Source organism: Larus michahellis, chromosome 5 (assembly GCF_964199755.1).
Source record: "Larus michahellis chromosome 5, bLarMic1.1, whole genome shotgun sequence".
Lineage (NCBI taxonomy): Eukaryota > Metazoa > Chordata > Aves > Charadriiformes > Laridae > Larus > Larus michahellis.
This window is the reverse complement of record NC_133900.1, coordinates 86955680-87244037: the sequence shown is the minus strand read 5'-3', so window position 1 is coordinate 87244037 and position 288358 is coordinate 86955680. Positions and strand designations below refer to the sequence as shown.

The 288358-nt window shown below is 43.5% G+C and overlaps 4 long non-coding RNA genes and 1 pseudogene across 11 annotated transcripts in view; 3 read left to right on the top strand and 2 right to left on the bottom strand.

Moving 5' to 3' along the window:
- Positions 1-388, bottom strand: part of LOC141744154 (uncharacterized) — a 1745-nt gene extending 1357 nt beyond the window's left edge. The window contains exons 1-2 of the long non-coding RNA XR_012587350.1: positions 291-388; positions 113-212 (exon numbers count right to left, since the gene is read on the bottom strand). This is a non-coding gene — a long non-coding RNA (uncharacterized LOC141744154). The remainder of the gene's footprint in view (positions 1-112; positions 213-290) is intronic.
- Positions 389-1542: 1154 nt separating this feature from the next.
- LOC141743801 (uncharacterized) lies at positions 1543-2547 on the top strand. The gene is made up of 3 exons (XR_012587202.1): positions 1543-1637; positions 1831-1904; positions 2016-2547. It is a non-coding gene; the product is annotated as an uncharacterized LOC141743801 (long non-coding RNA).
- A 61806-nt stretch (positions 2548-64353) lies between these two features.
- Positions 64354-69949, bottom strand: LOC141743680 (uncharacterized). Of its 6 annotated transcripts, XR_012587156.1 has the most exons (8): positions 69313-69949; positions 68708-68787; positions 67990-68043; positions 66548-67881; positions 66252-66297; positions 66087-66142; positions 65960-66000; positions 64354-65874 (listed from the first exon to the last, which is right to left on the bottom strand). It is a non-coding gene; the product is annotated as an uncharacterized LOC141743680 (long non-coding RNA). The 6 variants fall into 6 exon arrangements; XR_012587155.1 differs by having other exon boundaries at positions 64354-66000; XR_012587159.1 differs by lacking the exon at positions 66252-66297 and having other exon boundaries at positions 64354-66000.
- A 12608-nt stretch (positions 69950-82557) lies between these two features.
- On the top strand, positions 82558-85456 carry LOC141743800 (endogenous retrovirus group V member 2 Env polyprotein-like; annotated as a pseudogene).
- Positions 85457-89898: 4442 nt separating this feature from the next.
- LOC141743679 (uncharacterized) lies at positions 89899-210417 on the top strand. 3 transcript variants are annotated; one of them, XR_012587153.1, is made up of 9 exons: positions 89899-90003; positions 90483-90603; positions 178448-178573; positions 197466-197539; positions 199631-199820; positions 200058-200176; positions 201386-201558; positions 207013-207673; positions 209153-210417. It is a non-coding gene; the product is annotated as an uncharacterized LOC141743679 (long non-coding RNA). The 3 variants fall into 3 exon arrangements; XR_012587151.1 differs by having other exon boundaries at positions 200058-201558; XR_012587152.1 differs by lacking the exons at positions 178448-178573; positions 197466-197539; positions 199631-199820; ... (2 more) ...; positions 207013-207673; positions 209153-210417 and having other exon boundaries at positions 90483-100969.
- The last annotated feature ends 77941 nt before the right edge of the window (positions 210418-288358 follow it).

The window sequence follows — 288358 nt, the reverse complement described above, 5'->3', positions numbered from 1 at the left end:
TACCTGCCCAAAGGAGACTGTGCCCCGGGACAGCCCTCCCCGCTACGCTAACGTCAAAGACCCCATTACACAATTGTCAGCCTCCGCCCCTTTCCGGTGCTGGTCTCTCAACTTAGCTTTTGGAGGGCTACCATCTGATTCCATCCTTGACGTAGTCCACAAAACACAACCATCCGATACGTTCTTGCGGTCACCGGCTTACTCCTCTTCCTCTGCAAAAGGAAAAGAAAAAAATAATCCCAAAAGCAGCTACAACACCAGCAATAAGCATCCTGAGAAGAGACGACGACCTCCTCCACAAAACCCCTCGAGCCTCCTGAACGCTGGTGCAGTCTGATTGCCTCCTCCGCAACGATTCCAGAGTCGGATGCTGCAGCGACAGTTATTCACGGCACCTAAGAGACCAAGAAACACAACATTTGTACTTCACTTCTGCCAAACCACCAGTCCTGTGCTCCTCCTCGATACTATCCAGCTCACCTCAAATGCGAGAGCCTATAGCAGACCAGACACCATCAACAACCAAACCCAATGACAAAACTTGTCCAAGAAAAATGTATGAACCCGCCTCCTTTTCCTAGCCATCCCCTAATGCCAAAACTTTAGAAACTCCCCCCCTTCTCCTGAACCATCAGGGAAGGAGGCTTACTGCTCCCCCACAACTCCTGCCCCTTATTTTCCAACTGCTCCTCAGGACCTGCTCTTCTGAGCCCTACCCTGTGTTTGGCAGACACCTCCTGTCTTCTGCCTTCACAGAGACTCCGGGCTCTGCTACAGACCTGGAAAACCAGGAAAACTGTTACAGAACCTACCGGTAACCGCCTGCAAACCGCAAAAGCTTCAGGGCCACTGTGATACCCTACATGGTCTGGAAGAAAACGGTGAGCCGTCCCTGCTGTTATGACCCTGTTGCTTTCTCAAAACAGATAAACTCAATATATGGATACATACAAGACAGTCACGCTAAATCCTGCTCCAGTATCTCATAACGCATCTGATTGAGACTAACAAAAACACCAACTAACATAGTGTACATCAAAATTAGAAAAGAGTACAAAGTTTTATCTTCAATAAAGTCAGAAATTACAATAAAACACACTACCTGCCATAAGCAAAAAAAGAACACATACTATTAAACCATTTAAACAAACTAAATGCTCCCTATAAAACTAAATATATGGGGGAAAAAAAAAACAAACAAACATACATCTCCACTTTCTATGGCAACCACCCTTACATTGAAAAATCTTACCTCTGACATCTTACCTATACTAGTTTAAACACTAAAACAAGCCTTCCCAAACAGCTGCACAAGCTCTAAAACAACGCTTAAGAAACATCAGAGCTCTAACCGTGGAAAAGCCCAGCACCAGAATGAGCTCCTGACCTGAAGCTGTGGCTCATATACCCCGGGCCCCGCCTGCGGCCCTGAGGCCCCGCCCACCATCTTTCCCACAATCCCCTGGGTAAAGGGTGGGGCCAACCCCCAGAAGCATAAAAGCAGCTGAAGGTGCAGTAGGTGTTGTTATTTGCTTTAAGTTTATGAACTACAAAGTACTGAAGAGTAATCCTTGCTAGAAAAAACATTATCTGCTTGTCCTCTGCAGCTACATCTATTACATCAATGATATGTCCAGGTAAGCAATTAAATTATTTTTTTACAGAATGTAGATAGAAAAAAAAAAATGTCAGACTAATCTCTATAGCAAAGTAGCTTATTCAATGAAATGATAACATTTTTATTAAAACATACATACTTAAGTGTCCTTCAAGAAAAAAAATACAAACCCCAAACCAATATATTACTGTGGGGTCATTCCTTATTTCTAGCGAGACCGTGTGCACTACTGAACTTCTGCGAGCAAGCCCTTCTTGGATGGGAGTGAGTAACAGAATCAGATTCTGTAAGAAAACTTTCTCAAAAACATTTTCCTCTGTGAAATAAGGTATTTACTGTAAATTACTGGCAATTTAAAGTCATGTTGATAATCTCTCTTTGACTTTTTACTCAACAGCGCTACTTGAGTCCCAACATACAGAAAGCAACAAAAAAGTATGGAAATACAAGTGATGTATTTCCTGAACCTGCATAAAACACCCTAATTAACATCTAAGTAGCTAGAAGAAAAACAAATTGTAAAAGGCAGCAAAAATCATCATAGTGGACATATGGATTGAAGTAGATGAAGGCTAAGAGGAGACCTGAGACTATGGTGGACATCTTTAGGAAACCCAATACAAAGTAGAAAAATATTATAACACAGAAACCAAACACAAGGCTCTAGACCACATAGATGACTTTGGAAAAGGTTCTCACAGAAAAAGATGCATTATTGCATAGATTAGAGAGGTCCTGAAGGAGCCAGAGAAACTAAATATATCTTGGGATGCGATGAGATCAACAGGGAATCGAGCAAAGTACGATTGTCCTCAGGGGACCGACTTCAGGCGCACCAAAAGCAAGAAAGAATAGGAAGACTGATGGCGTTAACTGTTGCAAACTTGGGAAAGGTTCTGAAGGGGAAAAAAGGGGTGCAAAGTGTGCTCCAGAGCTAAAATGAGGTTCTAGTGCTTAAGGGATTGTCGCGATTTTGTCCAGATTGGCCAATCAGAACAACAGATGGCCCTTCCCCCCCCTCCTCAGAAAGGAGAGGAAGAATTAGGAGACTTATGAGTTTAGAAAAAGAACTAAACTACTTCAATTTTTATTGTTCAGTTATTATTTACTATTCTCTTATTTAATATTATTTTCATTAAAGAAAAAGGTATTGTATATATATAAAACCATATCCAGCTCCCAGGATGACAATCACGTCACCAGCAGACACAGGATAAGTCCCAGACTGGAGTCAGTGACGGACAGGAGCTGAATTCCAGAACTAGAGTCAGGAGTGCTCGGATCGGGATCAAAGGCAGACAAACAGTGTCCTCTTCAGATGTCGGCCATTAAAGAAAAAGCGACCCAGAACCCTCTTGCCCCTTTGATCCCTCAACTTTTATACTGAGTGTGATGCAGATGGGATGGAATACTCTGTTGGTCAGTTTTGGGTCACCTGTCCCATCTGCTTCTCCCTGCAGGTGTGACCCCTCTACGCTTCTCTGCTTCCGACCCTCTAATGGGGCAAGCACCAGAGTTAGCTGACCTTGGTTGTTACAGCAATAAGTCTAAGCAAGAGCTTTTGTGCATACCATTCCTTGGTATAATCATAGAACCATAGGGTTGGAAGGGACCTCTGGAGATCATCTAGTCCAACCCCCCTGCCAGAGCAGGGTCACCTAGAGCAGGTTACACAGGAACACGTCCAGGTGGGTTTTGAATGTCTCCAGAGTTGGAGACTCCACCACCTCTCTGGGCAGCCTGTTCCAGTGCTCTGCCACCCTCAGGGTAAAGAAGTTCCTCCTCATGTTTAGGTGGAACTTCCTATGTTCAAGTTTGTGCCCATTGCCTCTTGTCCTGTCCCCGGGCACCACTGAAAAGAGCCTGGCCCCATCCTCCTGACACCCACCCTTTAAGTATTTATAAGTGTTGATAAGGTCACCCCTCAGACGTCTTTTTTCCAGACTGAAGAGACCCAAATCCCTCAGCCTTTCCTCATAAGAGAGGTGTTCCAGTCCCCTAATCATCTTTGTAGCTCTCTGCTGCACCCTTTCCAGCAGTTCCCTGTCCCTCTTGAACCGGGGAGCCCAGTCAGGACTTATCACTCTGAGAGTAAACAGTTGCTGAACAATATTCTGTCAATTTCAGACTTCAGTCAGTTAGAAGAGGCCCAGCTAAAAAGTAAAATTACAAATCAGAAAATTGATTCTGTTTTACCTCAAACCAGGACAGGGATGTCTTACGAGAGCTCGGCGATGGTAGCGGACGAGTCCCCACCCGAGAGACCGAATAAGCCTCACAGATAACAAGACAGAACTCTGAAGGGAATTTTGACAAAGTACAGATGACGTCAGGGGACAGAATAAAGGCATCCTAAACATCAAAGAAGTTGTTAAGGGTGCTCTGGAGAGCACAAAAAGAACAAAATCGAAAGGGAGCTGAAGTGCTGTGGGGTATAAGAAAGGACTCGGAAGACAAGGCTTTAAAAAGCGGAGGCGTTCTGAGGGGGTAGGGTAGGAAAAAAAGGCTCGGACATGCAGCAAGGCTTTAGGAGCCTCAGGAAGGGGTATGGACAAACTACAGATGAAGGAGTGGAAGCGGAACTCCGTGGAGATGCCCTCGATGGTGGAAAGAAAGATGAAGGGGCGCCACGTAGCAAAGAAACACGGGAGGCTCTGATGGAACAAGAGAGACGGAAAGGGAGATAAAATGCTATGAGGAGCTGTGGAGTTCCAGAAAGGTCTCGGGAGGCTTGGTGAGGGTGAAAAAAGGGGCATCGAGGGGTGCTGATAGACAAAAGAAGGCTGAGGGGAGGACTAGGAGGAACTTGGATGATCGTCTGAGGGGAGTACAGGTGTTCCCGGGTGGCTGGAGACGAAATACGGGAATCCTAGGTAGCACAGAGAAACAAATGAGTGCACTACATCTCAAAAATGGACCCACCGAAAATGCTATGAGATGCATGCCAGTTGCCAGGAAACTCCTGAGGGGCATCGTGACTGGGAGAAGAAAAGTCCCGACGGAACCAGAGAGACAGAAAAGCGACAGGGGACGTGATGATTAAATCTGGAGGGGATCCAGACTGAGTAAACGTTGCCTTGGAGGCCAGGGAACTAATAGCTGCACGGCTATAAGGAGGAGAGGACAGAAGAACAGCGTTGGGTGTTGAAGAACAGCCGAGAAGACCCTCCTGCCGAGCAGTGACATTCAGACTGGAAGGCCTTGCTTCCTAAACCCCTTCTCAGGGAGGAGTCTAGGTGCGGCTGGATCCAGTCTTAGCCTCCGACTGTAAAGAACAGTTCGGCAACAAATTCTGTCACAGACTTGCTTTAATACGGCTCGAGCCGAGGGACCCCCTCGATGCTTTTCCTGTGCTTTATGAAGCCTCACCATCTATGACATAAGCTATTCCTGCCCGTGTTCACGTGACAAGCGCGTGTCTCTTCTCCAATTGAATTGTTCAGCCCTTACATGTCCTCTTCGATGACTGGAGTTTTGATGCAAGTGCTTTGACCTTCTCACTCGGTTTTCTGATCTCTCTGTCCCATCTCACAGCTGTATCTCAGCCTTCTGCTGACTCAGGAGAGTAAGGTCCCTTTCTTCGTTTCCGAGAATTAGAGTTCCCTTTCCTTTGATCGTAACGGTCACTCAAATTTGTAACGTTAAGCATATGCTCTTCATCAATATTACTTATACAATTTCATTGTGTTAGTTAAGTTCCAATATATCAAATTCAAACACAACTAGTATGCACCCTTCTTGGACTAGGGAGGAGCTCAGCCAAAGTCTGATATGCTGCTAGATTACATACACACTAAACTAGGCGGGTGTGTTGATCTGCTTGAGGGTAGGTTGGCTCTGCAGAGGGATCTGGACAGGCTGGACCGATGGGCTAAGGCCAGTGGTATGATGTTCAACAAGGCCAAGGGCCGGGTCCTGCACTTTGGTCACAACAACCCCATGCAGCGCTACAGGATTGTGTCCGAGTGGCTTGAAAGCTGCCCGGCAGAAAAGGACCTGGGGGTGTTGGTGGACAGCCGGCTGAATATGAGCCAGCAGCGTGCCCAGGTGGCCAAGAAGGCCAACAGCATCCTAGCCTGTATCAGGAATAGTGTGGTGAGCCGGACTAGGGAAGTGATCGTCCCCATTTAGTCGGCACTGGTGAGGCCCCACCTCGAGTACTGCGTTCAGTTTTGGGCCCCTCCCTAAAAGAAGGACAGTGAGGTGTTGGGGCGTGTCCAGAGAAGGGCTACAAAGCTGGTGAGGGGGCCGGAGGACAAATCTTATGAGGAACGACTGAGGGAGCTGGGGTTGTTTAGCCTGGAGAAGAGGAGGCTGAGGGGAGACCTTATCACCCTCTACAACTACCTGAAAGGAGGTTGTAGAGAGATGGGGGCTGACCTCTTCTCCCTGGTGACAAGTGATAGGATGAGAGGAAATGGGTTCAAGTTATGTCAGGGGAGGTTTAGATTGCATATTAGGAAATATTTTTTCACTAAAAGGGTTATTAAACATTGGAATAGGCTGGCCAGGGAGGTGGTGGATTCACCATCCCTGGAGGTGTTTAAAAAAAAGGGTAGATGTGGTACTTAGGTGTAGGACTGTATCTGAGAGAAAATGGCCATGTGAGCCAGCCTCCCTACTATGAGAGATTAGATTAAGGGCAAAACAGGTGGTAGAAGATGGAATTAGTACATGGGGAAAAACAGGAACTGAGAAGGTAGAAAACATGTTGTGCTAATGACTAAGCAATTTACTATGCGAATTCTTGTAACCAATCTGATGCGTGAATGAACTGCATGGACAGCACATGGACAATGTAACTAGCTAATCAGAAATAAGCGAGTGGCATGTACGGCTACAACACAGGGTATAAAAGATGATGATCTGTGCTTAATAAACGGCTTCTGTTGACTCACGTTGGATCGTCTGGAGTCCAGTTATTTCTCCTCAGATGGTGACCCCGACGTGATACCGATCGGCGCTTGGCTTGAGCAACGGAATGCGAGGGGCGGAAGACCCAGAAGGAGATCCACTGGCTGGAGGACGGCTCAGCTGGACTGAGAACAGGCAGATTGGGTGGCAATCCGGAATAGAGGAAACAGACGATGTGGCCACGGACACCCAGAGAGAGGTGAGCAGCCAGGGCAGGAGATGGGGCAACAAGTAACAAAAGAAGAAGGGGCTATATTAAGACTTCTCCTGCATATCCTCTCTAAGAGATGGGTGAAATACGATGAGTGTATGCTCCGAAGGTTGTTAACCTGGTGCAGAGAGAACGGATTCGCACCAGAGCCCCAGACAGCTTTTAAACCATAAATATGGGAGGCTGTTGGGAAAAAACTGTGGGAAGTGATAAGTAAAGGAGACAAAGAGGCATCACCGTTAGCGACAACATGGTGGTTGGTGTTATCAACCTTACAAGCTATGAAGGCAGAGAGAGCCACGGCAGCCGGGGCTTTTGCAGCATTACAGCCCACGGGAGGGGGATTGAACAGGCCAGGTCCGAAGGTCTGGGACGATACCCTGCTGATCCCCTCTGCTCCACCTGAGGCCGATGGAGGAGGCAGAATGTCAGCAGAGAAGGACAGAGCCGGAGCTGTTTGCTCCTGCCATGGCTCTCCTCGCCCCCTCCCCAGTCGCCTCCCTGAGATAGAAGTGCTGGTTTTGTATGTCTGCTGTGTAAGTGTGTGTGGGCGCCAGCTTATACCTGCTGATCAGCATGTGTGCTACTGTTTGTTTTTTGTTGTGTGCAGTGTTGTTAGGTGATTCCACTTGAGCAGGTGTTCTGCCCGGTGTGGTACTGTTCTCATATGCAACTAGGGCTGACACTCCGTCAAGTGAAGAAGTTTGTATATACACAATGTTTAGACGTAAGGCGAGCGCGCCCCAGGTAGATACACCAGGATGGGCTGTAGAACCGATGGAAGTCCTGAAATATTGGGGGAGTTTTCACCAGCCGACAGGTTTACGGTCTCGGGAACGGCTCGTCCGTGCAGGGAGTATAGCTGGTTGTTTGTTGTTTGTCTATAAGATCATGGTTGATTGGGAAAAGGAGTTGAGCCAAAATCTATAGGATGCTCCGTAGGAAAATGAGAAACTGAGCTCTTGTTGCAAAGGCAGACTTTTATGTCAGTCGTAAGTGATGGAAGGAAAAAAAAAAAAAAGAAAAAAGAAAAAAAGAGGGGGGGAAAAAAAAAGAAACCAAACAGGAACAATTAGATGGGAAATGTGCCACATTAGCACAAATGTATGCCATACGCATTACGAGAAAGCATCAGAAAAAGAGAAATAGGACACCTGATTCAAAGCAGTACCATAGAGATATGTTCTTGGTTTTTTCCTATATGTGTCTATGTTATTGCATGCCTTAGTAGATTGCTCTGTGTTATACCCTGCGAGACTAAAATGAACCCAGCAGAAGCGGTCTCTTGAGAAAGGGGGGGGAATATGGGAAAGCAACGGAAGATCGGTGAGGAGGATTGTAAATACACTCAAGGGACGCACACCTGGGTGCTGGAAAACACATATATCACACCAATTGTTATTCAGTCTCAGGTGCTGGCAAGAAAAACATTTGGATGACATAAGCCTGTAATGGACTCAAAGACACCTTATCTAGCTGCTTGAGAATCTTGGCCTGTTGTGGAAGAAGATCAAAGCACAGTACCAGCAAGAACAGGGAGTCCGCATGCGATCTTGCTAACAAGGACTCTCTTGCTGCCAAGGATTCTTGCTAACAAGGACTCTCTTGCTGCCAAGGATAAGTTTAACAATGCTACTAGTTCAGCTATTTCTGAGTTATTGCTAGATGTAGATAGTATTTGATATGTGACGCTGCAAAACAGAACTGCTACTGATTTTTTGTTTTCAGCTCACAGACATGGTTGTCAAGATTTTAAAGGACTGTATTGTATGAATCTAAGTGACCACTCCAAATCCATCCATGCCCAGTTGCAGGAACTGCACCGACCTAACCAGCAACTTGTGGAGACCGCTGGGTGAAATCTCTTTGCTGGATGGATGTGGGGGTGCGGTTGGTTGAAGCAAATTATACTCATGGCCTGTGTGGAAGAAATTTGTCTGTTACGTTTAGTATGCTGTTTGCCGTGTTTAATAAGCATTATATGATCAGTTGTAGATGCCGCTTTGCATCATACCCTTGTACGAGTTGTAGAATATGTTGCTCTAAAAACTATGTGTGTATCCATGAGAACCTGACCTTCACAGAAGAAGATAACAAGAAGGGATTACAACAATGTAGTCACGTATCAGACAGCTGCTGTTAGCAAAGCTGGATCATGAGTTTGGTGAGACTCGCCGCATACACTGGCCACGCATGCAGCGACTCTAGCCTGTACTTTTCTACTCGATCCAGTGCAGGAGAGTGTGGTGGGACTCGCTGCGTGCACTGGCCGTGCATGCAGGGACTCTAGCCTGTACTTCTCCACTCAATCCAGTGCAGGATATAGGGGGGCTGTCTCGAGTCAGAGAGGGGGAAAGAGACATGAGCACACTTTGAAGATACAGGGGATGCCCTGAAGCACTGTGTCTGCCCCACCCATAAGTTTTATGTTCATTAACCCCAACAGCTCAGAAGACATTACAGCATGTTGCAAGATAAGATATAGTCTACTACTGCTGCAAGACGCATTGAACACCTTCCTACAAGAATTTCAACTTTATGCCCTGATAGGACAGTGGGATGATGCACTCGCAAAGAGCCTGACTGCATTTGCATTAGAGTGGGTATTTTTGCCAATTGTCAGCAACTGGGTCCTCTGTTATCATTTGCGGGGGTTAACCCGTTTACACCTGATGAACTTCGGCAATCCGATGTTATGCGCATTATGGAATTTGGACATGTTTCAGTTGATTAGTTTTCTCACTTTATTGTAGCTACTGCTCATACAGGAGAGAAGGCTTGTGATGTTATTCGACATTGGTTGCAATGCATTGCAGTCATGGGAGTACCGAAAACTATAAAAACTGATAATGAACCAGCTTATGTGTCCGCTACAGTACCAATTTTTTGTTTGTTTTTTTTTTTTTTTTTTACAGATATGGGGTATTAAACGTGTCACCGGTATTCCTCATTCCCCGACTGGGCAAGCAATTGTGGAGCATATGCATCATACTTTAAAAACCATGCTTGCTAAACAAAAAAGGGGGAATCCCATAGGTATGACACCTCAAGAGTGACTGTATAAAGAAACTCATGTTTTAAATTTTCTAAACATGTCTTCTTTGTTATCCACAGCAGTAGATCGACATTTTGTAAGAACTGTTCGATGGCCTGAACAACCGAAGGTGTATTATAAGCACCTTAAATTGGGGTGCATGCTAACCACAGATAATACTGCAACAAATAGAAGTTGTGAGCAAGACAATTCTGTAATGATTTGTACTTCTCATCCGTATGTTTGCTTTGGCTCAAAATGCAAGTATACGAGAATATAATCAGTCTTAATTGTGTAAATTTAACGTGAGTAAGGTATAAAACAGCAGTAATATGGATAGGGAACTGGCAAAATGCATTAAAAACATGTCTTTCTCTGTATTGTGATTGGGAGTACAACCCTCGCAGACTTTGTGTTACATCTCTCCCCTGGAATATGTTGCTACATGGCTGAGAAATGGTTAAACACCATTTCCAAGGTGCTTTTGACATGTTGTTGCAACAAAATATTCGTCCTTTGCATGATCAGCTAAAAGCTCAAATACTAAAGATTCAAGACTTAATGAACTGCAACGTATTTGAAATATTACAAAAGGATTTCTCGTGGGTAAATCCAAAGAAACTGGCTTTCTGGGCTAAATTTAGGAATCTGGGTATTTATTGCCTTAGCAGGGTTCTTTTTGATTCTGTTTTTAATTGTGTTTAGTATATAACCTGCTAGGAGCGTCACAACGAGTAGAAGCACAAGTCATGGCGCCCTTGTTAATAAATGGTCTGGTATTAAACAAAAAAGGGGGAGATATGGAGATCTACAAGCAGAGGCCTGCGTACAGCCAGAGACACAGTGAGCAGAGCACACAGGAAACATAGAGCCAAGAGAACAGTTCATACCTTCACTCCATCCTGTGATGACCATATAACATTTTCGAATCTCGGACAAAGAATAGGGCTAAGTATTCTTCCCTCGCTAGGAACAGCAACGGCATTAAATATGTTGAATAAGATAGGGCGTTGGGCAAGTAAACAGATAAACCTTACAACTGAAATCATATCTAGCTTGTTTACTGATGTTGATAGCATTCGGCATGCTACATTGCAAAATCGAGGGGCTATTGATTTTTTGCTGTTAGCTCAGGGTCATGGATGTGAAGATTTTGAAGGTATGTATCGTATGAACCTTTCCGACCACTCATCATCCATTCATAAGCAGTCACGGGATCTGAAGGACAACATGTCCAAATTAAACGTGGTCAAAAATAGTTTCGATGATTGGTTAAACTCATGGGGTATAACGGGATGGTTATCAGACTTACTAAAGCAAGGGCTCATACTATTGTTGGTTATATTATTATTGATTATGGTAGCCTCGTGTGTTCTCTGCAAAGTGACTGACATGATAGAAAATGCCATGCATAAGGTCTTGCTGGCTCAAGAAGAAAAAGGGGGTATTGTAGGAATGTATCTGAGAGAAAATGGCCATGTGAGCCAGCCTCCCTACTATGAGAGATTAGATTAAGAGCAAAACAGGAGGTAGAAGATGGAATTAGTACATGGGAAAAATGGGAACTGAGAAGGTAGAAAACATGTTCTGCTAATGACTAAGCAATTTACTATGTGAATTCTTGTAACCAATCTGATCTGTGAATGAACTTCATGGACAGTGTGTGGACAGTGTAACTAGCTAATCAGAAATAAGCAAGTGGCATGTACGGCTACAACACAGGGTATAAAAGATGATGATCTGTGCTTAATAAACGGCTTCTGTTGATTCACATTGGATCGTCTGGAGTCCAGTTATTTCTCCTCACTTAGGGACATGGTTTAGAGGTGGTTTTGGTCAGGGTAGGTTAATGGTTGGACTTGATGATCTTAAAGGTCGCTTCCAACCTCAGCGATTCTATGACTCTATATTGCAGCCCAAGGCTCCACAGGTCTAGGTACTTACGCTAAGCAAAACTTCGGTGTGTGACACTGTGTCACATATATGGACTTGGGAAGTCTTCCGAGGGAAGGAGAGGGGTGCGCGAAGTCCGCGACAAAGCTGAATATGTGCTAAGGGTAACCTCAGAGGCATCCATAGCTGTTGTGACATGATGAGAAGGGTCCTGAATGGGCCATAGGGACGGAAGAAGGTACAGGGACACGAGGAGGAAAGTGGAGGGGGGCGGTGGAACGGAGTGCAGATGTCCTCAGGAGGCTGGGGACCAAATGGAAGCATCCTAGATGGCACAGAGGGTGATAACAGGGCTCTGAGGCACAAACACAGCTGAGGACGGGTTTCTGAGAGAAAGAGCTCAGACATAAAATTTTATAAGTCACAGGAATTAAGAAAATAAGAAAAAAAAATTAAAGAATAGAAATGGCGAACTCAAAACACTTAGAAAGAAAATCAAAAAACAGAGGGCACGAAGGAAAGACAAGAAACAATTAAAAAGAAAGACAGCAAAGGAGATAAGCGTAAACAGAAAATCTTAAAAGCGTCCGTGATTAAAGGAGCAAGGAAACGAATTACAGAATAACAATGGCAAACTAAATCGGAGACGTAGAAACAAAAATTAAAAAGCAACAGCGTTAAGGAAAGACAATAAATAATTTTAAAATGACAGCAAAGAGAACAAAAGTATACATAGCAAGAACACTGAAAAAGCGGTAGCCGGTAGAGTAAATAAAGAGGAATATTACAAAATAGGGATGGCAAACAAAGACAGATGTAGAAAGACAATTTTAAATGCAACAGCAGAAAGGAAAGACAAGAAATGATGCAATGAAAAGATAAGCCATAAAGACAACAAACAAGACAAAAAAAACCCAAAACTTAAGAAGTGATGGGGATTGGGGAAACAAAACAAAATAATTAGGAAACACAGACAGCAAACTGCAACGGAGATGTAGAAAGAAAATTTTAAAAAGCCTCTGCATTAAAGAAATAAGAAAAAAATTAAAAATATACCCAGTGCACCAGATAAAAATGGACAAAAAGAACCTTTTAAAAGCAAGACTGATGACAGAAAGAAAGGAAAAAAATTAAAAACATAGCAAGAGCAAAATAAATACAAAAGTGTAAACGCAAAGGAGTAAAAGACCAATACAGAACAAACAAAAAATTGGTATTAGCAGCTTCATAAAAGTAGACACAGAATTTTTAAAGCGAGGGGGTAAAAGAAAGACAGGAAAAATTAAAAGGTGAAAATGGCAAACTGGATAAAAGTTGATAGAAAATTTAAAAAACAAACAGATTAAGAAAACAGGGAGCAAAAAAAAAAAATAGGCTCAAACAACTGAATAAATAAAGACAATGAAACAAAATTGGAAAAGTAACAAAGTAGAGCACAGACAAAAAGAATTAAAAAACACAGACAGGAATCTGGGTAAATGGAGACACAGAAAGAAGATTTGGAAAGGAACGGGGTACTGGCCATACAGGTAGGCAGCCATTTAAATAGCAGGAGCTGGAGTCGGACCAACAGCCACAGGACACTGGAAGAGGGATGCGGGGTGGAGCAGAGGGAGTCACTGGAATTAGAGACAGGTTGCTGGGTAGAGGGAGACCTACAAATGCAATTTTCACAAGCAATAGCGAAGAAGGCAGCGGGGGAAGAATAAAATAAGAGCGGATGGGGAGCTGGGAAGGCAGAGGCACAGAAAGGAAATGGAGAAGGGGAGAAAGAACATGCTGGCATTAAGCAGAAGAGCAAAAAGCTTTGGGGAGCCAGAAGCCGGGACAAGCAAGGTGGCAGGCAGAGATCAGAAGAGGCACGGCAGGGAAAGGCCTGGACATGCACAAGAGGGCACATGACTCACCGCAGCTCCTGGCACGTGTGGGAGACCTTCGCTGCTCACGGGCTTCTCTCTCTGCCCCTTTGTCCTCGGTGGTGCGGGCAGCCTGACGACCCTTGCCCACCTAGGAGCGGGCAGGGGGTGCCTCGACGCTCTTGTCCCATGAAGCTCACACGCGCAGCCGACGAAGGCAGCGAGCTCACGGCGCTCTGTGCTGGTGGTGCCCTCAGTCAGGGATGGCTGGGAGGGATCCTTCCTCGCTGCGGGGACCGTCCGTTCCTGGCTGGAGGCACCCGCCTGTCAGAACCCCCTTCATTTGACTCCTCAGCCAGCGCTGGCAGGCAGCTGTGCCCAGGCAGCCCCCTTAGAAGTTAGAGGCCCTTGGCAAAGCAGACCCATCCCCAGGGCAGCCTTTCTTTTTAAGCCCTTGGCCCAGCCCATGCTCACCTCATGGGTCCCACCTGGGCTGCCTCAGCCCCAGCTGGAGCCCATTGCCAAAGCCCCACAGCACATCACCCCCTCCCCTGAGCCTCTCCCCGACCACCAGCTCTGCATCTTCTTCCTAGATGCTCTCCCTCCACTTTTAGGGGGAACCCCATGTGACACACACCGCCCACCCCACAACAAAGTCTTGTTTTGATTTACAACTACCATCCAGAGCAACACTACAACCTGCCATTAAAAAAAGAAACAAAAAGCAAAAAACACAAACCCACAAACATTACACCCCACACAAAGCAGCCTTAACAGGTTTGAGATGCAGTCTGCTTCACTACTGCTGAACAGCTCTGCTCATCCCAAAAAAAAAAAACCCTAATAAAAGAGCTGCCCACACCACCTGCTGATGGCTACTTGATGGGAGTTGACTGTACCACCTTTGCCTCAACAGTATCATTAGATCAACGTATTACCCATAGACTCTTGCTGCTCTTCCCCTTACCCCTGACTCTACGCGACCGGGCAGAGCAGCTCCAAGCCCACCACACACAAGCACAGACCAACACTACACACAACACTACAAACAATGCACCTCACAGATCAGAGAAAACTCTCAGCAAGAAGGATGACACTCCGACGTAAGTGATTGTCAGGCAAGAAGACCTGTGGGCCCATGACGGTGACATGAGAAGCCTCTAGGGAAAGACCAGGAAATGAGGACAACATAATGGCCCGGGACAACAAGCGACTCTCAGACTGAGATGATGTATGCGCAGGAAGCCGGTCTTCAAGACCTAAGAACTTAAGGATGCATGGAAGAAGTCCCAGTCACTGAAAACGGATGGCTAGAGAACAGAGCTGCTCCCGCAGCCAGGAACAACACTGTAAATGAGGACCGTCCAGAAACTTCTGAGTTTCTAAAGACCCAGCTGCGCTTTAAGCTTATGATGCAAGAAAAGCAGCACCTGACTGGGGCAGTGCCAATGTGTACAGGCATTCAAGGCTCTAGGGATGGTGCCTGAAGTACAGACCACGCTCCTCAAGTGGAAAGAGAACATCAAGACCCAAGGAAGGACAGAAAACACACCACACAAACAACACGATGGACACAGGCTGGAACCGCCCTGCCCGGCTCATGCTAGCATCGTGCTGAAGACTAACCCGCTCCCTTTACCTGCCCAAAGGGGACTGCTCCAGCCCTCTGCCCTTCTCTAACTTTAAGACGCCTCCCTGCAACTCCCAAACTTCTCCCCTCCTCCCAAGCCCTCCCCAGCTCTGGCCGCTCAACTTAGCTTTCAGACGGCTGGAGGTCTTAAATCCCACGTCCATGGAGGGAAGAAGTCCCAGTCACTGAAAACAGACGGTTAGAGAACAGAGCGCATTTAGAAACATAAACACAGTGATTCCACAAGGGCACCTGTGCACGTGATGGCACTTTACCACATGCAAGATGTAACATTATACAGGGCAGTACAAGGCTAATACACAGTCAAATAAGGAGCAACCCATCGCAAAATTCATGATACAGTGTAGTACTATGACAGAATGTCACAAAAGATGAAGAAAACAATGATACAGCAATAAAATACAATACGTAACAGAATACAGGGCAGTACAAGCAAATACACAATCAAATAAAGAACTAATTACAAAACTCAAAATACAGTGCTGTACAATCCCAGACAGTCTCAGGTGGCGGTAAAGACACTCACAGGGGAATAGAGTTCAAGACGTAACTCCGAACAGGCCGGTACAAGGCAATACAGGGTCAAATAGAGTACAACAGCCTAAGAAGCTCTCAATACAGTGCCTGTCAATGCCAGAATACATCAGATGGCTCGCGGCACGGTGAGAGGGCAATACAACGCAAGACTTTAGGAAAATACAGGGCAGTACAAGGCAATACGTCGTCAAAGATAGAACAACCGATCAAAAACACCCTCAGTTGAGTGCCGTACAATCCCAGAGACTCTAAAAGGACAGTTAAGACAATTTCATGGCAACACAACGCACAATGTAACACAATACAGGGCACTACAAGGCAATACAGAACAATATAAAAAACAACCTATCAAAACCCCACAATACGGTGCGGTACAATCCCACACGGTCTCAGGTGGCGGTCGAGACAGTTATGGGGCAACACAATCCGAGATGCAACAGTACACAACAGAGTAGAATGGAATAGTAGAATGGTCGCTGCGCACTGAGCAAACACTGAGCAAGCGAGCTGCAAGGGGGCGTTCCCTGGGTGTGACCCGAGGTATCACCCAGGTGCACCACAACGAGAGTGTACTTCCTGGGCTGGAGAAGGGGGTGGCCAAGCAGGGTGTGACACACCAGTCCAATCACTGCGGTCTGCACAGCAGTCGTGCAGGACAGAGCTGAAAGACTGCTAACCCGGCTAGGTAGTGATGGTAACTACTCGCAAGATGACTGTGGCGTCTGTGAGCTCCACAACCACCAGGTCTGATGCCGCCTCTCAGACGGAGCTCTTGTGGGAACATGCTACCACACAGACATCGGGCTGTAGGGTATGCCCTACTCTTACGCCAGTGTCGGATGGCAATGATGGGCATACCTGTAGGAGATGTGCTCAGGTAGAGGATCTTCTCCAATTAGTCATGGAGCTCAGGGAGGAGGTAAGTAGGTTGAGGAGCATCAGGGAATGCGAGAGGGAGATAGACTCCTGGAGCAGAATCCTGCATCCCATGACAGAAACCCAGCAGGCAGATAAAACCCCTGCAACAGAGAGCTCCATATCCTCTCTCACCTCAACTGAAGGCGGTAACCTGGAGGACAGGGGGCAATGGCAGGAAGTTCCTGCGCGGCGCAACAGGCGCTGCACTCGAGACTGCCCGATGACTACCCCATCTTCCCAGGTGCCATTAGTTAACAGGTACAGTGCTCTACAGAGGAACCTGGATGATGACGAGCACAATATTTCTCCTATTTCTCCTACCCTGGAGCCGCCAGCAAGGTCTAGTCAGACCTCCCCCTGCATCAAAACCTCTGTGGTAAAGAAGAAAAGACGGGTCCTTGTCATAGGTGACTCATTACTGAAAGGAACAGAAGGCCCAATATGCAGGCCGGACCCGGTACATAGGGAGGTCTGCTGCCTCCCTGGGGCCCGGGTCAAGGACGTGAAGAGGATGCTTCCTTCCCTGGTACGGCCCTCAGACTACTATCCACTTTTGCTCTTTCAGGTAGGCAGCGACGAGGTAACAAGAAGAAGTCCAAGGGCAATGAAGAAAGATTTCAAGACCCTGGGACGGCTGGTCAAGGGATCGGGAGCGCAAGTTGTGTTCTCGTCTATTCCCCCAGTTGCGGGGTATGATGAGGGGCTAAATAGAAGGACCCAGCAGATCAATGCCTGGCTTCGAGCTTGGTGCTGCCGGCAGGACTTTGGGTTCTTTGATCATGGCCTGATCTACAAAACTCCTGGCCTGCTGGTAACAGGCAGGAATACCTTGACCTCCAGGGGAAAAAGGGTTCTAGGACAAGAGTTATCGGGGCTCATTGAGAGGGCTTTAAACTAGATCTGAAGGGGGGTGGGGATGGTACTGGGCTTGCTGGTGAGGTGCCAGCGTGTAGTTGCTCAGCGCTCGTGGGCCAGTGTGCCAGTATTTCTGAAAGCCAGAAGGCACACCACATCTCAAGGGTCAAAGCTACACACACAACTCCCTCTCTGAAATGCTTATACACCAATGCACGCAGCATGGGGAATAAGCAGGAAGAGCTGGAGGTCTGTGTGCGGTTGCGGGGCCATGATCTCATTGCAATTACTGAGACGTGGTGGGACAACTCGCATGACTGGAATGCTGTCATGGATGGCTATGTCCTTTTCAGGAAAGACAGACCAGCAAGGCGTGGTGGTGGAATTGCACTCTATGTGAGAGAGCATTTGGAATGCATCGAGCTCTCACTAGGGGCGGATGAAGAGCGGGTTGAGAGCTTATGGGTGAGGATTAAGGGACAGGCAAATACGAGGGACACTGTTGTGGGTGTTTATTACAGGCCACCTGATCAGGATGGGGAGACTGATGAGGCTTTCTACAGACAACTGAAGGTAGCCTCGCAAGCGCAGGCCCTGGTTCTCATGGGGGACTTCAATCACCCCGATATCTGCTGGGAAGACCACACAGCCAGGCATGCACAGTCCAGGAGGCTCCTCCAGTGCATTGATGACAACTTTTTGACACAGGTGGTACAGGAGCCAACAAGGAGAGGAGCACTTCTAGACCTGGTACTGACAAACACAGAGGGAGGGATTGGTGGAGGACATTAAGGTTGGGGGCACCCTAGGTTGTAGTGATCATGAAATGATTGAGTTCAGGATCATGGGTACTATCAACAAAACAACAACAAGAAGTAAAATTACAACCTTGGATTTCAGGAGGGCTAACTTCGACCTCTTCAAGAAACTGCTTGGAGAGATCCCGTGGGCTAGGGCTCTGGAAGGCAAAGGGGCTCAAGAAAGCTGGTTGATATTCAAAGACCACTTTCTCCAAGCTCAGGATCGGTGCATCCCTAAGAGAAAGAAATCGGCCAAGGGACGCAGGAGACCTGCATGGTTGAGCAGGGAGCTTCAGAAAAAGCTCAAGTGGAAGAAGGAAGTTTATAATAAGTGGAAGAAGGGACTGACCCCTTGGGAGGATTACAAGAATGCCACCAGAGCGTGCAGGGATGAAACAAGGAAAGCCAAGGCCGCCTTGGAATTAGACCTGGCTAGGGACATCAAGCACAACAAAAAGAGCTTCTACAAGTATATTGGAAGCAAAAGGAAGACCAGAGAAGTTGTAGGCCCACTGCTGAATGAGGCAGGAGTCATGGTGACGGAGGATGTGGAGAAGGCAGAGTTACTGAATGCCTTCTTTGCTTCGGTCTTTTCTGCTCGGCCCAGCCCTCAGGAGTCCCAGGCATTGAATAAAGTAACAGGGAAAGAAGACGACTTCCCTTGGGTTGAGGAGGAGCGAGTGAGGGACCAATTAGATCATCTAGATATTCACAAGTCCATGGGCCCTGATGGGATGCACCCGAGAGTGCTGAGGGAGCTGGCAGAAGTCATTGCTGGGCCGCTCTCCATCATCTTTGAAAAGTCCTGGAGAACAGGCGAGGTGCCTGGGGACTGGAGGGAAGCCAATGTCACTCCAGTCTTCAAGAAAGGCAAGAAGGAGGAGCTGGGGAACTACAGGCCGGTCAGCCTCACCTCCATCCCTGGAAAGATGATGGAACAGCTCGTTCTGGGTGTCATCTCAAGGCACGTGGAGGAAAGGAAAGCTATCAGAAGTACTCAGCATGGATTCACCAAGGGGAAATCATGTCTGACTAATCTGATAGCCTTCTACGATGGCATGACTAGATGGATAGATGAGGGGAGGGCGGTAGATGTGGTCTACCTTGACTTAAGCAAGGCGTTTGACACGGTCTCCCACAGCATCCTCATAGGGAAGCTTAGGAAGTGTGGGTTAGATGAATGGACAGTGGGGTGGATAGAAAACTGGTTGAAAGATAGAGCTCAGAGGGTTGTGATTAGGGGCACAGAGTCTAGTTGGAGACCAGTGACGAGTGGTGTTCCCCAGGGGTCAGTACTGGGTCCAGTCCTCTTCAACATATTCATCAATGACCTGGATGAGGGGATAGAGTGCGCCCTCAGCAAGTTTGCTGATGACACCAAGCTGGGTGGGGTGGCTGACACACCGGAAGGCTGTGCCGCCATACAGAGAGACCTGGACAGGTTGGAGAGTTGGGCAGAGAGGAACCTTATGAAGTTCAACAAGGGCAAGTGTAGGGTGCTGCACCTGGGAAGGAACAACCCCATGCACCAGTACAGGCTGGGGGCTGACCTGCTGGAGAGCAGCTCAGCTGAAAGAGACCTGGGAGTCCTGGTGGACAACAGGCTGACCATGAGTCAGCAATGTGCCCTTGTGGCCAAGAAGGCCAATGGCATCCTGGGCTGCATCAAGAAGAGTGTGGCCAGCAGGTCGAGGGAGGTCATCCTCCCCCTCTACTCTGCCTTGGTGAGGCCGCACCTGGAGTACTGTGTCCAGTTCTGGGCTCCCCGGTTCAAGAGGGACAGGGAACTGCTGGAGAGGGTGCAGCAGAGGGCTACAAAGATGATTGGGGGACTGGAACACCTCTCTTATGAGGAAAGGCTGAGGGATTTGGGTCTCTTCAGTCTGGAAAAAAGACGGCTGAGGGGTGACCTTATCAACGCTTATAAATACTTAAAGGGTGGGTGTCAGGAGGATGGGGCCAGGCTCTTTTCAGTGGTGCCCGGGGACAGGACAAGAGGCAATGGGCACAAACTTGAACATAGGAAGTTCCACCTAAACATGAGGAGGAACTTCTTTACCCTGAGGGTGACAGAGCACTGGAACAGGCTGCCCAGAGAGGTGGTGGAGTCTCCAACTCTGGAGACATTCAAAACCCGCCTGGACATGTTCCTGTGTAACCTGCTCTAGGTGACCCTGCTCTGGCAGGGGGGTTGGACTAGATGATCTCCAGAGGTCCCTTCCAACCCTATGATTCTATGATTCTATGATTCTATGATTCTATGAATACGCAGTCAAATAAATAGCAACCCATTAAAACAAACAAACCACAATACAGTGCAGGACAACACAAAAAATAAATGAGATGGCACTCAAGACAGAGCAAAACAATGCAAGAAGTAACAAAAGAGAGGGGCGTACCGTGAAATACAGAGTCAAATAAACAACCAATTAAGTATCCCGCAATGCAGTGCGCTGCAATGCCAAAATACGTCAGACAGCAGTCGAGGAAACAACAGAGCTATGCAATGGATGACATAACAACACAGGGTGGTACAACACCAAAATGTATCAGATGGCACTCAGAACAATAACACGGCAATACAATGCAAGATGCAAGAATACAAGGCGGTAACAAGGCAATACACGGTCAAATACAGAACCACCAATAAAACCTGCACAATACAGATCGCTACAATCCCAGAACGTCTAAAGTGACAGTGAACGGAATGACGGGTCAATACAATGCAAGATACAGCACTACACAGGGCAATATGCAGCAACACGCCTTCAAATAAAGAACAACCGACTAAAAAACGCACAATACGCACCAGTGCAATGCCGGAAGAGATCAGATGGCAGTCAGGGCAATTACAGGGCAATACAATGCAAAACGTGATGCCATAAAGAATAGTACAAGGCAATGGGCAGTTGTGGCAGGCAGAGCGATTCACATCACTCCTAAGAGAGAAGGGGAGAAACATTTAGAAACACACACACAGGGATTCAACAAAGGTAGCAGTGCACGTGACAGCGCTTCACCAGACTGCACGGCCACGTACCCCGGGTTATTTACTGCCTAGGGGCCACTCACATCAACAACCGCCCCTTAAAAAAAAACGACAGCTCAGTGCAGCACCCTGCCAGAATATACATCACGTGGCACTCAGGACAATTACATGGCAACACAATGCCAAACGTAACACAACACAGGGCAGCACAATGCAAAACAGAATGAAAGAACGAACAACCTGACAAAACCCCTACATACCCGTCAGTACCATCCCACAGGGCGTCACGTGGCGGTCGAGACAGTTACAGGACAACAGAATCCGAGACGTAACATTACACAGCGCAGTACAGTGCAATAGTCAGTCAAATAAACAACCCACGAAGGGACCCACAATACTGCGCGTTCCAGCGCCAACAGATGTCAGACAGCAGGCAAGATACCGACAGAGCAATACAGCGCACAACGTAAGACAACAGAGGACGGTCTAATGCTCAGACGCATCAGACGGCAGTCAAAACAATGACGCGGCAATACAATTCGAGACCCAACACAAAGGCGGTAGCACGGCAACACACGGTGGTCAAAGAAAGAGCACCCGGTAAAACCCCCACGATACAGATGGCTACTATCCCAGAGTGTCTACAATGACAGTGAAGAGAACGACGGGGCAATGCAACGCAAGACAGAACGCCATACAGGGCACTGCAAGGCAATACGCAGCCACATCAAGAACAAACGTTTAAAAAAAACCGCAAGACCGAGCGGCACATACCGGAACGGACCAGACGGTCGTCAGGGCGATTACAGGGCAATACAATGCAAGACAAAACACAACACGGGGCAGGACGAGGCAAGAGGTAGTCAAATAATGAACCGCCGATCGAAAACCCACAGAGGAGTGCGCTGCAATCCCGGTCGCAGATGGCACTCCATAAAATGACTGAGCAATAGAATCCAAGACATAACATTATACGGTGCCGTAGAATGCAATATGCAGTCAAACAGAGAACAACCCATTACAAAACCGACGAGACAGCGCACTGCAATGAGAGACCATATCAGATATCCATCAAGACGGGTCCCGAGCAATACAATGCAAGACCTAACAGTATACCGGGCTCTACAATATGAGACACCGTGAAAGAAAAAGAAAACGAGTGCAGAACTGCACGGTCTTGAGAATTTTTTAACACGATGGCTGAAATGACAATCCAAACAATGACAGGGTAATCCAACACCAGACATAGCACTATACGGGTCAGCACAACCCAATACCCGCTCAAATAATCAGCAAACATTTCTAGGACTGCACAGGATGGGGAATTGTTTAACGAATACACAGTTCAATAAACAACAGCCAATTGTCGGACTGCAGTGGACTGTGAAAGTTTTAAACACAAAGTCTAAAGTCACAAACCCGACACTGACAGGACGATACAATGCGAGACAGCGTAACGGCGTACATGGCAGTACAATGCAATACACCGTCAAATAGAAAACAGCTGATGAAGGAAGTGACAATACGGTGGCATACAATGGCAGAATAGATCAGATGACAGTCAAGACAACAACAGAGCCATACAACGCAAGACGTAACACCACACGGCGACAGACAAGGCAAGATGCAGTTGTGGCGGGCAGAGCGATTCACTTCACTCCTAAGAGAGAAGGAAACATTTAGAAACACACACACACACACACAGGGATTCAACAAAGGTAGCAGTGCACGTGACAGCGCTTCACCAGATTGCACGGCCACGTACCCCGGGTTATTTACTGCCTAGGGGCCGGGGTCAGACGAGCTGTCAGGGAGACCCTCCCCTTGAGTCACGAGGCTCGGAAAGGACCCCCTTGCTTTCTAAACTCCTTCTCCGAGAGGAGCCTAGCTGCGGCTGGATCCCATCCTTGCCCCGGCCTTGGGCAACCCTTTCCCTCTAAAGGATTCTATCTGCGCCATCAACCCGTTCTATCACTCAGCTAAGATTGCAAAGCTCTGCACGCTATTAGTCACTTACCCAGATTCTGCTGCGGCAAGGCGTCTCTCAACCTCGAGGAGCAGAACCTTACGTGAGCGTCCCCGCTCAAGCGCAGGAGGTGGCGAACAGGCCGCTGCCGGGCAGGAAGGCTCCAAGGGCTCTCTTCCTGTCCACTATCTGTAGAGGCAGCTAATTGACTTCTAGTCAGATCAGCCTGGGAACAAAATAGCTCAGTCCCCACTCCAGAAGGAGTGTTGACTCTGTTGCCTGCGGGGAGGAGAGAAAGGGGGGTTGGGGGGGTGACGGGGTGGGAAACGGCGGGGGGCAGGGCACCGCACCACCACGCCGGTCAAACAAAGAACAACCGATTCAATAATTCACAACACAGTGCGGTACAATCCCAGACAGTCTAAAACAACAGTCGAAACAGTGATAGACCAATACAATGCAAGACATAACACACCACGGGGCAGCACGAGGCAATACGCAGCCAAATTAAGAACGACCGATCAACACACCCACGACAGCGTGCAGTCCTGCGACAGAATGTTTCAAGTGACCGTCAAAACAACGATGGGGCAATGCAATGCAATGCCTAACAATACAGGACGCTACGATGGAACACACAACCCAAGAACTCATTCAGAAACTCACAATACCGCGCAGTACAATCCCAGACAAGCTAAAATAACAAGCAAGACAACAACGTCAGGGCAATACAATGCAAGACGAAGTTACACAGGGCAGTACAACGCCATACACAATCAAATAAACAGCAGCCAAGGAAAGAATTCACAGTACAGTGCCATACAATGCCAGACTATCACTCAGATGGCAGTCGAGACAACGACACAGCAACACAGCGCAAGGCGTAACACAATACGGGGCACTACAAGACACTGCACGGTCAAAGAAACAACAACCTATTAGAGAAGTCACAATACAGTGCAGTCCTCTGACAGAACGTCTATAAAAAGACCGTCTAGACAATGACAGGGTAATACAACGCAAGACGAAACACGATACAGGGCACTACAAGGCAAAACACACTCACATCAACAACCGCCCCTTAAAAAAAAACGACAGCTCAGTGCAGCACCCTGCCAGAATATACATCACGTGGCACTCAGGACAATTACATGGCAACACAATGCCAAACGTAACACAACACAGGGCAGCACAATGCAAAACAGAATGAAAGAACGAACAACCTGACAAAACCCCTACATACCCGTCAGTACCATCCCACAGGGCGTCACGTGGCGGTCGAGACAGTTACAGGACAACAGAATCCGAGACGTAACATTACACAGCGCAGTACAGTGCAATAGTCAGTCAAATAAACAACCCACGAAGGGACCCACAATACTGCGCGTTCCAGCGCCAACAGATGTCAGACAGCAGGCAAGATACCGACAGAGCAATACAGCGCACAACGTAAGACAACAGAGGACGGTCTAATGCTCAGACGCATCAGACGGCAGTCAAAACAATGACGCGGCAATACAATTCGAGACCCAACACAAAGGCGGTAGCACGGCAACACACGGTGGTCAAAGAAAGAGCACCCGGTAAAACCCCCACGATACAGATGGCTACTATCCCAGAGTGTCTACAATGACAGTGAAGAGAACGACGGGGCAATGCAACGCAAGACAGAACGCCATACAGGGCACTGCAAGGCAATACGCAGCCACATCAAGAACAAACGTTTAAAAAAAACCGCAAGACCGAGCGGCACATACCGGAACGGACCAGACGGTCGTCAGGGCGATTACAGGGCAATACAATGCAAGACAAAACACAACACGGGGCAGGACGAGGCAAGAGGTAGTCAAATAATGAACCGCCGATCGAAAACCCACAGAGGAGTGCGCTGCAATCCCGGTCGCAGATGGCACTCCATAAAATGACTGAGCAATAGAATCCAAGACATAACATTATACGGTGCCGTAGAATGCAATATGCAGTCAAACAGAGAACAACCCATTACAAAACCGACGAGACAGCGCACTGCAATGAGAGACCATATCAGATATCCATCAAGACGGGTCCCGAGCAATACAATGCAAGACCTAACAGTATACCGGGCTCTACAATATGAGACACCGTGAAAGAAAAAGAAAACGAGTGCAGAACTGCACGGTCTTGAGAATTTTTTAACACGATGGCTGAAATGACAATCCAAACAATGACAGGGTAATCCAACACCAGACATAGCACTATACGGGTCAGCACAACCCAATACCCGCTCAAATAATCAGCAAACATTTCTAGGACTGCACAGGATGGGGAATTGTTTAACGAATACACAGTTCAATAAACAACAGCCAATTGTCGGACTGCAGTGGACTGTGAAAGTTTTAAACACAAAGTCTAAAGTCACAAACCCGACACTGACAGGACGATACAATGCGAGACAGCGTAACGGCGTACATGGCAGTACAATGCAATACACCGTCAAATAGAAAACAGCTGATGAAGGAAGTGACAATACGGTGGCATACAATGGCAGAATAGATCAGATGACAGTCAAGACAACAACAGAGCCATACAACGCAAGACGTAACACCACACGGCGACAGACAAGGCAAGATGCAGTTGTGGCGGGCAGAGCGATTCACTTCACTCCTAAGAGAGAAGGAAACATTTAGAAACACACACACACACACACAGGGATTCAACAAAGGTAGCAGTGCACGTGACAGCGCTTCACCAGATTGCACGGCCACGTACCCCGGGTTATTTACTGCCTAGGGGCCGGGGTCAGACGAGCTGTCAGGGAGACCCTCCCCTTGAGTCACGAGGCTCGGAAAGGACCCCCTTGCTTTCTAAACTCCTTCTCCGAGAGGAGCCTAGCTGCGGCTGGATCCCATCCTTGCCCCGGCCTTGGGCAACCCTTTCCCTCTAAAGGATTCTATCTGCGCCATCAACCCGTTCTATCACTCAGCTAAGATTGCAAAGCTCTGCACGCTATTAGTCACTTACCCAGATTCTGCTGCGGCAAGGCGTCTCTCAACCTCGAGGAGCAGAACCTTACGTGAGCGTCCCCGCTCAAGCGCAGGAGGTGGCGAACAGGCCGCTGCCGGGCAGGAAGGCTCCAAGGGCTCTCTTCCTGTCCACTATCTGTAGAGGCAGCTAATTGACTTCTAGTCAGATCAGCCTGGGAACAAAATAGCTCAGTCCCCACTCCAGAAGGAGTGTTGACTCTGTTGCCTGCGGGGAGGAGAGAAAGGGGGGTTGGGGGGGTGACGGGGTGGGAAACGGCGGGGGGCAGGGCACCGCACCACCACGCCGGTCAAACAAAGAACAACCGATTCAATAATTCACAACACAGTGCGGTACAATCCCAGACAGTCTAAAACAACAGTCGAAACAGTGATAGACCAATACAATGCAAGACATAACACACCACGGGGCAGCACGAGGCAATACGCAGCCAAATTAAGAACGACCGATCAACACACCCACGACAGCGTGCAGTCCTGCGACAGAATGTTTCAAGTGACCGTCAAAACAACGATGGGGCAATGCAATGCAATGCCTAACAATACAGGACGCTACGATGGAACACACAACCCAAGAACTCATTCAGAAACTCACAATACCGCGCAGTACAATCCCAGACAAGCTAAAATAACAAGCAAGACAACAACGTCAGGGCAATACAATGCAAGACGAAGTTACACAGGGCAGTACAACGCCATACACAATCAAATAAACAGCAGCCAAGGAAAGAATTCACAGTACAGTGCCATACAATGCCAGACTATCACTCAGATGGCAGTCGAGACAACGACACAGCAACACAGCGCAAGGCGTAACACAATACGGGGCACTACAAGACACTGCACGGTCAAAGAAACAACAACCTATTAGAGAAGTCACAATACAGTGCAGTCCTCTGACAGAACGTCTATAAAAAGACCGTCTAGACAATGACAAGGCACTACAACGCAAGACGAAACACGATACAGGGCACTACAAGGCAAAACACACTCACATCAACAACCGCCCCTTAAAAAAAAACGACAGCTCAGTGCAGCACCCTGCCAGAATATACATCACGTGGCACTCAGGACAATTACATGGCAACACAATGCCAAACGTAACACAACACAGGGCAGCACAATGCAAAACAGAATGAAAGAACGAACAACCTGACAAAACCCCTACATACCCGTCAGTACCATCCCACAGGGCGTCACGTGGCGGTCGAGACAGTTACAGGACAACAGAATCCGAGACGTAACATTACACAGCGCAGTACAGTGCAATAGTCAGTCAAATAAACAACCCACGAAGGGACCCACAATACTGCGCGTTCCAGCGCCAACAGATGTCAGACAGCAGGCAAGATACCGACAGAGCAATACAGCGCACAACGTAAGACAACAGAGGACGGTCTAATGCTCAGACGCATCAGACGGCAGTCAAAACAATGACGCGGCAATACAATTCGAGACCCAACACAAAGGCGGTAGCACGGCAACACACGGTGGTCAAAGAAAGAGCACCCGGTAAAACCCCCACGATACAGATGGCTACTATCCCAGAGTGTCTACAATGACAGTGAAGAGAACGACGGGGCAATGCAACGCAAGACAGAACGCCATACAGGGCACTGCAAGGCAATACGCAGCCACATCAAGAACAAACGTTTAAAAAAAACCGCAAGACCGAGCGGCACATACCGGAACGGACCAGACGGTCGTCAGGGCGATTACAGGGCAATACAATGCAAGACAAAACACAACACGGGGCAGGACGAGGCAAGAGGTAGTCAAATAATGAACCGCCGATCGAAAACCCACAGAGGAGTGCGCTGCAATCCCGGTCGCAGATGGCACTCCATAAAATGACTGAGCAATAGAATCCAAGACATAACATTATACGGTGCCGTAGAATGCAATATGCAGTCAAACAGAGAACAACCCATTACAAAACCGACGAGACAGCGCACTGCAATGAGAGACCATATCAGATATCCATCAAGACGGGTCCCGAGCAATACAATGCAAGACCTAACAGTATACCGGGCTCTACAATATGAGACACCGTGAAAGAAAAAGAAAACGAGTGCAGAACTGCACGGTCTTGAGAATTTTTTAACACGATGGCTGAAATGACAATCCAAACAATGACAGGGTAATCCAACACCAGACATAGCACTATACGGGTCAGCACAACCCAATACCCGCTCAAATAATCAGCAAACATTTCTAGGACTGCACAGGATGGGGAATTGTTTAACGAATACACAGTTCAATAAACAACAGCCAATTGTCGGACTGCAGTGGACTGTGAAAGTTTTAAACACAAAGTCTAAAGTCACAAACCCGACACTGACAGGACGATACAATGCGAGACAGCGTAACGGCGTACATGGCAGTACAATGCAATACACCGTCAAATAGAAAACAGCTGATGAAGGAAGTGACAATACGGTGGCATACAATGGCAGAATAGATCAGATGACAGTCAAGACAACAACAGAGCCATACAACGCAAGACGTAACACCACACGGCGACAGACAAGGCAAGATGCAGTTGTGGCGGGCAGAGCGATTCACTTCACTCCTAAGAGAGAAGGAAACATTTAGAAACACACACACACACACACAGGGATTCAACAAAGGTAGCAGTGCACGTGACAGCGCTTCACCAGATTGCACGGCCACGTACCCCGGGTTATTTACTGCCTAGGGGCCGGGGTCAGACGAGCTGTCAGGGAGACCCTCCCCTTGAGTCACGAGGCTCGGAAAGGACCCCCTTGCTTTCTAAACTCCTTCTCCGAGAGGAGCCTAGCTGCGGCTGGATCCCATCCTTGCCCCGGCCTTGGGCAACCCTTTCCCTCTAAAGGATTCTATCTGCGCCATCAACCCGTTCTATCACTCAGCTAAGATTGCAAAGCTCTGCACGCTATTAGTCACTTACCCAGATTCTGCTGCGGCAAGGCGTCTCTCAACCTCGAGGAGCAGAACCTTACGTGAGCGTCCCCGCTCAAGCGCAGGAGGTGGCGAACAGGCCGCTGCCGGGCAGGAAGGCTCCAAGGGCTCTCTTCCTGTCCACTATCTGTAGAGGCAGCTAATTGACTTCTAGTCAGATCAGCCTGGGAACAAAATAGCTCAGTCCCCACTCCAGAAGGAGTGTTGACTCTGTTGCCTGCGGGGAGGAGAGAAAGGGGGGTTGGGGGGGTGACGGGGTGGGAAACGGCGGGGGGCAGGGCACCGCACCACCACGCCGGTCAAACAAAGAACAACCGATTCAATAATTCACAACACAGTGCGGTACAATCCCAGACAGTCTAAAACAACAGTCGAAACAGTGATAGACCAATACAATGCAAGACATAACACACCACGGGGCAGCACGAGGCAATACGCAGCCAAATTAAGAACGACCGATCAACACACCCACGACAGCGTGCAGTCCTGCGACAGAATGTTTCAAGTGACCGTCAAAACAACGATGGGGCAATGCAATGCAATGCCTAACAATACAGGACGCTACGATGGAACACACAACCCAAGAACTCATTCAGAAACTCACAATACCGCGCAGTACAATCCCAGACAAGCTAAAATAACAAGCAAGACAACAACGTCAGGGCAATACAATGCAAGACGAAGTTACACAGGGCAGTACAACGCCATACACAATCAAATAAACAGCAGCCAAGGAAAGAATTCACAGTACAGTGCCATACAATGCCAGACTATCACTCAGATGGCAGTCGAGACAACGACACAGCAACACAGCGCAAGGCGTAACACAATACGGGGCACTACAAGACACTGCACGGTCAAAGAAACAACAACCTATTAGAGAAGTCACAATACAGTGCAGTCCTCTGACAGAACGTCTATAAAAAGACCGTCTAGACAATGACAAGGCACTACAACGCAAGACGAAACACGATACAGGGCACTACAAGGCAAAACACACTCACATCAACAACCGCCCCTTAAAAAAAAACGACAGCTCAGTGCAGCACCCTGCCAGAATATACATCACGTGGCACTCAGGACAATTACATGGCAACACAATGCCAAACGTAACACAACACAGGGCAGCACAATGCAAAACAGAATGAAAGAAAGAACAACCTGACAAAACCCCTACATACCCGTCAGTACCATCCCACAGGGCGTCACGTGGCGGTCGAGACAGTTACAGGACAACAGAATCCGAGACGTAACATTACACAGCGCAGTACAGTGCAATAGTCAGTCAAATAAACAACCCACGAAGGGACCCACAATACTGCGCGTTCCAGCGCCAACAGATGTCAGACAGCAGGCAAGATACCGACAGAGCAATACAGCGCACAACGTAAGACAACAGAGGACGGTCTAATGCTCAGACGCATCAGACGGCAGTCAAAACAATGACGCGGCAATACAATTCGAGACCCAACACAAAGGCGGTAGCACGGCAACACACGGTGGTCAAAGAAAGAGCACCCGGTAAAACCCCCACGATACAGATGGCTACTATCCCAGAGTGTCTACAATGACAGTGAAGAGAACGACGGGGCAATGCAACGCAAGACAGAACGCCATACAGGGCACTGCAAGGCAATACGCAGCCACATCAAGAACAAACGTTTAAAAAAAACCGCAAGACCGAGCGGCACATACCGGAACGGACCAGACGGTCGTCAGGGCGATTACAGGGCAATACAATGCAAGACAAAACACAACACGGGGCAGGACGAGGCAAGAGGTAGTCAAATAATGAACCGCCGATCGAAAACCCACAGAGGAGTGCGCTGCAATCCCGGTCGCAGATGGCACTCCATAAAATGACTGAGCAATAGAATCCAAGACATAACATTATACGGTGCCGTAGAATGCAATATGCAGTCAAACAGAGAACAACCCATTACAAAACCGACGAGACAGCGCACTGCAATGAGAGACCATATCAGATATCCATCAAGACGGGTCCCGAGCAATACAATGCAAGACCTAACAGTATACCGGGCTCTACAATATGAGACACCGTGAAAGAAAAAGAAAACGAGTGCAGAACTGCACGGTCTTGAGAATTTTTTAACACGATGGCTGAAATGACAATCCAAACAATGACAGGGTAATCCAACACCAGACATAGCACTATACGGGTCAGCACAACCCAATACCCGCTCAAATAATCAGCAAACATTTCTAGGACTGCACAGGATGGGGAATTGTTTAACGAATACACAGTTCAATAAACAACAGCCAATTGTCGGACTGCAGTGGACTGTGAAAGTTTTAAACACAAAGTCTAAAGTCACAAACCCGACACTGACAGGACGATACAATGCGAGACAGCGTAACGGCGTACATGGCAGTACAATGCAATACACCGTCAAATAGAAAACAGCTGATGAAGGAAGTGACAATACGGTGGCATACAATGGCAGAATAGATCAGATGACAGTCAAGACAACAACAGAGCCATACAACGCAAGACGTAACACCACACGGCGACAGACAAGGCAAGATGCAGTTGTGGCGGGCAGAGCGATTCACTTCACTCCTAAGAGAGAAGGAAACATTTAGAAACACACACACACACACACAGGGATTCAACAAAGGTAGCAGTGCACGTGACAGCGCTTCACCAGATTGCACGGCCACGTACCCCGGGTTATTTACTGCCTAGGGGCCGGGGTCAGACGAGCTGTCAGGGAGACCCTCCCCTTGAGTCACGAGGCTCGGAAAGGACCCCCTTGCTTTCTAAACTCCTTCTCCGAGAGGAGCCTAGCTGCGGCTGGATCCCATCCTTGCCCCGGCCTTGGGCAACCCTTTCCCTCTAAAGGATTCTATCTGCGCCATCAACCCGTTCTATCACTCAGCTAAGATTGCAAAGCTCTGCATGCTATTAGTCACTTACCCAGATTCTGCTGCGGCAAGGCGTCTCTCAACCTCGAGGAGCAGAACCTTACGTGAGCGTCCCCGCTCAAGCGCAGGAGGTGGCGAACAGGCCGCTGCCGGGCAGGAAGGCTCCAAGGGCTCTCTTCCTGTCCACTATCTGTAGAGGCAGCTAATTGACTTCTAGTCAGATCAGCCTGGGAACAAAATAGCTCAGTCCCCACTCCAGAAGGAGTGTTGACTCTGTTGCCTGCGGGGAGGAGAGAAAGGGGGGTTGGGGGGGTGACGGGGTGGGAAACGGCGGGGGGCAGGGCACCGCACCACCACGCCGGTCAAACAAAGAACAACCGATTCAATAATTCACAACACAGTGCGGTACAATCCCAGACAGTCTAAAACAACAGTCGAAACAATGACAGACCAATACAATGCAAGACATAACACACCACGGGGCAGCACGAGGCAATACGCAGCCAAATTAAGAACGACCGATCAACACACCCACGATAGCGTGCAGTCCTGCGACAGAATGTTTCAAGTGACCGTCAAAACAACGATGGGGCAATGCAATGCAATGCCTAACAATACAGGACGCTACGATGGAACACACAACCCAAGAACTCATTCAGAAACTCACAATACCGCGCAGTACAATCCCAGACAAGCTCAAATAACAAGCAAGACAACAACGTCAGGGCAATACAATGCAAGACAAAGTTACACAGGGCAGTACAATGCCATACACCATCAAATAAAGAGCAGCCAAGGAAAGAATTCACAGTACAGTGCCATACAATGCCAGACTATCACTCAGATGGCAGTCGAGACAACGACACAGCAACACAGCGCAAGGCGTAACACAATACGGGGCACTACAAGACACTGCACGGTCAAAGAAACAACAACCTATTAGAGAAGTCACAATACAGTGCAGTCCTCTGACAGAACGTCTATAAAAAGACCGTCTAGACAATGACAAGGCACTACAACGCAAGACGAAACACGATACAGGGCACTACAAGGCAAAACACACTCACATCAACAATCGCCCCTTAAAAAAATACCACAAAACAGTGCACCACCCTGCCACAATATATCACGTGGCACTCAGGACAATTCCATGGCAATACAATGCCAAACGTAACACAACACAGGGCAGTACAATGCAAAACAGAATGAAAGAAAGAACAACCTGACAAAACCCCAACACACAGGGCAGTACCATCCCACAGGGCGTCACGTGGCGGTCGAGACAGTTACAGGACAACAGAATCCGAGACGTAACATTACACAGCGCAGTACAGTGATATAGTCAGTCAAATAAATAACCCACGAAGGGACCCACAATACTGTGCCTTCCAACGCCAACAGAGGTCAGACAGCAGGCAAGATACCGACAGAGCAATACAGCGCACAACGTAAGACAACAGAGGACGGTCTAATGCTCAGATGCATCAGATGGCAGTCAAAACAATGACGCGGCAATACAATTCGAGACCTAACACAAAGGCGGTAGCACGGCAATACACGGTGGTCAAAGAAAGAGCACCCGGTAAAACCCCCACGATACAGATGGCTACTATCCCAGAGCGTCCACAATGACAGTGAGGAGAACGACGGGGCAATGCAACGCAAGACAGAACACCATACAGGGCACTACAAGGCAATACGCAGCCACATCAAGAACAAACGTTTAAAAAAACCGCAAGACCGAGCGGCACATACCGGAACGGACCAGACGGTCGTCAGGGCGATTACAGGGCAATACAATGCAAGACAAAACACAACACGGGGCAGGACAAGGCAAGAGGTAGTCAAATAATGAACCGCCGATCAAAAACCCACAGAGGAGTGCGCTGCAATCCTGGTCGCAGATGGCACTCCATAAAATGACTGAGCAACAGAATCCAAGACAACATTATAGGGGGCAGTAGACTGCAATCTGCAGTCAAACAGGGAACAACCCATTACAAAACTGACGAGAAAGCGCGCTCTATTGATAGAAAATATCAGATATCATTCGAGACGCGTCCAGAGCAATACAATGCAAGACCTAACAGTATACCGGGCACTACAATGCGATACACGGTGAAATACAAAGAAAATGATTCTAGAACTGCATACAAAACTGACGAGACAGCGCACTGCAATGAGAGACCATATCAGATATCCATCAAGACGGGTCCCGAGCAATACAATGCAAGACCTAACACTATACCGGGCTCTACAATCCAATACACGGTGAAATACAAAGAAAACGAGTCCAGAACTGCACAGTCTTGAGAATTTTGTAACACAATGGCTGAAATGACAATCCAAACAATGACAGGGTAATCCAACACCAGACATAGCACTATACGGGTCAGCACAACCAAATACCCGCTCAAATAATCAGCAAACAATTCTAGGACTGCACGGGATTGGGAATTGTTTAACGAATACACAGTTCAATAAACAACAGCCAATTGTCGGACTGCAGTGGACTGTGAAAGTTTTAAACACAAAGTCTAAAGTCACAAACCCGACACTGACAGGACGATACAATGCGAGACAGCATAACGGCGTACATGGCAGTACAATGCAATACACCGTCAAATAGAAAACAGCTGATGAAGGAAGTGACAATACGGTGGACTACAACGGCAGAAAAGATCAGATGACAGTCAAGACAACAACAGAGCCATACAACGCAAGACGTGACACCACACGGGGCCGGACAAGGCAATATGCGGTTGTGGCAGGCAGAGCGATTCACTTCACTCCTAAGAGAGAAGGGGAGAAACATTTAGAAACACACACACACAGGGATTCAACAAAGGTAGCAGTGCACGTGACAGCGCTTGCAGCTACATCTATTGCATCAATGATGTGTCCAGGTAAGCAATTAAATTATTTTTTTACGGGATGTAGATAGGAAAAAAATAAACGTCAGACTAATCTCTATAGCAAAGTAGTTTATTCAATGCATTGATAACATTATCATTTCAATTTAGGTACTTAAGTGTCCTTCAAAAAGGAAAAAATACAAACCCAAACACGATATATTATTATGGGGTCATTCCTTATTTCTAGCGAGACCGCGTGCACTACTGAACTTCTGCCAGAAGCCCTTTTTGGATGGGATGAGTAACAAAACAGAATCAGATTCTGTAAGAAAACTTTCTCCAAAACATATTCCTCTGTGAAATATGGTATTTACTGTAAATTGCTGGCAATTTAAAGTCATGTTGATAATCTCTCTTTGACTTTTTACTCAACAGCGCTACTTGAGTCCCAAAACACAGAAAGCAACAAAAAAGTATGGAAATACAAGTCACATATTTCCTGAACCTCCATAAAGCACCCTAATTAACATCTAAGTAGCTAGAAGAAAAACAAATTGTAAAAGGCAGCAAAAATCATCATAGTGGACATATGGATAGAAGTAGATGAAGGCTAAGAGGAGATCTGAGACTATGGTAGACATCTTTAGGAAACCCAATACAAAGTAGAAAAATATTATACCACAGAAACCAAACACAAGGCTCTAGAGCACATAGATGACTTTGGAAAAGGTTCTCACAGAACAAGACGCGTTATCGCATAGATTAGAGAGGTCCTGAAGGAGCCAGAGAAACTAAACATATCTTGGGATGCGATGAGATCAACAGGGCATCGAGCAAAGTACGATTGTCCTCAGGGGACCGACTTCAGGCACACCAAAAGCAAGAAAGAACAGGAAGACTGATGGCATTAACCGTTGCAAACTTGGGAAAGGTTCTGAAGGGAAAGAAGGGGTGCAAAGTGCGCTCCAGAGCTAAAATGAGGTTCTGGCGCTTAAGGGATATCTTGCGAGAGCTCGGCGATGGTAGCGGACGAGTCCCCGCCTGAGAGACCGAATAAGCCTCACAGATAACAAGACAGAACTCTGAAGGGAATTTTGACAAAGTACAGATGACGTCAGGGGACAGAATAAAGGCATCCTAAGCATCAAAGAAGAAGTTAAGGGCGCTCTGGAGAGCACAAAAAGAACAAAATCGAAAGGGAGCTGAAGTGCTGTGGAGTATAAGAAAGGACTCGGAAGACAAGGCTTTAAAAAGCGCAGGCGTTCTGAGGGGGTAGGGTAGGAAAAAAAGGCTCGGACACGCAGCAAGGCTTTAGGAGCCTCAGGAAGAGGTACGGACAAACTACAGACGAAGGAGTGAGAGCGGAACTCCATGGAGACGCCCTCGATGGTAGAGAGAAAGATGAAGGGGCGCCACGTAGCAAAGAAGCACGGGAGGCTCTGATGGAACAAGAGAGACAGAAAGGGAGATAAAATGCTATGAGGAGCTGTGGAGTTCCAGAAAGGTCTCGGGAGGCTTGGTGAGGGTGAAAAAAGGGGCATCGAGGGGTGCTGATAGACAAAAGAAGGCTGGGCGGAGGACTAGGAGGAACTCGGATGATCATCTGAGGGGAGTACGCATGTTCCCGGGTGGCTGGAGACGAAATACGGGAATCCTAGGTAGCACAGAGAAACAAATGAGTGCACTACATCTCAAAGACGGACCCACCTAAAATGCAACGAGATGCATGCCGGTCACCGGGAAACTCCCGAGGGGCATCGTGACCGGGAGAAGAAAAGTCCCGAGAGAGCCGGAGAGACAGAAAAGCGACAGGGGACGTGATGATTAAATCTGGAGGGGATCCAGACTGAGTAAACGTTGCCTCGGAGGCCAGGGAACTAATAGCTGCACGGGTATAAGGAGGAGAGGACAGAAGAACAGCGTTGGGTGTTGAAGAACAGCGTTGGGTGTTGAAGAACAGCGTTGGGTGTTGAAGAACAGCCGAGAAGACCCTCCTGCCGAGCAGTGACATTCAGACCGGAAGCCCTTGCTTCCTAAACTCCTTGTCAGGGAGGAGTCTAGGTGCGGCTGGATCCAGTCTTAGCCTCCGACTGTAAAGAACGGTTCGGCAACAAATTCTGTCACAGACTTGGTTTAATATGGCTCGAGCCGAGGGACCCCCTCAATACTTTTCCTGTGCTTTGTGAAGCCTCACAGTCTGTGACATAAGCTATTCGTGCCTGTCTTCACGTGAGAAGTGCGTGTCTCTTCTCCGATTGAATTGTTCAGCCCTTACATGTCCTCTTCAATGACTGGAGTTTTGATGCAAGTGCTTTTACCCTCTTACTTGGTTTTCTGATATCTTCATCCCATCTCACACCTGTATCTCATCCTTCTGCTGACTCAGGATAGAAAGGTCCCTTTCTTAGTTTCCAAGAATTAGAGTTCCCTTTCCTTTGATCATAACGGTCACTCAAATTTGTAATGTTAAGCATACGCTCTTCATTAATATTACTTATACAATTTCATTGTGTTAGTTAAGTTCCAATATATCAAATTCAAACACAACCACTATCCACCCTTCTTGGACTAAGGAGGAGTTCAGCCAAAGTTTGCTATGCTGCTAGGTTACATATTGCAGCCCAAGGCTCCGCAGGTCTAAGCAAAACTTCGGTGTGTGACACTGTGTCACATATATGGACTTGGGAAGTCTTCTGAGGGAAGGAGAGGGGTGTGCGAAGTCCATGACAAAGCTGAATATGTGCTCATGGTAACCTCGGAGGCATCAATAGCTGTTGTGACATGATGAGAAGGGTCCTGAATGGGCCATAGGGACGGAAGAAGGTACAGGGACACGAGGAGGAAAGTGGAGGGAGGGCAGTGGAACGGAGTGCAGATGTTCTCAGGAGGCTGGGGACCAAACAGAAGCATCCTAGATGGCACAGAGGGTGATAACATGGCTCTGAGGCACAAACACAGCTGAGGACGGGTTTCTGAGAGAAAGAGCTCAGACATAAAATTTTATAAGTCACAGGAATTAAGAAAATAAGAAAAACCCCTAGAGAATAGAAATGGTGAACTCGAAACACTTAGAAAGAAAATAAAAAAGACAGAGGGCACTAAGGAAAGACAAGAAACAATTAAAAAGAAAGACAGCAAAGGAGATAAGCGTAAACAGAAAATCTTAAAAGCGTCCGTGATTAAAGGAGCAAGGAAACGAATTACAGAATAACAATGGCAAACTAAATCGGAGACGTAGAAAAAAATTAAAAAGCAACAGCATTAAAGACAGACAATAAATAATTTTAAAATGACAGCAAAGAGAACAAAGGTATACATAGCAAGAACACTGAAAAAGCGGTAGCCAGTAGAGTAAATAATGAGAAATATTCCAAAATAGGGACAGCGAACCAGGACACATGTAGAAAGACCATTTTTAAATGCAACAGCAGAAAGGAAAGACAAGCAATGATTCAATGAAAAGATAAGCCATAAAGACAACAAACAAGACAAAAAACCCCCAAAATTTAAGAAGTGATGGGGATTGGGGAAACAAAACAAAATAATTAGGAAACATGGACGGCAAACTGCAACGGAGATGTAGAAAGAAAATTCTAAAAAGCCTCTGCATTAAAGAAATAAGAAAACAGTTAAAAATATACCAGATAAAAATGGAAAAAAACCCAAACCTTTTAAAAGCAAGGCTGATTGCAGAAAGAAAGGAAAAAAATTAAAAACATAGCAAGAACGAAATAAATAAAAAAGTGTAAACGCAAAGGAGTACAAGACCGATACAGAACAGGCAAAAATTGGTACTGGCAGCTTCATAGAAGTAGACAGAGAATTTTTAAAGCAAGGGGGTAAGAGAAAGACAGGAAAAATTTAAAGGTGAAAAGGGCAAACTGGATAAAAGTTGATAGAAAGAAAATTTAAAAGACAAACAGATTAAGAAAACAGGGAGCAAAAAAAAAAATAGGGTCAAACTGAATAAAGACAAAGAAACAAAATTGGAAAAGTAACAAAGTAGAGGACAAGCAAGAAGAATTAAAAAACACAGACAGGGATATGGGTAAACGGAGACACAGAAAAAGATTTGGAAAGCAACGGGGTACTGGCCATACAGGTAGGTAGCAAATTAAGTAGCAGGAGGTGGAGTCGGACTGACAGCCACAGAGAAAGGACACTGGAAGAGGGATGAGGGGTGGAGCAGAGGGAGTCACTAGAAATAGAGACAGGTTGCTGGGTAGAGGGAGACCTACAAATGCAATTTTCACAAGCAATAGCGAAGAAGGCAGCGGGGGAAGAATAAAATAATAGCGAATGGGGAGCTGGAAATGCAGAGGCACAGAAAGGAAATGGAGAAGGGGAGAAAGAACATGCTGGCATTAAGCAAAAGAGCAAAAAGCTTTGGGGAGCCAGAAGCCGGGACAAGCAAGGCAGCAGGCAGGGATAGAATCATAGAATCATAGAATTGCTGAGGTTGGAAGGGACCTTTAAGATCATCGAGTCCAACCTTTAACCTACCCTGACAAAAACCACTTCTAAACCATGTCCCTAAGTGCCCCATCTACCCTTTTTTCAAACACCTCCAGGGATGGTGAATCCACCACCTCCCTCGGCAGCCTATTCCAATGTTTAATAACCCTTTCAGTGAAAAAATGTTTCCTAACATCCAATCTAAACCTCCCCTGACGTAACTTGAACCCGTTTCCTCTCGTCCTATCACTTGTCACCAGGGAGAAGAGGTCAGCCCCCATCTCTCTACAAGCTCCTTTCAGGTAGTTGTAGAGGGTGATAAGGTCTCCCCTCAGCCTCCTCTTCTCCAAGGTAAACAACCCCAGCTCCCTCAGTTGTTCTTCATAAGGTTTGTCCTCCAGACCCCTCACCAGCTTTGTAGCCCTTCTCTGGACACGCTCCAACACCTCAATGTCCCTCTTGTAGCGAGGGGTCCAAAACTGAACGCAGTACTCGAGGTGGGGCCTCACCAGTGCCGAGTACAGGGGGATGATCACTTCCCTAGATCGGAAGAGGCATGGCAGGGAAAGGCCTGGACATGGACAAGAGGGCACATGACTCACCGCAGCTCCTGGCATGTGTGGGAGACCTTCGCTGCTCACAGGTTTCTCTCTCTGTCCCTTCGTCCTCTGTGGTGCTGGCGGCCTGACCCTTGCCCACCTAGGAGCGGGCAGGGAGAAATGCTCTTGTCCCATGAGGCTCACACGCGCAGCCGACGAAGGCAGCGAGCTCCCGGTGCTCTGTGCTGGTGGGGCGCTCTGTCAGGGATGGCTGGGAGGGATCCTTCCTCGCTGCGAGGACCGTCTGTTCCTGGCTGGAGGCACCTACCTGTCAGAACCCCCTTCGTTTGACTCCTCAGCCAGCGCTGGCAGGCAGCTGCGCCCAGGCAGCCCACTTGGAAGCTAGAGGCCCTTGGCGAAGCAGACCCATCCCCAGGGCAGCCTTTTTTTTAAGCCCTTGGCCCAGCCCATGCTCACCTCATGGGTCCCAAATAGGCTGCCTCAGCCCCAGCTGGAGCCTGCTGGGAAGAGGGGCCATTGCTAAAGCCCCACAGCACATCACCCCCTCCCCTGAGCCTCTCCCCGACCACCAGCTCTGCATCTTCCTCCTAGATGCTCTCCCTCCACTTTTAGGGGGAACGCTGTGTGACACACACCGCCCACCCCACAACAAGGTCTTGTTTTGACTTAGAAATGCCTTCCAGAGTAACACTACAACCTGCCGTTAAAAAAAAAAAAAACACACACACACAAAACCACAAACATTACACCCCACACAAAATGACTCTCAAACTGAGAAGATGTATGTGCAGGAAGCCTGGCTTCAAGGCCTAAGATCTTAAGAATGCAGGGAAGAAGTCCCAGTCACTGAAAACAGATGGCTAGAGAACAGAGCGCGTTTAGAAACACACACACAGTGATTCAACAAAGGTAGCAGTGCACGTGACAGCGCTTCACCAGATTGCACGGCCACGTACCCCGGGTTATTTACTTCCCATGGGCCAGGGTCAGACAAGCTGTCAGGGAGACCCTCCCCTTGAGTCATGAGGCTTGGAAAGGACCCCCTTGCTTTCTAAACTCCTTCTCGGAGAGGAGTCTAGGTGCGGCTGGATCCGATCCCTGCCCCGGCCTTGGGAACCGTTTCCCTCTAAAGGATTGTATCTGCTCCATCAATCCGTTCTATCGCTCAGCTAAGATTGCAAAGTTCTGCACGCTATTAGTCACTTACCCAGATTCTGCTGCGGCAAGGCATCTCTCAGCCTCGAGGAGCAGAACCCTACATGAGCATCCCCGCTCAAGCGGAGGTGGTGGCGAACAGGCGGCTGCTGGGCAGGAAGGCTCCAAGGGCTCTTGTCCTGCCCACTAGTTGTAGAGGCAGCTAATTGACTTTTAGTCATATCAGCCTGGGGAAAAAAAAAAATCTAAAGTCCCCACGCCAGAAGGAGTGTTGACTCTGTTGCCTGCGGGGAGGGGAGAAAAGGGGGTTGGGGGGGTGAGGGGGTGGGAAACCGGGGAGGAGGGCACCGCACCACCACACCAGTCAAACAAAGAACCACCAATTCGATAATTCACTATACAGTGCAGTACAATCCCAGACAGTCTAAAACAACAGTCGAAACAATGACAGACCAATGCAATGCAAGACATAACACAACACGGGGCAGCACAAGGCAATACGCAGCCAAATTAAGAACAACCGATCAACACACCCACAATACAGTGCAGTCCTACGACAATGTTTACAGTGACCATCAAAACAATGATGGGGCAATGCAATGCATAACAATACAGGACGGTGTGATGGAACACACAACCCAAGAACTCATTCAGAAACTCACAATACAGTGCAGTACAATCTCAGACAAGCTCAAATAACAAGCAAGACAACATCGTCAGGGCAATACAATGCAAGACAAAGCTATCCAGGGTGGTAAAACGCCATACGCATTCAAATAAAGAACAGCCAAGGAAAGAATTCACAGTACAGTGCCATACAGTGGCAGACTATCTATCAGATGTCAGGCGAGACAGCAACAGAGCAATACAACGCAAGGCATAACACGATATGGGGCACTACAAGACACTGCACGGTCAAAGAAACAACAACCTATTAGAGAAGTCACAATACAGTGCAGTCCTGTGACAGAACGTATAAAATGACCTTCTAGACAATGACAGGGCAATACAACGCAAGACAAAACACGATACGGGGCAGTACAAGGCAAGACACACTCACATCAACCACCCCTTAAAAAAAACCCACAACACAGTGCGGTACCATGCCAGAATATATCACGTGGCACTCAGGACTATTATATGGCAATACAATGCCAAACGCAACACAACATGGGGCAGTCCAATGCGAAACAGAATGAAAGAAAGAACAACCTGACAAAACCCCAACATACAGGGCAGCACTATCCCACGGAGCATCAGGTGGTGGTCGAGACAGTTACAGGACAACAGAATCCGAGACGTAACGTTAGACAGTGCAGTACAGTGCAATAGTCAGTCCAATATACAACCCACGAAGGGACCCACAATACTGTGTGTTACAACGCCAACAGATGTGAGACAGCAGGCAAGATAACGACAGAGCAATACAATGCACAACGTAAGACAACAGAGGACAGTATAATGCTAAGATGCATCAGATGGCAGTCAAAACAATGACGCGGCAACACGATTCGAGACCCAACACAAAGGCGGTAACACGGCAATACATGGTCAAAGAAAGAGCACCCGGTAAAACCCCCATGATACAGATGGCTACTGTCCGAGAGTGTCTACAATGACAGTGAAGAGAACGACAGGGCAATACAATGCAAGATAGAATACCACACAGGGCACTACAATGCAATACGCAGCCAAATAAAGAACAAACGTTTAAAAAAAACCGGAAGACCGAGCGGTACATACCGGAATGGTAGTCAGGGCGATTACAGGGCAATACAATGCAAGACAAAACACAACACGGGGCAGGACGAGGCAAAAGGTAGTCAAAATAACAAACTGCCGATCGAAAACCCACAGAGGAGTGTGCTGCAATCCCAGTCGCAGATGGCAGTCGATAAAATGACTGAGCAATAGAATCCAAGACATAACATTATAGGGGGCAGTAGAATGCAATATGCAGTCAAACAGAGAACAACCCATTACAAAACTGACGAGACAGTGTACTACAACGCGAGAATATATCAGATATCAATCAAGATGGTTCCAGGGCAATACAATGCAAGACCTAACAGTATACCGGGCACTACAACCCAATACATGGTGAAATAACAAGAAAACGATTCTAGAACTGCACGGTATTGAGAATTTTTTAACACAATGGCTGAAATGACAATCCAAACAATGAAAGGGTAATACAACACAAGACATATCACTATGCGTGTCAGTACAACCCACTACCCGCTCAAATAAACAGCAAACAGTTATAGGACTGCACGGGATTGAGAATTGTTTAACAAATACACAGTTAAATCAACAACAGCCAATTGTAGGACTACAGTGGACTGTGAAATTTTTAAACACAAAGTCTAAAATCACAAACACGACAGTGACAGGACAATACAATGCGAGACGTAACAGCATACATGGCAGTACAGTGCAATATACTGTCAAATAAAAAACAGCTGATGAAGGAAGTGACAACATGGTGGTGTATAATGGCAGAATATATCAGATGACAGTCAAGACAACAACAGAGTGATACTGTGCAAGACATAACACCATACAGGGCAGTACGAGGCAATACACAGCCACATAAGAACCCATAAAAGACATCACAATACAGTCCAGTCCTAGGACAGAATCTCTGAAGTGACCGTCAAGACGAAAGGGCAATAACAATGCAAGACTTAACACCATACAGGGCCGGACAAGGCAATACGCGGTTGTGACAATCAGAGCAATTAACTTCACTCCTAAGAGAAAAGTAGAGAAACATTTAGAAACACGCACACAGTGATTCAACAAAGGTAGCAGTGCACGTGACAGTGCTTCACCAGATTCCATGGCCATGTACCCCAGATTATTTACTGCCTAGGGGCCACGGTCACACTATCTGTTAAGGAGACCCTCCCATTGAGTCACAAGGCTTGGAAAGGACCCCCTTGCTTTCTAAACTCCTCGGAGAGGAGTCTAGGTGCGGCTGGATCCGATCCTTGCCCTGGACTTGGGCAACGGTTTACCTCTAAAGGATTTTAGCTGCGCCATCAATCCATTATATCGCTGAGCTAAATTGTAAAGTTTGGCATGCTATTAGTCACTTACCGATACTCTGTTACGGCATGGCATCTCTCAGCCTCGAAGAGCAGAACCTTAAGTGAGTGTCCCCGCTCCAGGGGAGATGCTGGCGAACAGGCTGCTGCATTGCAAGAGAGCTCAAAGGGCTCTTGGTCTGTCCACTCGTTATATAGCAAACTAACCAACTTAGAGTGTTTTGACTCTGTTGCCAGCCATCCCACAAAGTTCAAGTGCCACTCATAGCAACTCCCGCTGGTTGTTATTGCTCGAGCAGCAGCCTGGGCAAAAAAGGGGGAAAAGGGGGGGTCACATCGCAACAGTGGTCAAATAACAAACAACCCATTAAAAATTTCACAATACAGTGCTGGAGACTAAAATAACTCGCAAGACAACGACAGGGCGATACAATGCAAGACCTAACATTACACAGGGCAGTACAAGGCAACATACAATCAAATAAAGAACAGCCAACCGAAGAATTGACGGTACAGTGCCATACAATGGTAGAATATATCAGAGGTCAGTCAACACAATGACAGAACAATAGAAGGCAAGACGTAACTCAATACGGGGCACTACCAGATGATACACAGTCAAAGAAACAACAACCCATTAAAGAATTCACAATACAGTGCAGTCCTAGGACAGAACGTGTAACATGACTGTCAAGACAGTGACAGAGCAATACAATGCAAGACACAACACAATACGAGGCAGTAACAAGACAATACGCAGCCATACGAAGAACAACTGATTAAAAAACCCAGAATACATTAAAGTGTAATACCAGAATAGATCAGAAGGCAGTCAAGGCTAAAATGGGGCAATATAATGCCAGACGTAACACAATACAGGGCGGTACAAGGCAGTACACAGTCAAAAAACAACCACTTAAAAAACCCACAATACAGTGTGGTACAATGCCAGAATAGATCGCATAGCAGTCAAGAGCATGATAGGGCAACACGATGCAAAACCGATACTGAGCCAGGCGGAGCAATACTATTTCAAATACACAACAATATAATATGGAACCGAATTCTTATGCTTACGATGCAAGACAGTCTCAAATGGCAGTCGAGGAAATTACTGAGCAACGTAATGCAAAAACAGCACGCTGCCCGGCAATGCAATATCAGGTACAAAACAATCCGTTCCAGAAACAACATATCGAACTGTACAACTCCACGGTCTCAGATGGCAGTCAAGACATATACAGAGCAATACCATGCAAGATGTAACACAATACAGGGCAATATGATAAAATACATAGGGTAACTTAAGAACGATGAATCAAAAAACCTGCAATACAGCGATTACAATGGCAGATGGCCTGAGACGGCAGTCGAGACGATTACGGGGCAATGCAATGCAAGACAAAACGCGATACGGGGCGGTACCCTGCAAAACCATCCCAGACGGCCATCAGGGAAATTACAGAGCGATATAATGCGAAAACAACGCCCTGCCCGACAACACAATATATGGTCACATACAAAACAATCTGTTAAAGAAACAACATACGGAACAATACCGTGCGAGATGGTTTCAGATGGCAGTTAAGGAAAATACAGAGTGATGCGATGGAAAACTGAAATAGCGCCAAACAATGCAATACAATTTCAAATACACAGCCTTCAAATACAAAACCAAATACTTAAGGATACAATGCCAGAGTGTCTCACGTGACAGTCAAAACAGCGACAGACTGAAACGATTCAAGACGTACCATGATACAGGGCAGAAAAATGCAATACGCGGTCAAAGGAAGAACAAGAGAATAAAAAAAATCCACAATACCGTGCGGTACGATAACAGAATATATCAGACGGCTGTCAAGACAATGACAAAGCCATATGCTGCAAAACCAAAACACAGCCAGGTGACACAACAGAGATTCAAATGCGCAACCATGCGAATCAAAACAAAATGTGGAAGGTTACCATGCCTGATCATCTCAGATGGCAATCAAGACAATGACTAAGGGATACGACGCAAAACCGAGATACGGGCAGCCAAAGTGATACAACTTAAAATACAGACTGATGCAATGCCAAACAAAATACAGAACTATATGATGCAATGCAGTCCGATGTGGCACTCAAGACAATTACGGGGCGCTACGATGCGAAACCGATACGGTGTCGGGCAATGCAATACTATTTTGAATACACAAGACAACACAAAACAAAAGATACATAAGCATACAATGCGAGACATTCTCAGATAGCAGTCAAGACAGTTACAGAGCAACACAACGCAAAAACAATACAGAGCCGGGCAATCCAATACAGTCAGATGCAGAACAATACATCAAAGTAACAACATGGCGAACAGTACAACATGACAGTCTCAGATGGCTGTCAAGAAAATGACCTAGCAATACAGTGCAAGACGTAACGGAATACAGGCGTTACCATGCTAGACCATCTGAGACTGCAGACGAGAACACTACAGAGCAATACGATTCCAGGCTAAACACACACAAGGCAGTGTAATGCAAGATAGTTTCACATACGTTCAGGACAATTACCGCTCCACTTACATGCCTGAAGGGGACCGCTCCTGGACAGCCTGGAGTGCCACGCTAACTTTTAAATGCCTCGCTGCTATTTCCAACCCTATCCCCTCCCCTCCCTGAGGAAGCTCCGCCACCGGTACCTCAACTTCGCTTTCTGAGAGCCGGGACTCTGGAGCCCTGCTCAACAAGAAAAAAAAGTTACCATGTATCAAATCGATTCATCGCGGAGTTGCTGGGTTTCCTCTTCATCACCTGCAAAAACAAACAAGGGAACCCCAATTTCCACAAAATGGTGCCATCAGGCACCATTGTGTCTGTCAACACTAACTTGTACTGCAATATCCCCCACATCAGATGCGCCGTACCCTTCTACTCACCTGCTCCACAGAGATTCGGGATTCAGACTTTGTGGCACTCTCTGGTTCTGGAACCTAAGACACCTAGACACACAATATTACTGTTGAGCTTACGGGAGAGATACCACCCAAAACCCTAACATGTGTGAACCTATTACCACCTCCTGCTCCCTCACCTTGCCTGCCCATCCTCCCGAGGCGTGCAACCTGAAGGATTGCAAACCGCCTGTAAAACCCAACCAGCATGGGTTGCTTAAAACTTGAAAGTTGCTCCATCTGAGGAAGATGCGATACTTCAGCCCACCCACCGCTGCTGACCTTGACTGACTCATCCCCATCCCCACATCCCATGTCATTCATTGCTTCAAGACTTCAAATTGAAAAGAACCAATACATATACTACTCAAAGCCACATCGTCTCTCTAATACCACGTGCTGACTCACCTTCTTACATTGCTCCCCTCTCCTACGCTGCCCTGCCAAGCTTGTCCCGCTGCATCTGCAAGAACATCAGCGAAATCACCCCGAGGCAGAGAGCAATAAGGTCATAATAACAAAGTCTTGCACCTTTTTACAAATACCATCTAAGGTCCAAATACAACCTTACACAAAGAAAATGACAAAAAAAGTCCGCACGATAAGCAGCCATACCCTCTTCGACATGAACTCTTCTTCACTACTGCTGTATTGCCTTTCCAACATGCCTCTGCTCTTCCCAAACAACAAAAATGCAAGAGCTATCCACACAGCCTCCTGATGGCTACCCTGAGATGACTCTCACACCTTTGCCCCGATCTACAGGGATTCATATACTACATATAGACTCTCCACACAATTCCACCCACCCTGGATGCTACGCACCCTGTCAGGGCGGCCCCGAGCCAAACACTCACAGCTACAGACAGACACTACAAAGAACGCTAAAAACAAAGTGCCTCAAAGACGAGAGAAAACTCTCAGCAAGAAGGATGACACCCGGATGGAAGTCACCGTCAGGCAAGAAGACCTGGAGACCACGGTGGTGATGTGAAGAGGCTCTATGGAAGCCCCTGAAACAAAGTTTACAACGTCATCATCTGTGACAAGGAGGGAATGTCAAGACTGATAAGATGTATACGAAGGAAGCCTGGCTTCAAGACCTAAGAACGTAACGACGCAGGGAAGAAATCCCAGTCGTGGAAGTGGGCCACCCGGAAACTTCCAAGACGCAAGACCGATACACGCTTTAAGCTTCTAATGCAAGAAGACCAGCAGTCAAATGGTGCTACACCCACAGGTCCCAGCGTTCGAGACCCTAAGGATGACGCCCGGCATGCCATGTCGTGCTCCTGGACCTTAAAGGTGACCTTCAGACCCAAAAAAGGTCTAAGACACAGAACACGTACCACATGAAAAACACAACAACATGCACAGGCTGGAACTGCCCTGCCAGGGACACACTAGCATCATGACAAACAGTAAGCAACATCTTTTACCTGCCCAAAGGACACTGTGCCCCAGGACAGCCCCCCCCTACTATGCTAACATCAAAGATCCCATTTTGCAATTGTCCACCTCCACCCCTCTACAGCGCCTGACTGTCAACTAAGCTTTCGGAGGGCCGGGCATCTGAATCCTTCCTTGATGCAGTCCACAAAAAACAGCCACCCGATACATTCCCGCTGTCACCAGGTCCCTCCTCTTCCTCTGCAAAAGGAAAAGAAAAAGTAATCCCAAAGGCAGCCACAGCACCAGCAATAAGCATCTTGAGAGGAGATACCAACCTCTTCCACACCACCCTCAGCCTCATGAACTCTGAGGCATTCTGCTTGGCTGCTCAGTGCCAATTCCAGAGTCTGACGCTGTGGCAACAGTTATTCACAGCACCTAAGATACCAAGAAACACAACATTAGCACTACGCTTCTGCCAAACCACCAGTCCCGTGCCCCAGCTCGATACTATCTGGCTCGCCTCAAATGCAAGAGCCTAGAGCACACCAGGCTCCGACGACACCCAAACCCATCTGCAAAACCTGTCCGAGAAGAAATCATGAACCCACCTCCCTTTCCTAGCCATGCCCTGAGGAGAAATAACTGGACTCCAGACGATCCAATGTGAATCAACAGAAGCCGTTTATTAAGCACAGATCATCATCTTTTATACCCTGTGTTGTAGCCATACACGCGACTCGCTTATTTCTGATTAGCTAGTTACACTGTCCACGCGCTGTCCATGCAGCTCATTCACACATCAGATTGGTTACAGGAATTCACATAGTAAACTGCTTAGTCATTAGCACAACATGTTTTCTACCTTCTCAGTTCCCGTTTTTCCCCATGTACTAATTTCATCTTCTACCACCTGTTTTGCCCTTAATCTAATCTCTCATAGTAGGGAGGCTGGCTCACATGGCCATTTTCTCTCAGATACATTCCTACAATACCCCCTTTTTCTTCTTGAGCCAGCAAGACCTTATGCATGGCATTTTCTATCATGTCAGTCACTTTGCAGAGAACACACGAGGCTACCATAATCAATAATAATATAACCAACAACAGCATGAGCCCTTGCTTTAGTAAGTCTGATAACCATCCCGTTATACCCCATGAGCTTAACCAATCATCGAAACCATTTTTGACCACGTTTAATTTGGACATGTTATCCTTCATATCCCATAACTGCTTATGAATGGATGATGAGTGGTCGGAAAGATTCATACAACACATACCTTCCAAATCTTCACATCCATGACCCTGAGCTAACAGCAAAAAATCAATAGCCGCTCGATTTTGCAATGTAGCATGCCGAATGCTATCAACATCAGTAAACAAGCTAGATATGATTTCAATTGTAAGGTTTATCTGTTTACTTGCCCAACGCCCTATCTTATTCAACATATTTAATGCCATTGCTGTTCCTAGCGAAGGAAGAACACTTAGCCCTATTCTTTGTCCGAGATTCGAAAATGTTATATGGTCATCACAGGATGGAGTGAAGGTATGAACTGTTCTCTTGGCTCTATGTTTCCTGTGTGCTCTGCTCACTGTGTCTTTGGCCGTACGCAGGCCTCTGCTTGTAGATCTGCCACATCTCCCCCTTTTTGTTAAACACCAGACCATTTATTAACAAGGTCGCCATGACTTGTTCTTCTACTCGTTGTGACGCTCTTAGCGGGTTATATACTAAACACAATTAAAAACAGAATCAAAAAGAACCCTGCTAAGGCAATAAATACCCAGATTCCTAAATTTAGCCCAGAAATCCAATTTCTTTGGATTTACCCACGAGAAATCCTTTTGTAATATTTCAAATACATTGCAGTTCATTAAATCTTGAATCTTTAGTATTTGAGCTTTTAGCTGATCATGCAAAGGACGAATATTTTGTTGCAACAACATGTCAAAAGCACCTTGGAAATGGTGTTTAATCATTTCTCAGCCATGCAGCAACGTATTCCAGGGGAGAGATGTAACACAAAGTCTTTGAGAGTTGTACTCCCAATCACAATACAGAGAAAGACGTGGTTTTAATGCATTTTGCCCATTCCCTATCCATATTGCTGCTGTTTTATACCTTACTCGTGTTAAATTTACACAATAAGATTGATTACATTCTCGTATACTTGTATTTTGAGCCGAAGCAAACATACGGATGAGAAGTACAAATCATTACAGAATTTTCTTGCTTACAACTTCTATTTGTTGCAGTATTATCTGTGGTTAGCATGCACCCCGATTTAAGGTGCTTATAATACACCTTCAGTTGTTCAGGCCATTGAACGGTTCTTACAAAATGTCGCTCTACTGCTGTGGATGACAAAGAAGACATGTTTAGAAAATTTAAAACATGAGTTGCTTTATACAATCACTCTTGAGGTGTCATATCAATCATCATAGTTACTGGTTTTGAAAAGGTATGTGGCAAAAATACCCACTCTAATGCAGTCAGGCTCTTTGCGAGTGCATCATCCCACTGTCCTATCAGGGCGTAAAGTTGAAATTCTTGTAGGAAGGTGTTCAGTGCGTCTTGCAGCAGTAGTAGACTATATCTTATCTTGCAACATGCTGTAATGTCTTCTGAGCTGTTGGGGTTGATGAACATAGAACTTAGGGGGGGCGGGGGCAGACACAGTGCTTCAGGGCATCCCCTGTATCTTCAAAGTGTGCTCATGTCTCTCTTGCCCTCGCTCAGCTCATGTCTCTCTCCCCCGAGACAGCCCCCTTATATCCTGCACTGGATTGAGTGGAGAAGTACAGACTAGAGTTGCTGCATGCATGGCCAGTGCACGCAGCAAGTCCCACCAGACCCTCCTGCACTGGATCGAGTAGAAAAGTACATGCTAGAGTCGCTGCACGCGTGGCCAGCATATGCAGCAAGTCTCACTAAACTCATGATCCAGCTTTGCCAACAGCAGCTGTCTGATACGTGACTACATTGTTGTAATCCCTTCTTGTTATCTTCTTCTGTGAAGGTCAGGTTCTCATGGATACACACATAGTTTTTAGAGCAACATATTCTACAACTCGTACAAGGGTATGATGCAAAGCGGCACCTACAACTGATCGTATAATGCTTATTAAACACGGCAAACAGCATACTAAACGTAACAGACAAATTCCTTCCACACAGGCAATGAGCATAATTTGCTTCAACCAACCCCATCCCCAAGTCGATCCAGCAAAGAGATTTCACCCAGCGGTCTCCACGAGTTGCTGGTTCGGTCGGTGCAGTTCCTGCAACTGGGCATGGATGGACTTGGAGTGGTCACTTAGATTCATACAATACAGTCCTTTAAAATCTTGACAACTATGTCTGTGAGCTGAAAACAAAAAATCAGTAGCAGTTCTGTTTTGCAGCGTCACATATCAAATACTATCTACATCTAGCAATAACTCAGAAATAGCTGAACTAGTAGCATTGTTAAACTTATCCTTGGCAGCAAGAGAGTCCTTGTTAGCAAGAATCCTCGGCAGCAAAAGAGTCCTTGTTAGCAAGATCGCATGCGGACTCTCTGTTCTTGCTGGTACTGTGCTTTGATCTTCTTCCACAACAGGCCAAGATTCTCAAGCAGCTAGATAAGGTGTCTGAGAGTCCATTAAAGACTGAATAACAATTGGTGTGATATATGTGTTTTCCTGCACAGAGGTGCGAGTCCCTTGAGTGTATTTACAATCCTCTTTGCCGATCTTCCGTTGCTTTCCCGTAGTCCACCCCCTTGCTCAAGAGACCGCTTCTGCTTGGGTTCATTTTAGTCTCGCAGGGTATAACACAGAGCAATCTACTAAGGCATGCAATAACACATACACATATAGGAAAAAAACAAAAACATATCTCTATGGTACTGCTTTGAATCAGGTGTCCTATTTCTCTTTTTCTGATGCTTTCTCATATGTATGGCATACTTTTGTGCTAACGTGGCACATTTCCCATCTAATTGTTCCTGTTTGGTTTCCTCCCCCCTCCTTTCTTCCCCCCCCCCCCCCATCACTTACGACTGACATAAAAGTCTGCCTTTGCAACAAGAGCTCAGTTTCTCGTTTTTCCTTAAGTTTCTCATTTTCCTACAGAGCATCCTATAGATTTTGGCTCAACTCCTTTTCCCAATCAACCATGATCTTATAGACAAACAACAAACCACCAGTGATACGCCCTGCACGGGCAAGTTGTTCCCGAGACCATAAACGTGTCGGCTGGTGACAACTCCCCCAATATTACAGGACTTCCATCAGTTCTACAGCCCATCCTGGTGTATCTACCTGGGGTGCGCTTGCCTTACATCTAAACATTGTGTATATACAAACTTCTTCACTTGACGGAGCGTCAGCCCTAGTTGCATACGACAACAGTACCACACTGGGCAGAACACCTGCCCAAGTTGAGTCACCTAACAACACTGCACACAACAAAAAGCAAGCAGTAGCACACATGCTGATCAGCAGGTATAAGCTGGCACCCACACACACTTACACAGCAGACATACAAAAACAGCATTTCTATCTCAGGGAGATGACTGGGAAGGGGAGGGGGCAAGGCGGGCAATGGCAGGAGCAAACAGCTCCGGCTCTGTCCTTCTCTGCTGACATTCTGCCTCCTCCATCGGCCTCAGGTGGAGCAGAGAGGATCAGCAGGGTATCGTCCCAGACCTTCGGACCTGGCCTGTTCAATCCCCCTCCCGTGGGCTGTAATGCTGCAAAAGCCCCGGCTGCCGTGGCTCGCTCCGCCTTCATATCTTGTAAGGTCGATAACACCAACCACCATGTCATTGCTAACGGTGATGCCTCTTTGTCTCCTTTACTTATCACTTCCCACAGTTTTTTCCCAACAGCCTCCCATATTTATGGTTTAAAAGCTGTCTGGGGCTCTGGTGCGAATCCGTTCTCTCTGCACCAGGTTAACAACCTTCGGAGCATACACTCATCGTATTTCACCCATCTCTTAGAGAGGATATGCAGGAGAAGTCTTAATATAGCCCCTTCTTCTTTTGTTACTTGTTGCCCCATCTCCTGCCCTGGCTGCTCACCTCTCTCTGGGTGTCCGTGGCCACATCGTCTGTTTCCTCTATTCCGGATTGCCACCCAATCTGCCTGTTCTCAGTCCAGCTGAGCCGTCCTCCAGCCAGTGGGTCTCCTTCTGGGTCTTCCGCCCCTCGTGTTCCGTTGCTCAAGCCAAGCGCCGATCGGTATCACGTCGGGGTCACCATCTGAGGAGAAATAACTGGACTCCAGACGATCCAATGTGAATCAACAGAAGCCGTTTATTAAGCACAGATCATCATCTTTTATACCCTGTGTTGTAGCCATACACGCGACTCGCTTATTTCTGATTAGCTAGTTACACTCTCCATGTGCTGTCCATGCAGTTCATTCACACATCAGATTGGTTACAGGAATTCACATAGTAAATTACTTAGTCATTAGCACAACATGTTTTCTACCTTCTCAGTTCCTGTTTTTCCCCATGTACTAATTTCATCTTCTACCACCTGTTTTGCCCTTAATCTAATCTCTCACAGTAGGGAGGCTGGCTCACATGGCCATTTTCTCTCAGATACATTCCTACATTACCCGACTTCTGCCAGAACCACGTTCTGAATAGGACCGACAGACAGAGTGCAAGCAGAGGCTTGTGCACCACCTGTAATACAGCAGCTGAGAATGAACCGATGCTCTAGGTCGCCGCTCTCCTCGGCCAAGTCTCTTCCGGTGCCCTATCTGTCATTGCTGTTGCAGCTCAGGCTGGGCATTAAACCAAGTGACAGATGCTCTCTTTTAACTTCTCTCCTGAGGAAGGAAAGAAAGAATGTGAGGGAGACTTAGGAGCTGGAAAAGAAACTGAACTCTTTCATAATGAAATGTAAAGAGAAAAGTAATACCGAGGAGAGACAACAGGAAAAAATAAAATAGGTAAAATATATACACAACCCAGTATCAAGCTCCCAGGATGCCCATCGCTTCACCGGCAGGCACGGGCAAAGTCCAAGAACGGACTTGCCAATGGATTGGAACCGGATTCTGGATCTGGTTGCATAAATGCACAGATCGGGATTGAAGGATATCAAACAGACAGCAGAGTCCTCAGACGCCAGCCATTGAAGGAAAGGTACCGACCCCTTTGATCCATCTGCTTTTATACTGAGCGTGATGATGATGGGATGCAATACCCCATCAGTCAGATTCGGGTCACCGGTCCCATCTACTCTTCACCGTGGGTGCAACCCCTCTATGCTTTTCTGCTTCCAACCCATCAACAGGGCATACATAAAAGTTAGCAGAGCTGCACTGTTACAGCAATAAGTATAAGCAAGAGCCTCTCCGCACAGCATCCCTTGGCATTAAGTGTAAATATATGCTCTTAGCAATCTGGAAGCGGATACTACCTGAAAAAGACGTCATTATCTTCAGCCTGTTCAGTTAGTTGGAAGAGACTTACCTGAAAAGTAGAATTACTGAAAGGAAAACTGCTTCTGTTGTACCTCAGTCCAGCACAGTAGCACATGGCTACGCAACCTCACTTTCACATGAAAAAAAGTAGTGCCCAATTGTATTCATGGAGCCACCGTTCAGATCTTCCCTTTAATACCTCATGCCAAGCCACCTCCGTATGGCGCTCCTCTCGGTTCCCCTGAGTCACTCTGCCCATCTCATCCTTCTGCTTCTAAAAAAAACAAATAAACAATATCAAACATTACCCTAATGCGGAGCAGTAGCTTAATTCCAAAGGTCTTGTTTCTACTTAGAAACACTGTTCAACTAGGGCCAACAGCAGCCTGCCATCAAAAAAAAAAAAAAGCCCACAAACATTACACCCCACACAAAGCAGCCTAAACATCTTTGAGATATTATCTCCTTCACTATCCATAAACAGCCTCTCTGACTTGGCTCTGCTTATGCCAACACCCACTAATGAAACACCCATGCACCCAACCTACTGAGAGCTAATCAATTCCAGATGACTACGCAACCTTTGCCTCAGTCTCAACAGATCCACATATTAACTATAGACTCTTGTCACTATTCTGCCTGCCTTGAGCTCTGCACACCTGGGCAGGGGGGTTCCGAGCCAGACACAGACACACACAATCAGAGACCAAGACTACACAGAATGCTAAAAACAACACGCCTCAAGAATGACAGAAAACTCCCAGCAAGAAGGATGACACCTGGATGGAAGTCACCATCAGGCAAGAAGACCTGGAGACCACAGTGGTGATGTGAAGAGGCTCTATGGAAGCCCCTGAAACAAAGTTTACAACGTCATCATCTGTGATAAGGAGGGACTGTCAAGACTGCTAAGATGTATGCGCAGGAAGACTGGCTTCAAGACCTAAGAATGTAATGACGTAGGGAAGAAGACCCAGTCGCAGAAGTGGGCTGTCCTGAAGCTTCCAAGACGCAAGACCGAAGCATGTTTTAAGCTTCTAACGCAAGACGACCAGCAGCCGAATGGTGCTATGCGCAGGGGTGCAAGCATTCAAGACCCTAGGGAGGGTGCCTGAGGCGCCACGCTGTGCTCCTGGAGCTTAAAAGATGACCTCGTGACCCAAGAAAGGTCTAAGACGCAGAACACGGACCACACGAACAACATGACAACTGACACAGGCTGGAACTGCCCTGCCCGGGATGTGCTAGCATCATGCTGAACAGTAAGCCACATCCTTTACCTGCCCAAACGGGACTGTGCCCCAGGACAGCCCTCACCCCTATGCTAACTTCAAAGACCCCTTTCAGCAACTGTCAACCTCATCCCCTTGGCCCCTCTCGGGCACCAGTGTCTCAACTTAGCTTGTGGATGGCCAGGGGTCAGAAACCATCCTTGACGCAATCCACAAAAAAACAGCCATCTGATATCTTCCTGCAGTCATCAGCTTCCTCCTCTTCCTCTGCAAAAGGAAAAAAAAAACATGAATCCCCAAAGCAACCACAGCATCAGCAATAAGCATCTTGAGAGGAGATGCCAACCTCTTCCACAATACCCGCATCCTCCCAAACACCATGGCCTTCCGCTCGCCTGCTCCACACTGATTCTGGAGGCCAAAGCTGCAGTGACAATTATTTATGGCACCTAAGATACCAAGAAACACAACATTACCAATACGCTTATGTGAAATTGCCAGTTCTGTGCTCATCCTCGCTACTATCGGGCTCACCTCAAATGTGAGAGGCTAGAACAGACCAGATGTCATCAACACCCAAACCCAACTGCAAAACTTGTCTAAGACAGAATCGTGAACCTGCCTCCCTTTCCCAGCCATCCCCCAGCGCCAAAACTTTAGAAACCCCTTCTCTTCTCCTGAGCCATCAAAGAAAGGACCCCACTTCTTCCTGACAGCTCCTGCCCTCCATTGGCTGGCTTAAGCCCCTGCATCAGTCATTCCTTGGGAGCTGCTCTTCCAAGGCCTGCCCTGTGTTCAGCAGTCACCTCCTATCTTGTGTATTACTACAGACTCCAGGCTCTGCTACAGATCCATGAAATCAGTGAAGCCCTGATATGATCTACCAGGGGCCTGCCACAAGCCAGAACAGCTCTAGGACCACTATGATACTCTGCATACCACTGGGGAAGACAATGAGCTGTCCCATACCCTGAAAGGCAACATGCCTTACATCCCTACCGCTTCCTCAAAGTGCTAAAATACAATGTATATACACATACAAGACATTCATCTTAACTCCCACTCAATAATCTCATAACTGGACCAATTAAGGCTAATAAAAACAATTACTAAAAGAGTGTTGTACAAAACTAGAAAAAAAACAGAATTCTATCTTCAACAATGTGAGGAATTACAGTAAGATGCACAGCACCTGGAATAACAAAAAAAAAAAGAGACTACTATTAAACCACCTAGCCACACTAAACACCCATTGCAAAACTACTGTTCTGAAAAAAAAACCACACAAGAAAAGTAACATACAAGTCCATTTTCTACTATATATAGCATTAAGCCTTACATTAGTTGAAAAGTCTTACCTCTAATTTCTTACCTATACTAGTCTTAATATTAAAAGAGAGCTACCCAAACAGCTGAAAAAGCTCCAATGCTGCACTTTACTTAACAAACCACAGATCCCTCACCCTGGAAAAGCCCAGCAACACAATGAGCTCCTGACCCAACCCTGTGGCTCATATACCCCAGGCCCCGCCCACTGCCCTTCCCACAATCCTCTGGGTAAAGGGCGGGGCCAACCCTACAGAAGCATAAAAGTGCCCAGAGGAGCAGCATGTTTTGTTATTTGCCTTAACTTTACAATGTGTGAGGTGGCAAAGGAAGAGAGTGACCTTTACTAGAAGAAGAGATACCTGCCGTTTTACTACAACTTTATCTATTACATCAACAACATGACCAGGTAGGCAATTAGATTGGTTTTTTTGTGGAACATAGATAGAAAAAAAACCACCACAATTTATGTACTGGAGTATCATTTAAAAAAAAATCCCAACATACTACTATGGGCTTATTCTTTGTTTCTAGTAAGACCATGTGCGTTACTGAGCTTCTGCCAGAACTGTATTCTGGATGGGACTGAATGACAAAACAGAATCAGATTCTATGAGAAAACATTCTCAACAATATCTTGCTCTACAAAATAAGTTATTTACTCTAAATTAGAAGCAATTTTGAGTCATATTGATTATCTCTTTTTGACTTATTTACTCAATAGTGCTACTTCAGTCACAAAAGACAGAAAGCAACAAAAAAGCATGGAAATATAAGTAATGTACCTGAAACTGCATAAAGTACATTAATTAACATCTAAGTAGCTAGAACAAAAATAAGTTGTAAAAGGCAACAAAAATAATCATGGCAGACATATTGATAAAAGTAGATAAAGGCTAAGAAAAGATCTGAGCCTATGACAGACATTGTTAGGGTACCAGATACAAAATAGAAACATAATATAATGCAGAAACCAAACAGACTGCTCTAGAGCACAGAGATGATTTTGGAAAAGGCTCTGGCAGAATGAGAGGCCTTGTCAGAGAGATTAGAGAGGTCCCGAAGGGGCCAGAGAAACCAAAGATGTCTTGGGATATGATGAGCTCAAAAGGGAATCGAGCAAAATATGGTTGCCCTCGGAATGGACTGCAAGTGCACCAAAAAGATGAGAGAACCAAAAGACTGATGGGGTTAATGGTTGCAGACTCTGGAAAGGTTCTGAGGGAAAAAGAGGGGTTCAAAGTGCCCTCTGGGACTAAAATAGGGCTCTGGGGCATAGGGGATATCTCATGAGAGCTCGGCGATGGGAGTGGGAGAGTACCAGTAAGCCTCAGAGATAACAAGGCAGAACTCTGAAGGGGATTTTGACAAAGTACAGATGATGTTAGGGGGCTGGGGACAGAATGAAGGCATCCTAAACAGCAAAGAGGAAGTTAAGGGCACTTTGAAGAGCGCAAAAAAAAAAAACCAAAATCAAAAGGGAGTTGAAGTGCTGGCAGTGCTGTGGGGTATGAGAAAGGACTCGGAGGACACAGCTTTAGAAAGCAGGGGCATTATGAGGGGGCAGGGTAGGAAAAGAAGGCTCAGAGACGCAGCGAGGGCTTAGGAGTCTTGGGAGGGGGTCTGGGCAAACTACATGAATGAATGAGAGAGGAACTGAACGGAGATGCCCTCGATGGCAGAGAGAAACATGACGGGGCGCCATGTAGCAAAGAAAGACGAGAGGCTCTGATGGAACAAGAGACATAGGGAGGTAAAATGCTAGGAGAGGCTGTGGAGTTTGAGGAAGGTCTTGGGAAGCTTCGTGAGGGTGGAGAGGCGTCGAGCAGGGCGGGTAGACAAAAGAAGGCTGGGGAGGACAAGGACGAACTCGGATGATCATCTGAGGGGAGTATGGATGTTCCCATGTGGCCGGGGACTGAACATAGGAATCCTAGGTAGCATAGAGGAACAAATGACAGCTCTACGACTCAAAGATGGACCCACCTAAAATGCTACGAGATGGATGTGAAGGGCCAGGAAACTCCTGGGGGGCATCGTGACCAGGAGAAGAAAAGTCCCGATGGAGCCAGAGAGACAGAAAAATGATAGGAAGCATGATGATTAAATCCAGGGGGAATCTGAACTGAGTAAATGTTGCCTTGGAGGCCAGGGAACTAATAGAGGCAGGGCGAGAAGAAGACAGAAGAATGGGGCTGGGTGTTGAAGAAGAGCCTGGGAAGACCCTCCTGACGAGCAGTGACGTTCAGACTGGACTCCCTTGCTTTCTAAACTCCTTCTCGGAGAGGAGTCTGGGTGCGGCTGGATCCAGTCTTAGCCTCCAACTGTAAAGGACAATTCGGACCTGGGTTCTGTCACAGAGTCGGTTTAATACAGCTTGAGCTGGATACCTCGGAAGAGGGACCCCCTCAATACTTTTCCTGTGCTTTGTAAAGCCTCAAAATCTATGACATAAGCAGTTTGTGCCCCTGTTCACATGACAAGCGTGTGTCTCATCTCTGATAAAATTGTTCAGCCATTACGTGTCCTCTTTGATGACTGGAGTTTTGGTGCAAATGCTTTTACCTTCTGACCTGGTTTTGTGACCTCTTTGTCACATCTGCACCTGTATTTTATCCTCCTTCTGCTGACTTGGGATAGAATGGTCCCTTTTTTCATTTCCAAGAATTAGAGTTCCCTTTCCTTTGATCATAACGGTCACCGTAGTTCATAATGTTAAGCATATAATCTTCCTTGATGTTACTTATACAATTTCATTGTGTTAGTTAAGTTACAATGTATCAAAGTAAAACAAAACTACTATCCATCCTTCTAGGACTAAGAAGGAGTTCAGCCAAAGTTTGCTATGTTGCTGGGTTACATCTTGCAGGTAAGGCTTCGCCAGTCTAGGTGCTTATGCTAAGCAAAACTTCAGTGTCGGACACCGGCTCACAGATACGGAGTCGGGAAGCCTTCTGAGGGAAGGAGAGGGGTGTGCGAGGTCCACGACAAAGATGAAGATGTACTGAGGGCAACCCTGAAGGCATCTATAGCGGTTGTGACACCATGAGAGGGGTCCTGAATGGGCCAGAGAGACCAAAGAAGGTACAGGGACATGAGGAGGAAGTCCGGGGGGGATTGCAACGGAGTACAGATGTCCTCAGGAGGCCGGGGACCAAATGGAAGCATCCTAGGTGGTGCAGAGGATGATAGGAGGGCTCTGAGGCACAAACAAACCTGAGGACGGGTTTCTGAGGGAAAGAGCTCAGACATAATTTTGTAAGTAACAGGGATTAAGAAAATAAGGAAAAAAATTAAAAAATAGAAACAGTGAACTCAAAAACCAGAATGTGCTAAGGAAAGACAAGAAATAATTAAAACTGAAGACGGCAAAGGAGATAAATGTAGACAGAAAATCTTAAGAGCATCCATGATTAAAGAAGCAAGGAAACAAATTACAAAATAACAATGGCAAACTAAATCGGAGATGTAGAAGGAAAAATTAAAAAGCAACAGCACTAAGGAAAGACAATAAGTAATTTTAAAATGACAGCAAAGGGAACAAAAGTAGGCATAGTAAGAACAGTTAAAAAGTGCTAGCTGGTAGGGTAAATAAAGAGAAATATTACAAAATAGGGATGGTGAACAAAAACAGATGTAGAAAGAAATTTTTAAATGCGATGGCAGTAAGAAAAGACAAGAAATAATTAAAAGAAAAGATAAGCAATAAAGATAAACAGGATAAAAGTAAGGAATTTAAGAAGTGATGGGGATTGGGGAAACAAAAGGAAATAACTAGGAAACATGGAATGCAAAGTGTAATGGAGATGTAGAAAGAAAATTCTAAAAAGGCTCTGCATTAATGAAATAAAAAATTAAAAATATACACAGTGAATGAGATAAAAGTGGACAGAAAGAACCTTTTAAAAGCAAGAGCGGTTATAGAAAGAAAGGGAAAAAAAGAAAAAAACATAGGGACAGCAAACTAAAAAATGTTTACAGGCAACGAAGTACAAAACCAATGCAGAACAAAGAAAAATCGGTATTGGCAGGTTCATAAAAGTAGACAGAGAATTTTTAAAGTGAGGTGGTAAGAGAAAGACAGGAAAAATTCAAAGGTGAGGATGGCAAACTGGATAAAAGTTGACATAGTAAGAAAATTTAAAAACCAAACAGATCAAGAAAAGAGGGAGAAAAAAATAGGGTCAGCAACCTGAATAAATAAAGACAATGAAACAAAATTTTAAAAGTAACAAAGTAGAGGACAGGCAAAAAGAATTAAAAAACACAGACAGGGACCTGGGTAAGTGGAGACACAGAAAGAAAATTTGGAAAGCAACGGGGCACTGGCCATACAGGTAGTTAGAAAGTTAAATAGCAGGAGATAGAGTTGGACCAACAGCCCCAGACAGAGGACAGTGGAAGAGGGATGGGGGGGTGGAGCAGAGGGAGTCACTGGAAATAGAGATGGGTCACTGGGTAGAGGGAGACCTACAAATGCAATTTTCACAAGCAATAGTGAAGGCGGCAGTGTGGGAAGAATGAAATAATAGCAGATAGGGAGCTGGGAAGGCAGAGGCACAGAAAGGAAATGGAGAAGGGGACGGAGTACAGGGTGGCATTGGCAGAAGAGCAAAAACTTTTGGGGAGCCAGAGTCTAGGACAGGCAAGGACACGGGCAGAGATCACAAGAAGCATGGCAGGGAAGGGCCTGGACACACATGAGAGGGCGTGTGACTCACCACAGCTCCTGGCGCAGGTGGGAGACTTTATGGCCCAGAGGCTTCTCTCTCTGCCCCTTGCTCCTCGGTGGTGCTGGCAGCCTGACCCTTGCCTGCCTAGGAGTGGGTGGTGGGTGCCTCGATGCTCTTCTCCCATGAGGCATCCCAGAGGCACGGTGGCTCACACATGCAGACGACAGGCAGCGAGCTCCTGGCACTCTGTGCTGGTGGTGCGCTCCGTGGGGGATGGCTGGGAGAGATCCTTCCTTGCCGTGGGAACCGTCTGTGCCTTGCTGGAGGCACATGCCTGTGGAACCCCCTTTGTGTCACTCTTCAGCCAGCTCCAGCAGGCAGCTGTGGCCAGGCAGGCCCCTCGGCACAGCAGAGCCAGCTGTGACCTCAGCCTCACTGGCTGAACCTGAGCCTGGCCCAGCCCAGCCCATCCTCCCCTCATGGGTCTCACCTGGGCTGCCTCAGCCCCAGCTGGAGCCCACTGGGAAGAGGGGCCATTGCCAAAGCCCCACAGCACATCACCCCCTCCCCTGAGCCTGTCCCCAGCAATGAGCTCTGCACCCTGGGGGCAGCAAGTGCCTCCAGGGGCGCAGAGGAGGCAGGAAGTGTTTATTCCTTAATGTGCCCAAGAAATCCCGGCAGTGAGTTGGCTACAAGGCTCAATGCCCAAAGGCGGCAGGACAGAGGGACAAAAGGGAAGAAAAAAGCAAAAAAACCACGAGAGATAGAGAAATAAATGAGACAGACAGGGAGCAGGGGAGAGAGGTGGAAGTAACCAGCGGGATAAGAAGAGACAACACACAGGAGCAGGGGAAAAGAAATATGATCAAGAAATACAAAATAGAAACAGTCACCCTGGCAGAAGTACACATTGAAAGAAAATTTTGAGAAGCGACAGGGTACAAGAAACATAAGCAAAACAATGACAGGCAGATGCAGAAAAAAAAATGAAAAAAGTTACAGTGTGCTGAAAATAGAGGGGAGAATTGGGAATTATAGGCAGGGAGATGGCTAGGAGGAGATATAGACACAAAATTTTGAAAGGCATAGGATATGAGAATCCTACCAAAGACTTAAGAGATAGGCATGCAGAAGTGCATAGAAAGAGACAGAGGAAGAGAATTATGAAAAGCGACAGGGTACAAGAACATGGGAAAGAAATTAAAATTAATTTGGGGAGACAGAGAGAGGGAAAAGTAGCAAGAAAATTTTAGAAGCAAACTGGGTTCAACAAACCTAAGCAAGAATTTAAGAGAAAGGGATGGAAAGAGAGAAATAAAGTTTCAAAAGAGATTGGGTAAAAGAAACATAGTCAAGTATTAAAAGACAAGGACACAAAGCTTAATAGAAGTAATCTGTGGTGGATTGACCTTGGCTGGCCCCTGGGTACCCACCCAGCCTCTCTATCATTGCCCTTCCTCAACGAGACAAGGGGAGAAGTTAAAATGAAAAAGCTTGTAGGTTGAGACAAGGACCAAGAGATCGCTCATAGTCACAAAACCAACAGACTCAACTTGGGGAAATTCACTTATTGTCAATCAAATAAGAAATAAGAACAAATTTAAAAAAAACACCTTCCCACCACCCCTCTCTTTTTCTGGTATCATCTTCACTCACGACTTCTCTACATCGTACCCCCAGACAATGGAGGTGTCAGGGAGTCAGGATTGTCTCTGCTGCTCCTTCCTCCTCGCACTCTTTTTCCGCTCCAACAGCGGGGCCGCCACGTGTTGCAGGGACTCTCTGCTCCACTCCTGGCCAGTGTTGCTGATGGGCTCAGCTTTGACCAGCAGCAGGTCCCTCTCTGAGCTGGCTGTGCCCAACATGGGGGGAGCTTCTGGTGTCTTCTCACAGAACCCACCCCTGCCCCCCACAACTCAGCCAACAAAACCTTGTCACTTAAACCCAATGCAACAGCAATCTACTACAGGGCAGAGAAGGGGGGGCGGTGAAAAAACAGGGAAGGGGAGCCACAGGGGAAAGAAAACAGCTATGGGCTACGGATCAGACAGGAGGAAGCAACAGGGAGCGAGACAGAGAGAACCATGAAGGCAAAAATTGGCTATGGGACAATAACATCCTTTATATAATATAGTAGATACAGGTTTTTATTTTGAACTCCTTTTTATATACATACACTCATATTTTTCAATATGTATAAAAATGAGAAATTGTTCTTTATTTCAATGCCTCATACCCATATATACAGGTTTTATTGTTTTTTTAAACACACATTCCCCACATGAATTTTCAGGCATTTTTTGGGCTGTGAACTGCCTCTTTTAGGAGGAATCCCATATGACATGCGCACACCCTCAGAAAGGTCTCGTTTTGCCTTAGAAATACCATCTGGAGTACAATTACAGCCTGACATTAAAAAAAAAAACCACACACAACATACAAACACTACACCCCACACAAAGCAGCCTTAACATCTTCGAGATGCAGTTTGCTTCACTACTGCCGAACAGCCCCTCCCACATAGCTCTGCTCATCCCAAAACAACCCCATTAATTAAAGAGCTGCCCACACCTGCTGATGGCTACTTGATGGGAGTTGACTGTACCACCTTTGCCTCAACAGTCTAGGTAGATCAAACTAACCATAGACTCCTATTGATGTTCCACCTACCCCAGAGTTTACGTGACCGGGCAGAGCAGCTCCGAGCCAAACACACACAAGCACAGACCGACATTACACAGAACACTACAAACAATGCACCTCACAAATGAGGGAAAACTCTCAGCAAGAAGGATGACACCAACATAAGCGACTGTTGGGCAAGAAGACCTGCAAGACCACAATGGTGACACGAGAAGGCTCTAGGGAAACCCCAAGAAATGAGTACAATGTAATGGTCCAGGACAAGAAGTGACTCAAACTGAGATGTATGTGCAGGAAGCCTGGCTTCAAGACCTAAGAACTTAAGGATGCAGGGAAGAAGTCCCAGTCACTGAAAATGGATGGCTAGAGAACAGAGCTGCTCATGCAGCCAGGAACAATGCTGCAGTTGAGGACCACCCAGAAACTTCCGAGATGCAAGGCCGATCCACTGTTTAAGCTTATAATGCAAGAAAAGTGGGGCCTGACTGGGGCAGTGCCAATGAGTTCTGGCATTCAAGACTCTTGGGATGGTGTCTGAAGTACAGGCTGTGCTCCTCAAGTGTAAAGAGAGCATGGAGACCCAAGGAAGGTTTAGGACACAGAAGACAGACCACACAAACAACACAACAGATGCAGGCTGGAACCACCCTGCCCGGCTCATGCTAGCATTGTGCTGAAGACTAACCCGCTCCCTTTACCTGCTCAAAGGGGATGGCTCCAGGACAGCCCTCTGCCCTTCTCTAACTTTAAGAGGCCTCCCTGCAAATCACAAACTTCTCCCTTTCCAGCCCCTCCCCAGCCCTGGCCACTCAACTTAGCTTTCAGAGGGCTGGAGGTCTTAAATCTGATGTCGACAGAAAAAAAAAAAAAAACCAGCACATCGACTATCTGGGACATTCCTGTAGTCACCAGGTTCATCATCATCATCATCTACAATTAAAGAAAACCAAACAGTGACAGCAAGAAGTTTCAGAGAGGCCACCGCCAACCTCTTCCACAATTTCCCCTTCCTCAAAAGCACAATGGGATTCCACTCAGCTGCTCCTTCCAGAGTCAAATGCTGTGGCCATCATTGCTTGAGATACCAAGAAACAAAATTACTGTTGCACATGTGAGAAATCACCAGCCACAAGCTCCTCCTCACTGCTGCCTCGGCTCACCTCTAATGCTCACCCACTTCCAAAGATGGCTCACAGGGCACCTGCAAAACCAGAAGATAAATAATTAACCAGGTTGCCGTATAATACTTCACTATTAAGACACCGATGTGGCCCACAACCGCCTCACCTTCTCAGCACGCTCATCAGCATGTGGCTTAGTCCCTCTGAGCCTGCATCCTGCACCTGAAAAAAAAAAGCCAACCAAAAGACATATGCTGACATACTGCCCGACACCACAGCCTGCCTACAGCCATTCCTGTCTCCTACTCCTTTACCCTGGCCTCTCGCTCACCTGCCCTCCATGGTTTTGGGCTGCTGCTTTGAGGCTTACAAACTACCTGTAAAACAGACACAAAGGACACTAAAAACTTCACCCACAATATAACATCTGAGAAGAATTGCTGCTTCAGCCCACTATTCATTGACCACCTTGCCCGAGAGTCACATCCGGTGCCAATATCCTGCTTTACTCATCACTTCATACCTTCAAAATGAAAAAAAAAACCAACCCACACCCCACCACCAAGCCATAATATAATGATATAGCCACCAGTCACATCTTCCCTCCAGCACCGTGAACTGACCCACCTTCTTACAGGGTCCCGCTTGCCTTCTCCATGACTCTTTGGTGCACATCTTGTCCCTCTGCATCTGAAAAAATTAGTAAACAAGTCACCCAGATGCTGATCAGTAGCTGAACAATTCCAGGGGTCTTGTTTCCATTTAGGAATATCATCTAGGCTCCAACTACAACCTGCCATTAAAAAAAAATTGGACCCAACATTAATCCCCACACATACAAGCCTTAACACCTTCAATCTGCTTCACTACTGCCAAACAGTAGTGAAGCAGGAGGCTCCCAGGAGGCTCCAATCATCCCCATAACACACTATGGAAATGACACTCCCTGCCAATGGCTGCTTGATCCCAGATGACTGTACAACCTTTGGCTAAACAGTCTTGGCAGATCAACATATTACCCATAGACTCTTATTGCTGTTCCACCTACCCCTGACTCTACACCCCCAGGCAGGGCAGCTCCACGCCAAACACACCCACGTGCAGCCCAACACCACACAGCACTATAGACAACAACGTGACTCCAAGATGAGAGAAAACTCTCCACAAGAAGAATGACTTTCAGACAAGAGATGCTGTTGGGCAAGAAGACCAATGGCCACAGCACGGACGTGAGGAGGCTCTGTGGCAAAGTCATAAAAATCATAAAAGAGTCAAATGTAACAGCCCATTCTAAGAAGTTCCTGTCAAAATGGAGATGACATATGTGCAGGAAGCCTGGCTTCAAGACCTGAGAATGTAAGGATGCAGGGAAGAAATCCCAGTTCATAAAAGCAGATGGCTAGAGCTGCTATAGCTCAGAGAACAGAGCTGCTCATGCAGCCACGAACGATGCTGCAAAAGAGGACCATCTAGAAACTTCCAAGAGGCAAGTCCGATCTGCACTTTAAAATTGTTATGCAAGAAGTGCCCATTGGGCACTCTGCCAATTAGCACAGGCATTCGAGACTCTACAGGGGCTGCCCAAGGCACATGCTGTGCCCCTTGAGTGCAAAGAGAAACGAGGATTTCAAAACCTAAGGAAAGTCCAAGACACAGAAGACAGAGCACACAAACTACACAACAACAGACACAGGCCAGAACTGCCCTGCCCAGCACACGCTAGCTTTGTGCTGAAGAGTAATCCACTCCCTTTACCTACTCAGAGGACACTCCTTCTGGATAGCCTTCTGCTGTACCCTGACTTGAAAACTCCTCCCTGAAACTGTCAACCTTGGCCCCCCTCCAGCGCCTGTGCCTCTACTTAGCTTTCAGACAGCCAGGGGTCGGAATTCATCCTTGACAAAGAACCCACAACAAACAGCTAACTGATGTGTTCCTGCAGTCACCAGGTTCCTCTTCAACTGTAAAACAAAAAGAAACCATGGCTCCAGCAGTGACCACCCTGATAGTAGAGGCCAAGCTCTTCTACAGCACCCTCATCCTCAGAGGTGCCATGGCAATCTGCTCACCTGTTTCACGCCGATTCTAGAGTCAGAGGCTGCAGCAGCAATTACTTATGACACCTAAGATACCAACAAACACAAAGTTACCATTGCATTTCTGTGAAATCACCAGTCCCATGCTCCTCCTCAATACTATCCAGCTCACCTCAAATGGAAGGGACTAGAACAGACCAGACCCTCTTGACACCCAAATCCAAATGCAAAACCCATATGATAAAGACTGATGAACCTGCCTCCATTTCTTAGCCAAGCCCCAGCACCAAAACTTTTAGAAACCTCTTCTCCTCAACTGTCAGGGAAGGACCCCCACTTCTTCTTGACAGCTCCCATTCTATATTTGTGACCCTGAAACCCCTGTGTCAGCCACTCCTCAGGAGCTGCTCTTCTGAGCCATGCCCTGTGTTCAGCAGGCACCTCCTATCTTCTGTCTTCCCACGGACTCTGGGCTCTGCTATAGACCCACAAAATAAGTAATGCCCTGACACAATCTACGAGGGGCCTGCTGCAAGCTGCAAAAACTCTAGGGACACCACGTCACTCTTTGGGCAATGGGGAAAGGTGATGAGTCATGCCATACCCTGAATGACACTATGCCTTACATCCCTGCTGCTTTCTTGAGAAGTGCTAAAGTACAATATGCAGATGCATACAAAATGCTCACCTTAACCCCTACAATATAATCTCATCATCAACCCAATTAAGAGAAACAAGATCAGTAACTCACACAGCATACTGCAAAACCGGTGGAAAAAATCTCTGGCCCATCTTCAATAAAGTTAGGAATTCTAGGAAAATGCAGCCCTCCTAGAATACAGGAAAGCACACTATTAAACCATCTGGGCATCCCCTAAACACTCATCACAAAGTTACTGACCTGAAAAAAAGGAAACAAAAAAGCTGCATACCAGTCAACTTTCTACTATACAGGTGGCAGGATGTGTACTGGTCCTGAAGGTCTTAGCTCAGCCTTCTTACCTCTGCCTCCCTAAATACCAAAACATGCCTGCCCCAAAGCTGCAGCCAAGTGAAGGACCAGCAGAGCACCAACCCCAGAGGAGCCCAGCAGCAGAACAAGCTCCTGAGCCGAGCCTGTGGCTCATATACCCCGGGCCCCGCCCACTGCCATTGGGCCCCGCCCACCGCCCTTCCCACAATCCCCTGGAGAAAGGGGCGGGGACAAACCCCCCCCCCCCCCCCCCCCCCCCCCCCCGAAGACAAAGAGGTGGCCACAGGGGTAGGAGCTCCTTTTCTTATGCCTTAAGTTCCCAGCAGGCAAAGCAACAATCACTTTTATTTCTATTGGGCACTTGCCTCTGGTGATTCTCTTACCGCTTTTGTTTGAGTTCTGTCTACTTGTTGCTGTAGAGAAGAGAGTTCTGCAGGCGTCACTTTATTTTTGCGATCTTCAGATATTTTTGTGCTTAATTGGTAATCATGTTTTATGGTTTTAGAAGAGTGCTGGAAGCAGGTGATTTCCAGAAGACTGATGAGCACTTCCTGGATCCTAGAGGACTAAATCGCCATGGAGACACGTGTCGGCGGACTGCGGGACGTCCTGGAGGACTTAAAGTGCCATAGAGAGGCGCGTCAGTGGACTGAGGGGCGTAGTGGAGAACTAAAGTGCCATGGAGAGGCATGTCGGCTGACTGAGGGGCGTCCTGGAGGATTAAAGTGCCATAGAGAGGCGCGTGGGAGGACTGAGAGGGTTCCTGGAGGACTAAAGTGCTATAGAGACGAGCGTGGGAGGACTGAGCGGGCACTTCTGGGCTCCTGGAGGACTAAAGTGCCGTGGAGACGAGCGTCAGCCGACTGAGCGGCGTCCTGGGGGACTAAAGTGCCATAGAGAGGCGCGTCGGCTGACTGAGCGGCACCTCGGAGGACTAAAGTGCCATAGAGAGGCGCGTCGGCTGACTGAGCGGCGTCCTGGAGGACTAAAGTGCCATAGAGAGGCGCGTCGGCTGACTGAGCGGCGCCCTGGAGGACTAAAGTGCCATAGAGAGGCGCGTCGGCTGACTGAGCGGCGTCCTGGAGGACTAAAGTGCCATAGAGAGGCGCGTCGGCTGACTGCGCGGCGCCCGGGAGGACTAAAGTGCCATAGAGAGGCGCGTCGGCTGACTGAGCGGCACCTCGGAGGACTAAAGTGCCATAGAGAGTCGCGTCGGCTGACTGAGCGGCACCTCGGAGGACTAAAGTGCCATAGAGAGGCGCGTCGGCTGACTGAGCGGCACCTCGGAGGACTAAAGTGCCATAGAGAGGCGCGTCGGCTGACTGAGCGGCACCTCGGAGGACTAAAGTGCCATAGAGAGGCGCGTCGGCTGACTGAGGGGCGTCCTGGAGGACTAAAGTGCCATAGAGAGTCGCGTCGGCTGACTGAGCGGCACCTCGGAGGACTAAAGTGCCATAGAGAGGCGCGTCGGCGGACTGAGCGGCGTCCTGGAGGACTAAAGTGCCATAGAGAGGCGCGTCGGCTGACTGAGCGGCGTCCTGGAGGACTAAAGTGCCATAGAGAGGCGCGTCGGCTGACTGAGCGGCATCCTGGAGGACTAAAGTGCCATAGAGAGGCGCGTCGGCTGACTGAGCGGCACCTCGGAGGACTAAAGTGCCATAGAGAGGCGCGTCGGCTGACTGAGCGGCGTCCTGGAGGACTAAAGTGCCATAGAGAGGCCCGTCGGCTGACTGCGCGGCGCCCGGGAGGACTAAAGTGCCATAGAGAGGCGCGTCGGCTGACTGAGCGGCACCTCGGAGGACTAAAGTGCCATAGAGAGGCGCGTCGGCGGACTGAGGGGCCATGGAAATGGACAACAGGAAAACTGCCGGGCACAGACGGGGCGCGGTAACGCGTAAGAGCCGACACTGGAGCGCCGACGGCCGCTCTCGAGGCCGGGCGGGCTGCACCGATCACGCTCGAGGCGGCGGGGAGCTCGACGGAATCCCGGCGGTCCTGGTTCGCCCTCCGGCCGCCGCGCTCTCGAGACCGGCCTCCGCGAAGCCGCGCACGAGCTGCGGAACCAACGCACAGCGCCGCCGGGGGCGGGTCCAAGGCGGACCGGGGGCGGGGCCACAGCGCACGGAGGAGCGCACACCTGCAGGACCAGCCTTCAGCCGCCGGGCGGCAGCACCCCCTTAGTTATTTACACATTATCTATTTAGGGAATTTATATTACCTGTTTGCATTTATATAGAAAATATGCTTACACTTATACATTAACATTTATGATACAGAATATCATTTAGACTGTCTGCTTACACACCTATTTTGACACTAATATCTTTTTATAAATACATTTTTTTAAATATTTTTATATTCTAGGATCTTTTGTATAACACAGAAGCACAGAATCATAGAATCCTTAGACATAGAGGTTTTTATTTTGAACTTATTTTACATACATAATATTATTTCTCAATATATATATTTATCATATATAAATGAGAGATTGTTCTCTATTTCAGTGCCTCACGCCCATAGTTACAGGTTCTCACATTTTTTAAATGCATCCCAAGAATTTTCAGATGTTTTGGGGCTGTGAAGCACCTCTTTTGGGAGATGCTCACGTAACCCCCCCCCCATCCCCCACTCACCTGCTCCTCCGCTGCATCATCGCTGCCCCGGTGACGTCACAGTGTCCCAAATGACACCATCACCCCCCAAGACACAGACAGACACCCTTCTATTCCCCCCCAAAAAAGGCCCAAAACACCCAGACCCAGGGCTGGCCCCTTCCCCCTCAGGGGGCCTCCGCCACCAGCTGCAAACCTGGCCTGGGGCATCTCTCGAGCAGCATGAGACGCCTACACTGAGGCACCTGGAAAACAAAAATCCCCAGTTATAGCTCAGTATCTTAAAAAATAGCCTGGAAGAGAGTAGAGGAATTCCATCAGAGGGACAGGACAGGAGCTGAGCTACAGGAGGATTCTGGGGAAACAGCTCAGCTCCAAACACAGCACAGCCTGCAAAAGCCAGCGCCAGCTCAACTCTTGAAGTCAGGATTAAAGCTAACCGATGCCATTTTGAACACGTTCTTAGCGTAACAGTAAACCTCCTCACTGGTGTTGGGAAATGCTTCGTCCCTTCCCTTTCGGTGAAAAGGTGAGTGTTAGGTTTATGTACACCAAATAAAAATACTTACACTATAGAAGTATTTGACTTTCCTCTGGCACTAATTTCACTTGCACGGCTGCGAATTGATACCATGACACACACTCTCTCCAAAATACATAGTTATAATTGGTCTACAAGGTTTTTTTGTGTGCTACGCAAGGAGGAGGGACATCTGGCCAGTGGCACTGCCCGAGAGAGATGCTACTGGGCTGCCGGGGAAATGTGCCACTGAAAGCCAAACAGAAATAAAGTACTTCAGAGCACGCCATCTAAATATCAGGGAGGAAAGAAAAAAGCTTGTTACATTCAGTTGCCTCTTTTTAACGCTTTAGAGACAATACCTTCCTCCATCTCTGAGGCACCTTGTGGCACTTCATCTCCCTTCCCCTCTCTCATCCCATCAGAGCTCCCATCGTTCTCTGCTCCGCAGCTCTTTTATCCTCCTCTCCGCATCCAGGGGGTCCCCACTCGGTTCCTCTCTCACTCACTCATCTCTCCTTTGCCGAGATGCTCTGTCAGGCTCCAGCACTCCCAGAGCATTTGGCAGGAGCTGGTGTCCCCTGGGAGGGGGAAACAGGTGTAATGGGGGTTGCAGTGGGATGTGGGGGGGACCAGGGGGACTCCAGGGGGCCCCAGAGGGTTCTGGAGTGTCCTGGGGTGACCCAGGGGACTCTGGGGTGTTCTGGGGGGTGTGTGGGAGGGTCCGAGGGGGACCGTGGAGGGTCCCAGAAGGCTCCAGAGAGTCCTGGGGGAATATGAGAAGTTCATGGGGTCCTGGAGGGCTCCAGAGGGGTTGTGTACGAGGATCCCAGGGGGCTCCAGGAGATCCTGGAAGGCACTGGGGGCGCTCTCAGGAGGTGTGGGGTGTCCCAATGGGACGTGGGGGGTAACAGGAGGCACTCCAGGTGGTCACAGAGGTCTCTGGGGCGTCCTGGGGGCGATCTGTGGGGTGCTGGAGGGAGTCCTGGAGGAATGCAGGGGGGTCCTATGAGGGTCCCATAGAGTCCTAGGGGAAGACAAAGGGTCCCAGGGGGTCCTGGAGGACTCTGAGGGGCTCTCATGGGGTTGGGGGGAGGTCACAGAAGGGCCCCAGGGGGATGCAGGGGATACCAGGGTGGGCTCCAGTGGGTCCCAGAGGGCTCTGGGGGGCTCTAGGGGATCCTACAGCAGGTGTCAGAGCAACCCAGAGGGCTCCAGGGGGTCCTAGAGGGGTCCCAGAAGTCTCCAGGGAGCCCTGGGGGGAACATGAGGGGTCCCAGAAGATCCTGGGGGGCTCTCAGGGGGTGGGTGGGGCGGTCCCACAGAAGTGTGGGGGGCAAAGACAGGTTGAAGCCAAAAGCCTTTGTCCAGCAGGAGGGGCAGCCCCACCATGACCTGCTGGACTCGCGTCCAGTGCCGGTGGGAGCTTTCGGAGGGGCTCTGGCTGTTGGGCACACTCCTGCCCTGAGTCCGGTGGGTCTTTTAACAATCGTTAGTGATGTTAAGAGCCATGGTGACAGCCCACTCTGAGGAGAGAGGGGATTTCTCCATCCCAACCCACATGGGGTGTCCCAGGAATCCCAGGACTTGTGCACTGACACTCTTTGAACCAATTTCTCAGGGGCACAGGTGGCCAGCCCCCTCCTGGTGCAAGACCCGGCTCATGGCAATGCCAGGAGAAGCAGCCTGAAGAAGCCGGCCGTCGCCTCCTCGCTGAAGAGACAAGGTAAGCCTCGGCCACGCATCTCAGGGCGCTCGGGGACCAGGTGGATGCTCACAGCCCCTCAGTTTGTGCTGCCGTGACCCCTGCGGAGGGGACAGCCAAGCTCTCGCCATCTATCGCTGGCTCTAGGAGGTGAAAATTGGGCTCGGGCAGCTTGGTGTTACTGGTAGCTGTGTGTCTGGCATGGCTCGGGGTGTCGGCGTGGCTCTGGTTGGCCGTAGATGTGGTCGTTGTTAGAGAAGGACAATGCCAGTGTCCTCACAGAGCGCCTCCTTGGTGGATTTTTGGCACAGCAAGCTTAAAAAAGTTGGCTTTTGGTAGGGCCAGTGCTGTTATGAGTGGGCAGGTGTTAGTAAGTATCTCCTACTGCCATGACATGCTTTCCTGGGTAAAATGAGCAGGTGAATCAGCTCAGACACTGTTGTCAGCTGGTTTCCATTAGTTTTCTGACACTGCCAGTGTTTGCAGCATCTCTTAATGGCCAGAGCTGCAGGGGGGAACTTCTTGTGGCCAGAGCCACTGTGGTTTCTAGTGGCAAATCCTTGCTTGGAAGCACAGTCCGGTGCAGGGAGCGTGACAGCAGTGGAGGAGATCAGAGCTGGGGTCACCCCAGGGAGGTGGTTGTGGGCACCAGCGTCATGCCTTTTCTCTGAGCAGATGGCTGTGTGTTTATACGTGCTCCTACAAGATGTTCGGAGAGGGAAGGGTCAGCCCAATGCCATGAAAACCTGGAAAGCAACTCAGAGCCCTTCAGAGAAAGCCGCTCTCCTTGCTTGTTGTGGTCTGGGCCTGGGTAGGAGCTTCGGTTTAGTGCTTTTGTTCCTCCCAGCTTTAGTTTTGGCCTAGAAAGGGGTACAGATCTCTTCTCATTCCCTGAGGTAGTGTTGCTCCCGCAGATGCCCACGTGTGCCCCAGCGGGTTTCGGTGCTCCGGGCTGGGGGTGAGAAGGTGTTGGGTCCCGCTCCCACGGATGGGGGCTGTGGAGGCAGCTCCTGGGTGTAACTGTACAGTGGCGCTGAGAGCAGAGGGGGTTTTGGAAGTGGATTAAAGCAGTGCTGCATTTCCCGGCCCTGGGAGCGAGGTGCTTAAGGCAGCGGTGTCTCATCCATCGAGCTGACAGACAGGGTTGTGTTTGATGTCCTGCTGCCTTTTGGAGCTTGGTTTAACACAGGCAGCTGTGGCTTGTGCTGCTGGGGGGAATTCATGCAGGTAGAATGGGGAATACTGGACCGGAGCTGGATGCAGCGGCAATTCCTGTTGAGCTGCAAGCTCATCGGTGCACACCAAGAGTGTACCAGGGTCCGGTAGACAGAAGCCTGCTGGTTTAGGCATCTGGCTCTTCCCTAGAACTCAAGGGCATCCAGGCTCATCAGGCTAGGAAAGACTTAGAGTGGCTGGGTTGGATTCCAAAAGCTCTGTTGAGTGTGTGTGAAGACTGAGTTCAATCAGCGGACACGGTGAGGAGGACTATCGACAGTCACCAGAGGACCCTGGAAGACCACCAATGGACACAGATGCACATGCATGAAGGAAATTTACATATATTAATGAATTCTAGGTGATAATATTAATATGTTAATCATTTCTGGGAAATTTAATGAATATGTATATTCTGATTCCTTATAACCTTTGTAGTTGAGCAACTCAGTGCGCACGCTAGGCAGAGTGATCCCCTGCACACCCAGCACTGCAATAAAGAATGCCTGCTTTCCAACACTCGAAAATTGAGTCTTAGAGAGTCCTTAATTGCCAGCTTACGGTAACAGTGGCCCCCAGCAAGTCCCCAAAATAAGGAAGACAGTTCATTGCTGTCTTCCAAACTACAAAGGACTTCTTTTGAAATGCACAAAGGTTCTAGAACCCCAGTCCTGTTTCCTGCCAGATAAGTTACCCAAGCATCAGCAATGAACTCAAAATAATCGTTTCCTGCCTGGGTTTTGCAATTTTGTTTGCTTGGTGAGAAAAGGTGATGGAGTCAATCCTGACTCTAGAAAATGTCTGAACTTTAGAGAAGACAGACCCAGCTGTATTCTCAGTTTCTTTCTATCAGCCACCACTAGACAACCTACTTTGTTCTTCCACCTTATGAAGACTATTTTTGATCCCAATCTTAATCAGTTACCTCTCTATTCACGCATTCTGTAGGTGGATCAAAGTGCTTAATTTTGGAGATTTTGTCTGAAATACTTAGTTTTCTCAGCTTAGCTTTTGGAGGGCCAGGCGGCATCCAAATCCATCCTTGAGGCAGCCCACAAAAAACAGCCATCCAATGCATTCCTGCAGTCACCAGCTTCCTCCTCTCCCTCTGCAAAAGGAAAAGAGAAAAAATAATCCCAAAAGCAGCCACAGCACCAGCAAAAAGCACCCTGAGAGGAGATGCCAACCTCTTCCACAACACTCTCAGCCTCCCGAATGCCATGGCTTTCTGCTCACCCCTCTCCCTGCCGATTCTGGAATCTGAGGCTGATGTAGTTATATCATAATTATATCGCGGTGATAGTTATTCATAGCACCTAAGATACCAAGAAATGCAACATTACCACTGCGCTTCTGCCAAACCACCAGTCCCGTGCTCCTCCTCGATACTATCTGGCTCCCCTCAAATGTGAGAGCCTAGAGCACACCAGGCTCCGTCGACACCCAAACCCAACTGCAAAACCCATCCAAGAAAGACTCATGAACCCGCCTCCCTTTCCTAGCCATGCCCTGGTGCCAAAACTTTAGAAACCTCTTCTCTTCTCCCTGAGCTGTCAGGGAAGGAGCCCCACTTCTTCCCCACAGTTCCTGCCCTCCATTTACTGGCCTGAACCCCTTGCGTCAGCCGCTCCTCGGGAGCTGCCCTTCCAACCCCTTCAGCAGTCACCTCCTATCTCCCATCTTCCCATGGACTCCAGGCCTTGCTACAGACCCAGAAAGTCACTGAAGCCCTGACCCGACCTAGCAGCAGCCTGCCACAAGCCGCAAAGGCTCCAGGGACACAGCGGTACCCTGCACACTGTGGGGAAAGGCGACCAGCTGTCCCATACCCTGAAAGACATTATACCTTGTGTCCCTGCTGCTTTCTGGAGAGATGTGAAAACTCCACCTACGGCTGCAGACAAGATGCTCAGCCAAGCCCTGTGAAGTGATCTCATCATCTGCCTGATTAAGACAAATGCTATCATCATCTTACCAGGGATACAGCAAAACCAGTGGAAGACAAAAAAAGTTCCATCTTCAATACAGTCAGGGATTCCAGGAAAACACACCGCACCTGGAATAAAGAAAAGCATACCATTAAACCATGTCGCCACCTCCGAACGCTCATTACAACATTACTGACCTGAAAAACCAAAAGGAAGAAAAGCAGCATACGAGGCTGCTCTCCACTATACATGCTGCTAAACCTCACCTCGTCCTCAAGGTCTTACCACCTCCAACGTCTTACCTCCAATTCCCTAAATGTGATAACATTTCCACCCAAGGAGCTGAGCTGGCTCCAAAGCTGCAATTGATGGAAGGACCGGCAGAGCTCTGACCCGGGAGAAGCCCAGCGGCAGAATGAGCTGCCCCAGCAGAAGCCGTGGTTCATGTACCCCAGGCACCACCCACTGCCCTTCCCACAATCACCGGGGAAAGGGGCCAGGCCGACCACCACAAGGCATAAAGTCTGCCAGAGGAGCAGTGAGCCTCTCTGCAAACTGTTCCTTGGTATTTACTATAAGAGTCTGACCTGATCTGCTAGAAGCAGATGCCATCTCAAAAATAAGCTGTGAATCTCAAGGAATGCAATTAGAAGCTGAGCTATCAAGTATAACTAGCAAATTTTAATTCTGTTTAACCTCAGACCAGGACATTTGCACATGGCTTCGCAAACTCAAATTTAAAAAACTTAATGTCATTTAAACACCGGTTGCATCTTCTCTCTAATACCACACACCAACCCACCTTCTTTTGGTACTCCGCTCTCCTCCTACACAGCTTGTCCCTCTGCATCTGAAAAACAACAATAAGAAACACATTACTCAGACACACATCAATAGCTTAACAGTTCCAAAGGTCTTGTTTCTACTTAAGAATACTATCTAGGGTGCAAAGACAGCATGCCATAAAAAAAACCAAACACAAGCATTAAGACCCATGCAAAGCAGCCTTAATAACGTTGAGATGCCTACTCCTCCACTACTGCTGAACAGCCCCTCCCATGTAGCTCCGCTTTTCCCAAAAGCCACTAATGAAACAACTGTCCACACAACCTGCTGATGGCTACTCCATCTGGAATGACCAAACCACCTTTGCTTCAATAGTCTAGGCAGATGCACATATCAACAGTAGATTCTCACCACTACTTCAGCTACCCCTGATGCTACATCCCTGGTCAGTATTTATGGCAATTAAGATACCAAGAAACACAACATTACCATTGCACTTCTGTAAAATCACTGGTCCTGTGCTCCTCCTCAGTACTACCCAGCTCGTCTCAAGTGTGACAAGCTAGAGCAGAACAGACTAGACCCCATCAACACCCAAACCCAACTGCAAAACCTGTCCAAGATAATCATGAACACACATCCCTTTCCTAGCCATCCCCCAGTGCGAAAGCTTTAGATACCCCCTCTCTTCTCCTGAAGCAGTGGAGCCCCACTTCTTCCCCACAGCTCCTACCCTCCATTTGCTGGCCTGAACTCCCTGTGTTGGCTGCTCCTCCGGAGCTGCTCTTCCAAGCCCTGCTTTGCCTTTGGCAGACACCTGCTGTCTTGTGTCTTCCCACACACTCCAGGCTCTGCTACAGACCCAGAAAGTCAAAGCCCTGACCTAACCTACCAGGGCCCTGCTGCAAGCTGCAAAGGCTCTAGGGACACCGTGATACTCTGGGCACTGATGGGGGGAAAACAAGAAGCCATCCCACACCCTGAAAGACAGTACGCCTTACATCCCTGCTGCTCCCTCGAAGTGCTAAAACACTATATGTAAACACACACAAGACATTCACCCTAACTCCCACTCAATAATCTCATAACTGGCCCCATTAGGAGTAATAAAAATGAGAACTTACACAGTGTGGAGCAAAACTGGAGAAAAACACAGAATTCTATCTTCAATAAAGCCAGTAATTACAGTAAAACACACAGTACCTGGAAAAAAAAAGAGACAGGCTATTAAACCATTTAGGTACCCTGAAGGTTCTTTGCAAAACTACTGGTCTGAGAAAAAGCAAAAAAAAATAAAATCAAAAAAACCCCAAGAGAAATAACATAGAAGTTGACTTTCTATTATATATGGCATCAAGCCTTACATCGTCTGAAAAGTCTTACCTCTACCAGTCTAAATATTAAAACAAACCTGCCCAAACACCTGAATGAGTGCCAAAGCTGCACTTTACTTGAGAGGCCACAGAGCTCTCCCCCTGCAGAAGCCCAGCAGCAGAATAAGCTCCTCAGGGGAGGCTGGGGCTCATACACCCCGGGCCCCGCCCACTGCCCTCAGGCCCCGCCCACCGCCCTTCCCACAATCCCCCGGGAAAGGGGCGGGGCCAACGCCCAGAAGCATAAAAGCAGCTGGAGGAGCAGTAGGTTTTATTTGCCTTAAATTTACTGTCTGCAAAGTAGTGGGGAGGGAGACCAACCCTCGCTAGAAAAAGCAATACCTGCTCTTTTACTACAGCTATATCTATGGCATCAACAGCATGACTAGGTAGGCAATTAAATTATTCTTTTGCGGAGCATTGGCAGGAAAAAATAGACAGTAGGCTAATCTCTATAGGAAAGTAGCTTATTAAATGTAACAGCAATGTTATTATTAAAATTTATGTACTCAAATATCCTTTAAAAAAAGAAAGCAACAAATCACAGCATATTACTATGTGCTTATTCCTTCTTTCTGGTAAGACCACGTGTACTACTGAACTGCTGCTAGAACTACATTCTAGATGGGAGTGCCTGACAAAACAGAATCAGATTCCATGAGAAAACATTCTCAAAAATATCTTCCTCTGTGAAATAAGTTATTTACTGTAAATTACTGGCAATTTTGAGTCATATTGATGATCTCTTTTTGACTTATTTACTCAGCAGTGCTACTTGAGTCCCAAAAGACAGAAAGCAACAAAAAAGCATTGAAATAGAAGTAATGTACCAGAAACTGTATAAAGCACAATAATTAACATCAAAGTAGCTAGAACAAAAATAAATTGTGAAATGCAACAAAAATCATCATGGCAGATATATTGATAAAAGTAGATGAAGGCTAAGAGACGATCTCAGCCTATGATAGACATCTTTCGGGTACCAGATACAAAATAGAAACATACTATAACACAGGAACCAAACGGACTGCTCTAGAGCACACAGATGACTTTGGAAAAGGTTCTGGCAGAACGAGAGGCCTTGTCAGAGACATTAGAAAGGTCCTCAAGGGGCCAGAGAAATCAAAGATGTCTTGGATTCGATGAGCTCAAAAGGAAATTGAGAAAAGTATGGTTGTCCTCAGGGGACAGACTGCAGGTGCACCAAAAGGATGAGAGGACCAAAAGACTGATTGGGTTAATGGTTGTGGACTCTGGAAAGGTTCTGAGGGGAAAAGAGGTGTTCAAAGTGCCTTTTGGAGCTAAAACAGGGCTTTAGGGCATAGGGGATGTCTTACGAGAGCTTGGCGACGGGAGCAGGGGAGTCATCACCTGAGAGACCAAATAAGCCTCAGAGATAACAAGGCAGAACTCTGAAGGGTATTTTGACAAAGTACAGATGATGTCAGGGGACCGGGGACAGAATGAAGGCATCCTAAACAGCAAAGAGGAGGTTAAGGGCGCTCTGAAGAGCACAAAAGAAACAGAATCAAAAGGGAGCTGAAGTGCTATGAGGGTGCTGTGGAGTATGAGAAGGGACTTGGAGGACACGGCTTTAGAGACCAGAGGCATTATGAGGGGGCAGGGTAGGAAAAGGAGGCTTGGAGATGCAGCGAGGGCTTAGGAGTCTTGGGAGGGGGTCTGGGCAAGCTACAGATGAATGAGTGAGAGAGGAACCAAACGGAGCCACCCTCAATGGCAGAGAGAAAGATGAAGGGGTGCCACGTAGCAAAGGAAGATGGGAGGCTCTGATAGAACAAAAGAGATAGAAGGGGAGATAAACATGGGCTACTGGTGGAATGTGAATCAGAATATAACACTCCATTCTACCAGTAAAGAAACTGGATAGGACTTATTGAGTAGTGCAAGATCTGTGGGCAGTAAATAAAATAAATATTTGCACCCTGTAGTCGCCAATCCCTACACCTTACTTACCAAGTTGAAAAACAGTCAGGTATGGTTTACTGTACTAGACCTGAAGGATGCGTTCTTTTGTCTGCCTTTAGCCAAAGAAAGTCAAAGGTTATTTGTATTTGAGTGGGAAAGCCCCACCACTGGCAGAAAAACCCAGCTTACCTGGACAGTGTTACCCCAAGGTTTCAAGAACAGTCCATCAATTTTTGGAAATCAATTAGCACGATAACTTGAGGTCTGGAAGCCTCCCTCCAAAAATGGAACCCTTTTACAATATGTGGATGACTTATTAATAGCAACTGAGACAAAACCTGAATGTATCCAATGGACTGTGAGTTTGTTAAATTTTCTTGGACTAAATGGATATCGAGTCTCAACAGAAAGCTCAGATGGTACAACAGCAAGTGACCTACCTGGGATACGAGCTGCCTGGAGGACAACGAGAGTTGGGAACCGAACGGAAGGAAGCCATCTGCAGAACTGCCCTCCCTCAGATGGTAAAAGAACTCAGGACCTTTTTAGGAATGACAGGTTGGTGTCGATTATGGATTTACAATTATAGAGTCATAGTAAAACCATTATATGAGCTCCTGAAGAATAATCCCACTCAGTTGACCTGGTCCAAGGAAGCTCAAAAGGCATTTGAAACACTCAAAAAGGAACTAATGAAAGCCCCAGCCTCGGGCCTACCTGATGTCGCTAAACCCTTCTGGTTGTTTTCCCATGAAAGACAAGGCATAGCTCTATGAGTTCTAGCTCAGCCGCTAGGACCCTACAAAAGAGCAGTAGCATATTTCTCTAAGCAGCTTGACAAAGTGAGCAAAGGATGGCCAGGATGCTTACGAGCTGTAGCAGCTGTGGTCTTGAACATTCACGAAGCCTGGAAATTTACCTTAGGCCAAAAGATCACAGTGCTAGTCTCACACACGGTATCAGCGGTACTTGAACAGAAAGGAAACCACTGGCTTTCCCCATGTGGGTTTTTGCAATACCAAGACGTTCTGATTGAACCTGATGATGTGAATACTACAACTACTTGAAAGGACATTGGAGAGATGTTGGTGCTGGTCTCTTCTCACAGGTAATTAGTGATAGAACAAGAGGGAATGGGTTCAAGCTGCAACAGGGTAGGTTTAGACTGGACATTAGGAAAAAATTCATCCCAGAAAGAGTGGTCGGACACTGGAATAGGCTGCCCAGGGAGGTGGCGGAGTCACCATCCCTGAATGTGTTTAAGACTCGTTTAGATGTGGTGTTAAGGGATATGGTGTAAGGGAGAACCTTGTAGAGTGGAGTTGATGGTTGGACTCGATGATCCCAGGGGTCTTTTCCAACCTAAATGATTCTATGATTCTATGAATATTGAGGTGACTAATGTTACAAATCCAGCTTCTTTCCTCAGTGGGGTGACATCTGAACTGCTGACACATGATTGCCAAGAAACCATAGAGACTGTGTACTCCAGCAGACCAGATCTGAAAGAAGACCCCCTGGAAGATGCATAGGACTCCTGGTTCACGGATGGAAGCAGCTTTGTCCGACGAGGTATCCAAAAGGCTGGGTATGTGGTGACAACAGCAAATAAGGTAATTGAATCACAGCCCTTACCTGCTGGAACATCAGCTCAAAAGGATGAAATTATTGCCCTGACTGGGGCCCTAGAATTGGCGAAAGGGAAGAAGATAAACATATGGACAGATTCCAAATATGCCTTTGGGGTTGTCCACGCTCATGGAGCCATTTGGAAGGAACGAGGATTGCTGACCACACGAGGGAAGCAGATTAAACATGCTGAAGAAATACTTCGCCTATTAGAAGCAATTCAGCTGCCAACCAAAGTCGCTGTCATGCACTGTCGAGGACATCTGGAGGGTAACGCTGACCAGGAGAAAGGTGACTGATTGTCCGGTTATGAGGCTAAACAGGCAGCAGAAAGACCGCAAAAGATCTTAACGCTAATTCCAGACAATAGAGGTAAGAGTGTGGATGAGCAGGAAAATATCGAATACTCTAGGGCTGATAAAGAACTAATAGAAAAGTTAGGAGGGCAGATTCCTTCAAAAGGGTGGGCCTACTTGAATGATGGCAGAATTATAGTTCCTGCCAAACACATATGGGGAATTGTCAAAGAAGAACATAATAAAACACACTGGGGAGCAGATTCCCTGTATAAATTTCTAAATCAGAAATTAGTAGGGAAAAATTTATACATTACAATCCGACAGATGACTCAGCAATGTGAAGTATGTTTGAAAAACAATCCTAATACTAGAAATCAAGTACAATTGGGAAGCATTGGAAAGGGAAATACACCAGGAGATCACCGGCAAATCAATTTTTCTGAATTTTCGAGAAGAGGAGGGTACAGATACCTATTGGTAGTTACAGATACCTTTTCCGGATGGCCAGAGGCATTTCCATGTAGATCAAATAAAGCAAGAGAAGTGACTAAGGTACTATTAAATTAAATAATACCTCGATTTGGGGTACCCGTGATCATTTCATCAGACAGAGGTGCTCATTTCTGTGCACAAGTAGTGCAACAGGTAAGCAAACTATTGGGCACTGAGTGGCAATTACATACACCTTATAGACCGCAAGCCAGCGGACAGGTGGAAAAAATGAATCACATGATAAAACAACAGACAGCCAAAATATGTCAAGAAGCAAACCTATATTGGTATCAGGCACTACCTATTGCACTACTCAGGATATGTGTAAAACCCAGAACTAAGGAAAACCTGAGCCCCTTTGTAATATTATATGGCCTAAATATCAAGGGGAAGACTTGAATCAAATAGGGAACCAGTCTTTACAAAATTATGTTATATCCTTAGGAAAACAATTGGAAAGGATTAATAAGAATGTTCTAGGAGCTAGGGCTAAGGAGTTGGACCATCCGATACACCCATTTAGCCCTGGGGATTGGGTTTATATTAAGAATTTTTCAGGTGATCCACTAGAGAAGAGGAATGGACCATTCCAAGTCTTACTGACCACCTTCACCACAATCAAAATCAGAGAACAACCAGCGTGGATCCACTACTCCCGTGTGAAGAAGGCTCCAGATAAGCAATGGACTTCTGAACTGGCTGGACCCTTGAAGGTGAGGTTACAGAGAAGTTAGAATGAAGTCTTTAAAGGGCTTAGCTTTAAGTGTCAGCATTGTAAATATTGTTGTAGCTTGGGATGAAAATGTACATTATGCAACGCAACCCAAGCAAAAGACTGTTGGGTATGCACAGCATTACCAAAAGGAAACATGAGACTACCCTTTTTTGGGGTGGTCTCAACTCATTGGAATTATGATAACAATGATTGGCCTGAATTCTGGAAACGGTCAGATGGTGGTTACTGCCAATATGATGATACGAGCAGGGAAGAGGGTCCGAAATTTGATTTGCAATTGCTAAAAGATGAAAATACTCAGTTTCTAGTGAGCAACAATAATTGCAGTTGGAAAAGAAGATCCCAGAACTGCTTATGCCCACCCCCTCCTTTTAACATATACAGCTGTACTTGTAATGATGGATAGAACAATTTTTGGATAAATAAGACTACCATAAATGTAGCTGAATGGAACCTTATGGGTTTAAATATAACATACATTGACTTTTGCAACAGCACCCAACTTCGGACCTACAAACCCGAAGGTTTAGATCCAGCTAGAAACAACTCCCCTCATGGGTGGCACAGTGTAGGAAGCTTCTATGGAGCCAACATGACAGCGACATACAGGCCCTGTAAATTACCTCATGGGTATTGGTGGCTGTGTGGAGATGGTATTAGTAGAAAGCAGCTTCCTGCAGGATGGAAGGGAATGTGCACCATAGGGTACTTAACTTCACAAAATAAATTGCATAATCAGTCACAAATTCCCCAAGGAATACTGAGATCACTGCTAAGAAAAATAAAAACCAAAAGGGAAGAAAATCCCCTTGTTATCCTCAATACTCGTTATCATAGTTTTATATGGTGGTTCATACCTTCGCTTGGGGTCTCAGAAAAGGCAATAGTCAACATATCAGCAACTATTGATAGAATCATCAGCTCTACTGCAGATGCAATTCAAGGACTACAAATAGAAGTAAACTCATTATTGAAAGTGTTTTTGCAGAACCAAATGGTTTCAGACTTGTTGACGATAAAAGGAGGAGGAGTGTGTGCAGTGATTAATCAAAGTTGTTGCACATATAGAAATCAAGAAGGGAGAAACGAAGATGATCTAGAGAAAATATGGGAGAAAAACAAAATCCTATATGAAGTTAGCAAAAATAACACTAGTTGGGGATTTTAAGAATTGTGTAATGAACTGACCTCATGGCTGCCTAATTGGAACTGGAGTAGGCAACTATTTGTGGGCATTATTACTCTAATTATTTTAGGGATAATCGTTTGCATGCTACTTAGGTGCTTTTTGTGGTGCCATTGAGATTCTGAAGAAAATTATAGCAATTGGAAATGGCACAGAATTAGACATCAGGTAGAAACAGGGAGGTATTTTGCTTGGGCTCTTCAGAAAGATGGACTGTTATAGAATTTGCAAAAGAATTTGCAATGATAAAGGGGGAATTGAAGTAGGGTTTGACATATTAAAGCTGTAAACTAATTGAAGTAGGTGCTTAATATATTAGAACTGTAAATTAGAGTAGGAGCTTAATTTAAGAGACTGGGTGCTTTAAGGCTGTACAAAGAGCAGATGCAACAGTTGTAGTACTAAATGTCAGAATTTATCTCCTGTTTTTTAAGAAAGAATGCTTTAGGACAATATAATCTTGTAGTAGCAACTTATCTCTCAAAACAAGAGGCCCAGGGTTACTGAGGAATGCAGAGACTAGTCAAAGCTAACACTTTTGATGCGCCAGCAAGAATAAAGGAGTAGAGGCTTGCAGTTGACCCAGAAGTCACAACGATGAAGAGGCGTGGAGGAAGAAAACGACCACCAGATGTCTCTGAAGACCACGGAGAGACTCTAGTGCACATGCGGGAGTGGGCAGTAACCTGTAATAACGAGTTAATGAATAAGTAATCATTTCTTGGAAAACTAGTGAATATGCATACGTGGTATGTATTTAAACTGTACATCTACATCAGTCGGCACGCACATTTGGTGGAGCAATCCCCTGTGCGCCCGGCCCTGCAATAAAGAATACCTGCTTAATAGTCACCAAGGCTATCGAGTCTTAACTTTGGCATTTCACTGCATCAAAACCTTATAGAGTTGTGTGCCACAGCACGAAATAAACACGTTGCGCGGCCCGGCCCCCCCGCCGCGCTCCCTGGGGTCCGGCGCTTCGCGGGCGGGCGGGGCTCCCCGTGCCTGGGGCGGCACCGGCAGCTGTGGCTGCGTGTGGGCCAGCACCTGCGGTGGGGACACGGCGGTGGGAGTGCCGGGGAGACTCCAGGGAGCTGTGGCGAGTTGACAAGGCTCCCCGAGTTTCTAGTCGGGGCGTGTCCCTCTTCTTCCCCTCTTTCCTTCCGTCCGCTTTCGGGTTACTCCCCGGGGCTGCCCGGACCCGTCTCGCCTCCGGCGCCCTGGCAGCCTGCCGCAGCGGGCGTTTTGAAGCTCCCCGCCCCGCCAGCCCCGGGCGGGCAGGAGACGCCCCGGCTCGCTCGCCTCCCCGGTGCTCCTGGCCCCGATGGCGCCCGGCCCCGCCCGTGCGGGGCTGGCGCTGCAGTACCGCACTTTGGCCACGGGGGGGAGCCGGGGGGGGGGGGGGCACAGCGCACGCGCGGCTCCCCACCTGCAGCAATGGCCTTCGGCTGCCGGGCGGCAGCACACCCTTAATTAACGCGCTCTCGGCGCTCATTAGGGCGATGAGCATTAACGGCTCTCAGTCCTCTTCGGTCAAGCCGCGGACTGTAATCACTCACCGATGCAGGGCCTCTTTTTCTCTGCCTTATCCCCACTCGCAGTCCGGCGCGCTCTGGAAGGCAGCAGAGCCTCACTGAGGCATCCGTAAAACCTGACAGAAGTTCTGGGGTCTTTATTTTTTATTATTTTTTCTTGTAGTTGCAGGTTTCGACCTTTTTCTGTAGTTTTGGAGGACTGCCGGCCCATAGAGCGCTATCTCCGGAGGATTGACAGGCACTTCCAGTAGCTGGAGGACGGCCGGACCATAGAGTGCACGTTTTGGAGGACTGACGGGCACTTCCGGGCGTCTCTGGAGCGTGGTGAGAGCCGCTCCCGGAGTGCTGATGGCCGCTCTCGGTACCGGGTGGCGGCGGCGGCTATCGCTGCGGGCCGGCTGGGAATATCCATCCGTCGCCGAGAAGCCGCTCCGGGTGGCGGAGCCCCGGCAGTGCCGGTTTACCCTCCAGCCGCAGTTCTCTAGGCTCGGCGCCGGCCTAGCCTCCGCCAGGGCGTTTCTCCGTGGCCCAGGGCCTCCCGCTGCGGGTACCGGCGGTAGCGGCCGCTGCTGCCGCGGGTGGGTCCCTCTCGCTGCGTCTGGTTCTGCCTCCGGGTCGTTTCCCTGCGGGCCCAGTGCCAGTGCCGGGCTCGGTGGGTGTTGCGCGGGGATGTGTGTCCGTCCTTCGGTGTATTTCATCGAGTTACTTCATTGGGTAATAATATATTTCTTTAACGCTCTCGTTAAATTATTTGCTATTACCAAATTCAGTGAGTGAACGACTAGCGCCCAGGGAGGATCACGGCTCTCTGCAGCTGCAGGAAAAAGGAAAAGGAGACAGACTGCCAAAAGCAAAGGCTGAGACAGAAGAAAAGATTAATTACTCTCCTTAATTGTGATGTTCTATTATGAATTAGAAATCAAATTAGGAGTATTGCAGCTCCCACAATTACAATAAGGTATTGTTATAATTAATTGTTCCCAATTAGCATTCTATTTTAGTTTTGTATTTGGAAATTTTTATTATAGAATCATAGAATGGTTTGGGTTGGAAGGGACCTTAAAGATAATGTTATTAAATAAATAAGATTCAATAATGATGCCCAGTTAAGTATTCTAAACTTGTTTTTAAATCCAATTTAACTGTGTACTTCTCAGATTTAATTTGCTTTGGTTTTACTGTTGTTTAGCTCTATCTATGGTGACTTGGTGGGGGTGGTTTGGTGGGGGTGTGGAGGGGTAAGGAGCCCTGAGGAGATTGGCACAGCCTGGGGCTGAGAGCACCCAGGGCAGCGAGCCCTGACTGGGGGGCCGGTTGTGGCACTGGCCCTACTCTGCCCCACACAGGGAGCCCACAGGGCCCAGCGTACCCCCCTGCCTCATGGCCTGCCCTCGGGTGTGCGAGTGCTCCCTCATGGGTTGTCCTGGCCATGTGAGGAGCCTTCACTCCAGGGACCACTGGAGTCCCTCTGCTGTGAGGACAGGCTGAGAGAGCTGGGGGGGTTCAGCCTGGAGAAGAGAAGGCTCTGGGGAGACCTTCGAGCCACTCCCAGTCCCTAAAGGGACTCCAGGAAAGATGGAGAGGGACTTGGTCAGGGAGGGGAGCGACAGGATGAGGGGGAACGGTTTTAAACTGAAAGAGGGGAGATTTAGACTAGATATAAAGAAGAAATTATTTGCTGTGAGGGTGGTGAGATGCTGGCCCAGGTTGCCCAGAGAGATGTCTGAGAAACCCGCAACAATTTATTGTCATTTAGACAATTATTCTTTCACCTGATGACCCCCTCCCCTGCCCTGGGAATGGGAAACAGAAAAAACAAGGAAACCCAAGGGTTGAAATGTAAACAAATTTAATAGAATAAGAATTATTCTTCTAATAATAGAATATTAATTAACATTAATAAAACTAAAGAACCAATATTGATACCAATATAAAGTACACAAGGATCATTCTCAGCCCATTCCATCAGCAGAAGCCATGCACTCCCAGCAGGGACAGCCAATGTGGGACACTGTGAGTACTGCATCTTCGGGAGGAAGGGAAGGGCTCAGGGCTCCGGCACCGGGGCAAGGAGTGCTCAGGATGGCAGCCATCAAGGGAGAGAGAGAACTCCTCAGCAAACTTTGTAATTTATATTGAATGGGACAGTCATGGTATGAAATAATCCCAGCTCTCGCTCCTCCTCATCCCTGCACATGGAAACCACAGAGCTTGAAACCCACACACCGTAGCTGGCTATACAGTAGATATTCTCACAAATTCAGGCACTAGGGTCTTCCAAAAGTGCAGTTTTCTCCAGCATTAGGAGATAAATGAATGCCGTGTCACTCAAACCAGGACAATGCACCATCCCTGTAAAGATTCCAGGCCAGGTTGGACGGGGCTCTGAGCAACCTGATCTAGCTGAAGATGTCCCTGCCCATGGCAGGAGGTTGTACTGGATGGGCTTTAAAGGTCCCTTCCAACAGAAACCATTCAGTGATTCTGTGAACTGTGTCCTTGGTCCTTCTCTGTTCTGCTCCCATCTGCTGGGTTCAGTGAGTTCTGTGTCTGCAGCGTCACTTTTATCAGAAAGTTTAGTCTCGGTTAGCTCCTGAGGCTTCATCTGCCGAGCTGCTGGTGTGTAACGGGGCTATTCAGAGAGAACACAGTTCATCAAATTTCTCTGTAACAGCCCTGGTCGCTGTACCTGGGGGTTCCCACGTATCGTGGGGGCTGGAGGTGGCCTCGAGGCCGCTCAGCAGCAGCCCAAACACCGCGGGGCTTTCTGACACCAGCTATTCTGCTCCCGGGGCTGGGGCTGCTGCCGAGAAAAATAACTGTGCTGGACAGGGCAGGACAGCGGGGCCTGCACGCTACCGGACCGCGGTCCTACGCAACCGCCGCTACGGAGGGGTCTCCGCACAACCGCCGCAGCGGCAAGGGGCGCCGTGCGCATGCGCGCCGCGGGCCGGGGGCGCGGAGACTACAGCTCCCGGCGTGCCCCGCGCGGGGAAGCGGTGCGCTGATTGGCTGCGGAGGGTATTTAAAAGGAACGCGGAATCGCCCGCACCCCGGCGGCGGCGGAGCGGCCTGAGCCTGAGGGGCTGCGGGCGTGGTGGGGGACGGACTCCGGGCCGCGAAGGGGCTGTGAGCGGCTGGGGAGGCGGGCCTCGGGGGGGTGCCGGGAGTGGAGCTGTGTGTGAGTGTGTGTGTGCGTGTGCGTGTGTGCACGCGCGCGCGCCCGGGGCGGGGGCTGGGAGTGGGGCTGGGAGGGGCCTGGGAGGCCTTGGAGGGGCTGGGGGCTCTGTGGAGGGTAACCCTAACCCTAGTGTGGGCGAGGGGCGGTGTTTTGTGGGTGATTGGCTCCGGGAGGGGAGGAATCCGCCTAGCGGTGGGAGGGGGCGTGGCCTCACCACGCTCTGGGGCGTGGTCTGGGCTGAGGGGGCGGGGCTTCAGCGCCATAGGCGGGGAAACGCCTGCTGGGGGCGGGGCTGAGGGCGCGTGCTAGGAGCTGCGCGCGGGTCGGAGTGCGGGCGGCGGGAATTGTGTGGGGTTGCTGACCCCCCACCTCGGCCCCCCCCAGAGGCCTTCCCCGGGTCGCTGACATCCCCTCTCCGCACCGGCAGCTTGGCGAGGGCCGGGAGCCGCGTCCCGGCCCGGGATCCGGACGCGAACCCCTTGTTTTGAGAGCAGCAAGAGGAGCGCAGAGAATTGAGACTGCGAACACCAAAACTCTACTGTTTTGAGGTGCTGTTTTTGCAATTGTATCACTTTTAGTATAAAATGTAAATAACCCTAAGAAGCCCCAGTGTAGCCTGGGGTGCTATAACTTTTGCAGTTTTACCGCAAGTCTATTCTGTAAGATTTGTCGAGTGCCCTATTTGAAGTTACAATTTCACATCTATTAAATGTGAGTCTATGAAAAAAATAATACTCTCTACAGAGGAGCCAGTCGGGAGTAAAACTACTGGAAGGGTTAAGGCCTCTGTGGCGATGGTCCCAGCGATGCCGAGGTTGCCCTTGGCAAGCCTGGCTTGTGGTCTGGTGCCTGCTCTTGCTTTCCATAGGACAGCACGTACACACTTCGCTTCCAGGTGCCGACCTCCAACTAAATAAAAATTGCAGATAAAATCATATTGGCATATTTTATTTGACTGAAATCGCTTTGCTGCAGGTAGTCTCTGAAACTCGAAATTAAGAGTCCCACCTGAACACCTTGGCTGTCTGCATTTCAATTTATGGGTTAAACTTTGGTCGATAATGCTTATTACTGGCTGGAGACAACCGATTTAAAAAGTGGCGCTGTCAAAATAGCGTTACGATGCAAAGGTGAAAATTTTAACGTGACAAATGGGAATGGCTCCCTGTGAGAAAATTGCATACGACCAGAAAATGGCTAAGTGTGAGGTCAGACATTTTAAACGTCAAAAGCAAATTGTTGCTGCCAAGGGCTGCCTTCCACAGGAGAAGCGCTGACTTTGTGTATGCAGAGCAGCCTGTGTGCAGCAAATCCTCGCAGGTGAGCAGCAGCCATGGAGATGAGGAAGATCCCAGCAGTGCGGAACAGCGTGAATCTGGGATGTGGACTCCCGTGGACACGGTTACCAGAAGGATCAGAGGTGCCTCCTTTTCCTCTGGGAAGCTAGAAGTGCTGCGAGCCTGCTGGCTGCGTGTCCAGAGAGAATTAGTGGAAGAGATGGGATGTTCATTGTCCTTTGGTTTGCAGATTAGTTGAGTAATTTCCTGATTCTTTGTCTGTCTTCACTGTCAGGTTTTGCGAAAGTAATTATTTTATTCTTCCTTTATGTAGTGCTTTTTTCAGTGGGACCCTGACCCTGCTGGCCCCTAATCGGAGCTACTGCACAACAAGTAGAATGCTGTCATTTGCTCCTCTCCCTCTCTCCTGAGGTGACTGCATCATAAAACCTGTTTGTAGCGTTCTTATCCAGGGTTTTAGAACTTGATGCATCCCAAAAATGGGAGAGGGCTTAGGGAACAGTGAAGAAAGATTGTCGAACAGTTACCAATCCTGCTGCCTACCCAAGTAAAATTAAACAGCAGTCCAGGTTCACCCATGTGCTATTCATTCTTGTTGACCACCGCGGAGTTAGGAGGACATTTTTATTATGTCAGTGTGCTTTCTGCAGGTGCTTATTTTGTTGGGTTTTTTTTAATGACTGGCTTCTTATTATGCTTCAGAGACTGTCAGATGGAAGTGACGGGACATCCATGGTATTCATAATATTCATAGCAGCTGTCGAGTGATGCTGTCTTAGAGGGAGAGACAGACCCGTGGTTCTGCAGAGTGACAGCTGTGGCTCTTGTGTGTTTGAAGCAGCCCTCTCTGCTTGAAAGGTGGTCTCACCCAGATATGTAGCAGTCTTACTCTCTGATTGACAACCTTTTTTTTTTTTTTTTTTTTTTTTGAGTGTACCATGGCTGTCATCATTGCTTCCATCTTTGCCTTTTTCCAGTCAAGGAGAGAGGAAAGCACAGCATCTAGAAAAACACAGTTTCCTAGATATTCTAGCACAAACTCTAGAAAAGCTGACTTTCAGGGTAACAAATTCCTCAAAAGCAGTTGCCTGTTCCGGAATGTGTTCCTGTGATAGGATGTCTAATACCATGAGATGTTTTACTTAGATATGTGTCAGACACTCCTGTACTTTAAAAAACAAAAAAGAAGAGCCAGGAGTGATATTTTTCAGATCACTTTGTCCATTCTATAGAAGCTGAAATTGGATGGAGCAAAGATCAATAATGTATCCAGTTAATACACTAACGTATAAATGAAATGAATCATAAGAAATGAAATGACTTCTCCTGACAATCTTGAGATAAATGCTGTTCCATAATACCTCAGTCTTGTCAATTTGAATTTATATTATAGGCAAACAGTTGCTGACATGTGAACTCTATTATGTAAATCTCCCAGGAAGGGAGTACTATTATTTGCAACATATGCTATTTATTCCCTGGGCTTAGCCTTTATTACTCATTTTCATTTAGTGCAGGCAAAAGAGTTTTTCACCCCTGGCCTTGCACTTTCTTCTGTTCCTTGCAAGCTCGTATGTTTGAGTCTGACGCAAGAGTGGTGTGGAATAAGGAATGGTCCTAAAGGGGGAATGAGATCATGGAAAAGTGAAATTGTTGCTTCATTCTTGTCCTTGCCTGGAGAAAAGATTTTTTTCAGGTGTGGTGGCAACTGGTACTAGAGATGTATTATGTTTCTTTGTGTATTTTTAAATTTGTCTGTTCTATTCAACATGGAATAATTTGCTGGGTTTTGCGTGTAATGTTCTTCAAACTGCTGAAGAGATCTTTTTGTTGTTGTTAATTCATGATTAGAATTTGGCCTCTTGTCATAAGAGTAAGTTTATCTCGACTTGGGCATTTATCTGTTCAATTTTATTTTCTGGGGTTTGCTTCTATAAACATAAAAAAATATGGGACTATACCTGTGTATCCTGCTGCAAGCCAAATTTTACTTTCACCACTTGTGATAGAATTATCCTTCTGTTCCATTAGGTTTTGTTCTTCTTAAGAGCTGAGTTTTTTCAGTTCGTATTCAAATTACATCTGTGGTAAAAAGAAAATTATGTCACTTCTTAGAACAGATGTCTACATGTGTTTCAGGAGCGAGGTGTGGATAAGCAAGACGCTCACATCAGTCAGTCTTACGGTGTTTATCTGCCTGCAGTCATTACATGGCTCCAGAGATGATACAGAATTCCTAAAGCAGCCTGAAGGTGCATCTGTCACTCTGAATGTACGGGGAATCTTGGGAGATTGCCTGATGTTGCTATTGCCTTTGAAGCTTGCAAATTCTCTCCTGTGTTATGTACCCTGTAATATCCAGTCTTAGCTTGATATGCTTCACAATTATTGCATGTAACTAGGACTCTTTAAAAATCTTGGAAAACTTTAGGAAAAGCATATTTTATATTTGTAGAGACTTAAATGGACCGGCTCCATCTCCTGCTTGACTTCGCTAGTGGCTATTGCTCTACTATGTTTGTTGTGACATAGCGTATTACTGTGTTTGGCATCTCACACTTACCTCACGCTTGTCCAATGCCTTTGAGATTCAAACCTAAAATAATGAGAAGCTTCAGAAGCTGCAGAGTCTGTCCTTTGATGTAAAAAGTTTCTTTAACGTTGAAAATAAGTTAATCTCTATTGAAGGTTAAATATTCTTCAATATACTGAAAGAAAGAAAGAAAGAACAAAAATAAGACAAGGCAGGAGCGGGGAGTACTGAAGTGGTGAGCGCCATCCATTTACAGATGTGCTTCAGGCATACTCTGTGTCAGATAACCTTTTTTCTTTTTCCTCACCTCTTGTTTTGTCCTTCTTTTCTTTCTCATATTTGAGAACATCACCTCTGTCAAACATGCTCAAAGTACTGGGTTTCTTTTCTGTGGACAATTGCTACGTGTGGCTGCTCCTTTCCTAATGAAATTTCTAAGTGCATTGTTGTTCTGATAATGCTAATCTGTTCATTCAGGTTGAAGCAACTTCTGTTCTAATTACGGCAGCTTTTTCTACTCTGTCATCCTTATTCAAACAAATGCTGAGCCCTGCAATTCCAAGAGTGAAAAAAATGCATTGTTGCTTCCATCCTTGCAGGTGGCCAGGGTGATCCTTTTTCATGAAGTGTATTTGTGTCTGCCGGAATTCTGCAGTGCTGCAGGATCTTTGGGCATCATCTCTATTTTTTTCTTCCTTTCCCTTTCAGACTCTTCATTCCTCAGTTCCTTCTTTCTCTCTCCCGCTTTTCTCTTGTACTTACAGTTCTGTCGTTGGTTCCTTCAACTTCCTTCTCATTTTGCTTTCTCTGGTACCATGTTCTTTAATATTACATGGAACAGCTCCCCAGTTAAAGCAAATGCTTATTTCGGAGGAGATCCTTATCCAACCTGTGTGGGTTATAACCGTGGTACATTTTGTTAACTACGTGCTACTTGGTACTAAATGTAGTGTTTTGTTTCGTGTGTTTTTTATTTTTTATTTAAAACTAACCTTCTCTTAGGAAGGGACAAACCGTTTTGCTGCTGCTATGTCTAATCCTGTAATGCACAATGTAACTTCCACAGGACGATCAGAATGATTTATTATCTGTTGGAATAACAGGACAGATGGAAGCAAAATCATGAGTTCTACAGGCTTGGTAGATCTTGGAAACGCTCCTTTAGTGGTGACGGATACAGATTGAATAAGGTTATATTAATTCATCATCAAATAATAAAAGGAAAGTTCCAGGAGGGATAGTTTTGTCTTGTTTTTAAATAGTACAGTTTCCTTCTGATGTTGAACTTCTTACTCTCACTTTGTAAAACAGCTTTATTCCTGCGTCAAGTGAGTCCTGATTGTGCTATCATTGTTTAATGTATTTTGTACTTCAGTGCTTGTCTCCCAGAGAAGCTCGTCATCTCTTTTCCTTCTGGCTTATCTGGGGCATGATTCAAAAATCCTCAAAGAGACAGCCTCAGCTGAGTTCATTTTTATGATCTTGATTTGTAAAGCACACTAGCTTTCTGTGTTTTTTTGTACACCACTAAATTTAAAAAATGATAAGCAGTTCTGCAAGCACCAACAATCCGTGGACTCGTACCTCTCTCAGCGTATTCAGAGGAAGCAATTGCATTCACAGAAAGAATGATAAAATTGACTGTGTCATATAGACTATGCACAGCATTTTAATGGCGTTTTTGCATTCATCAAAAGCTCTTAGCTCTGCAGTTGCTTTTGTTTTGCTCCCTGTTTGCATTCATACTATAAATCACTGCTCTTAAAATGGATTTAGAAAGTGCTTTTCTAACACTGTCAGCAATTAAACTGAGAAAGTTAATTCCTCAGGAATTAAGTTATATAAATTAGTCCGATTAGTTAGTAAAACTAAGGCAGAGATTGATACAAGTAAGATAAACTGTAGAGTGATACTAGTAAACATAGAAAACAAGAATACTCACAATGCAAATTCAATAGATGGCATCATAAATCAGTTTATCTTCACGTATAGAATATGTCTGAATTTCCATCATTTCTCCGAAGCACCAAGTATAAGTAACTGTTTGTACAACCACGCCATGTTTTTAGGGTAATTCTGGCTAATGCCGTGGAGCTGGGGGAGAGGCAGAGGGAAGAGTCTGTTGTCAGTGCTTATAGGTAGATGATCGTGTGCCGTGATATTTCCTGTAAAGGATTATCTGTGTTTGTGAGAGCGTCCTTGGGATCACAGGAATTCCGAATCAAAATTCTAAGCCACATATGAGTTTTAGAGAAGTTCCCTGTTTCTGTGTTTAGGAATTCTTAGGAGGGATTCTCACGCAGATGTGAGACTAGTGGGTGGAGAGATTGATGCCTGTTTGGGGACTGCCTGAAGCAGCTTGGGTCAGCGTCAGAGTGAATGTGATTTTGCTTTTAGCATGGGTGCGTATTGCCCATACTTCAGGCTGAAACTTGCAGTGATTTTTTTTTTTTTTTTCTTTTTTAGAAAACTGTACTTGCGTTAGCGTGTTTACCTTGTGCCTAACTTAACCAGATGCCAGCTTTGCTCTGGCTACAACTGCCATAGGCGGATGTAGGGATGATACAAATAATTTAAAATATTAATTAGAAAACTAATCACCTCATTGAGTGTTCTTGGAATTTGCCCATGCATTCTTATCATCTGTCACGTTCTACAGTATAGTGTATTGCCCATGAGTCTTAGGTATTTATGATTATTTTAAAGCTAGTAGAAAACTAAACTGTCAGACTGAAAGAGCCTTGAAGTTTTCTCCACTTGATGCTGCAAGAAAACCACAATTCCAAAAGGGAAGCGTGTGTCCGATTCCTGCCTATCTGTTTGTAAAAGACTGTTGAGGTGCAGTGCTGGATGTTTGCTGTTAGACTTTCCAAGCTTGGTAAAATATCAGGATTTATTTATTTATTTATTTTATTATTCTTGATGGGTAGTGTGGCAGCCACTGAGGTATTAGAAACGTTTTGAGGATTTCCTGCAAGGTGGCAGGAGCCTTCTCCAGCTGTCAGTCACCGTGACAGATCTGACTTCTGCGACGTGGGTCTCTTTACACCAAAGCATCTAGAGGTGGTGAAATACTCTCAAGAAGATCCTGTAGCCGAGCTTCACTTTGGGGAGGAAGAAGAACACTGTATATACAGGGCTGTGAGCCTGTCAGAGTGGAAGGAGTGAGACTCAAACGGCAGAATGCGGGTGTCGTGGATGAGGAGCCCTAAATGTCTGGGTTGTGGCCAACAGTGAGTGGAAATAAATGAGAGTGCTGGAGGCGAGAGGAATGTAATATATGAGATGTTTTCACATTTGTTTCTTAAGTGACTTCCGCTGCCAAATGCTTTCAAATATTTTTCTCTCTGAAAATAAAAATTAACATCAGTTTCAAAACAGAAATAGTACCATACATTGATCTGTTCATGAGAAGACATCATATACCCTGTCTTCAAGCTTATTTATTTACATGTTGCTGGAGTTTTCTAAAGGTTTTTTGAATTACTTGAAACATTGTTTTTATTAAGCAACTTCTGTAATCTAGCAGTATGGTGTCAAGTGAAGTCTTTAATTTGGATAAAACTGCATCAAAATTTTGGACTTGGTTTTGTAGCATATGAAACTGAAAAATTTAACACCTCCCACCGCACTCCCCAAATTCTGCTTCTTGGTTTGACGGCTCTCTATTCTTTATTTAGTTTAATATTAAATTGCTACAGATTTTGATCTGTTTTGGGTTTGCTCTTAGTTGATAAATGAAAGAGAAAGATTTTTGTCATGTAATATTTCAGCATGATTCTAGACATTTAGAGAGATGTTTGGATATCATTGAGGCAACCTGGAAGCCTGACTGGTTCTCCTAATTACTCTTTGTCTCTTGCCGGAGTGATGAGCATGCTCTGTAATTCTTGGACAGCATATAAAGTAAATCTTGCAGGCAGTAGCAGAAGGGCCTTCAATTCTGTGGGGTATTAAAGTATGTATGGGCTTAATGAGAGAGTTTAAAGCCTGACACTGTGCTGTGGAGAGCTGTACAGCTCGGAGGGAAGCTGTGCAGTTGAGCGCTCACTTAGCAAAAGCTGTTGTATTGAAGCAGAAGTGGGAAAAGTCTTAATTTTACTGGCATATTCCTGAGATCCCCATGCGTCTTTGGTTATTTCCCAGTTCGCAGTGTACCTGGAGGAATGCAGTATCCCATAATAACCTGTTCTTTGAAAAACATTTTACGTAAGTGGTCACGTTGAAACTTTTTCTTCAGCTATGAAGGATACCTTTTGAAGCTGTGGAAGGTGTAAGCCAGGTAATGGGATTTCCACCCCTACCCTAAGGGGACTGATATGACTAGCCTTGGTGGAAACAGTTCTTTTCGTGTCCCTTCCTTAAGGGAATCTTCCTGTAGTTTAAGACAGAAGCTTCTTTCCCCAGCCCACAAATAACAGTGTCAAGGCAGAGAGCATTATTCAGAAACCTGAGGTCTAATCTACCCATTTTCTCCCTGTATTCACAGCATTTCATTCCACTGGAAGAAATTGCAGAAAATGCAAATTCAAGCCTTTTGACTATCTGTATTTCCCATATGAGTGCGTAAATGGGAAAGGGTGCTGAGATTTGCATTGGAAACTAAATTTCAAGTTAAAAATCAGTTGTCATTGGAAGAAGCTGCTTTGAAAATTTGATCTGGTAACTCACGAAGATTTTTGGTTGCTAAATAGTATGCATACAGACTGTGGGAATAATATATTTTTCTAGGTTTGAGAATCACTTGTAAACTGATTACGAATCTATGGGGGCACTTGTGTTGGGGTGAATGAATTTAGAAAATGTATTCTGAGCATTTTAGACAAGACTTGCACAACAGTACAGAAAGTGATTTTCAGTTATTGCCCTGTCAGTTGTTTACCTTATTTCTCTGTTTTTCAGTGTCCTTGGAAGATGGGCCAACTATAATCCTATATATTTTATAAGCCATGTTAGCCTCTCTGCTTTCCGCAGAGAAATTATTTGCTTGATTGTCTGATTGTCAGTTGACTCTTCTCTATCCAAGTATAATCTTGGTTTTATAAGTTCCTGAAAAACTGGCAGTAAGCTTTCAATAAATAAAATTGTTAAAATGATGGCTTACTTAATGTCTGTTGCTATGCGGGGAATCCAGTATTATATGAAAGATTTTGGGATTTGAGTGAAGTATAGGAGTGTTTTGAAAATTTCCAAAAGAGAGGATAAACTCCATCATCTTGACTGAAATATTGTTTATATCTCATTTTGCAAACTCTTCCCCATCCGCTCTGGAGATACTTCAGACTTTTCCCCTCAAAAAATACACCATTGGCAAAACTAATGTTTGCGTTGTGAAACTTTAAGTTTGCTGTAACTGCCTCTCCTGACAAAGACTCTCTGCAAGTTTTTGGCATTTATCTCTATTACATTTGTCTGCCTTTTGGGCTGACTTTCGTAGCAACATCTTGGTTTAGGAAAAATCGTCTAAGAAGCTGTTGTTTTGATGAGGTTTTGGAATTGGCTGAACAGTTTTCCCTCCTTTTATGCTGATACTAACTTTGCTGCACATGGAAGTTTAACAGAGCTTGAGTAATGTTTCTTTTCATCCCTCTGGACTGGTTTACGTTTCTTTCATTCACCAGGTAATTGTTGGCTGTGCTGTGGGCATAGACATGATATTTGCCAACTCGCAGACTAGACTGAACTAAAAGTGCTGAGTTTCCAGGTTTGAAGCTCTCTCACTATTTTATAAATTGTAATGTAGTCCGTGCAAGAATAACTTCAAAAGATCCTGTAAGCTGCTTCATCTTCAGAACTTGTCAAAGATATGAAGTGATGGCCTTACGTCACTCCTCTGCCCAGGAGAGAATGGTATCTGCGGTATCAAGAACAGCCGAGTACAAAATCCTAGTTGGAATGCATACGCTCACCTCGGTCTGCGTTTGTGGTGGTACTGACAACTGACGGTGTCACTGACAACTGAAGTACCAAGCACTGACAACTATTGGTGACGACACGCCAGAGGCTGGATGTCAGTTCTTGTGTTCAGGGCATGCTTTGTAATTCATTTTCTGTCTAAATTCTTCAGGCTGCCTCCTGTATTTGAGGTCTTTTGTGTGAGACATCAGTAATAATCCTACAGGGAATAATTAAAACATGCCTAAGCTGCAAAGGCTGAATTTCATAGCCGTTTGGACTCCAGTGTTTGCTTCCAGTTATAAAGCATAAAATGAGAAGGCTCAAGTTTTAGACTCACGAAATTGCAGTTATTTAACATCGAGTTTTCTCATCCCTGACTTCAGTGAAGCAGCCTGGTTCAGTGAACAGAAAACAAATCACTTTTTTAGGATAATCTTTGAAACAGATTAACATAGGCTTTAGATGGACATAAAGGCTTCTTCCCTACCACCTTATTTTCTTTTCTAGCTTTTTTGTGAACAGTTGAAATGAAATTTCTGAGGTAGAACTTACACAAAAATAGTAAATGAAGGAGAAAACATTCTTTTATTATACTTTACATCCAGCTCACACTTCTCCATGTCATCTGAAGATGCAGCTGTTCTTTCAGATAGTCGATTAATGTCACCCGCAATTAAATTGTCCTTGCTATTTAAAAATGCTTCTCAGCATGTCTAAAAAGGTTGTCGAAACAATGGCTTGTTCACAGTGAGAGAAAGGCTCTTGATGCTTTATAGAAAACTGATGGAATGACTTGATTAGAAAAATCTGTTTTTATCTGGTTTCAGATGAAGTCATATATTTTCTTGTATCTTGACAGTTTAAAACCAGATCTTCCTGATTTGGAGCCAAAGATGGTAAGCTACACTGTATTTGATTGCTGGGTTATACAACATGTTTACAAGTACATTCATATTGATCTCGTTCACCATCGCCGTTTCTATCAAACAGGTGCATTTCTTGCACCAAATATATTGCTTCACTTGTTGAAGGTAGTCAGGGATATGCAGTCTAAACTTTCTAAACTCCATACCTTTGATTATTGATAAAGAAATTTGCATTCTTTCTGATATTAGAGTCCTTTGAGGAGAGCAACATCGCGAGGCATGTTCTTGCTTACTGAGTAATGGTTGGGCATTTCTAAAATATTAAAAAAAAAAAAAAGACTACTTCATTCAGGTTCATGAAAAGATTGAGTTGACACAACTCTTTAACATCATAATAAAGTATTAACAACATAATTTTGAACTTCTTGCTGTCTTCTGGCATTCACCATCCCAAATTGGACACGTAGGTGTCCTGTACAACGTATGGGGAGGGTTCCCATCTCCTGTGAGCATGGGATCCTGGTGTACAGACTTCTGACTAACTGTCTGATGTCCGTATGTCCATCCTTGGTACTTGTTGGGATCCTTACCTTGCAGGGCTGCCGAGCTCGGAGTTGTGGCAGTGTTTTTCATCTGTGGTTCAGACCCCACGCTTCTCTCTGGAAGCTGCCTGGCAAGCAGCGGTGAGAATGGAACCCTTTTCCCTTTCTCAGTGAAAGCTCCTGACGGGAAGTTACAGATTTTTTGTGATGATGTGAGGTTTATTCAGTTTGAAGCTTTTCCTCTCTTGATAGTGTAATTTGGTGTTCACAGAGGTGATGTCTTTTACTGTTTGTGGATGGAGATCTTTGCTCAGTGAAGCAAGAGCACGCTCTGGAGCAGGAGGCAAACCCCTCTTGCTGCCCGAGCCAGCAGGACTGCGGTGCTTGCAGGGTTTGGCTTGCAGAAGCTGTTACTCCCTTCTGAACTGCAAAAGCTTCACCTGAAGGGTTTGTGTTTTGTAGCAATTGGTAGGTAATAAAGATCCCTGCAAGCTGGGCTGCTGTAGCCGTTGAGTAGTCAGAGCACCTGCCAGCCATACTTCACATGAAGACAGTTGCATGAGTTTTTTATTTGTTTTTGATCTGTTTCAAAGCATAATTCACAGTGAAGGGTTGTGAATTTCAAGTGGGGAGGCCACCTTTTTTACAAGGAAAAGCAAGGCACCTGAATTACACTGCTAGGTGGGTTTGGGGTAAAGGTGTCTATTTTGCTTTTTCTATGGTCTGGTCAGTGTGAGGAGATTTCTTAATCCTTCCTATATATTTGTAATTACCAGCTGTGTTATTAAGGAAGAAACAGAAAAAGCTCTCAGGACTTACGTAGCTTGTTGCAGTTTCAAGATATTTAAAAATTGAGTACCACATTCTAAGCGTTGCTGTGTTCAGGCCCCTTGAAAAGACCAAAGTACCTAAATTCAATTAACATTTGATCTGGTGCACCTGTGCCGCTTAAGCCTGAAGATTTTTTCCTGCTTTGCAAGGGCTAAGCCATTCATCCCTTTCCCATTAACCGTTCTGTGCACAGATGTGCTCAGTGCGATTGTCATCGTATTCCTTAGGGATGGCTACAAGTCGCTGTGGCAAAAGGTTTGTGACATTAATGTGAGTTTTACATGAGGACTTCTAACAGTCCAGTGCACCTGCTACTGTCTGAATCCCAATGACTACCATTTTCATGTTGCAGATGGAAGTTTATTCCTACAAAGACTACTAAATAGTCCCCATTTATCTTTTCCCTTTCATTCTCCAACTTCTGCTTGTTAATAAATACGTGATGTGCATGTAACTTGACTGTTTTTTGAGGCAGGCATCATGATGATAACATCCCCACCCCAATGAAACTGATAGGAATTGGTTTAGGATTTCACATTTAACCCAGCTTAAGTTTTTAATAATATCTGTTACCTTTGTAATAATATGCATCTTATCTAGGAAGACCTGTTGACATGCCAATCTATATGCACATTTTCTACAGCTATTTTTTTACCTCATTGAAAGTCGAGATGCTCATAGTCTCATTATATTAAACGTCTAAGTTGATCCCATACCAGTCTACCTTGCAATGTGTGATAGCAACACAAAGTATCCCTGTTCATGTGAGCAATGCTTTCAGACATAAGGCAGGTTGCTTCAGGCAAAAGGAATTTGCACTGTAGAGGAGTAACTGTGATATGGTCATGAAAACAATGGAGATGTTTCCCCTCCTTCAGAGAGGGCTTTCTATAAAATACAAAATAAGCCATTCAGAATTTAGTCAGGCTTGTCTCGGCTTATCCTGGGGTGTCAGTTTCCCCATCTTCGTGTCTGTCACAAGATTAAGGAAGAAATGAAGAATCACAGGAGAAAGATAAAATCAACATCTATCAGGACAATTAGCAATCTATTCAGAGCTCATTGCTGTACAAATTAAGATCCATTACGTTTTGCTACTATCTTTAATTTAATGAGGGTAGCAGCTGCTCTGATAGTTCTTATAGGAGTCACAGTATTACAGCACCACGCAGAGGGGCTTTGTTTATTTTTATCAGCTCAGAAGGTGGCAGTATATTCAGCAAGTAGTATTTCAGGGGAAAAAACTGCCTATATTAAAAGACTCTTCAATTATTCCCCCCAGCTCCGTATGACTTCCTCCCTTACATATCCACAAGTCCTCATTATTCAAAAACTCATTTTGTCATTAAATTATAAGAAAATATTTTCCGCAGATAATGGAACTAAAGAGAAGTCAGGGACAAGTCAATAAACTATTATGAGAATCACAAACATAATAATTTCACAAAAATGACAGGTGGCCTGCTCAGAGCTACAGTTGTACTGCCCTGGTTTACAAGGAGACTAATGATTTATTATGATTATATTTTTGGTTTTAGAGAGCACTAACTTAACTTTTCCAGTTGAATACGGAGTTGTTTGGGTTTGGGTTTTTTGTTTGTTGGGTTTTTTTGTTTGTCTGTTTTTGTTTGGTGGTTGTTTGTTTTTAAAAATCCTCCAAAAGAGGGGTTCAGGCTGGTCAGATTAAGTCTAATGTGACTAGTCTTTGTTAATTTTCAATTGCTAGCACAGAGACAAGCTCCTTCCAGTAATGATGTAAAGTGCTTAAACAGAAGTTTTGTACTGAATTGACTTCAAGGGAAGGACAGTCTGTCTCGCCATAAACAGAGCGATGTGAGCATTTCTGAACACGCCACAAGTGAAGAATTTTGAAACCTCAGGTTTCAGGGGTTCATGAAGGTTGGTGCTGAGAGTCCTGAATTTGACATCAAGAGTGTCAGCATTTCCAGGGGACTAATGCTAATAACAGTGTGACTGGGGGAATAATTGGGTTTCAGGGTTATGATAATGTTTGCATTTGACTGAGGGTATTTGTATCAGGAAACTTACCTGCAAAGTTTGAGCAAGTCAGAATGAAAAAAAAATTACGGTGTAAAGTTAACTTAAGTGTTTAATTAACATGAAGTTGAAGGATTTTGTTTTGATGCCAGATGTTTCTCAATGTGTATTTTATATATAATTTATATGTATTAAAATATTCTACATATATGTGTATAGTTTAAAAACTAAAGGTTAGGCTTTCAAAATGCTGGAATGTTCTTATAAAGTTTTTTATAGTATGAAAAATTGAAGGTAACTGACAAATTTGCAAAGCATCTTATGTTCCAGTGAAGATGCATGATTTGCTAAAAGCTTGCGTGTTTGTTTTTTGTTGGTGTGTTTTGTTTTTTTTTTTACATTGTCTAAGTGTTTTATTAGGTCTGTGTGTCTCGATCGCGTAGTCCTTAATAGGACTATAGTGCCAAGATAATGTAGATATATTTCTGTACTGTGAAAGAAAGGCATATTCATCTGATATCAACTTGTTTCATTTGTATACATGAGTCGTAATAAAATGTGTGCAGTGAGCCATTTCTATCTAACATGAAGGTTGCCCAGGATGTGGCTGAGGAGTCGCTGCTTCAAGAAGAGCTGGATCCACAAGCTTAGAATAATAAAAAGAGAAAGTCCATTTGGCTGGCCGCTGTCTCAGAAAGATACACTCTGAAATGTGCAGAAATTGTAAAGATAGGAGTTATAATACTGCATTTGTGTGCCTTAAGACTTCCAGCCTGAGCCACCTCCCTGCCCTGTTGCAGGTGTTGTTTCTGCTTGGGAAGGTTAAAATGAATTATTTGAATTCTGATCTGAACAGAAGCCGGCTGTGGGGACTGGCTGGAGTGAAGGGCTGGGGGCTGGGCCAGAGAGGAACCCGGGTCCCGGCTGTCTTGAGCAGGTGGTTTGAGGCTCTTTTGCTTATTTCTCCTATTTTATGTGCTTCCGATGAAGTAAAAACCCACAAAAGGAGGTGAATTGTCAATTCAACATGGCATTACTAAAGATGCAGCTTCCTACGAGGCCTAAAGCCTATTTCTTTGCAGAGCAGAGCTGAAAACCCACCCTGCAGAGGCAAGTCTGTCGGCAGTCATGGTTCCCTCCGTCTCTTGCTTTGGGGATGCGGCGGTTTTATTTAGGAATGCTGTTTCTCCTGCTCTGTGCGCTCCCGTTTCTGTGCCGGGAAGGGGCAGGGTGTGCGGCAGGGCGTGGGTGCAGAGGGACTCCCGGGGCCTGCCCTGGGGCCGCGGTCAGAAGGAGATGAATGGCGGGCCTGGGGATCCCGGGATGTGTGAAAATTTGATATTCAACATGTGACAGCTCTGTCATTGTGGATGGGACTATGTTTTGGATGAAATTAAGATAGCTACTCGAACATAGACACTGTTGAAGTACTCTGGTATCGATCATCGAGGAAAGAAATTGCTTCAATATTAATGACAAAATGGACACCTAACTAGAACATAGCAAGAATTAAATGTTTTTAACTTGATCAAAACTCAAGTGTTTGATACATTTCCACTTACTTCTCTTCTTTTAAGCAAGTAGCTGTCTTGATCATTTGTTTAACTGTAGCTTGTTAAGTCTGAGATGGACTGTAACGCAGACTGTCTGACCCCTGGAGGGGCTTCAGTTTCCTCTTGAAAATATGTCTCTTCTGTTCTGTACCGTTGTCTTGACCATAACAGCACCTGTATTCAGATCAGATTGTGGCTAATCACACTATCGAGTGAGTCTCTTCTGTCCCTGAAATTAAAATGTCAGCGTAGTCCAGGCCTCTTCTACTTGTATTACAAATGGTAGGTTGAGGAGAAATAACTGGACTCCAGACGATCCAATGTGAATCAACAGAAGCTGTTTATTAAGCACAGATCATCATTTTTTATACCCTGTGTTGTTGCCGTACACGCGACTCGCTTATTTCTGATTAGCTAGTTACACTGTCCACGCGCTGTCCGTGCAGTTCATTCACACATCAGATTGGTTACAAGAATTCGCATAGTCAATTGCTTAGTCATTAGCACAACATGTTTTCTACCTTCTTGGTTCCCATTTTTTCCATGTACTAATTCCATCTTCTACCACCTGTTTTGCTCTTAATCTAATCTCTCACAGTAGGGAGGCTGGCTCAGATGGCCATTTTCTCTCAGATACATTCCTACCGTAGGTTGTTTCTCAAATCTGTCCTTTCTCTTTGGAAATCCCTGGATTTTTAAATGTGGCTTTATGTTGTGGGTTTGCATCTCCTGAAAATTGTCATCAGACTTGAAGCAGATCCTGAAATTTCTCCGTGTGTTTATAAAATGTTATGTGACTAGGACAGAGCAACCTTGCCTTTGTAACAGGGGGAAAATCACAGAATCACAGAATGGTTCGGGTTGGAAAGGACTTTAAAGATCATCTAGTTCCGACCCCCTGCCATGGGCAGGGACATCTCCCACCAGACCAGGCTGCTCAAAGCCTCATCCAGCCTGGCCTTGAACACCTCCAGGGATGGGGCATTGACAACTTCCCTGGGCAACCTGTTCCAGTGCCTCACCTCCCTTACAGTAAAGAATTTTTTTCCTGATATCCAATCTAAATCTACCCTCTCTCAACTTGAGGCCGTTAACCCGTGTTCTATGATAACGCTCCCTGATAAGGAGTCCCTCCCCATCCATCCTGTAGCCCCCTTTAGGGACTGGAAGGCCGCTATAAGGTCTCCCCAGAGCCTTCTCTTCTGCGGGCTGAACAACCCCAACTCTCTCAGCCTGTCCGCATAGCAGAGGGGCTCCAGCCTTGTGATCATTTTTTGTGGCCCTCCTCTGGACCCACTCCAACAGGTCCATGTCCTTCTTGTGCTGAGGACTCCAGAGCTGGACGCAGCGCTCCAGGTGGGCGTCTCACCAGAATGGAGTAGAGGGGCAGAATCACCTCCCTCGACCTGCTGGCCACGCTTCTTTTGATGCAGCCCAGGATGCGGTTGGCTCTCTGGGCTGCAAGTGCGCATTGCTGGCTCATGTTGAGCTTCTCGTCCATATGATAGGTTTTGAATTAGTATCATTCTGTTTGCATGTACAGTACAGTTCTGCTTATGCCATATTATGATCATACTTGCTTGACCAGAAAAGGACTTCATGTATGGAACTTGCGAGTCTTATGGACACCTCTTTAAATTTTTGAACTTTCCAAAAATAAGAAAGTCATGTTAAAAATTTATTTGATGTGACTTTAGTATTAATATTAAACATTATTTTCTCTTAATTATTTTTTTAAATCATTCTGGGATCTGCATGTTATTCCTTGCTAATTTTGGTTATAAGAGAACTAAGTAATTAAAAACATTGGGCTTTGCACTGCACTGTTAAAGTTAATGGGAAGTTTGTAGTTTATAGCAATGAGCTTGCAGGATCAGTAGTCACCCAAGTACTTTTAAATAAGGCCCTAATTACAAATAGAAACATACTGACTATGTGTAGAAACCCTCATCTCTGCTGGATTAGAACACTGGTGCCTATCCGTTTTGCTAGATAACCGCCCTCCCACCCTGTCGTCTTCTATCAGTGTAATAACAGTATTGCAAAGACAACTTTCATTTCTGGCCAGTGAAATTAGTCAGGGAGGTCCAATCTTTTTGAAATAATGAAATTAAGGACAAATATTACTAAAGAAGCAATTACACTAATTGCAATATTACTAAACAGCTTTTAACTAGCTGTTAAAACACTTTTTCTCAGGGGGCAGGAGAGAGGGGACTAGCTTCGGGCATTCTTTGTGACGTTTTCTGGGGGCTGCTTATCTGTACAATGCTGTGTCTGCTTTCCAGAAGCTGTGAAGATGTCTCTTTCAAAGAGATTGCAATCTAATGCCCTAAACCTGCATTGGAATTCAAGGAGCAGAAGACTGCAGACTTTTTTCTTATTACTTTGGTATGTGTCCGTGTAGACGTCTGCACAGGTCAGCCTTCCCACGCTGATCACAGTGTAAGACAGGGAGGTGGGAAACAGAAGAAATATTGGTGCTTTTACATTTCACGCTTTTTTTAACACCCTAAGGAGCATTGTGACTTCTCCTGTCACAGTTCTTTCCTGTAGACAGTGTTGATGATCTGACTTTGCAGTTCCCCCTGACGGTGGGGTGATTCACAACTAGGTAACTGGATACAAAAGTTGTGACAAATCTCGCATCATTTTAGTTGACCTCATTAAGGTTCCATGGTTTTGATTGGCTTTGCCATGCAGCTGACTTTTGTTAGTCCTCAGAGTGATTACTTGGGAAAGGATGCATTGGGTGCTTTCAACCAGAAATCCAGTATGTGAGGTCTTGTCAAAGACTTGCAGCACAAAGGCTAGTCATTTCATTGTGATTTTGTCATTAAGTACTTCCAGAAGTTAACGGTTAGTCAAATCTGCAGTTTCTTTCCAATTACAAGAAAGAAGAGCTGTGGTCACAGTGGAAGGAAATAATTAAACCGGTTAGGCAAAGTTCTTAAAACAAGAATTGAAATTGGCTGACATACCAGTGGGAGATTATTTGCTGCTTCATGTTGGATTTATTAGTGTTTTCCTGACTTGTAGGTGAATGAGAATAACAGATATTTAAACAAAAAAAAAAAAAAAAAAAAGAAGAAAGATTTCCATTATACGCCACTGGTATATTTGCAGCTGGTTGGGAAGAAATTTTAACCAAAAAAAGCAGAAATTATTGAAAGATCCTTCTGACATAATGTAATTCTCTTACTGTTCAATAACATTACTTATTTGTGCAAGTAAGTCCTACTCAGCTGAAACATCTTACTTACAGTGAATTTGGGTACCAGAGCTGTGCTTTTTAAAAAGAAAAGAAAAAAGAGTTTATTTGGTGGCATTTAAAATGCTATTTCTGTTCTTACTAAGGATTTCAGTGACACTAGTGATTCCCTGGGTATTTTTGAGTAATGCTGTGAACACAAATGTTGACTCAATCTTTGAATCTTGAGGAGAAATAACTGGACTCCAGACGATCCAATGTGAATCAACAGAAGCCATTTATTAAGCACAGATCATCATCTTTTATACCCTGTGTTGTAGCCGTACATGCCACTTGCTTATTTCTGATTAGCTAGTTACACTGTCCACGCGCTGTCCATGCAGTTCATTCAAACATCAGATTGGTTACAAGAATTCACATAGTAAATTGCTTAGTCATTAGCACATGTTTTCTACTTTCTCAGTTCCTGTTTTTCCCCATGTACTAATTTCATCTTCTACCACCTGTTTTGCCCTTAATCTAATCTCTCATAGTAGGGAGGCTGGCTCACGTGACCATTTTCTCTCAGACACATTCCTACAGAATCTGATCTGAAAGATGCTGTGACATACATGGTGAGACTGCGTATAACCATTATTTGATTTATAGCTCATATCCCACATATCGGTAACTTTGGCCTTGGAAGGAAAAGTCCCTTTGGCAAAGGAGCGGGAAAGATGCTGAGTTTCCCCGTATAACCTTGGAAAATTGCATTCGGGCTGTTGTGACACAGTGTGACTATTTACACTTAATGTAAAATTATGTGAAAGTTACTTAGCTTTCAGATACCTGGCATTTAAGTAGATTTTAAAGCTTGTCCGTTACATTCAATAAACCTTCTGACCTGCTGCTCTCTAACCATTAGATTTACCCAGGGGCGTACCCGCTGCTGCTTGTCCTCTGTGTTTCCTATGTGAATAAATTGGCACAATGTGTGAATAACCCCAGCCATGCAGAAATGGAGACAGAGGCCTGCTTTGCTCTTCACGCTCTCTCCCTCTGGGTAAATCAGCTACTGAGATGCTCACCATAATTTTTATATGTGGTCCTGGTTTGAGGTAGAACAGAACTGATTTTCTTTTCAGTAATTTTACTTTTAAGTTAAGTCTCTTCCAACTAATTGCACTTTCTGAAATTAATGGCATATTTTTCAGACAGTGTCTGCTTCTAGCAGTCATAAGGCCTGATGTTTATAGTTAATGCCAAGGAATGGTACGCAGAGAGGCTCTTTGCTTGCACTTATTGCTATAACAACCAAGGTCAGCTAATGTTGTTATTTGCCCTGTTGGAGGGTGGGAAGCAGAGAAGCACAGAGGGGTCCCACCTGTGGGAGGGAGGGGGAGAGGGGACCCAAAGCTGACTAAGGGGGTGTTCCATCCCATCTGCCCTATGCTCAGTGTAAAAGCTGAGGGATCAAAGGGTCAGCTCTTCTTCAATGGCTGGTGTCCAAGGAGGATTCTGTCTGTTCATCTGCCTTTGATCCTTATCTGTGCGTTCCTGATTCCAGATCCGGAATACAATTCCCATCCATCACTGAGTCCAGTCTGGGACTACCCCAGTGCCTGCCGGTGACGTCATCCTGGGAGCTCTGTACGGTTTAGTAGATATTGTATGTATTTTCTTATATTATTATGATATTTTATTTTTATTAATAATATTTTATTAAAGCAGTTTTAGGGTTTTTTTCAACCCATAAGTCTCTCCCTTCTTTTCTTTCCCTTCTCTTCTGGGAAGGGAGAGAGCAATTTAAAGAGAGCATCTGTTGTTCGTGTAGTGGCCTGTCCAGCCCAAACCTCAACACATACCTTTAGGGAAAGTGCATGAAGAAATCCTGCTAGAAGGATAACCATTCAAGCATGATAAACCATTGAAAACCAAAAAATTCTATTCCGGCAACACCTGCTGTCCCTCTCCATTTTAATTTCTGAAGAAGTTACATGATGAAAGGACTGTGTTCTCCCCCTTCCTGTATCACATTAACATTGCGGAAGATGGTGTCTGTGGTGTTTCACTTTTCAATGTTCTTTGTAAAACAACTATAAGGAGTAAGCCCATCAGAAAAGAAAATAATACACCTTCTCTGGTGGACCGTGCTTAGCAGTTGCTTATTATAGGAGCTCATGGGGAAAGTGTCTTTACCTGTAATAATTCACTTAGTTGTGTTGTATTTATAATGCAGCCCATAAGGAAAAAGGCATGGATATCCTAAGAAGATTTGGATCTGAGACTTCAAGCATTTGACCTAATAGTTCTTGTAACTTTATTCTATCAACTATGAGTAGAAACAGTGTTATTCTTGGGCCAAAAATGTTATCCTTGCACAAATTTTATAGAGTGTCTCTGTAGACATTTAATCATATTCATATCCATTGTTCTTGAATTTTACTAAATTATTCACTTCACTGAACTGCTGTGGCAGTAAGTCTCTCAAATATTTTACGGGACATAGAACCACAGCTCTTTTGTAATCTCTAATATATATTGTAATTTTTTTTCACTAATTGAGTTTGTACAATACCCTAGCTGGCCCCCATTTACACAGTGAGGGTCAATAGATTTTCCAGTATTTTCTAGCTCTATGTTGTGTGTGTAGAGTCACTGTTTGGCATTACAATGGAGCTTAATGAGTTTGAAGTAGACACATCTTTCCAGAAAAAAGTTTTGGGTATTTTTCCCTTTGGTAAGCTGAAATTTTACATTTTTATGTTTGGGGGTTGGTTTTTTGTTTTTGTTTTCTTTCCCCTCGGGTTACAGTTAGTTTCTAAAATACCTGTATTTCCTAAATCTTCATAGGTAATCTGTGCATGTTACTGAAATATATTCTAACATAATACTCATTAATGGTACAGTAAAAATTCTCTCCTAACACAATTTCGGTGTCTATTTTGCAAGCTTACAGAGCTGAAGCATCATGGTATCTACTTGATATGTGCATGAGGAGTGATAAGATTAAACTAGAAAAAACCTGTAACAGGGTTAGGGAACTGTCTGGTTTCAGAGGCTTAAATCTCAGCACCTGAAATGTGACTGAATTCCAATATTTCTGTAGATTTATCAAGGTCTGTGTATCAGTGTACGTGAAGGTAGATATGTGCCAAAATGTACATTTGCTTCAAAATGTTTTTGAGGAAACAGTCATTAACCGGAGTTGAGTTGAACAACAGTGTCATATCTCTAATTGTTTTGCCTTTTAAATTGCTCAGTTATTACTTATCTCACCACGTAGGGTAACATTTGTTGCAAGTGGAAAAAAACTTCCAAAACATTTTATATATAAATTAGGGAAGACAGGGGCCCAACTGATTAAATTACGTTCCAGCAAAGTGAACTTAGACGTTTAAGGGGGTCACTTTAGCTAAGTAATTTTAGAAGCTGTAACTCTTGAATAAGGTGGTTATTTGGTGGGGGGAAAAACCCAGGCATACTCCAGTATTGATTACAGGTTATCCCTTACTTATCTGTTCATTAATAGCAGTCACTTTGGGTGATACAGGGTACAGATTGAAAGACAGTTCTCGTAAGAGTCTCTGTGCAACCAGGCTGTTTTTGGAAGCTTCACTGTGTATCATCACCCTGACATTGTACGTATCAGGAGTGACAAGTCCAGCAATACCGTTTGGACAAATAGTGTAATTTGACGGTAAGCTTCTCTCTTTCTCAAGAACTCCCCTTTCCTAACAAAGCTTTCAGTGTTCACTTGCCTAAGAATAATGAGGGTTCCTATGGTCACAAGTGGTGTAAAAAGCCTGTGATGTTTGAAGGATGTATCTTTGAACACCAAGCGTAGCATCTGCTACTTACCTGTATTTGGCTTGTGACGTACCCAGTACCACCAATGATGTCCTTCATTAGGGGTACAAATACCAAAAGCGATGCACGTTCTGCTCTGCACTGGGAGTCCAACGCAGGTGGAAATGCACGTGGAAGCATCAAAAGCGTGGCAGAGGTGCCAGTAATTTGGCACTGCTTGTCAGTCCGTCCTGTTGATGGGCCCCTCGTGGTGGTCAGCGCTTATGGCTCGCAGTCAGTGTGTGTAGATTTACTTTTTTCTGCTCATTCCTCATTTACAAACCTCTGGCACTGCTACGGTGTGATTCTACACGTATACATCACTTTGTTCTGCAGGTGGCCCCATCAGCTGTTGCTTGTCCCTTCAAATCTCAGCAGAGCTCTCTGGGGGTCTCCGAGGAACGGCCAGGCGAGCCAGGCTGCATCCCAGCCAGAGGGACAGTGCGGGCTGCAGCACGCCTCTGAAAGTTTGGTCTGTGACAGCCTGAAACATGAAGCGGTTTTGCAGTATAATTGTTTCACTGGTAGAACATCTCAAAAAGGAAGTTCTTCTCACAATTTCCCTTTTCTGGTCTTGATCATTTTACTTCCAATCCTTGTGTGTCACACCAGATAGATCTCCTCCTCCTTATAAGTTAACATCTATCAAATATTCATGGATACTTGTGCTTGCTTTTCACTGCTGGTTAGCAAAGATCCTTGTGTTTAACTCGTAATCTTTCTCATAAATCAATGTCTTGGTCTTATCATTCCTGTTACTCTTCACAGCCTGGTGGTGAACATTACCAGAGCCGCACACAGCGTTTCAAGTGGGATCACAGCTAATAGAAGTAATGATTATTGCTTTTCTGCAGTGTGGTTTCATCTCCCGTGATCACCAGGAAGGCGTTTTGAACCACCAGTAGCACATCCTTCATCTCAGGTGTTTCTTCCTTCTTTGTCTAGTTGGATTCTTTGGTTTTGTTTCTATTAAGCTTAAGTTTAACCACTTACATCTTTGTGGGAAATAAAATTTCTGTCTTTGAGCTGCATCTGTGCATAAGTGATTTTACTAATAGTGATCCCCAGCCTACAGCTCTGAGGTGACACATAGGCTGCAAGATCCTCAGGTGTTCCTTACAGCAACAAAGAACTATCCCCTGTGTTGTTCAAAATGGCATTGAATACCCCCAAATCAAAGTAGTCCATATCTAGTTTCAAGAGAGAATGCTATTGTTATCAGCTAGGAAAGCTTTCCTGTAGGTTTTGCAGTTTATGAATGAAAAATGTTGTATTATTGTTCGTTTTATTATAGTGGGGAATTGGTGTGGTTTATAGTTAGAAGAAAATCACTTAGGCTTTTAGTGTGCTACCTTTAACTCTGTGTTTCTTCTCTTTGTTTTAAATGGGTCGCTTTCCTCCTTCAAATCTTACTATTAAAATGTTTGTAAACTTGGATTCTGTAATGGCCCTATTTTTATCAATACGTATCTGAAAATGTGAAGAAATAAGCAATCTGGTGTTTGCTGTTTCCTGGTTAGTTGTGTGCCAAGGATGACAGCCACTTCACTAGTAATTTTAATGTGCTCCAGGTATTCAGAACTGTTGTGGCTGTGATAATTTTACATGCCATTGTGCTGATACAACTGTCCTTGTGTCATTCCCACTTTTGGATTGGTATAAATACTGGTATTTGCAGATATAAATCTTAGAAGCAGTCATTCCTGCTTGAGTAACATTCCAGGGCAAGTAAAGAATGGCTCCATTTGAAATGCACTGCCAATTTGCCTAGTACGTGTTTTGCAGCTGATCATTTGTGCTTTTAACCTTGACGTTGCGATGGAGAGAAGAACTCCAGGCCATATTCACAGCAGCTCCATCAGTCATGAAATAAGTTGGTTAAGATACATCTTCCTCTTTGCACGCTGTTTTTCACTTTTAATGCTCAAGAAATGTTATATAATTTTAAATATTTAACCGTTTCCTTGATAACACTTTGCAGTGCACAAAAACTTGTGTTGGTAGTAATTTTTACCTTTCTGTGTGTGTTTTGATACATTTGTCACTAATCTCCATTTTTTTAACAAGGGCAAGAAATGAAAGTAAAACGTGAGGGATGAAGAGTGAATCTTTGAGAGAGCTTGTTTCTGGCTTGAACAGGTCAAAGTCTCTCCTGAAAAGTAGGGAGCAGAGGGTGCTTATTCGGTCAAGGAAGAGGTGTATAATATGAATTACTGTTGGAATAAAATGTGTGTCTTTATGTGGACCTTGCTTTCAGGAAAGAAAGCTATTCCTTTTCAGAAATCTCGTAAATCATGTGCATATTAGCAAATCTTGCATACCACTAAAGAAAAGATAAAATACTCAAAGAAAAGCCATACTGCTGCTACATTATTAATAGCACTCTAGAAATTGCTAAAGTATCACAGTACGGTTGTTTAGTGTTGAGAATAACTCTTTGTAGCTTGTGTTGAGAGAATTACTTAATGGAACAAGGAGGCTGTGTTTTTGCTTGCTACTTAAGCTTTACATGTACCATATAGTGAGAAATGTAATGAGAAAGTACTTTCCAGAGTGAACTGCTTCATAATGACAAGAATGGTGTATAGAAATATGCCAGTTTTGGTTTTCCAGACCATATCAAGGAGACGCGGTGCCTCTGGGAACTTTTTTCTCATACAGTATGCAGTCCTTGTCCGAGCGCCACGCTGCTGACTCAGAAAGATCTAGTTTGCAGCTCTGTCTTCAGTAGTTTAAACAGAAGGGCTTGGGTCTGACCTTTGAGAGTGATTGCCTTTCTCTTGACATCTTATGAGTGGGACTGTTGAAGATAGATTACTTTCAATAAAAAGAAGGGAAGAGATGACAGGCGGGGGATTCTCCGTGTTACAGGATTCTCTGCCTGCCTCCCTTGGTGTAAAACTTTTGACTTTTCAGACATGCTCCTGAAACATTGGGGGGTTTTCTGTTACTGTTTTTCAGGCAGCCAAGCCTCAGCTCACACATTTATTCCACAGCAGGAGCATGAATAAAGGTGTTTCTGCAAGTGCTGGTTCAGTCAGTTCCTTTGAATGTGATGTTAAAGTTCTCAATTCTGGTTTGTGGCTTCACCGCTGCTCACAGCTACAGTTGTAAAGAAATTCCTGATCAGCTGTATGCTGAACTCGATCGGTGCAAGTGGCACCTATCAAAGTTTGGCACTGCATCTCTGGCAAATCTTTATTTTCAAAGTGCACAAATGATGGAGACGAAAGCTGTATATTTGTCTTAGTGGCCTGTTGCTGTGTTATAGCAAGTTTTGGCTGCAGATCAGGTGTGTGCTTGACATTTTGAGTATTGAGGTGTCATTTTTTTGACATGGGGAAGGTATCTTAGCTTCCAAAGTGATTGCATTGTTTTGGTTGGGGAAAAAAAAAAACCAACCACAACTTTTACCCGTTCAGACAAGATTGCAGGCTTGAACCTGAGCAGTTAAAGAATGTGCAAATTTATAAGGAACTGAAAAAAATCTTATGATGAGGGGAAACGAAGATCTTAAATATTGTCTTCGTAAGTCTGTTCTGTATGTGAAAACAAGCCTCGAGCAATAATCAAGGACACTATTACCTTGGACACTGGCAGAGCTTTACCAGGAGCTCACGGCTTGGCAATATGAATGTGTATTGTTGGCACCTTTCTCTTACGAGATGCTCGCACAAATGCTGATAAGCAATACTGATAGGAGACAGCATGGAAGAAGTCATGTGTAATGGTGTATAGGTATGGCTGGGATCTAAACTTTGTCTCTGTTTACTTATTTTTAAAAAAAAATCTGTGAAGGGAATAGCTTACTCTGTAAATATCCAAGAAGCTGGGACAATCCACTTCCTGACAGTTGCTGAATTTGAAAGTTACCACCTGTTAACAGTACAACAATGCTTAAATATTGCATCCTTTTTTCTTGTAAGACATTGAGCCTCTGTAGGAAAATTGTGGCTCTTCAGTAGCACGTGGTGAAGATGAGTAGAAGTTCATCTGGCTGTCTAAATGTGGAAAAACATGCTGGCCTGCTTATTCTTCCCCATCTAGCCTTAGCATTAAAAGAAATTAGCTGTACATTATGAAGCGTGCTGATGTCAGAAAAAAAAAAATAAAATTAGGCCCAGATGGCATGATGCTAAACAGAGCTGAGTACAAAGTGTGCATGTGAAAAGGGGCCAATCAGTTTTTGCTGATCCTTTATAAGCGTGAGGAGGAAGAAGAATATTTGCTTTTCAATTCATCTTCCTTGAAGAGACCCAAACTGTGTATGTGTCTGTTATAGTTTGAGAAACACACAACAATTTATTGTCATTTAGACAATTATTGTGTCACCTCATGACCCCTCCCCACCCAGGAAGGGGAATCGGGGAAAAACAAGGAAACCCAAGGGTTGAAATATAAACAGATTTAATAGAATAAGACTAGATAGTTAACATTAATAACACTAAAGAACCAGTATTCATCCCAATACCAATATAGAATACATAAGGGCTACACCCAGCCCATTCCATCAGCAGAAGCCATGCACTCCCTGCAGGGACAGCCACTGTGGGACCCTGCAAGCGCTGTGGCTTCGGGAGAAAGGGAAGGGCTCAGGGCTCTGGCACGGGGACAAGGAGTGCTCAGGATCCCAAACATTGAGAGAGACAGAGAGAGGTAGAGAGAGAAAGAGAGAGAACTCCTCAGCAAAGTTTCCAATTTACATTGGATGTGCCGTTCATGGTATGAAGTAATCCTGTTGGCAGCTTGGGTCAAGTGCCTGGGTCTCGCTCCTCCTCGTCCCTCTGCACCTGGCAAGCTCAAAAACACTGGGACCTTGAAACCCACACGCCACAGCTGGCTATACAGTAAATATTTCCACAAATTCAGACACTAGAGTCTTCTAAAGGTGCAGTTTTGCCAAGCAGTAGAAGAGGAATTAGTCCCATGTCACTCAAACCAGGACAATGTTATAGCGGAGTAGAAACCTGCGTGACAAAAGCGTCTAGCTGCCGTTAGCAGGACAGTTCTGTCGACAGTTCTCAGAGTTCCCGTCTCCATCATGTTTTAAAACTGGCTGTTATCTGGAAGCTTAATTTCATAGGCAAGCTAAGATCAACCCTCTAAAAATGGGAAGAAAGATTAGTTGATCACAGGTACAGTAATTGCTCTTGATTTGTTAAAATCTTCAAGCGAGCAAAAATTTTTTATGTACATTTGAGTAGGTTGCTACTAATTCGGCTAGAAAGGGACAAATACGTCCAAATTTGTAGTCACACATCTTTCTAGTCAGGTTACTACTAGAGGATTTGTTTTTGAATGAGAACTGTTGATGCCCGTAAAATGAAAATTGTAAAAGATTCAAGGCAGAAAAGCTTTAATGTTATTTGTTTCTTATACCAGGTGCTTTTTCTGTTTGCGTCAGTAATAGTTTCCTTCAGACAAACTGGAAACAAAAACCCAGGCAAACTAAAATGTCTTCTGTGGAGCTAAACTTGATTTCTTTTATACCATTTGTACTTATTCCAAGATAACTCCAGGTTATATTCTGGCTTCTATGCATATTAAGGATACAAAATAAAAATCAGGGCTTCCTTCTCATTCAGTTACAGGCTGGTCATGTAGCTGTTACTTTGCAGGCTTCTAGGTAGCAGCTGTGCTATGCATCAGTGCTCTCACTCTTGGGCTTGAGTTTATAATGTTACATGTCCACAGCAAGAGCTACAGTTGTATTTTTTTAATTTGGATAAGAAAGGTGAAATCTCAGAGGTACGCTTTGATTCTTCTGCACAAAAATACATCCTTGACTAACTGGCTTTTTGCTGTATAAACTTTCAGTTATGCTGCTGATTAAAATTGCCCTGAAATATTTTGTATATAAAGTCATTGCTCATAAAGGTCATTGCTTCTTAATAAGAGGTGTTTTTTCTCTTTACCACATATGAAAAAACTCTACCTTTGCCCTGCTTTATCAGAACCTTTTTAGTGTGCCTCTTTTTTGCTCTTATCACTCTGGTCTACTGTGGATCTTTCTGGTGACACATACGTGCATATAATTGTGTTATATATGTGCTATTTTTTCATAGAGTACCTGGTGCCAAGGTGGCTGTGGTCTGAGGCTTCCCCTGCCACCACCAGAGAAGGTGCTGAATCACAATCCACGTCAAACATTTCTTTTAAAGGATTAGAGGAGGGAGAAGCCTCTCCACAAAAGAAGATGACAAAAGATCTTTCATACATCCTATATATCAGGGTTTTGGCTTTATTTAGTGTTTTACAATGTATCTGAAACTTGGGGAAGTAAACAGAAGCCAAACAGTGAACTTCATAGAATGTCTGTTAACTGGAAGGATTTAAAGAGCTTCTCCAGCCATTTCCTTATCTAAAATCCAGCTGCACCCCTTAAATTCACCAGGTCATTGTTACAGCAATCTGTGGGTGGCAACCTTTTCAAAAGCGCTAGGAAAAAACATGGGAAATAGGATTTATCCCATGTCTCCCTCGTCAGTAGCCACAGATAGTATCATTGCTCTCTAAGCTTCCTCCAGGCAAGAAAGGTCTGCGCTAATTCTCACTCAGTAGAAAACTTTAAAATACCACTGTTCTAGTAATTCTGCTCTTGACTTTGTTACTCAGAATGGATCCCAAAGAAACAAAAAGAGAACAAAAGGAATAGGCTGAACCTCACGCTCCAGTGCTCTTTTAAATGAGAAGAGAAGCAAAAAGCCAAAAAAGTCTAGTTTTGTCTGGCTTTGTATTTTTATCTGGAAAAATTGTTTAGGCTTGGAAATAGATGATGCAATAACCCTTTTTACACCATTGATTGCTTCTTATTAAGAATAGTCCAAGCAGGGATATTAGAATTGCTTACTAAAGCTTTTAAAGTCATGACAGCTGACTTTCACATTAGCAAGTGTCAATTCAGATTGCTGTAGCATTTAGCATCCTTAAGTGTTATGGTACTTTTCCACCAAAATTTATTTTTTGAGTTAATACTCACCCCTGCTGTCTACCTCCAAAAAAAGAAAAAAGCAATAGTGTTTAGAAAATGGCATGTACAATGTCTTGCCTGGGTTCATTTTGAAACCTGCTCACTCTGCTCTAGGATGGAATATGACTCTAAGGAAATATTGTGTATAATACAGTGGAGAAAAATAGATTTTGTTGTGACCTTTGAGTTGAGCTTTTCTGTTCTGAACCACATTATTTTGCTAAATACAAGGGAACTGGAGTCAGCCTGTGACCTTTTGTTATCATGCAGCTTTGAGAAATGGCAAAAGTCATTCTGATACTCAGAAATTCCGTTACAGAGATACTGTTAATTTTTTTTTTTTATAGAAAGAAAAACAACCTTGAAAAGATTCAGAATTGTAGTCCTATACCAGAACAATGTAACCATTTTCAACATTGGCATAAACTGAAGCTTCTTCTACAAAGACAGTAGCATCTGAAATTAATTGCAATCCATGTAGTCCTCAGCCCTTTTTGATCCCAGAGGTGCTCAATACCTTTGAGGAATGGATTTTCACCTCAGCAGTCCTCTCAAGTAAGGAAGCTGTAGCAGAACACTGATTAAATGATTTATCCTTAATTTTATATGACTTCTGTGAATTTGCATTTGTGGCCCTGTGTCTTTGCTGACATAGGATAGTTCACTTTCAACTGGTGTCTCATTCAGAGCTTGCTAATTGAGAGACACGATGTCCAGAGGAAGCGGAGGTGTGCTTTATTTTAAATATTAATGTTGTAATTTAATCTCCTTCCTTAATCCCACTCTGCTGCTCAGTGCTAAAGGAGACTGATTTGTTCCTGTGGCTGAGAGATGTCTTTCCCTGATCTTTGGAGTGCCAGGTTACCGCTACTGGTGACCACCTTCCCAGGGGTGCCGGATCCTGCAAACATTCCAGCACCCGTTCAGGATCTCCTCTTCCTCCCCACTGGGGTGCCTGGGGGCTTGCGTGACACTCCTCAGTGCTTTGCAGAGCTCTTCTCAGTCACTGTGTGTTGGGATAGATTCAGAGCACTGAAAAATACTTTGTCTAGAAGCTACCTGTGACTCAGGATTAACTCTGAAGTGTTCCTTCTATTTGTTCCAGCTAGCAGGCTGCCAAACCAAGCTGCTCCCAGGCTGTCTCCCATGGCTCTCCAGAGCTGAAACATCTCCTGGACAATCTTGGTTCTTAGGGGTGTCTTTCTAAAATTAATACTGATGATTCTTCATGCAGATATTCCCCTTATCTCCTTTACCAGAGAGGACTTCACTCTTGTGCTTCTGACACTTTGGTTCTGATCATTGACCTGGTTATGAGCATGTCTCTCCTGGTCTGTTCCTTTGGCAGGTGAAGTTGCATTGTAATAAATAGATAAAAGTGACACTTAGGGAATGTGCTTCCCAAGGAGCGGACCTCGGCTAGCCCTATATCTCATTGATGCAAAACCACAATATTATTCACCCTGTCCCAGTGCCTCTGTTTGAAGGAGAAATAAAGGCTTTCTGGATATCATTGAGTTTAAATATATTCTTCCAGGTCATGTACAGATTTAGAATTAGTTGTGCAAACCTGTTAATCAGAACAGGAAATCCAGTCATTACTAGCTCTTTAAAACTACAGCCAATGAAAACCAAATGTTTTTGATGATAGTGTTAGAAGTGGAGCTGTGGAGCTATTATTAGTGATTGATGTTCTGAGTGGCGTGTTTCAAGTTTCGTTCAGACCATGAGAGATGGGTTGCTTTATTTGGATCGATGTGGGTGTGCTTTGTAGAAGGAAAGGACCTCAGAAACACTCCTTATCTTGTTAAAGCATAGTCTAAAGACTGAAATGTTCTGGGTACATCATCCCACATCATACTGGGAATTTTGGATCTGGCTCCAGTTTCCTACTTGGGCCTACTGCTACATTTCCAGCAGATGGGCTCTGAGAGTTTGTAGATGATGAAGATAAATAATGTGCATCGACTGTGTCACTGACAACTGATGCTGTTCTGTTTTTAAGCCTCAGTTCCCTCTATTTACCACTGCAGTTCTCTTATCTCTCTATGTCTTCCTCTTCTGCCCTGGGCTCTCAGGATGAGTGAAGCACTGCAAAACGCTAGCCAGATACCAGAGGCCCAGCTGAGTTGTTAATCTAGGACCAGGCAGATCAAGGGATTGGGAAAAAAACAGTCCTAGGCTATCGAGTCTCCCAATGCAGTACTGACTGGGGAAAATCTGAAACAGCTTGACCAGCCAGCCAGTTCTCACTCTAGGGTACACACCACACTCAGCTATTGCTTGCTGTATAAAGCCGTGTCCTGAAAATGCCTGAGAGATGATGGGGCAAGGCAGCCTCATAGCAATTGTGAAAGGACTATGTTTTCAGTTAACAAAGGGGCTTTGCTGTGCTTTTGTTCACTTTTAGAGAAATGAAGCGGACAGGAAAAGAGCAGCACTAGGGAAGTGGGAGACCCTTGACTGTATGGGACAGTGTAGTATTAAGAGGCAGGGGGAGGAGTAATCTGTAATGATTAACCCTTAATGTAAGGGAGAGTAGTAGTGAAGAGGCAATGGTGCATGGTGGCTAGACAGTAAAAGAAAATAGAAGGGGGTATGGCAGGAATGCAAACATAGGCCTGTTAGAGCTTTTTAGTTTGCTGGGTAGGGGATCAATACCTTATTAGAGAACGCATCTGAAACTTGTGGATGTGGAATGCTTTCTAGGCAAGGAAACTGAGAAGCCTTTCTGGTGAGATCCACCATCTGAATGATGAAAGAAGTAGGATATTTGTTGTGCCGTGGAGCATAGCTCCCTATTGGTATTGATTTAGAGTTGGCTGGTAGCAATAGTGATGTGTTGCACTTAAGCTGATAAAAAACCGACCCGGTCTCAAACTGTCTGAGCTTTTAGTTCATCAGTTAGTTGAGCTGCTTCACTCTGTACCCATTTACCAGTTCATTCAACTGAAGCATTTTATGAGGACATGAGGTACCTGTCTGCTGATCTGCTTGAATCCAGCTGATGTCTGATGTGGAGAGGAAGTCTAATTTCTTTTACTTGTCGTTGCCAGCTCTAAATGTGACATTAAAAAATTGCATGTAATGTCTGTAGTCCTGAAACACAAGTGAATGGCCAGAAAGCTATTTTCCACTCATCCCTTTTTGTCTATCTGCTTGCTTGATAACCTCCTTTCCTGTGATGACAGGAAAAAACCTGTTTACGTTGCCAGTGTCTTGCTTTGGGATTGTGTAAGATGTATTACAGGAGGGGTTACATGAGATCCTGAATACACATCCTGAATAATGAAGGTCTCTTTGCCTAACTGGATGTTGTCCATAATTTGGAATTTTCGTGCTACTTCTGTGAAACCACTGGAGGAACAATGCAGTCCTATTTCAACACATGAGGAGACACATAAATTCCTATCTGGTGACAGAAGAATATTTACTATAATAATACTACAGCAATTTGGGTTTATAGTTGAAATATAAATCCAAGAGCTGCAGCTCATATTTCACATAATTAATAATGCCTCATTTTATTTTCCTTTTGTTTGTTTTAATTTTGTGTAACACCCAACAGCAAATTGAACTCTGAATTGTTTGATGAAATGAAACAAGCGAGGCAAGAATAAGTCCTTCGTTCACTGAAGGTTAGTTACAGTGCTGGGAAAACACAAACGATATGGGTTCCGCTGCACATAAGAACAAAATTTATCTTTGGAATATTTCTCAGGATGTATCATGGCTTAGTTCTAAGATTTCCAATCCTGTTTGAAAAACTTAAAAGGAATTTTTTCACTTACCATGATTAGGTGAAGGCAGACCTCACCTGACCATTAAAAGTGGATATTGGTGCAGCAGTGACATTGCTTTTTAGCTTCCTGTCAGTCAAAGTTCTCTGTAAATCTAAATCGTTGTTAGTCTTCTGGATATACAGACTTGTTCTGTGCCAGAGCTTCTGTTTTAATTTTGACCCTAAATATCAACTCGTATTCACTGATATTTTTGCCTTGATTCATTTTTTCATTCCCTGTTGACACGCTTTGGTTCTTTCAAGACCATTCTCCTTGTTTGTGATCTGGCAGGAGGGTTGTTAGGTTTATCCCAGTGTCTACTGATGACAGTTAAAATCTACATCATGAAAAGGTAAAATGAAACAAATTCCTTTTCCGGCTTACTTCCCTAAACAAGGTATTTTAAGGAAAAATCTACCTATTTGCTGCTGTGAATTGTTTGCTTGATCCAGCTGGCGGCATTGGAAAACATGTTTAAATCTTTCGTATACTTTTTCTTAAACATTCATGCTGTAGCTTCCCTGTGTATCTAGCATTGTGGCTCGGAGACACACCTAGTCTCATAGACTGCGGTAATGAAGATTAGGCAGACTCTGTTAAAAAGTATTAAGTTTTGGATTTTGTTTCTGAAGTAAATAACTAGCTGTCACTGAAAGGGTTTGCTGGTTTCACCAGGGCAGGCAGTTAATCACTCATGGACTAGAGGGGCTGCTTTTGCTGTTTGTTTGCTCCTGTGCCGCTACCCGTTATTTGGGTTGTTTCAGCATATTGCATCATCCTGTCCAGAGCTCATGCAGAAATGTTAGCAATTCATCTTTGCATTCTCCCTACGTCAGCTCAGGTTGCAAACCAAACTAACATCGTTTTTCAAAATGCCACTTTAGGTGGCAAAGAACTGAATCCTGTAGTCCTTACGCAGGCGGAAGAAAAAAAAATTCTTGTGTTTGCTGATTTAACAGTACAGAATAAGACTCTACTGTCTATAGTGTTATCATATTCCCAAATTTACCATTGATTTTGGTTACTATTTTCTGCCAATATTAAGAACAAACTGTATTACACCATAGACTGTTTTTTATATGCTTGTAATATTGGAATAGTAATTTGAGATGTGAAATTTTATCGGTTTAGGTACAGATTTTAATTTCACAATTGACTGGGAAATGTTACAAGCAGTTTTAACTTACATTACTTGTAATAAATCCAGTCTTGAGTACTTTTCCTTGTCTGTCTGGCAATTGTATGAGATTTTCCTTGACCTGCAATCCTAAGGTAACCAGAACTCCTGGCCTGTCAGTCTGACCCCGGTGCCGGGGAAGGGCATGGAGCAGATCATCTCCAGTGCCATTACATAGCATGTACAGGACAACCAGATGATCAGGCCCACTCAGCATGGGTTTATGAAGGGCAGGTGCTGCTTGACTAACCTGATCTTCTTCTGTGACAAGGTGACCCACTTAGTAGAAGAGGGAAAGGCTGTGGGTTTTGTCTACCTAGACTTCAGTAAAGCCTTTGGCACGGTGTCCCACAGCATTCTCCTGGAGAAACTGGTTGCCCGCGGCTTGGACGGGATTATGCTTCACCAGGTGAAAAACTGGCTGGCTGGACAGACCCAGAGGGTGGTGGTGAATGGAGTTAAATCCAGTTGGCAGCTGGTCACAGTGGTGTTCCCAGGGCTCAGTGCTGGGTCCAGTTCTCTTTAATATCTTTATCAATCATCTGGAGGAGGGGATCGAGTGCACCTTCAATAAGTTTGCAGAGGACACCACGTTGGGCAGGAGTGTTGATCTGCTGGAAGGTAGGAAGGCTCTGCAGAGGGATCTGGACAGGCTGGATGGATGGGCCGAGGCCCATGGTGTGAGGTTCAACAAGGCCAAGTGCTGGGTCCTGCTCTTGGGTCACACCAACCCCATGGACGCTCCAGGCTGGCAGAAAAGAACCTGGGGGTGTTGGTCAACAGCCAGCTGAATATGAGCCATCAGTGTGCCCAGGTGGCCAAGAAGTGGCGTGTGTCAGCACTAGTGTGGCCAGCAGGACTGGGGCAGTGACCGTCCCCCTGTACTGGGCACTGGTGAGGCCCCACCGTGAGGGCTGTGTCCAGTTTTGGGCCCCTCACTCCAAGAAAGACATTGAGGGGCTGGAGCATGTCCAGAGAAGGGCAACGGAGCTGGTGAGGGGTCTGGAGCACAAGTCTGGTGAGGAGCGGCTGAGGGAGCTGGGGGTGTTCAGCCTGGAGAAGAGGAGGCTGAGGGGAGACCTTCTCGCTCTCTACAGCTCCCTGAAAGGAGGGGGTAGCCAGGGGGGGTCGGGCTCTTCTCCCAAGGAACAGGCCATGGGACAAGGGGAAACAGCCTCAAGTTGCACCAGGGGAGGTTTAGGCTGGATATTTGGAAAAATTTCTCCATGGAAAGGGTTATTAAGCATTGGAAGAGGCTGCCCGGGGCAGTGGTGGAGTCGCCATCCCTGGAGGGATTTAAAAGCCGGGCAGACGTGGGGCTGAGGGACATGGGTTATGGTGGATTTGGGAGTGCTGGGTTAACAGTTGGACTTGATGATCTTAAAAGTCTCTCCCGACCAAAACAATTCCATGATTCTGTCGTTCTTGTGTTTCTGCAGGCAGTCATGTCTACAGGTCTGATTCAATTCAGGCCCTGCGCTGAATTAAATCTGTAGCTCAGACTGAAGCCTGAGGTTCCTTGAAGTAGAATTCTTGACCTCTGAATGTATTTTGGCCAAATCCCCTACTATAGAGTAGTTTAAGATTGTATCATTCACATTTGATATGTGAGATTGTGGTTTCATCAAGGGTCAAAACTGGCTATGTAAGATCTGAAGTAGAAACTTGGACTGGATTTTCTGCGTTCTAGATGAGTGCATTAAACACAAATCCAAGGCAGATTATGGAACGTATTTTCTAGCTATCTACTGTTAGCTTTCCTTTGTTTTAAAAAATATTAAGAGCAGGGTCTTGAGCTGGTTTTAGGGAGTTGCTGGCTAGGAAACTACTGTGACAGAGTCTCCTTGGCCACTGTATATAGATTGGAGGCCATACTTCATTCTGTCCAGTTTTGTAATGTGCTTTTCTTTTGTTTGGTCTCTAATTGTGGGACAAGTCGATGACTTAGAATATTCACAAGGTATTATAATTATTTCCCCTAACACAGCAGTTACAACAGATGAAAAGTTTTTCCTGATTTTGATTGCTTTCCAAGCAAAGATGAGTGGACTAGTTAGTTTGGAAAAAAAAGTGCAAAATCAACACCTTATGACTGAAATTATCTTATGACTAATTATTATATGATATCCAGTCTGTTGTATTCAATATAATTTTGAGGACGAAATTATTGGGCTCAGTAACACTGAACTTAAGAAAACTGTACCTAAGGAGCAGAAAAAGGAGTATGTTTTCTACAAAACCTTTGTGATCTATCTCTAAGTGATGTGCTGTAATTAGAGGAAGTTTGAAAATGCACGATTTCTTTACTACTGCCTGTACAGAATTTGAAGCAGAGCAATTTTTTTTTCCATTTGGCAAGAAGAACCAAAGGTTCTAATGCTTCAGAGTAGTCTAATCAATTAATAAATTAGCGTGAAGCAGCATCTGGCTCCTTCTGCCCAAGATTGCATGTCTGATAACAGTGTAATTGCTTGGACTATAAAAACATGTAACATCAGGGTGTATTTAGTCCAACAGGTGTCTTACGGAAAAACTCAAAAGCAGGACTGAGGCAAAATATCTGAAGTTACGTTCATCAAAGTGATGGTGTGTTCTCAAAGTTTACAATAGTAATTTAGTAAATTAGTTATATTATGGAAATAGTTTAAGCAGTGTCTGTGTGTCAGTGTGGGTAACAGTAGATCTTGAGAAGTGTAAAGTCGGTAGAGGTTTTCTGCTGCACTAAAATAAACATTCAAAAGGCTCAGTGGTCTGAAAGTCCCTGTACTCGATAGCTGTTCTCTTCCATTTCAGGCCCCAGGGGGTGGTTAGCCATCCTTTCTTCAGTTTTACTGTCATGTATGCTGCAATTCTTTCTGTAGTATGTTTAGGGAAAGCAGTCGTTGGAGGATCATAAGTGATGGCTCCGATTTTGTGTTGGTGGCATTATGAAATGGCAACAGCTAGAATAATTTGATATCTGTTGCTGACCTTTTCCAAAGATATTTAATTTGTATGACTTCAGCTATTGGAGTAATTCCTTGATTAACACCGTGCAGATATTAAAATGATTTGGTGAATCAGGGCCTCAGCGAGATGCTTAGAAACTGATCAGCAGGTGTGTGTCAGCCTCAAGTAATTCAGTTTGGAAGTTCATTTTAGATCATTATTTGTTGTCAGAAAAATGGAAGATTAGCTAGAAGCAAGACATGTCTCCACATGTGGAGTGCTGTTCTGGTTTGCTTGTGTCCGCTGCGTTCTGTTATTGCCATTCTTGTCCTTCAGTGCTTCTGTCTCAGATCCTGCCACTTCTCCAATGCAGAGACTTTGCTCCAGGAACGTAAACAGGATTTAATAAAGCTTGATGTTCTATGACAATTAAATAGTAAAAATTTATTAAAATGACCCAGAGTGGTTCATTTACTTTGTCAGATGCAGGAGTGTCTTACTGTGTTCACCTGTGTTTGTTGTTTCCTTAGTCTCAGGTTACACATATGGGGTAAATTAAAGAATAAGGATTATTTAAAAGTTACAGACAAAGCCATTCGTTTCTGCCTTCATAATAGAAGACTTTTCTGATTTCCTGCTCATCCCCTCCACAGGATGGAAAGATTATCTGTGCTGGCCTTATGAATCCAAGTGATGTGGCTCCCAGCTACAAGTGAAATTGGTGTCGGCTTTTTGACAGTTCTAAGTCTCTTGGGATTTCATTTAATAGTGAAGAGAAGAACAGAAGAAAGGCAATGATAATCTGTCATGCTTCAGGATGGCTGCTGCTTACGAGTGTGCTCAGAAAAGTTTCAGCTGTTTGAACTGCAGTAACTGTTTCCTTTGGTGCCATATAATGATGTGAGCTCTTGGCCTGAAGATATTGTCCTAGGTACCCCTCTGACATGAGGTCATATTTAAGGTCCTGATTCTTCTCTTCAAAGCACCTAGTGGCAACCTGCCGAAGGCAGCACTCCTTTGCTGTGGTATCCAACTGACATAAAATTCTGCAATAGATCATGACAAAACCATCAAATCTCTTAAGAGGACAGTTGATGTTTTTCCCATCCAAACCACTGACGTGGTTTTGGACAGCTGCAGATTCACTGCCTTCAGGATCTAGTATAAAACTCACCTCTTCTTAAAATTATTTTTCCAGTGTCAGTGTATAATAAAAAGAAATTCTAAATGTGCGCTCCTGTCTTACCATTAAGAAAAAAAGGAGGAGCTACATGTCAACAGTACTGATAATGTGTGGAGGTGCCCTAATGATGAACCTGAATAGGCAAACTAAAATGCACAGGAATCATTCAGGATATAAAATAAGCCAAGAGCTATTTCACATCTTCCAAAAGAAGGTGCAGAAAAATAATTCTGTATCTTCAGTAAACGTTGCAAGACAGCGTACTTCAGGAATTCATGTTATAAAAAAAAATGCGAACTCAAGAATTTGCTAAACTTTGAGACTAAACCCATAACCTTTCACCAGTACATTTCCTGCAGTTCACAGATTCCATGCTTTGTACAGCCAAACTGTTCTATGTTGCAACTTGTAGTTCTCTTCTCCCAGTCCTTTTTTGGTGATTTTTGGGCACACAACTCGGTGCTATCTCTGGGTGCAAACAGATATACTGGGAAACATGATGTGGCTTTGTACTTCTCTTGCGTAGCCTTGAGATTAGGAGAACGTCATGGAGATCAGGGGCTGATGTTCAAATGTAAGCTCAAGCAGAAACTGTTGAATATTCTTGCAGTGCAAAAAATGCTAAATAGAACTTTCCCTGAAAGTTAGAAGTATCCTTCCTACATATAGGTCAGTGATGAAGTCAAATTGACAAACAAGTGATTCTGTAAAAATTTTTTTTAAATTATATTGTGGTCTTTACAGGAGTTAAAATGTGTGATACGGGGTCATATAATGTTAAAAGCAGCTATGGAACAGACTCTGCCTCAGTGCGTGCAAGGGTGAAGTAAGCATTTTGAGAAGGTTAAGGCCATTCTGTGGTGAATATGTGACTTTCCTCTGCCCTAAACGTCGTGTCTGAAAACTTAGAAATCTTTACATTGTCTTTGATTGACTCTCTTGGCGTTTTCTGGTGCATTATTGATAGTGTTTCTTCTTTTCTCGCCGAGGAGACCAGCTCCAGTGCAGGTAAGTATGTACTGGGGATGGGAATCGCGGCAAAAAAGGCCGGCAAAGGGGCTGTTTTTTGAGGCTTTTCAGGCCAGGCCAGGAAAAGCGGCCAGGCCGAGCCGGTACCCGGCGCTGCCGGGGGGCGGTGACACTGGGGAGGGGCGGGGCGGAGCCAGCGCCCCCGGCGGCAGGTGTGAACGAGGCGGGGTGGGGCCACTCCCCCCTCATAAAAGCAGCTCTTCGGGAGAACAGCAACCTGGCCGCTGCGCACCGAGCGAACAAGCGGCGAGTGGGCGTTCCCTGGGTGTCACCCGCGGAACCACCCGGGAGCACCGGAGGAGGGTGTGCGTCGGCGAGGCGACATCGGCGGCGGGCGGCCACCGCGGAGTGTGGCGTGGGACGGGTGCCCGCGAGGGGAGGAACAAGAGGAGAGCAAGCAGGCAGGCTGGCTAGGTCGACTGCAAGAAGACATGGTCTCCACTCGGTCTGTAGCCAAAGCCAGAAGGAATAAAGCGACCCAGACGGATGTGACAGAGAGACGCGCCGCTGTCCTGGCGATGGGCTGCATGGAACGTCTGTCACTCTGGCAGGAGGACAGCAAAGACAGTGCCTGTGGGCGCTGCGACCAGGTAAATGTTCTGCTCAGCCTGGTGGCTGAGTTTAAGGAGTAAGTGGAAAGACTGAGGAGCATTTGGGAGTGTGAAAGGGAGATTGATTGGTGGAGCCACACCCTGCCATCCTTAGGGAAAAAGCAGCAGGTGGAGGCTCCATGAGAGGTAGAGGATGCCCTGTCCTCTTGTCACCAGGCAGAAGGAGGGGAACTAGGAGAGGATGGGGGGGAATGGAAGTGGGTACCTGCTCGCGGCAGCAGGAGAGCCCCCTCCAGACCCCCCGTGCCCCCCCAGGTGCTTGTACAGAACAGATGTGGGCCTCTGGAGATAGATGATGAGGGAACTAAGGATGCTGATAAAGCCCCATCCAGGGACTTGTCAAAGCAGCCAGCTCCATGCATTAAGACTGCTTCTGTGAAGAGCAAGAGGAGGGCAATAGTCATAGGGGGGCCCATTCTGAGGGGAACTGAGGGTCCCGTATGCAGGCCAGACCCTTCCCACAGGGAGGTCTGCTGCCTCCCTGGGGCCTGTGTTAAGGATATAACCAGGAAGCTTCCTGCCCTGATACGGCCCTCCGATTATTACCCTCTTTTGACCTTACAGGCAGACAGTGAGGAGCTGGAGAGTAGAAGTCTGAGGGCAATGGAGAAAGACTTCAGGGCCTGGGGACGCCTTATCAAGGGTTCGGGAGCACAAATTGTGTTCTCCTCTGCCCTTCCAGTTTTGGGGACTGACGAATGGGTAAACAAGAAAATCGGACGGATCAACACCTGGCTCCGAGCAGGGCTTTGGGTTCAGTGATCATACTTTGATCTGCAGGACACCAGGCCTGCTTGCTAAGAACGGGAAAACCCTATCCCAAAAGGGGAAAAGGCTACTAGGCCAAGAGTTAGCAAGGCTCATGGACAGGGCTTTAAACTAGTATCGAAGGGGGAAGGGGATAAAACCAGGCCCACTAGTAATGAGTCCAGGGATAAAGGGCCAAGGGTGGGGTGAAATCGGTAGCCCAGCTCAAGTGCATCTACACGAATGCACGCAGCATGGGCAACAAATGGGGTGAGCTGGAAGTCGTTGTGCAGCAGGACAGCTATGATGTAGTTGCCATCACGGAAACGTGGTGGGATGACTGTCACGACTGGAATGCTGCGATGAATGGCTATAAGCTCTTCAGAAGGGACAGGCAAGGAAGGAGAGGCGGGGGTGTGGCTCTGTACATTAGGGAGTGTTTTGATTGTATAGAGCTAGATTCCAATGATGGTAAAGTCGAATGTTTATGGGTAAGGATGAAGGGGAAGGGAAATAAGGGAGATGTTGTGCTGGGAGTATGCTATAGACCACCCAACCGGGATGAGGAGACAGATGAAGTATTCTATAAGCAGCTGGCTGACGTCTCGCAATCGCCAGCCGTTGTTCTGGTTGGGGACTTCAACCTGCTGGGTATCTGCTGGAAATAAAGCACAGCAGAGAGCAGGCAGGCTAGGAGGTTCCTCGAGTGCATGGAAGAGAACTTCCTGGCACAACTGGTAGGGGAACCTACCAGGGGAGCTTCCTCGCTAGACCAACTGTTGACAAACAGAGAAGGACTAGTGGGAGATGTGGTGGTCGCAGGTCATCTTGGGTTTAGGGATCATGAAATGGTCAAGTTTTCAATTCATAGCGATGTAAGGAGGGGGGTTTGCAAAACCTCCACCTTGGGCTTCCGGAGGGCAGACTTTGGCCTGTTCAGGACACTGGTTGAGAGAGTCCCTTGGGAGACAGTCCTGAAGGGCAAAGGGGTCCAGGAAGGCTGGATGCTCTTCAAGGAGGAAATCTTAAAGGCCCAGGAGCAGGCTGTCCCCAAGTGTCACAAGATTAAAGGGCGGGGAAAATGGCCAGTCTGGATGAATAAGGAACTTCTGATGGGATTTAGGAATAAAAGGAGGGTTTACCACCTTTGGAAGAAGGGACAGGCAACTCAGGAGGAGTACAGAGATCTCGTTAGGTTATACAGAGAAAATTAGGAAGGCAAAAGCCCAGCTGGAGCTCAACTTGGCCACTAACATTAAGGACAACCAAAAAAGCTTTTATAAATACGTCAACAAAAAGAGAGCCAGGGAGAATCTCCATCCCTTACTGGATGCTGGGGGGAAAGTTGCAACCAAGGACGAGGAGAAGGCTGAGATACTGAATGCCTTCTTTGCCTCCGTCTTCAATAGTCAGACCAGCTATCCCCAGGGTGTTCAGCCTCCTGAGCTGGAAGATAAGGATGGAGAGCAGAACAGCCCACCCATAATCCAGGAGGAAGTAGTCAATGATCTGCTTCTGCACCTAGACGCACATAAGTCTATGGGGCCGGATGGGATTCACCCAAGAGTACTCAGGGAGCCAGCAGGAGAGCTCACCAAGCCTCTCTCCATCATTTATCAACAATCTTGGTCAACAGGGCAGGTGCCAGATGAGTGGAGGGTGGCTAATGCGATGCACATCTACAAGAAGGGTCGGAAGGAGGATCCAGGGAACTACAGGCCTGTCAGCCTGACCTCGGTACCAGGAAAGATCATGGAGAGGATCATTCTAAGTGAGCTCTCACGGCAAGTGCAGGGCAGCCAAGGGATCAGGGCCAGCCTGCATGGGTTTAGGAAGGGGAGGTCCTGCTTAACCAACCTGATCTCTTTCTATGACCATGTGACCCGCCTTCTGGATGCGCGGAAGGCTGTGGACGTTGTCTATCTGGACTTTGGTAAGGCCTTTGACACCGTCCCCCACAGCATTCTCCTGGAGAAGCTGGCGAATCATGGCATAGACAAGTGTACTCTTTGCTGGGTTAAAAACTGGCTGGATGGCCGTGCCCAGAGAGTTGGGATTAATGGGGTGAAATCCTCTTGGTGGCCGGTCACCAGTGGTGTCCCTCAGGGCTCAGTTTTGGGGCCAGTTTTGTATAATATCTTTATCGATGATCTGGATGAGGGGATTGAGCACACCCTCAGTAAGTTTGCAGATGACACCAAACTAGGTGGGTGTGTTGATCTGCTTGAGGGTAGGAAGGCTCTACAGAGGGACCGGGACAGGCTGGATCCATGGGCCAAGGCCAATTGTAGGAGGTTTAATAAGGCCAAGTGCCAGGTCCTGCATTTCGGTCACAACAACCCCAAGCAACGCTACAGGCTTGGGGAAGAGTGTCTGGAAAGCTGCCCAGCAGAAAAGGACCTGGGGGTGCTGGTGGATGGCCAGCATAACATGAGCCAGCAGTGTGCCCAGGTGGCCAAGAAGGCCAACAGCATCCTGGCTTGTATCAGGAACAGCGTGGCCGGCAGGAGCAGGGAAGTGATGGTGCCTCTGTACTGGGCACTGGTGAGGCCTCACCTCGAGTGCTGTGTTCAGTTCTGGGCCCCTCTGTACAAGAGGGACATTGAGGTGCTGGAGCGTGTCCAGAGGAGAGCGACCAGGCTGGTGAGGGGTCTGGAGACCAGGGCATATGAGGAGAGGCTGAGGGAGCTGGGCATGTTTAGCTTGGAGAAGAGGAGGCTGAGGGGAGACCTCATTGCCCTCTACAACTCCCTGAAAGGAGGGTGCAGAGAGGTGGGGGTTGGCCTCTTCTCCCAGGGGAATAATGACAGGACCAGAGGAAATGGTCTGAAGCTGTGGCAGGGGAGGTTTAGGTTAGACATTAGGAGGAATTACTTTACTGAAAGAGCGGTCAGGCACTGGAACAGCCTGCCCAGGGAGGGGGTTGAGTCACCATCCCTAGAGGTGTTTAAGAAATGTCTAGATGTGGCACTTCAGGGCATGCTTTGAAGGGCAGAGATTGTAGGTTGTTGGGGGTTTTTTTGTTTGTTTTTGTTTTTTGTGTGTCTATGGTTGGACTCGATGATCTCAAAGGTCCTTTCCAACCATGAAGATTCTTTGAGTCTATGATTCTTAGGTATCATCTGCATTCCTTTCTCTTTAATTACTAGCTTTTTTTTTTCCCTGCATATCTGACACCAAATTACTGTAGCACTTCTTATGTTCCACAGCTTCCTTAATTTTAATTTAATTTTAAAAGACACACAGTGCTACCAATCAGCTCGGGCATAGATAATCTATTCTTCCCTCTAGAAGGGATCAAGAGCAAAAACATGTATGTCTATATAGAGCATGAGTAGTAGGATTCCATCAGAATCAAGTCTCAGTGGCCAGTCCAGCCCAAACCACGTTTAAACATCTCTGGAGCACACAACATTATCCACAGTTACCTGGCCTGTTGCGGCACATCGGCACTGCAGGAAGAGTGTCAGCAGTGAAAGCTGATGAGAAACAAGCTCATGTTGTGGTCATAAGAGGCCACTCACATTATTCTTGTGTGTGAGAAAGGATCTGTGGAGGGGTTTGTGGCATGGACATGGCATAGGAGTGTCATGTGTTCTCAGCAGTGTGGATGAGCACTATAAAAATATAACTGGTATGAGAACTGATAGAGGCTATGACATCTCCAGTGAAATACTCATTAGGAATGGTCTACAACAGCCATTTAGGCAAGCCCGCTAAGAATTTGGCAATTATTCAGCTTACCCTGAGCTGTCTTATCTATCAGTTCAGAACCTGTAATATTAATTGATTTAATGTGTGTTATGTGAGGAATACTAGTCAGCCCAATATTTTAGCCTCTTAATTAGTAATTTTCAGTTAAACAAAATCAACCAACTCAACTAGCCTTGATGAACAGGCTTTGTGCAGGGAACTTCATCATGTTTGGGAGATAACTTGGAGCCAAGCCTGCCCAGACATCGTCCTCTGTTCACTCTGCGGTGGGAAATCCCAACCTTTTCCCTTACTTCCTTACTTCCCTTACTTTGCAAATCCTGCTCTGTGCTGGTTTCTTTATTGCTAGTGCAGAGCCTGTCCACGTTTTATATGAAGTATTCTCTGTATCATTAATTTTTTTCATTTGCCCCCATGCTGGTTTGTTGTTTTGTTTTTTGGGGATTTTTTGTGTGTGTGTAGGTCTCCCATTGCTGGGAGTTTGACATTTTTGTAATAGTCACCTGACTGTGTTGTAATTATGCACATGTTCATGATTGCACCAACCTCAGTGCAGCTTAATTTGCAATTAAGTGCATTAAGAACAGGACTTTACTGTTTAATCTTTTAGTTCTTCTGGGAAAAAAAAATTTGGATTATACAGAGGCACACCATCATATGAGCAAAACTGTAAGAAATATATTTACTGCTAATAAAGACAAATCTATTTTTTAAATAGGAACTTTGGCCTTGATCTGGTTTTTGACAGCTCCTAACAACACTTTTGAAAACTTGCAGTGTGCAGGATTGTGTCTGAATTTAGCTGACATGGGATAAATTTTTAAGTTTGCATTCTTGTTGGGATCCCAACTTTATCTAGAGAAGTAAATGATCTGGAAGGTAATAAATAAATAAATAAAAAGGGTAATTGCAATGGAGTAAGTAAGTTGTTTTTTATTTGCTTGTTTGGGTATTTTTTTGGACAGGAAACTGCACAGACTTGTTTTAATTTGTTCCATCTCACTATTCTTTTCTTTCTCTAAGTAGTTCCGTGCTGACAACACACAACCTACTGTTCTGATAAAGTACCTGTAGCCTAAATATTTAAGAGTTGTTTGTCTTTGGTCTGGGAGTCTACCTATCCTTTCAATCCATTTTTATATTACCACATATTGAAGTTTTGCGTGAAATTTATCATCCTGCAGCTGAAGGAAGGAAGGAAATTGATTACCGGCAATAAATGGACACAGCCATACTGCTGTCACTGAAATAACATCTGATTACGTGGGGGGAGCTTTGGTCCGTTATTTTATATTTTTCTACATCAGTAGGATTTTTTTTTTTAAATAATGTTAAATATTCTCAGCAATTGAAAATCAGTAGTACTTTATAAATGAGCATATCGTATAAACTCAAATATGTATTCCTTTGGACTTTTAAATCCTGCTTTCATCATAAAGACAGACTGTTGGTGTAGTAAATTAAAGCTGCCTTACTGCAGCTATTTTGTCCAATGTTCTATTGCAGGCCCATATTAATATTTTATCCCCTTTAATATTATTACATGATGCAGGCTTTATTTAAATGGATTTGATGGGCCTTTTGGCTGGCTTGACAACCAGATGGAAAAATTAATGTTCTGCATTTAATCTCAGCTCAAGGCACTAAATTATTTTGGAGGTTGAAGCTGTCATGCATATCATGCTAAATTATTGAATGCAATAACTATTAGCCTGATATCTATTTATGGATTTTTATTTTAAATTGTTGTTTACTTCATGCATCTTCAGCTAATTTTGAAGGGAACATCTCTTAAGTTTTCCCCATCCAGTACAGTACTACTGTATCCGTTACAGATACAGTACTGGAGGGTACTTAACCAGCAATAGAAAAGGAGATGATGGAGTCAGCAATCTTTAAATCTGTGGGAATAAAACAGACCTCATGCTGATGAATTGCGTGGTGTACACAGCCTGCGTAACATCTGCAGCCTTAACTACTTCAGTCCGAATATATTTAACCTTAAAGTTCTTAAAGGAGAGAATATTTCCTTGTTTTTACTTTTATTGAAGAGACATAGATCCCAAGGAGGAACTGAACTGTTAAGCATGTACCTTAGAAACCCAGATTTAAAGCTTAAGGACGGTGACTTGTTACCTTAAGAGTACCATACGCTTTAGGAAGAACGTAATGCAGGATCGACTGTGCTATAAAATGTTTTTAGCAGTTGTTTAAAGAATGCTGCAATAGAAATTGTCACATTAAAACTTGAGATAATACAATTATTCTCACTGATGTCGGTACATGTTTTCATAGCTCTGCATCTCCCCTGCTGTCTCAATCTGCCATGCTAAATGATGTCAAGAAGTGTGATAATGCGTGTGCTCTCAGCACATGGCCAGGGTACAGGCCTGTCTGTGCAGCCAGGGCTCTGAGGAAAGCCTGTCTCTAGAGGTGGCTGTGTGTCATGTATCACTGTCTTCTGAACCGCTGCTTCTGTCTCCTGGCACAACAATCAGTTTCTCACCTCTGTGTTTTATTCTCATCTTTTGAGTATGAAAACGAGAGGCCCTTTATCTGTATCGTTTCATGGCGGTCCCTATGAGACGCTCTGTGGAGTCACGTTCCTGTGGGGGTTCCCTGGAAGCAGCTGTGGCTGTGACCACTGCGTTATAAAAAAGCCTGCATAGAAATGGGTTTTTTTAGATTTGTGTTACTTTGAACAAAGGCAGGATGAACAAATGCCTTTTTTACGTAAGTGTAATTTAAGTACTTCTGCTGTTCACTGTTCCGACTGCAGTAGAATAAGTTTTCTTAGTGACAGTTAACTTTTCTTTTACATTTTTTTTTTTATGTGCTTTCTAAACCCCAGCCCACATCCATCTCACAATAATTCTTCAACTGGTGCAAGTTCACTGTTGTAACATGGTACGTGAAACTTCCCTGTAGCAGGCTTTATTGAATAGCTTGGATTATAAATAGAAATGGATAGATGAAATAATTGCCTTGGCATCAGTACACAAATGTCTGTGGCAAAGCTGGGATAAAGCCTCAGGCGGCTCAACTCAGTGTGCCTGGACCACCGTCCTTCTTGGTTCTAGGGAAAAGAGTTGTGTCCCTTCACTTTGAGCCAGGCTGTCTTTTCTAAAAGATTTTCAGTTACTTGATACAATTTCTCCTCTTTGAGATTGGAAAAGGGGGATGGGAAGAAGCCAGTTCTTTCTTTTCTCTTGACCTCCCTCCTCTTTTTTCTTTTTTTACCCAATAGTTATAAGTGGAGAAAATAACCCTTATGGTGACATTAATCCTCTGTGGACTTGTTCCCACTTTTCTCTAAAAGATATTGGAAAAGGAGAGGAAAGATAGAGGGCAGGATTTTCTGGTACAGGATTAAATCCATAGTCCATTTAGTGTCCCTAGTATTATGTCTCTGGTAACTATTGCTTGGTACTTCAAGGGTTTTTTTGTAAAAAAACAAACAAACAAAACAAAAAGACCATGGTGAGTGTTTTGGAATAGCCCCATAACTTCTCCTTTTTCTAGTTTTGCAATTTTTGTACAGTCTTTTTCTCATTCCCGCATTCTAAAGGCATGTCCTTAGGTTTCAGTCACAGAAATAAAGGAGAGACTATTTTCTCTGGTTTCCCACTGATTTTCCACTTAACTTTAACTGAAGCTAGGTTTTTCTGTCTTTTTGAAAAAAAATATTCTAAACAAGTACAGCTGGTAGAGGGCACATGCAAAGCCAGAGAAACGGTAGGAGCCTGCGTGTGCTTTGCTTGCTTCTTCACCATTTAATTTTTTTATTTGGTCTGAATTACCTAGAATACGTATTCCCTAAATGATATTTTTTTTTACCTTACATGTGGTTCCTCTTCCAACTCAGGTAGCCTTTCCTGCTAAAATTGCTGGGTATTTAACTGTAAATAGAAGAACATTGCGTCTTAGTTACCTGCTGGGCTGTATTACTGCTGCTCATTTTACTATTATTTGTATCTTATTACATTACTTTTTGTCATATTGCTATTCTTTAAATTCCTGATCCAAAATGGAGATATGAAAGCAGTCCACTAACTCTGTGAGTGAAGTAAGATTTGTAGTTTTAAAAGTGCAGGAAATTCAGTCTTGAACCAAAAACTATAAATAGTCCATAGATTCCCTTATTCATCACAGCTTGCGTTTTGCTGTGCACTGTGAAATGCTGATAAAAAAAAAAAAGTATGGCTGTATAGCAGACTGGAATAGTTTTCTGGATGCAGTGTATAAGTCATAGCTTTCCGTGCTGTGTTTCTGTCACTTTCTCTTCCAGTGAATTAACGTGACATGCCACCGCTAAACACTGAGGGTGTATCTTAATAAGCAAATGGAAGTCTGTCCTTCAGTCTTGTGAGCTCAACTGAATTAACTTAATACGGGTAAATAGTCTTCTCTTTAGTTTGGTCAGTTAACGGGGCTTTAGGTTTTCTAGCCTGCTCCTAAGCAGCATTTTTCAACCATATCACACCCATTCAGTTAAGCAAACATGACTAAGGAAACACAATCAGTTCTTTGGGTCTCTCATTGAGACCCAGCGTGAGAGAAATTAGTTGGGAAAGGGCCTGAGGACGCAAAGTTCAACCTTATTTACTTTAAAGTCAATGGTAGCTATGCTATTAACTTCCACAGGATCACAAACATAGTATAAGAACATGATTTCTCAAGCTATTTCACTAATTAAAAATTGATTTTTGGCTTTGTGTGGATTAAAGCTGCTAGATACAAAGTTGTAGGTGGTTTTATGTTTCCATCCTGTAAGCCCAGTTGCCATATAGCTCATACAAGAACTGAGCTGGAAATAGTGGTAAATCTAAATCTACTTTAAAAACGACAAAAAATACTGCCAACAACTGTGTACAACAACTATGTACACAAATGCCTGGTACCTGCAGAAAGAATTTCACTGACTTTATTAGAAGGCATTTAATAAAACTGCCAGAATCAATGTTAGCTACTCTACCCCGCCCCCCCCCCCCCCCCCCCCCCCCCGGCAAAATGCTAGTCCTGATTGTATATCAATTTCTTTTTTTTTTTTTTTTTTTGTTAAAATTCTGTAGCTTATTAAGGCCTTTTTGGACTGCCAGTTTTCACTGTCCATGATGATTTAAATTAGTTATTCCTGAAGGGAGGCAACAAACACCTTCTAGATTTAATTGCTTGTTCATCCTCGCGTGGAAAAAACCTTCCAGTTGACAATAGTCTACTTTCCAGAAACACTGATGCAAGATGTCTCTCCCTCCATCTGTCCAGCATCATTTGGAGTCTGGGTAGATTCATTCTGATTCTGAGCAGTAAAAAATTCTAAATTAAGAACTTTCTTTTGTGACCTATTTTCATTTTGAACATTGTGTTGAGGTTCATAGCTGAACTCAGAGGAAGGTCTGTCTGGACCATAAACTTAAATTACTGTTTTACTGTTGAGCAATTCTAGTTATTTCTTTAGTAGATTTTCAGGAGTGAATTATCATAATATTTTTTTAATTTATTTTAATTTTTGATTTTGTTTTGGTCAGGCAAGTGCAGGCTGGTCAAGTATACAAGAAGCCCACAAATCTGCAGTAGGAGTGAAGCATCTTAAGTGTATAAGCATATGACTTGCATACAGTGACTATGGACCCTGAGACTGCGTAAATAACATTAGATGAAGTTTTCCTGCTGAGTTAAGTGGGAGATTCTCAACTGAGCACTCACGCTTTGAACTTCATCTAATGTATCTACTGTTTACATGCCACTCTGTTTTTCCTCATTGTGACTTACACTGCAGTGAGGAGCACTGAAGTTAAAACAACAGAATGAGCTTTCTGGTTGTAAGCTGTGGAGCGAAGGGATAGACTGTCTGGGGAAGCTTGGGACCCGTAGGGGTTGTAAGAGGTTCAACGCGCATCTCGGAATGGTTCGAGTGTTCTTGATCCTGGTTTAGGTCAGGGAAATGGACTAGATGCCCCCTCGAAAGCCCTGCCAGTGCTATTTTTTGACAGTTCTGGCTTAGCCATGTTATACCTTATAGTGAGCACATCAGTATGGGTGAGTGCGATATAACAAGGAAGAGAACTTGAACTTAATAGAATGTACTTAAACCATTATAATGTATTTCTCTGTCATTCCAAGGTAGGAAATCCTTCTGTTTTTTTAATTTTCTACTATCATAGATATATAATGAGAGGTTCCACTTGCTCAGGTTATAGCTATCAACTGGGAAACCAAAACAACTTGGGGGAAAAGGTACTGTTGCCTTCTTATAACGCATAGAAATCTGATGCATAGTGATATTTGGAGTTAATTGGTGAGCCTGAAGTCCAGGATATGAGCCAGCATCATTAAGTCATTGACCATAAGCAGGATTTGCTTAGCTGTGTGTCGCCAGTGTAGCAGTAAAATGCGGGGTTACCCAGAAACTTGTCAAAGAGGACGTTCTGCTGTTGTAGAAATACAGCACATGCTGTCCCTTTAAGTACCTAGCTTTTACCACTGTTTTTAATGATTCTGTACTTAGTAACTGGGTTTCTTAGCTTAAATAATGAAATAGAAGTAGGATAAGGAGGTTAATGTCTATCACTTGTTGGTAGGTGAAAGCTGATGAGAATCCTTCTTATTTTACAGTTTTTCATATTTCCTAGAGCAGGCAGCTTCTCTTTGCTGCTGTTTAATAGGATGAACTAAGCTCTCTGAGATCAGCAAAAAAGGTGTTTGAACGACAGTAGACAATTAAAAAGGATTAAAAAAAAAAGTAGCTAGCTACACATTGTAATAGAATAGAAATTTTAATGGTAATGCATTCTTTTATAAGCAATTCTGAAAGTTCACAACCTTTTAATGCTCCTTTCATTATTTTCTATAATTTCACATCATATTTACAGTTACCTAGAATTCAGAATAACATCTAGTCTGCTTTTATTTCTTAGCAGTGATCCTCCTATGCAGTCTTACCTTCTGTTGACCTACATTTGAAGTGCAGCTCTGTGCTGAAAAGCTGCAACCGTCTGTTGAAAAGCGTTGTGTAAAATGGACTTACTGCTCAACATCCCCTCTTAAAGTGAAAAGTCAGCAGAAAAACCCCAAACATTCCTGCTTTTTCCTGTGGTCAACCTGGAGGCAATAGTCTTAAAAAGAAATACAGGAAATTTGCGTTGTGTATCGTTCAAGGAGTTGGTTGTTGAGCTTCAGTTAGAAAATTCAATGGTGTAATTGCAGAAAGTGGGATGGTGGCAGTTGCATGGGCCCAGCAAAGTGGGGTGGGGGAGTTTGTGCTGTCAGAAAGCCTTTCCTCAGCTGGTTAGGGTCTGCTCAGAGGCAAATCACACGTATCCATTCCTTCATGCTCCGTAAGCAGCGCTGGTGAGTAGCATTGCAATGGGGCCGAATGATGTGCCAGATTTTTTAGCTTTCCTGGCTGTCTGACTTTTCTTTGAGGGAAACTTATTTGAAAGTGGTATTTATTTACATGTTGACCGGCTAGGAACATTCTGGATTGCAACACTCAAGTCACCTGTTCTCTTTAACCATTTTCAGAGTTGGTAGTAGAAATAGTGGTAGGTGGGAAAGAAAATGGAATAACAAACTTTGGAGTATCTTAATCAAGAATCATTGCAGACAACTGCAGCACGATCAAGGATTAAAGCAATCTCCTAGGTCAGCGAAGTTACGGAAACTGACTTATTTAATGGTAGAATGACATGCAATCCAGTTATCAAATGTGGTAAAGAAAGGGGAATTGATACTGTGCTTTGTGGAAATAATTTTCTAAGAGGGGTTTCAAAGAGAAAGGAGTTGGATAAACTTTGGAAATGTTTTGAAAGATTTGAGACTTATTCAATCATGCAGCTTTTGAGGCTGGTGGAACCTCCAATTGAAACCGTGTTATAATGGAGCACCAAGGTAAGAAAAGGCTGCCAGAACGTCCTGGTGGGGTGTGGAAAAAGCAAGGAGAATTTGCCTGCTGCAGAGTGAGATCAGGCTGTAAACTTGCAAGAAAAATAGGACAACGTTATCCTTGAGCCTAAGAAGGAGCTTATAATTTAATCAAAAGAAGCAGGAGATTTCACAAATCATGAAAGAAAACCCTGTCTTAATCCATGTCCAGTTTTTGGACAGATAATTGTGACCACTGAGCCGAAGCCTGAAAGTAAGAACGGAAAAATACCTAAAGAGAAGCAAAATGTATTTTGTGCAGCAGAGGAAAGTAATTGTAAGAAGTTTTCCATGGACCTTTCCATCTAGTGACTAAATTATCACCTTGAACACAAATGAAATTTATAGGCTTATAAATTTGCCCAGTCACGCAGAAACCAATATGCTGTAACTAAAGTTACGATAAAGAATATATGACCCTGTCACACTGAACATAGACCAGTGTTTACGTCTTAGCTTTTGCAGCGGGGGAACGTGCTCACTAAATATGTCTGTGAGCTAGATGGGATTGCATCAGGAAATTAAATTATGTGTTCTAGGCTGAAAGTATGCCCCCCCAAAAAATGCAGAAAGACACGCTGTCATAGAATAACACAAACTGCTGTAGATAAAGGAAAAAAGCCAAACTAAGAATGGAAATATTCTAGTACAGGCCAGATTCTCAAATAGGTGGTAAATGATGACATTAAGCAAAGGGTAAAACTAACGTTTAGCATGATTCAGTGTCTGAAAAAGAGTGTTAACATGTGTAAGGAAAGGTAAAGGCCTTGGTCTAAAACTAAAGTGTTAGTGCATCCTATAAAATAATTACTCTGTGGTCCTTCATATGGCTGTTATTTCTGCGTATAATTTTATAGAGGAAGCATCTTTAGGTTGCTAAATTGCTTAGTATGTTTTTGCGTGCTGAAAGCTGTTCTTCCAGCACATATTATTACAGCTTAGGGTATTGGTAAAAGATGTAGATGAGTTTTGTTGAGCTGAGAAGTCCTATGAAGTAATGTCAATGGCACGTTCCACCATGCGGTGGAGGAAAAGTATTAGAAGATGAATTTAAAGAGTGGAAATCTGAAGGACTCTGTTTAAATGTATTTGGGCCTCTGGGTGCGTGATCTTGCTGTGCAGGCATGGATGTAACAGAATACCTCTCTCCAGGGAAAAGGGATGCAAGATGATGGTTCTGTCACTTTGGGACAGTGGGTATGACAGATAATGGAGAATGTCCTTACCTGCTGATTCACATCAACCGATAACTTATTTTCATCAGCAATGGTCCAGTCAGATGCTTTCGTCACACTTCTAATTCAGTGACCTGCAAAATCAGAAATGTCCAAGTCGTTGTCGTAAAAATATGTGTCTTATAAGTGCACGTTACAGTTGATAGCATTCAGTTCAAGCTGAAAATAAAAGGTGAATTTCATCTTGTAAGAAGTGTTGGAAAGGGTGTTTGAAGAAAAGTGATATGCAAATATGACTGAGGTTGGTAATTAGCTATCAATGCTTGTCTTCTGGGAAACTGCACTAGAGTAGCAACCAGAATGCCAAAGGCTGTCCCTCTCTGACCTTCCCCAAAAGGTTATAAAACATCAATATTCTGAGATCCCAAGTGCTGGTATTTTTGGCTTTCATGGAGATTAGTTGATTTAATTATATTTAATTTATTGATTGAAATAAATTTAGTTGATTTAATTATATTTAATTATAGTACTCAGATTCTCCTTCAGAGTACTTCTGATTTATCAACAATTGTTGAAAATATTTGTCATACTTAAGCTGAAATACTGTCCACAGAGATGAGTGGCACTATTGCCATGGACTTTATATACTAGACCCTCCTGTAAGCAGTAATTATATTGTATTAAAATAAGAAGTCAATGAGCCAAATTTTCAGTGAAAGAGGGAAATATTTCTTAAGTTAGATCTTTGCTCATTAATATGTTAACAGCACGACTGGCTTTAAAATAATGTTAAGTTTGCTCAGTTAAGGATTCAGAAGCCAGGAAATGGCAAATCTCAGTCTTGTGGATGTGTAACATCACAGTTCCTAATTAAATGCATACTGTTCCTCAGATCATGCCATATGATGTTTAACTTGCTAATTTATTCATTAGATTGTGTTTTCAAGCCTTTGTTCTTTGCATAATTTGAAGTCCATGGTTACATAGAAAAATAATCTATATAATGTATAGAATTCAAATAATGTGAGAAGACAAATCTTTCTTACAGGGAAAAACATAGCTTATGTCTGTACTTTTTATAAACTTTTATAAACTCCCTGCAAATAAGTCTCTTTCTTTCCCAAATACTTTATATAATGGTGGTACATGCGCTATGCTTTTCAGTCTGTATATCTTGTTTAGATATACGATGTGATTAAAGAAAATGATTGAGCTTAAATTATGAAGATTCCTGCTTGGATGTATGTGAAGTGGATTTGTTTTGGTAGTTTTCTGTATTCCTGCAGTCCTGCACTAATGTTCTTTGCGATCTCCAGCCTCTTAAAGGGGCTTAAAAGGCTCTTAAAGGTGACTTTGCTAAGAAAGTATAATTTTATGGTACCAGACTTCCATCAAGTGATATCTAATACTCCTGAAGTGTGTGTCCCCACTCTCCACAACCCCCTTCAAAGCAGAGTTAAGTAGTAGAGGTAGGTGCTAATGGTCATATTGCAGTAAATTGTATTGGACTGGGGGAAGGAGGAATGGCAGGAAGCAAAAAAGACATTTATTCTCTTACTTTTATGCATAGCCTATGGTAATTTTGACCCCCACAGTGACAACAGCAAGGGCTAAATATACTCTGTATATAATGGATGACTGCTTTTCACAGTTCTGTTACTGCATTGGTGCTGGTTCTTTGATGCAATTCTAGTTTATTTGGGTTTTTTTTGGGAGTCTAAACCGGAGCTGAACTCAGATTTTCTCACTCAGTAGTTTAGCAAATTTAAGGATATGCCTGATTTGAGCCACAGACACCTTGTTCGGAAGAAGAATCACACTGCTGCTTTAGGTATGTTCGTGCCTGTGATTAAAAGCTTTTTACATATGCATCCATCTCCTTTAGCTGTTCTGCTGCCTGTGTTTGAGAGTAACAGTGCTATCAAAGTGACAAAAGGCTAGGTTGTGCTCCTAAGGGAAGTAATTATAGCAGCACAGAGCAGAAGGTAAAATTACCATTTGTTTGCTATTTTATAATGCAGTACCAAATATTTATCGCGGTATTAGTAAAAAAGCCATAAACTTTATGTAGATTTTAGAATATAACAATAAATGAACTCATACTGCAATGAAAAGCTAGGTTTTCATGACACCCAAAAGAAACCTGTTTTAACAATGGTTCAGTCACAGTACAAAATATTCAGGATCCAGTATTCTGCTGTCTTGTTACACAAAAAAATTGCTAGTTTTGTCCATGGGTATTACAACTTTGGTTAGACTGTTCTCAGGCTGAGCTCTAGCTGTTGGGGCTTGCTGTATGAAATGGGAGGCGTCGCATGTGTGTCAAAGGTAGGCGATGTTTTTCATGTTTTGGAGAAAGGTGTCTGAAGGACGTCCTCAAAATCTGCATATTTACCCAAGGTACCAATGTAAAGGAATATTTTGCTCGTCTGCAGTTATTTGGGATAGTCTGGGCTGTGTCAGTAACAAGTTTGACCTTTCGCGCAAGTGAGAAAAGGGCACCACATGCGCTTCACGTGGTTTTGTGCCTCTTGTTCCTTGTTTTCTGTACTGCCCTTCATGCGGCGTACACGCCCGCAGCAATTAATCCAGCCCTTGAATGTGCCCACTGCAGGTAGTTGTATTTGTTCAGCTCATAAATGACTTATTTTAAACAATGCACTGGTGAGTTCTTGCTGCCTTGCAACTTAACGCATATGGTGATGATTATTCTTTGAACGGAAAAAGCCACAGGAAAGACACAGATCTTGGCCACATCATGTTTGCTGTCTATACGTGTGAAACGACAAGTTTGTTGGTCCCGGGGGGGGGGGGGGGGGGGGCGGTGGGACAGTGTTTCAGTATGTGATCAGACATATCTGCGCGGCCCAGGTGGCATGAGGCTGTGTGCTGAGAGGGAGCAGCCCAAGGGTCCACACCATGGGGCAGCTGTGCCGTGGTCTGCTCTGGTGGTCTGTGTCGGGCAGCGCTCTGGTGGGCACCCCCGTAACGCAATTAGGAGCACTTTGGTGGGGGGAAGAGTTTGTATCTCCAGGTTCAGTACGAGGAAAGTTAATATAAAAGATAATGCTTCACATGGCCAGGTTTCCTCTCGCAGTGAATGGATGTTCTGGTGAATGCAGATCAAACACAAGGAACGTGTGGGGGTGTTCAGCCTGGAGAAGAGAAGGCTCCAGGGAGACCTTATAGTGGCCTTCCAGTAGCTGAAGGGGCCTATAAGAAAGCTGGGGAGGGCCTGTTTGCAAGGGCAGGTAGCGATAGGACGAGGGGCAGTGGTTTTAAGCTAGAGCAGGGCAGGTTTAGATTAGACATTAGGAACAAGTTCTTTACACTGAGGGTGGTGAGACACTGGCCCAGGTTGCCCAGAGAGGTGGTGGAGGCCCCATCCCTGGAGACATTCAAGGCCAGGCTGGATGAGGCTCTGAGCAACCTGATCTAGTTGAAGATGTCCCTGCTGACTGCAGGGGGGTTGGTCTAGATGGCCTTTAGAGGTCCCTTCCCACCCAACACATTCTATGATTCTATTCTATGATTCTGTGAACTTTTTTTTGGATGGAAAAGCCAGGGAGGTGTATTTCCCACTGTACAGTCACGTGTAGGTGCTGAAGAGCTTGAGTTAATGTGACTTGATGAAGGCTGCATTGAATTTGTTCAGTTGTTCTCCTGTTCTACGTTCCTCTGAAACCTTACCTGCTGCTGGTAAAATTTTGAGGTGTAACGTAACAGACTTTCAGTGTGATTTCAGCACAGAGACCATTTAAATACTCCAATCTGGGATTCTCCTACCGTGTTCCAGATACTTGTGGCTCTGTTGATAACATGCATGGATCTTAAGGTGAGGCAAGGGGAAAGAAAAAAGGCATAAATAGGAGTAAGCATGTAGGTTCATATGCAACTATAAGATCCCGATATTGAAGTATGTTATTAATTGATAAATTCATGTTTAATGAAAGCTTTAGTAAACATTCATGACAGCTATTCATGTGTGAGTTATGCTCATACACTGAAGCTCAAAAAAAAAAAATAATTTAAGGATTTAATTTTGTTTTGCCTGCACCGGAGAATAGTGCTCAACTCTGTAGACCATTAATGACTTGATTGATGCATTGATTAAATTTAGTGTATTATGCTAATACAGATCACAAAAAATCAACAGATACATCAAAATCCTCTATATTTTATCAAATGCAATTACTTTTTGTGCTCTTTTACCTGCTTCTGATATCATCTTATAGAATAATTCTGTTGAAAGAATTTGCTTTCAATAAAATTTTTAATTAAAAACATTTAGCATCACATATCAGTAATATGCTCCAGAGTATGTTTACCTTACACTTAATCAGTGTGTATGTATCCAGTAAGAAAAATCTTGATTTTCAGATCACTGGGTTTAAGCACTTCTCTATAAATTTTGAATTAAAATCTTTTTGAGTCATGAAGCATTTTTCAAGTATGTTATACTGTAAACTTTATTTTTAGTAACTGTATCAATACAATTAATAAGTTTCAGGTAGGACAGAGTAAGTGCTGTAAGCAGTAGTATGTTCCAGGTTGTACTCCCAGATGGGGGCAGCATTGCTTTAAAAAGAAAAACAAGAATTGGGCAGTGCTGGACTGGTAATTAAACTGTTCACTCTGAGGAAGTAGATAGGCTCCCAAATCAGACTAATAAATCTGTGGGTTAATAACATGTTAGTCAGATCAGCATGCCCCATAATCACTGCTGTTGATCCATTTGTCTGTCTGTACACAGTAAATTGATCTTAACCAAGGATTCATCAGAGGAAACTTTCATAAGAAAAAAAATTGAGAAAAACTAAGAAAAACAATCATGCCTCTTTCATCTTCAGTCCTAGTGGATAATTTCTCCTTAAAACTATGATGATGTTTCTAATCCTGTCGGGAAATTAATTCTTGGCATTGCAACTTTAAATGTTCTTCAAATGTCACTCTGTTTCCCCAGTATTTCATATTGCCAGTAATGGATTATGTAAAGAATTGCAAGACACAAGGCTGGTGCTGTAGAGATTGAAGGTGACTGAGCTTACTGCCAGGAGCCTGCAAAAGCATCGGCTTCTGAGCTTTGTCTCTGGTGGTGCATTTTTGGGTTTTCCATCGCAAGAGAGAATTCCTTCTCTTTCGGTCAGACAGGTGTTTATGCACACTCACTTAGCTTCTGTGTCTCAGAGGAACGCTGCAGCAGATGGAAAATCATCTTTATTAATCCTGGAAAATGGAGAATACATTGAGCAAGTGGCAGTTTGCTCAATAAAGGTGGAAAAAAAAAAAGGCAATTAAATTATATTTAGAGTGTGTTACAGGTACAGCTTAGACCAATTTCAAATTCTGGCACTTATTTGCTTTAGAACTAGATCATCATCATTTTTCTTCAGTTCATAAAGTTTAGTTGCATTGTCAGTGTTTCCATGGTGTAAAGATAAAAGCTGCAACAAAAAGTAAATGAATTTCTCAGAGCAACCAGGCAATTTTTTTTTGAAGCTTGTTTTTTTTGTGGCTAGAGCAAAAGATAGAGTGAGAGGAGACATCCCATTGCTGCTCCTGCAGAAGTGTCACATTAATTAGTCTTGAAACCTGCTGCCAATTGCTTGTTTATTTGTTAACTAGAACAATCCATTCCTGATTCAGTCTCAAAATCATAGAATTGCTTAGGTTGGAAAAGACCTTCAAGATCATCAAGTCCAACTGTTAACCCAGCACTCCCAAATCCACCATTAACCCATGTCCCTCAGCCCCACGTCTGCCCGGCTTTTAAATCCCTCCAGGGATGGCGACTCCACCACTGCCCCGGGCAGCCTCTTCCAATGCTTAATAACCCTTTCCATGAAGAAATTTTTCCAAATATCCAGCCTAAACCTCCCCTGGTGCAACTTGAGGCTGTTTCCCCTTGTCCCATGGCCTGTTCCTTGGGAGAAGAGCCCGACCCCCCCTGGCTACCCCCTCCTTTCAGGGAGCTGTAGAGAGCGAGAAGGTCTCCCCTCAGCCTCCTCTTCTCCAGGCTGAACACCCCCAGCTCCCTCAGCCGCTCCTCACCAGACTTGTGCTCCAGACCCCTCACCAGCTCCGTTGCCCTTCTCTGGACATGCTCCAGCCCCTCAATGTCTTTCTTGGAGTGAGGGGCCCAAAACTGGACACAGTATTTGAGGTGCGGCCTGTAGTTCCCCAAGTAGTTCTTCTGCCCCTTCCTGTAGATGGGCACCACATTTGCTAACTTCCAGTCAACTGGGACCTCCCCGATTAGCTGGGACTGATGATAAATGATGGAAAGTGAGGTGAGGACTCCCACCAGCTCCCTCAGTACCCTTGGGTGGGTCCCATCCACCCCCATAGACTTGTGTGCATCTAAGTGGTGTAGGAGCTTGCCTAACTACTTCCTCTTGGATTATGGGGGCTTCATTGTGCTCCCCATCCATGTCATCCAGCTCAGGGGGCTGGGTACTCAGAGAACAACTGGTCTTCCTATCAAAGACTGAGGCAAACTAGGACTTAAGTACCTCAGCCTTTTCCTCATCCTCTGTCACTATGTTTTCCCCCTGCATCCAATAAAGGATGGAGATTCTCCTTAGCCCTCCTTTTGTTGCTAATGTATTTATAGAAACATTTTTTAATTGTCTTTTATGGCAGTAGCCAGGTTAAGTTCTGGTTGGGCTTTGGCCCTTCTAATTTTCTCACTGCATAACCTCCTGACCTCCTTGTAGTCCCCCTGAGTTGTCTACCCCTTCTTCCAAAGGTCATAAACTCAGTTTGATTTCCTGAGTTCCAGCCAAAGCTTTCTCTTCAGCCAGGCCAGTCTTCTTCCCCACCAGCTCGTCTTTTGGCACAGGGGTATGGCCTGTTCCTGCGCTTGTAAGATTTCCTTATTGAAGAATGTCCAGCCTTCCTGGACTCCTTTGCCCTTCAGGACTGCCTCCCAAGGGATTCTGTCAGGCAGGCTCCTAAACAGGCCAAAGTCTGCCCTCTGGAAGTCCAAGGTGGCAGTTCTGCTCATCCCCCCTCCTTGCTTCTCCAAGAATTGAAAACTCTATCATTTCATGACTGCTATGCCCAAGACAGCCTCCAACCATGACGCCACCCACAAGTCCTCCTCTGTTCACAAACAACAGGTTCAGTGGGGCAACTTCGCTCATTGGCTCCCTCACCAGCTGTGTCAGGAAGTTTTCTTTCACACACTTCAGGAACCTCCTGGACTGTTTTCCTCTCTGCTATATTGTATTTTCAGCAGACATCTGGTAAGTCAAAGTCCCTCATGAGAACAAGGACTAGCGATTGTGAGACTTCTCCCAGCTGCCTTTAGAATATTTCATCTGTCGTCTCATCCTGGCTGGGTGGTCTGTAACAGACTCCCACCACGGTATCAGCCCTGTTGGCCTTCACCCTGATTCTTACCCATAAACAGTCAGCCTTATCGTCACCATCCTTAAGCTCTAGACAATCAAGAAGCTCTAGACAATCTAACACTCTAGACACTCCCTAACATAGAGGTCTACCCCACTGACTCTCCTTCCTGGCCTATCCCTTCTGAACAGTTTATAGTTATCCATTGCAGCACTCCAGTTGTGTGTCATCCCACTGTCTTTGGCAACTATATCATAGTTTTGCTGCTGCACAATGGCTTCAAGCTCCTCCTGTTTGTTGCCCATGTTGTGTGCATTGGTGTAGATGTGCTTCAGTTGGCCTACTGATCCTGACGTCTTTTTTGGGAGAGAAGCCCTAATTCCTACATGACCCTTCTCAGGCACCATAGAGGTTTATAACACAGAGATGTTAGGTTTCTTACAAAATGGAGGTGTGGCAATCAGATTTGCATCTTTGGTTTTATTACCAAGAATGGTAGACAAAGCCCTGTGAGAATCAATTGGTGACACTTGCTACAGAAAATGTCTTCTTTCAAGCAGGTTAACTGTCAGATATAAAATCCCCTTCTGGGATGAAAAAAAGCTGGAGAGATATACCTGTAAAACTTTGTACTTCTGTGCATAAAGTTCTTGTGGAAACGGACATAACCCAGTGTATATTGGCATAGATATATTTAAGAATGAAAAGTAAGTCTCATTTGGATGTTCAAAAGCCTGCAAAAGTGTGTTTTATCATGGGTGGAGTTGTGATTATGGCCAGTAGGAAAATTGCACGTTTGTCCTCAAACAGAGATGCCTACATTCGTAATTTTGTGTTACCACGTTCGTATGCGAAGAATCCCACCAAAGTGCTCATGGCAACCCCTTTCAGGTTTGTTATGAGCAGAGACAAGGTCAACAGAGCAAACACCCTTCTCCTTCCCCCAAAATTTTAGTGTTGATAAATTGTAAACAAGCGTCCTCACGTCAAACGCTATCTGAGAAAACTCATGTGCTCCATGTAATATTTTCATTGGCTGACTCTGAGTATTGTGCGGGTTGAGAAATGCCACCGTGTGCTTTGGGACAGCTCATGTAACAAAAGCTTGTGTCTCTCTGGTACAGCAAAGGGGACTGAGGTCTAGATAAGGTCTGAATAAGGCTGAAATCTTTCTGGATGACTGAACAAATTGACTGTTGGATCCACAGGATTGCCTGCAGCAGGTGTAAAATTACATTATGCTCAACCTTTGTGCGAGAATCGCAAGAACAGTAGTTTTGAGTTGCAATTAGGAGGAGAATAAATCAAAATACTTCCTAGGGCGAGAAAAGCTAGAGGCAGGTTGTGTAGGGAGTGTGTTCAGTTTGCTTATTTCATATCTGTGTCTGCATTGCAGCGAGAGGTATAATTACAGCATGCAAAGGCATACCTAGAGTGGTCTTTATTCAGCTCAGCTGAACCCTGATGCCTCAAGGCCATGGTAATATCGACTTTGGAAAGCGAGGGAATAGCCAAAGAGATAAGTGACTTCCTTTTTAGTGAAAATAAGACTAAAATTGCAAGAATAAGGTATTAAAATGCACATTAATATTCTTTAAAATGATACAACTGGCATTAAACTTGAGAGCCATCTCCCTAGATGGGTATCTCATGTGTACTTGTTATCCCTAATATGGCTTAATTAATAATTGCACCGTTCACATGGTCATTGTTAGAAATGTTCTCAGATTCTCAGAAATTACTTGTATACGAAAAGATGAGTCTGAAGTGATAGCATTTTTTCTTTTGCCTAATTATGGTAGACAGGCTGAGGCTGTAGGACTGGTTTAAAAACCTAATACTTTTTTTGATGTGCTGTCCTTAAGAGCAAACAAAGAGACAAGACCACTGAACTGCTTTATTTTGCATTGACTTCATCAATATGCTTAAGAAACAAAGAACTGCTGGATATATTTCAAGAGATTGTGTGGCTGTGCAGATCTGTAAAAAATAGAGGACCTAGCAGAGCACTATTACTCTACATAAGAACAATATTTTCTTGTTCTTTTCCCTTTGCATGGTAGATCTTTTAATTGGAAAAAGTAAGCTATTAAACAGAGATGGTTGTTTTGATTACTCAAAATATTCCCAATGTTTTATGCATGCAGGTTGATTGCAAATGTATCATGAGTATTTTATTTCTCAATTAATATTAGTCCATTAACTAAAATGTCTGCTTAGACATATTTTTTAAAATAGTAAACTAACTCTGGGCCTGTGCAGCTGCATTTCAATTTCTGGCATGAAATACTGTTTGCAGAATAAACATGCTTTATCAGACTTACCCTGGTGAAACTCCATTGATATTGGCCATATCGGACTGTTAAAGTCAACCAAGTTTTACTGCACATGACTGGCTCTGCAGTCATCAGTGATGAAAACTAATGTTGTGTTCTTCATGGTTCCAGGATGTGAATAATATTCACTGATGTGTACAGCAGATAGATGGAAAACCAGATCTTATTTTCAAAAAGTAAATTTGTGCAGAATGTAATTTTTTTAAACCATGTTTGCTGTTTTTCACACTCAAGGAAGCGTCTCTCTACTTTTGTTTGGTTTTTTTTTTTTGGTTTGTTTGTTTGGGTTTTTTTTCAGAAAATCTGTAATACCAAAGCATAACAAATTTTTCAGTTAAGACCAAGAAGGTTATGAGGAAATGTATATGCAAGGAAGATATCAATACCTTCATATCTTTAATTTATGGTATGCTCAGCGGTAGTAATGTATATAATTCCTGGTCGGGGAATAGCAGCAGAGTCTTAACTTCTGTCATAAAGCTTTTTGTACTCAATATACAGGGGGCTAGATCTTTGGGAATGTGGGCAGTATGTTGCATTTAGACCTTTTATTTCATCTTTAAGAAAGAAGTAGAGTTTATGTCTTTATTGTATAATTTTTTAAGCTACCAACTGATTTCCTCTTTTCATGATGTGTACAAGATACGGAGTACTGGTCCTTTCAAATGATCTCATATTTTTGGTGACAAAGTGAAACTAAATGTGTCAGAGATACAGCACGATGGTGCCATGGCATTGTGAAAACTAACAGGAAGTGAATTCAAAATAGAAAATACCAGGGAACTTCAGGCGGAACCTTTTTCATCACTATGGGCTTAATAGTGTTGGTATTAATCAGGGATGTCGGTGACTCTGATGTGTTCTGTCTCCCACTTAGGGAGAAGGTGGCATTAAGATATGGGAAATCTGGATCCATGTGAGTGACCAAACACCGACTGCTCTTCTTGGCTAGGTCTCTCCTTAACTTTATGCAAAACTTTTTGAAAAACATCTGTTTTGTCCTCACATAGAACAATGCCAACTTCTCAGCTGTGAAACCTTTTCATTGCCTGGGTATGTTTATTTTCTGACCTGCCCAGTCATTTGAGCCTTGTGATTACTTTCAGGCTCTCTCCAGGACAGCATCTCCTCTCCTGAGGGCACTGAAGATGGACCATATTCTATTGTTTCTTGTGCCTTTCTCTTTCAGTAGTGCAGGCCTGTGCCCTCGATTGTTTCTACAGTTCGTCGCATTTCCCCGCTCAGTTACTGGTGCGGAGAGCTGCTCAGTAACCTAGGCGTAATAGTCGGTTTATGTCTGGGTAAAAAAAAAAGTTGAAATGCCTACCCCCTTTACTATTACTCCCAACTACAGTCTGTATAAAGTGTTCAGTCTGACAATCTCTTTTCATGTCCCCTAGACAGCAGGCAGTAAAAGCCTCAAAAATGAGACCCTTTACTATCAGAATTTTAGTCAGCTAAACAAATGTAAATGAAAAAAGTATTTCGTAGCAGTTGGTTTTATCACACTAATGCAAGTATCCTGGGTCACTGTGGGTGAATTGTAATGTCTTAAAAGTAAAAGCTATGTGAAAATCCTAACCTGAGCAAATCTCGCTTCGACGAGGGTTTTCTTCTCTAGGCAAATCTCAGCCAAGTGTTTTCAGGAGGATTTGCTCAGGTCTAGAGCTCTTTCACCCTGCCTTGATAGAGCACATGGGAACATTGATGCTGCCTACCTGTGCTCTGTATTTTTCAGTGGTTAGTATCCATTAATTCTGCTAACTGGAAAGAAGAGTAATACCAGTTAACTTTTCACTGTGGGACAATCTCAAAATTAGGTTCTGGGAGACTTTTTGTTGACTTCAGAAGCCATGAATTTGAACCAAACTTAGTAACCCTTCATAAAGATATGTTCCACTTAAGCTCTAAAGCGCTTTGAACTGTTTCTCATTTTGTAAGAAAAGAACTGTCTTCGAGATGTACTTTTTTGTATGTGACCAATTTCTAGCATGATAATGCATTTTTTTAACCTCAGTTTTCCTATTCTGATCTTAACCTTTCCACCTTCCTCAAGTTATAGCAAATGCTTTGCAAGACTGGAGAAGAATGGAATGAAGGTTATATTAGGACTCTCTCTTTTTTTACCCTTTTTTTGTTTTTCTTTCTTTTTTCCTTGTAAACTTTTTCCACCTAAACATGAGGAGGAACTTCTTTACCCTGAGGGTGGCAGAGCACTGGAACAGGCTGCCCAGAGAGGTGGTGGAGTCTCCAACTCTGGAGACATTCAAAACCCGCCTGGACGTGTTCCTGTGTAACCTGCTCTAGGTGACCCTGCTCTGGCAGGGGGGTTGGACTAGATGATCTCCAGAGGTCCCTTCCAACCCTATGATTCTATGATTCTGTCAACATTACCATTTTGTGGTCTAACTTGATTTAAGAGTGAGGTAGAGAGCAAATTTCCTAAGTGTCGTCTTCTCAAAGAATCTGAACCATGTCCATAGAAACCGCTCCACTAAACTATGCTTAGTGGAGTTTCTAAGAAACTAAGTTTCTCAGTTTCTTACCCAGTTTTTTACCCAGTGAACAAAAAAAAAAAAGACAACCTGAAAAACAGTCTTGAACATTACTAGCTAACATTTCTTATAGTGATAAATACCAGATGTGGAGTAGGGAATTTCTCTTACCTTTGATGGTCCTTGCTGTAGACATGCAGATGTTTAACTCGGTGGCAGTCCATGTAATGAATCATTAAACAGTTCTGGGGTCACACTGGATTTTTATGGTTTCATAAAGTATCTAATTAAGTCTCTAGTTTTTGGGGTTTTTTTTAAATGTAAATCTGTACCTCTCTCTCTGTACATATAAGAGAAAAATGGAAGACAAAACAGTCTAGCGTTCAGAAATGAGATGATTTGCTACCAAAAAAAGCGTCTATTTAAAACTACAGGATGATAGTTTCATAAATGAATGTCATGGTAGGAACATCATTATCTAAGGGCCTTCAAAATTTTATTTTATTATTTCATTTTTATTGGTGAACGTAAAAATGAGATGAATATCTTCTACATAAAGGTGTTGTCAGTGCAGATCAGACTTGTGGTAACAGTGTGTGTGACCAAGCAGAGAATACACGGTTAGCCTGAGTATAAGGATGAGAGTGCCAAAGATTCCGTACCTGTTACTTTTCAGAATCTATTTGCTTGCGTCTCATCTTCTTCGGTTGTCTTTTCTGACCCTCTGCCAGAGTCTTATTTGATGTCTCTTGTAATCGTTAATGAAAAGTCAGAAACCATTTTGCTGACTGGATGAATGATTTAGAAGGTAAAAAGCTCATATTTCCATGCTTAGGGTATTTAAAATTACTGTGACCCGACTTTGTCACATAAGAGCAAGGGACAAGCAGAAAGAGCAACCTAAAAAAACCCAAACAAACAAACCCAAACCCCCACTGTTTTTTAAGAATTTGTGAACTCTTGTGTGTCAGATTTTACCACTCAGACTCTGGCGTTTGTGTGTATGCCAAGTGTACGTACACTGGAGAGGTGAAGGCAGCCCATGTTCCTAACTAGATGTCCCTTTCCATTCTGAATCATATTGAGAATAAACATGGGTTTTTTTCTATCCTTGTGGGAATGTTCTTACAGCTGTTTGGAGACCCAGGCGAACATCTGAAGCTGTGGCTCCAGCATGCCTACCCCACCACGATAGCCCCTAAACAAAATAAAGAAGGCACTCCACGGTATTTTTTCCGATAAACCGAAATAATTGTGACTTCCCTGATAGTTCTCAAGGGCTCCAAAACCCTATTACAATCTGGTGGTTAAAAAGAAATATCCTTTATAGAATTCCACTAAGAAAGGTTTGCTGTTGTAAAAATGTAATCCTGTGTTGTTATACACATTATACAGTACTGGGAATTTTGTGTGTAATGGATCATATGCAATTGATATAATATTGTGCTGCTACTCCATGCAGCTAGGGGCAGCTAGTGTTCCTTCAATAAGCTTTGTGTGAGTAAAGTAGGTGATTTTAACAGGATCTGCTGGATGAAGCACTGTTAAGAGATAAGGAGCAAAAAAAAAAAAAAAAAAGGGAAGAAGCCTCTAGGAAAACAATTGCTAGTTGTTAGATAAAAGAATTATAGTAACAATGTTATCCATACACTTGGTGTCTGCCTAATTATTCGTAATGTTACACTCAAAGAGGAAAATGGAAGGGGAGGTAAAGCAGGCTATTACAGTAAATGTGGGGAGTTTGGAGGAATTGTTCTGTTTCCATCTTTGCTGTAGACTTCCCATGTATTGAAATCTTACTACTGCTCCATGGACTCATAGAGTCTGATAGTTTTTTACCTGAAAATGAATGTACAAGGCCTTCACGGATGTTCATTAAAAAAAAAAAATAAAGTAGGAGAGTCATATCTGTTTATTGCTTTATGCCACCACAAAATAAATGGATTAATAATATAAACAATAAAAGACTGCATGGGAAGTTTTGTTCTGGAGAAGTGTTAGAAATAATAAGAAAATTCAATTTTTCTTCAACAATTGGCTCTGAAAGCAGTCTGTCATGCCTGAGTTTTACAAGGTGCTGAGAACCTGATGTGATGTTGGATGTGCTACAATATCCACCGCCTTAGGGCTGAGCTGAAGAACGAATGTCAACTGTGATTACAGTTTTCTTGCTTTTGACAATTTGTACCAGATTTAACCTCTCCTGAAGTGTACTTCTGCATTTGCTTTTTACGTTTACGCAAAATGGACATAGTATATGTTTACAGTTGACTTTTATGAATGTTAGTTATATCTTCCATACTATCGCAATCATAGCCCAGTCCATTTTTGTTAGAAAACATAGATAAATGATCCTCTAGGAGCAGGGAAATCACATCTAGAACTGACTCCTGCTGAAGTGTCAAATGTAACTTACTTGTGCAAAAACTTAGTCCTAGAATTTGATCATGGTTCTAAATGGATTCAACTTTTTAACCTATTCAATTTCCTATATATTTCCCTATGCTAAGAGGCAGTTACTAAAGAAATTGTTAAAATGCTAATGTGAATCTGACATAAGATTGTTATGTTTTTAAACTTCTCACCATTCTGCTGGTGTCTTACAGTCAATATTACTGCAGCTGCCTCTTCTTAATGTGTGCAGGTCTTAAAGGAAAACACAGTTCTGAGGGAATTCACCCTTGGGATACAGCCTACTTAATCAGAGCCTGGAGAAATTAGAAATGGAGAGTGAAAATGCAAAAAAACACCCCAGTGTAGGTGAAGACTGGATAATTGCAGACTACATGAGGAAGCAAGTACTTGCAGACTTGGTCACTGACCGTGTCACAAAAAGACAAAATGCAATTTGATGAACCAATTTCCAGAAAGCACAGCTCTTTACTGAGTGCACACAGTTGCATATGCTAAACCAGTTATAGAGCCAGACATGTGCCTGCACGTGGCCACTGAGATACTTACCCTAATACCTAAAAGGCATTCATCATCACAGCAGAGGTCTACAGTGCGATTTCAGGGAAATTAAATGGAAAAATTGCTTGATCAGAACACATTACACTTGAATATTTTTTTTTAAATTGGCCTTGACCAGCAAATTATGACAATAGCACTTTTGCCTTTTTCTTGCTTATCTTAATTCTAGAAATAAGAGGTATCTGCATATATACAGTTGTATCACAGATGTTTTAAGTTCCTTTCTTGCTTCTTTTTCCCCTTTTCTGTACAGGCTGTGTATAAGGAAAATTGTAGTGCAATGAGCGTGTCTATTGTGATAAAGATAGTCTTTAGTGATGGTGTTGAGAACAAACATGGTAAACGTTTGTCTTTCCATCTGAATTAACTTTTTAGAATCATAGGGTTGGAAGGGACCTCTGGAGATCATCTAGTCCAACCCCCCTGCCAGAGCAGGGTCACTTAGAGCAGGTTACACAGGAACGCGTCCAGGCAGGTTTGGAATGTCTCCAGAGACGGAGACTCCCCCACCTCTCTGGGCAGCCTGTGCCAGGGCTCTGCCACCCTCACAGCAAAGAAGTTCCTCCTCATGTTTAGGTGGAACTTCCTATGCTCAAGTTGGTGCCCGTTACCTCTTGTCCTGTCCCCGGGTACCACTGAGAAGAGCCTGGCCCCATCCTCCCGACACCCCCCCGTCAGTATTTATAAGTGTTGATAAGATCCCCCCTCAGTTGTCTTTTTTCCAGACTGAAGAGACCCAAATCCCTCAGCCTTTCTTCATAAGAGAGGTGTTCCAGTCCCCCAATCATCTTGGTAGCTGTCTGCTGCACCCTCTCCAGCAGTTCCCTGTCCTTGAACTGGGGAGCCCAGAACTGGACCCAGTGCTCCAGATGTGCCCTCACCAGTGCCGAGTACAGGGGGATGATCACTTCCCTAGTCCGGCTCACCACACTATTCCTGATACAGGCCAGGATGCTGTTGGCCTTCTTGGCCACCTGGGCACACTGCTGGCTCATATTCAGCCGGCTGTCAACCAACACTCCCAAGTCCTTTTCTGTCGGGCTGCTTTCGAGCCACTCTGCCCCAATCCTGTAGCGCTGCATGGGGTTGTTGTGACCCAAGTGCAGGACCTGGCATTTGGCCTTGTTGAACCTCATACCATTGGTCTCAGCCCATCGGTCCAGCCTGTCCAGATCCCTCTGCAGAGCCAACCTACCCTCAAGCAGATCAACACGCCCGCCCAGTTTAGTGTCATCTGCGAACTTACTGAGGGTGCATTCGATCCCTTCATCCAGATCATTGATAAAGATATTAAAGAGAACCGGCCCCAGCACCGAGCCCTGGGGGACACCACTTGTGACTGGACACCAACTGGATTTAACTCCATTTACCACCACTCTCTGGGCACGGCCATCCAGCCAGTTTTTTACCCAGCTAAGAGTACACCTGTCCTGATGAACTGATGACCTTCACATTATTGTCTGATAATTAAAGCTGTGATCTAATTGACCCTCACTGCCATCACGTGGTCCTTCTGAGAAAACCATTTCTTAGTGGAGTTCCCTTGCTTAATCAAAATGGCAAGTATAGTGGATAATTCTGGACTAGAACTTACCTGAATGCGTTTAAAACTCCTTTGCTGTAGTATCGCTATACGACATCATCTTCATTAACTCTAGTGTTACTATTTTTATGTATTTGTCATCCTGAATTTACACTGGAATTACATATTCATTTTGGAAATGCAAAGCCCTCCAAAGTTTGCTATGCTTAGGAAGAGAGGTTTTTAATGCCTAAAATAAGATGGAGGCAGGTAGAATTTAGGACACACAGTGTTCAAGAAACTGGATTAGAACAGCTGATCTTACTAATGTGATTGTACTGAATCTTCTCTTGCTTTACCTCTTCTCTTACAGCTGACAGGATTCGAAACGGTGCTTTCCTTGATGCTTTCCTTACTGAGTCCACTCATGTCTTCCTCCCCTATTTTCAGTGTTTTCTCAAGGATTTAAAGAGGCGGAGAAGGGATTCATCTTTAATGACACCCTTTATTCAGAAGGCAGCACTCTATTTTCTAACTTAGGATGCCTTGCAAGAATCCTTCTTAGCTAAATTCTGAAGTGCCAGCTTTAGATTTAGTGTCAGTAGTCAGGAAAATAATTCAGAGTAAATAAACACCGTGGTACTCAGCTTGGAAGAATTCAACACTATGGATTCCAAAACAGAAGGAGGAGAGTTTCAGGATATCTGGTGTTTAGGGGGGAGTACAAGAAGGAAGAGGAAATGGAGAAATATGATGTAAAAATGACAATTGCACACTTTCAAGTGATATAAATAGCATTTCTTAATTGTAGGGAAACCAACAGGAGAGCACGAAGAGCATGATGTCTTCCCATGACTAAGCTGTTCCTAAGTGTCTTCTTTCCTGTACTAAAATGTAGTCTCAGCTAGGCAAAGGCTGTGCCTTATTTTGATTTTATAAATCACTACATTTGATTATTTAACAGCAAAAAATACAGAAAATACCCCTGAAGAGTGCTGATGTTGTTACTTTTAGTGCTTTAAAGTCTAAAGAGAGGTTCACTGCATTTTGTCCTGTATATAATCATAGAAGGGTTTGGGTTGGAAGGGACCTTAAAGCTCCCCCAGTGCCACCCCCTGCCCTGGGCAGGGACACCTCCCACCAGCCCAGGTTGCTCCAAGCCCCGTCCAACCTGGCCTTGAACCCCTCCAGGGATGGGGCAGCCACAGCTTCTCTGGGCACCCTGGGCCAGGGGCTCACCACCCTCACGGGAAATAATTTCTTCCTCATATCTAATTTAAATCTCCCCTCTTCCAGTTTAAAACTGTTACCCCTTGTCCTGTTGCTCCACTCCCTGGTAAAGAGTCCTTCCCCATCAAAGTATATGTAATGATTATCACCACTTAATGGTACCTTTCTACCTCTCTGCTAAAGCTGGGAAGAACGGAACAGTTTAGGTAACTGCGTATGAACCGTATAAAGTAAAATGAATGCTGTAGAATGAAGATTTCAATTACACATTCGAACTCTGAAGGAGGTTGATCCTACAGCCTTTTTTCAGCCCAGTAATGCCAGAAGGACCTAAAAGATACCAATCATTATGACCGGCATTGAGCAGAGCTTTTAAACACAGGCTTTGTTTTAATCCTGGGATTTTATTTACATAGTGTTTTAGAGATTGCTGTTAGTACAGAAAATAAAAGTGCAAGCACAAAGTACAGCCTGAACCTGTCCTCTATGGAGCAGGTGGGGCTGAAGGAGCTCCCTTGACTTTGTTGTACTGCCTGAGTAGATCGGCTGCCTCCAGGTGAGCGCGGCAGCCCAGGCTGGGCTATTCATCGCCATGCTGCTCTTGTAGACTGATGTGAATACGCTGATATAACAGGTTTAGTGCTAACACTTCAGCTAGCGTGCTCTGCACAGCTGGATCTTCCCTTGGACTAAGCCTTGTGGGACTGAGTTTCTGATGGTGAAGATACAAAAGCATGAAAAAAGAAATAGTTGCAGGCAAAAATATACCTTGATAAGAATGATGCAATGCCAACCACTTACATACAGTTCCAGATATTTCAGTGATTGCATCCTGACTTGCAAGAATAAAGTTCTACTCTATTTATTCTACTAAGGAAAAAAGTAAACTTCCCTATGAGAGAGACTGATTGAATCCTGTATGTGATGTATTTTATTTGGCTACCGCCACGTTTTTGATAAGGTAATCCAATTTTAAACTTGTGTGACATTCTTATATGTTCAGATGCTTGTGATGTGTCCTTAGTGACTCGACAATATACACCTGTTTGAAACTGAAAGTAGTTTTTAAATGGAAGCATTTAATCATTGTTTACATATCGTTAGAACTAGATGCAGTGTCGGGTATTTGCCACAATGGGAAATTTTAAAATATGTTAGATAGACGATGTATTAATGCCGTTGAAATTTTTGTCTAAATAAATTTTAGTTCTTGTGGCTGCAGCATGCGAGTAATGTTTCTTTGTTTCTTGCCTGTGTCAGGAAGATCTGCTGTAATAAAAAAAAATTTAAAAAAAGAAAAGAAAACATAAAAACCCTCTTAAAGGATTTTAAAAATCTGAACACATAAGAGGAACACGCTCTTTTCCTTTAACTTCTGTCGTTAACAAAGGTCTAACTTGTGGAGAAAACTTCTAGGTTTAGAAGCTTAATTTTATACCTGCATTCTAGAAAACCAGTAGGATTGTCTTGTTTTCTGTCTCTCCTTAGCAGTATTAAGGCATTTCTAAAGGGCTACATTTGCCTGTTGAGTCTATTCAACACCTGCTGGTTTGCTGTGGAGACCAAAGCAATACTGCAGGCATTCTTTTAGGACTGGGAGTATAATGCCTCGTACAACTGCCAGCGTAGCAGCAACTCGCACAAGGAGAACAGGACAGATCTGAATAGCGCCAGGAATGGTGTTTAAATCTTTCTGCCACAGCCTTTTCCTTATGAAATGGTGAGACCTGGCAGCAGAAGATAATTGATAATTCATCAGCATTCATCGCTAGAGGCAATAACATGCTCTTGTGTTCCTGATCTTAGCATTTTGAGTTTCATTGCAATCTTAGCGCATATCTCGAGGAACAAAGAATGATTTGCATGGGTGTAGTGGTGCACACGTGAGCCAGCTTCCCTACATCATATGTTGCACATGGGGTTTCTCTTTTAGCCGTCATATTTACTTATGAGAATGCCAATGAAAAGTCAAATTATTGCTAATCCCAGAAGTTTTAATAAAAAATGTTATTTATACTTTGATGCTGAGAGTCAGCTTTCTTAGTGATATAAATCAGATGGTGTTTCTTAGCTAAGAATGTGTGTCCTCATGTGACAAAATCATTGATTCAAATCCACCCTTAAAAGAATGGTGTTCCCATGGCAGTCAAGTGGGTCGGGAAGCCCATGTGTTGGTATGTACTTTGACATCGGGTTTGAAGTGTGGCTGTGCTCTGTTGTACAGCTATCAAAAAGAAACTTCTCTGACATTTCATGTTTGTAGGAATAGTTTTAAAAACAAACCGAGCCATGGTCAGCAGATCTGGAAGGACGGTGAGGGAAAGGGAAGAAATATTTTAAGGCTGAGCATCTAAAATTAGGTGCCTAATTTACCAAAAGTGAAAATTTGTAGTATAATTGACTTGCTTTCTGGAGTTACTGAGTACCCATCTGACTGTACTCAGCAAGCCCATTTTGGTGCTGGAATTGACTTTGCCTCGCTTTAGAAATACAGATGTCTTTAGGTTGGTTTGGTTGGAGGAATAATGCCATGTTTGCCAAGACTGTTTCAGGTAACAGACCGGAGCTGTTCATTTCATGCCACACTTGGCTCTGGTAAGCTGAAAAAACCGTACTGCTTTGTGTCTAGTAGTGGCAGTCCATAACGAGATATGGGCTGCTGTTAGTGATGCTAATATGTTATTGAGACTTAGGGTCTGAGGGAGCCCAAGGAGTGCTGAAGGTACCTCTTTTCAAAGCAGTACTACTCTGGTATAGCAGAAGAGAGGCGAGTTAGACGGGGAAATTCCTTCCTGTCGTCTTATATGTTAGTATATGAGCAGGAACGCCACCCAGTCATAGGAAGGAAAGCTATTTCAGACAGCCAATTGCATCGGTATCCTTGACCCTTCTGTAGTCCATCTCTTAACGCTTGTGGTGAAAGGTTATCCTCACAACAGTCATTTAATAGAAGTTATTTACTGGGGAGGAGAGAGGTCAGAAAATAACCTCATTCTTCTGTAGGGACTTTATAAAGCATTTATCATAATTATTGTCTTAACGACCTAGAAGGTCATGACCATTTTGGGTAAAATGAACAAGACGTTATCCAAAGGGACCCGACGGTAGTAGCACAGAGACTGGAATACAGATGTCTTGTCCAAGCAGGCCAAAGGCTACCCCAGGAAAGCTGGATCCAAGCATAACCCTTAATGGTAAAAAAACCCAAACCAATCCCAAAAGAATTTATTCTTCTTTTAAAATGGTAAATCCACCATCTGAGGTAAGCTGTTTCAGTGTTTATTCATTTTCACTGTTTGTTGGGAAAGCATCCACTTTTTGCAGCCTAACTCAGTTTAACTCCAGCTTGCAATTACTAGTTTTTGTATCCTTGTCAGCAAATGCTAAACACGGCATCTACCCCAAGTAACAGGTCTTTTTCTCCCCATAATTCTATATGAAGTGATAGCCACCTCACAGCCTGCTCTTGAACAGGGGAAAATGGACCCGAGTTAAAAAAACTTTTCTTGGGAGGCTTTCTGCTATGTGGTAAAAACTATGGCTTATGGGCCCATATTTCTGTTATCTTGAACAAGCATTTATTTGCCTAAGGTTTAGGCAACCAACTTTGCAAATGCTGATATGGTCCTCTTTTGTGCATTTTTGCATTATAATTTCTACAAAGGATTTTCTCCTTCCTTGAGCATGATACAGTTTGGGGTATTTTACATTTGTAAAGACTAAACCAAATTCTCCACATCATTATCTGCATTAATGAGAATGATCTGCTATGCTTTTAAAATACTTAATCTCTAAAAAAATCTTAAAAACAATTCAAGACTTAAACTCAATGTCCTTATCAGTTATTTTTCATGATCTTTTCAGTGTGGTAGTTGTGCTGTATATATGGATGTTAGAAAAAATTGAGAGGTTTGGTTAAAAGAGGCACTGGAAAACATTTCAGTTATTTAATGAAACCACACAGAAGCGATTTTAACAATCTAGCAATTTAATCTGTACTGTGAGCGCCTAGTTTGGATTAACTGGTAGCAGGAGAACCTTTGTTACTGCAATTGCAACTTGCAGTCTTCATTTGGAAACTACAGTTAATGTTCTAAAAGTTTGATATTAAAATACCATTCTCCTGCCTCTGATTGAGACAAACTCAGCATTAGCAGCATGCAGTCAACCTAAAATGTGCTCAAAAAACCAAGTCAAGCCATGCCAGAGATGATATCTGCTCCTGCTTTGACTGTGTTTTGACACGTCGTTTTCTCTGTCCTCCATTCTTGTGAGAAAGGAGACAGTGACTAATGTCCAGCCTCTGTAAGGAACAAAATATCTGGTTAAATCTAAGCAGATGAATAGTCTCACTGAAATCAGTGTGACTACTTGAGAGCTGAAAATAAATTGAGTTTAGTTCTAAGTGATTTACTTTTTTTTTTTCTATTAAATACATTGTCTATTTCTTGATATTTCTTATGCTTAAATCAGAGTAATTTTCCTTAGATAAGTGTCTCAGCAATCACTAGAGGGAAACTAAATAAAACTTGGAATTAAATTTTATAACAACATCTTATTATGGGATATTTCAGATGTTCCTGGTGAGATTTTGGAACCTCATTTGCTTGAACTTTGAAGTTATTAAAGCTGTAATTGCTTTACGGGTATAGATTTATGTGCCCAGTCCATCAAGATGCTTTTGATAATGTGTCTTAACTGTTGGAAAGAACTTCAGATGGTGAGTTGTGTGCATATCATTGGACTATTTCTAGGATCTCTACTTGAAAAGTATGAGCCTTTTGATAATAGGAGGTGTTTTTGGTCTCCTTACTAGGCCGTATATTCAAGAGATCGTCTTAAATAAAGAGGTAGACTTGCAGAAGTAATTGGCACTAATGTCTGCTAATAACTCCTAAGGTGTCATTCTTGCTGCTGTGAACATAGTTCAGTGTTTTTCCTAATTTCTTGATTTTTTTTCTGTCTAACATCTTATTCTAAATACCAATGCAGAAGTCCGCCTCAGACATATTCTTAGATTTGTTTCTTTACCTTGGCAGGAGATTCTTTAGTACTTTACTGAGTACAGTAGTGCCACAGAGCCTGGCACTGATGTGCTGCTCATCATCGTGGTGTGCCTCCAAATGGTCATTAGTTTACAACAGTTTCTGTATTATCTATTGGAAGTTTAACTTCAAGTTAGAGTTGGAAGTAGGAAGTTCTATCTTCAATGGAAGAATGGAGTCAGCCACCAAACTGCCACTTACCAAAGTAAACTCAGAGATTTTCTTAGAACGGCTGAGTTACATGAGGTCATATTTATTTTCATAAATTTTGTTTCTGACTTGTGATTATGAGATCTGCTTGTGTAACTAGACATTTATTCTCTGGCTGCCTTCCTTTTTATTGAGGAAGTAGAGCGAAGCTTGGCTGCCCCACAAAGAAACAAAGCAGGCACCAGGGCCTTAACGAAATAGAGATATGCTCACCAAAATAATAAAAAAAGTCCTTTTGCCTGTCTAGGCTATTAAATTCAGGAAAACAGTGCATAAATAGTCTTCTGCCACTATTGGCTGCCCTTTGGCAGGTTAACGAAAGTGGGTGTGAAGTTATCAGTTTAAGCAAGGAGGGAGCCTCGGGCTTGAGAGTGAGTTTCTGTTCCTGAGTGCAGGAATGGCAGCCGAAGGGCAGTTCCACAGACCTGCTTTTGGGTATCTCTGCACTGGTGGTCAACGTACTGGGAGAAAATTCTCCTTGGACTTATGTTCGCTTCTACCTAAACTTCCAAGGATAATGTGAAATGTAGTAATTTGTACTACAGGGAATACGAGGATAGATAAAGGAGTAATTTGCCATTTGTAGCAGATTAAATCGGGCTTTTAGTTCAGTCAAAACAGCTTGCAGATGAATGTTATAATCAGATTACCTGACACAGGGAGAAAAATTGAAGCTCACCAAAAGGCCTCCTCAGGTTGATTTCATGAAACAGAATTTTCAGTTTCTCCCAGTTGCTAAATGATTTCAGGTTTACAAAAAACACCCCCCCACACACATGGCTACCTCAAAGTTGTCTGTTGGAATTTAATGAAACCATTAGTATAATGCAATAGAATGATGGTGCTGCTATTCCATCAAAATCATTAAGGCATTTGGTCAACATGCAGTTAGAGTGGGGAAGAATACTTATGACAATTGTATCTTGAAAACTTAATAAAATGTTCTTGTAAAGTTATTTAGCTGAGAGTGTCTGGCAGCACAGTCATATATTTAAAAATGCTGGGTTTTGATTTTTGCTTTTTTTGCAAAAAATAGAACTTTTGTCTGCTCCTACATGCATATTTCTTATTTTACAATTTTGACTATTGAATGTCTACCTCTTTGCTTTCTTTCTTGGTTTTATAACATTGTGGTTTCTTAGTTAATCTCTGAATGCTATTTCTTCTGCTGCCACATTTCCATGGCCCATTCATGCCAACTGGCTTGAAAAGTTATCAAAACTCTTTCATTGGATGTCTTTCATAGCAGCAATCATGCCTGTCTGTTTCCTGTGTGACTATGTAATTTTATAAAAATATATTAATTCTGAACTCTTGCTACTTGCACAGCAAGCTGACAGTTTGCAAGTGACAGATCTGCTGAATAGCTTTGCAAATAGAAAAAGAATTTCAAGTATCTGTATAATTGCTTCAGAGCACCTTTCGTGTCAATGGGAGTCTTTTCATAGAGTGCCGTAATCTTTGGATCCAGCCTATATAGCCCATTAAATGCATTTAAAACATTGTAAGGGCATAATTAAGACTTGCAGTATCCCTGTATTCCTTGACAATATCTCCCTTTAAAGCTGTAACATCCTATTATCTGAAGTAGGTTCAAGTACTAGACGATCTTGACGTGCTATTCAAAATGGGTTTTGTCCTGTGGGAACAGTGGGCCAATCATGTCAAAACCCTTTATTATTAGTAGTTACAAGTGCTTTCTAAAACTGCCTCAGATGCAGTGATCTAAAAGATGAATCTGGCATCTTAAAAAGAGTCTCCCTGTTGACCGACCTTTTATAGCTCTCCCAACCAAGAACTCCTGGGATTGCAGAAGGAGTGAGTATTCAGGAGGAAACTACTACAGTTTTTTTCTGTTTTACTTTGACTGATGTCACATATGCTGAGGTCATATGCTATGGCTGTCCTGCAGTTCCAGAGGTGACAAAACCAGAGGGACACTGTTGTGAAACGAGTTTGGATTGAGTCGAGTTCAACAGATCAGGACAGGGTAGGAGAGGATGGTGCGGTAGCTCGCTTTGGTGATGGCATCACTTTGGCTGAAAATGGCGAACTCTTCTTTTGAGGGCTTTGTGCTGCAACAGGTAAAGGAAACCTCTTTAGGATTAGAAAATGCAAATATTTGTGCAAAGACTGAAAGTTCTTTGAGCCTAACATGGTTAGATCGCCTTTTAAGTAAGGCTAAAATATGGTGGTCTTTTTCTTATCCAGCTGAGTAGGCCCTTCTACAGTACACCAAGCAACTGTTCGGAGGTTGTCCTTTGTTTATGGGAACTTTTCTCTAGTCCTACAAAATACGTTCTTCCGGCCACAGGGGAATCCTCCTCTTTCTTACTGAGGTAATCCAAGTAATTTCTGCTAGGCTCTGTGGGGTTCCTCTGAATTTTTCAAGAACGCAGAGGAAAACAAAACCTGAGTTAGTCAAAGTGAGTTAAAGTCAAGACAAAACTGCAAAGCTGGTGTCGCTGACTGTTTTTTCAAGGTGGCAGCAGTTGGAGTGGTTGCGAAGGGATTGTAAAGAGCATGTTATAAACCAGTTGAAGTAAACATGGTATTTTAAAGTAAGCAGGTATAGTGATGTCAAGTTCTTGATGTGGCTAACGATTTGAAGAGGTTTGAAGGTAAGAGTGTGGTGTTTGAAATGAATGGAAACAGCAATTATTTACAAAAATAAAATTAAAAAAACCCAACAAAGAACGCCAGTTGCAAATCGGCAGTCACAACTCTCACCAGGCATCAGTTCCAAGGAGCTGCTAATGAATTATTAAACTGAACTGTGGCCCTGAAAATCGATTTTTAAAAAAAGAGTGGGGAAAATGACACCTCTTGAACAATCTGAAATAAATGTGACAGTCATCAACTTTGAAAATGTTGTGAGGCTATTAGGAAGATACAATCTGATTCATGCATTTCTACATCAATTACATGGTTTAAAGTAAATGTAAAGAGGTTCCTAATTAGTTCTTTGTGCAACTGTCAGGCTGCTTTTTACTTTATTTATTATTATGCGTTTGGTCTGTGGTAGAACACCAGTGATTACAGCTAGAAACTTAGAGTGAAGGAAATAATTTGAAATGCGCTGAATGACTTGAAAACAGTTAGGTATGTGCTAAATCGCACTTATCTTGGGACTAGGACTGGGCAAAGGACTCATGCTGAAAGTGTTTTTTCTAAATGTTTAGGTTATTTTGTGTTTGTTTTTTTTTCCATAAAACACTCAGAAAACTTTTATTAATCTGGAGAATTAAATAATAAGTTTAAATATCACTTCTTTTAGGAAACTTGGTACAACACTTTGGGCATGCATATCTCTGAAAACCAAAACACACACACACACACACACACCCCCCACTGCGTATGCCATCTCTGTTGCCTGTATGAAGTGTCTGAAATAATATTTCTGTACACAAATGTGTCACTTTCTATCTGTGTAGGTTTAATCTGAGTTTATTTTCTGTAACCTTGAAATAATAAGATAAAACATACCCCAGTGCAAGCTTTGAGTAAAAAAAAAAATAACAAAGATAAGAGTTTCTTGAGAAGACCATAGTTGCACCATCAACTGGAACAAAATTACCAGTGTGGTTCCAAAGAGAAAAGAACATCTTATTCCCCCAGGGGGACAGCTGGAGATCAAAGAGGATCCTTATCTTCACATAAAAGTCTCTGCCAGAGCACAGGCAGGCGAGCAAGTGAGGACCACCTGAGGCAGAGAGAATAATTACACGGGTATCAAGTTATGCTGCTTCTCCTCTAAAAATGATGGAAGTTACTTGAGTTCATGGGGATAGGAAGTGTGAGAAAACTCTGCAAGCAGTCACGGTAACTCTTTGCTTAATGAGTAAATAAAACTACTATGTTTTTGGAAAGGCTTGGGTTACTGTGCACATGCGCTGTAATTCTTACCTGAATGTGTCCCTACGATGTGTTAACACTGGTTGGAATTGCCTGGCATGTGGAATTTAATAAAAGAGATAATTGTAATCCCGTGGCTCCTCTGCCAGGAGAAGCACTGAGTAGTTCTTAAAAAAGCAAAGCACAGAATCCCACGCTTGTCACGGAGGGGAGTACTAATGCACAGCTTTCCCTGTAACTACGGTGTCCTTTGAACTCAGGTAACACGATGCTTGTGATGAGTTTGTTTGTTCTAAAGCCGTTAGAGAAGCCACAGAGAATATCAATACACCAGGACTTAGCTCTAAAATGAATTGAATGGAACAAAAATTTCTGGCTAGTGTTTAACTAGCATGGGTTCGATCTCCTTTCACAAAGCAGTGTAGTGATGAACATCTCAGCTGAGGTGATAACATTTCAGTTTCTTTGAGTTTTCCAATGTTAGGACTAGAGGAATTGTTTTATCTTTCCGGGGAAAAAAATGTCCACTGTCAGTTAAAAAGCTGCCTCCTCCTCCTACCAGGTATAAAAGCCTGCACTGAGAGAGCAAGAAAGGCCAGGCCTTGTCCTGTGCATTCTCTTTCCAGTGTTTACTTTTCCAGTCACTTTCAGTAAATCTAAATTATTATTTTTTTAGATGAAAGCCAGTTGTATTTTAGGAAAATAAGAAACTTTAAATACCATTGAAAAAGTATTTTATTTCTAAGATTGTAGCTGAAGTTGTCAGGCCAACTGGTGAGCTTACAACGCCTTTGACTTCATTAGGCTTTCTCGATAGCGTGGCTCGTAACAGCTCGTTATGCACTGAGCCGCTTGTGCTGCACGTTCATCAGTGGGGTGCAGGTGCCCAGCTGTGCGGAGTCTATAGGAATGAGGACTAAGGATGCTGTGTTTTCTACCTACTAGTTCTGTATTCCCAGATATCCAGGTTTTAGATGTACCTACTACTTAAATTAGTGTGTGGTACTCATAACATTTGCTTTATATACCGTTATTACTGTATAAATCTATATTACAACACTTCAGTTTTCTATAAATAGCTATGTCCTGTGGTTAAAAGAGCAGATACAATGCCTTAACTGTGATTTTTGTTCTGCTTAAAAAAAAATGTGAAAGATGAATAACTGATTTCAGGTTCCATGTAGTTGCTTATAATTGCTCTGTAAATAAAAATAATCCCTTCCTTTAAAATATTCTTTTTCTCAACTGTGGTCTTTGCAGCCAAGCACTACATCTTATTTTTATTTGTTCCATGCTGTACAAGCTTTAATTTCTTGGGAAAGACATTTCTGTTTTGCTGTGTTCTTCAGTGAGTTCTACAGATGATCCATGAGATAGAACAAGGAAAAGGGTGAGGGTCATGTTTCTTCTTCTTTGAAAAAGTAAATTAGGGATGGAAAAAATATGGACATATGTACAAGGTTATGTGATATGTGAGAAACGTGCATAATTCATTGGGAAATGTTATAACAGAAAGGATATACAGATATGGCTTTTAGTTGCACCAACAGCTCCACAGGTAAACTTGGATTAAATTTCCTTGTGCTGGGCCAAAGCTGCCAGGATTCATAGCCTTCACCTTGCCTGGAACATGGGGCAGCACTGCAGTCTACAAAGAGAATAAAAACTCTCCAAAGTCATTGCCTGCAAGTCCCTGTTTTTTCACATTTCAGGTTGTGTAATTTAAACAATCTCAAGCGTGTTTTCTGAAACGGAATGTTTGCAGTTCAGTTGTAGTCATGTCTGGGGTAGCTTAGAGGATTGCCCATCAGACCTCCTCCTCCTTGCTTGTCTTTGACTAGGGCTGCTCGGATTCATCTCTTACTTTTCAATAGCAGGTGTTGGGTTCTTTTTGATGAAAACAAGCAACAAAGCAAACCATAAGCCTTACAGACTTTTTTTTTTCCTTCCGTGTGTGGTAGCAAAAAATCTCAAATTTAATTGAGTGTTTTAAAATACAACGTGGTTTCTGAGAATTGTTTGGGTTTGTTGCAGGGAAGACTTGGTCCGTCCTCTACAAACTGCAGCTGAGAGCTCTGACTCTCAACTGGTGCAAATCAAAGTGCTTCGCTGAATTTCATAGGGCTTTCCTCACCAACTCCAATATCGCCCAACTCCTGTCTCAGGAATTACTAACAAAGTATTAAGAAAAGCCCACCTCAACATGTTTTTTCCTCCCCCCCATCTCCTGTACTTGCTGCAATAGAAATAAATCTAAACCCTTTTTAAAGCAGGGTCATTTAAGTTCCTCAACACAAGGTAATAAAATCCTTTACAGGCTTCTTCCAATATCACCAGTGCAAAACTTCTTTCTTGGTAATCGAGCTCCATTGTGCTTCTACAGAGACAGGAATATAGGTTGATAACTGCGAAGGTCTGAAAGAAGAATTTTGCTTGGAGTAGATGAAGAAGTTAACTAAAACCGTGCAAAAAATGTTCCATTGTTTTAATTATCTTTGTGGTTTGGTGGTGGATATTGCCCAAAGTCCAGTAGAAACTCCGCAGTAGGCAATTTTATTCACATCATACAATATATATGGAACTTCTTCCTTCTGTCTTTTAAATTATTTTTAACTTGTCTCTGGGAGTTGTGTTAGAGAGATGAAAATATATGTTATTTATTCAAGTTTTCAGCTAGGTACGTCTACACTGCACTGATGACGTGTTTGCTTTTGTTGTGTTAATCTGCTAGTCATTGCAGGCAGAACTTTCCCTGTCCTGACTTTCCTCTCTCCCGGACGACTCAGAATGAGCAAGCACATCTCTTCTCCAGGCAGAAGGTCCTGCTGTGAACTAGCTGGACAGCCTGGATGTCACTCTGCAGGCTGCAGTGTCCATCTCAGCACTCCTGAGAGGACGAAAGTAGCTATTCTTACATCTGCTGTTGGCAATATGTGCCAGCACAGCTTCTTTTGCCCTTTCCTATGGAAGTTATTTTTGGTTATTTTTCTTTCACTGCACTGGGAAGAACATAGACATGAAATTTCATCTGAGATGCCTGAAAGCTGAATTCGACGTGTCTAAATATGCAGCGGGTGGATGGAAATTTTCATTGGAAATGAAATTTTCCATAGGTCCTTCTGACACAAGATATAAGTATATTTTGAAGCTAAATGTTGTGATCTGGAGTGCAACTATGGCACGCAGAATTGTAATTTGGATGATGATTTTTAAGAGGAAAATTGTGGTGAAGGCTCCAAGTTCGATCCTTTTGGTTTATGCAATGGAAACGTTCTTCTCAGAGCTGCTGTCTTCCCTGGTTCTCAAGGCTATTAAAAGGCAGAAGGAAGTAGGCAGTGTCTTAATGACTGTTCAGAGGTTACTGTATGTTGTGTACATATATACACCTATACACACTCTTTCTCAACAAACTCCTGCGTGAATTTTCAGTACTGTGGTACCAGAATATGTGTTATCATAACCTTGCCTGCGTGTCTTCACCTCTGTGGCCTTTCTACCTCTGACGTTTCTCAGTACTGCAATATGCAGTTCGGAGTGGCAGACAGTGAGACGAGGCGCCTTCTCTGCTCTGTTTTAGCTTTCCTTTGCTTCCCATTCCAATTCAATGTATAGTATATCAGCTGTGATACAGAAATATCCAAGGCTCCTTTTTTTGAGGGTGTGTGTTATCAACTGCAACTGCAGTACCAAGGGACTACCCACTAAGGCAAGTTCTTGAGGCAGTTCGCTGATTGTAATTATTGAAAATAAAACGAGTCATGTGTGTTTGTCATTTTTCACCTTGTGTTTTGATGTACCCAGGATCATTTTTCCTGGCTAGATTATAGAAAAAGGATGATTAGTCTGCCTTCGTAACAGGATACACAGAAGTTGCATTCCCCCGGTGTGTCCTAGGTAATATTACTTACAAAAATGATCAATATTACCTTTAGAATTGCCAATGACAGAAAATCAGCTGTTTGTTTTGGAAACCGTCCTAGAAGTCTATGCTCTTAAATGTCTGGATCGGTGTGTCTAGTGAAAATTTTTGTCTACTGTGTTGTAGAGTTCCCTGTCAAAGTTTTCTTCCGCATTTTTTTTAGTTTTTCCTTAACTAGCTTTTCGGTTGTTCTCCCGGTGTCTTCTGCACCACCTGTTTTCTGGTACTGGAATTGTTCCTTGTGGTTCATCTCTGAATCCTTTCTAACTTACGAACTTTAACACTGTAAGATACGTTATTCCAGTACCGGTCATGTTGTAATAGTTTCCTCACCACTCTGACTCGATTCCTGTGCTTGCGCATGCACAGACCACAGTAATCTGGTGGTGAAAAGACTGGTCAGTTGCCTTCTCATTGTCTGATGGAAGATGTTGGTGTCTCCTTCACATCTGTTCAACTGAAAAAAAAAAAATTCTTCCCAGAAAGAGTGGTCAGACACCGGAACAGGCTGCCCAGGGAGGTGGTGGAGTCACCATCCCTGGATGTGTGTGAGAGTCGTTTAGATGTGGTTTTGGGGGATGTGGTGTAGGGGAGAACTTTGTAGAGTGGGGTTGATGGTTGGACCCGATGACCCCAGGGGTCTTTTCCAAACTAAATGATTCTATGATTCTATTTAGTTACAACCACATGATTACTAAAGTTAGCACAGTTATCCACGGGCTTAAACATCTGCAGGATCTGGGCATTTGCCCTGCTCCCCTCTCCTCTGAAGAATATGGCTTTGTAGTATTTGAAGTACCGTACTTTTTTTTTTTCCTTTAAGCTCTGTTTTTGTTTCTAGCTTTATTCTTTTCCACTTCTAGTCATAAATTCCTTTTCCCAGATTCTCCTTGACCCTCAGCATTTTTCATTTATGGGCTTTCTAGTTTCTTCTTGACTAATCATCTTGTCTTTTGTAATAGCCTGAAGAATTTTAGCCAAAATGCCATTTTTAATCTCATTTTCTCTTTCCAGCATGCGTTTTAGTAATCCTCTTTTCTTATACTACTTGCAATTAATGTATCCCATTAGTGTCCCAGACTATCAATGTTTCATTTGCTCAAAGGATTAATGTTGAAAAATGTATTAGCACTAATACATAGTAAATGAGAGGGATTCCACTTATGCCTTTGACTTCAGCATGCTCACTGGAAATGAGGATGCTGGCTCTACCTGGAGTCCTAGCTTGAATGCGTATAAAACATAAACTAGGACTGTTTCTTTGTAGATGGATTCTCTCAAATGTTTGCTAAAACTCATTTCCAGCAGCAGTCAATCTTCTCTGTTGAGAATCCTCTCTGGTTGTGCACCACGTGCTTTATGCTGATAGTCTTTGCCAAATCAGCCTGCAGAAGCAAAAGTTAACAGTAATTGATGAACTATATTGTGTTGAGTTACCTTTATAGCTATAGTTTTGAGAGTAAAGCAGAGTACAAAAAATAGCTTTCTGGTGTCTTTGGGCGTCTTCAGTTCTGGCCAGTCGTTGGCAGGAGCAAGACAAGCCTTCGTAGGGATTATGCATTGTAAGAACGGTTTGCTGTGGAGAAGTCAGGCACCCAAAGCGCATCCTTGTCCAAGCAGGTTTGAGCCAGTTCTCTACCTTCTTGAGAACTACATTACAAGATGTCAGCGTAATTTGTTTCCTGGTCTAGATTGAATATACACACACACACACACTCATTGTCACATGTCTTCCATTGATCTAACAGATATTTTGGATGCCAGCGTAAAACAATAAATTAGCTTAATCTGTGCTTGTGTCTTACCTGTGGCCATTACTGTTTTTCCCAACCCACAAGGACAACACACTATTTAGGCAATTGCTATTTTTTTTCTGGGCTAACCAAACACTGAAGTGTAAGGATTTTTACTACTCATTGTATTATATTTATACTGTAGGAATGTCTTGAAATTGATGCATTCTTTGTTATGCTTTGTTGCGGACAGAATCAGTGTCTTTTACAGTAGAAGCAGGCCCTACTGTTGATAGTGACCCGGACTTTGCCGGAATTTAAATGGCATTTCCTTCCTGCCATTTCTTGGACTCTGTTGATGAATATGCCAGTGCAGTTCCAGTTTCATAAACTGTTCAGCTTATAGTCGATTATAAATGAAATTAACTTGAACTGCATGAATTTTGACAACAGTTTGCTTGGGTTTGTAGTTGTACATTTCTGAAAGACAGCTTCCTAATTAAAATATGGACTTTATTTGTAAAATGTTTGTTTCATTCCTGCTTACCATATATGCATGGGAAAGAAGGAGGATCCAGGCAACCACAGGCTGGTCAGCCTCACCTCAGTCCCTGGGAAGAGGATGGCTTGGGGAATATTATCAATTTGTATAAATACCCGATGGGAGGAAGCAAAGAAGGTGCATCCGGGCTCTTCTCAGTGACAGGACAAGAGACAATGGGCACAAACTGAAATACAGGAAATTTGAAAGAAAAAGGTGATCAAACATTGGAGCAAGTTGCCCAGACAGCTCGTGTAATCTCCATCCTTGCAGATACTCAAAACACAACTGTGTGCAGTCCTGATCTCCTGTGGTGGCTTACCCTGGTTTGAGCAGGTGGTGTTAGAGCAGATGAGTAGATGATCGTAATGGAATGAAGCCGTGTCAGGGGAAGTTCAGATTGGACATCAGGAAAAAGTTCTTCTCCGAGAGGGTGGTCAGTCCCTGGAACAGGTTCCCAGGGAAGTAGTCACGGCACCAAACCTGTCAGAGCTCAAGAAGCCTCTGGACGATGGTCTTAGTTATAAGGTTTAGTGTTGGGCAGTCCTGTGAGGAGCAGGGAGTTGGACTTGGTGATCCTTATGGGTCCCTTCCAACTTGAGATGCTCTATGATTCTGTGGTCTCCAGCTGACCCTTCCAAGCTCAGGGATTCTGGAATTCTGTAGTTGTTCCTATGATGTAGACAAGACATTTGAAGTGGATTTTTTATAACTGATGAATCCTTAGTGTGGATAAGTAGATTAGCAAGTGTGAACAGAAGCAGTGGGAGACAACCTCCTGGTGCTGTAGTAACAGAGTTCATTCTGTGAAGGATGAGAGCCCTGGTGCACCAGGATGATTTTTTCAGTCGCTTGTGTTGCCTGCATGATCTAGTTTAGACTGGAAATAGGAAACAGTTGCTTCCTTTTGTCATATGCCTCTTTCTGCCTGACTTTTAACATCAGTTCTCTCAAAAAACAACCCTCAACTAGAATATTTGAGGTTCTTGTGCTTCAGTGGTCATAAACGGTCTGTACAATGTCATTAAAAAGAATAAGTTGCTTACAGGTGAAGACATGGTTGACATCAGGCAGTAGATACCCTTAACATTTAGAAGACATTTCAAACTGTATCCAAAAGGAGTCCAGTCAGGGTCTGAATTGTGTTTTAGCCTTATAACTTTATTCTTACGTATGAGGATTGAGAGTGGCCAGATGGGCAGTTTCAACCATAACACCCGCGTACAAGGTGATCTAATTCTGCAAGCCGGTGAAGGTGGTGTAAGTAGCAGAGCTGAATGGAAAATGAAAATAGGAAAATTCGGGAGCAGGTCAGAAAAGTGGCTTTGATTTTTAAAATTATTATTGATGTTATTAATTGATGGTTGTGTCTCTTCCCAGCAGGTATTGTTGAGAAGAGTGTGCTCCTCTGTCACGCAGAGGAAGGAAGATGTATTGTTGCCATCACGTGTGATTTTAAAAAGTACCTGCATTTAGGAAAGAAGAAAGAATTCAGAGGAAGATTGAAAGGTACTTATTCTCCAAAGTTTATACGCATCTTAAGTTTACATGCTTTCAAAGATGTTCGTTGGCTTCACAGAGCATGAAAGCATGTGCATGAGTGTTTCGTTCTCTGAGATTGAAAACTGAGGTGGTGCCTTCGTTCAACCATTAGCTAAGCTGCTAAGGCATGTGACAGGGCTATTCCTTCTTTTCTCTCAGTTACCAATACTTGATGCTTTTCCTTGTTCATAAATATTTACTGCAGAATTGTTTCTTAAATAAACTTGAGATAGGCAAGACCTTTGCTCTTCAGTGAATGCCATGATATATAATTTTGGGGAGCAGATTCTCAGCAAGTTTTAGGTTTTGTGTCTGGCTGGATTTCATAGACAAGTACCACTTTCCGTATGTTGGGAATTTGGACTTTTCTTAGTATTCTACACACTGTTTGAATGATTTCCAAGCCCTTCCGCTCACAGATTTCAAAGTTGGCTTGGGTGTGCAAAGAAGTCGTTTGGATCCTCTTCAGAACAAGGACATTATGTGACATACAGAGTATTCTAGATAGTATTGTTGAGTATTCTTGTAGATGAGTCCTTTGTTTTGTCAGTCTTTCAGTGAGTTACATTAAATAAAAATCTTCAGTGAGTTAATCTATTATCTTGCAAAATGACTTGTTTTATGAATGTAACCCCATTACTTAATAAGAAATAATTTTATGCCAACCTCAATGTGCAGATTGTTACAGATCTTGCAGTTGCCACTAATTATCCGATACAAAGATAGTGCAGAATTTATGGGTGTTGATGCAAGCTGTTAACTGGGTGTTAAGGCAATGTTGTTTCATATTGTTCAATTAGTGGTATGTTGACATTGGAAAATAATTGAAACAATTTGGAGGTCACTTTTAATGGTCAGTTACTGTCTCTTGTCTTAACTCATTCCTTGAATAAAAGTTGACATCATTTTCTGAAGCAATACAATATCCTTAAATCACTGTGATTGTTCTTGTTATCACTATTGTCCAATTAGCATTTGATTTTTTTCCCTTAGATATGTTAAATGCCCTAGTTTTCATTTAAGACTTCTGTTGCTTTTCCCATTTCTGCTTTAATTTTTCTCTCCCTCCGTTAAACCTTCTTTTGTAAACTCTGTTTTGAATACAGCCCATTATGACTTGCATCTGGTATAATTGCCAAGCCACTCTCCATGATATTTTTGAAAAGCCATGGCGGTCAGGTGAAGCCCATGGTGAATGGAAAAAGGGAAACATTGCACCCATTTTTAAAAAGGGTAGAAAAGAGTGCTTAACGCTTACATAGAAATGCTGCAGAAATTCATCTTCATGGTGACTAAGTTGTTTTCTGGACCTTGCTGCAAAGGGGTGTACAGTAAAAACACTTCTTTCCCTGACATGCTGCCTCTTCTTAATTGACGTCAGGAAATCAAGCACTTCCAGGAAGTGGGACGAGGCAAGCCTAAATTAAATTTGTCATTTATTTCTGGTATTACGTTAAAAGCTTGTATTGATCTCTCTCGAAGGACTGATATTTAAAGGGAAAACTAAACAGTTAATGGCATTACTGAATTAACTAATATGGAAAGATAATGGTTTGTATTATCTGCAATCTCGATTACAGGAAAAGAGTAGTTCTAACATTTTGTATCTATCTATTTATGATAAGAAGCAAAGTCCATTTTTTCCCCTCCATTTTTTTTCCACTACAGGAGAAGTGATTTTTTTTGTTGTTGGTGTTGTAGTCCTTTCTCTACCTTGTCAATATTGATTAGAATTATTTTATGGTAACTCTTGTATCAGCAGGTTCAAATGGGGTCAGTATCCTTCTGTGTTTCTTCCTTACACGTACGGTGGCAGAGAGAACGCATCTGATAGAGAATTTAGATTTCCAGGCATAGTGATAACGGTATGTAGCGGAATTTTGTTTGTAGGTATTAATCTAAACCAGAGAATTTGTTCAGTGTTGGCCAGTGTTCAGTTTGTATCAGAATCAGGATTACACCCAGTCCTCCTCACTCTGAATGTATTACCGTTGCTGCAGTATTTTTAACTTTCTTACTTAAAATACATGTGTGTATGCATTCACACATGTGTGAACAGACATGCTTGCATTTCAAAACAATACAATTCCCAAGACATTTGATAATAAAGGCAAAAAATTATTCCTACTGGTATATGGTTTTTGGACAAGAGTGACGTGGAGTAAACAGACGTAACAGAACCTGACAGCTCAGGCTCGTTCTCTGTGGCGTGTAGCTGCAGGGGGGGGAGGGTTCTGCTTCTCTGCTCCGCTCTGTGAGACCCCCCTGCAGCGCTGCCTCCAGCTCTGGGGCACCAACAGCAGAAGGACACGGAGCTGTTGGAGCGGGGCCAGAGGAGGCCCCGGAGATGCTGGGAGGGCTGGAGCCCCTCTGCTGCGAGGACAGGCTGAGAGAGCTGGGGGGGTTCAGCCTGGAGAAGAGAAGGCTCCGGGGAGACCTTCCAGGCCCTAAAGGGGCTCCAGGAAAGATAGGGACAAATATTGTAGCAGGGCCTGTTGTGATAGGATGAGGGGTAATGGCTTCAAACTAAAAGAGGGAAGATTTAGACTAGACATAAGGAAGGTATTTTTTACAATAAGGGTGGTGAAGCACTGGCCCAGGTTGCCCAGAGAGGTTGTAGGTGCCACATCCCTGGAAGCACTCCAGGCCAGGTTGAACGGGGCTTTGAGCAACCTGATCTAGTGGGAGGTGTCCCTGCCCATGGCAGGGGGTTGGAACTAGATGATGTTTAAGGTCCCTTCCCACCCAAACCATTCTGTGATTCTCTTTCACGAGTCCTTTGAGAAATTGCAGGCCTACTGAACCTGATGGCTGTTATAGCTGTACGAAAGCACAACCACTGGTTTGTGTAGCACAGAACCTATTCTGAATTGCAGAAAAGATGAGAATCAGACACATCAACATTTGAGTTTACAGTTCACATGTTACAGCTATTGAGACTGGCTTGTTTTCATCTTAAATTTCTGTACAGTTGATTTATAACAATTTATTTTCCAGGTGCTGGTAATTTACCCTGAAAGTCTGTTCTCCCACTTGTCTTAGTTAAGTGTTCCACTATAAATAGTTGATATTTTGTTTGGTAGGCATAAATGAGCAAATCTATTCGCGAATTCTTCTTATACAAAAATCATCTATAAAAAAAGCTACATTTATTACATGTGCGCTTTTCACTTACTGCTTATGTCAGGACAGTTTCATGGCAGAGAATTCAACCAAGAACACATTAAAATGTTTATAGGATTACATGTAGTGCTTATAGAATGTAATGTGCTACTTACATTCCTGTAAAAGTTAAAGATTATAAACAAGCTTTTAAGTTCTTGATACCCAGGCTGTTGGTAGATATAAATTCTTTCAGATTTTGGCAAGTGTAGTTTGATCTTTGTGACAAATGTGGTGTAAATGGCTTTCACGAGGGAGGTCAAGAAGTTCCCATGTCCTGCTGTATCCTGGCCGTAGACAGAACCTTCTCTACCGTCAGTTATTGAACATTATTGAATGTACTCCGGTATGTTTTAATAACTTTCCAGAGCCACACTTAACAAATCAGATTCTTCTTTCTTCCAGCCCATTTATTAATGGTCTAACCAAGCTGCAGGATTGCGTCTTCTCCATGAATATTTTCCATTGTATTTGTCCAATGTCCAGATCAAAAGTTGACTGTATATGTTAATGGTTTGCCCTAAAGGGTTTAGAGACTGGATGAGCAATAGCAGCCATTCTATTAGATGTAGGAAAAGTGAACAAATACAAACTTTCCTCTTTCTTTTCTATTTCACATTGGTGGGACGGGATGGGATATGTAGTTTCTGTTCTGCAGCTTACATGGACTTCGCGCCTGTTACTCTGGCAACCACAACCATAGTCTAAAGAGGCTTCGTGTGAGCTGGATGCAGGGAGAGAGAAAGAGAGGCTAGGAAGTTGCAAGCATTCTCTTCTTTACAGGAAAAAGAGACCCAAACTCTCCTAGTATTCCAAAATACCCATGGCCTCCATTTACAATAGTTCCCAAAGGCCTTAGAAGTCTGAAGTTTGGACGTTGTCCTACATTATTACAGATATAATCAGGTATTGGTTCTAATACTTCAGATGTCTGCGAACAGTAATTTGGACAAAATAAAACAAAACATCCTTGATTACATGATCTGAATACATTTGAATAAAGATACTCTAACCTTGCAGTTGAGTTATTGCACAAAAATCTTAGTATCTGTACAGCACTAAAAATGCTATTTTTCAAACATCAAAGTAAAGCTTGAGGCTAAAAGACCTCTTGCTTATTTCCAATTTATATCCACATGCCTTCCTGACTCTTACAGTAAGAAACACTATATTGCTCCATCCCTGTGGCTCTCTGGTAATTTATTTACCTGGGGAAGATCTGCTTTTAGATGCAGCATCTGGTTTTCAAAGATTTCCTGCTCTTCGCCAGCTGAATTGACTGAAGTAGAAGGAGGTCAAGTCTCTTGCCTGAGGTCACACATTCAATGAATGCCCGAGCTTGGATTTTAAGTTAGATCTGGAGTATTCGCTCTTGGTTCTTCACTGCTTGTAATAAATACTTATGTTTAAATGTCAGGTGTATTTGGGAATAATCAATCTGTATTATATGCAAGCAGAAAATTATAATGCTTAACCTGGTACTTCTGAGTACATACATAGTTCTTGCAAATATGATCTGTCAAAGCAGCTACAAAGCAGGAAAAGGGCGGAGAATTTTATGTAAACGTACCTAAAGCAATTAAAAAATACTGTAAACTGGTAAATGAGGACACACTTTTTTTTTTAAATTAGATAATTATGCGTGTTAATGGCAAATCTAGCACAATGCTATTTCCTTTAATGGTAATCAGGTGAGAAGAAAATGTGTTCTTCATCCCTGTTCTCAATAGTAATTTTTATAATCTTTATAGGAACCTGAATTACAGGACCTTGGACCTCTGTGTAGCACTTTCCTGATATTCTACTTGCATAATTCTTTTTTTTAATTAATCTTTATGTAAGAAGTTATATATCAGGAATTGGAAAAATCAAGTCTTTACATGATTGTATTGCAAAACATTAGATTAAGGGCATGGAAAAATAAGTTTATAGTTCAAAGATATGAAAATGTTTGTCATAGATGCAATATAACTTGCAAAAATGTTTTTTTACCTGTTTTTTCTGTGGGAAAATAAAAATGTGTGTCTACAGAGATGCTTTATTCAATTTGGAAAAAAGCCGTTGATATTGACAGTGGGACTGTTTATGTCTGAACTCAAGTAAATTCTGAAATACTGTTTCAACCTAAAACCTGAAATATTTCTCACTGTTTTGAATTTTTCCAGTTGAAAAAGTACTGCTGTAGTTTTGTGCCATTATGAGTGCAGTTTGTAGATGGAAACAGTTCATCTGAAGACTCTCTTTTCTGGCTACTGTGAAGTTGGATGGTCATAGAGCACGTAGGAGAGTAGCTGAAATGACAGTCCAGTCTAAAAGGAGTAGGAATAATTATGCTCCCAAGTCTTCCTGAAATGCGCCTCACAGCCGGTCAGCAATAGCAGTTATCCGTGATAGTCGTTAAGCAGCTGGGAGTGTAACCAGTCCTCTCCTGTCACGCAGAGGCTGAAAGCGGAGAGAAGCTGGGTCAGTCAGGAAGAGAGACACAATTCAATGGAAACAGCAGAAAGCCTCGACAGGAATTATCTTGACCCATGACACTTTTTTATTTCCTTTACCTTTCTGACCTTATTTCTGGAGATGATGAAAAGGGCCATAAGAAGAACTGTACAAGAAGTTTTATCTTCTTTTCTTGGCTGTGGAAACAGTGTCATGTTCAGAGTCCTTTAAGCACGGAAACAGAGGCTGGAAAGATGTGGGCAGAAGTCGTTGTTTGTGTAATCAGGAGGAAAGCTGTACGTTTTCCCTGCTGCACTTCATCTGACCACGGGCTCTCTGACGGTGTATGTTTTTACTGTGGCCCTGTTGAAGGACTGTAGCGTGAAACAAGCTGTTGCGGCATATAGTTAATTTCCTTGCATGGATTTAAAATGCAAAAATGAAAAAGTTACGGCCAAGTTATTGATGGAATAGTTAGGCTAGTTAGGAAGAGACTTTTAAAAAAAATTCTGTATTTAACAGCGAGAACAGCTTTTTTTCTTGGCATCAGTATTGTTTAGAAGAGATGTTTTTTTCGACACATCATTACTTTATAGAATCTTTCCAATTAATTTCAGATAGACTTCCTCATTATCACTTTCCTGGAAATGCTTAAATTTATAGCAGAGCATTTAGTAAATGGCATTTAGTAAACAAGAGAGCTAGCACTTGAGGTAGAAAGTCATTAGCTTGGCAAAGTTAAAAATCTATTAGGTCATTCAGAAGGGAAGTACAAGTTTTCCCGGTATCTTCATTTGGACACAACTTGGAAATATTTTCAGCCTTTTTACATCATCACATTTGGACTCTGCTCTCCAGCAATGACAGGAGATCCGTGGTTCTACTTGTAGGGGTGAAGCTGGAAGTGAGATAAGCATCGTAAAAAGCAATGAGCAGAACAAATAAATGAGTGCTGTTAGTTAAAAATGACAGTCAAGTTACAAAAAAATGCATTACTCAGATACTTCAAACATTTTGAAAAAGATGTTTTAAGTGTATAAGAATGTTGTATTGTTTTGAAGTTACAATTAATAGTCTATTGCAAAACATTGACTGCCTCTGTACTGCCGCGATGAAGATACAACCTATAAAATGGTGTTGACTTCAAGCGTGAGTGGACTCGGACCCTTTTAACAGTGAAACTTTCAGTAAATACAGTGTATAGATTCAAATACTGTATTTACACTTATACACAATAGTCTATATTGGCATTTTTTGAAGAACTCCATTTGGGGGTGTATTTTGCAATTGCTGCTTTTTTAAGGTCGCTGCAAGTTTTTGAAGCTTTCTATACAAAGTTTACTTAACAAGAAGTCTCTTCCTTTGCTGCTTCAAATACAGAAAACCCATATGCTCTGGAGGGATGCCAGGAGTGGCTGGAAATGCCCACCTGCAGTGAATGCGTGCTCCATGGCTGAAGCTCACACAGCAGTACCAAGCTCTTGCTGGGCAGTGATGTTCTGCTTAAAGGAAGTACAGTGGAGACCAGCGCAAGCTGCAAAATCTACTTGAACGATGGAAAAAAGACTAGTTAGCGTTCTCTTATCACGGCGACAGTGACAGCAGGTATCGATCAGCTTTTGGTTATGTCGGTGAAAACTGGTCCTGTAGCCGAAGGCATGACCAAGCCCTAGCGAACTCTCCCAGATCTGCTCTGTTCTTAGAGGTGTGACCTGCCATGAAGTAGTCGCAGCTCAGCTGAAAACCTTTTGTGATGTTTGCTAGGAAGTGTAAGCAGTCCGAGAAGTGTCGAGTGCTGCTGCTAGGCTGAATGAGTCAGAAAGCTGATGGATCTTCTCCTGCACGTTGGTGGATTTCCACCTGTTTGTTATTCAGCAGGTTGCACCAACGGAGATGTGCCCATCCTCATAAAATGCACAGTGGTGAGTAAAAGCTCTGGGCTGGAGGAGTACAAATATTACACTGTCCTGCATAATATTACTAAACAGAAGGTTCATAGCTTTCCTTTTCACTGTCTGCTTCTTGAAATGTTATTCTTATCCCTCCATCTTCTCATTCTGGCGTGTATTTAAACTTCTGGGGCATTATAGAATAGTGCGTCCTAGTCCCTTTTTCCTTTAAAATTCTTTGCTCTCTCAACACAGTAAGAGGGTGTGCTTTTGAGAGCTGTTTTTGTTGGCATTTTTTGCAGCACGCTCAATATTGTAATGCTGTGCCTTGAATAGTCAAAAGTTATTGTTTTTCAAGCTGTTACAAGGCTAAATTTGTACTCCGAGCTTTCTATGCATATCTGGCTTGAAGGAGGCAAATTTCTTTATGGAATAATTTATTTCTCCATCAATTATTAAGTATTTATGCTGCTCCAGCAGTTGGATTTAGGGACTCACTGTTTGATATACATAGAAATAACTAAAGCAAAGACAGTCTCTGCTTCATAGAGCTTAACATTTAGGATCACAATGACATCTATCTGCAAGAAGTGCGTTCTTAGCCTAGCTTCTAATTCTCTTAAATTTTTGCATTTGTTTACTTTTTTATAAAGCATTGTTTTGGAAGCAGGCTAGCAGTATCGGAGAGATACTGCATTGTGATTTTTATTTTTTTTTCTAGTTCCTTGAAACCACACTTCATTTAAACTTCCATCAATTCAAAATTTCCTCTTTCCCTTGAGCACACTTTTTTCATATTTTTTCGCTCAAAGTACTATTAATACTTTCTGATTATTCAGCAGAAAACTAAAAATGTCTCTTGAGCCACTCAACCTGATTTAATTGGTTTCGGTGTATGGCAAGCTAAATTCAGATCTCCATTTATCAAACCCCAAGTCTCTCCTCCCCTCTAAAACCGAGCGGTGCTCAGGTGAAAAACATCAGGCAGCAAAAAGTCTGTTTGGGACTGTGTATAAAAGGTTTTGCAGCATTCCCAAGGTCACTGCAGTGCAGGAATTAAAGGAAGATTGGTTTCTTGCATTCCCCCTGCCCCCTCCCTGACTTTGGGGCTTCTCTGAGCCCCTGGGCTGTTACTCCTGACAGCGCCCCGGGTTTTTCTGAATTGGTTTGAAGTCATGTTTTTACTTTGTTCTTTGTTTCTCCATTTTTTACTTAACTCTAGCACAAAGAAAAAGGGGTGGGAGAAGGAGCACATAAGAATATAAAATATTCTTTTCTTGTGTATCAAAGTCAAAGTTCCTTTTTTTCCTGAAGAATTTCAATTCCTAGGCCCCATCAGGTATGTGCAGTTGAGTAGGTATCACCTTAAAATCTTCATTCTCTGTTGAAATTTTACATGCTTTCCCAGTCACTCCCCTTGCCCCCTGCCCCTCTAAATTCAACCTGCTAAGCTTTGCTTACTGTAGACTTGTTGAACATAAAACAAAACTTGAAAATAAATGACAAGACACCTGGAAAAAATTAATTAATTCTATTTTAAGTTATTTACATGTTTAAAAAAAAGATCTGACACGCATGTTTGTCCTGATCTTGGCTAAATTTCAATTGCGTAATGGTTCACAAGGACTGGACTTTTATTTCAGTTCCATGCTTTTAGCACCCCACATCATGCTGGGTCTCCTCATTTGGATACAAGAGGAAAGAGGCCCTCAGCTTAATTCCTGCATCTTTACTTGGTCCTGATTTGGCAGCTAATGTAAGCAACCTGTGGCAGAATTAGGAATAACAGACTACTTTTCCTTCATCTGGTGTAAAAAAAGGGTTGTAAAGAACTGATGTCAGCTAACCTCGCAATGTGTGATAATCCTTGGCTGTGATGCCTGTATACATGTGTAAGCGGGAAGAAGAGACATGAATGCAGAACTGGGTTAAGTTTCTTCCTTCTTGTCTCACTGAAAATCTTCAGTTCTCCTCTATAGAGAGTTGTCTAAGAGTAGGGAGAAGAGTTAACCACCGAGTACAGTTACGGTGACTCTCCACGATGGTTGTAGGGCCAGGACAGCAAAACACTTCCATTTACAGGGGACGGAGGTGTTTTCACGTAGGTCTCTGCATACTTTTCTGCTTTGCAAGCAAAATGTATCATCTGGCTTGCTTGTTCTTATGTAAAGCCTCAGTGTCCGTTGAATTTACTGATAATTTGCCCTCCAGAAGCTCAATGGTACAAGAGCGTACCGGAAGCTACGCAGGACGGGTGTAAACGCTCCTGGGGTGATTCAGTTTTGATGAATCCTGGAGAGTTTGGCCTTGCCTCCCTACGAGGCTACCACAACGGAGCGATGGAAATGTCTGCGTAATCTAACATGGAATTATGACCACTGGCAAACCATCCTCTAACAAGATCTGAGCAAATGTTCAAGCCACGAGGGCTGATAATGTAACTAACTTCTCTGCGATCTGCTCAGTTGTGTTACTGCGTAGGTCACCATGAAAACAGGTCAGTACAGTAGGAGAGAGGTGAAGTTCGGGTAGGCCCTTTAGCCCTACACCGTCCTATAAAGTCTAGTTATCTGTTAAGGATACTGTCTGCCACCATGGCTTCATCGAAAAAAAACCCAAAACATTTTCAGTTTTTAATGAAATGATTTTTTGGGGTAGAGTGACTAAGTTAATAGTTGGAAAGCATGCAATTTATTTGGGAGTGTGGGGATGTTGTTTGTAAGACGGTGGCTAAAGTGTTTCATTGAAAGTCTGCAAGGTCAGAAATGCTGATATGAATAACGGAGAAATCAAATCAATTGTCAACAGGCTGAGTCCAGAATGGAGAAATAAATGGGAAACAATCTTTCTAGCAAAAACTCATGAGCAGAACCCCTGGAGGGGGCTGGGGGAATATTTCCACTTTCCACTTATAATATACTGTTTGTTTGTAGATGGGACTGTGATATATGTTTGCATCTGAAAATATACACAGCCTGGCTGCTGTATATGCAGTGGCAAGTTTGAGGGAAGGAAGGGAAATACACGAGCAGCACTCCTGCACATTCAGGCAATCTAACTTTGGAACAATGTTCAGTTATGGCAAAGACACAGCAGAATTAAAAAAATCCTTGCAGTGCCTGTATGTACAATAAGTGCAGATAGAAAACATTTGTGTGCTGGTTGCTACAAGGGAGTGAGAAGCACCTGAAGTCAATCAAATGGCAATAAATCAAAGAGAGTTAATGGCTCAGCTAAGTGGTTTTAAGACTACCAAGTAAACCTGGACTGAAATGATCCCTGGTATAATTAGAGAGGCTGCACTGAAATTAAGCAAGAGGTGAATCAGGCCCTGAGCCTGAGACCATCATGCTGTTCGTATTTCTAGGAGATCCTGGAAAAGAACGTAAATAATTGCCGGGGTATTGTGTGCATCTGTAAAGATAAATCTTAAGAGCTTCAGTTGGTTAAGCCCGTTTGTAGGAAGACTATGGTATGGCAGCACTATTTTAAATTGAGGTACACAAAACACAGGTTTGTCCCAATAACTGCCGTTTTGGTAGGTCAGTGGATTGGAGACAAGTGGGTGAGCTTGACTGGAACGTTCTCCCACTCACATCTGCGCTTGGTCCGTGTGCCCAAGCTGGGTCTGCTCTAAGGCTGCCAGGCGGGAAGCTGGGCTGTCAGGGTCCTGTGGGGCTGTCGGGGTCTCGTGGGGGACGTGGGTGCGTCCTCATGTAGTACATTCCACTGAGGTGCTCAGGGAGACACCGGCTGCGGGGACACAGAGAGAAGGCGGTTTGCCTGAAGGTTGTAATTTCTGGTCACAGTCCCTGTGCGCGGTGCAAGCAGTATTTGGGGTAACTTGAGGATGCTGACAGGAAGGAATAGCTGTACCAAGGTATGTTGGGTCAGGAGCTTTGAAAATGCCAGCAATGCCAAAATTGCACCTACTTGCCTTTTTAGGCACTTAAGCGTGGTAGAGAAAATCATCAAATCACAGACATGTGCTGTGTAAAGGCAATTCTGAGTATTCCTGTACAGGTCAGAGGCTTTCTCTAACACTGGATCTTGTAGTGAAAGCCCTTATATGTCATTTGAAGACCTCTCAATTTGAGGGTAAGTGGCAATATTGCGGGGAGGGAGGTTCACTAAAATGTGGCTTTAAGTCTTCAAGTTATTAGAGTTCGTAATTCATAGGATATTAAAAGAACAAAAAGGAGAACAACATTTAGGTCACTGGATGGACTTCCTCTCATTCACACTAGAGTAGCAAGCTTAAGTAACTGGGTGTTTTATGTCATTTGGAAACATCATCATATAGACTCTGCTCAGTTGTGCATCTCCTTTGTCAGTGCCCAGGGAACACCTGGGGTTCATCTGATCTCCATCTCCGGAGCGCTTCTACACAGTTGTCTTCTGTGTTATTTTTAATTAATAACAAAGACAATCATTATCTTCTTTCATCTTTAATTCTTTGATTTGCAGGCTAAAACATTGCGATTGACGCCTCTGCTGCCCTCGGGGTCGGCAGGGAGGAGGTACTTGGCAGCGCATGGGCTGGGGATGGGCCGCAGAATCTACCCTCTCACATGTTGGGGTACTTGGTCTACACAGGAGTCCTGGTCCACACCCCCACTTGCCTCTATAAACAGTATCATAAAAAACCCTGATGTGCTATTATGAAAGTATGTTTATGTGGGGAGAGAGCCGGTCCTGGCTGGGTATTGACTTTAAATACAGCCCCAAGCAAGTGACAGGCTGCGCTCCTCATCAGCGGCCTCGGGAAGCACCAACCCCAAAACACAATCCTTACCCCTTTACTTTCCACCCTGGAAGCCAGCACCTGAATATTGGCTTATATCAGCGATATATTACTGCTTTCTATTCCTTTGGTTTCAGCTACTCTGCCCCTTTGAACAAAGGTGACATCTGCCCCATGCCCCTCACTTCTTACATTACAAAACAAAGAAGTACAGGCAATATTGTGTTGATCCTTAGCTATTTCGTTATTGCTTACGTACGAAAGCTGTGCACAGCTGCAGTGTGTTAGCAGTTACAGTAAAATTCCTCATAAAATGAGCAAAGACAGTGAGAACAGAAAGAGCTGGGTTTGTTTAAGGTAGCTTGAGGAACCCTGCCCTCTCAGTAGTAACACTGCCCTGGCTTTGCCTAACCTAATGCTTGCACTGAGATGGAATTAGCAATATTAATTTTCTCACCGCAGACAAGGTCAATAGTAATCAAGAGACTTAAATGGGTTCATAATCCTGGGTGCGCTGAGTCCTCGTGCTTAATTTTAATTCTAGGCAATTTCTTCATGACATCAAATACTCATGAAAAATCAATAGTCAAACTCTCACTGTAAATGACTTGAAATTTTTAGGAATATAGATGAATCTGTTTGGTGTATTTTTAAGTTATTTGCCCAAAAACATCACTCGCCCCCCTGTTCACCACTCCTCACATCAACTGTTGATATAGATGTGATTGAAGCCCACGTTTTAGTTTCAGGGCCTAATAAAAAGTTTTAAAGAGTGAACGGACCAGTACGATCTGTGGGAGGTATTCACAGCTGCATGGCCGTATTCAAATCTTTGGCAACGGGAGATAAAGATGTGTCTCTATTAGTGCGGGGGCTCACTGCAGGTGGATGAGCTGTCGTACTGCCGGCTGACGACTCGTTAGGCCCAGCCGTGGTTGAGAATGACGAGTTCAAACATCCGCAGCACAAATGGCTGACGTGTCTGGCTCCTTTCACGAACCCTTTCCTTAGAGGAAGGCTGATTAGAGACCTCATTCTACTGATTAAATAAGACTTAATATTTAAATCCCTCTTCTCTTGCAAGTAATCCAAACAATCCAGAAACTTCATTTAATATGTGTGTTTTCACCTATAATTTAATTACAAGCAGAAACTTGTGTTTGGAAAAGTGAGAAGAGGGTGCAATTCCTTCCTGAAACATCCAGGTCATTTCCATGTACTGTTTGACAGAAGTTATTATTGAGGGGATGGGCACGTATGCGACCTGTCACAGGCCAAATTAAGGGTGGTGTGAATATGCAGATAGGTGGTTCTGTTTTGTCAATGCTGTACAGTAAAATTACATCCTAATTTGACTTCTTGTATCTGGTTTGTCGGCCCATACTTAGAGTCTCTATTTCATAAGACTAAAAGTCTCTTACTTTTCCAAGTGCCTGAGAAGTTTAAGATAGTTGTATAACAAGCTTATCTAAATAAGTAGTGAGACTGTTGGTGCAAGACAAGGAAGGACATGCATGAAAATCAGTGTGAGGGACTAGCAGAGGAGAACATTCCCATCCATTCAACTGAATTGATTGTCATTGTGTTCCTTCCTCACTCTCTATTGATTGTCTATAAAAAAAAGCAAAGGGCATAGTTCAGGAAAGAGTTAAAACAGTTAAAAACAGTTAAAACTGCTTTTGCTGTGCTGTAATTGATTTAGCTGTATGATCTTATAGGGCTAACTTGTTAGCACGGTGGTAAAACATAGAGGTGGGTTGCAAAGCAGAAATTGTTGTTTCTACATGGAAAAGGCATAAGAGCTGTGGGCCAAATGGGCAGAGGTCATTAAGTATTTTGGCACAGTGCAATAGGAGAGAGAGATAGGAAGAGCCTTGAAAACAAGAGAACAAATTTTGAACTTTATGTAGCTGGAAAAGGGGAGCAATGGTGTGATCGCAAGCGGAGTGGCACTTAAAACAGTGGGGACTGGGGAAAACAGCTCTGTGGAAACGGCGGTCAGTTTGGACTCCACGGAGGTAAGTTAAAAGAGAGTCAGGCTTGTATACAGCAAGTTTTGGCAGTAAAAGTGTGAGTTGTAGATACATACCAAGTGCTTGGATGTTTGTGTTCTGGGTGCCTGAGGAGAGCGGGTCAGGGATGTCAAAGGTGCATGCACTTGGGTGGCAGGAAGGTCGATGATGTCATCCGAAATGAGAGAATATTTACACTAGGGGGAGCGTGAGAGGAGAGGTAAGTATGGCAAATAAGGCCAGACTGGTTATATTGACAGTGGGGCCCCAATGAGATTGTGTTTGAGAGACAGCTGAAATGAGGGATAGTAGGATCGGAAAAGTAATTCTTCAAGTGACCGTCTATGAGGAATGCAGGGAGGTAAGGATGAGGCGCCTTAGAGAAAGGCTTCGTGTTTCTGTTCACAGTCCCACCTTCAGTCTTCAGGTCCTTCACCTCTCTCTGAGAGGCAAAATCCCATCACCATTTCTGGTCACTACGATGTCATCATGGTCAGAGCTCGTCACTGGACTAAGTATGCATGAAAAAACAAAGATTGTGGGTAGACCTCAGTAGTGTATAAACCGTAGTACTGACAATAAAAGGTATCTGCTGAGACTCTTTTCCCCATTTATATCGCAAGCCCCAAAGAACTTGGTCTGTTCCCAAAAGCTGCAGGACTCAGCATTGCTGTGGTGTTCAGTGGAGGAGCTGCTTTGAAGAAATCACATCATTCATCAAGATTTTGTGTCTTGATTCTTGCTGAAATAAGTTTAATTCAAAATGATAATTCATTGCCATGGTATGGAGTGTGATTTCTTTTCTATGAGGCTGGTTGCATTTATTTCCTGGTACTATATATTTTGCTTGCAATATTCAGACTTCATTAGTTTGTCCCAGATTTTGCCGTTATACTGCAATACCATCTACCTTTGCTCATAAAATCCATTTTTGGTAGACTCATTTGCTTATGTTCCTAAATGGTGGTGAAAAGGCAAATTAAATGAGTTAACATATTCAACTTTAGTTAGGTCACTGGACTTCAAAAAGAACCTCAAGTAGCCTCAGTCAATTGTGTTAGACAAGCATGCAGATGTTTCGTTCATCAAGAAATAACTCTAGCTACATGCACAGAGGTGTGGGGTTTTTTCAGATTTTTTTTTTAATGCTAGTATTACAGTATCTAAGACACTAGGAATTCATCCAGCTTTAGGGAGACACCATAAAATAAAAACCCGATCATCTGTTATGCCTAAAACTGTAGGTCTGCTGGTGGTCATTGCAGGTTGTTTTATGAAGTGTAACCCAATGCTGTACGATAATGAGTCCATCCTAATTGAAACTTGATGATCCCGAGGGGACAAAATTGAATGCACTGTATCCTTTAGATCGTATTTCTAACCATTTGGGCTCCTCGCAGATGATGAGAATTGAAGTTTTGTTGCAGTGTTTTTCCGTACAGCTTCTGTAAATCAATCTCATGTTCAAAACCAAAGCACTTGTCCTGGCAAGCCACACTTCTTAAAATAGCATCTTCGAGCTTTTTTGATGATTTCGCTTGGAGTGGGAGCAGAGATGACAAGCACCATGTATCTTGAAAACAAATTATTTGTGGAATGTCTGGCATAGCGAATAGAAGAACCTAGTTAAAAAGAACTTAACATTTTAAAGCAAAATATTTCTTGCAAAATAAAGTTTAACAATTCTTCCAAGCATGATGAAACAACCAACCAGTTAACATCTGCAGCATTATCTTTCCTCCCCTCTAAATTCTGCCCATCTTCCCAACGTGCAGTGCAAAATGTTGATAGGTTAAAAACTGACCTGTGTCCTAAGCAGAAAGTGGCATGGAAGAGTACGGCAATAAAGGGGAGAAAGTAATGCCCCAGGTAATTTGAAGAAGAACATGAAACTCCTGACAGTAAGGCTAAGAACTGGAAAAATTATTTGAAGTAGAGGAAGAACAAGAGAGGAGATATGAAAAAGGTGAGGAATGCGGGTAGAAATTATTAGTTTGTGTGGCACTGAAATGGATGCTTCATTTGGATGCCTGCTTTTGGGGTATTTTGGGGGGTAAAATGAGGTGATGCAAGTCAGCTGCTTGGCTTTTTGCATGCTAAAGGTCAGAAAAGATGAATATCAAATGTCATTTAGGATCTTCACTTGTCTTAAATCCCATTTTCATTGTTAACTTCTTCCAAAAGATTTCTTCTTTCAAAAAATTTCTATCAACTTACTGTGTTTTAAACATCTTCACAATATGTTGAATGGTGCTTTAGTTTTAAAAAAGTGGGATGAAGGAATGAATTAATGTAGTGTAACAAATCTAGTTTTGTAAGTTAAGCTTAGAGGGCTGCCACTCTGTTTTATACCTGCAAGTTGCTATACAAGTACTGACCTTTAAAATAATTGTCAAGTTATTTTAATTATCTCTAAGTTATCCTAGGGACAACATAATTTCACCATCATGGAGGAAAAAACATCACACCAGTGGTATTTAATATTTTTGTATTTATATGAGGTGTCTTCAGAGTTTATCAGAGGGATGGGGGTATGAGGAAGAAAAAACTCCATTAAAGCACCCTGTTTCCATCATCTGTAAAAGTAACTGATCTAGTTTGGTCTCTGAAAATTGGGGAAAAGCTGAACACACCATATAAATAAGCTTTGGTTTATTGTATGGGTTTGTTTTGTTTTGTTTTCAAGCAAATCTTTCCTATGATTTATAAGTTTTCTTAAAGATGTAATGGTGATCCAAAAAAATCCCATAATTAAGTAGCACTGAATATTTGCTCTGAAGCTGGAACAGAATGTTTTCTAAAGCTAAACTTAAGAATGAAAGAAAAAATGAGGCAATTATATTCTAAAGACCACATACTAAACCCAAACTTTGTCTCAGACAAGGTCTATGTGTCATAAAACGTTATCTTGCTTAGTGTTTTTAATTGTTTCTGTAGCATGTGAATCCAGAGTGTAATTAGATACCAGTCATATCTTTTTTTTTAAATTGTTATTAAAAGGATATGTGTGACTGTGTTTGGTAATTCTGTAGTGTTTAATATCCAGATTTCTTACTGTCGTGGGAAGCGTCATGCTTTTGCTTCATAACCAGACAGTGTATGTTTTCAGTGAAATCTTATTTAGGAAAGTACAACACATTCATCCTTGATATTTAAGCAAATTCGCATTGCAGAATGATTAATTGCATTCAGCCTTTTCATCCACTTCTAATTTTTCAGGGGACATAATTGGATGCAAATTGGCCAGTGTTAATCATTAGATACCACTAATTAAAAACAGAAGCTGTAGGTAATGGTATGATTATTGGTAGAAATAAATGAAGCAGATCAGGTAATACTTTTCTTCAGGGACTCATGACTTGTGCCGGAGCCTCATTAAATTCCAACATGTGAAGGTGCCCTGCTGGTAGAGGCTGCGGGAGACACGTATTTATAAATAACTTTAAAGTAACATAGGAGGGCAGTGTCTGAAAAAGGAGGTGGGGAACATTCCTGTGGCTCAAGGACTCAGCAGTTTAATAAATTAGAAACTTTAAAAAAGCAATTTAATTAGGTGGAAACTGGTTTTGCATAACGAAAAGCCATTTGAAAGAGAAACTAAGGACATCTCTTTCCTGACCCTGCTTCTGAAGCATACCGAAATGCCATGTTCTGAAAATTCAATGAGTATTTTTTGAACCCAAACAACTAATTTCATACTTTGCCTTTTAAAACTGACTGTGATGTTAGATGACCTGTGTACTGAGTAAGGTGGAGGCTCACTGGAAAAACTGTGATCATGCAATCAAATTGATCACAGTGTTTTGTTCATACATTCGGAGACAATCTCCTCATGCAGAATCTTCTCACTTAGCTTTTGAATTACGCTTAAACTACACTGACAGCCCATTAAACCTTCCAGTCCAGGGATTTTTTTGCATCACAATCACCAAAGTTTATCAGGATTAAATGTTAGTAATAAGTACCTTCAAGGGATTCATACGGTGATGGAAAATGCCATTTAAATGATTCAGAATACTGACACCAACTAAAAGAGATCAATAGCAGATACCGCACACTTCCCAATCTTTTGGACAGAATTAGTGAATGGGATGTTTTGGGGGAGTGAGGAGAGGCATGAGTGAGAGCCTCCTCCTTTCCACTCACTGTGATGCTCAGCGGTGATGGATGCAGCACCGGGACCAGGATCCCTGATTTCTGGGAACACACGGATGGCGTGATCTGCAGCCCGGCAGCTTTGCTATGGCACGGCCTCTCCGGAGACGGGAAGGGACAAGCAGGACCTGGCCACAGTCAGAACTGGGACCCGAGCTTTCTGCTGAGCATGCTGCAGTTTTACGCGTGTGTACCGCATTTAGTTGTTTTGATAATGGCTGCTATTACATAGGCTTAGAATTGCAGCTACTACTGTGGTATCAGTACGTTACCACCACTCATCCATAAGCATAAATGACGGCTTTAGCATAAAAAGTTATACTGAAAATAGATATTTTAAATTTGATTATCACAATTTTAATGGCATAAAGTTTATTGTATCCAGTGAGTTTATTATTTACAAATAGCTTTCTTTTTCACTGCCACATTCTTATGCCTGAAAGAAGTATTTTATATTGCAGGATTCTCATCACATCTGAACAAACACTGTGTTAGTGCCAGCTGTACTAGAAAATATGTGCAAAAGTATATAACTGTAAGTACAGTTTCTAAGACTAGTATCAAATACAAAAGGATATTTTTACACTGTATAGCTGCTGGATTTACGAAATAGAGGCCATCAGAAATACAGCTCTCTGCAAACTACTACATCTGGTCTCAAAACAGTGGGAGAGTTTCATAGGGAAAGTCCAAGCCAATAAGGCTTGTTTGAGTAATCTTTCTTCTAACACGTGAAGTTCATCTGAAGTGAATTAAATTTTGCTGAACTGTATGGCTATATGACTTTTTTTTAAAATATGGCTTTTTATATATGAATGTGAAACCTAGCGAATACATCATCAAGATATTTTTAAGAGACAATACTGTCCTCTCAAATAGTCAGTGGAGCAGATAGACTGAAAATTCTACATTAGAATTGCCAATTGTAAATCCAAAGTCTAAACATTCTTCTAAAATAAGACCTGTCTGAAAGGAAAAGAACGTGCTCAGTGGGGCACTAACAGAAAAATTGGAAAGTGTATGTGTATTGGGGTATTGGATGAGTGAAGGAGAAGATACTTGCCTACTGCAATATTCCAGAGTATAAGTACTCTTACTTCAAATTACACTTTCCATCTGAATCTATTTCATGGAAAACAAGAAATAGAGGATCATTTATTGGCAGCTGTCTTGAGAATGGTCTGGGAGTTTCCATGAACTCACGAGTGAGCATGAACCATCAGCATCATGCAGACACTGGGGGCTGTGGGTAGGTAAGGTTTTAGCTACACGGGGGTGGATCCTGTTTTGGCCCAAGCTCTGTGAAAGAGACGGACCGATGAGGGAGAGCTGAGCGGAGGAGAGCAGTAAAAGCGAAGAAAAGGATGTCACTGGCCTGGAGGGACTAAACATGTTGGGGTAGGATGAACTCTAGTGGAAAGAAGAGGGAAGAGGTGGAGGTCTTTAAGTCTTCGGATGTTACAGGGTTGTGACAAAGAAATCATGTATGATATGTTTGCTAACTTGTGGTGCATATACCAAGTCATGGGTTTGCACTGCACAAGGATGATTAGATGATAGCAAAGCCCTTTTAAAGCGAAGAGTTAAAACAGACTGGTCTGCACTGGGGATCATTAGGAGCTGATTGCATCTTTAAGGGGTGACAGAGATATAACTGAATCTGTCCGTGGGCAAGGGAATAACTGGGGTCAGCCTGTGACAGCTTGGCCATTGATAGTCTTTATGATATCAGGCAGTAATTTGGAAAAATGGCTGTACAACGTCTTAAAAAACAGATGCACAAATATGGCTCTATGAAATAAGAAATTAAAAAATGGGGGAAGCCAAAAGTCATCAGCATTCAGAATTTAATCCACTTTTAATTCAGTTGTCATGAAAAACAACAGTGGCAACCTGTACAAAAAAATTAACTTCTCCCATGGATTAGATAGCTGTTATTTCTAATTTGATTATTGGAAGTTTATTTAACACTTTAACTTCTCTATAAATACATATATTTTTAATAAACATATAGAGTATATAATGTTTAAAAAGCATGCTAAAATTCCAAGCTCTGCAGAGGGGACCAGCCAGTGCCCTAGTGAAAAATACAGCCCTGATTTACTTGTCTGTTGTGTGTCTTTTTAACCATTTATTAATATTTTCTGCTTGACTATAAATGCAAATAAGTGTGCTGGTACTATGATATCATTGGTAATACTAGAGTATCGTTAATACTGTGAATATATGAGCTACAAGGAGATGTTAATTGTTTCACACTACACTGCTATTTATCCGGCAGCTCTCTACTGAGCACATGGCAATCACAGCGCCCCGCGCTGCCGGGGCGGCCGGGGGTCCCTGCCATGGTGGGGGCAGCGGGGGGTGCGCGATGGGGGTGGTGGCAGCAGGGCTCTGTGCGAGGTGATGCTCTGACACCCCAGCACAGCTGGTTCTGCTGCGGGGGCTGGGGGCGGTGGGAGGGGTGTCCCCTCAGTGGTGTCCACGCTGCTGTGATGGATGCTGGTCTCACTGATGGGCGCAGGCAGCCATGGCGGGGTGTCCACCAGAGCTACGCTGTGTTGGCTACGGTGGTGCCGAAATGGGGGCACCTTGCTGTCAGATAGCTCTGTTTCTCGTCCAGCAGGATTCTCCTCAGCTGCTGCTTTGTGCACAACAGTTGCCATTAGAAACAGCAAGCTGGAGAGCTGACCAGTACTCCTGTCCCGACTGTGTCTGCTGCCTTGCGTCAAACAACATCTGACCCAGGCACAAGCATGATTTTTTCCCCTGACTGCACAAGAGGAAAGAAAATTGACTTCAGCGTTTACTCTGAGGTGAGTTCGAGGATCAGGAGTGTGGTGGTGGCCCAGAGGATGGACCTCTGGCTGCCTTGCCTTCTTCCAGTGGCATGGTGGCAGACCCCGGTGAGGAGAAGGGTACTGGCATGGCAGTGTCTGTTCTGAGCAAGAATGGATGCACGTTTCCATTTTTCTGCCTTCTCTCCACACCGAGTGAGTGCTGGTGCAGGTGCTGCGCAAATGGCGACGGCCATTTCATGTTCTTCTTTGCAGCCAGTTCCACCCACGTGTCCTTCGCCCATCCTGCTCGGGGTTCTACTGTGCCACGCAAAGGAGAAATTCGGAGCTCTGTCAGCCTGCTGCAGGGAATGCCATGCGACAGCGACGCAAAGGTGTGTGTCGCATAGTCTGTCCCTGAGGCCTGCTAGAGGATTGTGCCACAGAGAGCACCGGAGTGGCACAAAAAAGCAGAAAACTCTGTCCTCTTCGTTCCTCCCAGCAAGCCTGTCAGTTAAACCATGTCCATCGTCAGCTTTCTCTGCCTGTGAAGAAAACCAGTTTTCACTCTAATTTTCATTCCAAAGTAAGGACAATAAGTAAACACTGAAGTGATACTGATCAGTTGTTCGTCGTGCAAACTCAGTCCTGTCAATGTGGTATATCATTTCAGGTTTAAACAAAACTGTGTGGGTGTTTTATATCTACGCCGTCAGTGTAACAGCTGTCACTTTGCAGGGGACTGTCTAAAGCTAAACAGGCTAATGAGTCAATCCGTCATCATTAGAAATCAATGGAAAGGCTTCCATTGGGTTAGTGAATAGCCTCATCAACTGCCATCCCAGCAGACATTCCTGACCTGTGCAATCAGAGAAGCAAAGTAATGGGCACTGGTAGCACATCTTCCAACACAGCTGGGCCCAATGGAATGGTCCCGGTGTACCAGGTGGAGAATGAGGATTCTGGATGCCTTCTCTGAAACTCTGCCAGTCCCCATGGATCAGCCTAGGAAATGCCTTCTCTTTTTTTTTTTTTTCCCTGGTGACATGTACTTCCTTAGATAACTTTTTTTAAGTACAGTGCTTAGTGCTCAGTTTTTAGAGAAATCTAAAAAAAAATAGCAGCAAGTAGTGAAGTAGATGCTTCATGTATTTGATATTGATAAGGAGCATTTTAAGCTCCTTATGTTGAGACATAATCAGAGAGGTGGAAAAAGTCATGTGTTTGGTTTTCCGAGCAGGAGTATGGGTAAATTCCACGCAGATTGTATGAGGAGTTTATAAACCCATGTCAGCTGTATTTGATCCATGTTACAGCGCTGCATAACACAAGCATTACTGAGTCCTTGTGACTGTCACACAGTCTGTGCTTCAGGTCTCTGTTGCTTGTATGGCATGTGCCACTCTCTATTAGAAAATTAGTATTAATTGATTAATACCTATTTTTGTGCTAGTAATTTTACATTTTTTTTTCTTTAACTGTAAATTCTGGGGTTTATGGGTGATGACTACTTTTCACTAAAGTTTATTTGATGGTGGTTTTCTAGAATGAACTGCCAATTTCATGTCAGCTGTGTCTTTACACTGAGTCATGGAATTGTTTAGATTGGAAAAGACCTTCAAGATCATCAAGTCCAACTGTTAACCCAACACTGCCAAGTTCACCACTACCCCGTGTCCCTCAGCACCACGTCTGCCCGGCTTTGAAATACCTCCAGGGATGGCAACTCCACCACTGCCCTGGGCAGCCTCTTCCAATGCTTGACAGCCCTTTCAGGGTAAGAATTGTTCGTAATATCCATCCTAAACCTCCCCTGGTGCAACTTGAGGCTGTTTCCCCTTGTCCCACGGCCTGTTCCTTGGGAGAAGAGCCCGACTCCCCCTGGCTACCCCCTCCTTTCAGGGAGCTGTAGAGAGCGAGAAGGTCTCCCCTCAGCCTCCTTTTCTCCAGGCTGAACACCCCCAGCTCCCTCAGCCGCTCCTCACCAGACTTGTGCTTCAGACCCCTCACCAGCTCCATTCCTCTTCTCTGGAGATGCTCCAGAACCTCAGTGTCCCTCCTGTAGTGAAGGGCACTTACTCCTCAATAAGGCAGTATTCTCTCTCTCAGTCCCCACCCCCCTCCCTCTCTTTTGAAGATCAGCAGCTTGTATCATCTTGCGTGCTCAACATCTTTGAGTTTTTCTGTAGAAAACTGCAGTGACATGAACCTTTTAACCCCACTTGGTTGTGATTTACGCACCTTATAATTCTTGCTTAATGTGCATGAAGAGGTGTTACACGTGGCAGTATCATAAAGGGCCTACCTTACTTGCCTTGTTATGACCTAAAAGTTGATGCATGTCATTCAGTAGCAGGTCTGATTGAATCCTTCGTGCACTTGGTAGAGGCTTACTTTTCATTTTGTGAACTTTTAGAAAAATAATCTAGTTTCTTGAACTGTTTTCATTATGGCTTCAATCACTGAATTGATTCAGACTTGTTCAGCCACAAGAGATGAGGGGAAAGAAAGTTGGTGCCAGTGTCGTGTGCCAAACATAATTTTTTACTTCTTCTCCTTTGTCCTCCCACTTCCATCAGTGTTCATCGTTATCACAAACTGCCCTGAAAGACTTTTTCTGGCATTGCAATGGCTGAGGTCAAGAGAAACCACAGCAGCAAAAGAGCTGTGGAAAAGCACTAAAGCCCCAAAGGGACCAGAAGGTGGGATCCTGGTGCATGAATCCTACAGGTCCCGACAGCTCTTGGCGATATTCCTCTCTCCACTGAAACCAAGGAGAGGGAGAAAGAAGGAAGTATGGGTCTTTCCCCCCAGATTCTCTTTTTTAACATATTTGTAGTTGTGTATCATGACTGGTATGAATGTAAGCGTTGATGAAGCTAATTAAAAGAAGAAAAATGTGGGGTAAGAGAATGGAAGTGTCAAAATATGTCTTCACGAAAACGCACCTGCCATGCCAATGCCGAGTCCACCACGTGACTGGAACTGACTCAAAATGAGAGATTGCTGATGATTAAGCTGACATCATATTAAGTGTCAAGGCTCGGATCTTTTGATATATTTTTCTGCAAGCGATCACCTCAGTATTACACAATCTATAGCCCTTCCAATTTTGTGGAAATGTCATGCTTTTGAAGTGCAAATAGTGGTGATTGCTTTGCTTTATCCACAGTAATTAAGAGAGTGCTTCTTTGCCCTGCCGTATGTACTTCCTCTGCTTTATCTTGCAGCAAATCTGTTTTACTGGAATAGCCTTGTAATTGGGAATCTGTGCTTATCTACCCCATGCCCTTCTTCCTTCTTTTTTGAAGATTGAAATATTTAATGTGAGGTTGTTTCAGTGCATTGATGTTTGTATCTATGGATAGACATGAGGCTGAATTTTCCAGCTATAAACAAAGTAGCTTTTTGAACTACACTAAACACTCATAACATTAAATTTACATCATTATTAAATACCCAATATATGCAGTCTTAATCAGCAGAACGTGGGTACCCCAGGTGTCCTGTTCTGATTTCCAGTAAATTGCTGTTTAAGCTCCTGCAGATTTCATACTTTAGACAGATATGATACCAAGTGAAATATTTTATGAGCTTTTTAAGTGAATTTATTTCTTTTTCTTTTATTTTTTTTAAACTAAGCTTCCTTTCTTTTAGATGTCAGCAAAATTAAGTTAGCTGCATCTAATTTCAGACATAAGCCAGCATGGCCTATTTTCCATACAAATTTAATCCAGTGTAGTGTGCATTATCCATGACTCAGAACAGCATAACAAAAAAAGCCATCAAAGGTTTCCATTATGAATAAAATAACTGCTAGATAAGATAAATATTCAAGACAGATGATAGCGGAAATTAAAATTTTATAATTGGCCTTCTACAATTAAATTCTAAATTGAAAAAGGGTTTCTTCCAGTTCCATCTATTCTTCATAAACACCATTTGTTACATCTTTGTGTAACCTGAAGAGGGGGAAATGCATTAAATGGATTGGGTTTTGTCGAAAGGATTATTATGATGCAAATTGCAGCCAGTAATGTGCAGTGCACAATACTGCTAAGGAAGAAGTTCATTAGAGGAAGAGCGGACAGCTTAGGGGACTGCAGATGGGAGAAAAAGCTTTTTGCTTGTCTTTCATTTTTGGGATGGGGCTGGTAAGAGTGCTAGGCTCTTTGTAACCTGGTTACGTGCTGGTGATCTCATTTAGCACGTAAGGACAAAAATCACCATCGCTGCTGTAGAGATCTGTTTCTCATAAAAGTGATCATCACCGAGGATCTTCGCTCTCCCTCCTGTCGATGCGTTCCGCTTGTGACAGCAGACTCTTCTCCTGGATCCTCTCCCGTAGGGAGCATGGATTAATTAGTAATGCCAAATAAGCATTACGTGGTACATGTCCTGTGTAATCAGAAAGTCCCTTTGCTCTTTGAATGTTTAGAAAGGAAACAAATCGGGAAACAGGAGCTTCCCAGCTCAGCTCACGTTCAAAGTGAAATACCAGTGAATACCCAAATCCTAAAGCAAGGATGCTGAGTTTTCTGTAGCTGGCTGTTTGCTATTGCGTTTATAGGGCTCAGTCTCTTTCCTTCTTCTTGGGTCCCGTGCGTGCAGAGAGCATAAATAATGGTTTCTAATGACCTTCTGTAGTTTTGCGCTTCGCAATGGCAGTTTTTGTTCTGAGCAAATCATGGGCATGAAACGGTCCTTGGGGGAAATGTGAGGGGGAAAATAATTGGTACCGCAAGCGGCCTGTGGAGAAGCAGTGCTCATGCTTGGAACGGAGGCGTTCAGAGAGAGGGGGACGTGGTGAGTGGGAGGGATGCACGCTGGAAAGGAATGCAAGGAATTGGGGTCAGCGGGGAAAATTAGGAGAAAAGCGAAGTTTCCTCATTTCCGGTCTAGTAGAAAATGATACTAGAAGACTAGATTACTAGGAAACTCTGTACTGTGAGCAAGAAAGGCAAAAATACCTGATCCAGTGCCAGAGCCATGAAACCCTTTGGCATTACAATTTTCTAGAAAGCCTTACATTTTCAGTTGCGCATAGAAGCTTTTCTATCTCCGCCTCACCCATTACCCTCGTCTCTCTTAGATGTGAACAAGCTGGAAATACGGAATATGTATCAGAAAGCACTGATCGTAGAAAAAAAAAATTACAACTGTTTTCTGATGGAATGAAATAAGATAGTAAATACTGAATAAATAAATGAAAAAGCATGGTCATTGTAGCTGGGAGTGAGACACTCTAAAGGAGCTGTCTGAATTGCAATGCTCTCTTTGCATACTGTTTTGGCTACATTTGCCTGAGAATGTCAGTGCTTTAATGCAAAGATAAATGAAACCAGAGAGCCTTAAGTTCTTCTAGCAGGCAAAGGTGGCTTGTCGTGTAACTTGCTCTGATTGCAGTCGTGATATGTTTTTTCTCAGCAGCAACTCTTGCATAATTTATTGTTCCTAATTTCACATATTTACTTGGAGATGGAGGACACTAAAATAATTAAAATATTTTTCTATTTTGGAAAGAAGCTGCACTTTTTAGTGATATGAAAAAAAAAGCAAAAATTTGCACACTGTTATGATTAGACGCATTTGCTTACTGAAAAATCTGTACATCAATACTAATTAGAGGAGTTGTCTTTACGCACAGGCTAAATGACAAGACACTAAATTTCCTTTTCATCGTGATGGTGTTCCTGTTGTGGCAAAGGAAAGGTCTCTTGATGAAACGTGGTCTCCTCAGAGTGCCCCCGAGCACTGGGCAGGCCCCCGCGGGGCGATGCTGCGCAGGGGCAGCGAGGGGTTCCCTGCGGCTGGGGACGCTGCCGCTGCAGTTACGTTGTCCCAAATCCGTGTTCTTTGCCCGCTGTGCAAGCCACTAACACGCAGAGAAGAGGTATCTCCAAGTTTATTCCATTAATGCACAGAAATGGGGTGCTCGTCCCAAGGGAGCACACCTTAGTTTCAAAAATTTCCGTTTTTATACACTGATTATTACATATTCTAACAACAAATACATATTTATTGTTATTCTCTTTAATGACTGGTCGAGGTTTCTTCACTTCCTATGTAAATTAGTACGTAGACTTTGTCTTCTTCTTCCCTTGTTCTCCTTTGAATAAGCAGTGTCGTTTGGGTGGGTGGTCAATGAGTCGGTGGTCACGATCTCCCCCTGCTGAAATTGCCTTTTACCTCCTTCTCCTCCAATCTTGGAAGTTCCAGGTGTTTTTCTTGGTTTGCTGGCCAGGACCACAGTTCATCACTCTCCTGACAAAGCTACGTTGTCTAGTACTTAGTTCCTTAAGTTAATCTTAGATAAATCACGTCCAGTTCGTATTTCTCTATAGATGATCAAACGGGCTTGGGGCCACATAGAGGACTTTTGGTGGCAGCAGCAGGTTCCCTTAGTTGCTTTGATTACATGTTACATTTCATGTTTCTTGCTGATATCAATTTTACTACAACAGTTGCATTTCTGATGGCAACGGAGACACAGTCTCAATACATACGGGTCTGTGCTACACACAGTACACGGTCTCACTGCGTATGTGCTGCATTAGAAGGCCTTTTGCAAGGACGTTAACTAGGAGAAAGTAGGATTTTGCTGTGTTGGTTTTACAGCCCTTTTGCTTGGACTGGATTTTAATTTACAGTAGGTATAGCTTCCCTGAGATCATTTTTAAGTTAGTGTGAACGCAGGAGTAGCTAAGAAGCAGACATCTTTTCTCCTCACCAAGGAATATAGTTAGAAGTGATATCTCTGATATGAAAATGCTATTTTTTTTAAATGTAGTAAAGTGTACTCTCCTAGTTGACTAGTAGAGTAGTCTAGTAGAGACTCTCCTAGTCTCCCTTTATGAAAAGTCCTGTTTTGAAAGTACATATAAAATTCATGCATTTAAAGGTATTTGAAGTATTCAAGTTTAATTACCCATTTCAAAAAATAAGTTTTCAGTCTGTTCATCCGTTAGCTCTCTTAAAGACAATGGAAGCATTTTATTGACACTTAGGGAAAGAAACCCTCGGTACTAGAACCATCATGGAAACTGTCTGCTTGACGATGACTGTTCTGGAGAGCTGTTGGAGGTATTGAAGAAAAGACGTTTATCTTGGAAACCATTTTGTACTAGCAGCTATAGTGGCATAATTTTGAATATGCAGAGCTACTTCCTCTGTGATCACCAACTTACTGGATTTTGTTGTTTTTAGTATGTATCCTATTCTGTCTTTTCAGTGCTGATGCAATCTTACTGCTTACATGAGAGAAGCTAAAGATCTCAAGAAAAAGAGCTACCTTAGACATTGCCATACTCTGAAAAGAAAACGTGGTATACAATGAGATGGAGAAAGTAAATTCTTCATTAAAAGGCTCTTTTTTTTTATTTTCTTATTGCAAAGTTGACTTGAAAAAGTAATAAAATACAAAAGCTTAACTGTGTTATTATCTTGAGTACAGCCATCTAGGCATATTGTCAAAAACCGAGAAGTACTAGCCAGGGATGCCTTGGCTGGGATAATCTGCAAATCCGCGCTTGAGTGAACCCAGGAGCCCAAGGAACTAAAATAGTGAAGCAGGTACATTAACAATGACAGGCCATTGAAGAGCAACACATTATTATGTGTCACTTGTGGGCTCTCAAAATACGATGCTGGAAGTGAAGACTGCACTGAGGCTTAGGCTCGTGCTGCGAGCAGATGAGTCATGACGAGGCGTCTCCTGGGGTGGTTGTCTGGTATGTCACAAAAGCTCCATTCCAGCCCAACCCGTTCTATGACTCCATTTTTCTATGCAAAGTGAAGAACTGTCCCTGAGGAGCCCAGCCGGGAGCCAGCAGCTGCTCAAGGTCTCGCCTTTCGTCCGTGAACCCCGCGTTTGGAGCTGAGCTGTGTTGGTGGTGAGTGGTCTGGGGCTGCCATGGCTGGCTGGGTTGGTGCTGTCTGCCTGCTGGAAAGAGCAGGCATGGAAAATTACACATTGTTTAGGAATTGATATATTATTTCAGCTAATCTATTACAAAACGTGGGCTGAGTTAGGATGGTATGAAGTGATGCTAATGGACAGTATCTAAAACACATGCCTAAAATCATTACTTGCCATTACTCCTGTCAAGTGACAATGGTAGGTTATTCATCCCTGCTCACTTCTAAAATTAATAAGTAAAAATTACTCTGCGGTCTTCCTCTCTGAATGATGACCGAGTTCGAGCCATCATTTTGAGGCCTCTAAGCCGTGAAGGAGAAACTTCTAAATGAGTTTGAGTGACCCCATAGTATTATGTCTGCAACTTACAAATGACCTTCAAAATGCGAGTGAGAATAAACTGCATGATACTGCTTTTTTAGCTAATTACTCTCTTCTTTTTCCCCAATATAACCTTTCACAATTAGATCAGTCCCTGGTTAGAATACTGACAAAACACTTTCATATGCTTAAAGCTTGGAACGGCTAATATGTATAACAGCATTCATTTAATCATTTAACTACATAATTATATCCCCAAGAAACAGTCTGATGGGATGACATGTCAAAGAAGCCAGAAAGAACTTTTAAAATCTGCAGTGATTTAATTAAATAAACACATTTAATATTTGCATATAGAGATTATATTATTTATAATTAACTTCCCAAATAATTTATCTTGCAGCCTTTTAATTTCCTCTGTATCCTTCTGCCTCATTGATAAATCCAGTCACGTTTGACCGTCCCAATCTGGCATTTAAATGTAACCAAAGTAGAGAGAACAATCATTCTTTAAATAACTTATCCTGAGAGACATATTAAAAAAATCTTAAAATTGGTGCCAACAGCCACTTTCGCCTATGGCAGTCAGAGATCAGGCCATTTCAAGGCCAAACGTGCTTTTTTATTATGTAGATAGAGCTTAGTGTATTCTCATTAATTTTGTCCACAGTGTAAGAAGTACTAAACTCTCTGGGTGTCTGCCTCCTCAAGGGAAATCGCAGACAGGAAACACTACAGACAAGAGGAAGTTTATTCGTCTTTTTAATGGTAACAGAGACAATCAGCGAAGGATTAAATTATTTTTACATTACTTCAGATTTATAGCAGAGAACTTATATACTTTTCTTCTTTATCATCAGTCCATCTCACTACCCAAATTCTTCTCTGCCTCGAGCTCACCTGCTGATCTTTTCTTCTGTCTTTCCCAAGAAATATAAAGGATTTTTACTATGTGAATCTTCTACTTTTAGCATCTCAGTTCACTCAACCTCTTCTCAAGCATGGAAAGTTGTATGGGCTTCATCCTCATGGCTAGATTTCAGTCCAACCCCTTAAAAGTTACTAGACAGATTATGTTACAGTGAGAATTGAATCGCTCCTTATCAAATTGCCTTTATCCTGCTTCATCCAGGTGTGTCCATTGTAATTGTTCCTACTGTTTGACTTCATGATGTGACCTGGTTCTCTGCTGTCAATCCACTTCCAGTAAGCAAGGATGGGGGAAAGAGAATTGCTGTGAAAAAAGAAAGGAGAGCGGTGTACGGCAAGGTGGAAGGTGCTCTGGGATCAGCTGGTTTCTACCGTTCACCCTCGTTACTCCCAAGCTTGCTACCCAAATTACTGAAATGAGCAAATACTTTTTTTATTAGACTAATGTTTCTGTTCACCTGAGTGGACTTACATATGCATAGATTTGGTATTTATTGTTCATGAAATGTTGATGTTAAACATGAAGAATTACCCGCTTCCTGAAGTAAATGTAGAATGCAGAGAAGAACTAGTTAAATGTTGTCTTTATTATCTGTACTCAAGGCATATGCTCCGCACCAAAAATCAGGTAATGATTTCACCCAGGTATTTCCATGACTATGACTAAATCAAAGAATAATCAAGTATATGTCTAGTACTGACACCTGGATATTTAGCTTTTGCCAGTGCCTGTTCTCTGAAGAACTCGTGCTGCGGTCATTACTCTCCAGATCAGGCGAATGTGAGCCCTGGTGGGCTGCTGCCAGTGGCTCCTTCCCTGTTGCCTGGTTGTGCGTTGCTGTGGTTGTCGGCGCAGGAGGGCTGTTGTCATCTTGGTTACCTTTTTACGTGCTCTGGGGACTGAACCATGGAGTTGTTAGCATGCACCATGATATCAAAGACAGTAATTAGATAGTTCCATTTAACTGGAAATCTAATGCTGTTTTCTGAACTGAAAATACTTTTAGCTTGGTATTGTAGTATTTTTCTATTCTGCATCTCTGTCCATACGTGTATTCAGTTTCTCTAGATGAAGTGTCTGATAGCAACACTACCCAAACATTGCTGTGTTGTGTGATGTGATGCTGTCTTAAATGTGGGTTCACTGAGTCTACTAACATTAAAAAGAATAAAAAGTTAAGCTGTTTGCACTGACTAATGAAAAAAAATATTGGCATAATGGCTGCAGAACAGTCTTCTGTAAACAAGCAAATAAATAAATAAGTAGGAAAAATACTTAGTCATGATTTAAAAGTTCCTTTCTTCCCCAATGGATCATAGGTCTTTTTTTTGAAGTGATGGAGCAATCCCGTGAGACTTAAATCTAATCTGTGATGACCTCTACTCAGCTATTTAGTATGTGAAACACTCATCTTGGCAGAGTCTTCATGGGTTCTGTCATTTTTATGTAGAATTTGCTGTAAGGAGCCGTATTTTTTGACTATCGGGTGAAAGAGTGATATATATTCAAACTGACTTTGTAAAGCTGCATCTGCCATTTGTTTTTTAGAAAAATTCCTGTAAAATCTCTGCAAAATTATAAGAGGAGGTTAATTTAGGGTAAAGCTCTTCCCTTTTAATACACCCTGGAGGTAATAATCGAGCTTCTCAAAATGGGAAGAAATTCTTTCAGAAGAGTTAGGGTAAATGTAACATCCTGATGTGGATGAACATGTTGGATGTGGCAAACGAGACTAAAAGTGCACTGGTACAAATCTTTGCGTCAAATCTCAACCCAAGCTTTCTTGCATTTTTTTGAAATGGATTCACCGTTTACTCTATGAGTTGAAATTGCTTCTATTTCTAAGCAAACACTCTGAAGTGCTTAGCGGACAACTGTTGGGAGCTTTTGTGGTCATCAGGAGTCTTCTTGGGAACGTGCGCAAGTTACTTGCTGTTTGCAGGTTCAGCTGTTGCCCACAGATAAGCTGAACCACAAGTTCAGTTTTCAATTACTGTAGTTCCCTATGAAGGAAATTTTGCGTATTTAAATGAATGCAGAGAATAGAGAGTACGATTCAGACGCCAGTGAAATATTTCTTTATTTAGGGCGGCAATCTTCAATTAACTCAGGCCATGCATGAAAAACAGATGTAAAAGTTAAATGGGCATTAGTGCTTTCAGGTATCAGTATCCTGCTCTCACTGCGTCCAGCGTCAGAGAACGCTTTAGCGCAGTTCTCAGGTACTTGCCTGATGAGCTCTTTTACCCTTCTCACTCTGGCACTGCTGTTCCACACGTTTTCCTGGTGACAATGAGATCATGAAAAATAACTCCTTGTGTGGGGCAAATGTGAATAACTGTACCATACAGTCATACTAAACCAGTCCTGCTAAATCAAAATTGCCGTTACCTCATCATACATCAGCTATTATGCCTTTGCAGCAAATGGAAAACTAGCTCCATTATTGATTATACTCTACTTTTTGTTAATCATAGTAGTAAAATGCATTCAGAACCATATGAACTTGTGGTTTCCAGCCTGCAGGCGTGTGATCTGTACACCGACCTGCTGCTTTCTAGAAATTAAGAGTATGGTAAATCCCTGGAGTGTTTCACCTCCACCATTTCCTTTGACAGTCTTTCATAGAACTTCCACTGATTAATTGTTAGGTTAAGTATGCTTGAACTAAGTCATTAATTTTCTCTGAAAAGGCATAATTCCAGAGCACTGTCTCTAGCAAGATGGTATTGCCTGCATTATTAAATACTTTCTCTCGCACCTGTCATCCATAAACCCTCTGCTCCCCCAGCACAGACCCCTTCTACTTACCTGCGGTTCACGGAGAGAGACAAGAAACTCAGATGAGATTTTTGTACTTCAGGTGTCCTTTGACGAAATAGTTGTGTTTCCTGAATCTAAAATAGCAGTAAGTTATGAACTTTGAGTATCTTGAAGTTTTTTGTTGTGTTAGAAGCAAAATTGCTCATACTTAACATTTTGTATAGGAATTTACATAATTTAACCCGAGTGCCCCCTCTCCCCTGAAGGAACTCACGGGCCTGTAAACTGCGGCCTGACAATGACAAAGTGAGTTGCAAGAATGGAGAGATAGTGAGGAGAAAGGTAGTTAAAATTTAATTCTTTTTGCCATAAAAAGTCATAGCATATTTAGACACTTTTGTCAAATAGTTTATTTTCATTTTAATTTAAAGTATAACATAAATAAAGGTCTCATTCTATGGGCACGCACAACTACCTCAATTCGTCTGGTGTGATTTTACACTAACGTAATAAATTGCTGCAGCTTTTTTATGGACATTTAAGTCAAACAAATATAAGTTCTTAGCATCAATAAAAGAAATAAGGATCCTGAGCCTTACTCATTTAGGGAGTGTTCCCAGCACACTTGTTTGTCTGAAAAGACATTTATTTATTGGACAATGTAAACCAGTGAAGGATATACTCTTGGCCTATTTAACACTTCATAAACGCAGTGCGTATGACTTAACCCCGTGGGTATGAACAGAAGTCACACGCATTGTAAGTCTGTAATGAAAATTAGCACAAGTGTACATGCAGACAATTTCTTCTGACCGCAGCCATTGAAATTCATTGGGACCCAAGCGCTCAACTGCTGCACCTTCAGAGAAACCCTTCCAAACCTGATTCAGCAAAGAGTTTAAGGATTGACTCAGTTTTGACTGTGACGGTATTTATGTTTTTATCCTCCTGCCCAAAGAAGCAGTTGTAGACAGTAGCCCAAAGAAGTAGTTGGAGACATTGTCGCCATCTCTGCAGACGTTCCAAACCCACCTGGTGTTCCTGTGCCACCTGCTCTGGGTGACACTGCTCTGGCAGGGCTGGGACTGGGTGATCTCCAGAGGGCCCTGCCAACCCCGGCCAGTCTGGGATTCTGTAGCTATGCTTGCAATCCATTCAAGGAAAGAAAAGAACGGACTGGACGATATCATTTTATACAAATCAAGCATGTTGTGTTTTCTAAATTTGTGTTCCATAAACACCAGTAATTTTGCAGGATAATTAAAAACTGTTCTGGTAATTCATGCTGAGGGATGGTGCTAATAGCTTCCATGAGGGAACAGAGGTCGGGGTGGGATGTGTGTGAAGCAAGGTGATGGCGTGAGGGGACTCTCAGGAAGGGCAAGAGGCTGAAACGGGGCCTCTACCAGCACCATCTCAAGTGCTGGTAGATGACAGCACAGTGGCCTGGGAGGAGTTGGAGGTCCCTGTGCAGGCACTGAAGTACGGCACCGTTGGAAGTAGCTGGGATACTGTGGGACGGCTCGGATGACTGGCCTTCTCTGATGTGTGGAGACAAAGACAGGCTGGGAAGATGAGGAGGGAGGCATACGCTTTACATGAAGCACCAGCTTCAACCTGTGGAGCTCCTCTATGGAAGGGTTTTGTGGAGCAGGATCAGGGGAGAAGCAATTAAGGGCGACCTTGTCATGGGTCTTTGTTACAGACTATCCAATTAACAAGAGGAAGCGAGTGTAGCCACCTGGGATCTCTTGTATCTGCCATTCGGTGACAAAGAAAAACAAGGAGGTGATCATCGATGGCAGCCTCGGCTGTAGTGGCGTACGGGACCTGGGGGAAGCAAGGAAGGCAAGCCGCAGGCTGTAGTTTCTGAAAACAAATGGGGCTTTAGCTTGTACACTGTGTTTCCTATATTTTGAAAAAAAATAGGAGACACGTGCAAGATAATGTACTTTTCAGAGGTGTCTATTTAATAACAAACCCAAAGCTCATGGAGCACATATGTCTGAATTAAGACCTCTCTCTCCTTCAAGTTTCTCAAGGGGAAACTTTCTTTGAGTCACAAGGACTTCTATGGAAATCAGGCACAAGCAGATTGAGTGTGAGGTAACCCTACTGCATGAGGGTTTCAAATTATTTTGTACAATTTTTACATTGCTGTCAGTAGCACTGGAAAAATATTACTTATTTGTCATTCTTTAAAGCAAGCATGGATTGCCCAGATTTGATTGAAAGTACATATTGGCCGGCAAAACCGGGCAGTGTGATGGCTGAGAAGGCAGGAATCCAGCTTCGCTTTTAAATTCTAGATTGTTTGCGGTGCTGACATTTGGAAATATCCCTTCTCTGCTTTGTTATGTGTACAAATGGCAGGCACTGAAAAGTGGTGTTACCAGCAGAGCAAGGAACATGAAACCTCATGACGACAACTCCATGAGCTGCGGACATTTTTCAGAGCAGAAGCAGACCTTAAAAACATCCTAAACTGCTGCCATGAATGTAATGATCATTTAAATGTGTTGATGAATAATTCAAAGATAACCAGTAACATATTCATCAAGACTACCTGGGAAATAATCAAGAACATCTTACAAAACCCCTCCATTTTTATGAAAAGTAAGGGACATCACATGAAGACAGCAGAAGGTGGGCTCAAAATAAAAGGGGTGGGCTGAGGAGGATATTAGTTTACAGTAGGGAGATATGGAGAAGTGAAGAACCGCATGGAGTTAAAATGAGCCCAGTTATCCTTTGAGATGGCTAACTACAAATTAACCCTGTCTGCCTTAGTAAGTCCATGAACTAAAATGATCAGAAGCTCGGAGGTCGCTTTGCAGATACGCTTACCTTGTTCTGCTACTTCTCAAGCATTCATTTTGGGCCACTGTTGGAGGAGGTTGGGCGGAATGGACTTTAGTCTGAGTCTGTGGCTCGTATGTACTTAACTGATGCAGAGGTAATTCAGTGAGCAGAAAAAGAAGCTGGATTTTATGAGTTAGTCATTGTGAAAAATGTAACACAATCCATTTTTAGTTATATCTTACGTTGATTTTTTTTCTTAGAAAAAGGCTAACACAAGTTCAACAAAGCTGTTTGCTGTAATGTGTGCTGTAACGTGCATGTGCTTGTTATGGGACCAAATAATTACGTAAAATGTTTCTTAACCCATAGCCTTAGTATTTTACAGACTGCAGTTGGAAAGCTTCAGTTGAACGAGATAGTTGTGGCACTCTTGCTAGGTGTTAAAACACATGAAGCACATGTTCACCTGCCGATACATGCGTTTGGCAGTATTTCATTTTGCTTTATAAAAGAAATAAAGATCAGCCCAGAAAAGAGGGGGTACCATTGTGGGAAGTTCATGACATGGGCAATTAGAAGATACAGCGGACAGTGGTCGAGCGTCCTTTAAGACCTCGCCAGTTTTCCTCTTGTGACACACGTTGATTTACAAGCACAGGCAGAAAAGGTGGGGTGATTAAGGAATTTATTCTCATTCATTGAACCCTGCAGGCAAATGTCTTCAATATTTAACCAAGAGATCAATGAAAGCAAATTGTTCACTGACAACTAGCTAGTTACTTCCCTTCAGGTGAATTACTGCTCCAAGTACTCTGCTGTTACGAGGACAGTTCTCTCTCTTTATTTTCCTTTATTTCCTGCATTCATTTTCCTCCCTATTTTTGTTACCTCTCTTCCAAGAGCCGCCTTACAAGACGAAACTGGAATTACTTAGAAATGCAGAACAGCTGGTTGCTACTGTGTCATGTATCGGTTGAGCTCCAGTAAGGAGCTGCTTGTTTCAGTGTCATCTGTGTTGGTAGCTGTAATTTCAAAGTGAATCTAGAGCCCGGAGTAGAGGAAGGTGTTTCAGTGGGATCTCTGTGCAGTCTCCCTGGCTGGGCAGCACCATTTCACTTGTGACACCATTTTGTCCTTCGTTGGGCTGAGAATTTACCAAATATCACCACTCGCCAGGTCTGGAGAGGGCAGAGCCCTTGTGAAAGCCATGTCAGCCTTTCCAAGGCTGTAACAGTTCTTTGTCAGTGCCGTTAAGGTCAAGCCTGACATTCTGTCTGATTTTTTTCCTGGGATGTGGGTAGCAATAAGAGAACCACCTCTCCTGTCATATCCTCGCCTTGTTAGGGGAAGTGTGGCAGTAGTTGTGAAATTCTTTAAATAGCCACCAAGCTGGGATGCAGTTCATTTCAAAAGTCGCTGTATACCTTAGAAACTAACTGTCTTTTCATCGTTTGTCCCTTGTGGATAGGAAAGTGGCAACACACCGTCAGCTTACAGAATTCTACATGAGAATTATCTGGGCAATTATTTTTTCTGTAGGGTTATAGATAAACGTTTTGATCATTCTTAGCCAAATTTATAAATCCTAAGTTGCACACCTGTAAACCTGAAGAAGCTCATCCGTATGGCAGACGACCAGCTCACAACATCACGCCGACGTCTGGAACAGCCACGATCTCTTCTCTCTCCAGCCGCCCACATGGTGCTCCAGTCCCTTCCGTCAGGAGACAGCCTCGGTTGTGCCGCTCTCGGGTGCCACTGGCTGCTGTTGGCTCTTGGCAAGTCATTCCTCTCCAGGAGTGAAACGGTATTTTCCACACCCGTCTCCAGCAGTTACTCCTCCAGGTGCAAACACGGAAACAACAGAGAAACAGTTTACAAATTATGAAGAAATTGTATAGACATTTTAAAAAGATCTAATTAAAAATGATATACTTAAATAGAATCTGCATCATACTGCTCTTTAAACGCATTCTGTCATGTCCGAGCAGCTCTTGTCTGTTGTCTGGGATCCTATTGTGCCCTGTGCTCTGCAAACATAAACCAAAAAGATGTTTCCTGTAACATGCTCTATTATCCTATGCCATTGTATGTTCTGAAAATCACTTTATGAAAGACTTCAAAATAAATCTATAAGCATCCTTTGTCCTAGTGTGCTCCTTGCTTAGTTAAGAGACCTATAAATATTCTCTTGAAGGCTGATTTCTCAAAATTTCCACAGAAAATGTTTTTGGGAAGTTCTTTATTTCCAGACAATTTTCTTGTGTTTAATAAATATTATTTCAAAGAATTATTTTTTTTTCCCAGAACTGGTAGCATTAATGCGGAAGCAAGAAGTAATAGTGGAAAAAAAATAATGCTGTGTATGTCAATGTCCAGATGGAGATCAGTGACAAATGGTGTCCCTCAGGGGTCCATACTGGGACCAGTTCTGTTCAATATCTCCATCAATGCCACGGTCAGTGGGATCCAGCGCACCCTCAGCAGGTTTGCAGGTGACACCAAGCTGAGTGGTGCGGTGACACGCCTGAGGGATGGGAGGCCACCAGCATCAGAAGGACATGGAGCTGTTGGAGCGGGGCCAGAGGAGGCCCCGGAGATGCTGGGGGGGCTGGAGCCCCTCTGCTGTGGGGACAGGCTGAGAGAGCTGGGGGGGTTCAGGCTGGAGAAGAGAAGGCTCCGGGGAGACCTTCCAGCCCCTTCCAGTCCCTCAAGGGGCTCCAGGAGAGATGGGGGTGTTGGAGCAGATGGGCTTTAAAGGTCCCTTCCGACCCAAACTATTCTATGATTCTAAAAGAACTTACTAAACGGGCTCTGAAGACATGCCTATAAATACGAGAAGACACTGGATAAGTAGGTTTTTTAATTAGAAATTTATTTTCAGACTTCATTATGCATTGCAAACATCTCCCCCCCTAATATTAAAGGTTACACTTCTGTTGATGTTAATAGGTCAGTACTCCACCCTGTTGATTATTTATTACATGCTGTCATAATAGCATGGTAAACTAGGCTTGGTCAAACAGATCTGTAGGGCAGATATAAATCAACATAGCAGTTTTGACAGCAAGAAGATTGCAGCAGTCCAGGTATGCCGAGGGTCTGTGCCTGTGTCCTGGGGCGTGTTGGTTAACGCTCAGGATGTCTTTGGTTGAAATCTGTGATCAGTGGCACTGTCTGAAATGACTATACCTGCTAATAAGCACCTCAGAGCGGTGGTCTCGGGTCAGATCAGGTGTTCATCTGTCCTGACATCCCGTGTGTGTAGCGAATGCTTAGGGAAAGACAGCAACAACAGTGGTGCTTCCCCTGGAATGTTCATCCTGGTTTTAGTAGCTTAACTGCATCCAGAGCTAAAGTCTATTTTACGACTCTGTAACGCTGTGCTGCTCGTTTACCTCTATGCTTTCTTCCTTCAGCTGGATATTTACTTGCACTTTTAGCATTTCTCAAACAGAGCAGGAACATTATATAAAATAGAAAGGTTAAAGTCTATATGGAAATGAGAACATGTGGACCACCGTAAATCCCCCAAAGGATACGACTCGCACATCACATCAGTGGGCACATAGATCATACGCTCCTGCGCATAAAACCCTACTTGTGTATGATTTCTCACAGAATCCTCTTGTTAATCATTCTGCTTGTGAGTCCAAGGGAATACAGCTGTACAATTTGCACAGTTTTAATGATTTCCAAAATTATGTCTGCACATGCAACCTTTTATGGATTTCTGTAACTCCAAAACTGGAGAGAAAAAAACAAACAAGGAAATTCTTTAAATCAAAATACGGTAAGAAACGTAGAGAAATATGTAACAGAAAAAGTTCAACTCTCAGACAACTTCAAATAGAGATTTTTTTTCCTTTTGTTATGTAACTTACTGTCAGAAATAGTTACTGGCAGGACATCAAGGTATTTTCTGTTCCCGTGATTGTGTCACTGGACTGCATTGATTAATCACAATTACACAATGATTTTCCTGCTTTAAGTAGCTGCAATTCCTGCTTCAGCTCCAGCAGAAGCTGCCGAGCAATAGACTGAAAATGTATCTACAAATACAAAGGGAAAAGAAGTTGCAGTTATCTCTTGGACCAGAGAACATTTTATGTCCCATCTCTATTTGCTATAAGAGAGCAGGTTAAACGTTACTCACCTTCCAGATTCTCTGGTCTTGATTCAAAGGTGCTTAACTTTATTACACGAGATGAAAAAACTGCTGAGATCATCTACGCATACGTTTCACTCCTATTCCTATAGATGTGGTATTGATGGGACATAATTCCAGTCAGTTACCTGCAGGCGATTAGTTGAACAGCAGACAGACAACACATGTATTTGTCAGCACCCAACTGGGTGGGCAATCCGTAATTTGTTGATAGCCATAGACACAGGGCATTGGGGGATTGTAAGGAAGTGCTGTTGTAGTGGTAATTACAGCCAAACTCAGCAGCATTGCCAGAGTTAAGGACTGAATTTGCTTTAAAGTCTGTTTTTGGTGCTTTATGTGATTTAGCTTGGGTAGTCTGCAGCTGAGTGAAACCTGATGTGGAAATTGTCAGCTCAGATGCACATTTCCTTCTGAAAAGGGTTCAAACAAGAATCTAGGACATAGCAATCTTTAGAGAAGTAGTTCATTTTGCCAGATATGGTTAAGTAATAAATCAAGCATAAGCATTTGCAGCTTCCAAGAGTTTATTTTTTAATCATTTGCAGCTTTGTTCTTAAAATACATTATCAATGAATCACAGAATTGCAGAATCACAGACTGGTTTGGGTGGGAAGGGAACTCAAAGCCCCCCCAGTGCCACCCCCTGCCCTGGGCAGGGACACCTCCCACCAGCCCAGGTTGCTCCAAGCCCCGTCCAACCTGGCCTTGAACCCCTCCAGGGATGGGGCAGCCACAGCTTCTCTGGGCACCCTGGGCCAGGGGCTCACCGCCCTCACAGCAAAGAATTTTTTCCTGATCTCCAGTCTCAATCTACCCTCTTCCAGTTTGAGGCCGTTACCCTGTGTCCTATGATAACACTCCCTGATAAGGAGTCCCTCCCCATCCATCCTGTAGCCCCCTTTAGGGACTGGAAGGCCGCTACAAGGTCTCCCCGGAGCCTTCTCTTCTGCAGGCTGAACAACCCCAACTCAGCCTGCAACAAAAAGGTACTTTTTGTTACCTCTTTATGAAGGTAGCTGTCAAACAGCAGTCACTGCACATAAATCAAGGAAATGACAGTGGTACAGAACAATGTAAGTGAGACCACGACCAGAAGAATAGTTTAACTTTGAAATTAGTTCTTGGTCCTCATATGAGGAGCTTTAAATGGCTACTGTTAATAATGTTATTCACTCTTTTAGGTGACACCGAAGTTTGGTCTCCTAAAGGGTCACAATAGGTGAAAGCAAAAGGGAACTAGCAGAGCCTCTAAAAATTCAAATGGGTATTAAATGAAGTTTTCAGCAGTGATGTGGCTGTATTTCTTAGAATGTCAGATCGCTTCATGGGCCTTCACTCACTTCATTTGGAGCTTTCTCTGTCTTGCAAATGAAGAAGTTGAAGAAGGGGTCACTAGCCAATCAACACAGCAAATTGATTGTAATTACTGCAGTCCCCAAAGGTAATCACGTTTTGCTTCAAGTGACAGGTCTGCGTAGCCTTGTGGTAACCAAGGTCACCTGAACAACTTCAATCCTGTGTCAATGTTGCACCGTGGGAAAGCAAACCCTGCTCGAGGAAGACCTTTTTCTTGATTAACCTCTTGAGTTCAACACTAAGTCCTTGCTCAGTTCAGATTCCACTTTGGTGTATTTATCTTCTGGTACCGTATGCCTGTGCTTCCCATTACGTATTTATTTTCTCGGAAAAGAAGTAAAAGATCAGATTAGGTATTTGGTACTGAAGGTTAATGTTACTTTCATGACATGTAACGCAGTGTCATCTGCTGGGTAATGTTTGTTCTCTTCGACATCCCTCAGCTGCTCTTTGTGCTATTGAATGTGTAGGCACAGATATAATGCTCTACTTCAGCAGCAGACCATGCGTAAGCCAAATGGAACAACCTTGCAATCGTTTCTCTTTGGGCTTAGAGCTCTTTCGATGTGATCTCAAGGTTCCCGTGTTGCTGCATTCGCTATGATGGGATTTGCTTCTCAGAGGTTGTAACATGAAATAGAAAGTGTTATAGGCAGCATTCCTGTTATCATCTGTTGACCTGAGCAGCACAACATTCGGGCTCGTTTCAATTATAAGGAGAAACTGAATGTATTTCATTGATGTCACTATTTATGGAATCTGTTTTCCTGAATATGGGATGAATTAAATAGGGGCGGTTTGTGCTCATAACCTCAAGCCTTTTTCCACTATTCCCTGACACAGAAACCTCTTACTGTTGGATCTGAGGGTTGATCATATTAAGCAACTCATGGGAATTTAGGGTGCGTTGGTCTTGGGATGCTCAGCCCTGGTCTATTGCTGCATGAAAGGAGTTTTAATTAGATGGACAAACTTGAATTCTGCAAATGAAACAAGTGCTTTTGAGGCATATTTTATTAATAACTTTTCTTGGTCAGCTATACCACGCTAAGTACTCAGCTGTGAGCCTTGGTTCTCTCCGTGCACTAATATTGACAAAGCCCAAGTAACCTCCACACTGAAAGTCTACAAGAATAATACAGCACATTTGATCTCCGTTCCCTCTCTTACTCTCCGCTCCCTCCCTCTCGCCTAGTCTGTGTTGCTGTTTGCTTTTCTCTCTTTCACGTCAGTGTGTTCTTGCTTAAATGGAAAATGCTGTATAGTGGATTCTTGATGGAAATTGTATACACTTTCTGTGTGTTTTTAACCTGAAGGAAATGAGAGAGAGTGCTGTTGAGAAATTGTTATTTGTACTCAGTACTTTTTTTCTTGAAATTAAGCAGAGAACAGATGGACAGGTCTCTCTGCTGCCAGTTTTAAGTGGGCTATTCAGACTATAATCATCATCTCTGTTAGTATGGACAGGGGAAAAAAAGAGGGGTGGGAATTCCCAAACACTCTCACGGGTGCCGTTTTTCAGAACCTGTTTCAGAAACTGGAACTGCAGGAGATCTGTGTTGTGGGTTAACTCCACGGCTTGTCCACTGGTCACGAGAGCTGCACTCAGGTGGCTTTGGTTCTCCTCTAGACCAGAAATGTAGAATTGGAGACCTTGGGAAAATCAGGGCCTTTCAGAAACAAGGGTTGCTTGGTTTCAGTGAATTCCATTGGAGCTTTGTATTTCAGATGGTAGTGCCAGAAGTCCATATTCTGAGCAATTTCCAACACTTGGGTTCATGCTCTGCTCTGACTGCCCTTGCAAAGACTGCATAAACCTCTTACAAAGTATAAGGGGAACTTTCCAGTATTCCCTTCCGGAGCATGTAAATAAATTACAGCCAGTCTGACTGTAGAAAGAAGTTAACTCTGAAGAGATGTATAACTCATGTATCTTCTTGATCTATCTTACCCATAAATGTAAATAAAATGACACTTCAGTTGTCTTCCTGTTCAGATAAAAAAGAATGAACAAGCACAGCTTCTTGAATGAAATGGAAATCCCTGAATTTGGTCTTGGTTTCTTCTCAAGTTCCCACTTAGCTTTTAAAGATCTTTGTTGATTGTGTTGTTTGCTTTGCTTCAATCAGTTGCATATGTTCCAAGAAGTTCAGCAGACTTCTCTTGGCTATGTTGCTGTGAGAATTCAGTCTCGTTGCTGTGTCCTTATGTGTTGCATGAAGTACTTTGTAAATTAAAAAGTATGTTCTTCCCACCATGGGGACAGCTTCTGAGCTCTGTCTCCTGACTTAAGAGTTGTGCCTAAATGATAAAGTTGAAAGTGTGGAATTATCAAAAAGGCTTTGTTGACTCACTGTCTTCACTTGGGATTATGACTCCTGAAGCTACATGAGCAGACTTAGATAGCGAAGGGACCTACACCTAAAAGCTGCTAGCCTGTTACTGTGTGTTATTGGTCTTATTTGAGTAGGGAAGGAGAGGAAACAACCCCCCAACTCCTCCAAAGCTTAAAAAATGCTAAAATCTCTCAGTTCTTTGTCCATACTACATTACTCTTTGTTGGTGATATTAGCTTTTCAGATTCCTGCACTCAATTTCATGGCTGTTTAATCCAAATCAGGATTTAAGCATACCCTGTGGAATAACAGGACTTGCCTACAAAGGGGAATTGCTGGAAGCAAGCTGTATATTCATCTATGTGATTTGTTCCAAGTGCTCTCTTTATACCAGCTCCTCGCGTAGACAATTCTAGAGCATGTGTCCACCACACACAGTGCAGAAGTACCCACACTGGCTTCAGAAACTGAAGTGGTAGGGTCGTGCCGGAGCTGCATTGCAAGGAAACTGATGTAGCTCCGCTGAGATCCATCTGGTTCATGGCTCTTCGGAACGTCCTGGGGATGTCCCGGCTTTTCTGGGGGAGCAGCAGGCTGGCGGTGCTGTGGGCTGCTCAATGGTGTGGGTATGCTCTTTCCATCTTCTTCAGTAAAAGAGTACGTAATCTTGCTTAGATTAAACTGGGATTGTTTGCAGTGGGGAATCCTCACACGTATCCTGTGCGCTGTGTATTCCACAGGGGTTAGTGTGTGATACTGCTTCTTGTGCAGGCAAACGAGTCTTCAGGACAGCGACCGCATGGCCCTCGTTGCTCACCAGATGACCTGGAGGCACTTCTGTGGCTGGGGACTAAATTGTTAGATTTCAAATTCCTAGCACCTCCCACTAAAGCACTGCAGCTGGCGAAATGAACAGCTAAGAAACGTTTGTATAGTGCCAGGAGAGTATTTTGTTTCTCTGTTTGTTTAGGATCAGTGAAAGAATCATTTCTTGTGTTCGTTATACATTAATGACACTGCACAAACTATACTTCATGATGCTCTCGGGTACAATAACTGAGCTGGATGGTTGAATGCAATTTAAATATGCACAGAGAATGGACTAATGGAGGATCCTCAAGGACTAGCTGATAGTTCTATTTATAATTACATCATGCCATCTAAATTTGTGAAGCTTTGTGTTCGTCACACGCATTGCATTGTTGAAATGTAGCATTTTAGATTTAAGTATAAGAGGACCTCAGTATTTTCTCTGTGGAAGTATCTTACTCTGATTTGTGTTTGTGGGGTTTTTTTCATCTGTCACCCCCCACCAACTCATACACCTCCTGAGAGCAGGCTCTGAGAGTGCTTTCAGTAGGTTCTTCTTCCCCACCCTTCTTACAAAACAAAAATAAAAACCTCATTGGGCCCATTTAGAGAGGAAAGGAGCACTGGTGGAAAAAAACAGCAGTATTTTTACTTCTCCTGGGAAGCTGCAGCAGTCTGTGAATGTGGTCTGAGGTCACGGGGTGTCTGTCCAGCAAAACCCGCTCCGTGTCATTTTTCCGCTCCCCCTCTGCCACCCCCGTCAGGAGTGTAGAGTGCCGGGACGCACTCCGCTGGTCCTGGGAAGAAGCGGAGGTAGGTCCTCTGCTGGGCCTCCATCCCTTGCTCAGCCAGGGTGGGTGTTGAGGTGACTCCTTCAGGCCTGTACTGCCAGTGGTGTTGCACCTTTCCACAGGAGCCAACTTCTGCTGTTCCTCTGGGTGAAGTTCTCTTCCCCAGGACCTCAGTTTGTGAGTTCTGAGCCTTGCGCTTTGATGCAAAGCTTAATCTGAGAATCACAGTTTCAGTGAGAGAAAAACCGTATTGCGTGGGAATGTTAAGTAAAGCGTTGGCCTCTGTATGGTAGACACTCTTTTCTCTTCTCACCAGTTTAACTGTCCAGTTTTCTGTTTTAGAGATTTTGGTGACTCATAAATGGTCACCCAAATAATTTGCAGATAAGTATCTTCCTAACCTCCGTAAGGTCTTTACCCAGAATGCCAGCTGGACAGAAGCACCAGGGAAAGATCCTTATTTCCTGGAGATTAACTGCTGTGGTGTAGGCAAAGCTTGTCCATCTATTTCTGAAAAAAATGCATGGCCTGGAACTTCTAGAACATCCCCTTTCTGTCAAATAGCAAGATAACCAATTCTGTGTGTTGTGGCCCCAAGGGATATCTGCTGCCCCCAAGAAATTTTCATTCCTTCCAAATTTTATTTAAATACAGCTTGTTTCGAACTCTCCCTAGGTACCTTCACAGGCACTTCTATTCATATGCAACAGAAGACATTTGTTTTTCTGATACTCTCAATCACTTCAATCAATATGATTGTCAGCTGCTAGTTAAAAAATGGACTTGGACATAATTACATTTTTTTCATCTACAATCTGCTGGGCTTGTTTCTAATTCATTTTACTGCTCTCCCGTCTGCTTTTATTCATTACAGGAAATTTAAATACCCTATTTAGTCTGAGTATAATGTTCATTTCCTTTGTATTTGTAAAAGCAGTCATCTCGAAGAAGTCATTAGGTTTAATGTTAACTTTTAATGTGATCTGTGAATATGATGAACTATTCCATGAGTTGTCTGAAGTTTGTATATGATAGTTCTATGTTCCCAAACCTGTCATGGATTAGCAATGTAGCCGTGCATTTACAGTTTCAGGGCAACATTTCAATTTTCTGGGTTTTTGTGGATGCTGTTGTGAAGTGGCTTTGGTTTTGCAGCGCTGACTTTCTTGCTCTAGACTGGTTTTGAACTAATATCAAAAATGACGGGACCCCGGCTTGGAGTTTCATTCCCACTGTCTACTAATACTGCTAAACGTAAGTTTCAAGCACTGTAATACTTTTTTTTCCCTTGAAGAGCTAGAAGCATTAGTCATTTATCACTCCCTTTGCAGTCCCTTATCCTTCCAGCACTCACTGGGCACTCTGGAACAGGAGTCGGCGTAATGAACTGCAGCAAGAGCATCTGTGACTCCATAGACAGCCTGCTTAATAAATGTTTATTGATTTAAATTACAGACTGTGTGCATGCAGGAGATACTGAAATAAATGAAATCAGAGCTGGTGATGCATCTGTCTACTCTTGACTATATGTCTAAAGTAATTATGGCAATATTTGAGGCAAGGCAAAGGGTTAACTGGTTGAGGGAGCAGCTGTGGGTCGCTGGGTTTCTTCCCAAGGTGCTAATCAGCTGCGGCACCCCTGGAAGGAGGTTTCTGAATATAACCCCAAAGACTTTCAGCTTTTCAAGCGCTTACTTTCTGTGTGTTTTCAAGGACCTTTACCTTGTGGGAAAGTACTACGGGCCACAGCTGGTGCAAATGGAAGCGAAGGCACTTACTGCGTGCCCCAGCAGTAAGTCTGGCTTTGTGCCTCTCTGCTTTGTGACATATCTCCATGGCCATACTGTACGAGAAATTAATTTTCCTCTTCTTCAATAAGCTATTGACTCTAAGCAACTATTAGAGGTACAGTGCATGTAGCTATCATAACAATTTTCTTGCACGTTGTGTGCACAATTGCAATTTTCCTCATTATTGTTCCTGAACTTTATCCTTTCTCTCCCCGCAAGCCTCCGGCTTAGAGGTCTGGCACACATAGAGGACATTGTTATGTTCATAACAAAAGCATATCTGAAAGCTCCGTATTTTAAATCACTGCCTTTCAGTGATGAATTCTGGACGCTACTGCAAATAACAGCACTTTTGTGCGGCTGCTTTAGCTATTTGAAATAACACAGAAATAAGTCAGACACAATTTACCTGTGTGATTTGCAGTCTCAGATCATGTGTTTCAGAACTGCTGGCCCTAAGCTAAGCTGTATTTATTGCAGAGTGGTGTAGATAGCAGAATTATTTTTTATTAATTTTACAAAGTATCCAAAATGATCTAGGTTTTGGTAGGTTTTTTTTTTGCTGATCATCCCGTTCTGCAGTGTAACACAGTGGATTATGTTTGTGGTTGTGCTAACAAAGGGAAACAAGTTTGTAGTTTCTGCTCTGTGATCCTTTTCAACACTAGCTTGGCCCCAGAGGTCACTCAAGCAATCTTTAGGATCCAGTTTTGGGGTGACAGTTACACATTTCAGGATGCAGGTTGTACAGCGAGATCTGCACAAGGTCCTTGAAGTTGGAAAGGGCCATAAACCCTTGAACTGACTGCTGCAGCCTAAAGAGGTTTCTCCTGAATCCTCAGAAATATTTCGGTCACTTGGTATTTTGGATCCAAATCTCTTGCTTGTAGCTGCATTGACTTATCTTACTGAATGGTTTTAGTCCGTTTACTATATCAAGATCAATATTACATTAGCAAAAAGGTAAGTTTACTGCTCCCTGTTTAGTTGGAGAACTATGATATCTGTTACTAATTATGCTGTCTGACTGATGAGTTTTAGAAATGTCAGCTGCCTTCCATGAGTCTTTGGTACCATTCACAGAAGTAAATACTAATCACACTTACTTCAGAAGGGTGTTGTGTGGTTAAATTAATGTTTGTAAATTATTCTGAAACTCTTCAGATGCCAAATAGTCTGGTGCAACAATTAATATCGCTACTGTTAAGTGCCATCCAATTTCTGTATTACATATTTGTGTCCTTTAACAAGGGAACAGAAGCAGAATGTCATGCTCATTGATGTTTTTAAGTCCTTTATTAGAGCTAATGTCTTATTAACAGTCTGTAAAATCTTCTTCGCAGATGCGAGGTTTAGTTCTTTTTCTGCTGCTTTTGAAGTCTAAAGACTGTATGGAGGAGCTGTTACTGCTTCATAGGCATTTTCCAGGATGAATTTGCAGATTTGCTCACGTCTCATCATGGGGTAGTCCTACAGATGCTATTTCATGAATATGTAGAGTATGTTTGCTATCATTTTTTATGCTGTAGGTTCATGGCAAATTCCCAGTTTATTCAGAAAGTGGCCTGCTGTGGAATACTCAGTATATAACATATGCTTGTGTCTTTGGCAAGTCAGGCTTCGTTATTGACATAAGATGAATTTGTAGTGCAGTATTACTATGCTTTGAAACCATTAAGTGACATTTGTAGTTCCTCTGTTCTTCTTTACAAGGTATACTGGATTTTTTTTTTTTTAATTTTCTGACGCTGGATTTATCTCTATCCTTCATGATTTTGCTTGCCACACCACAGATAATTCTTTTCTTGAGTCAGCTCCCTCCCTCTTTTTGTATAAATACCCATGCTAAGTCCTTTGTACTCAGAGATCTTTAGAACTATGCACGGTTTCGACAATTTACCATCTTTCTTACACTGTTGCTTCTCTCAGTCACATTATACTGATCTATATTTTAGTTTCTTTCTCACTATCGTTTTCTCACTGAGGATTCCCTAATGCCATTGGAAATGGAATTATCAGGAAAAGGTGTTTTTAGTTTGAAATTAGCTGTAGTCTAGGGAAAGAATGAGGCAATCTGGTAGCCGAGATAAAGCAGGATCTTGAAGAGCCTATGTATTATATCACTGCAGGAAATTTGGTAGTAGCTTGAATGGCAGAGATGTCTACATGAAATAAGAAATACTTCAAATTAAGTTTATCTGAGTTCAGTGGGCAGGTGTATCATTAATAAGCTTGGAAGGGAAAATGAACAGAAATTTGCAGAGGTCAAACCATTCATGCAACTGAAATGAGAATGTAAACCATGTACAGTAGTTATTGATGGAAATACCAGTGGTCATGAAAATAAAATTGATCTCTCAAATTTATTCAATAAACTGCTGTGGAGAAGACCAAATATGCTACAAAATGATGAAAAAAAATAACATAAGGACATTATGCAAATTGCATTTTAAATAAGCGTAGAAAATGTTACGTAGTTTTAACATGAGGAAAAGAGTGATAGAAAAATCTGGAGTTCTGCTACAATGGTTATTTGCCTCCATGCTTATTTGGCATGCTTATTACTAGATAAGATTCCTAAAAATGAATTCCATGAAAAGTGATGAAAATAAAGTACTGAAATATTGGGAAAGTATGAAAAAGCAATTGTAGCTCGAGTATATGGAAAAATTAAAGAAAGATGATATTGTTTACAAAGGCATCAAGAAGAGAGCAATACTTAAAGAATTGTATGGATTGAATACAGAAGTCTTCTTCTAACATCATAAAAATACAACATAACATGATTTCCAATAAAAAAGACTGAAAACTAAAAGTGGTTATACGTTTTTGTAACGGAAATTGCTTCATCAAACACACTACCTGGGACACCAATCTTCTGGAAGTAAGAGTGGAATGAAAATTTCTACAGGTGCTGTACTTTAATAAGCAAATGAAGAATAGCATAGAAGTGGAAAAGGAAATGTTAGCTTGTTGGATATAGACAGTAAAAAAAACCCAAAACAACAATGTCAATTTTGTTTGCAGAATTCGGATGTCTGATCTGATGCTGTGTGCATTGATAAAACCCAAGTTGTGGGCAGGTAGCCTCCACGGCCCTTCCGCCTGACAGTGTAACTCTAGCGGGTGATTTCCTGTAATTGCACTGCTAATGGCACTGCCAGCATTTGTGCATGTGATTACAGTGGGATGCTTGAACGTTGATGCTTCTTGTCAGTCATGAATCTTATGCTGTCCCTTCTTGGTGCAGACGAGAAAGGCTGAGATCAGAACCTTGCAGAGTGAAGCTTCCACACTGCAAAGTGAATTACTCCGAAATGGACCGGTGATTCCAGAAATGAAATTTCTGGTTTCCGTAACCTGCTTGCCTGCCTTCCAGCACTCTGCTGGGATAATAACAAAGGGCTAGAAATGTCTGTTCAGTCTAGTCCTGTGCTGTCACAGGGAAATGCATCATTTAATTCCTTTCATTGATAATTTTAACATTTTCTCTAGCTATCACACTGTTTCACTCCTGTTACAATACTGTTCCTTCAGGAATGGGAATGTCTGAACTGCCCGCTCCCCTGGGTGCCCTGACAGGAGGTGATGCTCAGGATCTGCGGGTGCTCCTGGGTGCCCTGACAGGAGGTGATGCTCAGGATCTGCCTGTGCTCCTGGGTGCCCTGACAGGAGGTGATGCTCAGGATCTGCGGGTGCTCCTGGGTGCCCTGACAGGAGGTGATGCTCAGGATCTGCGGGTGCTCCTGGGTGCCCTGACAGGAGGTGATGCTCAGGATCCGTCTGCTCCTGGGTGCCCTGACAGGAGGTGATGCTCAGGATCTGCGGGTGCTCCTGGGTGCCCTGACAGGAGGTGATGCTCAGGATCTGCGGGTGCTCCTGGGTGCCCTGACAGGAGGTGATGCTCAGGATCTGTGGGTGCTCCTGGGTGCCCTGACAGGAGGTGATGCTCAGGATCTGCGGGTGCTCCTGGGTGCCCTGACAGGAGGTGATGCTCAGGATCTGCGGGTGCTCCTGGGTGCCCTGACAGGAGGTGATGCTCAGGATCCGCCCGCTCCTGGGTGCCCTGACAGGAGGTGATGCTCAGGATCTGCCTGTGCTCCTGGGTGCCCTGACAGGAGGTGATGCTCAGGATCTGCGGGTGCTCCTGGGTGCCCTGGCAGGAGGTGATGCTCAGGATCTGCGGGTGCTCCTGGGTGCCCTGACAGGAGGTGATGCTCAGGATCTGCGGGTGCTCCTGGGTGCCCTGACAGGAGGTGATGCTCAGGATCTGCGGGTGCTCCTGGGTGCCCTGGCAGGAGGTGATGCTCAGGATCTGCGGGTGCTCCTGGGTGCCCTGGCAGGAGGTGATGCTCAGGATCTGCGGGTGCTCCTGGGTGCCCTGACAGGAGGTGATGCTCAGGATCTGCGGGTGCTCCTGGGTGCCCTGACAGGAGGTGATGCTCAGGATCTGCGGGTGCTCCTGGGTGCCCTGGCAGGAGGTGATGCTCAGAATCTGTGGGTGCTCCTGGGTGCCCTGGCAGGAGGTGATGCTCAGGATCCGCCCGCTCCTGGGTGCCCTGACAGGAGGTGATGCTCAGGATCTGCCTGTGCTCCTGGGTGCCCTGACAGGAGGTGATGCTCAGGATCTGCGGGTGCTCCTGGGTGCCCTGACAGGAGGTGATGCTCAGGATCTGCGGGTGCTCCTGGGTGCCCTGACAGGAGGTGATGCTCAGGATCTGCGGGTGCTCCTGGGTGCCCTGACAGGAGGTGATGCTCAGGATCTGTGGGTGCTCCTGGGTGCCCTGGCAGGAGGTGATGCTCAGGATCTGCGGGTGCTCCTGGGTGCCCTGGCAGGAGGTGATGCTCAGGATCTGCGGGTGCTCCTGGGTGCCCTGACAGGAGGTGATGCTCAGGATCTGCGGGTGCTCCTGGGTGCCCTGACAGGAGGTGATGCTCAGGATCTGCGGGTGCTCCTGGGTGCCCTGGCAGGAGGTGATGCTCAGGATCTGCGGGTGCTCCTGGGTGCCCTGACAGGAGGTGATGCTCAGGATCTGCGGGTGCTCCTGGGTGCCCTGACAGGAGGTGATGCTCAGGATCTGCGGGTGCTCCTGGGTGCCCTGACAGGAGGTGATGCTCAGGATCTGCGGGTGCTCCTGGGTGCCCTGACAGGAGGTGATGCTCAGGATCTGCGGGTGCTCCTGGGTGCCCTGACAGGAGGTGATGCTCAGGATCTGCGGGTGCTCCTGGGTGCCCTGACAGGAGGTGATGCTCAGGATCTGCGGGTGCTCCTGGGTGCCCTGACAGGAGGTGATGCTCAGGATCTGCGGGTGCTCCTGAGTGCCCTGACAGGAGGTGATGCTCAGGATCTGCGGGTGCTCCTGAGTGCCCTGACAGGAGGTGATGCTTAGGATCTGCGGGTGCTCCTGGGTGCCCTGACGGGAGGTGATGCTTAGGATCTGCCCGCTCCTGGGTGCCCTGACAGGAGGTGATGCTCAGGATCTGCGGGTGCTCCTGGGTGCCCTGGCAGGAGGCGATGCTCAGGATCCGCCCTCCCCTGCGTGCCCTGACGGTAGGTGATGCTCAGCATCAGCACATGTGCGCTCTGTGCTGCTCAGGACTCAGCGGTAAGTTTTGATCGTGTGTTTCTGCACCAGAACCTCAAGTGCAAGACAAAATCAGTCAGGAGGTCTAAGCTGCTGTAAATAATACAGATGCTCAATGTAGCTACATTAGTACATTTTTTCAGTTAAAAATGGAGATTCACTCCATTTTGAGACACATTTTTCATTTCACCATTAAGGCCTCTATTTCATTTCTCATTTTCCCCTGTATTAGTTATTCATAACCTTTATATTTCTATGATTAGCACAGGCTACAACATTGTCTTTCTTTTTATCTTGCTCATTTTTACTCCAGCAGTGAAATACACACTGATTAGACTGGAGCAAATTCTTCATCCTGTAGTAGCCTGTATAGCCCTTAATATAGACATTACATTTTACAACTCTTATTAATTCTTTTCCTGTATAGTGCATACAGTCTTGTCCTGTACAGTGCATATAGATGCAGATCATTTAGACCACATGTGTCCGCTTGATTTATACACATCTTCTGGATCCAGACATACTTTTCATACAATTCAAATCCTTTACAGTAAGATCAGGGTTTCTTTTTCCTTTTCTATTTGAGTAACTTACCTTAATTTCTTTCTGTTATTATTATCTGCTCAGTTTTGGTTTTATTCAATATTTCAGTTTCACTTTTTCCCATCTGGTTACCTGTTAGTAGAATTCATAAGTTTGTCTGTTTAAACAAAATTATTTTTACCACTTTCTCCTCCTCTTTCACATTCATCACCACTCACATTTTGTAGAGCAAAATTAACTTCAAGACTTGAGCGTATTGTGTCAAAAGCAAACCCACTGGTTAGCATTAAAATTCCAAGGTAGCCTCTGTGAAACAATCGGGTAAAATACAAAACCTGCATATAAGAAGTACTATATATAGTAATGTCACAGTAAAGTTCTGAGGAGCCTCATAAATCAAATGAGATGAAAGTGGTGAGAATGAACACTGGGACTAGTAAAAAAGATTTAGTTACTTTAACACAAATATGCTTACTGCTGTGTCCACCAAGAGGATCAACTGGTCCAACCTTCTCCTGGAGCAGAAATTGCTTATCGCTAGGTCTGACAGCCTCTGATGGGAATATCTGCCCCACCAGGTTGTTTTGCGAACTTAGCTAAATTCATGTCCACAATAAAGAGTGCAAATGTGTGCAATCTGTAGCTTTCTCCCAAATTCACAGGTGTTTTACAAACATTCTCCTCCCATCCCCACACAACCAGGAAAGAGAAATCGAGATTTGTCTTTTCCTCAAAGACAGACCTGCGCTATTTGTAGGAGCTTTTCACGTTACTGTTCTTTGAACTTGAGATCAAGGCAGTATGTCAGAAGTAATCCATTTTATTCCATCCTTTTAGAACAGAACTGTTCCTTAGAAAAGTAAAAGTGTTTAAAGATGGTTTTCAACCCGAGGAAAACCTCTGTGTGGAGATCTCTTCCAAAGACAGCTGTGGAATCTTGCCAATCCCCAGCTTTTGGTAGAAGCGATGGTGAAAGGCAGACATTGTGGAAAGTAAGTAAAGTAAGTTGGGATGTGTCAAAGGTAGAGGGTTACTCTGGATCTGGTTGTATTGCTGGTAATTGCTTTGACAAGCACTGCTGCTGGAAGCAGTTTGCTTTTGGAGGCTGTTTGTGGGACAGATCACAGAATCACAGAATAGTTTGGGTTGGAAGGGACCTTAAAGACCATCTAGTTCCGACCCCCCTGCCATGGGCAGGGACACCTCCCACCAGACCAGGCTGCTCAAAGCCTCATCCAGCCTGGCCTTGAACACCTCCAGGGATGGGGCATTGACAACTTCCCTGGGCAACCTGTTCCAGTGCCTCACCTCCCTTACAGTAAAGAATTTTTTCCTGATATCCAATCTCAATCTACCCTCTCTCAACTTGAGGCCATTACCCCGTGTCCTATGATAATGCTCCCTGATAAGGAGTCCCTCCCCATCCATCCTGTAGCCCCCTTTAGGGACTGGAAAGCCGCTATAAGGTCTCCCCGGAGCCTTCTCTTCTGCAGGCTGAACAACCCCAACTCTCTCAGCCTGTCCGCATAGCAGAGGGGCTCCAGCCCTCTGATCATCTTTGTGGCCCTCCGCTGGACCGGCCTCAATGGTCTTCAAGACTTCAAGGTCTATGTCCTTCTTGTGTTGAGGACTCCAGAGCTGAACGCAGTGCTCCAGGTAGGGTCTCACCAGAGTAGAGGGGCAGAATCACCTCCCTCGACCTGCTGGCCACGCTTCTTTTGATGCAGCCCAGGATGTGGTTGGCTCTCTGGGCTGCAAGTGCACATTGCCGGCTCATGTTGAGCTTCTTGTCCACCAGCACCCCCAAGTCCTTCTCCTGAGGGCTGCTCTCCAGCCATTCCCTGCCCAGCCTGTATCTGTGGCGGGGATTGCCGTGACCCAGGTGCAGGACCTTGTACTTGGCCTGGTTGAACTTCATGAGGTTCGAACAGGCCCACCTCTCAAGCCTGTCAATGTTCTGTTGATGGGCCCCTCTCCTGCCTAATCATTCCTTTGGCTTGGAAAATCTCTGCCACCTGCCCCAAATGATGACTCTACTGAGTTGGGGAGAAGGAAGTGCCACAGAGCATCTGAACCTTTCCTGCAGTAAGAGAGTGATTTAGGTATATGAATCTTCTCCTTGACTGGAGGGAATGTACTTGCAACTAACTTACCTGGAAATGTCCTCAGCCAAAATTTACAGAAAGATTTGATGCTGGCATCCTGGACAGTGGTGTGGGCCAGGCTGAATGCCCGAATTATTTTATCAAAGGCTTGGAAAAAGCTGGATTATTTATTTATTTGTTTTATTTCTAGGACAAGATATTGTTTGAGGATGATTAATAGTATACTTGAAAACCATCAGATTTATTTACCTTTTCTTTCAGTGTAAAATGACCAACTAAGACCATTGTTAGGTCAGATGCCTGTTCCTGCATATTAGAATTCTAAATGCCAGATATGAGTGTTGTAGTTTTCTCTAAAGAGAAAAATATTCTCCTTTCTGCAAGGAATCCTTTGGAAATCATTCTGATGTTCTGTTTCTCTTGCGTTTTACTAACCTCTGTGTCTGCCTTGTCCTGTTTTTGGAAAACAGTGTTAAGAAATGCACACATGTGGGTCAGGTGCTTCCATTCTGTTTTTCACAGAACACCCTCTGATGTCAATAATTTGCTGTAAAATTATTTTTATAGAAAGGAGATGAAGCTGTAAGTACAGAATTACATTATAGAGAAACTGGAGTTTCGTGAAGCGTGCTGATGAGTGTTTTTACTGGGGGAGGAGGTTTTCCAGATATGCAAATCAGTTTTCACTGTAGCAAAAGGATTTTTATAATTTTTCTGTGAAATGAAAATAGAAACTACGTAACACAAATTTGAAGCAGTCCTTCAAATATCAGCATACTCTGTTTCCCTGAACAGCAGTTTACCATAACAATACTGTCTTCCAACTAAATGGAAAACATTTCCTGAAATTAGAAAGACACTATTTCAAGAAGCTAATGCTTATAGTTAACTTATAAAATAAATTTCATGAGATATTTTTGTGATCTACTGCTCTAACTTTCTTTAGGAAAGTACCAAACTCAATAAAAGAAGTTTAACAAACATATCTATATAAACTGATAGTGAATTTACCCAAAATATAAATACTTTCTTCATCCAGTCAGCCAAACCACATTATCTTTCCTAAAAGAAAGTCTCACAGCAATTTTATATAAAAATGTTCTAGAAATAAATCACCTAGATTCCCATTCATCATCATGCTGATTGTTACGGCCCAAAGAGAATGATGATGAGTGTGATGCTGTAGCTTGGTAAAGAGCATAGTCATGAGAGATGTAGGTCCCAGGCTTTGGTTTAATGAATACTGAAGGGTTTTGAACACAATGGAGCTGCTTTGAAAGCACGGTCTAACATCCTAAAGCTTTAAATAGTATTTCATACACTCCACTCTTCCTGAAGTACATGCTTACCCATGGACCGCAAGGAAAAAAAAGTCTCTTCAGTATTCTTTGTATTGCTGTATTAGCTAGCACTGCTAGTAATGAGCCAGGTATCTACTGCATTAAGCTCTGAATGAAAACGTAACTCCTGCCTTAGAAAGCTAACCTAGACTTTTGTATGCTATGGTAGGTTTAAAAACCAATCAGTTTTATGAAACTAAGCAATACGGTATTCTACAGAGTATCACTCAATATAGGGAATAGCTATAAAGTCTTAAAGAAGATGACAGAATAGACAATAAATAAATAAATAAAGAAAGAAAGGGTTGACTTCAGCTTGAAGTATTTCATCATTGATTGCTGCAATTAGTCTTGAACATGCCAAGCTTCTCTCAACTTGACTTTCTAAAGGTTTGATAAATTAATTCATTCATCCCTATCTTACTGGCTTTGCTCTTAGCATTCCTTGTTCCAGTCTTGGTGTTACTTCCCTTTGCCTATCAACACCTCTCATCATAATGCTGTTTATAAAGGTACTGCAACCTTTCAAAAGGTTCTATTGTGGGTTTTTTTTGTTGTTTTTTCCATGTCTGATTAAACCTCAATATCATTTCCAGGAAGATTTTGTTAAGATATTTCTTCTTTTTTGCTATTAAAAATACCATACACTTACATTTGAATCATATATAAGTTCCCAAACATCTATTTTCATTCTTGGCTTTCTCCCATTGAATATATAAAGTTGTTCTGGAACCTAATAGTTAAATGACATTTAAGTAGTGCCTACACTTTGACCTTTTCTACTGGACAAGGAGAATTTTCAGTGAGTGGTCTTCTGAATAACTGAGAAAATATATGAGTAGATGAAAAGATAAATGTAGTGCAATTTTCCTGCTTCAGGCATAGTCTTCAGAGGATAGTACCTGCTATGGGTGCCTAGACTAGTTCAGCAATATGACATATTTTTTTTCCTGGCAAATATATATATGACTGTGTGAGAATGATGCCTACCTAATTTAGAGGGGCAGATTCTCTAGTAAAATGTAGGACGCTCCAGTTTGAAGGATTTTCCTGTAGAATTAGTGAGAAAAATCTTCCCTTCTCCTTTTGCTGTTCCCGAGTACTAAATTATGGACATCATGTCTATATTTTTGACAAGATGCTTTTCAGTCATCAGCTCCTTGTTGCTGAAGCACTATGCATTTTTCTGCTAACAGAAGTAGTCTCTAAGAACACTTGCAGTTATATGTCGAGGTGCCATCCACATCAACAGGCAACCCAAATTTGGCTTTACGTGCATATAATATTCCTGTCATTCTGTGCCATTTAATTTTTGAAATGTAAACAAGACGCACATATATGACTAGGTCAACACAGAACTTTACAAGACACGTCAAGTTATGAAAATAATGCCATTGATTAAAAACGAAGTGAATTTTAAATGTCAAGCAAAGCTCTCATAAATTATGAGTCAGTCATTCTAAATAAACTGTATTAGTCTGAGATAATTTAAAACCAAACCAGCTGAAAATGTGTCTGGGTTTTGCATAATAATTTGCACCATATTGTTAACATTTGAATTCTTTTCATTCTTCTATACTGATGAATTTCTGAGAGTTTAATGTGGGAAAGGGAATTTTATTGTGTGGCTGCACGCTACATAACAGCTGCTAATAATTGCCCGGTCTACAGAGCTGCTGCAGGAGGCGATCCTGCTGCAGTTCCTGGGAGGAAGCTGCCAGGAATTTTACCTGAAGTTGTTCTTCGTTGTCAGGCCCAAGCTAACACAGCAAATGAAAGTCCAAGGCACTTTCTCCCTCCTTCTTCCTAGTGTCCAGAAACAAAATAAATGAGAAATGTGTACCGCAGGAGTGTTACCACTACAGCATGAACAAGCATCGACAAGTTACAAGTGGCCCCAAAGAGATTTTAAAATGTAATGAATATGCCAGTTCTAAAAGGCATTGTAAACTGGTGCTTGAGATGCATGCCTTGTATTACAGAAAACTTGTGCCATGTATTTATATTGGTCTTGTGATCAAAATCATGTGGTTAGTAGATACCTGCAGTTCACAAAAGTCTTTCCATTAGTGTATAACTTCTTACTTGCAAAGTGTGTTAATTCTTGCTTAGTTGCAGTAGCAAGACTGTGTTTCGCAATAATGTATCTAATTAAAAAATGTTGGTTACTGTTGTGTTCACAGATGAAAAAACAAGATTTTTTTTTTTGTGAATAGGCACCTTAACATCCACCTGGTGCACGATAATACTCTTTCACAACAGTAGTGCAATAAAATTTCACTTTTTTTGGTCATGTACAAACTCTACTCTTCTTCCTAAACACACTCATCTTTTTGACTGCTGCATGGAAAGTAGACAATAAAAGTAATTCCGGAGGTTATAGGACCTGTTAAAGCACTAGGTATGAAATGGTTGTCACACTTCACTTTCACAACTTCAGACATAATTATTGCTGCTTAATGGTTGACAGGCTAGAGTCAATTTTTGCAGTCTAAATGTTAAGAGTGGGTGATGGCAGCAATAAATACCTGTCAGCAACAGCTTTCAAATACTAAAAAAAAATCCACTTTTATCTGGTCAGGGTGATAAAAGCATATGGAAGTTCACAAATTAACTGACTTTAAAAGGATTTGTCAGGCCGGAGCTGCTGGATTTCACATTTTATGTATCTTTTTAAAATAATATTTGTAGTTACAGATTAGCAACTATTGTTACAGAAAATCAAGCCAGAGACGAGGAGAAGGGCAAGTGTGAGTTTTTTTCTCTGCGTTTTATTAGGCTGCCGGTATTTTTGAATAGCGTATGCAGGACTTGGTAGTAAAGTACCTACCTCATCTTGTGCTGATGAGGCAAGAAAACACACTTCAGTTTTGGCCTATAAACCTAGCTGTCATGCCATCAGCAAACATGTTTAGGATAACAACATTTTAATGTATTTAAACTTAAATAGTATTGCACATTTGACAGCAGCTTTGTTTATTTGGCTATTTGTTGTCAGTTCATGGTGGAACAGGGTGCTGTTACCAGAGGCGAGTGAGAGCCGATCTGCCGGCATCTCCTTGGTGTTTAGATCTAGGCTTTTGGTGCAAGGTGGTGTGGCCAAAGTAAAGGCCTATGACCACTACTTCCCCCACCCTCTTCCCTGCTCTGTCCTTCTTCCTCATGTCCTGCACCCCGGCGTGGGTTCCCCTCCAGCGTGGGTTCCCCTCGGCCGCAGCCCCAGGAACACCAGTGCCGGCTCCACCTCAAACACCCCATCCTTATTGTCTCCGCCGCCAGCAGTGGCCCCTGTCTGCCCATCCTTAAATACCTTTCAAACACCCCATCCTTTTTGTCTCCGCCGCCAGCGGTGCCCCTGTCTGCCCATCCTTAAATACCTTTCAAACACCCCATCCTTTTTTGTCTCCGCCGCCAGCAGTGCCCCTGTCTGCCCGTCCTTAAATACCTTTCCACGGTGGCGCCGCCAACTCTGATTGGTTCAGCGGCACCAGGGGCTCCCCCATTGGCTCAGGGTGTCCCGCGCATCGGCCCTGGGGAACCGGCGGGAACTGGCTGTTGCTGGTCGGGGGTGGCACGGTGTGGGGGCTGCCCCGCACGCGTCCAGAGCCCCTGCAGTCCGTACCTCGCCATTCAGACGCAATAAAAGCGAAGGTACGTTCAGCGCCGCCCCCCCCACCGCCTCGGAGAGCTGGAAGGGTGCGGGCAGAGCTGCGAGGAGCCGGCCCCGCCACCCCGGAGCTGCCGGCCCCTGCGGCACCGGGCCTCTGCGGGGCTGCTGCGGGCCTCCGATGGCGGCTCGGCCCCGCTTGGGCTTGGGCCTACCTGCTACCAGGAGGAGCCTCATCCACGTTTCCCAGGATTTAATTTACCGGTATGGCTTTGAAATTAACCCTTTTGTAGATGAGTGGTAGGGCCCCATAATCCCTGCTGGGGTTTCCCATCTGCCCCCACCTAATTGTTGCTATTTGGGACTACTGTTGTCTCCTACTCCTCTGTAAAAACAATTCCTATAATAGATATATTGCTCCCAAGAAAAAAATATAAGCAGTAGAGTTTCACAAGGCCTTTACGAGAGCTTTCCTGTAGGTTACAGCTCAGCATTTGGCTCACATAAACCACAAATTATACCTTCTCACCAGAAATTATGCCTTCTCAGCATTTTACCTCCCTGCTTGCAACAATTCCCTTATATTCAAAGCCCCTTCAATTTTAGACACCAGGTTTAATTCGTATCAGGCCACATGAGGTCTCTACATCAGACTGTGTTCCCAGCTCAGCGCTACCGTCCTCTTCAGTTACCGGTTTGGATCCTCAAAGGACACAACCTTATCCATTTCTGAAAACCAAACCCCATGTTGGGTCTGTAACCAAAGAGCTGCTGAGGGACCGGTCACTCAGAAATGAGACAGTGTTTCATCAGTTTCTGGTCAGTGCGTTGCCAGCACCCGGGGGCCTGGCAGTTTTGAATCAGCTCTGTGCCTCAAACACACGCTGAGATGATTCAAACCTTTCTTTTAAAAATCAAACACCCTTTCTTTCTGCTAGAATTTTTTCCTGACAAACATCTCCAAACTTGTTTTCATAGCACTCTCTTCCCTTAAAAAGAAGCTGCTTTCCACTCCTGTTATCGAAGTAACTGCGTTTTGTGAGAAGGGCACACAGATTGTGCCACTATAGCTTGGATCTGAGCTTTTCTCCAAAGATTTCAGTAAAGATCCCTTTCCATGCTTTGCGCATGACGAGAATCCAGCCTGGGCATCTTTGGAAAACTGCTCTCGAAAGCAGGGAGTGCAAACGTTATGTTGCAAATATTCAGCTGCCCAGTACACATCAACTGTTCATCCAGAGAGGCACGCGGCCGCACAAAGACATTTATTGGTCGCAGCCGGGTCCAAGTGGAAACTTTATCTTACTACAGATCCCACTCATGTTGCTTTCCTATCTTTCACCAGATTTACAAATAACTGTTCATTTGCTTTCTTCTTCTAGTACTGTGCTTTGTACTGTTTATGCATATGATTTATATAATTTATATTGCTTTTATATTGTTTATACTGAACTTTATGCTGGTTGATACAGAGCTCTTGGTCTATGTACACTGCCTCAGCTCAGCAGGCTTTGCGGTTACAGCAATAAAAAGACTGAAAAGGTATTTTAGATTCGTACTAGAGTTGAAAAGGCTGACTCCTGCATGAGCTGCGTTTGAGTTAAACACAAAGATAGATTGTCATAGCCTCTATAACCAGAGTGACATTGAAAACCTTCCCAAGACATGAATTTATCTAAAATAAACCCCCAGCATTGTCTCCTCAAACTGTACTGTCTTGAACTGATCTTGAAAAAGTCCCAGATATTCAGGGACCCACTGCTGACTGAGGGTGCTTTTTGACACTGATCTATTTTCAAACCACCTCTCATTCAGACCAGGCATGGGAGTGGAAGGCAGTGAAGGTTGAGCTGTGGTCCCTCAGCAGTGTCCCAGTTATGCAGTTTTATGCACAGTTGAGGTTTCATTGGGGACCAGGGTCTGCTCATCAGCACCCTCCCCACCTCCCTGAAAAAAGCTGCCCCTTCTCTACAGCCTGCCATCCCCCATGGCTTGAGGACAGCCCAAGCCCTGTCTCTGGCTGCCGAGCTGGAGCAATTCTGTTATCGGGATACTCAAAAGCAGTGCACAGAGAAAACCACCTACCACACAGCTCCCTGCCCTCCTCCCCCCCTTCCCCCCGGCTTTTCTTTTTTTTTTTGTTAATCAAGGAAGCCATTTTGATTAAACTAAAGCAGTGTAACTTTGGAACAACAGCTCCATGTATCTGGACTTAAGTTAAGATGTTAAATAGGGAAAATGTAAAGTAATCAGTCAGAGAAACAAAACGGAACTGAAAAGGCTCATACCCATGTGAATATTCAGTTTGAGCAATGATACCAAGGGAAGCAGGACGATGAAGGGGATATAAAGGCACTGGTTCCTTCTGTGTGATGAATCTAAAATGCAGAAAATCAGATATGTTTTTGTGCCCCAAAAAGTATGGAAGTTTGCAAGTTACCCACAAGCGCTATGACTTTCCACTGGAGTAAACGAGCCCTCAGCATCTTGAAGTTCATGCACAGGTTGTGAGAAGGTCTGTGCCCACAGGTCAGCCACTCTCTTGCTGGGTGGGAGACCTCAGGGCTCCTGTGCAGTGTAACTGAAGTGTTAAGGGCAGAGGAAGAAACTGAAAAGCAGGCACTGCTTTCCTAGGTATTTCAGTCAATTAACGTGGTGGTTAAGATATCCTGAAGGGAAGAAGTGAGGTTGAAATCTCACCTTTCTCGGTTAGTGCTCTAACAACTAAAATATTATAGAAAAGTAGAGTGTGCATTTCCCTTCTTCAGTTGTGGTACTGTTTACTTCAGTATTCCTTCGCTGGTATCTTCTAAGTTTTCCAGGGTTTTTCCAATTACTCACGAGCTGGATTTGATACTCCTCAATTTTGTCTCGTGTGTGCTTCCTTCCTGAAGCTAGACTAGGTTCGTTGAAGAGTGGTTGGCTACTGTGGTGCTTTTCTCACTCAGTGATCTCCAGCTTTGTTACTGTTTTCTGTTCTGTGCATATTTGGAGTATTTCAGTTACTTAAGGCTTATTTTCTCCTGATGGTTAACTTGGATTAAAGTTTTGAAAGGATTTGAATAATTATCCTAGAATAACTGTGTTTATGGACTACATAATTGCCACAATGGTTCATCTCAGACTGTTTTCAAAATGGATCATGTTAAACCAGATGTGGCACTTTTATCCTGGAACAAGAGTATTCACAGATGAAATATTCAGGGACTGCTGTTCTGGAAAAATCTATTCTTGAGTAAGTATTTCTGAGAAGCTCCTATGTAGAAAGGCTTTTCTGCTGACGTTCTCCACAATTCACTCATCACTCACAACATTTAGTGTAACAGTGATCTGGAAGCAGAGGTGAAAAGAACTACAAATCTCACTTGATGTGCCATGTGGGTTGTTTTTCCTGCAAGCAGCTTATATGTTCCTTTATAGCCGTTAAAAGTCTATTAAAATGCATGAGAGACATCCATTATAAACCAGAAAAAAAAGTTCATTAATATTACATATCAAAGGAGAGTTGTATCCACATATTCCCCCCAGAAAACCTCCAAACACCAAAAAAAGCACATTTAAATGTAAAAATTTAGAAAGGACAGGAGACTATTTTTATACTGTGCTAAATGAGGATTTGTTTAAACTGTTAAAAAGAGGCTCAATGAGACCTTCTGCTTAGAAATCCAGCCAGTTCTAAACAATGGTGGCTTAGCTCTGCAACATCATGTTGCAGCTGACGTTTCCTGACCTTGCGTGCACTGAAGGTAAATTGTATGGCCTTCACATGGTAGTTCTGGGAAGTATGAAAATAACCCATAAATATATGAAGGGTCGTGACAATAAGGAAATAATCCTTTAGCGTAAACACAGTGGTACAACTGGAGTTGGTAGGACGAAATTAAGGAAAAGGTGAAATGTAGGTGGACTGTCACGAGAAAATTCCTGTTCCTAAGTTACTAAGCTATGTTGGGATACAAAATAATTTCCCAAGAGAACTGGGGATAACACTGTTACTGGGATCTTTTCATGCTGGTCTCTGCACAGCTATATTCGCCTGAGAGACTAATGTATTATTGACAGAGAGCAGTTTATTTGTTCAGTACTTGAATGTTTGTCTAGTTTACCCATGAGTTCTTTTTCAGTTACATACTGGGAAACTGATACAGAGTGAGTTTCACAGATGTATAGAATATGAAGAAGTGAACAAGCATAAACGGATATCCTGACCCAATATTCGCTCCTGACTGCAGCTTTAAAGGTGTTACTGTTTACTTTTTCTCAGCTCTAGCTGTGTTGTAGCTTTTTACCCCCTAGGAAAAGTCTTATGCAGGATCCTCTCAAAATTAGGTCTACCTTTTACAAGGTATGTGCAATGTTAGTACATCCATGTAGTTCTTGCAGTGCAGCTCAGCAGGCTTCTGCCAAGTAGTAGCTTTCAAGATAACTCCCTGTTGGTCTCCTCTGTCAGCAATTGACTAGTAGCTTGGCTTTAAACAAAAGATTTTTCCAAAATATTTTCTCCCTAAATAAGCTTTTCATAGCTTGTAACCATTTTCCTTCTCCTGTAAATTACAGGACGCATATTTTTGGAGGAAAATTATTCTTTTTCCAATACTAGGAAGTTAATATGTGCTGATCTCAGCTAGCAGAGCCAAAGGTGTCTGTGAAACATGCCAGGTGGATAAGCTGCTTCGCAATTAAAGATGAGTCATCACCTGTTTGCATTTATTTGACTCATCTTTTAAAATTGTAACCCTGAAAGATTAAGAAGAAATAAATTAGGTTTTAAAAAATATTATCCTTCTTTATGACAACTTCTGAAGTTGTACTGCAGAACTTAATCCTTCCTTGCAGAAGGAGCTCAATTTTTCACGGTCCCCTCAGTATTGCAGCACATTACTTTAGGTGGTCTTCTCCAGGTAGAAGCTGCGAATGAAATTAGACATTAATCTGCTTCTGCAGAGTTTACCTGCAGAGTTGGGAAATGTTAACAACTTTGTCCATTGAAACAGCCCAAACCTTTAACAGGGCAACGCAAACCATAATCTTAATTACCAAAAGTCTCCTCTGTCTTTGAAAGTATGATGATTTCTTCTACATGTGGTATTAGACGAGTGGACGCTGCAAACAAGTGCAGAATAACTTGATATTGCATTTATAGTGACTTGGAAATGTTTGGGATGCATCAGATCAACTCTGCCTATAAATTAGGTCCTGATCACTTTTTTCCTGATTTTTTTAGATGCTTTTCAGTATGTATTACCCAGGAAGAAAAGAACAAATAGCTGATGTGCACAATTCCTGATGTTTTTTCTTGCTACCGTTACATATGTGAGTGGTGACATACTGCAGTAATCAATTTATTGAACTGTGGTGTTTGGTTTTGAATCAAGAAGAAAAAAGTCGCATTGCTCCTAAAGAATTGTATAGTTTCTATATTCAAGTTTAAGAAGCACACTGAATGTGCTGTAGCAGATTTATGATGTCTAGCTATTTCTGTGGCACAGTATTGCAGAGAGGGGAGGGAACCAAATATGATCATCTTCTGTGAAAACTGTTGAACATTTAGATTGCAAACTATTTTGTTATGATTGTAATGTCTGTATCAATTAAACTAAGGGTCAGACATCATTTTGATAAAGATTAAAGCCCTTCATCTGCAACTTTAAAGTGCTCAGTTTCAACCTGTCATAGCTGAGATGGAAAGGGAACACACAGTTTGGGGCATATAGGTAGCAAATACTAGTGACAAAAATTGCCTGCTCTGGCAATCTAGTACAGGGATGTTACACATCTGTCCTCATTCTTTCACAATCCGGGATTTGACACACAAGTCAAAAGAGCCTGAAAGTGGGCTTCACATAGTGTTTTGATGCACATAGACAGGAGCCACTTGTGTGTATAAATCTGCTTAGTATTAATGTGTGTCTGAATTGTTGAATTATACAAGCAGAAAGCTTGCTTTTTACTCAGATTTAAATCACTGAAACTAGTTCTGTCTAGAATAATACATAAACTTTATTGTTGTCACAGTTTTCCATGGGCTTTGGTAAAGATTAGTGGCAGCTGGTCATCTGCACCAAATTTATATGTGCTTAATCAGAGTGGCTCTGTACTGGCAACTACAAAGAAGTTCTTTGTTAACTCTGCCCTTAGTAAATTTCTGTAGATATTGCCAAAATATGTCTACTGAAAATATGTACTTATCTGCAGGGAGTTTTGGAAATTTCCATAACATTTTTTTGTAGTTTTAGGCTTGTTTGTATATTTCTGAACTTTAAATTTTTTCCCTGCCCTCTGGCTTGTAAATTATCTGTAAAAGCATGTATTAATGAATCCTTATATTTTCCCTCTAGATATAAATAAAACCGATTTGAACTTGCTTACTCTAAAGGTCTAGAGTATTTCTAATTAAATTGTAAATCCTGTATTTCATACATTGCTATATTTACATTGTAGTTTTGAATTCAACTCTTGGGCACCATTTATCCTAACAAAAAAATTAAATTTAGTTTTAAAACAGGACTATGAATGTTAAAGAGCTTTACACATTGGTTTGATTGTAGCCAAAAGTTAGATTTCTGTGGCTATGAATGTGAACAGAGTTTGGCAATGAGTACGTCTGAGAAATCTATGCTATGTACCTAATTTCCAATGATTTTCAATAGGAGTTGGTTTCTTATGCTCTGCAGATATCAGAAAATCATTTAAAGAATGCATCTAGATCTGTATGGGAGTACCATTGATTCACAAGGATGTTGCAGCAAACTTTAGAGATGAGCAAATCGCTCGCTGAGAGTCTGTGGCATGACGTAACATTTAGAGAGTATAGGCATCTTAGTTTTTAGAGTTCAGCATTACTAGATAGAAAAAAATCACTAAAATATGGTAAACTTCAAGGTAACCTGATAACCTGTAACACTTTCCCATTTGACTGTTTTTATATCATGGTTTTACGAACCCTGTAGTTTGAATAGACAAAACAGCATACTTTAGCATCCTTCCAAAATCTGAATTCAAACTTTTCTACAGAATTCTGGTTTGAGGATAGCTAATATTTTCCTAGTGTCATTAAGTGCATTAAGTCTTCTGCCAATTCTGAGTAAGAAATAACACTGTTAATCCAAAAAAGACTGCCTGAGAATTATTATCATGGAACCATGAGAAGGGAAAATAAGTAGAATGTAAAACCTGTATGTAGCTTGAAACAGTGCTGTAAAATGGTATATCAAAGAACACGAAGAATATATTAGAAATGTGACAATTTGAAGAAAATAGTGGTTAATCATTGTGTTAATCGTGTTAATCAATGAAAATTATTATTCTGTAAATTAATACTTTCCAAAAAATGGGGAAGTGTAAAGGCACTTTCTTTGTCAAAGAGTCAAACACTTTTTTAATGAAACGTGCTCTAAAAAAACAGTCAGTTTCCAAACCAGGAAATATTTACATAGCTCTTTACTGACATATCAGTGAAAGGGGATGATGAAATAATCAGGAACGCCTCTGGAATACGAACGGTCCAGGAAGAGCCTCCAGGGACTGCTGCAGCAAATGCAGCTTTGCAGAACTGTCAGTTATGTGTTGGGAAGGACCCGTTCCTGGGTTTATTCTGGAATCAGAAAATAAAACCTAAGTCTTCTACGGCCCTTTTCTGACACACTCATCTGGTGCTGAGCCAAATATTTTCCTTAGCATATCTTTTGGGGCAGAAAACTGGAAGTGATGGTAACGGTCAGATAATTTAGAGAAAAGGGGGCTGATTTTTTTTAGTCTGTGAAAAATGTATTTTATCCTCAGAAGCTATCCTTCACCAGCTGAATGAAGGCAATTCATGAATTTTTTGATAATTCTTATAATACAGATGAGATAGTAGTAATAATATAAATAACTTCAATCATTTGCTCTTTTGTATTCCGCATACGAGTAGTGTGGCCTTCCTGACTCCGTATATAATGTGATGCTGTGAAACTTATTTCCAGTGAAACCATTAGTTTCAAGGCTTTCTTTTAGCCTAGTCTGGTTTTGTTTGTCCTGTTTCATTAGTAGTCATCTTGTTATAGTAAGATTTTCATCAGAATAATACGGGTTTATGCTTTAGTACTCCTTCAGGGGTGGAACAAAGCTGCATAGATTAGTTTTTTGGTGCCAAAAGGGCTCAATACTTGCTCTCATAAAAAGAAACTAGACCAAATATCTTCTTATTTCTCCCTTGTCTGGATGTTCTTTTCTAATGTTATTTGCTCTGTTCCATTTTAGTAATTACAATTATGTTTTGGTCTACCTGGACAGAACATTACAGTTTGAAGAAGTACCAACTGCAGACATAAAGTCTACCTAAATCTTGTCTGAAATCTTGCAGAGTTATGAGAACAAAAGTCGTAAGTTGAGCACCTCAGCATTCCTCATCAGTCCCCATCAGAAGATTATTTTACACTGGGAGCCATGTAAAATACCGTACCATATTTATAGAAATAGTTTCTAACCCAAAGGGAAGGAAGTTAGGGAGAAAACTTGCTGTATGAATTCTTTGACATGTCTGTTTCAGGGTCCACCAGGCCTGAGCCATCACACAAACAGACCAAAACAATCCCCCAAACCAATCCTATCCTGCAGTATTTATGAGTTGTTGAAGTTTGTTCTTTGTAAATAAACAATTCAATGCCAACAGTCTTTTTGTTTAGTTTGTCAGGCAGCTGTCTTCAAACTTCTGATGCCTGTCGTGTTATTTGTTCAAAATATTCTCTAAAAATGCGTGCAAATGAAAAAAAAAAAGTGCTATTATTCTGTTTGACTATTTCCTATTGGCTTTCTTATGTTACCAGAATGACTGTGTGTTTAAAGGTGATTTTGCTGGTTGTTGACTGAGACTGTATAACAAACAACAATAAAAGAAATCTCAGCTTCTAGTCGACAGTCTTGCATTGCTCTCAGAGCTCAGCTGCTGCAACTGACAGTTTCCATTGGACTCTCCAGTTTTGTTAAATAACGTAAATTTCTAGCTTTTCATGTGAAAATATAACCTAATTGCAAGGATGGAAAACTGATACCCAAACCGGTTATCTCCATGCTAATTTTATAAGTTACATTTTGGTGAAGAAGGGATCAAGAGAGTTGTGATTCTTGAACACATCTTTGTCAGTGTTTAATATCAGAGCATGATGAACAGCATTCCATATTTCCGTATGTATTTTGCAGACAGGTTTTTGCAATGGAATATTTTTCTGGAGGAAATTTTTGCTTAGCCAAAATGAAATTATTGGGTGGGATTGCATTTACTTGGGCTAATTGGCAGTTTGCATGATTTCCTTACTTGATGTGGGTGTATCAGCAAACAATCAATATTAGGTAATTTCCTATTTTACAAATAGGTTCTAATCAGGCTGATGACCACACTTTACTGTTGATCTTGGACACACATAGCATGAAGACAGAGTGTCTCTGGTGGTGTCGCTGACCACAACAATGAGTAAAAAGATACTGCTCTGTTCATACTTTGTACATGTGGAGTAACACTTTTATGCTTTTGAGAATATGAAACAATTTTAAGCTGTATCTGTGATGTATAAGGCAGTCACTTTGATTTCTTATTTCACCCTCAGTCAGTAACAAAGCTTATGTTAAAGAAGAGATAAGCAATGTATATCCCAGTTGAAGTGAAGCTTTGTGTCTCATATGTTCCAATGGGAATTGACCAGATACATGAATTAATCATGGACTGGATCCACTAGGAAGCATATTGAAAAACATAGTTTTCTGGCCACTTGGTGAGCATTAAAATAGTCCCGCTAAAAGAACAGCAATTTGGGAGAACCCTTCTGCACCTCTGAGCAGTGTGCAGTGCTCCATATGTGAAACTCCAACTATGCAGTAGTGATCCTAGAGTCCTAACTGAAGGATTTCATTGAAAATAGGGCAAGAAATCCAGCAAAGCAACATTAGACTGCAATCGGGAACTGTGGTACAATATAGTTATTTGTATGTGTGTCTCAGTCTGTGCTTAACACATTTTTGCAAATTGCAACTCATATTAATGCATTTTCACTTTCTTCTTGTGCGTGTACTGGGCACTGGTGAGGCCCCACCTCGAGGGCTGTGCCCAGTTTTGGGCCCCTCACCACAAGACAGACGTTGAGGTTCTGGAGCGTGTCCAGAGAAGGGCAACGGAGCTGGTGAGGGGTCTGGAGCACAAGTCTGGTGAGGAGCGGCTGAGGGAGCTGGGGGTGTTCAGCCTGGAGAAGAGGAGGCTGAGGGGAGACCTTCTCGCTCTCGACAGCTCCCTGAAAGGAGGGGGTAGCCAGGGGGGGTTGGGCTCTTCTCCCAAGGAACAGGCCATGGGACAAGGGGAAATGGCCCCAAGTTGCACCAGGGGAGGTTTAGGATGGATATTGGGAACAATTCTTACCCTGAAAGGGCTGTCAAGCATTGGAAGAGGCTGCCCAGGGCAGTGGTGGAGTCGCCATCCCTGGAGGTATTTCAAAGCCGGGCAGACGTGGTGCTGAGGAACATGGGTTAATGGTGGATTTGGGAGTGCTGCGTTAACAGTTGGACTTGATGATCTTAAAGGTCTTTTCCAACCAAAATGATTCTATGTACTTTAACTTTGACAGAACTTTTGCAGTTCATATTTTTGCACTGAGAAAGCAGAAAATCTAGTAGATACACTATTGATATGTTCCCCAGATGATTTGCAGGGCTTATGGGTCCCCTTATGGATCTGTTATTTTGATTATGAAATTGTCATTTCACAAAATGCTCTTTTCCTTGTTGAGGCTCTTCATACTGATTTCTCTGGCCCCGTCTGAAACCTGTTGGTGATCTGGCAGCTCACTGGACATGGAGTCACACAGGTGACACAAAGAACAGAAGGCTGGGACTGGCATGTAGTACAAAAGATATATGTAACTTCTCTCCTATTTAAAAGGACCATGGGGCTCTGAAATAGTCTCATCATCTTAGCCTAAGAGTTTAGGAGACAAATTAATTGTATACTGGTTTGGATATTTATTTAATTGTATTCATAGAGCTGTCTTAGCATGTTTTAATTTTTGTTTCTACTAAACAGATTTTCTGGAATAAATACCTATTACTGAATTACCTAGCAAAAAAAAAAAAAAAAGGATGCCTATGTAGTTCTCTACTACAGAATTACATCATCAGAATCTGATTATCTTCTTATCCTCTGAGCTGGCCGATGATGTAAAAAGATTAATTTTTATTAATAAGATATTTAACCTCTGCAATTAGCAAGAGGTTGTTTTACAACCTAAAGGTCTGAGCCTGGATTTCTTGCAAATAATGCAGGATGGCTGGTCTCTAGCAAACCCTGAAACTTACACATCTGGGACAAAATACAAAAACAATGAATGTATTTGAGGAGGAAATAGAATATATATCACTGAGAAACAGTTCTAACAAACTAGGTAACTAACTTGCATAGTTTTTTAAATACTAACTTTCAGTTTGGTAATTTTAAACTGGGAAAATTCTGTCCAAGGGGAAAAAAATGCTCTCCCTGGTTCTGATGCTAGTTTTGCACTGAATGGGATACGTTAACGGCCCGTGGCGGTCAGTGACCTGTCTGAAATACATTCCAGATGCCAGAAATAAAAATTGCATTGTAGTCTGTCTTTAGATGCTGAGAATGAGATGCTGTTGTGTATCACCTGCTGAGTGTGTGTTTGTGGACAGAGAGAGGAGAAGGCTTGGCCAGATTGATATTTTGGTTTTGTTACGCTTTGCTTTCTCTGCTTTTCTAGCAGCCTTATTCCCTGCTCGCAGCTGTGCTTTCAGCATCCCACAGGCAGCTGCTGCCGCCGCCTGTACCTGTGGTGGTGTCCTTTGTCTTGCATGGTCTGTTTCTGACTCTGCGTGCCTCCAGTGCAATGGCACACCTACTGCTAATTGAAACCTCATAATGATGTCTTTTGTTGCATCAGCAGAGTTGGAAGTCGAACCTCAGCTGTTTATGACAGCGCACTTATCAAAAGTGTTACTTGAAACAAATGCGGTAAAATCACAAAAGAAGCGCTTGATTGAAATAAGTTTTTTGTTGTTTACTCACTCTCTTATCAAGTAGTGATTTTGCTTGTTTTTAATATTTTTATCATATAAATGGTTTGATGGCTTAAATGTGGAAATACATCCAAATATAGTCTGTATATACTCAATATATGTATATCAATGAGCATTAATGTGAAACTGTGTTTAAAATTAGTAAAGTACAAATATATGAGACAATTGTCTATTTATTGATAATTCATTTAAATTATTATAAGACGAATACCATTGCTATACTAATAGGCATTTCACATAGGAGCCGTTTGCATACCCAGTAGTTGTGGTTTATTCTTTCAAAGTGCTCTTGCATTTCACTTTTACCTTTCAGGTTGAAAATAGTTTTCCTCACAATATATAATTGCCAGTTTTCCTGGCTTTGCTCCGTAAATGTTCTGTTGTGTAAACCATAAGCAACAAATGAGCAGGGGCTTTTCCAATGGTCTCTGCAGAGGATTGGTCTTGCAAGTGCCGAGCGCTCAGAATGATGATGAATTTTCACACTGATAGTGGCTGGTTGGTGAGTTTTATGTTGATGTTTGTGTCACACCCTGCTTTATGCGCCCTGGACAAATGTTCTGAGGCTGTATGCTAGAAGCCATGATGAAACTGTTATATCAAAACTGCTTTATAGAAGTCTGCATGTTTTAATGAGAAAGTTTCTCTGAACAAAAGCACAGATAGCGAACCATTACAGAATAACTGGTAAACTGTGAGTAAAGGTGCCTGCCTGGGAAATGGAAGAGTGAATGAAGTCCTTATTCTGCCGAAGGAAAGCAAAGACATAAACCTTAATCTCTCCTTGAGGAGAGCTTCTTGTCAGCGAATGCTGAGGGCATAGAAGGTAAGCTGATTCAGCTCTTCCTTCGGCTTACTCCACAGAATAGGCTGACTTTGTAACCTCCTGGTACTCCAGTAAATTCCTGTCCCAACCAGAGTGGGAGAGCTTGAGCCAAGGGGCTGTTTCAGACTCGGTTGGTACCTGTATACTTCCCCCAGACTGGAGGAGGAGGGTGAGCACGAGACCCCACTGATCACCCCAGGCAACTTCCAGGTGAGGCACCAGCTTGCATCTGCCAGCATGGGCACCTCTGCATCCCCATTCCGTGGGTGGTGTGGTCGTACTTGGGTTCTGGCCTTGAACTGGCAGAAGCAGGTCAGGTGCTTCAGCTTAGATTTCCCACCCCGTTATTGCAGTGTTTTCTAGGTGATGGACTGTTTTGGTAGGCATCAAAGGAGAGGAGGAGAGTTTGTGATCAAGATACAGCACGATGGGGAGGGACTTTTGATCAGGGATTGGAGCCATAGGACAAGGGGGAATGGTTTTAAACTGAAAAAGGGCAGATTTAGATGAGATGTGAGGCAGAAATTCTTGGCTGTGAGGGCGGTGAGCCCCTGGCCCAGGGTGCCCAGAGAAGCTGTGGCTGCCCCATCCCTGGAGGGGTTCAAGGCCAGGTTGGACGGGGCTTGGAGCAACCTGGGCTGGTGGGAGGTGTCCCTGCCCAGGGCAGGGGGTGGCACTGGGGGGGCTTTAAGGTCCCTTCCCACCCAAACCAGTCTATGATTCTATGTGTGCCTTAATGCAGGGTGTTTTAAGACAATGTATGAATGAGCATTGGAAAATTTCAGAATAGAAGACTTGTAAAACTAATACATAATTCAGTTAAATAAAGGAAATGTGTTTTTTCCCCCGGTAATGTTCTCCAAAGTCATACTGGGAGAATGTAGCAGCCAAACTTCCTCTCGCTTCAAGGATGTTCAGGACTAGGATTTGGTTTCGCATGGTCTCTGCATAGATAAGAATTTGTTGTCAAATGAATCGCCGGTGTCTGCTTTGTCAGTTTTGTCTGTGAAGTTGCTGAAGCAGTAAAGCGAAGCACTTTGGGGATGTACAGGATGTGAATAAAGATTTAAAAATCTTTAGGGAAGGAGGGAAGGCTGAAGCAGGAAGCATGAAAAGCCTGATTATTTAGCATATATGAACTTCACCAGTATTTCACTAGAATGAGACAAAACCAGATGAGATCTCAACTGAATTTATTTTTAAAATAAATTTACAGTAAGAGGAAAGTACAAAGAAACTAAATGCCCACCGTGTTATACTGGATTGTCTATATGGATTAAAGCTGAATTTTGTGAAGCACTTTTTTTGCCGAATGTGTGTATAATCACATGCAATGATTCCTACTCTTGGAAAGTTCCAGTAGCTATTTTCTTTACTGTTTAATTAATGCTATTAACAAGCATTCCTGTTTTTCATTGTGATTTTATTGTCCTTAAGCCAAGAGTCCTTACAATTATATTTTAAAAGGATCTTGGGACACATATGTTGACTGTCTAAGCTTTAATTGATGTAACTGAAACAGTAACTCAGCGAAAATTCCTGTTGATTTCACTAGGAAGAAGGATCCAGTCATTAAAATCAAAGTAAAGGATCCAATAAAAAACCCTAAGCAAGCCCAGAATAATTTATGTTTACAGCAATGATGAATTATATGTCAAATTAAATTATTTGATTCACATCAGGTCTTTTATTTACAGTACATTTCTCATAAATACTTTTCCTTCAGAAAGCAAAGTGGATTTTTCATCAGTTTGTGTGGAGTTAAACTCGGTTATTAAAAACAATGAGAAACTTGCAATTAACTTTGGTAACAAGCCAACGTGAAGAGGGTTTGGAAATCCTTCTAATTTCAGGCTGCAAATCAGTTGCACAGAAGTGTATGAGTTGTGGCAGGTGCAGATGGAATAGTTTAAGATACTAAGCACCATTTCCCTGTTCTGTAGTTCTTGCCTGATTCATGAACACTGAGTTTCTAATAAGACTGTCAGAGCACTAAATCTTTTTCAGACAGACCTTAAAAGAACCCCAAATAACTGATAGCAGACTGGAGATAGATTTAAGGTTTTTTTTGACCTACTTGGTATTGTCTTTTTGCAGAAATTTAGCTAGTAGCAAAAGGATTAGAATTTATCTTTTCAAGCGTCACAAGCAATGCAAATCTGAGTATTTATCAGGTCTCTTTTTCAACGCTCTTCTTCCCATCTGGACCTACCGTGCGGTTCCCTGCTTTCTTGGATCAAGGGTTTTCAGAGTAGTGGCTCCTGCCAGTCACTCCTGTGCTTCTGTGTCCGGGCATGCTGATACTGACAGTGGGAGCTGCCATGGAAATGGCCAAAGCAGCAAGGAGGGCTGAGCTGCGTTTTAAAGATAACTAAAGAAAAAGAAATCATTATGGGAAAGTTAAGATTCGCTTAAGACAAGGCTTTTTTGTCTAGCCCTTTTCTGTACTTGCCCCTGAGTCCCATGAATAGTCAACATTAGAAAAATGTAGTTTTATATATGTATGTAGTTATGACTATCGAAATAAGATGCATTTAGATGACGAATTTTCGGAGGAGTAGATGGCATTGCTTTATGTACTGAAATTGATAACAAAGTCTTGTCAAATTACCATGACGAGTTTGTTTACCTTTGGCTTATTTCCTAGGTGGCATTGCTGCCTTTCTCATACAGGCAGAGCTTATTGAAAACTTTGTCATTGTCTTTTCATGTTGTAGAACTGCACAACTGAAAACAATATTAATTGTATTTTCAGCAAGCGATTGCTCATTTTGCATTAGGGGAAAAAAAGAAACAGCAGCAAAACAAAACATGATATAAATCCCATTGAAATTTCAAGGAAAGAAGCTCATATTTATTTCTTTACGTAAGCAAGTATTGCAGGAAGAGATTTCAGTTGTGCTCACTACTTGTCAGGGCAGAGTGCGAGGAAAAATTGAGTAAACCCACTAATATTACCTAAATTTTGTTTGAAGAAAGTAAAAGTTCGTGACCCTCTTTCCTAATTCTGAATCTTTCCGTTATACGTTTAGACTTTTTTTAAAATCGGGGAAAGTACTTATTTTTATTGCAAAAACAGATGTTTAGTACTGGCTTGATTATGACTTATTTTGGAAATGCAGCTTAACGCATTTAATTATCTATGTATTCCCAGCAATCTTCACTTGTTGTCTGTTTTCTTGCATAACGAAGCTTATGGGATGTCAGGGCGTTTATCCGCAGACTCCCCTGTGAATCGCAGCATCAGGTAGCAGGGAAAAGGCACACGGCCAATACAAAGGGAGAATGTGGATTTTACAGGCCATAGACAATATGGTTTTTGCCTTTTTCTTGGTGAGTGTGGGAAAGGTGGGAGGTGTTGCAAAAAACCTCTTGACCTCCCTAGGAGAATGAGGAAGAAACCTGTGACTGAATTTATAAAACTGGATCAGCAGTGCAAATTGGCTGGGATAGCTTTCGTTAAGTAAATTGGACAGTGGTGAAAATCCAGACTTCAGTGCATTCCGTCTTCCTTGTGAGGATAACTGGCTGAAGCACAGGAAACCAGTTTAGTCTGGGGTAGCTGGACTGTTTCTGCTAGGTTATTCTTGCACTGTAATCTTTATCTCATTTTACAGTCCATAGTCTGGAAAATTCTTACAGCTCCTAGGTGGGGAATTCGCAAGAGCAGGCAGCTTCTGGGCAGAAATTTTGCTAATTTGAAAAGAGAAAAGGAAAAGCTTGGGGCGAAGCAGGAATATAGAATTAGTACGAATCTTCCACTTTAATTCACAGCAAATTGAAGTAAAGTTTAACCACATTTACTGTTATGCAAACATTACGTTTAACAAATGTCAGTGAGATTCTAGACCATGGTAGATACTTATGCTATGAATGGTGACACAATAAATCATGTGCTTAAATAGTTTTTATTGATCCGTGTGCTCAATAGAAAATTATTGGTATAAATATATGAATACATGTGAATTGCCTATGCCAATTTCACTTATAATTTAAAAAAACCAAACAATCCTAATAAAAGGAGAAGTCATTTCCTGTAAACAAGGAGATTCTTATTTGCTGCATTATTTAATGAAGCTGTGGTCTGTGGAACACTAGGCAGTAACTAGTGCTGATTTCTTCTTTGCCACCGTGATGCCATTTTCTCCTTGTTGTAGTATTTTTGAGGCACCAGCAATTTTTTTTTCTAAGGTTTAAATGGACGCCTGCTGTTTAACGCTGTTTATAAGAAAAACGGATCTTATGATAACAGATGTAGGTCTGAAATGATTTTAAAATGTTAGGAAAATGTATTAATAACTAGAAGCAAATTATGTATTAAAAATTCTGTCACATTCTTAGTGTTCATATGTTTCTCTTCTGTGCAATAAGAGAGAGAGGTGAAAGTACCTGGAATAAACAGTGAGGTCTTTGCAGGAGCACCTTGAATATCTTTTCCAAGAAAGAACTGCATCCTTGTAGTAAGAAGACATTTTTTAGAAGGTATGTGTGGTGGGTTTACTCTGGCCAGCACCCACACAGTAAGCGCACTTACCTCCCCCTTGCCCCGGCAGGACAGGGGACACACTAGGAAGAGCAAGACTCAGAAAACTCATGAGTTGAGATAAAGACAGTCTAATAAGTGAAGGAAAGAGGGGGAAAAACCCAACAGGTGATGACTTTGGAGGCCAGTCAAAGCTGATTCTATGTCTGAAAACATAACATAGAAGAAAGCTAGAGAGTGCATCAGTTCCATTATGGTCTCTGGGCTCTCCTGTTCCGCTACCCTCAGAGCCAAGTGAAGGAGAAAGCTTGGGCAGAGTTGCTGTCGTTTCCCATCCATGTGGAGATGCAGTTCCTCCTTCCCGCTGAAGAGGCAGGCGTTCCATCTTGTTTTGTGTTCCTCTCACTCCTCTTGCTGATGTGGCAAAGTAGGTGTCACTCCGTAGTCTTCAAAGAACAGGAAAAGTTTGTTTCATGTTCCAACCTCTCTTCTTCTCCAGTAATGTGCTCTTTTTACATTACAATAAAACATTATCTGCCTAAGGCTTTGAGGCAGGGGAGATGGACATTCAGAAGCCTTTGACTCTTTTACATTCAGAGACAATGTGTGTGCAAATGTGACAGGAATTAATGTGTTCCATTTCTGGAGTCCCAGCTGGTTTCTTAAAGACTTACCAAATACTGTCACAGTCAAAATGCCTCCAGGCTTGCCAACAAAGAGGGGTTGTGTACCCAACTGGAGAGCGGGCTGGTGGGAGGGACCCATCTGTGAATGGTCTTTGAAACTCCATCCAATTCACCTTGGAAAGTTTGGCTTGGTCAGAAGATTCAGGGTTATCTTCTGGGCTGCAAAGTAGAGTCTGATAGACAAAGTGCATTGAATTTGCTCACTGTTCTGCTTAAGATCCAGACTTCTTTTTACCTGTGTAAAAAAACTGATTGAATGGAAACTATTAAGATAGATTTTGTTCACAGAATCACAGAATGGTTCGGGTTGGAAGGGACCTTAAAGATCATCTAGTTCCGACCCCCCTGCCATGGGCAGGGACACCTCCCACCAGACCAGGCTGCTCAAAGCCTCATCCAGCCTGGCCTTGAACACCTCCAGGGATGGGGCATTGACAACTTCCCTGGGCAACCTGTTCCAGTGCCTCACCTCCCTTACAGTAAAGAATTTTTTCCTGATATCCAATCTCAATCTACCCTCTCTCAACTTGAGGCCGTTACCCTGTGTCCTATGATAACGCTCTCTGATAAGGAGTCCCTCCCCATCCATCCTGTAGCCCCCTTTAGGGACTGGAAGGCCGCTATAAGGTCTCCCCAGAGCCTTCTCTTCTGCAGGCTGAACAACCCCAACTCTCTCAGCCTGTCCGCATAGCAGAGGGGCTCCAGCCCTCTGATCATCTTCGTGGCCCTCCACTGGACCCGCTCTAACGGGTCCATGTCCTTCTTGTGTTGAGGACTCCAGAGCTGAACGCAGTGCTCCAGGTGGGGTCTCACCAGAGCGGAGTAGAGGGGCAGAATCACCTCCCTCGACCTGCTGGCCATGCTTCTTTTGATGCAGCCCAGGATGCGGTTGGCTCTCTGGGCTGCAAGTGCGCATTGCTGGCTCATGTTGAGCTTCTTGTCCACCAGCACCCCCAAGTCCTTCTCCTGAGGCCTGCTCTCCAGCCATTCCCTGCCCAGCCTGTATTTGTGGCTGGGATTGCCATGACCCAGGTGCAGGACCTTGTACTTGGCCTGGTTGAACTTCATGAGGTTCACACAGGCCCTCCTGTCAAGGTCCCTCTGGATGGCATCCCATCCCTCCAGCCTGTCGACTGTTCCACACCTTGGTGTCGTTGGCAAACTTGCTGAGGGTGCACTCGATCTCACTGTCCATGTCACCATCAAAGATGTTAAACAGCACTGGTCCCAGTACTGACCCCTGAGGAACGCCAGTCATCACCGCTTTCCATGTGGACACTGAGCCATTGACTGCAACCCTTTGAGAGCGGCCATCTAGCCAGTTCCTTGTCCAGCTGTCAAATCCATGCCTTTCCAATTTAGAGACCAGGATGTCGTGCGGGACAGTGTTGAATGCTTTGCCTAAGTCCAGGTAGATGACGTCAGTTGCTCTCCCCTTATCTACCAATGCTGTGGCAACATCATAGAAGGCCACGCAATTTGTCAGGCACGATTTGCCTTTGGTGAAGCCGTGTTGGCTGTCACCAATCACCTCATTTTCCACGTGCCTTAGCAGAGTTTCCAGGAGGATCTGCTCCATGATCTTGCCAGGCACAGAGGTGAGGCTGACCGGCCTGCGTTGTTACTAATTAAAAGGTAAGCAGTGCATCATTTTGAAAAAAAATCTGGAAACTTGACAGTGACTGAACAAAGATGGAAGGCTTTGGAAATTACTGTGTTCTTTATTGGATGTACAAAGAGCCTTATTCTAGGATGATGTATATTGACAGAGCTTTACTAAATTTAGTTATGCCTCTCTTGCACTAGCTACAAATTTGATTTGGGGTTATCTTTTGTACAATTTAGATACTCCATTCCCCTTCTTAACACTCAGGTCCAGTAGTCCCATTATCTGTCATTAACTGGCCAAGGTCAGAAATCAGCCCACTGGGAGAGGTCCACAGCATTGGAGATTGCTATGGGCAAGTCCACCGTGCAGGAAACACTGAATGTCTCTCCCTGAGGTGAAGGATGGGGCCAGACTTTGGGATGCTCCTTTCATGGGAAGGGCTGGGACCAGGCTTCCCTGCTGCTGTTCCCATCCCGGAGGAAGGGTGTGGAAGGGAGAGTTCTGCTTCTGTGAGGAACGTGGCTGCCCAGCTCCCCACGTGGGACCATCACGCAATGGCAGCAAAAGGCATCTGCATTTCCAGAGCGCTCTCATTTGAGGCATCTGCCTTACCCTGCCTGCACCTTGCAGCAGGAGAGCCATCACATGTAGTGACACTGAACGGTAACAGGTGCCAGTTTTCACAAGGCATATAATGTATAATATTCACCTGCTTCCTCCCTCAGTTACTTGGTTGTAGCACTTCATATCTAAAGAGTAAATCAGAGTTGATCAGAATATAGAATTATAGAATTACAGAATGGTTTGGGTGGGAAGGGATCTTAAAGGCCACCCAGTGGCACCCCCTGCCCTGGGCAGGGACACCTCCCACCAGCCCAGGTTGCTCCAAGCCCCGTCCAACCTGGCCTTGAACCCCTCCAGGGATGGGGCAGCCACAGCTTCTCTGGGCACCCTGGGCCAGGGGCTCACCGCCCTCACAGCCAAGAATTTCTGCCTCACATCTCATCTCAGTCTCCCCTCTGCCAGTGGAAAACCCTTCCCCCTCGTCCCACGGCTCCCCTCCCTGCTCCAGAGTCCCTCCCCAGCTTTCCTGGAGCCCCTTGAGGGACTGGAAGGGGCTGGAAGGTCTCCCCGGAGCCTTCTCTTCTCCAGGCTGAACCCCCCCAGCTCTCTCAGCCTGTCCTCCCAGCAGAGGGGCTCCAGCCCTCCCGGCATCTCTGGGGCCTCCTCTGGACTCTGGAGTTTCTAGAACCTTAATAGATTTCAGGGAGAAAAACATTTTCCTGTTCTAGCTATGTTAAAGAGCAACTTCTGTTTTACCACTTTGAAAGTTCAAGGACATACTGTGAGTTTTTCCCACGTTTTTGAGCATGCAGGTTAGTTAGTATTCTGTCCCCCCAAATGAACTTAAAGGTTTTCTCTCTTCCTTTCTTTTATTTATATAACCTGAACATGTGTTTTGGTTCATGTCTACTCAGGAAAACACTTGGTGCATGCTAGAAATTGCTCTCCATAACAGCACTGTCATCTGCAGAAAATAGAATTCATAATGCAAAAGGTTTGAAAACACCTTTGTGATAGTATGGCCCTAGCTAATGATGTGGACATAACCGGGGGAGATAATGTTTAGGTTTTTAAAGTTAGAATCTTAAAATCACTGAGATCATGTCAAACCCCCAAAAGGTTAAGAATTTTGATTTAATCTTTTTGCCGTTTCTAATGACAGAGGATACTCTGATGGTTAGGGTACCCTTGGAAAACTTACCTTCTTTGACTGCCGGCTCTGTTTTGATTATTTTGTGACAGTCTGATAGTTTATTGCAAGCAGGAGTCAATGATACTACCAACTCCTTCACGTTTAGAGGTAAAATGACTACAAATTCTTTTTTCTTTTTTAAAGGTGAGAAAGGTACAAAAGTAATAGCTCTTTGTTATATAGTATTCCAGTGTTTGGCCCTATTTCTGGTTGTATTTCATTAATTAACATAGATTAGATGTGCATTGTGGGTGTATGGTGTATTTCACATCTTTGTAAAGCAAGACCTACACAATATATCAAAATGTTTTTGAGTTGGAAACTTAGTTTTATTTTCAATAAAAAATAAAAGGTTATAGAAGATATTAATTCTAAAACATCTGCTTCCTCTTGTAGATACATTAGTGCCAACTGATTTCTGGTTCATAATTAATGCTGCCAAAGATGATGATATAGTTTAAAATATATTAATCATGAATGGCTTCTGTTCTTTAGAGAACTTATTTTTCCCCTATGGATACTGAGATAGGTTTTACCTATGAGTGAGTCCAGTCCACGTTTCCCCAGCGCTTTTTGTGTATATTGGACTCTTTGCAGAAAATCTGCAGCAATTTGAACAACTGCACAGAAAGCATTTTGCAGCACTTTAATTCTGGATTTGTTTGGGTTTGTGTGAGACGCCGGGAGCATAAACATTTGCAGTGGTGCTGCGAACGGGCCAATGTGCATTTCAAGCCCAGATGTTCTTTTCTCTCTCTGTATTAACCCAGACATTTTAGCACACGAAAAGTGCTTGGCAGTGCCCGCTCTGCCCAAGACAGTGTTGGAATGCTGCTGGTTTGTAAATGCGAGATGTTTGTATGTGACCACTTCTACATCCATTACTCACGACGTATATTACTCGGACATGCAAACAGCTCTCTTGGTCAGATGAAACATTTGCTTTTAGCTCTCTGAGTAAAGGGATGTACACATTTGTGCTGTCCTGCCAGGAGAGAAAAAATGGGTGGTTTCTGAATCCATGTGTTATGTGTAAATTTGAGGCAATGTGCAGAAGTTTGCGTGAGACTGTCTTATTCCCCTTCGTATTCAGCAAATTCATTTCAGAACGTTATCTGTTGGAAAAGTTGTGTGCCCTGTGTGGGCTTATTCAGGTCACATAGATTAGATAAAGATCTAAGCACCAAAATGGCAGACAGATTGTTTAGTACTGTGGAATATAAGTAGAATAAAATGGATGACAAAAAGAACTTCAGACTGGTGTGGATAGGAGAAGACCATCTCAAACTTCCACTCTACCACTGCAGACCGCAAATAGTGATGAAGCTGGACCACCCAGCCACCTCAGATTGTACTTTCTTATCCATCAGCTGAAAAACGGGGCAGGACTAGACACCTCAGTTGTGATAGACGAGCTTGTGGGAGTCGCTGGGCAATTTATGACCTCAGAGCAAAATGTAATATTCTTCTGTGAAGATTCTGTGATAGTGTGAAGTTCACCCCCGTACAGTTAGCCAGCTAAGCCTGCACATCACTGCTCCGTGCAGGATCTCAGGGCTGTGTGAGAAGTCAGTGAAGTTTGGAGGTCAGCAATGGCTGGAGCAGACACGTTACCTCTGGTGGAAACTCTCAACTGGTGAGGCTGCAAGCAAGGAGCCCGGTAAGCTTGAAGGTACGGGTATGAGTGCAGTGTTATTGAAAGACTGCAGATGCCGTCAGCAGGCAGTGGATTAGAAGGTGAGCACCAACTTATGGCAGCCAGCTGGGGAGTGATCAGCATCATCTTTGAGATAAACGTACAGGGATGGAAGATGTGCTGGGTGATGATGCCTGTTTCTGTGACACGGTGATGCATTTTTCCACGCTAGTCTGAGTGAAACAGCAGAATGCAGGGAGTGGGGGCTGCCCTCTGGGGAGCCAGAACAGGATTTTAAACGTTATGTGCCAGTGCTGCAGGTTTCACAGGTGACATTGCACGGAAGGCAGGAAGGTGATTCTCACTTTTCTCTCGTCTCCTGTAGAATGCACTGAAGGATGGACACCCCCGTAGCTGCAAGGCATGCAGTGCCTTCCTGGGCCAGGAAGCGATGAGAGACTTGTGTTGCGTTGGCCTCAGCACAGAGAAAGAAACAGGCCTGAGATCTGCTCTGATGAAGGGCTTCTGGTCTCTTACTGTCAGCCCAGCAGGCGGTAGGAAGCTTGTGCAAGCAAATTTATCACAGCAACTGTACTGAGGAGGTGGAACCGCCTCTGAGGATGTGTTGGAGAGTCCCGCGGTGAGAGAGCGCACAGGCGTTAGAGGAGCGCGGCTCGTTCTGTGCTGTGGGTGTGCGGTGGAGGGTCCCTCTCCTGCGGCGTGGTCAGGTCTGCTGAGCGGGGGCAGAGGCAGCTGACGGGACGGATGGTGCTGGTGCGGAGCCCTTGTCTCAGTACATTTAAGGCTGAATTTAGGCATGTCAAGGGCAATTTAGACATTACTGCTGAAGCTGACTGCAAAACTTGCACTCAGTGCTGTGCAGCCCACCCTTTGAGTTTGACTGCAACTGCGTTATTTTTGTCTAATATGAAAAGTCTATTTCTTCTTGCTCATTCATATGTCAAGCTTATGTTCACATAATTTTTGCAGGCGAAACTTTCTATGCATAGATTCTATATGGAATGTATATTAGCACAATGACTCCAGGGGACTACATATTTCATGATAATCACTTCAGTGAGGATAGAAGGGCTCCTGGCAGTATGTTGTGTATGAAAATGTCTTCAGGACATAATAGGCTGATGGTACTGCAACCATAATTCACTACTTTTGTTTCCTAATTCTAAGGAGCTGCCTTTTTTTTTTTTTTTTTAAGATAATTGCATTTGTAACCCCCTTTCTCTGATTCATTTTGGCAACTTTTACTCCTTTTGCTCTTTTTAGTGTGAGCATGAAGCACAGCATTTACACAGCCGGCGAATACGGAGCAATTCTTTGTGTGTAATACGCCGTGGATAGCTAGGAGCGGGGAGCTAGTAGGTGAGGGTTAGGGTTACATTAGCATTACATGCTCACCGCTCTGATAAGACACCTGACGAGCGCTTGCTGCTCAGGCAGTTTGTGGTAAGGTGAGGAGGAGTCAACCGTCTTTGCTTCTTAGATGGAGCTGATCCTTGGTGTTGCTGAGTTGCCATCTTCTGGTTCCCCATTTTTTTAGCATTTTAAACCTTTTAACATCAGTGGTTTTCCACTTGAGTCCTCATGCTGCTAACTACTCCCCTATCTATCCACACTTACATTTTTTTCTGTGTTTTTCTGCTTCTTACAGGGCTCGTGGCTGACTTCCTTTCGGTTGCCTCAGCCGTTTTCTCAGCAGCCTGACCAAGGGTCGCCCAGCTGTGCTGCCCCAAACTTTGTTCCACAGGCAGCGCTAGCCCTTGTCTGGGGTTTGCATGTGAATGGCGTCCCTAGATAATTTTCCTTTCTGACTTGACTTTTGTCTGAAGTTTTTGAGAAAAACTTAATATTTGCACTCACAGATTTAGCTACATCCCAGTAAGCTCAGATAGCATATGGAAACAGCCAAGACCAAATTTAGCGTCTTGGCAGCGTGCAAGTCTTTACAGAATTTAGAACAACAACAAAAAAAGTCACAATAAAAGATTATGAGTAATACTTAGGATTTGTGTTGTATTTCACTGTTCAGGGATGCATACAAACATTAAGTAACTAATCACTGAACGAAGTATATTTTTAAAATAAAATATAAAACATATTCTAGTGTTCAGAAGCCAAAGACCACTGCGCTACTGAGTAAGAATTATATGGAGAAAATTACTTGAGAGAGATCTTCACAGTAAATCAGATATTATTACTTTCATTATTTGCCATTTCCTGGCACATAGAAGATCCTATCACGGACTAGAATTCCACCCTTCTACACACTATACAAGCAAAACCAAATAATGATCTCCCATCAACGAATTTACAATCTAAGCATAAAATGAGGGATGATGGCCAACAAAACTTTGGGATTTGGTGAGATGCATTAGACTATAGTGTAGGTAGTGTCCTGCTACATGAACTGCCTAACTTCAATCTGGCTTTTGTTAGACATTGAAAAAAAAAGGTTCTAAAGAAGGAACATGTATGAATTTAATGAGAGAGTCTTGCAGCTGTCTTTTTCATCAGGTTTATGAATCTTAAGCAGAGATCCCATGGGAAGCCTGTATTCTGCGTAAGGATAAAACCCAAGTGGCCGAGACTGCTGCCTTTACTGCAAGACAGGCATTCTTCCTTTCATGCTAGAAGAAATGTCAAGTTAATTATCATCAAAATAAATTCAATTTTTTTGATATTTAGTAGCATTTTTGTAATTTAAAGCTGTGATTCTGCAGGCATTTAAACAGGTGTGTAGCTTGGCTCGTGTGAGCAGTTATCATCTGAGATAAGTGAGTCACAAACGCCTTGGCAGCTTTCCACCCTGAAAATATGCTGTTCTCTGGCAGACTCTGAACCTACCACTGCTGGGTCTTCAGGAGCATCTTGAAATGGTCTTCCAAGGGGGCTTGTCTGTTCCCAATGTGCTCTTTCTCTTTAAGACTGAAACTTCAGAAGAGACAAAAATCCCCTGTAGATGATTGCTATTCAGATGTCGCAGAATTCCTCTAGAAAGCTCCTTGGTTGTTCCCTGACAGCCTTTTTCTGCTTCACATATTAAAGTACCAGAAACAGCTGGTGGAATATCTTCTGCTCTCTTGAGCACCTCAGCGGTGTGTTACAGGTCGGTTATCTAAGATTTACAGAGAAACAGACAACAGGCTTAATGCTTGGACTTTATTTGCTTTTGGTGAATCCAAAGACTCCCATCAAAAATTTTTCCTTTTGTTATTGAGGGCTTGTATAGTTTCACACCTGCCTTTGGACTTTCGCCTTTCTTTATGCTCCTCTGTACAGGTTGCAATTGGTCTCTGTATGGCGCAGCATGTAGGCTCTTCACCCGAGAGCAGAGTGGAACCATACGGACAGATAACATCCCTGTCTTCTCCCCTGAAGTATGAAGAGGTATGCGATTAACGATCCCTGGCCTGCACAGCTCAGATGCGTCATGTGCCGCGATGTGGGAGGTTTTCCACCTAGAAGCCTTGATTATGGAGATGAGTGTATAATTGATGAGAAAGAGGAAAAACCCCAAAACATTAGGAAAAGAAATGACATGTCTGAGATGGTTTAAGTGTCTCTGATTCCATCTTTGGATGCAGAAATGGGCTGTGTAATGTCTCTGGATTTCTTTCATCTCTACTTTCTATTATTCTGTTTCTCTAGGAGAAGAGATGTAGGATGCCAGGATCGGTACCTGTCTGCATGCAATGCTGTTTCTAAATAACTCATACCACCAAAAATAACTATACTCACTCTTCCCTTCGTCGGCTTCTGTCAGGGGACGGTCTGAGTCACCTCCTGAAACTGGGGGTAGCCGCCTGCTGGGATCCCGGAGAGCTCCCGAGGGCCTCACGTTAGGATCTATATGTACAGGGTCGCGAGATGGCTGACTTTGGTCAGTCGTTTTCCATTGTGGCCACGATTCTTCTCGGGGGATCTTGGCAACGTTCAGGGCGGGCTGGACTTGGGCCGGGGGGGCTCTGGGGTGCGTTTCCCACTGTCGCTGGCGGGAGCCTCATCCCCCGCTTCTCCCTCCCGGCACCGGGACGAGAAGGTACCGGATTGTCCCAACTCACTGCCCCGGTAGGTGAGGTGGGAAAGTGCCGCATTGTCCCTGCTCTGCCGTTGGAACTGACACAAGGGCAGCGTAGGGCCGGCGCCATCATAGCCAAAGCAGGAGCAGAGCTGGCTGGTGCCGACACGGCAGTGCGGCCGGGGGCTGTGCCACCGCGCCGGCCTAGCGTCACTTCGTTAGCTGAGAGTCTGCGGAACAGGTCAAACATAGGAAGAGAAGGGAAATTTTGCAAAGACTTGAGGATGCTGAAATTTGATTTGGTTTGTTTTCCCCCCCCAATGAACAAGGCCTAGCATTTTTAAATTTGTTGCTAGGGAAAACTAGATTTTTTTAATATACATTAATCAAAATGTATCTTCTTTACAAAATCAAACTGTTTTGTGTTAAAATTTAGACTTATTATGCTATTACACAAACGGGAGACTTTGAACAAAGAACGATTTGAAAATGAAAAGTTGGAACATTTTTTTTCCTGCTTGCATCTTGTCAGAGCTTTATTTTATAGTTTTCTTTTGAAATTAATTACAAGATGATCCAGTTTTATTAAATGCTCTGATTTCAGCTAAGCAGCCTATTTTTCAGAATTTCTCCACCAGTTCTCCTTCCAGTAGCTAGTGTTGAATAGGCACAGAGAGAACAGATTCCTCGGCAGGAGAGGAAATAACGTTGCTAAGCCAAGACTTGTGCTGAATAGCCACCACTGAATGTACAAAATTAATTTCTGTGTGTAGTTTTTGATATTCACAAGAACTGTGCCGTAATATAGTTCCTGTGGGAACAAGTGCACTATAACTCCTAAGAATGAATTTTGAATAAAATAGAAAACTTGGAGCAGATAACAGGCATGCAGACAAGCACTGCCAAACCAATAAACCACAACATGATTTTTTCCTATCAGTTCTTCTCTCTAGATAGTAAAAATTTCATACTTCGTCAAAAAAAGGACAAAGATATATCATCATCATAATGCAGTATGTATAGGATTTTGAAGAAAATGGGTTTTGCAGTGCTGGCACTGGCTGGTGCGTCAGGTTCTACGTTGAAAAGTCTTTGGATTTTGGTGTTACTTCTATTAGTTGCCAACGTGGAGAACATACTAGATGAGATATTTGACATTACGTCACATATAATTTGATACAAAATGTTCTGTGGAAGTTTGGGTGGTTTTTAATTTTGCCAGTATTACTGCTTTGGGACGTGGTGTGAGATTTATAGGTGTTTGAGTTTCACATGAGTTAAGGTGATAAATAACCTTTAGCGCTCTCTGGAAGACTAAATACTTTAATCTCTTCCTAAAATCCCTTTCCTACCTTTTGCTTTCGGAGGTAAAATGAAGCATACGGACCGAGAAACTCACTCATATAATGCAGCTGAACAAATAAAATTGAAATAAAATAAGTAAAAAATTGATGACAATGCCCAACTCTATAGCTGAAAATAACAGAGGCTAGGAACATCATATGACACATAATCTATTATAGTAGCTGTAAGAAATAAGGTGAGTTGGGGTAGGTTGTAGATAGACATGTACTGGACGTGGTTTAAATCCAGTACCCTAAAGCGTGTTGGAAATCAAGAGAAACAATTACCTTTAATGTAAACAATTGGTAAGGCCCTGTGTAGAATTATTAATACTCAGAAAATCTTACAATTGTAATGTGCTCAGTGTGTGAATGGACTCGGATTGAAGGCCATAAATAGCTTTGAATAAGAGAGTAATTTGAAGTGAGAATACGTTGCTGCACGCATTCAGTATTTGTTGCAATTGATACGAAGAAGCCTTCCACCTTTTATTTATTAAAATAAAGCTCAGTCACAGAGTATACATTTACTCATAAGCCTTGTTGCTTTCAAAATATTTTTCAACAAATGACTAAATGCTTGGAAATATACTTTCCTGCGAGAAAAATAATACGTTTGCTAATTTTATGCTGTTAGAAATGGAAGTAATAAGATTTTCCGTGGAACTAGGTGGACAAAAACTTAAGCTCTATGGCTCTAAAGAATACTATAGCTCTACGGCTTACAAGGAAACTGGCATTTTCTTACAGCATTCCACGAGGAGGGGTGCGCTGCTGGACCTTGTGCTGACAAACAAAGGTCTGGTTGGGGATGTGAAGGTTGGGGGCAGCCTTGGCTGCAGCGACCATGAGATGGTGGAGTTCAGGATCCTGTGAGGAATAACCAGGGTAATAAATAGGAGTACAGCCCGGGGCTTCAGGAGAGCTGACTTTGGCTTCTTCAAAGACCCACTTGGAGGAATCCCATGGGCTAAGGCTCTAGCAGGTAGGGGGGTGCAAGAGAGCTGGGTAATACTCAAGCACCACTTCCTCCAAGCTCAAGATTGGTGCGTCCTGATGAGGAAGAAACCAAGCGAAGGAGGCAGGAGACCTGTGTGGATGAGCAAGGAGCTTCTGGAAAAACTCAGATGGAAGAAGAAAGTTTACAGAATGTGGAAAAAGGGAATGGCCACTTGGGAGGAGTATAGGAACGTTGTTAGAGTATGCAGGGATGCAACGAGGAAGGCCCACTTGGAATTAAATCTGGCAAGGCATGTCAAGGACGAAGAGAAGGGCGTCTTCAAGTACATCTGCAGCAAAAGGTGAACGAGGCGGGTGCCCTGGTGATGGAGGATGCACAGAAGACAGAGTTACTGAATGCCTTCTTTGCTTCAGTCCTTACTGCTAAGGCCAGCCCTCAGGAACCCCAGACCCTGGAGGGAGGACCCTGGAGAGTCTGGAGTAAGGAAGACTCTCCCTCGATCGAGGAGGATCGGGTTAGAGATCATTTAGGCAAACTTGACACCCACAAATCCATGGGACCTGATGGGATGAACCCGAGAGTGCTGAGGGAGCTGGCAGATGTTGTTGGGAAGCTGCTCTCCATCAATGGAGAACGGGAGAGCTCTCTGAGGACTGGAGGAAAGCCACTGTCATGCCAGTCTTCAAAAAGCGCAGGGAGGATGACCCGGGTAACTACAGCCAGTCAGCCTCTCCTCCATCCCTGGAAAGGGGATGGAACAGCTCATCCTGGGTTTATTCTGAGGCATTGGCTCAGAATAAAACTCGCTATCACAGAAACTGCATTTCTGTGTTAACTAAATGAAAACTTTAAGCATGCTGCAAGTAGCCTTAAAGAGATTGAAATATACTGTTCCTAATATTTATCACTGAAGAGGAGTTCTGTAGCATGCTCAGCTCCTTGTAGCATTTGGAACCATTTAAAGCAGCACAGAGGTGCAGAGCCAGGAGCCTGGGCAGGTACCCCAAGGCACTTTGGAGTTTCAGTCATGGGGCTTTTGATCTAAATATTCTTTGATCATTTTAAAGTCAGGAGAGGTAAAATTGTGGAAATGGCTGGAGAAGTATTTTTTATTTTCGCTAATATTCTATAAAAGGGACATAGATACTCTTTGTTGTTTTGAAAAAGAGACCTTTTGGGGACGAGCACACTAATACATCATGGAACTGCTGTGTTGTGATGCCCAGTGATCCTAATGATCCCTTTCATCTTTATCGCAGCAGTTTGTAGACTGCAAAAGAAATCGTAAGGCAATACAATGTAAGTGCATCAAAAATTGATGTAAAATTTTTTATAAAGTGCTTTGAGAGTCAGAGTGATTTGCCAGGAGAAACGATATTTCCCTATAGAGCTTGGTAGCTTAAATGAGGATTTTAGTGTTAGTAGTGGTTACAAATAGTGAAGCTTTCCTTTTAATTATTGATAAGACAGAAATCATTAAGAAGTCAATTTTAACAGAACCAGTGCATTCAGTAGAATAAGACCTATTATGTTTTCCTGAATTGATACTGAGGATGGGATAATTGGCAGAAAGTTTTGGTGCGTTCTCTGTAAAAGAGTGACTCCTCCATGTAGACCATATTGCTTACGCTGTCCATTTCCAACTTATAAATCATGCCTGGACAACACGAGCCTTCAGAAAATCAAAGGCAATACTTGCCTTTTGGTTTTTGAAGTTCTTGGCTAAGTCTGGTTGATGCTTTCAGACTGTTTTCTGTGGAAAAGTTGTATGTATTTTTACTTCAAGTATTCCAGTAGGCTACCGAGCCTGCTGCTGCAAAAACCGCAACGCTTTTTGCAAATCAGGAAACATAAACAGTTGTTAAAATGCTCAGCTCACTAATAGCTAAAGCAAAAATCACCAAGATGAACGGACACACACATCTTGGAAACTCTCTGGAAGCCGTTGCGGTTGAAGGTTTTCTCCCCGATCCTCCGTCCGTAAGCCTCCTCCTCATGTGGGCAAACGGTTGGCCCACAAAGACCAGAATTTGGAAAGGTGGGAGTGGGGAGGAGGCCAAACAGAGACTAGAATTAACAAGTAATTAATGTGGTAGGACTGGAGTCACTTAATAAACGGCATCTCAAAATAAGTGGTTGTACAGAAAGGTTCCGCTTTTGTCAATAGGATCCTCAGTACGTACGCCTGCCCTCGAGGCGTTTTAAAATGCAATTGAATATGTTTTCCTCATAGAGGCCTTAGAAGGAGGAAAAAATTGGTGGCAGGGAGAATATAATTGGGTATTAAAATGTTAATGAATCTCTCATTTTGCATTGTTAATGCATTTATTGAAAGATAGTTATTGATTTAATTATACTAACAAAACAAATTACATTAAAAATGCAGTCTAACTCAGTTTTGAACCTTGGAAATGGAAATAGGTTTTTCACCTTCAGCAAAGAAGAAAATCCTATTTCAAAGACAGGAAATCAGTTGGATTACGTCTAGAAATTTATTATGGGTGCTTTTGCAATGCTATTGGCATTGAAATTGCAGAGCGCTATTATTCTCCAATGTAATTATAATGGGCTTGATTGCATAATCTTGCACATCCTAGTAATAAAATTTGCAGAAGTAGATACGGTCTAACTGAAATCCAGGCAGAGTGAAATTTTCTGATAACAGTGTTAAAGCCCTACAGTAAATTGTGAAGGAAGCCCATTTGCGGTGCTGCTGCGTATCGTGAGCACAGCGTGAGATGTCCGTGGGACGTGGGCATTCAAGGCACATAACCTAAGGAATGGTACAACTGTGTACCGGCGGCAGACACTCTGCTTTAGGAATGGACTTTTTTTTGGGTAATTTTTCTTCCCAGAGTTTGGGAAACAGTATGATTTCTTTTCATACAAAAGAGCTAACCCTCAGCTGCTCAACTTGCATGTATTTTGAGCGCTGTGGCTCCTAGGTGACGGTTGAGGCAGCGCAGTTCCACTCCCGCAGGGGGCCAGCGCAGGCTGGTGCTCCCCAGCCCGGGGTTCCTCTCGCTGGCCGGCACTAAACCGGTGTCCGTCACTCGCCGCGTTGTGGCAGCCAGCCGCCGGGCGACCTGTGACGGCCACCCGGCAGAATACTCTGCCTCTCCGCTCCTCTCGTGGCCACGGAGCCAGGTGTTGTGCAGAGCTGTTGTAGGAACCCGCTCCGACCTGCTTTTTGTTCAAACGTGGCTGAAATTTGCTGATAGTTGGAGAACATACTGTGCGGGAGGGATAAATGGACAAACTTGCAGCATGACAGTAGAAGCTGTTCTCTTAGGATAAAGCTGAATTAGAAATGGTTTCGGAAAATTAGAACTTTTTAAAACCAATTATATGCAGATGAAAAATGCTTTAGAAACATGTATCTTTTTTATTGTGTTAATATTAATAATTGTTAATTCTTTGTTCTTTGTCCTTGATTTTCCTTTCCCTTTAACTATTTCTGTCAGACTGATGTTACTACTTTAATTTGAAGAAGCTGAATATGTTATACAGAGGTACAGATGGACAAAAAAATAAAATGCAAAAAGAAAGAGAAAGTGAAAGTGAAACCAGTATCCCTGCACTGTGCTCCTCCTCTTGTGCTTAATGGCAAAGGAAAAAAAGTAAGAAAATGAGTATGTCAAATATTTTGAAACATCAGAATTTTAAAATGTCCTATTTTGAAGTTGAAAAACATTAGTTATTGTATGAAAAAAACAGAAGTTTAAAGGAAAGATGCTTATGAATATAAAATACATCTTTAGGAGTAAAATGTCAAACTTGTAGCATTGCTTGGTCTCGGGATGGTTATAAACAGCATGCATTCTTCTTTCAGCAGCACTACGGAAGTGTAGCAGCAGGGACTTCTGCACGCTGAGCACAAACTACACTCAAAAGCTCTAAAAAGGCTCTGACAGAAGCCAGTTATGAACCATCTTTTTCTGCTGACATTGGCTATTTTATTTTCTCCATGTTGGCCACTAAAACAGTGTTAACTACTCTTCTATTCAATAAATACTCCCTTTGAACAGTTTGTTAATGCCACTCTTGTTTTGGTGGTCACTGTCATCCTTTCTCTTAGTTTCGCATTATGTTGTCTTGTCCAACATAATCTTTGATAATATGTTTGGATTTTCCACATTCCCAATCAAACATCTTTGCTTTCTCCTGGATTTCCTTTACTAGCCAGCGATTTGCTTCACCGTTCCCATCAATGTGTCTTTGTGCTTTTTGCTCGTACGTTGAACGGAATCATAACTTAGGTTGGAAGGAACCTCTGGAGGTCACCTAGTCCAGCACAGGTCTCATCAGGTCACGTTTCTCAGGGCGCCGTTGTCTGGTTTTGACAAAGATGGAGATTCCATAACCTCTCTGGGAATCCAGAGAGTGTTTCAGAACACTCAGAATCCAGAGTATGTGTTTCAACCTGTGACCGTTGCCCTCCATCAGATACCTTCAAGAAGAACCTGGCTCCGTCTGCTCTGTATCCTCATGAGTGCTGAGCGGAGGGCAAGAACCCCTTACCTTGAGCGGTGGGCTGCACCCTTGCTGGTAGCTCAACGCTCCCAGCATCTCATGCTTCCAGACTCCTGATGCTCCTAGAACTTACCTGTCTTTTTGAGAACTTGTGCTATTACTAGAGGAACATAAAGGTTGAATTAAAGCTTTAGTCAGCTTTTGGCTTTGACTTACTCTGTTTTACCTCAGTTGTGGCTTCTTACAGAGAAGCCAGCAGCTGCCGTTGCTCGTACCACACTGACACCCGCAGTTATTGACTGTGACAGAAGCCGCAGGTGCTCAAGCGTTACCCAACCCCAGCTTTGTCCCCTTGAAGAAAGAACTATTTAAAGAAACCCCGTGTGGCTCATCGTGATTTGCAAACCTGAGGCATGTTATGTTGTTGCATATGCAGAACAGCTCAGTAAAGAGAAAAAAAATCAAACCTACAGTAATCCACGAAGTCTATTTCAGACTAATCTTTTTTTTTTTTGAGCAAAAATACTTCCAAAATCATCTTAACTGTAGCTCTGACTGCATGAGATAAGGAACAGTGCTGAGACAATCCTGTTTCTTCCTTTCTGCCTATACATCCATACCTGTGAGTGAGGGCTTTGCCTGGCAAGGGGAAGCTTAATATGTCTTGCTTATGTTGCATATTTCCTTGAGCAGTTTAATGGAATTGGCAAAGAAGGAAGGGACTTAAGGGCAGTATATAGATGTTTACTACTATACGTAATATACTCTGTAAAATGAAAATATGTGTTTTAAGGAAACGAATTCAGCCATTTCATTCCAAAATTTGAAAATCATGAGTAAAAATCTTTCTTATATACTTTTTTTAGTCTTTTGCTATCTGCATTCACTGTACTTACAGTTAATATAGTTTGGCGGAACTATTAATACTCCGTTTTTTCAAAGAGTTTAATGGAAGTGAAACTTGCCATTTCAAAGGTGTGGGAGACAGAAGACCTTTGACCACAAAATATTTAAATACTGAAAATGGAGACGCAAACTTCAACATCAGTGGACTTCACCCGTTTGCTGTGCAGGAGCTACTTCTCTTGGATTCTGTTAACCGCATTCTTGAGCTTGCCAGTGGCCAATGCTGAGGACAACCCAGGCGATGCAGAGATTGGCTTCAGTTGGGCTGCTGAGAAACTACATGTGTCATTCGTTTGCCCATCGTTTTCATAAATGAGTGTTATCCGTATAGGCGGCAGGGCTTTTTGGAAGAGCTTTCCTTACTTTAAAGGAAGGGGGGATTATTTGAATGTTTTGGTAACCTAGGTGCATGTCAGGTTGCCTGCATATTCTAATGTTATTCTTGTCCCTGTTTTCATAGATCAGCAGCAGCAGATCCTAAAGCCACTAGTTCGCGCTGCAACAGTTGAGGCAACAAGTTTTAGCTGTAGCCTGCATGGACCTTATGAGCATATATTCTTTGGTGCTTTTATTTTGTTTGGCAATGGAAAGCATACAAAATTAATGTCATTTGCCGAAGATGATATAGCAGTCTAAGTTTGCTGCGTGTACAAGATGCAGTGTGTGTTCTAGACTAAGCTTTTGCCTTTCTCACTCATCCCACCCCAGGGCGTTTGTATTCTTCGTAAGCATTCGGAAACTATATTTAATTATATGATTTTTCTGGTAAAGCATACAGAACTGTAACTTTAATTTTTCTTTCACATATTTTCTCTGTTGCTTTGTTTTGGTCAGAACTATGATTAGAATTATGGGGTTGTTTCTTATATTTGTAACCTGCTGTTGCAGAGAAATAAACGGTTTCCCAAATAATATTACAGTCAAAGCATCCAGTTGACTTTCAGAAATAATCATTTCCAAATTTTCGCAATGGCACTTTGACTCAACAGGTAGTGAGGAAATTTGGCGAGAAAGGAAAATTTAATCTGTTTTCCTCGGTCTCTGTGTTCCTTAGGTTGTGGAAGAAGCAGTGGACGATTCCTCCCAAGCGCAGGGCGATATAAGGGCCGTAACAGAACACTGTGAGCTGCTGAGTCAGGAGGTGAGACGGAACATTGACAGCCCTGTAGAACGGGGGGCTATGGCTGTGACAGTTTAGCGATTACAACATCCGTAGTTTGGGTTTAAGTGTACTCATCAAGCCTCATGACTATGCCTTGAGCACAAGCTGCTGAGGAAATACTTCTGAACTCTCCCGTGAGAGACAAGCAGAGCGAAGGAAGGATGATATTTTAGTGATTATCTCTCACTGAGAAGTGCTGCTCAATCCAAATAAACCATTGACCGTTTCTGCAGTGCCCATATTTACAGCATAATAAACAGAGACAGCTGTAAATCTAGAGCTGTGGTACCGACTTCCCCAGCCAGTACGCTCCTTTATGTTACTGAAAATAAAAAACAGCTCTAAAAAGCCTTATGTACCCAAGCTAGCAAAATGTTTGTTTCCGGACATTAACCGTGTGATAACTCCCCCTCAAACCAACACCCTTCCCTGGCAGGGATGGAGCTTCTAATTAAGCACCTAAGCGTGAACACGTGGCCTCAGCTGCTGGTACCCACCGTCGGGGTGTGATGCTCAAGCTCCATGGCAGAGCTGAGCTGGGGGCAGGGTCTGTGGGTCTCCAGGGTGTGTTAGGAGTGAGAGTGGGTGGAAATTGTTTCCCTGTGTTGAGAAAATAAGCTGAGAGATCTCGAAAACTACATTTTCAGGTATGATATTGTTGTATGAAATTAGTTTTCATTGATGCTCAAGGTTTTAAGGTTTGTGTTTTGCAGGAATAGCGCTTTAGCTGAAGATAGTTTATTGATTAACCCGAAAAGGAAGGGGGAGGTGTGAGAAAGTGGCAAATAGACTAGCTGGGCTGGCAGATGTTTCTTGGAGCTCTTTTAATGGCACATGCAGACTTTTATCTTGTGGTTTTGCTTGTATGTAAGAGTAAAAACAATTGAGAGGTTAAGAGGTTAACCAGAAGTTATCATTCAGACCAACTGAATACTGCTCAGTGAGAAAACTTGGGCTCTGGGAGGGATTTAACCTGAAGGGACCGGATTAGACTGTTTGTCTAATTAGAACATTGAAAGTATTGAGTTTCTAATGAAAACACTGCTTCGGATCCCAGAAAAAATAATTTCATTAAATTTTCATCCTGGTAGGTGAAACTGTCATTAAGATACGGTATATAAATCAGGGTTTGTACCTGAGCCTGATATACTGAATAACTCAAATTAATTTTGGATAGCAATAATGTTTTGCATGGTTTTTTAGTCTGTGAGGCCTGCCTGTAATGAATTTGTGATTGTTTACAGTATCCTGTAAACTAATTACTCTCTCGCAACTGACATGCTTGAGGTTTTGGTGTTCTCCCCCTTCCTAGCCAAGGGCACTCTCTCAGAATAACTCTGTGTAGAAAAGCATCTGATGTGGTCTTATTTTTATGGTGCGTTATTTGAGTAATATAGGTCAATACTTCCTGTCTTTTCTCAGCTTTTCCAGGGGAAAATAAATTATCCAACCTATAGAAAGAATTTGTTGATTCTGTATCCTGTATATACTGTCAAACAGAACTGAAAGGGATTCAAAACACACTGAGTAACAAAAAGCGTTATATTATTTTTTTCATTAGAATTTCTAAACTACAAAGCTCATTTACTACACAGACTTTTTGTCTGGACAGTAGCTTGATTAGAATAATAAATACAATGTCTGGCATATTCTGTGTTCTGTATCAGCATCTGATTCAACAATGCCTAAAAATTAACTTTACTTTGAGGCCTATTTCAGGGACGTTGATGGCAAAAGCACTTTGTTTGCTACAATTCAGGGCTGCAAACTGAAATCCTACAGTGTTATCTGTCAGGTGCTAATTGGCTAAAAATATGAGCCTTCTCTCTTTTCCGTGATAATTCTCATTAACGATGATGTAGATGTATAAAATACGTGGTTAAAACCCCACCGTTTCTGTTTAGTACGTAGACTACACTTCTCTTAAGCATTAAGCATTTTTATTTATGCTTTCATGTGTCAAAGCAGGGAAGGAAATTTCTGCTGAGCTTCTTGAGCTCCCTTTGATAAGGCCAGACTTGTGTGAAAAAAATACTTCGTGCAAGACAAAGAACGGCTGCGAGGCAGGAGGGGGGAACACTTTAAACAGCATGCCAGGACACGAACCCCTTCGGAGCCCATAGCGCCGTGCCCCATATGGTTCCCCACCTGGGGAAAAGGGTGTCTTTTATAGAATCACAGACTGGTTTGGGTGGGAAGGGACCTTAAAGCCGCCCCAGTGGCACCCTGTGCCCTGGGCAGGGACACCTCCCACCAGCCCAGGTTGCTCCAAGCCCCGTCCAACCTGGCCTTGAACTCCTCCAGGGATGGGGCAGCCACAGCTGCTCTGGGCACCCTGGGCCAGGGGCTCACCGCCCTCACGCTTCCCTGGGTCAGGGTGACGGGGCTTTTCTGCGGGGTGGTGGCGAGCGTTCGGAGCTCTGTCTGGCCAGCAGCCGGGCCCGTGTGCAGCCCAGCGAGCAGAGGTGTCTCTGCACAGACACGGTGGCCACATGAGGCGGTGTCACCCAAGTGGGGCGAGGTTATTGTGGCTTCCAGCTGACACAAGAGGCTTGTTGGAAAAGGCAGCAGGGATATGAACTCCTGATACCGAATGTCGGAGCTGGGAATATTGATGTGCCACTGAAGGTCATTTTTCAGAAGATACTTGGAGGAAAAACCTCCTTCGCAGGTCTGCTCAGCAGCTTCCTAAAAGCGGGAGAGCGGGAGGAAAAGTGGTGTAAACTCATTCAGACAAGTATTTCTTCTGGTTGTTGGAGCTTGGTTGTATTTCCCTCTAAGGCTTTTCCTTTTTACTGGCATGCGTTACAATCCCCGAAGGATATGTGCTTTAGGGCACAAGGAAGCAATTTCTCCTGTCAAATATGAGTGGCAAAACCCAAACCCTGTAGTGTAAATTAAATGGGATATACTGACTGATTGTTGTAAACATACTTGAGTGTATTTATTCTGTGTTGCATTTAATATTCTGCATTGTATTTAATAAAAATAGTGTACAGATTATTAGTTGTGCTTAAAATCATATGATATGTATCCAAATATTATAATGGTACACACAGGAAGAAAAAATGAATAATGTATTCAGTATATTTCTCTTTCAAGTATAACTTTTTAAGCATCTTGCATAAACAGATAAGATTAAAATCATGCTTTTCATTATACAGTATATTTTCCTTTTTTTTGGAATATTTTCCCTACAAGTATTCTTACTGCAAAAGGCATTTCAAAGTAAAAGTAATTTTCATATAATTTTTATTGTAACTGTTACTTTAGTGCAAAATTGAATATTTACTTTTGTGTAAATACGCTATGCTAGAGAGAAGACTTCCATTTAAGTCTTGAGTTTCATAAAGGCAACAAATGGTAATGTGATGTTTTATACCAATACTAATCAAATAAAACATATTACTGTCATCTCTCTTGCTTGTAGCATTCCTGGCATGTACAGAAAACCTCTGTAGCATTAATTTATGCATGTAAGCTATGGATATTTCAGTGCCTGAGAGTATTTCTTACTACCGCCCTTGCATTCAGTTACACACATGTGCGCAAACGTGGAAATGCCCTTGCTTATATTTTGGTTTTTTAAGGGTTTAAAAATGACACCAGCATTTTTGAGAGCAGGATTGTGGCACCATTATAGCTATCACTTTTTTATTCGTCCTGCTAAAATACTACCACTTCACAATAATTTACTTGAATGCAGAGCTTGTTGATGGATGAGGCTAAAAGTCTTGTTTACAACGGCTTTGATGGGGATCCCGGATTTACGCAGTGCCTGAATAAGCAGGTGAAAGCCCGTTAGGAAGCTGAGCCACGTGGCTGTTTGAGGGAGGGGGTGTCCCTGAGGGGACCCAGCAGAGTCCTGGGGAGCTCCCAGTGGCTGTCGCTTCCCGGGCCCCGCAGCGGCTCCCTCGCGGCTCGGTGATGGGACCCTGCCAAGGAGGGGGCTGTCACCTCGGTGACTTCTGCTGGGGCTGGGTGGGTTCTGTGACCGTGGTTTGGGGCTCTTTGGGGTTCTTCTGGCCTGCCCTGTGACAGGCGAGCGTCAGGGAGTGGTTTAGGGAATGAGAACTGTCAGTTGTAGGTTGGAGAGTGGCAGCTGTATGTAGCTCTTACCCTTTATGGTGTTTAAATATTATATACGTCTGTACTCTGTGTGTGTATTGCTACTTGTGATGAGAGGAGGTTCGCCTCAGAGCATCCTTGAAGCCAGGCAGTACTGGTACCGCTCTGGCAGGGAGCGCAGCTCGCAACCTGTGCAGAGGGGAAACCAAAACACCCTCAGACCAATGCATTACTAATTAACCACAGATTTTTGTGAATTAACTTTAATCTTTCTGCATAGTGCTTGATGTTACTAAATGAGTTGCTGTTACTGAATGAGTGAATTAAAGCTGATATAATCTATGCAGTGCAGCAACATGCTGTTAGACAGCACAAGGACCAATTAGAGCAAAGAGTAATTATATCTTCTTGTGGCCTCCTCTTGGCACGTACCCTGATGCCGTTCACCATGCAGGCTGGTTGCGTGCATGGAAAATGGAAACACTGCTGTGCAAACTTGGGTAACTTTGGATTAGTCACACGCTGTGGCAAATAACATCAGGGGAATAACAAGGGTGTTGCACGCATGAGCTTTCTGACAGGGTCTGGGCCCCTCGCACCCCCCAAGGACCTTCCGCGTCTATTGATGTCTGTGGAACAAGTGAGTGGATGAAAAAGACTTCATTGGACGTTTTAAACTATAGAGGGGCAATAATCATCAAGCAAAAGAAGATATTTGTAGCTAGTGGTTCTTTCCTTTTAGAAGATGTGCGGACTGTTTTGATTTTTCTTGATTTTCAGTTGTCAAAAAACATATGTTAAAATGGCAGTTACCTTCTCAGCCAGAATCCTTAAGTATATAGCAATTTCTCCATTTCTCACAGATTTTTGTTTGATTCATTAGCAGTTACACTGCGGTGTTCACCCTGTATCTAGAATGTGGGCCAGTTTCTCCTATGCTATCACTTTCTTCTTCAGCCAGACACTAGGGAACATTCAGGAAATAATCTGCATTTTATCTCCTGCTTTCTGAGACTGAAAATGAATGCTCTTTTGTGACCTTATTGGTATTAGCAGCTCCTTCAAAATTTAGATCCTTGTTTCAGTTGCAGATTTTGCTATTCATACTCATAGTGGTGGTTCTTATGGGAGAAGTTGTTTCATGCACTTCGTGTTGCTCATGTAAGGATTAGGTCCATAAATAGCAGAACTGTTCTTTCCCTTCACTTCAGTATCTATGTTATGGAGGAAGTGACATGTTCCTTAATAAAAGAAAAATAAATCTAGAAAATGGTGATGTAGTGGAACCGTTATTATGACCAGAGAACAGAAAGGATATTAGACTTCTGATACATATATTTTTGATTTTAAATATTTCATCATTTATGAGCGGTTGTTACAGCCTTTACCATGCACAGTATTACTGGAAATTCCTAGAGAGCATAAGGAAAGCTGTACCACACTGGAATACAGTATTAACAATTTTCCAACCCTCTCTCTACCTTTCTGTAGATTTAAAGTTACCTGATTAGCTTTTTTCATTTAAAACTAGTTAGGAATTTTACTCCTAAGTGATTCTACTATTCTAGAGCACAGACTTATCAACATGGTTTTCCAGCAGGTTAAATACCGATGAATTTTATGAAAGCTGCTACTTGGTCTGTCTTACAGCAATGCTGAAAACCCTTTGCTGCGCAGAGGGAATGTGTGGATCCCCTTTGCATACTGTGGTGCATAATTCGGGCGGTTCTTCATGGATTTTCATTGCCTTTGGAAAGACAATACATTTTTAGACTGATAAAATATGTTGGAAGTTTTATAAATGAATAGGGAGAACTCGAATTGCTGCTAGTGCTGAAGCTGATACGTGGCTTATTTGGGACTAGGTTCTGGGCTAAAGGTAGGGTGGCAAAAATCTCCCTAAGTCTGTGCAAATCTCTTCTAATGCCTCTGTAGAGGAAAGCGGTGAGTCAGTAGGCTGGGAGCAGAGGAAGAAGGGGAGGGTGAAGGTCCCGGGGTCAGCGTGCTGGCTGATGCTACCCGCTGGTGGTCAGGATGCTGAAGTTCTCCAGTGGGCACAAGTCAAACCTGAGAAACATGGTTTGTAAACATCTGCGCGTGCACATCAAATCCTCAAAGACGGGAAGCCTTTGCCTCTCCTCAAAGGAAAAAAAGGATGTGGCAGAAGAGCAGAAAGGCTTTTTAAAGGTTGTGGGTTTTTTCTTGTAGTGGAATGTGAGACGGGATGGGTGTGTCTGGAAACACTTCATTCAGGCGGGTCAGATGCCTGGTGGCACTTACATGAATCAATACCTTCAGAAATGATTAAAACTCTTCCTTTCCAGGCATTCAGCCTAAATAGACTAGTGGGAAGAGGGGGCAGACAGATGGTGGCCGGGTATATTTGCATGGTAACTCTGAGGGGAAAACATGGGTTTGTCATCTCCCCGCTGCAAATCCCAAATTCTTGTCCTCGTGTATCTACAATAACAGGGAGATATCCCCAAACTGAAATAACAAATTCAGTGTAAAAGCTGGGACCAGCTATGGAAAGGGAAATAAGAGATTATTCAGAAAATGCATAGTGAAAAAAGCTTGGGGTCATATTCTTAGTGCTGTGAGACCGTGCGTTATCAGCTTTATGAACTCAGCTGAATGCAGCACCAAACCTCTGTTCCTGACGGTTAGAAATAAATGTGGAGTAAGAGGTATCTGAAATGCTCTCTCCTCATACATTTCTTTTATTAGGTGAACAGTACAATGCGTTAACCTACGCATATATATAAATCCTTTACGGTAGTTTTTCCTCCCATCATGTGGGATCAGCTGAGATGAACTGAGCCCGGATCTGAGGCTCTTCTGGAGAAAAAACTACCTCACTTTCATTTCTCTCCTTTACTATTCTAATACCCATCCACTATTCATTGTTCCTCTGTTTGAGTTTGACTCTCATATTAACAGATAGTATTTTAGCATGCATCTGAAATTTCCACCAGTTCCACATATCCAAGAAAGAGCTCAATAGCTTGAAAAATTGTCAGCCGTGACGGGAAGAATGTCATGACAAAGAAAAGACCTGAAATAATTTATTTTCGGAACAGTGTGGCCTATTGATTACGGCCTTGAGTGTGACCCATGTTCTCAGGCTAGAAATGCCTTTTGTGTGTTAGTTACTCATCTGAATGGTACTGATACTAGTTATTTCATAAATGCTTTGAGTGGTGCTGGTAAGAAGTGCTATTTCAAGGCAAAGATTCATTATTATTCTCTCTTATGCGGCATGATTTTCAAAGAGCTGCTGCAAACAAAGGAGTTATTAAGGCTTCTTGAGAAATGATGTAAGTATCTATTATTATTTTAGTCCTCCATAGGGGGCTAGACTTGTGCGACGTTAGAAAGGGAATTCTAGCTATGGTTACTTCATTTTAAAATGAGACTCTCTTCATTCTGTGAATATTATTTCCTTAACTCAGCCTTCTTTTGAGTTAGTACTGTGCTTTAAAAGATTCTGGAGAGCAAACAAACCCCACTTATTATTGCCTCATTTATTCTTGGAGAGGAAACACAGGGGGGATATTTTTGAAGATTTTTGGCAGGCTAGAAGTTGTCAAACCAAGCAGTTTTGTTACAAAACTGGTGAGACAGGACCTCTAACACTTTATTCTCTGGGATGGTCAGCATTAGGAGTGGAAAACCACCCATTTTAGTGAAGTGATTTCCTGAAATATACAGGTCATTGAACTCACGACATTTAAGATCACCAGCTGGTCTCTCTCTTACTGTCTTGAGGAAACTCTCAGGCGTTACGAGAGCTGCCTGTTTCCCTTTACACTTGGAAGGTCATCGTGTGATAAACTGGATTTACAGCCTGGGAAGCAAAAAAAGCCAGGCTGACAGGAAAGGGGAGGTGTAATTATGTCCTTGGCCCGCTGTGCGGGGCTAGTGAAAACCTGTGGTGTATTTGGTAGGCAACACCTTCAGCAGAAGAACTGAGCAGTGTGTGAATCCAGGCTCCCCTTTCAGCCAAGGTTTAGAGTAGGGCTTGGCCGTGGCTCGTGAATCACAATGAGCAGTGGCCAATCTAAAAGTTAGGCCTTGTATTGGCCTGAGCCACTAAGTTGGCCTCTAAGTGCCTTTGGTCTTGGAACCGGTGATCGCGTCATTCAGGGAAGCAGAACATGAAGACAGAAGAAAGCATATGAAAGATGTGGACCTGCTCAATATGCTGAAGATGCTGGGAGGGCTGGAGCCCCTCTGCTGGGAGGACAGGCTGAGAGAGCTGGGGGGGTTCAGCCTGGAGAAGAGAAGGCTCCGGGGAGACCTTCCAGCCCCTTCCAGGCCCTCAAGGGGCTCCAGGAAAGCTGGGGAGGGACTCTGGAGCAGGGAGGGGAGCCGTGGGACGAGGGGGAAGGGTTTTCCACTGACAGAGGGGAGACTGAGATGAGATGTGAGGCAGAAATTCTTGGCTGTGAGGGCGGTGAGCCCCTGGCCCAGGGTGCCCAGAGAAGCTGTGGCTGCCCCATCCCTGGAGGGGTTCAAGGCCAGGTTGGACGGGGCTTGGAGCAACCTGGGCTGGTGGGAGGTGTCCCTGCCCAGGGCAGGGGGTGGCACTGGGGCGGCTTTAAGGTCCCTTCCCACCCAAAGCAGTCTGCAATACTGAACTGGAAAGGAAAATTGTTAAGTGGAAGGTGCTGAACTGACCCTTTATTTGCATTGGTAAAGTAAAAAACACTGCAATTAAGGTTGCCGTGAAGGCAAATTAACCCGTAGACAGCTCCAAATGACATGTGATAGAAGAGGAGAGGGCCTAATCTCGAGGGAGAGCTCAGGGTCAGCATCGTAGTGACAGCTGTAATAAAACAATTGCTTCCTTTTCTATGCCCCGCCCCCCCCCCCCCAACTTTACATCTGATAAGGATGCCATTAAAGACATCAAGAATAATTTATTTTGAGAACAAAATTTTTTATCTTACAGTATCGCTGTGCTACCTCTTGGCCTTTTTCAAGACTATAAATGCTGTCTTTTGGACTATCCCGTGCTGTATTATGAGTAAGAATGCTCCGCTTGTTAAGTACGTGGCTCTTGAACAATATGTTCTCACCAAACTCTGTTGTTTTTGCACTTGGCTTGAATGCCTCTGTCTCTCTGAATTTTTATTAATTTTGCTTTAATTGCACTTGGGGGGCTAGTAAAGTCAAGCAATAATTATTAGATGTTATTCTTTAAGGGAAGGTTCAGCATTACCAAAAAATGAAAGGAAGACAGACATAAGCGGAAGACATCTCACTTCACAGTCAGTGGTCTATTAAACTTTGCAGTGCAAGCAGAAGCATTCCCAAAATAACAACTCTGCTCATGTCAGTGCACAGTCTTCTGCACACACCAGCTTTAGATTACTTCGGTATTTGCCCAACAAGTTCTCCAATTTCTCTTCAATGATATATGAATTATTTAAGGCTTTTTTTTTTTTTTTTTCCTTTAGAAAGCGGGAACTTGGAAATGTGCTGGCAGTGTGACCCTGACCATTAACATATAAATAATGCAAGCTGCTCTGTACTTCGGGGGAGATGGTTGGCGCTCTAAAGGTATTTGGACAAATGTGTTTGCTATTTAATCCTCATCTACACAAAAACTAATCATACTAGAAACAGCCTATGAGAGATAAAGTAATAAATCTTTGGAAGAACTATGGATGCCTACAATATTTGTTTTGAAAAAGTAGTGAATAAAGGGTATGTATTGGTGAGCAAAATATTGATTGATAAACCTGCCATTTCTAAGGGCTGAAAAAGTATGGCTCTTAGACTTATTGATGCAGAGATGATGGTCATTTTTATTTTAGTAACAAATCATATTATGACAGATACAAAGGTATTAGGTGATAAATCATGAGATAGGAGGATTCGGGTAGCAACTCTGAGAAAATAGTCCGTTTATAGAATAACATTTACATTTAGTTTATGTTTTAAATAGAAGTATATCTGAAGCTGGATACTTACATCTGAAGGGTGTTCCCATTCTAAATTAGCAAGGGAAAGAATGTCAGGGTCTTAAGCCACAGCATATTTCAGTGACCTAATTGTGAGGAAAGAGTAGGGTGCTGCTTATGTGACATTCCTACTTAGGGAAAATGGATTTTATGTTCTGGTTCCTTAAATTAATTATTCAAAATGCTGAAACAACTAAAATAGGTTTATCTGCTCATTGACTTAGAATTGGCATGACCTAGAATGTGTAAAGTGAGGCCATTTGGGCTCGATTTGCAGATCTGCAGTGATGTGGTTTGTGACCTTGTCTTGCCTTGGCTTCCTTTGGCCTTCTTTCTGCCTTTTTTAGGGGTTACTCTCCAGTGCAGATGCTATCCTCTCTTCTCATCAACAGTTTCTGTCTCCACTACAAAAGGCAGCTAAATCCACTGTCCAGGTAAAACACTTCTGTACATTAAAATCCTCCAAAAGCTGTTTCAGGTTTGGTTGGAAGATAGATTCTCACGTATCCTTTGGGTTAGTACATTGACAGATCTTCCAGGGTAGGCTCATTGCCAGACTCTGGGTTGCGCATGAGAAACCAACTTGTGCGGGCTCACACAGAAGATAAAGAAATTTTGAACTAAAGTAGCAAAAAATTGGGGGAGCAAGCTTTCATTAGGGACCTTGCTTTCACAGCAAACTCTGTGAACTATGTGAAGTACAGCACTGAGTTCTTCCGTATTGTCTGTTAATTTCTCCAGGATGCTTGTCGCTATATCCACTGTGAAGAAAGCTGAACAGTCCAGATTACCTAGCCACAAGCATGTGATAAAGGGGGAAAAATGCATTTGGAGGGGAAGGGGCTTTGCTTTTTGTGTACCCTGAATGTACCCATTGACCTTGTCTGTGGTCCTACTGGCCTTGCACGAGGAATGAAAAATTAGTTAAGTTTTCATCATTAAGGCTTACAGCTCACCTTTGAATGTTCATACGCAACTGATACTCTTGGTATGCTCAACTGTAATTCCTGCTGGGACATCATTGGGAATTGGCTGATGAACTGACTCATGTAGTTGCCAAGCCATTCTCCATGATAGCTGAAAAGTCATGGGAGTTGGGTAGAGTCCCTGATGGCTGGAAAAAGGGAAACATTGCATCCGAAAGGAGGACCCCAAGAACTACCACCCTGTCAGCCTCACCTTAGGGCCTGGGAAGACCATGGAACAGACCCTCCTAGAAGCTGTGCTAAGGCACACGGAGGGCAGGGAGGTGATTTGAGACAGCCAGCATGGCTTCACCAATGGCAACGTAGTGGCCTTTTGTGATGGAGTGGCTATATCAGTGGACAAGGGAAGAGCTACGGCTGTTGTCTGTCTGGGCTTCTGTAAGGCCTTTGACATGTTCCCTCACAATATCCTTCTCTCTGAATCGGAGAGGTGTGGATTTGATGGGCGGACTATTTGGTGGATGAGGAATTGGTTGGATGGTCATATCCAGAGGATAGCCGTCAATGACTCGATGTCCAGGTGGAGATCGGTGACAAGTGGTGTCCCTCAGGGGTCTGTATTGGGACCAGTGCTGTTCAATATCTTCATCAATGACATAGACAGTGGGATTGAGTGCACCTTCAGCAAGTTTGTGGATGATACCACCTAAGAGACGGGGTGCCATCCAGAGAGACCTGGACAGGCTTGAGAAGTGGTCCCGTGTGAACCTCATGAGGTTCAACAAGGCCAAGTGCAGGGTCCTGCACCTGAATCAGGGCTATCTGTGGTATCAATACGTACTGGGGGATGAAGGGACTGAGAGCAGCCCTGATGAGAAGAAGGACTTGTGGTACTGGTTGTCACGGGCGGAGTGAATAACTTCACTTGTAAGAGAGTAGTGTAATGTTTATTAACATAAAACAGTGATTTAACAAAGTCAGTAGTGAATGCGTCAGTGTTTTACGAGATTCCATGCCAGGGTACACTCGGTTATTTACTGCATAGAGGCCGGGGTCAGACAAGCTCTCAGGGAGACCCTCCCGTTGAGTCACGAGGTTCAGAAAGGACCCCCTGGCTTTCTAAACTCCTTCTCAGAGAGGAGTCTGGGTGCGGCTGGATCCAATCCTAGTCCCAGACTTGGTCAACGGTTTATGTCTAAAGGATTCTATATGCGCAATCAATCCTTAGATCCCTTAGCTAAGATTTCAAAGTTTAGCGTGCTATTAGTCACTTACCGAGAATCTGTTGCGGCAAGGAATCTCTCAGCCTCGAAGAGAAGAACCTTAAGCGAGCGTCCCCACTCAAGGGGAGATCCTGTTGTGCAGCCCGCTGCCGTGCAGGAGAGCTCAAAGGGCTCTTGGGCTGTCCACTACTTATGGAGTAAGAGAATTGACCTATAGTCATATTCTCATGGGAACAAGATAGCTAGGTTCCCACTCCAGACAGTGTTTTGGTTATGTTGCCAGCCATCTCCCACAGTTCAAGTGCGACTCGTAACAGCTCCCGCTGATGGCCATGGCTTGAGCCAGTGGGGGGAAAAAGGGGAGAGCACACCGCCACGCTGGTGGATGAGAATCTGGATGTGAGCTGAGAATGTGTGCTTGCAGCGCAGAAGGCCAACCGTATCCTGGGCTTCATCAAAAAAAGCCTGGCCAGCTGGACGAGGGAGGTGATTCTGCCCCTCTGCTCCACTCTGGTTAGACCCCATTGGAGTACTGTGTCCAGATCTGGGGCCCCCAACATCAGAAAGACATGGACCTGTGGGAGCAGCGCCAGAGGAGGCCCCGGAGATGCTGGGAGGGCTGGAGCCCCTCTGCTGTGAGGACAGGCTGAGAGAGTTGGGCGGGGTTCAGCCTGGAGAAGGCTCCGGAGAGACCTTCCAGCCCCTTCCAGTCCCTAAAGGGGCTCCAGGAAAAATAGGGACAAATATTGTAGCAGGGCCTGTTGTGATTGGGTGAGGGGTAATGGCTTTACACTGAAGCTAGGTTGCCCAGAGGAGCTGTGGCTGCCCCATCCCTGGAGGGGTTCAAGGCCAGGTTGGACGGGGCTTGGAGCAACCTGGGCTGGTGGGAGGTGTCCCGGCCCAGGGCAGGGGGTGGCACTGGGTGGGCTTTAAGGTCCCTTCCAACCCAAACCACTCTGTGATCATGATTATGGTCCTTCTTCCTTGCAACAAGGAGAGAGAACTTGAATTCTCTCAGCAGCAAGAACTTGAATTCTCTGAAAAGCACCACTATAGGCTGGGCAGCGACTGGCTTGAGAGCAGCCCTGAAGAAAAGGACTTGGGGGTGCTGGGGGACGAGAGGCTCCACATGAACCGTCAGTGTGCACTAGTAGCCCAGAAAGCCAATCGTACCCTGGGCTGCATCGTGAGAAGCGTGGCCAGCAGGGCGAGGGAGGTGATTCTCCCCCTCTACTCCACTCTCGTGAGACCCCACCTGGAGCACTGCGTCCAGTTCTGGAGCCCCTAC